General features: G+C 48.8%; 1 protein-coding gene across 2 annotated transcripts; it reads right to left on the bottom strand.

Annotated features, from left to right (window-relative positions):
• Positions 1-28,176: 28,176 nt before the first annotated feature.
• On the bottom strand, positions 28,177-204,589 carry COL26A1 (collagen type XXVI alpha 1 chain). Of its 2 annotated transcripts, none has more exons than XM_063091788.1 (13): positions 204,432-204,589; positions 157,449-157,571; positions 125,738-125,841; positions 45,980-46,041; positions 39,915-40,071; positions 37,568-37,666; positions 36,793-36,945; positions 34,726-34,809; positions 33,411-33,463; positions 32,400-32,435; positions 31,224-31,277; positions 29,238-29,322; positions 28,177-28,337 (listed from the first exon to the last, which is right to left on the bottom strand). In XM_063091788.1, exons 1-13 carry the CDS (start codon positions 204,587-204,589, stop codon positions 28,177-28,179), a joined length of 1,329 nt encoding a protein of 442 aa, XP_062947858.1. The 2 variants fall into 2 exon arrangements, with proteins under 2 accessions (XP_062947858.1, XP_062947859.1); XM_063091789.1 differs by having other exon boundaries at positions 125,738-125,835.
• Positions 204,590-247,665: the final 43,076 nt, after the last annotated feature.

Below are 247,665 nucleotides of genomic sequence, written 5' to 3'. Positions count from 1 at the left end.
GATAATCAACGATTGCCCCCATTAATAGGGCAACTCCATCCTTTGCCTTCTATTCCACCAAAATAAGACACCCAAAGTGAGCAGGAGTCACAGGCAGCCCGTCGCCTGGCAGATGGCAGGAGTGAACCTGGGGACCTCAGCAGGAGCTGCAGGCAGCCCCTGACACTGCTGCAGACACTGCTTCGGTGTGGGTGGTCCACCACAGCCCTGCCACAGCCACTGCTGCTGCAAGGGCAGCTCACCACCACAGCAGCAGCCATGGCCACTGTGCAGGAGACCCACTGGCCACTTGACTACACTGACACAAGGAGATCATCAGCAGAGCCTGGGGAAAGAGGTGAGCAAGCACAGACCCATCACCCAGTGGCACAACCCACAGGGAGAATTAGGCTGCCACACAAGGTAGCATTCCTGGGGGTGGGAGGCATGTGTGCAGCCCATGACTGCCTTGATCCAGGGAGAGACATAAGCAGAATCCCCCAAGGTGCAGAAACCCAGGATACCCAAATAGAGTAAGAAAGAAAATTCCCAATCACCACCAACCCATCCCCTAACCAGTGGAAGCAAGGACCCAGGAAGAGCCTCTGCCTGTAGGAAGGAGAAAAGAAAAACCTTGCCCAGGGTCATTCATTCAAAATGAGGAACTCCAGTCTATCCAAATGCACTCATCAGGGTCACAGGATGCTAGCTGGGGTGCCAACAAGCCTGCCCAGCCAAAGAGCAACAGGACACCCAGGCACTTCTCCCAAGAAGTCAAGAGCTTGCCCACATCCCCAGTGAACCAACACAGTGTCCCTAACCTCAGCAAGGAATCACTAAGTGCCCCAGTGCCTAGCCACGAAGGCACTCACACACAACTCCAGCACTGAATACGGCCAAAGTACCCATATAGAGACTACACTCTGTGTACCCAGAACCAATACTAAAACACACTACCTAATGGGCAATATAAAACACATCTGCAGGAGGAAGTCTCTCTCCTCAAAGGCCATTCCAGAGTAATAGAAGAAGCAACCTCCCTACCCGATAAGCAGACATCAATGTAGAGATACTAGAAATATGAAAAAACAAGAAAATATATCACCACCAAAGGAATACAGTAATACTGAAGTACCAGGCCCCAGAGAGCAGGAAACACTTGAAATGACTGAAAAGGAATTTTGAGGAACTATCCTAAGGAAACTCAATGAGATATGAGAAGACACAGTTAGACAACACAATGGAATGAGAAAAAGTATCCAAGATATGAAGGAGGAAATTTATGAAGAGATTAACACCTTAAAAAAGAATGTAGCAGAACTCCTGGAACTGAAGGATTCATTCAACAAAATGAAAAACACAACCAAGAGCAAAAGCAGCAGGTTACAGCAAGCAGAAGAAAGAATTTCTGATCTCGAAGATGGTCTTTTTTGAAATAACCCAGGTGGACAAAAAAGAAAAAGAAAAAAGAATTTTAAGCAATGAAGAAAATCTAAGAGAATTAGAAGACAAATTTAAGCACACAAACATCTGAATCATGGGTGTTCCAGAAGGGGAGGAGAAAGGAAAGACATTGAAAACCTATTCAACAAAATAATAACAGAAAACTTCCCAGGTATAGGAAGAGACACAGACCTTCAGAACCAGAAGGCTCAAAGATCCCAAAACAGATTCAATTCCAAAAAGTCCTCTCCGAGACACATTATCGTCCAACTGGCAAAGCTCAAAGACAAAGAGAAAATCTTGAAAACAGCAAGAGAAAAGAGTCAAATCACCCATAAGGGAGTCCCCATCAGATTAACAGCAGTCTTCTCAACAGAAACTCTACAGACCAGAGGAGAGTGGGATGATATATTCAAAATACTGAAAGAAAAAAACTGCCAGCCAAGAATACTATACCCAGCAGGGCTATCCTTCAGAAATGAGGGAGAAATAGTGCATTTCCCAGACAAACAAAAACTGTGGGAGTTCACCACCACACGACCAGCCCTGCAAGAAATCCTCAAGGGAGTCCTGCATCTGGAATCCAAAAAACAATAATCAATACCATGAAAACACAAGAAAGACAAAACCCAGTGACAGAAGAAAAAATGCAAATGAGAGAGAAAGAAACTATATCTACCTCCTTAAAAAAATCAAATACTGAAGACAAACAATAAGAGGGGAAGAAAGGAACAAAAGATATTTAAAACATCCAAATGAAAATTGATAAAATACCAGAAGTAAGACAGTACCTTCCAAGAACAACCCTAAATGTAAATGGGTGAAAAAAAAAAAAACAAAAACCTTTCAGCTTTTCCCTTAAGAACAAAGATGATCACTCTCACCAATCCTGTTTAACATAACATAAGAAGTACTAAGTAGAGCAGTCAGGTGAGAGAAAGAAATAAAGGGCATCCAGATTGGAAAAGATGAAGTCAAACTGTCCCACCGTTTGTAGATGACACGATCCTATATATACAAAAACCTAAAGACTCTACAAAAAAACTTAGAGCTGATAAATGATTTCAGTAAGGTTGCAGGATACAAAATCAACATGTAAAAATCCGTAGCTTTTTAATACTCCTATAATGAACTTGCAGAAAAAGAAATCAAGAAAGCAAGCCCATTACAATAGTCACCAGAAAGTAAAATACCTAGGAATCAATTTAACCAAGGAGATGAAAGATCTCTACAACAAGAACTGCAATTCACTTCTGGAAGAAATTAAAGAAGACACAAAAAGATGGAGAGACATTTCATACTCTTGGATTGGAAGAATTAACCTTGTGAAAATGTCCACAGTACCCAAGGTGATCTAAAGATTCAATGTAATCCCCATCAAAATACCAATTACATTCTTCACAGAAATAGAAAAAAGAATCCTAACATTCAAAAGACGCTGAACAGCCAAAGCAATCCTGAGCAAAAAAAATAGAGCTGGAGGCATAACAACTACCCTGCTTCAAACTATACTACAAGCTATAGTAACCAAAACAGCATGGTACTGGCATAAAAATAGACACTCGGACCAATGGACCAATGGAACAGAATAGAGAACCCAGAAATCAACCCACATACTGACAGCCAACCGATCTTTGACAAAGGAAACAAGAACATACTTTGGGGAAAAGACAGGCTCTTCAATACATGGTGCTGGGAAGACTGGGCATCCATATGTAGAAGAATGAAATGAGAGCTGCACCTCTCACCATATACCAAAATCGACTCAAAATGGATTAAAGACTTAAATATAAAAACTGAACTGTAAAACTCCTAAAAGAAAACATTGGGGAATCACTTCAGGAAGCAGGACTAGGCAAAGACTTTATGAATAAGACTCCAAAAGCACAGGCAACAAAAGAAAAAAATAAACCAATGGGATTATATCAAACTAAAAAGTTTCTGTACATAAAAAGAAACAGTTAACACAGTGAAAAGACAATCTACAGAGTGAGAGAAAATATTTGAAAACTATGCATTCAAAAAGGGCTTAATATCTAAATATGCAAGGAACTTAAACAACTTAACAATAAAAAAACAAGTAACCCAATTAAAAAATGAGCAAAGGAGCTAATAGTCAATTTCTCAAAGGAAGACATACAAATGGCCAACAGATACATGAAAAAATGCTCAATGTCACTAATCATCAGGGAAATGCAAATCAAAACCACACTGAGATATCATCTCATCCCAGTTAGCCTGGCCTTTATCAAAAAGACAGAGAACAACAAATGCTGGTGAGGATGCAGAGAAAGTGGAACATTCCTACACTGTTGGTGGGACTGTGAATTAGTGCAGCCATTATGGGAAACAGTATGGAGGTTCCTTAAACAACTACGGATAGAACTACCATATGATCCAGCAATCCCACTGCTTGGTATTTACCCAAAGGAATGGAAATCATCATGTCAAAGGGACACCTGAACTCCCATGTTTATCACAGCTCTATTTACAATAGCCAAGAGTTGGAACCAACCTAAATGTACATCAGTAGATGATTGGATATGGAAAATGTATACATACATGATGTAATACTACTCTACCATAAAGAAAAAGTGAAATCCTACCATTTGCAGTAACATAGGTGAACGTCGAGAAAATTATGTTAAGTGAAATAAGCCAGGCACAGAAAGAGAAATAGCTGCATGTCTTCATTCATAAGTGGGAGCTAGAAAAACAAACAAAAAACCCCAAAATAAATAAAAAGAAAGAAAGATACAACAATCACAATAATTTGTTGAACTTACAAACGGAGAGAACAGAACTGAGACCACTAGAGGTGGGAAGGGGGTGGGGAGGTGGTCAACAAGAAACTGGTAAAGGGCCACAAAAAACGATTACATTGTATAATGTTGAACAGAACGATTACCTGATTTGAGCATAACATATTGCACACAGATACGGATATTCAATGCTGTACCCCGCAGATATGTACATTAAATTATTTTTAAGTTGAAGGAACAGGCTCAGTGGAACCTTTGATGGGCTTTCTAGTGGAAGTGTTTCCCTGGCCACTGGGAACAGGGCCCCAGGTCTGGTGCAGCACCAATTTTACTGGGGTCACTGAGAGTTATTTGAGAGGGGTCATTCCTTGGTTCTGGAAGCTTTGAATTTTAGCTGTTGGGATACAGCATATCCAAATGTTGATTCAATGCATATACCATGTTGGGGAAGACATCTCTGCATCAGTTTTTGGTTTGTTTTTAAAAAAATTTTTAGTATTTTATGATGGTTTGACTTGTTGGAACCTTGCTAGTCCTGGAGAGACTGCTCTGCCCAGGGCTAGCTAATTCCTAGAGATGGTAAAGGACTTGCCTTTGATATGTAAACCAACCAATGCAGACTCCATACTCTGAACCACCTCCTCTGTCTGGATTTTACACTCTAGGAGGCAGTATTTCTCTCTCCTGATCATCCCAGGGAAAGGCCGGAACAACTAGGGGCAGCTCCTACACCCTGGAGGCTGCTAAAATTATTCAAACTAGCCAACCCCAAACTTGATCAGCCTGTTTCCCCTGCCTTGCCCATTCCTTCCTGTAAAAACCACAATAAAGCCCATTTCTTCTTGCTCTGTCTGCCTTCGAACCGACCCAGAGCTTCCCCACGTGGCCTTGCATGGCATGCTGTGCCTCCTGTTTCTAGGGGACTGTGAGTAAAAACTTCTTCCTTCATGGCAGTCATCTCCTGATCTGTTGGCCTCACCATACCTGATTAAAACAAATCCCAGGTGCATTTTCGTACAAGCTCCCCATCCCACAGGAAAAACTCAAACTGTCTCCTTAGCTGAGCCTTTAATAGGCTATTCCAACGGTCATCCCGGGTTACTAGTGCCAGGTGATGTGGTGGTTGATAGGATGAATGAATCTCATGGCCACACATCCGTCGTCCCCTTTTGCTGTAAAATGTGTCTCTTAGTCCAAGGCGAGGTTGTGCAGGATTCCATGTTGGGAAACCGGTCACTGTGTAAGCCTGTGTGTAGGGCTGGCCAGGGTGTGCCGTCAGGGATGGCAAGCATATCTGGAGGAAGTGTCATTTATGAGCATGAATCGTTGCCACCTCCACAATGGAAGGGGTCCTGTGTAAATGACTCGCCACCAAGTGTTGGGCTGGTCTCCTCAAGGGCTCCGTGCTGACAGGTCAGACATACCTCGGCAGCAGCCTCTAACCCCACCCCTGTGAGCAAGCCTGTGCTGCTGGGCCCTGTACGGCTTCCATCTCCTCATCCGAATCCAGGCCTGTAGGTTTTGCCCCGAGTTCTGCAAAGTCCTCCACATGGTGGCCTCCCATATAGGGATGTTCTGAAATCTGCATTTTTGCCTGACAGGAGTACTTTCCGTGTCGGGTCCATGCTGGAAATAGGCTTCCTTATTGCATAATAATAGGGAAACCCCAACATTTTCTCTTAGACAACCAGTGCAATGTGATCCAGGCTGCAGTAGCACGAGGTTACAAGGTCGCCCATGTCCACCCCATTGTCACATGTACCATGTGTTCCCTGTGCTGCAGTAGCAAAGACTGTCTAGGGCACTAGGGGAGGCCTCCTGGAGGAGGTGACATTTGGGCTGGTTTTTGGAGGAGGCAGAAGTTTGCTGACAGGAGATGGGGAGTGTGAACATCCCAGGCAGGGGGAGCAGTACGTGCAGATATACCGTGTTTCACTCAGGAAACATTTTCTGGGGTCCTCTACATGCCAGACACCATGTTAGATTCTGGGAATACAAGGGAGAACCAAAGCTGGACATGGGTCCTGTCCTCATGTCATGGGGCTTATGGTTTGAACAGGAGTATGACAGCAATCAAAGAATCACACTAGCAAATGTAAAGTGATGACTCTAGTTAGTGCTACACATGAAAAAGATACAGTGTGTCAAACAGGAGGACTTGGCTAGTCAGAGAAGATGGCAAAAGCTTTCCTAAGGAAGACATGCTTGGGAGGCGATCTGAAGGTGGGGTGGTAGGAGTTAGGTAAGAGGGACAGGAAGAGTATTCCATGAGGTTCCATGAAGAGGACACAGTGCACAAAGGAAGATCCCAGGAGACGCAGGAATGACCAGATATTAGAAGAGAAAAGATGAGAACACTAGAAGGCCAATCCAGGAGGGCAGCATCTATCTTAAACTGTGTTCTAGAAAGTGAAAACAGAGGGACTGGACAGGAGGAAACCACACACACACACACACAAAAACAATAATCAGACAAAATTACTCACAGCCAAAAGCATGAGTTTCCAGACTGAAAGAATTAATCAAGCACACGATTCAATGAATGGGGAAAAAAAACCCACATCAAGATGTAATTTCACCGATGTCTGCATCCAGCCCAGTGAGGCCAGCACCACTGCCAGAAACCCTGCAGGCTCCCCAGTCGGAGTTGGGGGTCCCCGCAGGCCTCAGCCGTCCCCACTTACCCTCAGCAACCGGGCCAGCCCCACCCCCACCCCCACCTCCGTTTCCCTACCCTCTTCCCACCTGCCCCTCCCACTCCTCCACAACAGCATCTTCGAATACAAAAAACTAATCATAATAAGTAAATTTTTTAAAAAAGAGAAAAAATTAAGTACAATTTTCTAGTAGCCATGTTAAAAAAAAAGCAAGAGTTGGGCTAGCTGCTTAGCTCAGCTGGTTAGAGCACAGCCTTGTAACACCAAGGTTAAGGGTTCGGATCCCCATACTTGCCAGCGCCCACCCCCTCCCTGCCCCCAAAAAGAAATGGAGTGGAAAAGATTATATTGACTGTAGTAATGAATTTGATTTAAACCAATATATCCAAAATATTTTTAATATGTCATCTTTATGTAGATAAGCCAGCATTTGGTGGAAGAAGACAGGGGTATCTCTTTTGTGTATTTGTTAGAATTGAGGAAATAAAGAACAATTATGAACATCAACCATATATTCTCAACTGACTATCACAAGTTTTTAAATTATAAAATGGTTTGTGATGTATACATGCTATACAATTAGAAAGTATTATTACTAATTAGAAAAGCCAAGCAACATCTTAGGACTACTTTATACTATAGTTACAATTCACTCTATATGCTTGAAAGCAAATTGCCTCTAAATAAACTACAATGAAGATTTTACTACATTGGGGGGAAAAAAGATGTAATTTCAGAATATCAGGGATTAAGAGAGGATCCTAGAAGATAAAAAGACAAAGTGTTGCTAGTTGAAACAGCATCAGACTCTCAATAGCAATGGTGGATAGACAAAAAACAAAGAAGCAAAATCTTTAAAATTCTGAGTGAAAGTGATTTTCAGTCAAGACCCCCATATCCACACTATCGATGAAATGTAAGGATAGAATAAAAGCATTTTCAGACTTGCAAAGTCACAAAACTGTACCTCCCGTACACTTTGTCTCAGTGTTAAAGGAGTGTCTGAAAGTGGACCAAGGGCCAATTGTCCATCTAACTGCAAAGGTATCTTGAGGCCAAACAATGAAATGGGCCATTCCATGCAATAAAGCAAAGAACTTTATTACAGGATAACGTACTTACAGAGTAACAGGTTGGGCAGACAGTGACCCAAAGACATATGCCAAGCTTCTCTCTGCACTATCTCAAGCTGAGTGCAGGTTTATGTAGACAGTTCACAAACAAGCTTAACATAACCAGCTCCAAATGTTGATGCAGGTGGCCAGGCTGACTTACTGTCACGTCGGTACTTAATCATTCTTTCTTCACAAACAGCAGGTTATTCCTATCTGTTGTTTTAACTACCTTTCCCTAGTTACTGCGTAACTTTATAGAGAGGGCCTAAGATGGAGTCAGATATGCTCACAATCCCACACAGGAGGCAGTGTTCACAAAATGAGGGGACAGAAAGCAAGCAGGAGAAAGGCACAGACTCCAGGAATCAGGGTATCCAACAAGGAGGAAAATGAAGGGAATCCAGATTGGGGCAGGAAGACTTTGGCCTTAGGAGGGTTGGTTCCAAAGGAAAAGGGTTATGGATGGCTTGACGGGTTGAGCTGAGTGACATATTGTATTGAGGGTTGGTTTGCAATGTTGGGGGGTGTGGGGAGGTTGGAAAGACCTAGCCAGAGATGCAAGGAACACTATGTAGATTTAAAAAAAAAAAAAGGAAGAGGCAGTTATTATCTCCATAAAATACAAAAAGTTATATCAAAAAAATTATAGTACTCTACTTGGCTCAGCAATAAATAATCCCTGATATTCTGAAATTAAATCTTGATGTGGATATTTTTTTCATTGATTGTGTGCTTGACTGAATATATCCTTATATAGTCATTTAAAAAATCATTGAATATATAGTTCTAAAAATTGTGATATAACTATATGGGAGAGGATATGGAGAAAGGGCAGGCAAATGAGCTAAAATCTTCATCTACCATAATAAGACACTGATAGATAATGGCCAAAATTGACAAATCGAGAAACAAAAATGTGCACATTATTTAGAAATATGCAGGTAAGTACCAGGACAGACAGCTAAGAGTGTTTAAAATAGCTGCTGGGGAGAGGGCAGGGTCAGGGACTCCTGTTTTTCATTGGGATAAAGCCTTTTTCTTCTGAGTTCTAAAACTATGGAAATTTATTGCTCTGAGGTGTTTTCTGACACCAAACAATTCTCCAATTGTTAGACACCAACTGCATGTCCAACGATTCAATTAAATTTGGACACTAGTTATCCAGAGTTAGCACCGACCACACAGGTTAAGGGCTCAGTCGCACAAGACTGCCCTCAATTCAGATGCCAGTCGCAAGCCCCAGGCCACCCATACTTCTGACTCAGGCTTGATAATTTGCTAGAATGGCTCACAGAACTCAGGGAAACACTTTACTTATGTTTACTGGTTTATTATAAAAGGATACAATTGGACATCCAGATGGAGAGGCATGTAGGGCACAGTAGGGACACAGAGTTTCCATGCCCTTTCTGGGGGCCACCCTCTTGGCACCTTGATGTGTTCTTCAGCCCAGAAGCTCTCTGAACCTCATTGTTGAAGAATTTTTCTCGAGCTCAATCTTCAGCCCCTCCCCTTCCCAGAGCTCAGTGGGTAGGGCTGAAAGTTCCAACCCTCTAAACAATCATTTGGTCTTTCTGGTGACCAGCCCTATCCTGAGGCTGTCTAGGGGTGCCATTCCAAGTCATCTCATTAGCATACACTCAGGTGTGGTGGGAAGGGGCTTGTTATGAATAATAAATGATGTTTCTATCACTCAGGAAGTCCCAAGGGTTTTAGGAACTCTGTGCTAGGAACCGGGGACAAAGACCATTGTGTTATACCACAATGACTGAGGAAAAGGTAAAGAAGTTAAGTACGAACATTTTGAAAGAAAGAAAAAGGAGAGGATATAAAGTTGACAGAGTCTGTCAAGAACAACAGCAGGTTTTTGGCTGTGCACGTGAGCGGCAGGTGTTCCTGTCCTCTGATCCAGGAAATCCCGAATGATGTGCAACGGGAATGGAGGAGAGGCCTGTGGAGCTGGAGCAGAGCGAGGACAGAGGCTGGGAAGAAGTCAAGAGGCTTACAAGGCAGGGGGCTTACAGGCAAGACCCCTCCGTGAGGGATCATGGCTGAGCACTAGCATGCAGGTGGGCGGGCTGGTCAGGTTGGAGGCCTGGAGACCAGTTTGGGGATGCCATTGTCATAGTCCTGGCAGGAGATGAGGAGGTCTCCATTGGGCAGTTGTAGCGGGATGGAGAGGAGGGACAAATCTGAAGACATGTCAGAAGTTAATTGACCTGATGGAGAACTGGAAGTGGAGGCCCCCTGAGGTACGAAGAAGAGTTTTTTATAGAGCAAACCCTGTTCTGCCTATAGGTTGTGGCTATTTCAGAACCCTTGAAGCAACCTGTTGGCAAAGTGAAGACTGGTATAAGAAATCTTAAAGAACAGGCAGAATGATGTGAACGGGGGAGAGGGCTTTGCAGGTGAGATTCCTGCACAGACAAGATTAGAGGTGGTAAAAGTCACAATGTGTGAAAGGTCCATAAAGGAGAAGGAATATGGTATGTCACCTTGTGAATAACCAGCATCCTTCACTCAGGGGCTGGAGTCTTCTATTGCTGGCTTTATTTATCATGAAAACAATATGATAGCAATATTAAATAAAAAGTGTTGGAGATCCTGTCACCTGAACACCATCAGTTTTGTTTTTCTGATTTCCTTTTAGTTTTTGTCCATGTGCGTATTATATATTGCTGAAATTGAAACACAGTTTTGAAATTCTGCCTTTTTTCTCTTACAATTATATGTAAACATTAATCAGGAAAGAAATATATGGAGAAAATGTTAAACCTCTCTAGAGATCAAGGAAGAGTAAACCCCAAATGTCAGGGAAGTTAACATCCCCAGTAATGGGACAAATTGACATTGTGTACCTTCTGATATGATCCACTGAGAAGGGCACAATGTCACTCAGTGGTGTTCCTGTGAAAGTGCATTAGCTAAATTATAATTACTTAAGTCAAGAAACAGTGCATTACCTGAATCAAATAATAAATCGAATAAACCACAGACAAATCTGAATTCCTGAAAATAAGTGGCCCACCCTTTTAAAAAATATCAGTGTCAATCAGCCACAATGTATATCGACAAAAAAAAAAAAAAAAAAATATCAGTGTCAGGAAAGAAAGAAAGACTAAGGACCAGACCAAAGGACATTAAAGAGATATGACTGCTAAATGCAGTATGTGCATCCTAGGCAAGAAAAATCTTAATAAAGACATTATTGGACACTTGGCCAATTTGAGTAAAGTCTTTAGACTATGTAGTATTGTCCCAATGTTAATTTCATGATTCTAACAATTGCACTGTGGCCTATGTAAGTCAATGCCCTCGTTTTTATGAAATGCACACTGAAGTACTCAAGGGTAAAGGAATATACCTGCAACTAAGTCTCAAGTATTTCGGAAAAAAATGATGTGTGTGTGTGTGTATAGGAGAGAAAGAGCACACACACACACAAATGTGGCAAGACATTAACAATGGGTGAAAATCTGAGTAAACAGTATATGAGAGTTCTCTGAACTATGGCAAATTTTCTGTGAGTTTAAGATTACTTAAAAAATAGAAAATCTAAAAATTATAGGGAAGGACCATTTTCTATCTATTCATTTAGTTAAAATTTTAAAAAGAAGGAGGAAGAAGAAGAAGATGAAGAGAAAGAAGGAGGAAGAGGGGTGAGAGGGAGGGATAGAGTTGTCATTGCCAAGAAGAGAAGACAAGACAAGCAGAAGTGACACCTGTGTTAGGTGTCACTCATGGCATCTGCCCTGCTCACAGTCATAGCTGAAGCACCCTCTTTAACCAGTTTATGAAGGACTGAATGTTCGTGTCTCCCCCAAATTCGTATGTTGAAACCCTCATCCCCAATGTGATCATAATTGGTGGTGGGGCCTTTGGGAGATAATTAGGTCACTTAAGTCTCCCTTAATTCTTCTGAGCAATGTTTTATAGTTTTTGGTGTCGAGGTCTTGCACATATTTCTTGAGATTTACTGCTGCCTTATTTTAATTTTGGTGCTGTTGAAAATGGTACTTTTAATTTTCTTTTTCAACCTGTTTATTCTAGAATGTAAAAATAGACTATTTATTTCTTTAAACTTATTTTTCAATATGCATGCCATAGAGGTCACCTTGATTTTGGTGTATAGTTCTGTGAGTGTTGACAGAAGCACAAAGTCATGTAACCACCACCACAATAAGGATACAAATCCCCCCAAATTCCCTTGTGCTCCCCTTTGTAATCAAACTCCTCCTCCACTCATAGCCCCTGGTAACCAACAATCTATTCTCCCTCCAAACAGTTTTTCCTTTTCCAGAATGTCTTTTACATGGAATCATATAGTATGTAACATGAATCTGGCTTCTTTCACTTAGCACAATGCATTTGAGATTCATCCTTGTGTGTATCAGTAGTTTTTCCTTCTGCTGTCTCTATTCTCCTATTCCGTCATCGAGTGAATTCTTCATCTGTTGTATTTTTCAGTTTTAAAGTATCCATTTAGTTCTTTTTTATAGCTTCTATTTATTTGTAGAAAACTTCTGCCTTCCTATTCATTTCAACAGTGTTCACAGTTACTTCATAGAGCATGGTTATAAAAAATTATTTAAATCCTTGTCTGATAATTCCAGCATCTGAGTCATTCATGGGTAGTGTCTGTTGATTATCCTTTCCCTGGAGCATTATTGAAATTTTCCTGGTTCTTTGTGTGTTGAGTAACCTTGGATTTTATCCTGGTATTTTGCATATTATGTTATAAGACTCTGGTTCTATCATAATCTGATAAATGTTATTTTATTTTATGTTTTCTAAAGAAGGAAATCAATGTGTCTAGGTTCAGGCCACAAGTCCCAGTCCTCCTTCTTTGAGCTGTCATTCCAATGCAAGTTATGTTTTAAAAACCTTTGCTATGCTATTCTGGTTCACACCATGTGTGCACCACTCAGAGGCCAGTTTGGGACCTTGGGAGTGGTCTGCACTATGGGTTGGCAAACTATGGTCCACAGACCCAATCCAGCACATCAGCTCTTTCTGTAATAGTCTGAGAGATAAGGCCAGTTTTTTACATATGTAAAAAATTGTTTAAAAAAAATGTGACAGAGAGAATATGTGTTACCCATAAAGCTGGAATATTTGTGATCTAGTCCTTTGCAAAAAAAGTTTTCTGGCATCAGTTCTTAAAGCCTTTGCTATGCTATTTCAGATCAGTTGCACGTGTGAGCACCTCAGATGCTAGCATGTTCTTCACACACTTATAGAATCCTTTTTCCAGCTCCCTCTTCTCCATGACTTCCCTACACTCCCCAACTCTCCAAGGCCCCTCTTTCCGGTGCTCTCACTAGAAAGCCGGGGTTTTAGTCTCCCATGCTATTGTGCAATTCCTGTAGCTGGTTCCACCTCAGGGCAAAGTGGCAAGAGAAAAAAGAAAAATGTGCACATTCCGAGCCTCTTTCTCAGTTTCTCTGGTTGGAGAGAAATTTTGTCTTCAAGAGTTTCAGTTGCATGTGGGACTGCTGCTGTCCCTGCACACTGGTAGATTCTTGACTGAAGCTTGCCTTAGGACAAGGATAGTCCAAAGAGAAATAAAAAAGTTTGGGATTTCCCCCCACACTCTTTGTCCCACAAGATGCCCCCACTCCTGATTCTCTGGAAAGACAGAGTTTTTTCTCCACCCACTTCACAAGATTCGGACTGTGCTAGAGTCTATCCTGTGACATATGGAGAAAATCTAAACAACCAACCCATCACGGAACACACAGCTGTGTCAGTCATTCTTTGAGTTTTGATTTCCGTTCCCAATTCCCCTCCTGTGATTTACTTTTCAGAGTCCTCAGATAATTGCTGTGTGTATTCTGTCCAAGATTTTTAATTATGATCGATGGGAGAGGGAGGGAGGTGTGTGTTCACACTATCTCAGCTCAATCCAGAAGTCCTGCACTTGAGCTTTGTATGCTGATGTCTTCCATGACCTTGTTAAACTCACTACTTCTAACAAGCTGTTCACAGATTCAAAAATTTTCTAAATGCCAAATAATTTTATCTGTGAATAATAACAATTTACTTTTTCCTTTTCAATCTTTAAACCACTTTCTTGCCTTATTGTGGGGATTGGCAAACTTTTTTGTAAAGGCCAGATATACATATTTTAGGCTTTGCAGGACATATGGTTTCTCTTGCAATTACTCACCTCTTCAATTGTTGTGTGAAAGCAGCTATGGGCAACATGTAAATGAATGCTCCTGGCTGCATTCCAATAAAACTTTATGCACAAAAACAGGTGGAAAAGTACTTCTGGAATGACAGAGTAAGGACTTCCGAAATCTGCTTCTCCATAAAAGCAGTGAGAATGCTGGCAAAAATGGTCCAAATCAACTTTTTCATAACTCTGGAAATTAACCAAAAGCTTGCAGCCATCTGAGGAGTGTTTATTATTGTTATTTTAAGATACAGCTGAATCACAGTAAGAACAGCGAGCTTGGTAGTTTTCACTTGTCTTATTCCCAGGCTCCTCTCCACAGCGCTGTTGTAGACTTGGAAGCCAGCAGCCTCACGACTGGGATGGCTGTGAAACCAGCAGCCTATCAGCTCCTGGGAGGGGAAGAACTGGTTTGGAGCTGTCAAAGGATGAAGTTACAACGGTTTAGTTAAAGATCACAACTGGCTTTACTACGATTCCAGAATCAGGTAACACATCATTCCGTAAAGTAGGATAAGTGTTCCAAAGAGCTGAGCAAAAGAGATTTATTTTATAGACAGAAAAAGGCTGAAAAAAGCAGAAACAGAGAACAAAAAGCATGTCCAGTGAGCTCAGCTGGTTAGAGCAGGTGCTGCTAACACCAGAGTCCAGGGTTCAATCCCTGCAATGGCCAGCCACACACACACACACACACACACACACACACACACGCACACGCACACGCACACGCACACGCACACGCACACACACACGCATGCACAGACACACACACATAGCAGATTGCTAATTTCAAAGTTGTCTTCCTTGTAAGATGGGGACAGGAAGACAGAACAATATAAAAATAACTGACTATTTAACATGAGGTTAACTTTAATTGGCTGTTATCTCTTTCTTCTGATTTCAGGTTAAACCATAACCTAAGTGACGTGGAACTTAGCAAGGGGAGACTCTGTTTTGATTTTTAGTCTGGTCTTTTGGGGCCCTAGTGCAGGAATTTAGTCCAAAACAATGGCCTCCGATAATTTTTATTTAACAGAGCTTCCAAAACCATTAGGCAATTTTTTTTTGATATGACACCTAAAGCACAAACAACAAAAGAAAAATTGGAAAAGTTGAAGTTCCTCAGAAATAAAAACTTTTGTGCATCAAAGGATACTATCAAGGAGTGAAAAGACAACCGACAGAATGGGAGAAAGTATTTGCATATTGTGTATCTGATAAGGGACTTCTAGTGCCAAACATACAAGCAACTTTACATCTCAATGATAAAAATGCAAACATACCCGTTAAAAATCTGAACCTGCAAGTTGCTTGTGCTTTATAGTGTCATATCAAAAGAAGCTCTTTCCTAGTCCAAGGTCACGAAGACTTAACGCCTATGTTTTCTTCTAAGGGTATTATAGTTTTAGCTCTTTCATTTAGGTCTATGATCTATTTAAAAAAATTTTTTTTATATAGTGGGAAGTAGGGGTCTGTTGTGGACAAACGATTTTTTTTTTTTTTTGTCTTTTTCGTGACCAGCACTCAGCCAGTGAGTGCACTGGCCATTCCTATATAGGATCCGAACCCGCAGAGGGAGCATCGCTGCGATTTTAATAGACATTCCTTCAAAGATATGCAATTGCAACAAGCTGTGAAGAGCTGCTCAGCATCATTGTCATTAGGAAAATGCAAATCAGAACAATAAGCTACCACTTCACATCCACTAGGATGGCTGCAATAAAAGAGACAGTAACAAGGGTTGGAATCCTCATACGTTCCTGGTGGGTTCTAAAATGGTGCTGCCCCTTTGGAAAATAGTTCAGCATTTTTCAAAAAGTTATAGAGTTACCATATGACCTCGACATCCCACACGTAGATATGTACCCATGAGAAATGAAAACATGTCAATGTAAAAACTTGTACAAAAATAGTAGCATTACCCAAAACAGACAAAAAGTGGAAGGAACCCAAACAACCGTCACCTGATGAATGGATAAACAAATACGGCATATCCATATAGTGGAATATTATTCAGCCGTAGAAATGCACTGATACATGCCACAATGTGAGTGAATCTTTAAAACGTGCTAAATGAAAGAAGCCAGCCACAAAAGGCCACATATTGTATGATTCCATTTATATGAAATGTCTAGGGGGAAAAAAAGAAGAAATGACATGTCCAGAATAGGCAAATCCGTAGGGACAGAAAGTGGATTATCAGCTGCCAGGGGCTGTGGGGGAGGGGAGAGTGGTGAGTGACTGCTCATGGACCTAGGTTCTGTGGGGGGAGCGATGAAAATGTTTTAAAATTAGATAGTGACATAAATGGTTTCACACTTCTGTGAATATGCCAAAAACTCCTGGATTGTGCACTTCAAAAGGATGGAGTTTATGGTATATGAATTACATCTCAATAAAGTTGTTATTACAAAAGACAAAAACAGGTGGGGGCCAGATTTGGCCACAGGCAGTAGTTTGCTGGGACTTACATTACTGTATAACCCAGGGTCTGCAGCACCATGTTGAATAGAAGTGCTGGTGATCTGCACCCTTGTTTTTTCCAGTCTCGGGGGAAGACATTCAATACTGTCACCAGTAAGTTTGATGCTAGCTGTGGGTTTCTTTTTAAATACTCTTTATCAGATAAGGAAGATTCTTATATTCCTAGCTCAACACCATAAATAAATGTTCAATTTTATCAAATGCTCTATTACATCTATGGGGATAATTCTATGTCTGTTTTTTAGGGGGCGGGTGGCACGGGTTGGATGAAAACTCTTTTTATCTTTTGCTTCTTCTTATTTGATTAATGTGGAGAATTATACCGACTAGTGTTCTGATGTTAAAGTAACCTTGCGGTCCCGGGATATGATGTATTATTATTCATCTTATATGTCACTGAATTCAACTTGTTAATAATCTGTTTTGGATTTTTGCATCTATATTCATAAGGGATATTTGCCTGTCATTTTCTTATAATGTTTTGGGCAGGTTTAGCTATCAATTTATGTTGACTTTAGGAACTCTCTTCTATTCTCTGGAAAAGTTTGTGTGAGACGTGTAATATTTCCTCTTCGAATGCTTGGTAGAATTCATCAGTTCAGCAATCTCAGGCTGAAGTTTTCTTTGTGGGAAGATCTCTAACTATGGATTCAATTTCTTTAGCAGATATAAAGCTATATAGTTTTTTTTAAAAAAATTCTTCTTGGGCCGGCCCGTGGCTCACTCGGGAGAGTGCGGTGCTGATAACACCAAGGCCTCGGGTTCGGATCCCATATACGGATGGCCGGTTCGCTCACTGGCTGAGCGTGGTGCTGACAACACCAAGTCGAGGGTTAAGATCCCCTTACCGGTCATCTTTAAAAAAAAAAAAAAAAAAAATTCTTCTTATGGCAATTTTGATAAGTTGTGTTTGTCAACGAATTTATCCACTTCATCTACACATTTAAATGATTGGCATAAAGCTGTTCCTTTTACACTATCCTTTTACTGTCTGTCCTTCTACTCTTTAAAGTCTTTAGGATCTCCAGTGATGTCTCCTGACACAGGTAATTTGTATTTTCTTCCTTTTTTTCCTGGATTCGGCTTGTTAAGTACTTAGCAATTTTATTAATCTTAATCTTTCAAAGTACCAATTTGTAGCTTTTTTATTTTCTCTGTACATTCATTTTCTATTTTATTTATTTCTCCTCTCATATTTATTATCTCCTCTATTTTTTCTACTACTTTCTCTGAATTTGCTGTTCTTTCTCTAGTTTCTTGAGAAGGAAGCATAGATCATTTTTTCCTACCTTTCCTCTTTTCTAATATATTCATTTAGAGTTTTAAATTTCCTTCAGGAAGCTGTAATAGCTGCATCCCACAATTTTTGTATGTCATGTTTTTATTTTCATAAATTCAAGATAATTTCTAATTTCTATTGTAATTTCTTCCTTGACCATTGAATTATCTAAAAGAATGTGGATTGTTTCCAAATGTTTGGGTATTTTCTAATTTTTTGTTTTGTTTTGTTTTGTTATTGATTTCTAGTTTAATTTCAATGCATTCAGAAAACATACTCTATGGTTTTAATCATTTGAAATTTCTTGGGATTTCTTTATGGATACAAATATCGTCTATTTTGGAAAATATTCCATGTGCATTTTAAAAAACAAGCATGCAATTGGTAGATATGTGTTCTATACAAGGGAACTTCAAAAAGTTCATGGAAAGGTTCATATTAACCTTTAATTCTATTTTTCCATGAACTTTTTGAAGTCTCCTTGTATATTGTTCATTGGGTCCAGTTGGATGATTGTACACTTCAAATATTCTATATTATTACTGATTTTTTTCTCCTTGTCTTATTAGTTAATGGGAGAGAGTTGTTAGAATCTCAAACTGTAATGGCGTATTTGTCTACTTCTGTAAATTTTACGTTTTGAAGCTACGGGATTAGTGTAGAAATAGCTTCCTGCTGAACTGACCTTTACGTCATTATGAAATGTCTTTATCTCAATACTACCTCTTACCTTTATGTCTCTTTTGTCTCGTATAATTTTGCTATTCTTTCCTTTGGTTAGTGCTTGCATGCTTTCCTTTCTTTTCTACTTTTCTGTGCCCTTTTATTCAAAATGCGCCTCATAAACAGCACAGGATTGGGATTTTAAAACTCCCATCCGGCCCTCATCCTTCGGGCTGTTGCTGGCTCTGGCTCGCTGCGTTCTCCCCTCTGGGTCGTCCATCCCCACCCACACCTTTAAAGAGCCTCCTTGATATTTACTCATCCTCAAACGGTCCTAATTTGAGTGTTCCATCTGTCTCATGTTGGAACCCCAATGACCCACTTCCTTATGTATCCCAGCCTCCATTGCGGTGAATTTGGGGCCATGTGACCAGTGCTGCCCAGTGGACAGGAATGACAGGCCGTCTCCTCCTGAGCCTCCTCCACCCGGTCTGTCCTGCGGTGGCCATCTCGGAAGCTCCATTCTCCACATGGCGTGACTACAAGATGGAGAAAGCCTGCCCGACCTGGTAAACACCTACTTTGTGTGAGTAAGAAGTAGACATTGCGTGGGTGAGAGCAGAGATTCCAGCGTGAATTTGTGATTTCTGCAGAGCCGGTTCCACCTGGTGTTAGCATCATACAGTGTATGGGCTTTTGTATCCCAGGTCCGGCTTGTGCGACGCCTGCCTTTCCTTCCTTCCTCCCTTCCTCGTCCCTTCGCTCCTTCCTCTTTCTCTCTCTTTTACCCATTTTTCTTGTTCTCTTTCTTCCTTTCTTGTTCCTCTCTTTCTTTCTCTCTATTTTTCTTTCTCCATTCAGTTCTCCCTTGTTCCTGCTGGTTTGGAGCCCACCGGTTTTCTTCCAGTGAATTCCTTTTCTGCTTTATCCAGCGAGCCGGAGTGTGTTTCTGTTGCCAGCTGCTAAGAACCTCAATCAATATACTATTTTCCACTTAACATTATATCGCAGACATACTTCCATGCCATTAAATATTATTCAAAATATTATTTTAATGGTCGCACAATATTTCATTATATTTATGTACCATAATCTATTTAACCATGCCCTAGTGTTTGAGTAATTTATAAATTTCCGTTAAATACTTATAATGAATATTACTGTATTCACATTTTTTAGCTTCAGCCTTGGCCATCTCCTAAGGATGTCTTAGGAGTAAGAGCACCAGGTTAATGGTAAGAATATGGTAAAAGCTCTTGTGGAATAAAGTCCATTTTTTCCCAGAAATTTTATAGCAGTTTGTACCTGCACATGTGAAATGGGTAAGAAAACTCAATTTCACTCCACTTAACAAGACTGAGGACTATAATTTTAAACATTCTTTGACAATCTGATAGGAGAAAATCTCATTGGTATTTTAATGAACATTTCTTTGATCACCAATGAAGCTGAATATTTTAAAATATGTTTATTGCATATTTTTATTTCTTCTTTTGAACATTTTTTGCTGACCGTTTTTATACCAGAATATTCATTCTTATTAATTCGTCATTACTTTTTATATAGAGAGTTATTAACCCGTTGTCATATTTGTTGTGACTGTTTTATCTTTGTTGGTAGTTTCCCAGTAAATTTAATTAAATGTTTTTTTAAAAGCATAAAGAGATTTACATTTTTATGTATTAAATTCTGTCAATCTTTGTTATTTTTCTACTGTTTTTACACTTAAAATGTCTTTACTTACCTCAAGATCAAATATTTGTTTTTATAATTTCTCTTTTCACATTTAATTCTTTAAATCCTCTGGAATTTATATGGATGCACAGTATGAAGAAAAGAGCTAATTTTATTTCTTTCCAAATAGCTAACCAAATGTCCCAGCATCATTTATTGAATAATCTGTTCCTTCCCCACAGATTTGCAATGCCACCTCAATAAGCTGAGATGCGGTGATCGCCATGGCAACGGGGCTGCTTTAAAAGTATTTGTGCTCACAAAGTGGAGGGCTGGTGCCTGGCAGAGTTCAGTCTGGTCTCACTGCACATCTTCCCTAATTAAGATGCACCTTTTGGTTTTGTCTTTTAAAAGAATTCTCCTTTTATAGCCACAATGCAGAAGAAAAATTAAAGCCAAGGCCTTTTCATGCCAAATCTGGGCCTGCCAGGGTGGTTGGAACATGGGGAGCCGTGGACAGGCAGGTGAGAAAGTGGGCAGTGACTTTCTTCTGTTACACCCTGAGAGCCTGGAGGGACATCATCAAAGTCCTTGAGAGCTGGAGGGTGGGTGTGGAATGGCCATGTTTGAAAATGCAGCTGTAATGAAAACAAAGCAGAGACTGCTTTTGCTCAGCGAGGGCCTAGCTGAGCCCTTAGCACCCCTTCCCCTCCTTGAATCCCAGCTTCTGCCATCAACAGGCAACAAAGCCCACACTCCCTGCACTCTGGGGCTCCCAGCCTTCGGTCCCCAGAATCCTCCTTCCTTATCAGGTTTCTGTGTCCAGGCCTGGGGAGGACAAGACCCCAGCCTACCCCCTTCTGCCCACAAGGAGAAGGAATTCTACTGCTACGAACTGCACGTTTGTGTTCCCCTAAAATTCATCTGTTGGAGCCTGAATCCCCAGTGTGATGGTATTTGGGGGTGGGGCTGCTGGGAGGTAATTAGGTCATGAGGGTGGCACCCTTGTGAATGGGATTAGTGCTTTTATAAGAAGAGAAGAGAGAGATGATCTCTCTCTCTGCCATGTGAAGACAGAGTGAGAAGGTGGCCATCTGCAAACCAGGAAGAGAGCCCTCACCAGAAACCAGATCTGCTGGCACCTTGATCTTGGACTTTCCAGCCTCTAGAACTGTGAAAAATGAATGTTTGTTGTTTAAGCCCCGAGTCTATGGTCTATTTGTTATAGCAGCCCAAGCTGCCCGAGACACCTACTTTGGGAAAGGTAACAGGGGGCTTCCGATGCCTTTCCCCTTCTCACACCAAAAGGCCTTTGCATGTGCTGGTGTCTCCCAGGGCTTTCCCTGCCTCCTCCTTCACCTGGACAACTCCTACTTAGTCTTTCAGACTGCTCAACTGGGTCCTCTCCCAGGAGATGACTCCCCTCCTCTGGGTGGGCAGGGTGCTCCTCTCTGGGGTCCCCTGCTCCCTGTCTTTTCCTGCTGCCATCGTGCTATCCTTGTTCTCCACTCACTAGGAGGCAGGGGCTGGCCAGCCCCCACCCCCCACAGACTGACCTGTTGAATTGGTCTGGACTGGGCAGGGCTGGACTGGGGCAGGGCAGATGGGGGCTGGAGCTTGGGGGCATCTTCCACCCTGCCCAGGCCAGCAGCCCCTGCACTACTGGGTAGTGGCCTGGGACTGAGCCAGTGAAGGCTCAAGACCCAACAAAACCAACCTTTCAGTTTGAGTCCAAAGGTGGGAAAAAGCCAATGCCTCAGTTCAAGCAGTCAGGCAAAAGGAGGTCCTTCCTCCTCAGCCTTTTTGTTCTGCTCAGGCCTCTGATTGACTAGATGAGGACCACCCACATTAGGGAGGGCATTCTGCTTTCCTGAGTCTATGGATTCAAATGCTGATCTCACCCAGATGCACCCTCACAGACACATGCAGAATAATGTTTGAACAAACGTCTGGGCACCCTGTGGCCCAGTCAAGTTGACATGTAATGTTAACTGCCATCAGGCCCCTTCATTGTGTTTGTCTATGAAGCATCAACCTCAGGTATCTGAGGGGTCTGGAAGCAGGTTCTCTGACCCCCCTTTTACAGAAGAGGGCACTGAATCCTGGTTGTCACTTGCCCTCACTGGGTAAGGAGGGAGGGGTACTGGGATGTGTGAGCCCATTAGATTTACCAGCACCTGCCTGAAAAAGTATTTAATTTGTCTTTTACAATGCACCAATAGCAAGTTAATTAACTGGCAATTGAAAGTTATAGGTGGCATTAGAATTTATTAATTACATTGGAAATAAATCTCTCTGGAATTCAATTGAAAATTTCATGTAATTCTCTTCTTACCATCCATAAAACAGGTCTGGGAGGTGTTCCAGAAGGCTTGGGGATGGTTGGAATTGCAGGTGTGAGAGAGTTGGGGCAGGGAGGGGCTTCTGCTCTGACCTAGGCCAGTCGTGGATGCCCCTTTGCCCCTCTACCTACCACCTCGGTCACTGCCTCTTAGGGTGTGCAATGGAGCCATTCTCCCATTGTGAATGTCCTGTCATCTGCAATGACTCACTGCACTGATTCATCTGCTCTGCACCTGGCCCAGAGCTGGGTGCTGGGAACACAGATGTCACCCTGCACAGCGGATGCTCATAGCCAAGCAGGGGAGACAGAGCTGTGAGGGTGCCCTCTGGCTCCAGGGAGGTGAGGGCTGAGCCTGGGACCCCAATGGTACCTCAACACTCTGGCTGGGGCCCAGGGTGGAGTCGGGCCATCCTTGCCACTCGGGCAGAAAAGTTGCCCCTTTTAGGTCTTTGGGACACACCACAGGTCGGCTGAGAAGAGTGTGCACTGATGGGAACCAATGAAGGCCAGCCCAGCTTGAGTCCCCTCCACACTGTGGCCACCATGTCAGGACACCTGCCAGAAGTCACTGTCTGAATGAAGGGTCCTGAATTTCTGCTTTGGCTGGTAGCTGACCATGGTAGGGCAGGGGTCCCTGGTCTGCCTGCTAGGAGACCCTCAGACCGCCTCCCACTGTGTGGGTGGAGAGGGAGGCCCCAAGTCAGGGCCCTACAGGAACCTGCAGGCTCTCAGTGCCTTGCTCTGCCTGGGGCTCAGCTGTGCAGGGTGAGGACAAGAGGGTCCCACGGAGTTGGAGAGCTCAGTCACAGGGCAGGGCCTTGGGGACAACAAGCACTATGGCTGGACTCAGCTCAGCACCCTAGGGGACCTTTCAGACCCTAGGGCCTGGAAGGGAAGGTGTTACTGAAGTGGTGTCAGCCCCTTCCCACCACACACACACACCTGTGTAGGCACTCGTGCACACGTACACACACTGGTACATGGGCACACTTGCACACACACATTGGCATGTACTGCACACTTGCACAGGCACACACATGCACAGCAGGGGCTGGAGCCAGGTGGCCGTTGAGGAGAAATGGCAGGTTTGGTCTGGACACCCGGGCATAGGAGGGAAATGTGTGCCTCACCTCATCCTTATTAAGGACCAGCTCACGTTACAGGGCTCTCCCTCAGCCTTGACCCCTGGCACTGGAACCTCCTCTGGGGCACCTGCTACCCTGGCTTCGTCCAAGAGACTCAGCAGTCCACCCTGTTGTGCGGGGTCTCTCATCAGAAGTTGTTTCCTTCCTTCATCACGCTCTGTCCCCATGGCTTTACGGTGGGGCCAGAGAGCATCTGGACGCCCACCCCCTGCTCCCATCCTGGGGGCTCCCTCCAGACTCAGCTGCCCCCACCCCCAGGCCTGCCCCAGACCACTCCAGGGCCCAGGGCCAGGGTACAAATGGGGGCGTCTCATGGGGTAAATATCTAACAGTTATGCATTGAGCTCATCAGCTGCTAAATAAAATAGGCTCTATCCTACCCAAACATCCCTTTCGAAGGACCTGGAGGTTTGACTTCAGAACTGTGACTCCTCAGAGTTCTGTACTGAAGCGTGGCAGCCAGCGGAGCCAGTCCCTGGCCCTTGAACCTTCCCCATCCCCATGCTGGCTCCTGACCTGCCCCATGAGGGGCTTCGTGTGCATGTGTGGACCTCCACCAGCATGTCTAAGCTCAGTCCACACCCTCCCAAAATAGCAGACCCTCGGGTGAAGATGCAGACATGGGTGGGGACGTGATCTGCTCTGAAGACAGGCGGAGAAGAGGCCTGCACAGACCTGGGTGTGGGGCTCCTGGTGCAGGACCTTTTGGTGCAGGACGGTCTCTCTCTTAGGGTTCCATCTCTGTCTTTAGGTCTGGGAGAATTAATGCCTACTGGTCTGCTTCACTCAGGGGGAGAGAATTTAGTTCGTAAGAGAGCACTCGTCCCAAGGTAGCTCCAGGGGGAGCACCCCTCACAAAGAGGGGGTGCTCAGGGCAGGGCGTGGGAGTTGGAGTGAGCTGAGAGCATGGCCCAGCCCTCCAGGAGGGGGATGTTCTAGGGAGACAATGCAAAGGCCTGGGGTAGAGTGGGGGTGCCCTGCCTGAAGGTTCCAGCTGTGAACCCACGTCCTGCAGTAGGGAGGGGGCTGCCTCTACCCAGGTCCTGGATGCGTGGGCCTGACCCCAGCTGAGGGCAGACCCCTAAGGCCCCCTCATGCACGGTGGGGTCAGTCCCAGCATGGCTTTGAGTCCTGGCTGGAGATGGCTGACAGGAACCCCTGGGTCCTCAGCAAAGGCTCAGGGAGAGGACCCACCCACTGCATCCCAACAGAACCTGTGCCTGGGAGACCTCTGGAACAATCACCTACTGAGGCCAGAGGACCCCAGCATCCCAGGAGAAACACAGGAGCACGTTGGTCCTCACTGCCCAGGGCATGGAGCCCAGGGACCCCTCTTGAGGACCTGCTGGGAGTCCCGAGCAGGAGATGAGGTACTGCTGGCATGTCGGCTGCAAATGCTCTTCTGCTGAGAAAGCAGGTCTGCTTGATTTTTATGTTTCTATAAAATGAGGGAGAGTGTGTCCCTTTGCAGCCCAAATAAGGCAAAGGAAACAGCTGTGACTAACAGTAAGTCAGAGCGGTCACTCCTCGACTCAGGGCTGCAGTGGCTGTCCCCTTACTTCCTGGGAGGAAGAGCCGCCATCTGGACATGGCCCCAGGAGTCCTCTGCCCCACCTGTGACAAGGTCCCCATGATCTTGTTTCCTCCCTCACTCTGCTCCAGCCACCCTGGCTTCCTCGATGTCCCCTGAGTGCGGGGGGTGGGGGTGGGGACCTGCTCAGGATTTGGGCCCTTGCTGCTCCCTCTGCCTAGAATGTTCTTCCCGTTCAGAGCCACTTGGCCCAACCCTCACGGTGCACATGTTCCCTTGAATGCTGCCTTCCCAGCGAAGCCCTGCCCGACCCCCTGGTTAAGACTGAAATCACCAGCCCCCCAGCCCTCAGCTTCTGCATGCTTATCCCTTCTTGCACGCACGTATTTACTTTAAAAATGTAAGTATACTTTTGCCTATTTTGTCTCCTGCCCACCCCCACCCTGCACAGGAGCAGGGATTCTGGTCTCATTCACTGGGGCAGGGTCCGGCTCAGTGAAGGTGCTCAGGGAAAGACCTGTACGTGAAGGAAGGAAGGGGGCAATGATGCGTGGTTGCAAGACTCCTGTCCTGGGAAAAGTCATCAAAGGGCCGAGAACCACTCTCCTGCCAAGACACACTCGCACTCCCTGCCTGGGACAGTTGCTGGGCCGTCCCTGCTAAGGTGTGGCTTCAGGCCCCTGCCCCACCCCAGGTCTCCCCCATTGCTGAGTGAGCTGCACCAGCTGGGCCCAGGACCATGTGGCTGGAGAAACAGTCACAAGCCAACAGGGCCAGGAAGTGGGGGATCCTGCTTAAGGAACATGTCACACACGTGTCAGCAAATAGAGGCAGGACGGGCTCCAGCAGGCCGTGTCTCTGTCTCTGTCTCTCCTTCCCTCCCTCCGTCCCTCCGTCTCCTTCCCTCTGTCTTTCCCTCCTCCTCTCCCTCCCTCTCCTTTGGTTTCTGGGTCCTGGTCTCCTGCCCCACGATCAGCGGCCGCCCTCTGTTTAACGTCCATCTTTGCTCCTGGACTTCATGCTCCAGGCAGGGGCTGGGCTCAGGTTTGTTGCTGGGCACTGGGCACATGGCAAACACTTCATCTGTACACAGGTCACAGGGTGATTCAGACGGCATTGGGAACTCAGGCTTCTCATCAGAGTATATGGGCTTCCCTGGGGTCCCAGGGAGGGGGACACATTGCTGACCCCAGGCCTGGGCAGGGGCACGGGCAGGGGAGGGGCCCCTCAGCCGAGGCCTCCGCACCTTCACTGTGCTTCCTGCAGAGCTGGGGCCAGGCCAGCACTCTAGGGTGGAGGGTGGGGCAGCCTCAGAGGGTTCTGCCCAAGCTGCTCTCAGTCTCTTAACTCCTTCCTGGGGCTCCTGGGAGCAGAGCTGGGCCCCCTGCCTCAGAGGCCTTGTGGTCAGCCTCCCTCACAGCCGCCACCACACAGACAGACCCACGGTGGGGAAGCTCCTTTATTGTCACATACAGCAATGACGTTACAGGCTGGTGGTGCCGGTCAGGATTCCCGCCACCTCTGACCACCCCTCCATGAAGACAGAGAGTGGCCGAGGGCAGGGAGGGGCTACCAGGGCCTTGTGGGACCAGCCACAGCTTCATACAAGCACCAAGAGCACCAGGGACGGTTGCTCCTGCGAGGAGGAGAGACGTGTGCCCAAGTGGCGCCAGCACCTTTGATTCGATTCTCTGAGTTTGCTGCCATGGGCGAGTCTCAGGTCCTGACCCAGTGAGAGAGGAGCAGCAGGGCCGGGCTGGTCACAGGAGCCCAGGCCAGAGAGAACTTGAGGGCTGCGGTCTGAGCTGCTCTGGGCCTCTGGGGACCCCATGTCGGCTGTGGAGCCTGCCAGGCCCCAGCCCAGAGGGGCAGGAGCATCTCTCCCCAACAGGCCTGGGACTCTAGCTGCTTACATCTCTGCAGTTTGACAAGGGGACATTGGGCTTGCCATGTCACGCAGAAGGGGCAGACCCTGCAGATCTCCCAGAGAGACCGGGAGGGACAGGGGCTGCAAGACATTTCCATTAAATGCTCCCTCCTCTGGCTTGGCTGTGGGGGCAGGTGGGATCAGCACCTGGGAGGCAGGGGCAGGTGATGCCAATCTGATTTGGGGGCCCTGGAACCCCCAATGCTCCTCTTACATGGTCCCCAAGTCCACGTGGCTGTCAGTGGTTTATTGATGGTCTCCCTGGCTTCTGAGAGCAGCTACAGGCCAGGATGCCCCCGGCCCATGAAGCAGACCCCAAGCCCTGGCGAAGGGGTTGAGGAAGGAGGCCCAGGGCCCTGCGGTCTGGGATGTGCCATGCAGCCTGTCCTTCCTGGCTGGCTGTCCAGTCTCGCTGTGGCCCTGTCACCTCGGGAGCCATCCCTGCCCTGTGCCCTCCCTGTCTGAGTTTCCTCATGAAGAGGAGAAGCTGGCAGGGTTGAGAGACCGTGGCTTCAGGAACTGAGAGATCTGGGTTCAAGTCCTGCCCCAGCCAGCCACGATCCGGTGGCTTGGGGGTTATTTATACCCTCTGAGCCTCAATCCCCAGTGTAAAGTGGGGATAATAATCCTATCTCCTAAGGGTTAAATGAGACAATGTAAGGAAAGCTCCTTAGACAGGCCCAGACATAGCAGGGACTCCATACATGATGAGGATTATGATTATTCTCACACCCACTGCCCAGCCCACCCAGACCCCGTCTCCAGCGGGAAGTGAGGGTGGGGAGGGAGGGGCAAGGGAAGGGCTCTGCAGCGGGTGCTGGTTCCCCCTGGACCTTGTCCCTGGAGGCACCATCTGTTCCCCAGACCCCCAGGCCCTGGGAGCCAGTGTCCCTCACAACTGTCCATGCCTGGAGCCCAGCCCCACTCAGGGCGTATTCAGGCCTCAGGGGCTGGGTCTCCGGTCAGGGTGGGGCTTGTCCTGGAGACCTGGGCTCTTACTTCCTGTCACTGGCTCCATCAGCGTTCTTCTGCCCAGGGTTGGGACCAAGCAGGACAGCAAGGGCGCCATCAGCATGAGGGCCACCGCGCTTCATCTTGAGGCTGGCTCTCAGGGCGGCATCCTGGCCGGAGCCCCCCTCAGGGGAGGCCAGGGGATCTGGAGGGAGAGCAGGAGGATGGGCTCGAGACAGAGCTTTGGGAGGACTTGGAGGCATTTTGCTCCCGGGACCTGCCCACAGAGAGAAGCCCTTGTCTGAACAAGGCAAAGCAGCATCAGGCTTTTGACTCCTCATCCACTCGTTCACTCACCCATCCATTCATTCATACATTCACCCATCCATTCATTCACCCATCCATTCATTCATATATTCACCCATTCACCCACCCATTCATTCACCCATCCATTCATTCATTCACCCATCCATTCATTCATACATTCACCCATTCACCCACCCATTCATTCACCCATTCATTCATTCATCCATTCACCCATTCATTCATTCACTGTTCAACACATGCTGAGGGGCCTGGGCTTCAGGCCCTGCAGAGGTCCCCACTCTGCGCCAGGGGCTCCCAGTGTGCGAGGGAGAGACATGGCAACAACACCCCATTATGCAGTGGAAGGCTCCTCAGAGCCCCGTAGAACAAAGCAGAGGGCTCAGGGCAGGCTTCACAGAGGAAGACGTCTTTGAGCAGACCCTGGATGGGAGTCGTGTTCACCAGGCGGAGGGACCAGCCTGAGCAATGGTGTGGAGGTGGGAGAGAGCCTGGCGTGACTGGGTGCTGGTCTGTCACTGGGCACGGGGCTATGCTGGGTAGTGTCGTGGGGAGCTGGGCTGATGCACCTGGATGTCTGTCATGGGCAGGAGGGAATTCTGGGGGTCCCTGAGCGGGGGAGGGACAAGGTCAGACTGGGGTTTGGCGAATACCATCTGACAGCTGAGTGGAGGGGCCACTGAGGCAGAGAGATCAGAGACCCAAGGCAGTTGCCGTGAAGGCAGCAGTGAGCTGAGGGAGGAGAGAGGTTCCCAACGTGGTGGCCCTGGTCACGACTCACCGTGGATCCCAATCATGTGCTCCAGAATGAGGACCCTCTCAGCCAGGATCTTCAGGGCCTCCCGCAGCTGCTGCACCCCCTCGCCCTGGCAGGGAGGAAGTGGCCAGGGTCAGGGCCGGCCATGGGAGGGAGTCGGGGCCAACCTGACACAGAGCACATGTCCCTGCAGCCCTGCCCTCCTGTCCCATCCCACTGCCACCATCATCACTAACAAATAGTCACCCCAGTTCGAACATCCCCTGTGTGCCAGGCTGGGGTCCAAACCCTTGCTCATAGATGAGCAACCCAGAGTGCAGAGAGAGTCAGCATCCCTCCCTACGGCCACGCAGTCTGGAAGGGGCTGATCTGGGCTTCAAACAGGACCTGTAGCCTCCAGCCTGGGCTCTTCTTTCTACCATGGTGGCTTCTCCTGAGTGCCCTGTTTCCCGCATAGGAAATATTCTCTAATATTTTTCTAATGCAGGCAGAGCTCCCAGCACAGGGTCCCGCAGGTGGGAGGCCCTGTGCCCATTTCCTTCTTGGACGGCCCAACCAAGAGCATCTGCCAGGTCAACGCTGCAGAGCAGCAGGGGCAGGCCAGGTGTGCCCACACCAGGCCAGAAACAGAGACGGGGCACTGCTTGGAGAGCACTGGCAGCTGAAACAAAGACGGAGTCTACGTTCCCAGAATCCGGTCTACACATGGGCAAAGGACCCCATGCATGGGGACACATGAATGAGCTGAGATGGGGTGCCAACTTATTGAGAAGACAGGTGTCAAGGCCACTTTGAAAAGAAAAGTGATGGTGAAGAGACAAGGCCACTGTCCCCAGCCAGCCCAGCCCTGGCAGTTGGCAGCCAAATGAGCACATTTTGCTGGTGTAACCTGACAGATCTGTGTTCAGATCAATTCAGCTTAAGATGAAACAAAAGGAAATCAAGAGCACCCTACTGGGTGACAGCAGAGAGGTGTCCCCACCAGGGACAAAGGCGCTGGGAAGCAAGCTGAGTGCAGTGTCTGGGAAGGGGGATATCGATGTCCCCAACTCAAGGAGGGAGCTCTGGGCAGGAACAGGGCTTTCCAGGTCCTCTCTGTCAGGGCCCTGGCTCAGCCTCATGTCCCTGAGCCACGGGTTGTGCATCTTATGAAATGGGGTGGGGGGTCTTGGGTAACCTCTCAGCTCCCATCGCAAGTGGCCTGTGCATCTGGACTGCTCCTCAGCAGCTCTGACCCCTCCTTCCTCGCTGCCTCCTGCACCCACCCTGGCTGCTCCATCCTCTTCTCCTCCTCTGCTCCTGCAAGGACCTCCCGAAGGTCCCCCAGCCCCTGCCTTGCCCCTGCCCACCTCCCCCACTTGGCAGACGCCCCAGCTGACTCCCCAATGGCCTGTGCTGGGACCCACCTAGGGGAGGGGAGCCCCCTCGGGCATGTTCATTCTCAGCTTTTGAGGCCTCCCCTGTACCTCCAGAAGGCAGGGTCCCCCCGGCTCACCTCCGCGGGCTCCAATCCTCACTCCTCAGGTTCCCAGCTCGAACCCCCTCCTCCTCCACCCGTCCCCTCCCACGTCTCCAGCTGTGCATCCTTCTGCCCACCAGTGCCTTGACCCTGTGGGTGCGTCCTTATACCAGGCCCTGATCATGGAAGGCCCTGTCCCCTGATAGGGACCCTACAGCCTGAAGCCTCCTTAAGAGAGAGAGTCTTTTCTACAGGTTCACGGCTGCTCTGCCCCTTGGGGGGCTCCCCCATCCCACCCCACAGGGCCAGTCACCCCACCTGTGGCACCCCCATGGCAGCAATCTGTACACTGTCTTGCGGTCACGACCACCCCGAGTGTCTCCCCCACTGGGCTGTGAACTCCTCCAGAGCAGGGACCCTATTCACCCCGTGGCCCAACACCCAGCTCAGGGCCGGCTGAGGCTGTCAGTACAGATCTGGGGGTACCTGCCTCCCCCATGCACTCGCAGCCAAGGGCACAGGAGGGGAAGCGCGGTCCATGGCACAGTTACCTCTGCAGAGGTGGCGGCCTTCTCCCCGCCCTCCCCGTCCACTCCAGGCTCACCCTAGGAAGCAAGTCACACAGTCAACAAGCAGTCGCCCCAGCTTCTCAGGCAAACCTCAGGGGCCCACAGGGGGTCAAGGGCGGGCTGTCCCCTTGGGGGCAGGGGCTGGGCCAGGGCCAGTTACTACTGTGTGACCTTGAGCAAGTTGATGTACCTCTCTGTGCCTCAGTTTTCTCACCTCTAAATTGGGAGTGATAATAGTACCTATGTTGTGGAGTTATTAGGTGAATTAAGTACATCAGTATTGACAATGAGCTTAGACTAGAGCCTGTCAACTTGACAGGCCATCAAAGTGTCCACCATTGTTATTTGTCACTAGACAGAAGCACAGGAGGAGGGGTGGCCTTGCAGGCTGACACTCCTGGGTTTAAATCCCAGCTCTACTGTTGCCTAGCTGTGTGACCTTGGGCACGTTACTTAACCTCTCTGAGCCTGAGCTGCCAGTTCCGGCAAATGGAGATACGAGAGCACAGTCTCCCAGGGCCGCTCTGAAGCATATGCTGTGGACAAGAGCACCTGCATCGTGGCCAACACATAGTAGGTGCTCAGAAAAGACCCCTCCTCCTCCCCTGCCCCAGGCCCCTAAAGCAAGGCTCGGGCAGGAAGGAAGCGCCTGCCTCCTTGGCCCTGGAGGCACAAGACGAGACTCATAAATTTCTGTTTCCAAGAAGGGCAATCAAAGGCGGGCTGTCTAAGCCTCTTATTTCTGGGAGGTTCAGAGAAGGGAAGGGACTCTGCAGGTCATGCATCACATTAACACGGGGCCCAGGTCACCCAGCGTGTTACCCCTGGGTCCGGGCTCCCTGCAAGAGAACTTGAGACTCTCGTCCAACCCTCCTGAGGCTGCTGCCCTCCTCAGCTCCCCTAGCAGCTGCTATTCCAGCCCCTGCTCACGCACTCCCGGGGAGGGGCCTCCCAGGTCACCCCGTCTCAATTTGGGCAGCTCAGCCTGCACCATTTGCCCCGTTCCCTCCTTCTGCACCCCCACCCTGATTGGGTTGCAGACCACGGGGCTGAGCTCAGGCGAGGCCACCCAGGACAGACCTCCCCAACCCTAGCACCCTGGCTTGCACCAGGGCCCACTGCCCCGGGAATGGCCCCGGCACCCCGCCATGCACTTACAGATGGCCCAGCCATGCCCTGCTCCCCAGCCAGGCCCTGCAGAAGATCAAACAAAGCCTGTGAGGCCCTGCCTGTCCTTGCCCAGTCGCCAGTCTCCCCTCCCGCACCCTCTCCTGGGGCTCCAGGTCTGAAAAGGAGGATGAGGGGAGGATGGCATGGGGGACACGGGAAGGCCAGACTCCGGGGATGCCCAGGACCCGGGCCGCCCTCCACAGCCGGTGTACAGAGAGGAGGGCCCTCAGAGGACAAGTGACTGTAATGGCCATGAGGACGGTCCCAGGTGTGCTGACACCCAGCCCAGATGGGTCCCTGGGGCCCCAGGCCTGTGTGTCCAGTCGTCCTCGGACACCTGCACCAGCGGACCAGGGGCACCCGCTCCACCTCTCTCCAAAGGGGAGCTCCTGGGCCCCCACCCCACAGTCTCCCCTTCTCAGAGATGGCTCCGTGGTCCCCCGGGCCCCAGGCACACCTGGGAGGTGACCTTGAGCTGCCCTTTCCTCACTCGCCAGATTCACTGCATCAGCTGGACAGTCAGCTCCACTTTATAAATATGTCCCTTTGCTTTGCCATTTCCACTGCCGCCACCATAACGCAAGCTGCTTTCCTGTCCCCTCCCTGCGCTATGCCGCTCCTTGTTCCCATCCCCACCTTCCATCCCCCACAGCAGCCAGAGGGGCCTTTCACAAAGTCACCCTCCCTGAAACACACTGAGCTCCCTCTACCGTGATGACAGCCCACGCCCCACGCCTGGGACCCGCGAGTGATGCCTGCCCGTGCCACCTCGTCCCTCCCACACTGTCCTTTGCTCAGTACCGGACTCTTCCCTGCCTCGGGGCCTTTGTGCGGGCTCTTCGCTGTCTGGAACTGATGGGCCCACCTTCCCTGGGACGCCCAGCCAGATGGGCTGGCTCCCCCCTGAGTGACTCATACTGGTAAGGAGACTGGCTTCTTCTCTCCCAGGAGACCCCCAGCTTGCACCCCACACTATGCTAGAAAGGGCAAAGTCCTTACCTGGGATCCGGGTGTTCCTGGCGGTCCTGGGGGACCATGTGGTCCAGGGGGACCTGTGGGCAGAGTCACAGATGATCACCTGGGGCCAGAGAACCCCACTGCCCGTCCCCGCCCCCCATCAGCCCTGGAGAGGGACCTGCCCGGCCTCCTGCTCTCAGCGCCTGCCCTGGGCCTGTCTCCATGGGCAGTAAATGAAATTTGTTGAATGAATGGTGGGGGAGGGGGAAGGCACACGCTGCCGCTCCCAGGGCCTCGTCCGTGTGGCCGTCCCAATCCCAAGACCTGGGACACCATGGAGGGAGTCAGTCCACACTGCCCCCCACTCCCCAGCCAGCCAGCGGCCTGGTGAGTCTCTCTCACATCGGCCCGCCTTGAACCCAGCCCCCTCTGAGGCCACCCCTGTCGCCTGGGTGACTGTAATAACCTCCAGCCCTTCCGCTGTCCATGCGGCCTCCCAGAGAGAGCTTTTAGAAATGCAAACCCAGGTAGGCACCTTTCAGGGCCCCTGAAGTCCTCAGCCGGGCCCCTTCCCACCCTCACCCCTCACATGCCCTCCTGGAAAGTTCCTCTGCTTTGCCAAAGCTGTTCTTTCCTCCTAGAGCTTCCCTGTCTCGCCACTTTCCCAGCAAACTTTCCTGTTGGTCTTTCCTGCTAGTCTCAGGCTGAGGCTGAGCGTCACCTCCTCGAGGAAGACTTCTCGGCACCCACCTCCACCCTTCCTCTAGGTAAATGTCACTCAGCCATGGCCCGTGGCCACTCTGGTTTACATGTCTGTCTCCCCCCAGGCCGGGCAGTGGCCAGACGGTCAGGTTGGGTCTAATGTGCCCGGCATGTTGGGAAGAGGGAGGCCTCTGTCCCCAACGGCCCCCCACAGGCCTGTGCCTCCCAGGCTGTAGGGAACTTCTGCTGGGCTGTACCACTGTGTCCCCACTCCCGGGCTTGGAGAGGACACATGGGAAAGGACTGCCAGGGGTCGCTACACTCACCCAGCCAGCGGGTCCTGGGACCTCCTGCCTCTCACTGTCCACCTGCCCCAGCTCCCTGAGCGGCCCTCGGCTGCGTCTCCCGCCCCAGCTCACGCGAGGGCAGCCTGGGTGGCTGCAGGCTCCTGCTCCAGCAGAATCACTTGGGGCTCGTGTGTCCAGTCCCACAGGAGAGCTTCACCTCAGGCCACACAGTGGGTTCAGGCAGACTGAGACCCTAGCACCCTCCCGAGGCTGTGGACCCCAAACCAGCCTTTAGCCCCCTCAATGCCCCTGGGCCCAGGCGGGGGTCCTCAATCCAGACCAACCACACTGCTGCCCTATCCACATACCTGGTGGGCCGGGGGGGCCCCGGGGCCCTGGGACGCCTGCCAGCACGGTGTCCACGATGGCAGATGCCAGCTGTGAGTCTCCATCTGTGGGAGCAGCAGAGCCCGCAGTGCTGGGGGGCCTGACCTGAGCCAAGGGGAGCACCTCCCAACCCCTGGCCCCACAGCAGCCTGGCAAGAGGACGCTATTGTTCCTGCTGCTCAGAAGGACACGGGGAGGCCCAGGCAGTCAAAGGGTAGGGAGCACCAGGTTGACTTCATATAAAATACAACTCCTTCCAGAACATTCCAGGCTCGTCAGACTCTGGGCCTGCCCTGCTCACTTCCCCAATGCCCGAGGCTGGCACTCTCTTTAGGCTCCACCTCACGTGCCCATCCTGATGCACCAACCTGCTCACTCATGCAGCGCCTCCTCCAGGAAGCCCTCCCTGCCCACCCCTGTAGCTGCAGTCACAATGCCTGGGGCGGGGCTGGGGTCTGTCTCCCATGGCCTTGCAGGAAGAACCTGCCATGTGACTTCATTCTGTTCCATCCCCAGAGCCAGACCCAGAGCACCAGGGCCCAGGAAACGTCTGGGATGGGGACACACACGGAAACCAGGCCTTAGAGTGGGGAGCCTCCTGCCGGCTGCACAGTCCCTGCAGCTCTCCCCTCTGAGCATCGAGACTCTTCCCAAACACTCATAGCCCAGCCCTCCTGCAAGGCCACCTCCCTCGGGACCCCTGTCTGAGGAAGGCCCTGGCACTCAAGGTGGCAGTGGACAGTGCCAGACACAGGGCAGTGTGCCCAGGCCAGGGCAAGTTGGAGCCCTCGGATGGCTCGTCATGGCCCAGGGGTGCGGGCTACTGACCCCTGAGGACCCCTGACCCCCACCCCAGTCACTGCCCAGGGCCCACCACACAGGTGAGGACACTGGGTCTGCAGACAGCAGGGTGACACGGGCCCTACTCCCAGCTCTGCCCCCACCTGTACCCTCTGGGGGCAGCCTAGACCCCTTTCCACTTGGGAATGTGTCCCTTTCTCCTGGGGCAGGCTCCGGTGGGGGACTGGGTGTTTCCATCTCCAGGGCAGCTCCATCAGGGAGGATTTCCACCTCTACTTTACAGATGGGGAAACTGAGGCTCTGAGAGGGGAGGTGGGATTCAGGCGCAGGTCTCAATGCTCAGATGAGGGCTGTGCTCCCTGGGGGAACAGAAGCCTGAGCAAGAGGGGGACTTGGGTTTCTCTGACACCTGACAAAGAGGTCTCCATCACCCCCCATAGTGCCCAGACGCCACCAACCCATCCCCACCCACCCTCACAGAGCAGGATGCCACCGACCCATCTTCTCTTCTCAGAATTTAAAGTCTTGTTTTGTTTTGGTGGTGGCCAGTAAAGGGATGCAAACCCTTGACCTTGGTGTTTTCGGTGCCGCGCTCTGACCGAGCGAGTAACCGGCCAGTCCTCAGCATCCAAAGTCAGTCCCATTACCCTCCGCTTAAAATCCTTCCCTTGTTGCCCAGGGCGCTCAACCAGAAACCATGTTCCTCTTGGGGTCTGCAGGCTCCCTCTGCTTGGCCCGCCACCGCCTCACTGTCCCTTGGGCCCAGCGTCCTCGTCCCATCAGGCTCTCTGCACCTCCCCGCCCCTGCCCCCCACATGCTCCTGTGTGTTCAGAGGCTCTGAACTGCTGTATCCCCAGTGACTGGAACCATGTGCCTGACACACACTAGGTGCTCGATAAACACAAGTTGAACGACCTACAGTGAGGGGACGTGAGGAGGAAGTTCAGTGAGGGACGACCTTGGTGGTGCGGTACTGCCAGGCAGGAAATGCGGCCGGGCCAGCAAGCAGAGTGACCTTCGGGGGCTAGGATCCCAGGGGCAGGAAGCTGAGCACCAAGGCAGGGACAGGCCCCTCTGGGGCCAGCATCACTTCCCTGGGGACACTGGCCTGGAGCTGAGCCTCTCTCCCCAGCTGATCCCTGTCACTGGCAGGGTCCAATTTCCCGGGATCCTCTGTGCAAGGCTGATCCTCCCAGAAGGCAGCACAGCTCAGTCCTGCCCACCCACCCCCAGGCGCGGCACTCACTGTCTTTGTCTGTAGGTGGCTGCAGGGAGTAGAGGACACCTTGGGGGCCATTTGGAGAGAGGCCTGGGCTGCCTGCTGGGCCGGGGGGTCCTGGGGGACCAGGGCGCCCCATCTCTCCAGGAAGTCCACGGGGCCCTGGCGGCCCCAATAGCCCTGCAATGGGGAGAAGGGGAGCCACTGTGAGGGCTGGAGCCAGGTGGCTGAGCCACTACAAATGGGGAAACTGAGGCTATGAAGGGGACAGGGTTGGTCAGGGTCAGTCACAGAGTTAGTCAGTGGTGGCCTCCTGACCCATGGTTTTCCTGGAGGGGTGTCCTGGGACATAAATGAAATGACTTCCCCTCCCATCCCAGTCCAGAGGGGACACCAGGGACAGCTGGGGAGGGAAGTGAGGGAGGCAGGGACAGTGGACACAGCAGAGGCTCCAGCCAGATGACTGTCATCCTCTTCCAATGACTTTGGCTTGGGGGCAGTGACACCAAGGGTGGCTGCCAGCCTGGGCTACACCTGTCTTGACCGTGGGTCTCTTCCCCGCAGGACCCAGGAGGAGTTGGGAGGAGGGCTCTCTGGAGGTGTTGTTTAAATGGCTGAGAATAGCCCCGGTCCCTGGTGGCCCCACATCTACGCGTGCACCCAAAGCTCCCTGAAGACCCTCTTCCTGCAGCCCAGGGTGAGATCAGGCCCTGAGGTACCTGGGGTGGGGGCAGAGATGGGGTAGTGGTGGGAGAGAAACCCCAGCCCAGTCCCCAACTTCAGGTTGGGGGGTTGTCCTTACCAGGAGGCCCCGCTGGGCCCTTCTCTCCAGTCTGGCCCTGGTCACCTTTGGAGCCTGGGGGACCTGCAGGCCCTGGTGGTCCTGTCTGCCCTGGGGGCCCTGGGGAGAGAATGAGATAAGGCCTCACAACACTGGGCCGAGCTGCCCCTGGGTGACTTCAGGCCCGCCCACCTGGACCATCAGGTCGGACTTTCCCCCAGGACCCCTCCCACCTGGGGGTCCCCCAAAAGCAAAGGCACCACCAGCACCTCAAGTTCATCAGTTGTCAGTTTGCAAACTATTTTTTTGTACCTATTAAAGTCTATGATCCCAAGAACTGCTTTTGTTCCTATTTTACATGTGAAGAAACTGAGGCTCAGAAGGGTCTGGTCCCTTGCTCAAGGTCACAGGGCCAGGCCATAGCTCAGGTTTCTTAACTCCATGTTTTTTTCTCACATCCTTCTGTGTCTCTCTGCTTGGGGTCTAGAGCGGGGCTTGCATTAAAGCGCTGCTCAATAGGCCTCCTCGGAGACACCAGGAAGCCTGGAGGGCACGTCTGCCCAGCTCCAGGTGTCCAGGTCCTGAGGGTGCAGGAGAGTAGAAGACGGGGACATGAGGCCACTATGTGGCCTGGGGACAGACTGTTCTCCCTCTGGGCTGCCTGGAGAGGAAGCTCAGAAATGCATGCTGATCTGATGGAGGGACCTGTGCTGGCTCTTAGGTCCCTTCCCTCTGGGACTGCATGTGCCTCTGGTCTGGGAGGAAGGGCTTGGCTGGGGGTTGCTGGCTTTGGGAGAGCCCCACCTGCTCTCCGGCCAGGCTGCTCCCAGGCGTCACCATTTGTAGGGTGTGCGCCCCACCTCGTGGCCATCCTTGGAACTGCACTTTCCCTGGTAAGAAAAGTCCAGCCGGGAGTCCCGGCGCCCCTCCCAGCCTCTGAGCTGGGGGGTTTGGGGCCTGGGTCCTCCGCAGGATGAGAAGCCTCCTCTTCCTCAGTTCCAGAAAAAGTATTTGAAGAAGGTAGGCATGGGGCAGCCCTCCGGTGGTGAGACCTTGGGGACAGTGGCTTGAGGGGCAGGCCAGGCGGCCAGAGTGAGATGCCCCCACCCTCCCGGGAGGAGGCCCGAGCTCACTCCTCCCACAGCCTTCAGTCCCTTTAGAAAAGTGCAGGATCCCTGCTTCTCCTTTCCTGGTCCCAGGACTGGCACTGCAGGCCAACTCTCCCACTCTGCTGTTCTGCCCTCCTGCTCTCCTGAACCAGGCATCAGAATAGAAACAGGACAGATGCGATGGGGGCCAGGGGTGTGCATCAGAGCTGAATCTGGGGGTTCAACTGGGAGAGGGGAGCAGGACGGAGTGAGGGTGTCCCCTCCAAAGCACTCTAGTGGGGTTGAGAATCACTGGAGCAAAATGCCCTGGCTTGCTGGGTGACCCTAAGGGAGTTACCTAACTTCTCTGAGCCTCACTTGTCTGCTCTGTAACCCCAAGTTTCCCAAGCTTTGTGCAAAGATTAGAAATGATATTTGTATTGCCTAGGGTGATGTGAAAATATTTAATAACTGGCACAGCTCGGACACTGATCACTCGTAATAGACAACAGCCTTAAACCCCTGTGTTCAGCCATATTGACAGGTGCAGCTAAACATCCCACAGCCTAAAGCCCAGCACAGTGCCTGGTGCAGAGCAGGCGTCAATTGTAACTCTCATTAGTACAATTGTTATGACTATTCCATAGTCCCTGGGGGCAGAGCCCAGACCAGTGGGTAGGATGTGCAGAGAGGAAATTTTATCCCTGACTTATGTAGCGGAAAGACAGGATGGCAGATGCCCTCCAACTCTGGTCAGAGAGTTCAGTGAGGAACCGCCAGGAAGTGGTGGTTGGCAGTAGCCCCCAGTCCCTGAGGATATACAGGCAGGGGCTGCTGCAACATTGAGCCAAGCAAGGACGGGCTGGGCTGGGGGTCTACGTGAGGATGCTGAGGGGCAGGGTGGGCAACGAGGACAGTAGCTGGACCATAAGACAATAAGGAGTGGTGGAGACTGCAGCAAACTGCAGGGCTTGGACTGAATCCACAGTGACAACCGTGATTCAGCTGCAGCCGATTGTTCCCATGAGGGATGGCCAGCCTGGACAGTCAGATCTTCCAGTTTTGTAAGAGAAACTAGAATTCCTGATTTTTATGTGAAATCCCCCAGGTTTTAAGTGTTAGTTCAATTTTTTGTTGTTGTCATTAGTTCAATTTTTCAAAATGCCATGTGGGTGTATCTGACCCAGAGGGCCTGGTGTGTGACCTATTTGTGGAGATCCCCGGAGGCCAGGCCTGGGGCCTCTTCAGCTGGCCTGAGCCCCACTGCCGGCCTCGCTCACCGGCCAGACCTGTGGGTCTTCTCCTTCGGGGTCCCGGGTGGGCAAGAGGGATGGCATCAGGGAGGAAGTCCTCGTTCCAGGGCGGCGGAGTGCTCTGCGGGGCTGGCAGGTCGTTGTCTGGGCCCGAGGGCCGCTCTGCTGCTTCCAGCAGGAGAACCTGGGCCAGAGGAGAGCAGAGGGTCAGGCCCTGGCCGGGCCAGGGCAGCCACAAGCGTGTGCAGGGACACGTGCCCCAGGAGACCTGCAGCTGTCCCTGCTGCACATGGCCAATCCCACCCCTCAGCGGGACCACCACTCCCATTGCTGGGGTGCTCTCCCTCCTCCACCCTCTTCTGCTCCCCGTATCAGGAAAGCACCCCTGGACCCTCAACTTTCAGAGTCCCTGTGCTTGTTCGTTGTGGCCCCTGTCACTGTGATTAGGTCCCTGCTTCACGGGCAGTGGGACCAAAAGGAGGGACTGTGAGTGTTTTGTCCCCTTCACTGTCTGACTCCTGGTCAAGGAACATTTGTGGATGGATGGATGGATGGAAAGACGGATGGAAGGAAGGAGGGAGAGAGAAAAGGAGGAAGGGAGGGAGGAAGGAAAGAAAAAGGAAAGAGAAAGAAAGAGAGAAGGGAGGAAGGAAGGAAGGAGGGGGAGGGGAGGGGAGGGGAGGGGGGGGAGGGGAGCGTGGGCGCGTGAGTGTGAACAGCCTGTCTTGGTACACGGTACTTAGGAGATGCTCCAGGAAAACTAAAGGAGGCCGTGGTTGTTCAGGACCAGCCTGAACAGCAGCCCCGTTCTCTCCCCTTGATGGAATCAGGGGCCAAAGACCCCAAAGACCCAGAGCCTGGGCCAAGAGACTTTCTCCTTGATTTGAGCGCCCTGGGATCCAGCCCTGAGGCTCCGGTGCGTCCCTGCTGTCCCCAAAGAAACCAGCAGGGGGCGCTGCGTGCCCGGGATGGGCTCAGTGCAGGTGGGCAGCCCGGGTAGGCCCTGGGGCAGAGGGGGACCCTCGGACCCGGCTACTCCTGCTGATGCTGGGGCTCCCAGGGACAAACAGCTGCCCTTGCAGGGCTCAGGCCTGGGCTGAGTTTTCGTGGGGCACAGGCCAGGGGTTCCTCTGAGCTGCCCCTCACCAGTTCTGCAGTGTCCCTGTGCCTGGGTGACAGAGTCTCCGGGACCCTGGAAACAAGGTGGCTGGCTTTGGGCCCAGCCCCAGCCCCAGCAGGTGAGACCCCAGGGTGCGGGCACGTGGGGAGCAGCCGAGCGCTCAGCACCAGCGTCCCTGCTGGGCCTGCTGGGCTCAGGCCCTGCTGTGGGCGGTGAAGGCTCCTCCACCCCATGGCAGGACAAGCCCTCCAACGGCCTGGAGCTGCCCCTAGACGCCTGGCCCAGTCCAGTGGACCACCCTCACCCCCACCCCCCACCAGGGTCTCCATCGGTGCTTGGGGAGGGGGTTCCTGCCCTGTGAGCCCCCCCGGACCCCCCCCCCACCCAGGGCCACTTCCCTGAGCCCCTCCCCTTTCTGTTCCTTATAAGGCCCATGAAACAGGAAGGGTGACTGTGGGCACATCACAAGTGAGGTGGAAATAGAGGCTCAGAGACCGCAAGTGACTTGCCCAAAGTCACCCAGCGAGCAGGTGCTGGGCCAGGGCCTCATCCAGCAAACCAGAGTCTGTCCTCTGCAGCTCGGCCGTGGCTGAGGCTCAAAAAGGCACAGAGAAGGGGACGGCTTGCTCAGACCACACAGCAGAGCAGCTCGGGGTGGGCCTGGTCTCCTGCCCCGGGTCCCTGTGAGGAGGGAGGTCTGATTCCTGCTCCAGCTGCTGAGCGTCCCCTGGGGAGCTGCAGCCACTGCCGAGGCTGGGGGCTCTGGGCGAGGAGGCTGTGGCTGGGGGTGGGGCAGGATGTGGGCTGAGGAGGAGGTCAAGGACAACCGTCAGGACCTGGTGCCCCAGCAGCTGGGGGCAGGAGGGTGGATGAAGGCCGGGGGCACCCCCATTTCTGGCCTGGCTGCCAGAGACAATAGGACCACCCCCAGTCAAACAGGGAGAGCGGCAGGTTTGGGGGTGCAGGTGAGCAGTGCAGTTGGGGTGGGGTGAGTTGCAGAGCCCTGGCGGGACCCCAGATGGGCATATTGAACAGGGGCAATCCCAAGGAGAGGGTGGGGGTGGCTAGGGTGGGGGAGCAGCAGCAGGGTGGCTGGGGGATCTGGGCAGAAGGGTGCCCGGGCTCTGTTAGCATGTCCTGGTGTCCTTCCGTGGCAGGCTCCGAGCTCCCCAGAAGGGACCTGCTGCCAGCGGCCTTGCCCCAGCATGAAAGGCCTGGCTCGCTCCTTCCTGGGACACCTCCCACTCAGACACCACCACCCGCAAGGCCTCCAGACCCTGGCCACAGCCAAGTCAGAATCAGTCCCCATGGAGCCTGAGCCCTCATGGCCTGGCTGTGGCCAACCTCCTGGAGAAACGGATCCCATCACTGCCCGGGCGTGAGATCACTAGGCTGGTAGCCGTGGGTGTGGGGACACAGCCCAAGAAAACTAGACTGCGGCCTTTGAGGGCAGTGGCCCCAATGATGTCACTGTGGCCTGGCTGACTGGCCAGGACACCACCGTCCGGCCCCAGAGACCAGCTGAACTCCAAGGCTTCTCTCATGACCCTCCTGCAGGGAAGTCCCCTTGGGCTCCCTCCCCCTATCTGTGGTCCATGAAGTCAGAGTGTAAACTGAGGGGGAGGAGAGGAAGGTGGGCAGGACACTTTCCCAGTGCCCTGCTGGCCTTCTGCCCCACCTGCCTGTCCCAGGAAAAGAGGGCGGCAGGAATTACAGAGCAGCTCCTAGGCCTGGGGTCCCCGTGGGGACACCAGGGGGAGTGAAGATGGAACAGACGCTGATGGCTTCCTGGCCCCACTGCCCCTTCTTCCCTTGCTCCAGAACCTTCTTTTTGTGGGACCCAGGTGTGTGTGGGGGGGATCATGATTGGCCTGAGCCAAACAGAGCAGTCCCTTTCTGCTTGGCCAGGTACTCAGTGGCCACCTCCCCTGCAGCCAGGAGGTGCCCTACAGCCCAGTGTGGGCCCATGAGACACAAGGAGTCTCCTCCACTTCCTGCCTTTGAACATGGTGTGAGGACGTGACGCCCTGAGCTGCAGCAGCCCCTTTGTAACCGAGAAGCACCAAAAGCTAATTCACTGAGGAGCAGGAGGGGAAGACCGCAAACAGCCTGGGTTCTCGAGCCACCAAACCTGTCCCAAGTCCACCTACACCTGGGCTTCCTGTTTAAGAAACAATAGGTGTCCTCTGGAATAAGCTCCTGTTGGCTGGGTCTCTGGTACTCGTGTCCTTTCTGACACTTCAGAACAGGCTTCTTGTCAAGGGAGCGGAAGCCTCAGCCCGCAGGCTCTGGACTCCCACTCGCTATCCAGCTGCCTGATTTCTGACTCCCTGTCTGGGGTCTGCCCGCCCGGCTGCTGCCCTGGCTCTGCCTCGATCCCCGGACCCCAGCCTCTGACCTGAGTTGACCCCTGGGCTGTCCTGGCAACTAGCCCAGCTTGTCTCTCCCTTCTCTCCCCAGGCTACTGCCTTTCAGGGCCCTCTGACCCAGGCTGACAAAGCTCCTAGTGGCCCTGTCCCTCCGGGAGACACGTGGGTATGGAGCGGGCAGGTGGGCAGCTGCAAGGTTATTACCCAGACAAGACGCAGGAGTTGAGACAGGAGCCTCCCAGCCCCTGTCTGGGAATCCAGTCAAAAGGACAGTGTCTGCTGAGCGGGGCTCCCTTCCCTGGGCCTCCTCTCTACACATCCCAGACTCGAGCTCCTCCCCCGCAAGCCCTGCCCCCACCTGCTGCCCGTGCTGGGCCCCCGGAGGAGGGGGTGTCGGGGTGGGAGGGCCAGGGGGAGGGACTCCTCATGGCGGGAGGGCACAGGTGAGGGTAAGGTGGGCGGGGACAGCTGGCACCATGCCAGTCCTCCCCTGGAGCTGTGACTTTTAACACCCGTGTTGCTGGGCTGGTGCTAGGGCAAGCTGTCGGCTGCTGCTCTGCGCCAAACGACACGGAGATTTCCAGTGCTCGGAAAACGCAGAGACCCCGCCTCTTCTAAGACATCAGGTGCCACAAGTTCACCCCCAGCATCCTCCTCCTCTAAGCTTGTCCTGGTCCTGACTCAGCCCACGTGGCAGCATTTGCTCCCCGGAGACTTCTACCCCCACCCCCGGAGAGCTATGACCCCAAGGAGAGCAGCTGGCCCTCTCCCACCCCCGCCTGTGCCCGGGGGCCTGGGCTGCTGGGGGACCCTGCCCGCCCGCAGAAGACTCAAGGACAGGGAGGCCATCATGTCCTGGGGCTCCTCACGTCATGTGCTCTGCACGGGTGGCTCCTACACCTGTGTCTGTATCGGCAAGACGGGAACAGCGAGTGGCACAAACGACAGCACTAACCCTCACCCCTTCCAGCACTCGACCGCTTCCAAAGTGGGGTCCCACCACCCTCTCGCAGGTGGTTCCCAAAAGCCCTGGGAGGCTGGAGCTCTAACCCATCCCACAGGTGAGGAGGTGGAGCTCTGAGAGTCGCCCAGCTGGCGGGTGGCGGTCCCATGTATGTCTCACTCCAAGTGACAGGTCAGGCTCTCGGGACAGAGGGCAGGGCTGAAGGGCAAGGTGGGTTGTCAAGGGCTCTGCAGTGTGGATGAGTGTGTGCACACGTGTGTGTACGTCTGCGTGCATATGTATGTGTGTATTGCATATGCACGCGTGCACATCCCCATACGTGCATGAGTATTTGTGCATGTATGTGTGTGTGTGTGATGTATATGTGCATACCAGTATGTGCGTGTGTGGTGTGTGTCCTGCCCATCAGGCTTTTCTGGATGGGGGCACAGCTGACCTCAGGGCATCCAGGGGGGGGCTCCTGCTGTCAGGGGCTCCAGCCCCGCCTCAGGTCCTCACTCCAGCCTCCCTGCCTGCTGGCCTGGTTCACACCCTCCCTCCTGGGCGATGCCGCTTGCTCCAGCCAAGAGAGGGCTCTGTCTCGGGCTCAGGTGAATCCAGCCTCAGTGCTGGCTCTGCCCTGGGGGCCAGGTGACCCCTCAGTTCCTGCTGCCCCCTGATGCTCCACAGCGGCTTCAGCAGACTTGTCCCCCAGGCCCTCTAGCTAATCACCTGGCATCTGTTTTCCAGGCCCTCTGGGTGTGGAGGGGGACGGGGCTTGTTCCCATGGGGCAGAGGCTGTTGGTGGCCCACACGTACCCCTCACCCCACCCAGCTTTGGCATCTGCCTGCAGGCACCTGCAACTCTCTGCCGAGGGCTTTCTCTGGCTGCTGGAGCAGGCTTGGTGGGCTTGGGGGCAAGCCAGAGTGACAGGGAATAATATCAGGAGAAGCCGCACCCAGCGGGGGACAGGAGAGACTGCTTGGCTTTGTCACCCCAAGGTGGGCTGGCTCCCAGGTGTGCTCTACACCATCTCCCAGGGGACCATGGGAGGGAGGTCCAGGTGCCCCACAGGTAACCTGCCCATTAAACACACCTGCGCTGCACACATCCCTCCCTTCCCCTTTCCTCTCCTGGTGTTGCCTGGGGCCACCCCCAAATAAACTCCTTGTCCTTTATGGAGTCCTTCTGCCTCTAAAGTGACTCCACCTAGGACCTGCTCCTCCCTCTGTGAACTGGGCTGAAAGCTGGTGGCTTCCTGGTGGCTCTTCCCATCAGCTCCTGTGTGCCCAGCCCCACACCAGACAGGTGGCAGGGACAGGAGGAGCCAGAGCTGGGGACAGCAGCTCTGGAGGGACAATGACTTCCTCCTCTTTCCACTGACTTCTGGGAGCTCAGTGCCATTCTGCCCTGCCCACTGCAGACAGCCTTCTGCCTAGGGCCTTCAGGTCTCTGCTCTCCTGCTCTCCCCGCCCAGGAGGCTGGCCCAGCCCGAGAAGGGCCACCCAGAGCTGCCAAGGCCTCGGCAGCACCAAACCCTTGGGATCAGGCTGCTCAGGCCCGCTGGGCTTCCTGGGGCTGTGGTTTCTCCAGCCAAACCCAGCAGCAAACCCCACCCCCAGCCAGTTCCCCAGGCCCGGGCTTTCCAGCCCGTCTGACCTTGGCCTCCAGCGTGGTCAGCCGCTCGCTCATGTCGCTGAGCCGAGTACAGTTCATGCATTCTGAAAGAGAAGAGGAACCCATGTGAGGGCAGAGCACAGACCCCGGGGAGAGAGCAGCCCAGGCACCAGGAGAGCCTGTCAGCAGGCAGGAAGGCAGGAAAATCGCCAGTCATTTTGTCTGGAAAACTCCCATCCATCCTTCAGAGCCTTTTCCTCAGGCCCCTCCTCCATGCAGCCTGCGGGCCTCGGAGCCTCCTTTCTGAGCACCCACAGCACGCTGTACCGCCGTTTACCCAGCAAAGTGTCTGCTCTGTGCCAGGCACCAGGGATGCCGATAGCCTGTGAGCGCCATGAGGGCAGGGGTCCTAGTCTCTTTTGTCCATCCATGAATCTCAGTGCTTGGCACACAGGAGAGACTCAGAAAGTATCTGATAATTGACATCGAGCAGTAAATGAGACACGCTCCCTGCCTTTGAGAACCACCGCCGGGGAAGGAGACAGCAAACAGACACAGGCTGGGAAGGGCTGTGCTGGGCTGTAAGAGCAGAGCGTGCAAGAGCATACTGGGGACGCCAAAGCCAGTCCACAGGGCAGCAGTCAGGGAGGACATCCTGGAGGCAGTGGCGTCTAAGGTGAGACCTGAGGGACGCACAGTGGTTGGCCAGGTTCAGCAGAGAGAACAAACGCTAAGGCTTGGAAGGGAACGAGAACAGGGCAGGGTCTGCGGCAGCGTGGCCGAGTCAGAGCACACCTGGGGCCACCAAGGCTGGAGAGGCAGATGGGCCCTAACCCCGAGTCCTGGGAGGGGGCACAGGCCACTGACCAGAGGTCGCGGGGCAGCTGTGGGAGGGTTTTAGGCAGGTAAAAGGCAAGGTCAGATTCGCATTTTTCAAAGCTCACTCTGGCAGCAGAGTGTACAGTGGGGGGGGAGTGGCAGGGACCGGAGCCCGGAAGGCCGATTAGGAGACTAGTTAGTAAAGGCTGACCCCCCAAGCACACGTCTCCCTGGGCTGTAATTATCTAGGTCTCCCCTGAGACCCGGAGCCCTTTAATGAGGAAATAGATGGTTCAAAGCTGTTCTAAAGAGCTTTTATTGCTCTAGAAGTCAGGCGACGCCTTAACCCCTCTCTTTCCTCCGTGCAGTTCAAAGCCTGACCCTGCAGGAACCCCATTGTGGTTAAACAGACACACAGACACACATGAAGTATTTGCACAACTCAATAGCGCCCACTTGGCAGGCTGGGTCTGTTCGCCCCAGGCCACTTGGATGCTTGGAGGCCCCGTGCTCACCAGCATGGCACACGGATCCCCACGCCGTCAGCTGCCCCTGTCCTGGGAGACTTTCCCCATCGTCGTCCCTAGATGAAGTCGCCTTGCTAATTTCCCTGTGATTCCTCTGCGAGAGATGTGGGGGACCACAAGGGGTCTTGGAACCGTGGGAGCAAGAGGCTCAGGCTGTGTCTTCCCCCAAGAGGGGCTTTCTGCCCCCCAGCCCTACCTGGTTTTCAGGAAGGCGCCATGTGGGCTCGTGGAGGCCCCTCACCCCCGTCTCCCTCCCTTCTACCCTTGGCCGGGCCAAGTCAGTGGTTTGTAAGCATTTTTTAGGAACAGCACTCTTTTTCCTCTCTATAAAACCTTGTCAGTAACCCCGATACATAAAACAGATTAAAGACTGAGGTATAAACACTGAACATTAAAACAACTAGAAGAATGTGTAGTTTCCTGACTCTGGCACGGGGCAGAGCGTCGCAAAAGACAACCCATGGACGGAGGCGGTTTTCTGGTTAAACACGGTGGATCGAACACACGTTTCCCTGTAGTTTCCTCGCAAGAAAGAGGTGGTCAAGAAATAAAAAGGCATCAAATCCACAAAACGCAGAGAAAGGCAGAAAGGTCCTCTCAGCAAACAGACGATGCAAATAACATCCTGCCAGATGGGAGGCAGCCGGGCACAGAAGCAGCCCAGCAAACCGGAGCGGCCGGGAGCTCGGGGCCCCCAGGCTCTTCTGAGGCTGGAAAGGGGAGGGGTCCTCTCTGGGGACAAGGACCCGCCAAAGAGGAAAGGCTCACAGACACTGACATTTGGGGAGACTTCCAGCGAAACGGCTGGGTCCCCAAAAGGCCAGCCTCCCAGTTAACATGGCCTCGGCCAGGGGCTTTCAGTGCCTCTCTATTAAATTCAGCCAAGGATTCCTGGGCTGCTAAGAAGCCCTTAATAGGAAAGGCAGAGATGGAGATGAACAGGGTCCCATTTGTCCTCCCACCCGCCCACCCTCCTCCCCCTGCCCCAACCACACCCTCATCCACCTGCAGGCCCAGTGGATGTTCATACCACCCTGGACGATGCTGTGCTGACACGGTGGGGTGGGTGGCAGGGTGGCATGGATGGGAGTGGCATGGGTGGGGTGGCATGGATGGGGTGGCATGGACGGGGGTGGCATGGACGGGGGGCTGTCTACTTGGAGCAGAGGTCCATGAACCCTCCTGAGCCGCCATGTCCTCTGGCCTGGCCAGGATGACTATGAAAAAGTGACTCTGCAGCTTGAGCCTCAGCTCCCTCCTTCCCACATGGGGAGGCTCCACCCCACTCTGGGGCCGGCAGGAAGGGCGAGCAGGCGGCCGTGGACATGGGCGAGCTGTACATTAGAGTTCCAGCCCCACCCAGGGCACTGGGCAAACTGTACATGCTGGAAGCATTTAGGGGCCACGAGCAGAGTGTTTCCAGGGTCTGAGGCAACAAATAGGATCCCCTGCAGGGGGTAAGGTCAGCAGACGGAGGGGTCGCCTTGGGCTCTCACAGGGACCTATTTCTGGAAAGTGCTGGGCCCAGGCCCAGTTTGCTCTGGCACCAGGCACCCTGCTTGGCAGGTGGGGAGAGGCTTGGCTGTCAGCAGGCACAGGGGGTCCAGCTCCCCAGCCAGCTCAGACTCCCTGTGCCACCAGCCCGGGCAAGTGCTCCGGAACCGCCAAGTTTATGGCTCCCCTGGCATCTGTCATGGACAGGCAATTAAAGCATGTTTGTTTAACTTTCTCTAATTATTCACTGGAGTGGTGGAAACATGGAAAAGATGCTTGTGGGGCTGATCCTGCCCCCTCCTGGCCCTGTAACCAAATGAAACCCTGCCTGCCCCTCTCTGGGCCTCAGTTTCCCTCACTGAGATGCAGGTTCTAACTTTCTGGGATTCTGAGGATTCCCACGTTCCTGATCCCTTCCACAACATACTTAGGCCTGCAGATGCCTGGGCCATGGTGCATTTCCTGGTGTCCAGACCACATACAGAAACTGGGGGCAGAGGGGAGGTGAATTCTTGCCAATATGTGTATGCTGGAAGTGTGCATGTGTGACAGCAAGAGAGAGTGAGAGAGAGCACTGACTGCTTGGTGTGGTCAGTGGAAAGAGAACTATAGAGACCTGGGTCCAGTCTGCACTAATCACTGTGGAGCTTCAGATGCCTTGCTCTCTCTGCACCTCAGCTTTCCCATCTGTAGAAAGGGTTCACACGGGATCAGCTCCAAGCGCTTCAGGCTCCAGCACTCTGCTCTGCCCACCTGTGCCCTCACGCTTGGCCTCTCACTTCCAGGCTCTGGCCACCCACTGCGGGATGGCAGTTGCCAAGTCCACCCGCCATTTGCCTTGGGCCAGTGCTGCTGCTGCTGATGGCTCTGCTCCCAGAATTCAGGATCCGCCTCCTGAATGAGGCTGGGTTCCCAAGGCCTGGGCAGGAGTTGCTACTGTGGGGAAATCTAAAGAGGCGGCACGACTCCACTGTGAGGCTTGGGCCATGCGACCCCTAGGGAGGAGCCAGGGCACACAGGTGGGTGGTCCTGTCCTCAAAGGCCCAGCTCCCTCTGTGAGAGGTCTCAGAGATGGGTCTGCAGGGAGGGTGCATGTGCAGGGTGGTGTCACCAGAGGCCACTCCAATTAGGTCCCAGCTGGAGGAGATCTTTTAAAATCCACTTGGAGATCTTTAACCCTGGCCAAGACTCCTAGGCCCTATTAGGAGAAAAAAGCTCCAAGAAAGTCAATGGAGTCAGCTTCTGCAGGCACTGGCCACTTAGGTTGGCCATGAGTGCTCACAGGGACCAGAGGAACAAGAAAGTCCAGAGTGGCCTCAGTTTCCCCAATGTGGCAGAGGACAAAAGGCAGAAAAGAGACAGCATGGGTCCAACACAAATACATCAGGCACCTTTCTATCCTACTACACACAGGGTCAGCCCCACCCAACCCAAGAGGTCACCTTGGGCCATTCATTCTTCCTCCTTCCTCCCCTACTAGGCCTCTGGAGGTCACTAAGGACTTTCCTCCACTGGTGAGACTTTAGTCAACTGACCTCTTCTAGGAACACTGAACAGGTCCCACTGCCCTTAGGAAAAAGTCCTTGTCTTGGCTAGGCTTACTGCCCCCACCCACCCTGGTCTTTCACCATCACACCCTCCATCCAGGCTATTCCCTCTCCATCCAGGCCACACCCCCTCCAGCCAGACCACACCCTCTCCACCCAGGCCACACCCTCTTCAGCCAGGTCCTACCCCTCCAGCCAGACCACACTACCTGAGCTTTCCCCAATCTCCATGCCTTTGCAGTACAGCTCCTTCCTCAGGACAGTCCTACTCCCTGTCTCCTTCTTTGCTTCATGGTTCACTTCCTTGAAAATGCAGGTCTGGCCCAGCCAGAAAGATACCAAGGCAAATAGGAGGGTGACACAGCCCACCATGGCTGTTTCTGAGGAGAATGGCTGGACCCCCATTGTCAAAATTCCAGTGAGTGAGCTCACTTGAGAGCATGGTGCTAGTAACACCAAGGCCAAGGGTTTGCATCACTGTTCCAGCCAGCCACCTCCCCCCCCCCAAAAAATTCAAAATTCCATTGAGAGTGAGAAGCATCCAGGCAGCATCAGGGGTGGGAGTGTAAAGGTTGGACTGCTGTGGAGAAGAGGTGCAAGGGGAGAAAGTCTTTAAATGCTTTGATCACCTTCTAACTTAAGTGAGAATTAAGTAAAACTGTAATTACTGAGTGGTGATACCTCAGCACTCTTAGAAAGCTGGTGGCATTGGCTATTCCACACCTGACAAACCATAAAATTCCTCTCTGGAGAAACTGAGTAGTCCAAGGGAGAAGACCTAGAGATGCAGTGACTTTAGGCTCAGTGGAACCCCTTGCAAGGAAGCCCATGAGAATGGGAGCCTGTCATGCCTGTGACATTCAGCTCCCAATGACTATTAAACATGTGCAGATAGTCTCTAACATGAAAGACAAAGACCAAAATAACAAGCAGGAAAAAAATGAACTCAGAAAACAGACAATGAGTGGACAGAAGAAAACTTAAAAACAAACAAACTGGAACAAAACAAAAAACTCTATTGGTATCCCTTAAACAACAGGACACTACTGAAAAAGAACCTTCAAATATGAAAAACACACTTTTAGAAGTGAAATAAAAGCCTGATGTAAAATAGTCAGTAAGAGGATTAGAGCATAAGGAAATTTTCTACAAGGTTGAAAAAAAGGGGGTAGGGGTGTGAAAATTGAAGAGACAAAAATAAGAAAATTAAAGGATCAATCTAGGAGGTCCAACATGTGGCTAATTGGGGGTTCCAGAGAAAGAAACCAGAAAAATAGATAGAGGAAAAATATCAAAGAAATGATCCAAAAAGTTCACCTAAAACTGAAGGGTATGAATTTTCAATTGAAAGAGCACACAAAGGCCAGATGAAAAAAATAACTCACACCAGCAAGTACATTCTCAAAAATTTCAGAATCCCAGAGATTAGGAAGAAACCCTAAAAGCTTCCCAAGGTAAAATAAGGCCTAGGAAAAATTTCAGGAATCAGTACGGCATTGGACTTCTGAAGAGTAAGAGTGGAAGCTGGAAGATAGCAGTGTTCTTTTGGGGGAAGAGAATTTTCTGGCTAAGGTTCTATACCCAGGTCAACTATTCCTCAAGGTTTGAGCATAGAATGAAGGCCATTTTGGACATGTATGGCCTCAAAACATTTACACTCCACACACCCCTTCTCAGAAAGACGTTGAAGGATTTACTCCACTGAAACAAGGGAGTAAGCAAAAGAGAGGAAGATCCAAAACATAGATATGCAAAAAAAAAAAAAAAAAAAAAAGTTCAATCTGGGAGAAAGATCAAGGAGTATCCTGAGATTGATAATGATGGAATGTCACATGATGACAGCTGTTCACAACCAGACCACATTAGACTGTGACACCATGTCTAGAAAGGAAAGCATCTGATGTGTGTGAATGTAACAAAGGGAGAATTAAACTTCTTTTGGAAAATTGGGGTGAATTAGTAATATGCCAAGTGATTCACATCTATGACCTTGCGTAGAAAACTAGGCAAATGAAAAAAATGAATTATTAACTTCCAGGAAAACGAAAAGTCTAAAGAGAAGAAAAGCATCTTGGTATACTACCAGAATCAGCTGAGAATATTACTTACTTTGCTGTAATTCTCCATCCATTGCCTATTGATCTAATCCAAATTGTGATACTATTATTTGGGAGGGTGGAAAGAGAAGATGTGAAGAATGAATCAGGGGTTAAAGAAAGAACCAGAATCTTCCACAGGAGGAAGTCAACAGAAAATCTCTAAGATCAAAAGAAAAAACAAGGGAAACAGCAACGTGTAAATGTATTATTTAGCACTGTGGAGATAAGGTCCAAAAAAAAAATCTTGGCTAAAGGGAATGAAAATTGGGAGTAGACAGGGGTACAGGGGACTTCTCTTTTCCATTATAAGCTTTAAAGGACTCTCTGACTTTAAAAAAATGTACATAATATAATTAAAATTTCTAACTGGGTAAAAACATGGAACATGCTCATGATGCTGTGTAAAAAATACACAAAATTATATCTATATTCTGTTTATAATTATATAAAAGATGGATAGTCAGGAAATAAAAGGGAACATGGAAAAATAAAAACATCACAGTGGTAAGATTAGGGGTGAGTTTTCCCCTGGTTTTTCTAAAATTTCTGGGTGATGTTATATTGATTTGGCTCAGTTTCCTGGTCTAAATATGGGGCCAACCATCCCTACCTTACTAGGGATGCTATGCAGGGTGGGAAGAACTCAGGGGAGAGAGAGGTGTCTGTCCTAACCTTGGTCCTTTATCTCAACCCCTGAGATGCAAAACCAGCTTCTAACAGTCGGTCCTAGGGGGTGACCAGCACCTGGGTCCCTGGCTTATTCCCAACTCTGAGCTCCTGATGGGGTGACCCCTCACCTAGGGGCCACTGATACTTTGAGGGCAGCCCCTTGCTCCTTTCAGGAACCCCCTGCCGCTCCTAGAGCACATGGCTTCTGCTTCCCATTTGCATGACCAAGCTCTGGCCCCACATGTCAGCAGGTGCACAGTAGGCTTTTAATAAATATCCATGGAGTAAATAAAACAGTCAGTCCTCAGGAGTCATTTGCTCATAGTTCTTAGTGTTATGAACAGGGCAGGAGCAGACCTTGGAAATCATTTACGTGTAGGGAAATTGAGGCCCAAGAGGGAAAGAGATTTGGTCAAGATCATGGCCTCACGGCAGATGAGCCACACTTGGTCCCCAGTTCTCCTCTCTCAATCCAGGGCCCAACCACCCACCAGAGCCCACAGTGCGCTGGGTGGATTAATCGTGCCTTTTTACTTTCTGTGTTTCTGATGCTTTGACATCTGGGGCCTTGCTGACCCTGGAGAGACTGGACCTCTCAGGGCTGGCCAGTTCCTAGGGACATACGCAAACTAACCAGTGCAGAGCCCACACTCTCCAACCACCTCCTTTATCAAGCTCTTACACTCCGGGACACTATCCCCCTGCCCAGATCACCCTGGGGTCAGGTTCCAGACAACTAGGGACAGCAACTGCACCCCAGAGCCACCTGAAATTATTCAATACCCAATCCTAAGCCCATTCACCCTGCCTTGCCTGCTCCTTCCTGCAGAAACCACAACAGAGGCCGTTGCCCCTCTCCCTCTGCCTCCTGGCCCACCCTGCTGCTTCCCCGTGTGGCCCTGAGTAGAGTGCTGCGCCTCCTGATTCTAGGGATCTGTGAGTATGAACTTCCTCATGAAGAACCTAGCTAGGGCAGACCAGGAGGGTTCCAAAGAGGTGGCACCTGGGCTGAACCTCGATGACAACAATGATGACAACCAGTACTGGGAACAGCACGTGCTGAGCCCTTGCTATGTGCCTGGCCCTTCACACCTGCGCTTTCTGTGTAAGCCTCTCAGCAACCCTGAGGCCGTGCTAGACTGTTATTCCCATTTTGCAGATGGGAAAAGTGAGGCACATGAGGTTAGGCAAATTTGCTAAAAGTCTCCCAGACAGAAACTGACCCAAAAGCACACGCTCTTTCATCTTCATCATGGAACTATTTAAGGCCTGGCACAGCAATGGCTGGTGCAGGAAGCAGACCGATGGTGATGAGCCCTGAGCCCGACAGCATGGAGCAGGGGGCTGAGTTGGGGTGCAGGCCAGTGTATCTGCTATTGCTTCCCCCCAACCCTCACTTCTCATCTTCGGGTCAATGCCTGAGCCTTCACTGGCCACCTGCCCAAACAGGACTCACTCAGGTCTCTGGTTTAAGTTCCCGTAAAAGGTAGGAACCCAATTTGCCACCTGTGTCAGAGACACGGGAAGCAAGCCAGCTGCAGGCTGGAGTTCTCAGAGTCTACCTGGGGTCCCCAGGTCCCTGGGGCTACCAGGGCATGACCTTTCTAAGTTCCTCCAGTCCTGGTGTTCCCAGTTCAGCCTGAAGCTGTTACACTGAACCCAGCCTCACGGGTACCTGAGAGGCTTGTGCCTGGAAAGTCACCTTTCCAGTTAACTTCTAGAGAGACCCTTCTCCCAGGTAATTGCAGACTGGATTTCTGTAAGTCATAAACATCAAGGAGGGACAGTGGAGAGGACAGGGTCAAACTGAGGGTGGGGTCTGTTCGGTGCCTGCCCTCTGTGCTCTGACACATGCCAGCGCAATGAGCCCCATCGGGGGCCAGGGAGCCCGCTGGTTGGAGATAGCTGTGGCTGTTTGCCAGGCACAGCTGCTGGGCTCATGGACTGCACAGAATAATTAAATTCCATCCTTTTCTATATCAGGGGTCATAGACAAGACAAGATTTTTCAGGAGCTTCTGCCAGGATTTTTTTGAAGAGTTCCTTCTTGGAGAGGAGCAGCTTCGCATGCACGTTCTCACTGTGGAAACACAAATCCCTGAAGGACCAGCTGTGTTGAAACTTGGAACACAATCATAGCCGGCCACCTCCAACCCACGATCACCTACATCAGCAGCTCCAGGACTGTGGGACTTTCTGGTGATGTTCAGAAACACCACACAAGTGAAAGAAGCAACACTGGAGAGTGGAAATGATCACCAGTGTTAATCAGGCACCTTCTGGGTGAGAGACACAAATACCCCCCATACTGCCCTCCCTTTGCTAGTGAGGAGGATGAAACTCAGAGGGGTTTAGCAACATGCTCAAGGTCACAGATTGTCAACTAAAGGCCAGAATTGAAACCCAGGTCTTCCCTTCCCATGGACTGGTCTAGGTGCCTTGGCAAGGGCAGCAACTCTCAATGGGCTGTGAAGACAAGTGTCTGCATGATGGCTGGGCCTGGCAAAGTCTGTCTGTGACTTCTGCACCCACAATGGCCCTGGGGGCTTCTGGACCTGGCTGGCAGAGTCTATCTTCCCCTTCTGTACCTCCATATCCAGCCCAGAGTTCAAGGTTGACACACCAAGGTTGGATCATTCCCTAAAACATTTTTCCCCCAACAAAATCTAAAGAGGAATTATTGGAATTATTAAGTCAATTTAGCAAGGTCACTGGGATACAAGGACAGTTTACAAAAATGAACTGTACTTTTATACGCTGGCAACAAACAAATAGAAAATAAAATTTGAAATGATACCATTTACAAAAGTATTATAAGGTATGAACCATGACTATATCATAGCATAAGGTATGAACTATAAACTAGGACTAAATCCACTGAATGCTACAAAAGATCACTGAGAGAAATTAAAGAAGAACTAAATAAATGGAAAGATATACTATGTTCATGGATTGGGAAACTCAATATTGTAAAGATGTTAATTCTCCCAAGTTGATCTAGAGAGTCAATACAATTTCATTCAAAATCCCAGTAGGATTTTTTCCTTGTGGAAATTGGTAGGTTTATTCCAAAAGGCATATGAAAATACAAAGGTCTAAGAATAGTCAAGGCACTCTTGAAGAAAACAAAAGTGGAAGATGTATACTACCAGAATAGAGACCTACTATAACACTATAGTATTTAATATACTGTATTACTGGTGTAAATATAGATAAATAGACTCACACTTATATTGTCACCTGGTTCATAAAAACACACAAATGTCACACAGGAAAGACAGACTTTTCTGTAAATGATGCTAGGTCATTGGACATTCAAACAGAAAAGAAAAATAACAGAATCTGATCCCTGGAAAGTCCATCAATTCCAGATGAACTGTAGACCTAAAGGTAAAAGTTAAAACAACACAGCATTTAGAAGAAAACACAGGAGGCTACCCTCATGATCTCAGAGTAGATGAGATCTTGAGATGAGATCTGCTTAAGAGTAGAGTTCTTAAGCAGGACACGAAAAGCACTTACATTAAAGGAAAATTGGATGTAGTTGGTCATATTAAAATTAAGAGTTTCTTTTCACTAAATGACGCCATGAAGGGAATGGAGAAGCACATCACCAAGTGGAAGAGGATTCTGGGAGTACAAATATTCACGAAATAAAATACCTAAATGGCCAATGATCGTGTAAAGAGGGGCTCAGCTTCTTTAGCCATACCAGGGAAATGCAAATTAAACCAACACTCCCACACACCCACCAGAATGACTAATATGAAGGAGACTGACGATTAACTGTTTAGAGAGATGTGGAGCAACTGGACCTCTCATACGCTGCTGGTGGAAGAGCCAGTGGTCCAGCCGCTTGAAAAAACTGTTCAGCATTTTCTAATACAGCTGCATATAGGCCCACTATGACCCAGCAATTCCATTCCTGGGTATCTTTCCAACAAAAATGAGTTCACCAAAAGGCATGCACAAGAATAGTTCATGGCAGCACTGCTCATAACAACCAAAAATTATTAATAACCCAAATTCCATCAATGGCCAAATAACACATTGTATACTCACAAAATGGAATACCACCCAGTAAGAAGAGTCAACAAACCACGTGCCATGGCATGGATGAACCTCACAAACACAATGTGGGGTGAAAGATGACAGATCCCCAAAAGCACATACATACCAGTCGATTCCGTTTATCTAAAGTTCAGAAACAAGCGGCAGAGTCGAAGGTGTTGGACTTCAGGTCACTGTTACCCTAGGGAAGAGCTGTGGTTGAGCAAGGCAGGAGGCGGGCTTCTGAGGTCATGACAATGTGCTTTCTTGATGTGGGTGCTGGTTATACAGGTACGGACAGTTTGCGACAAACGTGAAGTTGTTCTAATCATCCTAAAACTCCAACCTGACCCTGTCACATTTCAGTGCTCCCCATCGCCCTGAGGACGCACCCACCGCTGTGGGCTACTTGTCATACTCTGAGCATTCCTCACTCTTCTAGGCCTTTGGTCATTGCCTGTCTTATTATCTCATCTAGAAATGGCTCCCGACACACCCCGTCAATCAGCTAACTCCTACTTAAGCACCACCTCCTCCGGGAAGCCCTCCTTGAACATCTCAGGGGGACTCAGGCACTCACCTTCCCACTAATTGCCATGTGCCGTGTGCAAACCATGCTTACAGCTCTCGGTACCCTGGCTAGGATAACTTTTTGTATACCTATCTGTCTTAGTCCATTTTGTGCTCCTATAGCAAAATGCCTGAGACTGGGTAACTTCTAAAGAACAGAAATTTATTTCCTCACAGTCTGGAGTTTGGGAAGTCCAAGAGCAAGAATCAAGATCAAGCAGCTAGGGCTGGCTCGTGGCTCACTCGGGAGAGTGTGGTGCTGATAATAAGATCAAGCAGCTGGCATGGACCTTCTTGCTGCATCATCCCATGGCAGAAGGCAAGAGGGCAAGAGAGATAGACGGGGTCCAAACCTGTCCTTTTATAAGGAACCCACTCCCATGATAACGGCATTAGTCCATTCATGAGGGCAGAGACCTCATGGCCTGATCACCTCTAGAAGGTCCCACCTTTTAAGACCATTTCAATGGCAATTAAATTTCAACATGGGTAAGGGTGGAGACAAACATTCAAACCATAGCAGCTTCTTCCGGTGGGCTGTGAACTCCTTCAGGGAGGGGGCCATGTCTCATTCATTCCTGTATTCTAAAAAAATGGGGCGAGGCATATTCCCCTATCACATGGGGCTGCAAAGAGGCTGGTGTGTCCTCTCAGAAAGCCAAACAAGCAGAACTGGAAGGGGATCCCCTTACTCCTGCTTTCTCCGACCTCAGCTCGCTGTCCAGGGGGCTGTGTTAATGCTTGGGGCCTGCGCTGGCCAGCTGCAGGTCTCTGAGGGGGGCCCTGTCTGCCTTCCCCACCCACCTAGGGCAGGTCTGGGTAAAGCCCCTGCCCCAGGCTGCCTGCCGGGGAGCGACTGGCGGCGGTGGGGGGCAGCGGAGGATCGGGCTCCGGCTGTCCTGGAGTCAGCGTCCCTCTCTGGGAGACACCCCTGTGCTGTCTGGCTGTCTGGCAGGAGCAGCAAGGACAAGGAGGACCAGGCTGTCAGCCAGGGACCGCTCGCAGGCCTGCTGCAGGGGCGGAGACTGCAGACCTGTGACTTGCTGTTTAGGCCCCTCCAGGTGCTCGAGAACGCCAGCCAGAGCGGTAAACTGGGGTCAAGACTTCCAAGTCAGAAACACAGGAAAGGCGGCAGTAGCAGGTGAGGGTCTCAGACTGGGTCATTATGTCTGGGCCTAAAGAGGAGGTGGTCAGGGCCCCCCAGGAGCACAGGCAGGGGTGGGGCCGGGGTTCCCGCTCCGTCCTCCCTGCCCTGCCCTGCCCTGCCCTGGAGGACCTCAGGGGACCAGGAGGGAGGTGGGGCTGCTCTTCTGCAGGGGAGGCCCCGGCTGTCTGGCCCGGGCGCCCTGAGGCCACTCTGTGCCAGGAGCTCCGTCCCTGGGGTGGGAAGGGCGTCTTGCAGCCCCCTCGGCAGCTTCCTCCGCTGCGGCCACGGCCAGAGAGTGCGGAAAGGGCTACACGGTGGCCCCAGGGACCTAAGGAGGAGAGAGGACGACTGTGATGCTGAAGTTCATTACACTCGGGCTCGTGTCCTCAGGGGAGGGGAGGAAGGAGAAAACGCTCTCTTCTGACATCAGGAGAGCCTGAGGCCTGGCCCGGTGGAGTGATGTGGGTCTCCATGAAGATAAACAGAAGATGGCCCCTCACGTTCACGGAGCAGACGTTGTTCCAAGTGTTAAACCTATGCTAATGCGCCAGGTTTCGTGTAAAGTCATCTAATTCCAACAACAACCGATGAGGTAGGGGCCATTATTATCTCCATTTTACAGATGAGGAAACTGAGGCACAGAGAGGCTAAGTAACTTGCCCAACATCACACAGCAAGTAAGTGCCAGAGCCTGATGCAAGCCCAGGCAGTCTGGGGATGGCACCTGAGCTCTTTGCCGCTTTGCCGGCCTGCCCCAGGGACGGGCCTGCTGAGAGGCCTGGAGTTCCACGGGGCTCCTTCAGGCCTCACTCTTGATGACTTCCTTGGTATGGTTATAGGGACATGTCTTGCCCTTGAGCAGCTTCAGCGGGGGGCCCGCAGGACCAGCAGTGGGGCCACGCACCGGGAGCTGTGCTGTGCGTGCTCAGGCAGGGCATAGCTCTCTCTGGGCCTCAATTTCCCATTAGTCAAATGCAGGGAGCAACTCTACGCTCTGTCACTCTCCAAGTCAGTGACAGTAACTGGAGCCAGGAGGCCCAGTGGCTGGGCATCCACCTTTCTCCTCTCTCCAGTGGGAAAAGGCGCTGGGCTTTACTTCCTTCGAGCAGATGGATCACATCACAGCAGCTCATTCGCAGGCTTCCGTGGTGAAACATGATCCCCTATGAAGCAGTCTGGGGCCCCCGTGGCTGGAGCAGCAGCCTGTCAGCCTGGCGGGGTCCAGGCAGCGCTGTGTTGTGCAGGATGAGGAGCCAGATGCCAGTTGCATCCCAGCTCATCTGCTCCCTACCAGTGGGCCCTCAGTTTTCCTCCACATTAAAATGGGGCAATAGTTCCAACCCTGTGTGGCCATGAGGTCCAGTCCAGACCTTTGCCGTCAGCGTGGGGAGAGAGCTGTGGCTTTGGGTTTCCACTGTTTGCCCAGGGAGGATGTGCAGGAAGGGATGAGCTCTCCATTGTACGCATGCTGGACAGAGGCAGCTGCTGCTACGTGCAGAAGCCCCCCAAGAGCATCGTGGGGCTGAAGATGGGGGTCTGAGGGTCTCAGGGCACGCTCCTGCACCAAGTCCTCTGAATGCTCAGCCAGGGACAGCACAGAACACAAGGTCCTGGGGGACCCTCCCAGGCTCCAGGCAGCAAAGAGCTGGCCCTCTGGGCATTCAGACTGCTTTGGGGAGCAACTCATTTAGAAGTACCCGGCTGCCCCACACTCTCAAGGACAGGACACAGTGTACAAGGGACCCTTGTGCCAATCCCTCCCAGGGCTCAAGTGCAAGGGGCATCGAGTATGGAGGTTGGCACACACAGTTCTGGCTGTGCGTGCTCTGCTGTACTACGCTTTCAGTTCATTTTCTCATCTGCAAAACTAGGGTCTTGAACTAGACATTGTAGCATTGTTTGAATACATGAAGTGACATTTGGTCTAAAAGTCCATGCCACATTCTAAAGTGTTGCTAAGTACTTGGGGGGACGGAAGGAGCTGTGAAACAGAAAGCCAGATTGTGAGTGAGGCTTAAACTGGGTAGAGACCCCCGGGAGCAGGTGTGGCGAAAGAGACTGAATGAGACCCCTGGGCACGGCTGTGCCGGCAGAATTTAGTAAACAGCTGTTTGAGTGAAGCCAGGTAACTGAGGACTGAGAAGAGGGGACTTAGGAGAGAAGAGTGTACAGTTAGAAATTATAAATTGTCCCTAAGTTAAGTGCTGTCTCCTTGACATCCTCTCTCTACCCCATGAACTGCCAGACTTTGAGTCCTGGATCCTGGGCTTGGACCGTGGTCTTCCCGACTGCTCCTCCGTGTTGAGGAGCCAGCCTTAGCAAGCGCTTTCCTTTCAGTTAACGCTGGCCGCTGTGACCGTGAGAGTAACGCGAGCCGCAGCCCTGAGCATCTGAGCATCTCCCGGGCGTTCCAACCCTTCACGCGCATCCTCACCAGAGGTATTGTGACTCCTCCTTTTACAGATGACAAAGCAGAGATGAGAGGTGATGAAGTCGACCCAGGTCCCGCAAGCGGCAAGGGGCAGGAACCCAGATCAGGCTTCAAAGTCCACGCCCTTTCCCGAGCAAGTCTCTGCTTCTCGTTGCTTTGGCCGCCTTGGAAACCTCATGAGCTGATGAGTTAGAACTGGGACGCCAGGAGAGCTCTGGAGAAAGGCGCATGAGCTTTACTGCCTAGATTCTGTCGCCTAGCAGGACCACTACAACCTTGTCATGGCCGTGTCACCTGCCAGACAGATGACCTGGCAGTGAGTATAACTCACCCCTGGACAGGTGAGCGTAACAGGTTATAGCAGGTCTGTTTGATTAGATTAACATATAGATGTTAACCTATGTTAACACCATCGGCACTGTTCCGAACAGGCGGTGGAGGGGCTTTCCTTCAGACTGGCCATGGCTGGGAGAAGTCCCCATAATCAACGGCACGAGCACAGAGGGGTGCAAATCCTGCAAGATAAAGTGCTTCTCGGCCTTTGTTTGGGGACAGATTGAGGTCCCCAGAGCTGGGGACGCTTGGATGAGGTCAGCTATGTTACAATTTGCTCAGTGGAGGGATTTCAATTCTTCCAGGAATGTCCCTTAGGACTTGAAGGGGATTTCATCACAACCAAAATAAGTGATCTGGTCTCGGCAGCTGTTTGGGGCATAAGAATACTGGGTGGGGGAGAGGGTCATCTCTGCGTATGTTTTATCTTTCGGTGATTCTGCTGCTTCTCTTGGGTGGATTTCTGAGGTTCAGGTTGTTAATCTGAAGTTATTGTTTGAAACGTTCTTACCCTTTTTTCCTCACCCACCCAGAGAGAAATCATAAATCTCTCCCGGGTCCCACGAGGCTGGCAGCCGGCCTTATCTGGGCCTGAAAGATGATACCAGGAACAGCCGAGGGAGAGAGCTCCTGACTCCTGACCCACTTGGACATCTGGAGCCGGCGCTGCTGTGCCTCTGTGGCACTGGGACGGCATCCCTCTCAACAGGGCTCCAGCCCACGGTCAAGGTTCAGGGGCCGTGAGGCAAAGCCGGCAGTCCCGCACCCTCCAGACCCAGGAGGGACCCCATCTTCCTGCAGCACCTGTGGTCAAGGCTCTGGAGGAGGTGGTGAGTTCTCAGGGGAACAAATGAGGTCCCCAAAAATACAGCAAGGGGAAGAATCTGTGGCCACTGGGATTTTGGAGGGAAATGGTAGCAGAGCTTTAAAAACAAAAGACAAAGTCACTGGTTTGGAATGGGACAGTCAGTCAGGGGAAGAGGGGCCCCAGTGACCAGCCCTGCATCTTCTTGTATGGACACATGCTCCTGGGCAGGTCCCTTCCCCTCTCGGGGTCCCTGATCCTTTGAAGGCAAAATGAGACCCCAGGAGGCTTCCAGCTCTGTTGGGAACCATCTGGGCTCCAGGAAAGACCTTGGTCTGGTCGTGGGGCCACCTGCCTTGTGATGGCTGTTTAGGGGAGCTGGGAGGTGAGTATGGGGGCTCCCTCTGATGCTGGGCCTCCCAAGGTCTCTGCCAGAGGCTGAATCCCAGGCTGGAGAAGGGCTAGGAGCAGCAGTTATCAAACAATATTTTTAAAGGGAGTAAGTCTTTTTCCCTCAACAAAAATTGCTTCCCGGACTCTGATAAGTAACAAATCAAAGAGAAGCTGCTCCGACTGCAGGGCCCGGGGGCCTGAAGCCCCCACCACTCACGACCTTCTGCCCCTGGGCTCAAGGTGGTCAAGAGACGGGCAGGTCTCGGTGCCCCCTCCCTGGGTTCCCAGACACCCAAGGGAGCAGCATGTGGGCAAGATCCAGTCACGTCTCTCGGGGATGTTGGGCCCACACGGAAGCTGCCTGCTTCATGGCGTTGGGAGGCTCAGGACTGACATACTTCTGAGCGCAGAGGGGCTCCCACCACACCTACCCCTCAGGGGCCGCCATCCCCTGGTCAGCTGCCCCCTCCACTCCTAGACAAGAGCAGGTCTGGCTGGACTCCAGGCCCACCCGGCCTCCTGTCGAGGTGCGGCGGGGGGAGGAGGCAGGGAAGGAAGGATCCTGGGGCAGGTGAGGGACACGCTTTGACTCTCAGGGACTGCACCTTTCCCAGCAGGAGGAGGTTGTCATGGCAGCTAAAGTAGCACTTGACGGGCACTCCCCCCACCAGGCACGGACTTAAGTGAGGATGGATTTTTCCTCTAATTGCTTGTGTTTTCCAGCCCGGAAGATCACTCGGACAGAATCTGGTTCTTTCTTAGAGACACTTCCCCTTTCTTGACCCCACCCCCAAATAGTTTAAAGCACATTTGAACAACGTGCAGGTGTTTGCGCAGGGTTTACAGTGGTTGCCTCATAGTTTCAGGCTTAGTTGTCTGTCTGGGCCCTGCCCCTGACAAGCTGTGTGACCCTGGGGAAGTTACTTAAACTCTCTGAACTGCAGTGGCTTTGCCCATAAGACAAAGATAATCAAGGCTACCTCTGAGATAATGCAGGGTCAGCACGGCCCCTGTCTAAGAAAGGGTCGTGGTTGTTTGTACTCATATAAAAAGCAAGTCCCTCATCCAGTTGTAAAGACAGGAAGGGTCTTAGAGTTATCTCACCCCACTCTTTATACAGATTAAAAAACAGATCTGGGTGGTAAGTGGCTTGTGGTCACAGTCACACATTTGAGTGGTGCCCGACCCAGGGCTAAAATCCAGCTCACCCTCCTGGGGTGGGCACCTCATTACTCCCCCTCAGTCATTTACACCATAGTAAGAACGAGCCCTTACAGTACCACGGAGGACAATAAGCTTCACAAAGCACTTTCTCACCCACCTCTCCTTCCAGGACAGCCTGAGAAGGTCGTGTTGTCCCCTCTATGAAGGAGGGAAGAGAGATGGTCCGTCCCAGAAAAGGGAAGAGAGGGGGTCCGAAGTCCGGAACTGCCAATTCTCCTTGACCAGAGGCACGAACTGTGCGCAGCTTCGAGGAAGGGGACAGGAAGCCGCCTCTGCTCGGGCACAGAGTGTCCCCTCTACTAGGTTGTGGCTCCCATTGGCCTCATTTTTTGGCACCCGGATGCTGGTCTGGAGCAACAGGGGAAGCTTCTACCCCACGGGCAGGGCTGGCATCCACACGGCTCCTATCCCAGGCTTCTGGGAGCTCAGCTGGACTCACCAAGTGGCAGATGAGAGAAGATTCCCCCAGAAGCAAAGGCATTGCAGGGGAGGTGGGGGACGGCCAAAGGCTGGTCTCAGTGTCTGACGCCTGCTCTCTGCTCACAGCTGGGCTGGAGCGTGGGAGGGGCTGGGAAGGGAGCCCAAATCTCTTCCCTTCGGCCTCTCTGAGCCTTAAGGATATGGTGGTGAGAGGTGGAAAGCGGGGGTGCAGATTCTTTCAGGGGAAGGGTCTGTTCAAGGGCAAGGGAGGGCCGTCTGGTTGTGTCACCTCACATCCCCTTCTCCGTCTCTCCTGTCCCCCAGCTGTGCAGGCTGGGCCCAGGCGCTGCAGCCAGAGGCACATCTGGTTGCCTGAGATGGGGCCCTGACACCAGCAGATTCCAAGGAAGCAGTCTCAGAGGCCTCCCAGGCCTGGGCTAGGACCCAAACACCATTGCTTTTCCGGCCACTGCTCACTGTCCCCTGCTCTCTAGGGCAGCCCAGCCAAGTCCTGCAGGACAACAAGAGTCAGGAATGAGCCTCCCTGGTGGGGAAGGGGCTGCCTCCAGTGTCCTGACTCTTCTAACACTACCGTTGCCCCATACCCGGGGCCCAGAGAGGCAGCTGACCAGGACTGCAGCAGCTCTGCCAACCAGGTGGGCGTGAGATGGTACCTCCTTGGCCTTGGAATTTGCAGTTTCCACATCGCTAATGAGGCTGAACATCTTCTGAGCCATTTCTGTTTCCCCTTCTGTGAAATGCCCGTTCATGTCCTTGACCCATTTTTCTATTGGGTTGTTCTGCCTTTTTCATATTGATTCGTAGTTGTCCTGTATTTCTGATACCAACCCGTTGTCAATTTTATGCTTTGCAAATTTCTCTGCCCTGTCTGTGGCTTGCGTTTTTGCTTTGATAACACTGCCTTTTGTTATATGGAGGTTTCCCAACCTATTTACCTTTCATTCATTTAACTCAACATCTTGCGCCAGGTTAGGACCTGCAGGGCAATGCTGAATAGAGGTCGTGGCATCTACCTCCGAATCCCATTCATGACTTTAAACATAGGCTTCTAATGTCTGGCACAAGCACCAAGTTTGCCGTGAGAGGCAGTAGCTGGGGTCTATGGACCAGGAAGTTTCTTTCTCTTCCTAGTTTGTCAGGAATTTTCATCATGAATAGGCTTTGAATTTTATCAAATGCTATTTTCTTCTAATCTGTTCATGAGCTGAGTTGCATGAATAGATTTTTCTCAGGCTGGCCGGTTAGCTCAGTTGGTTAGAGCACTCTGTTGTTACACACGGTCAAGCATTCGGATCCCCATACTGGCCAGCCGCTAAAAAATAAAAAAGATTTTCTAAAGAACCCTGCTTGTTTAGGATTATTACTTTTTTGTGCACTGCTGGATTTGAATAGCTAATATTTCATTTTGGGTTTTTCACCTGAAGCATTTATAGCTCCAACCCAGGACCAATACTTGGTGGTAGGGTAAATTTGAGTCCTGAGCTTGTGGGAGGTAGAAGCCAAGGTTTTGATTTCTCAGACTTAGTTTTTCCCATCCAGAGTCCAGACAGAGAGTGACAAGCTTCCTTGTTGCCTCCAGGAGCCAAAGAGACTTTTCCACCAAGTCTCAGCTCTAACTCCCTGCAACAGAGGAGCACAAGCCCCTCCCCTGTTCTGGCTCAGGTGTAAACCATGGTCTCAGCTTCCCAAGACCCACATCCCACTCTGCCCCCACCCCATGGTGACTACAGCATCCACAGCAAAACCCTCTGCCTCCTTAGGTCCTGGTACCTGAGGCACTTGGGCACATTCCTGCCTTATGAATTCAGCTGTGTATTTTAAGTGATTCTTGCACTATTGAATCTTTTATTTCTAGGTATTTGCAGCAGGAGAGTTTCTAGGTTATCTGAGTCCATAGTCCTGGCAGAACTAGACCTCAGGAGAACTGGGCCCTCCCTTTTGTTGGCCTGTGGGCAGCCACTTTGGAGGGGTCATTTCCTGCAAGGTGGCAGTTGCACCAATGCCATTGACCACACTGGCCAGGTCCAGGGGCCAATCCCATGTCCTGAGACATGTGACATGTGTAGCACTTGGAGACAACTATGGCCAGGGACGAGCAGGGCCTGTCTGCCTTTGGCCTGGAGCAGGGCTCTGAGCTGCCTTTTCTTTGGATGGTTTAACAGAACCTGTAATGGCTCAGCTCCTGGGCCAGGCAGGCCACTTTGGCCCTTGAGCAACCGGGATCCACTCTGGGTATTCACTTGGTAGCCCTCACACTGCACACCCAGGAGTCCCAGCCCTGAGATGAGGTCCAGTCCTGCCACCCATTGCCAGGGACCTTCCTGTGCTGCTCATCTCAGTGGCTTTGCTTTTGCAAGTCTAAGTTTTCTGAGGGTTCGGTGAGGCCAGGCCAGGAAGGCAGGCAGAGGTCCCTGCTCACATGCAGCCACCTGTCGTCAGCGTGGACTCACACAGGAACACCTGTGAAAAGGGCAGGATGTTCGAATGCTTTCAATCATCCCGTGTGGCCAGCTCAGAAGAGCCCCCAGTGCTGTAAGAGGCCGAGAAGCCAGGCCCTGGGCTGTGGGGGACTCACTCTCGGCTTCTTCACCCCACCTGCCGCTGGCTGAGCCTGGAGCGTTTGGGGATGGGAGTGGGCCCCTGTCCTGACCTCAGCAGCACCAGTGACGGCAGCCAGGCCGGCAACCCTGTTAGCGAGTTCACAGGCCCCAGTGAAGAGGAGGGAGGAGATAGCACCGGTGTTGGCCCGTCAGCCAGGCCCAGGATATCCCGCAGCATGAAGGGCCAGGCTTGTCCTCCAAGAACACATCCTTGGAGGACAAGTGACAGCACCCAAAGTGTTCCCTTTGACCCAACACAGACCGTGGGCTACTGTGCCGAGCATCCTTCTTTTACAGTCAGGGAGGCGTGGAGAGGTTGGTGTCTCCCAGCAGTGGGACAGGACGAAAATATTCTCATTCCCGTCCCGGAGCTCTTCCTGCTCCAGGCCAGCCCCACTGTGAGCAGAAGCTGCCAGAAGCCTCAAGAGGAAAGATACAGAAGCCCATGGCCCGTGTGCCTGCCTGTGAGCACGTTTGTGCGTGCTTGTGTGTGCGCAGGTCGGCGCATCCCACTCCCAGTGGCCCTGGCATGTGACGTGCATGTGCTCACATTTACATGGGCTGTGTGTGCCCATGACTACGCACTCGCATGCATTTGTTTTGTCCGTGTCTATGTCTTGCGTGCAGGCGTGAGGTGTGTCGCGTGCACCTGTGTGGGCATGTGCATGTTCTGTTCACTGCCGTCCTCCCACTCACCGTACACACAGCCGAGCAATGGCATCAAAGGACCAGGACCCATAGTGGGAGGTCGGGGGTCCCTGGGGACTGCAAAGAAGCCACTGCCTTGACGCTTTGGGCAGAGCTAGGCTCTTGCCATATTTAGCCCCACTTATTTATAAGAAGGCTACAGCCCCACCCCGGGACAAGATACAAGGGCTGTGAGGTTGATCAAAGACAGCAAAAACGAGGCCAGATGCAAGTTCAAAGGGGACAAAAGCATCCCTTACTCTCCCTATGAAAAAGGAGGGGGAAGCTTTTTATCCTGATTAAAGATAAAGAAATAGAGGCTCAGAGAGGAGGTTGGGAGTTAGCCAAGATTACCCAGCTGGTCCGTGGCATAAGCCAGGCCTTCCACCTGGCTGGCCTGCCTCCCAGTCAGTTCTCCTTTCTCCAAACCACGTCCTTCTCCAGGCCGGGCTTCTGCTGGAGAGTCAGCACTTTGGCCCTGGACCGGCCATCTCTGTGCAGGGCACAGACCCCCACCGGCCTCATAGGAAAGCAGGCAGAATCATGGGAGTTGGGGAGCCCTGGCGCTCTGAGCCTCAGAAAGGGATGGCACCCCCAAGCTTTATGACACAATGATAGGAGAAGCCTCAGGAAGCAGCTGCAAGTGAGAAGCTTCTGTCTCCAGCGTCCGCCCTGGAGGGGCTGCCTCCAGCTCGCTGGAGCACAGGAGTTCTTGGAGGCCCAGCAACCAGGAGCCCGGCTGGAGCCCCAACACACAGAAGCTCAGAGGCTGGAGCTCTTGGGGGCCTGGGAAGGGAGGGGGCATCTGTCTGGTCCACGAACCTGGGTCTGCCCCCCAGGTGACAAGATCACATTTTTTTGTTAGAAGGTGCTCCTGGGCTGAGTGTGGGAAGTAGGTGGTACACTGTCATCGAGGAGGGGCTTGGCCACTTCTCTGGACACACAGTAGGCTCTTGGCCCACACTGCATGCTCTGGAACAACTTGCTGATGGGGAGAACTGCCCCTTGCCTTTGGGAAACCTCCCCCAGCTCTGCATTCAGGTGGACACCAAATGCTGTGGCATTTCCTACACAGAAGAAAGGTCCCTTCACTCCCAGCCACAGCACCGTCTGCATCTGATGACCTGATGTCTCCCAGGTCCACACCTGACCCTGCGGGACTGGGAAGCTGCAGGGAGCTGAGGACAGAGCCCGGCCCGGGAAGACCAAAGGCATCTAATATTCAGTCTGACATCATCTGGCTGAAGTTCCCAGAGACTAAAATTAGGCAGAGGAAACTTAGAATTTTGCTTCAGATTTCCAAAGAAAACAGGGGTGAGGGCCAGAAAATAGATCATAGAAGAATTTTTGTGACTCAGTCCCAGCTGGGGAAAACAGGCCTGAGTCCGCTTATGGCAAGAGGCAAAGGAAGCTTTTCTCCCTCCTCTGTAAGACCCAAGCGCCATGTGCTAATACATTCCCACCAGAAATTTCTTCAGTTCAGCCCATTCTGCAGATGGACCAGAGAGGCCTTGCCCAAGATCGGTTGGAAGCTGGCTGAGCTCCGTCTTGAGCCCACCTCCCCAGTACACTGCTCTGCTCCCCAGGAGGGTTCAGTTTCTTCCTCTCTTAGGAGTGGGGTCCTAAACGACTTGCCACTCTGTCTGAATTAGTGTGTCTATCCCCAAAGCCCAGCCGAGAAAGGGCTGGGCACTCTGGTGGGCGGGAAAGTACCTGGGAATTTGACAATTGATCCCTACCTTATGTAAAGTGAGGCCCAGCAAGGATTAGGGGTCTCTCCTCATCCTACCATCTGAGCTGAAAGACCTTAGATTCAGGTTTAATGATAGATCTGCCAACCCTCTGAGGGCTTCTGTAAGCAAGATTCTCCATGCCTGGGCATGTTTCAGGAAGAGGGTCCAAAGTTTTGTCTGATCTCAGGGTCAGGGGGGCTGGTCAATGACCCCCTAAATATTATCATTGCCTTGGTTATCCAGTTTAGTTCCTTCTTTTACAGATGAGGAAACTGAGGCTCAGAGAGGTGAGGTTATTTGCCCAAAGACACACAGCAAATACTAGCCAAGTTCAGCATGTCCCCTCCCCGCAGCATACTTGTGCAGCTGATGGCAATACGATGACTTGCTAAGTAAAGATTGATTGGAGATGTTGACATACTCGAGCAGGTGGAAAGACGTGGAGGGGAGGAAATACCAGGGCAGAAAAGTAAAATAAAGTTGGGTGTAAGTCAGGGTATAAAAAATGGAACCGAGAGAGCCTCCCCAATTGTCAACCATCAGATACAAGCAGGGCTCCAGGCTTTCTAGAGGGTGAGCAAAGAATCACCATATCTCTAGGAGAGAAACCTCCAGCTGCCCAAGAAGATGAAACTTTCACTTCTGACAAAGTATGAAGAGTTTCTTCATGGGCCTCCCACAAAGGAGGCTGGGTGAGGAGGTGATGATGTCCCAACCCCTCCCTGACAGATCCATATGAGCACTGAAGGAACCTCTCCCAGGCCTCCCAGGCACACCCACAGAAGGCAGCACCCTTGCCTGTCACACGGGCCACTCTACTGCCCACACATGGCTGTGGTGAGAATTGCAGGAGTGAGCTGGCATGAATCCTCACCCCCATCCCCACAAGGAGCCTGGCCCAGAATGAGCAGGTGCTCTATATAAATGTGAGTTTTCTTCCTCAATAAGAAAGGAAGAGGACAGGTGCTGTGTATTGAATGTCCTCCAAACTCATAGAAACTTGATCCCCACTGTGACAGTGTTAAGAGGGTGGGAAATCCTATTATGGTAATTGAAAGGTGAGGCCTTTGGGAAGTGATTAGATCGTGAGGACTGTGCCCTGGTGAATGGATTGATCCATTCATGGAGTAATGGGTATTGTCCTGATGGCTTTAAAAGGACAGCAAGTGAAGAATTAGCTCTCTCTCTTGCTCAGCCGTTTCACCATGTGACACCCTGAGTTGCTGTGAAGTCACCACCCACCAACAAGGCCCTCACCAGATGTGTTCCCTGGACTTTGGACTTCCCAGCCTCTGAAACTGTAAGCAATATATATTGTTTCTTTACAAATTACCCAGTGTCAGGTATTTCTGTTATAAGCAACAGCAATGGACTAATGGTCAAACACAGTGGAGATGGAGGGTATTGGCAGTGGGTATTGGCAGTGGGTATCGGGACCACAGCATTCCCAGTGTACCACCCAATGCGACCATAATCCTGGCAACTCAGCACAGACTCAGGCCTGATTCTGGGATTTCATTTCCAACATATTGAGCAAATTCTTTTAGAGTTGCAAAATAAACAAACAGGAAAGAAGATGGGAAGACTAGTACACCCCTCCCCCCACCGTGAACAGCAGGTGCTAACGCCAATGCCAGAGTTGTGGGGAGAATTAGCTGCAGGAGGCCATGCAAGAAGTCCCAGACGATTTCTAGCAGATAAACTGAAGGAAAAGGGAAATGCAGTCTCTGATGAAGCCAGAGAGGTATCAGTAGCAGGGGATGGGGGGCAAGAAAGGGGTAATTCCCACCCCATGTTGGCAAAACCAACTCAGAACTGGCCTGCCCACAGCAATCACAGCCCAGAATGTGGAGCCTTTGTGGCTGCTGCAGCCTTAGTGGTGAGCAAATCAAGCCTTTCATTTCCCAAATAAGGAAATGAAGGCTCAGAGAGGGGAAGCCCTCCCCACAGCACACACTGGGAAGTGGCAAAGCCAGGGCAAAAACCCAGGCTTTAAAAATAAACCAGAACCATATATCTATGGCCAACTGATTTTTGACAAGGGTGCCAAGACCATTCAATGCAGAAAGAATAGTCTCTTGACCAAATGGTGCTGGGACAACAGGATATCCACATGCAAAAGAATGAAGCTGGACCCCTACCTCACACCATATACAAAAATTAACTCGAAATGAATCAATAACCTAATTATAAAAGCTAAAATCATAAAACTCATGTACATTTTCAGAATTTTGGATTTGGCAATGAATACTTAGATATGACACCAAAAGCATGAGCAACAAAAGAACTAAATAGATAAATTGGACTTCATCAAAATTAGAAACTTTCGTACACCAAAGGACATTATCAAGAAAGTAAAAAGACAACCTACAGAATAGGAGAAAATATTTGCAAATCATATATCTGATGAGGGTTTAATACCCAGACTATATCTTATAACTCAACAACAAAAAGACAAACAGCCCAACTTAAAAATGGGCAAAGAACTTGAATAGACATCTTTCCAAAGAAGGTACACAAATGACCAACAAGCACATAAAAAGATACTCAACATCACTAATCATCAGGCAAATGTAAATCAAAACCATACTGAGGTGTCATCTCACATCTACTAGGGGGGCTATAATTAAAAAAACGAAACAAAACATAAAATAACAAGTGTTGGTGAGGATGTGGAGAAATTGGAGCCCTTGTTGTACATTGCTGGTGGGAATGCAAATGGTACAGTTGCTGTGGAAAATGGTATGGGGGTTCCTCAAAAATTTAAACATGGAATCACTGTATGAACCAGCAATTCTACTCCAACATATATACCCAAAAGAATTAAAAATAGATGTTCAAACAACTAAATGCATATGCATGCTCATTGTTCATAAGAACATTATTCATAATAGCCAAAAGGTGCACACCAAATGTCCATCAATAGATGAGTGGATAAACAAACTGTAGAATAGTACTCAGCCATAAGCAGGAATGAAGCACTGACACACGCCACAACGTGGGTGAACCTCCACACATTATTTTAAGTGAAAGAAGCCGGACACAAACAGTCACGTATTACCTGATTCCACTCCCATGACATATTCAGAGTAAGTAAATTCATAGAGACGGAAAATGCATTGGTGGTTGCCAGAGGCTGGAGGCTGCGGATGGAAGGGAGCTGAGATGAGGAGAAATTGCTAATGGGTACGGGCTTTACTTTGCAGTGATAGAAATGTTTTGGAACCAGAGAGAGTTGGTGGTTATACAATATTGTGATTGTACTAAGTGCCACTGAATTTTTTCACTTTAAAATGGTTAATTTGGGCTGGCTGGTTAGCTCAGTTGGTTAGAGCATGGTGTTGATAACACCAAGGTCAAGGGTTCAGATCCCTGTACTGACCAGCCACCAAAAAATAAACAAATAAATAAAATGGTTAATTTTATATTGTGTGAATTTTACCTCAATAAACTATTTAAAAAATAAACCAGAAAATCTCTTACAAACCGTAAGATACCCTTCCCTAGGCTGGATGGGCCCCCCACCCCTACTCAGGCCCCTGAGCTAATAAGTTTTCTCCAGCCACCCCATGGAGAGCTCACACCTGCCTTTTCCCCAAGCTGAGCAGCAAAAGGAGATGTCCAAACCGGCCCTCTTGGGCTTTGCTCATGATGCATGGCCCGTCTCAGGGATGATAAACAAAGTCACGCCCCAACAGGAAAGGGTCTTGGTCTGAAATGGCATCACTTCTGGCTTCAGATGTAAATCCTTCAGTTTCAGGCTTCCTGTTTCATGTCAAAAAGGCAAGTGCCAACCTCACTAGAGAATTCCTTCCCTGTAGACACTTCACCCAGGGCTGCCCCATAGACACTGCTTCTCTTCGGGGCCAACTTACAGACCATTTCCCAAAAGCTGCCTCATTTGAGCCCACATGCAAGCCCGAGGCAGGGGTGCCATTGGCATGATGAAGCTGAGGCTCAGAGAGACCAGCAGCTCTCCCGGGGCCACGCAGCAGCACTGGCAGGGCTGGGCCTTGAGCCCAGTCTTCTGATCCTGCCTCCTGGTGTACTGTCCCGCAGCTCCAACAGGAACGGCCTTGATGCCAAGACAAAAATGACCTGGACACTTCCCTCCCTTACGCTTGCAAACCTGCTTACCCTTTCCTTTTACTGCCCCTGGGGTTCCACGCCCTGACCACCCCCATCACGTCCCTAGTCCTAGGACTTCAGGGCAGGAGCCGCAGCCCCCTGAGAGCAACAGATTCTCTACTTCTTCTTCCACGGAGGCAGAACAGCAGGGGCAGACCCCACTTCTGCAATAGTCAGATGCAGCTGGAATCCTGGATCCACCCCTACTACCCAAGTGGACTTGAGCAAGTTACTTAACCCCAAAGGCTTCAGTGTCCTCATCTGTAAAATGGGTCAATGCATAGGATTGTTGTTGTTAGAATTGTGTGAGAGGACACATAAGCTCACCGTAGTGGCCAATTAATGTTCATTGTTGTTATTCATTTTTAACCTTTCGACTCCCTTTTGCCATTTATTCTACATATTAAATGAGTGACATTTACTAAGGAAAATTCATCTGCTTTACCATTTTGAACTGAGAATTCCTATAATGGCTACTTCACTTAAAACCAGTATCAAACAGCAAAAATGCTCAAAACACTGAACTGATTTTCAGGACAAAAATGCTGAACTGACTTTCAGAACAAACTTTGGGAAGTTCCAACTCTGAGACCAGCGTTAGGCCAGACCCTAGCAATTCAGACCCAAATAAGACCTCATCTCTGCTGGCAAGGATCTCACGGCTCAGAGACATCCAGGGAACATCTAAAGGACAAGGACAGCTGTTGTTAGAGCTTTGCCAGAGGGTCACTCAGGGACGGGGGGAGCGTGGAGGCAGCATGAAGGGGTACCTGCCCGGCCCTGGTCAGGAAAGGCCTTCTGAGCCTTGTGGTAGGAAGAGGAGTTGATCGAGTAGAGAAGAGGCAGGACAGGGTGGGACAGAGAGAATTCTCAGCAGAAAGAATGCACGTGAAAGGATAAAGATGGGAGATAATAATAGCAGTAGAAAAACACCAATATAGCATTTGCAACGTGTCAAGCCCTATTTTAAACACTTCACAAATACAACCCTATGCAGACAGTATTACTAGTATCCCTACTTTACAGGTGAAGAAACAGAGGACGCAGAGGTTAAGAAATTTTATAGCAGGTACATGGCAGAGCTGGGATACTGTCTCCAAAGTCCACATTCTTAACCACCATGCTGCAGGGTGTTTGGAGAGCCTCGAACACTCCATATCATTGGAAGATAAGATGTGAGTGGGTAAAAGGGGAGAGAGAGAGGAGGCTGAAGGGCCATCAGGATCTTGCATGCTACTAGGTGGTTGGATTCAGGACACTGCACACGCACAACCATAGGGAGCGCCATCACCTCACTGTCATCATGGATTTGTAGATTTATTACTACAGTTTTCCAGCAGATGGCAGTCATGTGCCTTGAGGAAGGGGCGCATTTTCCTAATCTGCACAAAGACACCATATGCACTAGCAGTGGTGTTGTTTGGCTTATATCCAGAAGGGGGTGGAAAGCCACTGGAGGGTCTCAAACAGGCAAGGGAATGTTTAGATGTCTGTTTTAGACAATTCGCTCTTCGTGGGGAGAGACTGGAGGTAGCTGAGGTGGTCCATTCGGCAGGGGGACAGAAGAGAGGAGATGGGTTCAAGGGTTGTACAGACAGAAGTCACAGGGCTGGGGGATCCACTGGAACTGGGGTGCAAAGGAGAGGAGAGATTTGGGGCTTTGAGGTTTCTGGATTCAAGAGCCACGAGACTAGAAGTGACAGTCCTCCCTGGGCAAGGAGAATTAGGAGCCCTGCAGAGTGGTGAGGAGTCACTTTTGGACATGTGGCTGATGAGGGAGCTGAGGACACCTAAGAGGGATGTTGGGAGGGTGGCTGGGTATGAATCACAGCACATGACCAATCAACCTAGGTGCCAGCACTGGGGCTGGGGACCCCCACGCTGGTCCAAACCATCTTGCAGAGATGACATGAGAAACCTGGGGGGCAAGCTGGGGTGCAGCCAGGATGCTCCCCCATCCCACCACAGTGGCATCTTGAGTCACTGTCCCCTCCTGCACCAAGATCTTTAGGTATACTCTCTCCATGGGGACCACGGTGCCTGCTGCCTAATAAGAAGGAGTTTGTGTTTCTGGGAACAAAAGGAGTCCTGACACCCAAGGAACCTCTTTTGCAGTTAGGAACACTGAGGCTGGGAAAGAGGAAGGGTCCAGGGTCCCACAACTTGGACACAACGAACCCCGGGCTGGCACTGAGAACCTCCCACTTCCAGCCGGCCACGCAGCCCACTCACAGTCTGGGAGCCCCTCCCAGCTCCCTCCAGCCAGGACAGGCCGGGCGGGTCTGGCCCAGGACCCATTTGGTTTGTGCTAAGAGGCCCCCACCAGCTCTTTGATTAGCAGCCAAGACATGCTTCTTTCCAAGTCAAAAGTAAAATAAAATAAAGCATGTTATAAAGTGACTCCCTCTCCCCCAATTCATTTTAATGTGGTTTTCAGCATTGGTTTATTGTGAGCAGCTCTGTGCGCAGAAAACATGTGTTTGCAACATGCCTGTGACAGTCGGGGTTCCAGGAGGCTGCCCGCCGGTAACCGGGACCAGCAGGAAGGGAGTTAAAGGCATAACTTTGAGGATCAGGTAATTGGTGACTCAAATATTTGTCTAAAGGGCTTCAAATGGCTGTGCTTTTCCCTCCACAGACCCGAGCTTGGCAGAGGGGAAGGGAGGGGAAGGACCGAAAGGAGGAATTCAAGGGCTGGGGCATGGGGGTGTGGGCAGGTGAGTGTGGCTGCTTCTGTGTTAGGGTCTTCAGAGGTGGCACAAAGTGGAAGGAAGAACTCTCTGGCAGGTGATCAGGAGACTCAGGGTCTAGCCTGTAATAACAATGTGTTATCTGGGGCAGGTGTCTGTGCATCTCTGAGCTGCTGGGCCTCCGTTTCCCCATCTGTAAGAGAAGGTGCTTGGCTTAAATGTCAGAAGGTTCCTTCCATCTCTGATGCTTCTGGTTCTTCCAGGCGGGGACTATGGAGAAGGGCTGGGAGAGTGGCCAGAACCCTGTCTGGATCGCGTGGGTTCCTTGCAATGATGTGGAGCTAGACGGTGCCTTAAACATTACCGAGCCCACCCCAATATGTTTTGACTCTTCGCCTCGACATCCCTCCTACTAAACAACTGTCCAGCCTCCTCCTGTAACAAGAAGTCCACCACCTCTTGGGGCCCTGTCCAGTCCTTCTGTGGGCACCTCTGACGATGCATGGGTTCCTCCTGAGAATCTGCCTCCAGGCCATTTCTCCTTTGTCTGTTGGTCCCAGGTGTGCCCGCTGGTCCTCCCAAAAAACCTGGGCCTCCTTCCCCACCATGACAGCCCTTCAGATGTCTGAGGAGTGTGGATGAGTCTCCTCTGAGTCTCTGTGGCCTTGGCCGACATCCCACTCTGCAGCCTCCACCTGCAGGTCCTGGTGCCCAGGCCTGGTGGTCATGGCCAGGTTCAGTGCACAAGAACTCGCTCTGCTGACTGCACTCCTAGCCAGAGTGTCCAGTGCCGAGTGGGAGAGGAGAAGGGCAAAGGAGGGGCTCACGCTTCTTGATCACCAATGGTGTGCCAGCCCTGTGACTCGTGTGCAGTGCTTCACAGTATGGGGAGGCAGTGAAGTACTGTGGTCAAGATCTGGGTCCAAGTCCCGGCCTCACCGTTTCCTAGCCGAGTGACCCAGGTAAGCCACTTAACACCTCCAAGCCTCAGTTTCCTCAAGTGTGAAATGGGAATGATAAGAGTGCCCACCTGTTGGGCTGTGGTGAGGAACCAGTGCACGCAAAGCACACGGCCCAGTGCCGGGCACAGAGCTTATGCTCATTAAATGACAGAGGTCACAGCAACGTGCTGGGTACCCTGGGACCCAGCTCCAGCGGACTCTACCAGGGTCCTGGGGGTAGGCAGCCGCCTACACAGGACCCTCTTTCAGGACGGAGGTAGAAGGTCACATTTGCATCTTTGAGAGATGACAAACCCCACGGACTCCTGCAGATCCCACCAACAGCTAAGGGCGCCGAGCTCCCTGCTCCCTGGATTAGGAGTCCGAGCCTGTCTCAGATGCTGCCCTTCTTTCCTGCTCACTTCCTTTGGTTCCTCTGGGCAACGGGCCAGCCCTGGCTGACCAGAGCCTTCTGGGGCCTGCTTTCAAGGAAGCTCTGCTTGCCATGGATGTCAGAAAGGCTTCAGGGTAGGACACAAAATTAAAAGCAAATATCGCAGTTTGTGGTTCTCCATAGTCATCCCAGTGTCGGGCCACTTCTGAATGGCAGAAAGACAATCACACACACTTACAGGGTACGCCCACACAATGGGCCTCCACTCAGCCCCTGCAGGCGTGTACACACATTCACTCACGGCACGTCCACGCACACGCGCAGTGCTCAAACACGGGCACATCCACGCACACGCACAGTGCTCAAACACGGGCACGTCCACGCACAGTGCTCAAACACGGCACGTCCACGCACACGCACAGTGCTCAAACACGGCACGTCCACGCACACGCACAGTGCTCAAACACGGCACGTCCACGCACACGCGCAGGGCTCAAACACGGCACGTCCACGCACACGCACAGTGCTCAAACGCGTGCACGTCCATGCGCAGGGCTCAAACACGGCACGTCCACGCACACGCGCAGTGCTCAAACACGGCACGTCCACACACAGGAATGGACGCACGGGCACACACACGCATTCACAGACGCACACGCACACCCAGCTCTCACTGGGAGTCAGAGAATCTGCACGACAGTCAAGAATCCCGGCCCTGGCCCTTGGTGGCTGAGAACTGCAGGCGATTCCTTGAATTCCTCTGAGCTCAGCGGCCTCGTGTAGAACGAGTTAAGTTTAAAAATCATAAAAGTCCTCTTGGCCCTGCTGGCCTCTAGGGGCTCTGGAGAAGGACCAGGGAGGCAGCAGAGGTGAGATGTTTCGTAAATCGCAGGCCCCAGAACACGTGTCAGTCAGCAGCGGGAGCTGCTGCGTCACCTCCACAGATAGAAATGCTGGCCCCCCTGACTGGGGGGGAGGGTGGTGGAAATCTCCCAGTCAGGAGCAGCAGGAGACTGGGGAGCAGCAAAGCCTTGGTCCCCAAAGTGAGCGAAGGGGTCAGCTTGGGGCAGAGAGGGGGGCAGTAGGCCTGGGGGACCAGGAAATTGGGTTTCAGAGGGGGCCGGCGGACAGCAGGCCCTGCTGGCTCAGCGCCACCTGCCACGTCCTGGGCTCACTGCAGAGAGGATGGCGCAGCTCAGGCCTTCCTGGAAATCACTGTAAATACTGAATCACTGTAATCCCTGTAACACTGGAAGCGGCAGACCCATATTACCCACTGCGGGTTTCGTCAATAGCTTTGAGCTGTGCTCAGTAGCCCAAAAGGGGGTTTCAGCAATGGACTCTCCATTGTCCTCTCCTGTCCCTTGACCTGGTTGGTGCCCCTCACTGCTCTGAAACCTGACAAATGGCTTTAGTGTCAGAGCTGAAAGACAAGAGCCCAGTGCCTTGCCCGGAGGTGTGCTTTAGGCTCTTTGTTTCATTAACACTTTCATTGCTCCACATGTGGTCCAGGCCAGCAGCATGGGCTGTGCTGGGAGCTTGTTAGAAATGCAGACTCTCAGGCCCTGCCCCAGGCCTGTCCAATCCGATCTGCATTAGGTGGGCCCCAGGTGATTCCTGCGCACTGAGCACTCTGAGAAGCACTGGGTGTATTTCATTCTCCAGTCACTGTTTCTGAGACTCACAAAACTAGAAGTACCTGAGACAATCTCACTGAGTGGTAACTGTCATGTTGCTGTCAGTGTCCTGCATCGGGGAGCAGAGCTGAGAGAAGGCTCCCCACAGACCTTGTGCCCAAGAGTCAGTTCTGGGGCCCCAGGAGGAAGGCCCATCACCGATGAGAGAAGAAATCAGGAAAAAAGTATGTAACAGGAGGACCGTGTACACACACCCAGGCCCTGTCTCCTTTGGGGTGGAGGACAAGCTCAGCAGGTTCTGGGGGCAGCAGACAGGCCAGGCCTTGGGGAAACATGGGGGAACTGGGCAGTTCACCCTGAGGAGGAGATGGAGGAGAAGCCAGGGGCCATGTCTGCCAGGGCAGAGTGAGCAGGCAGGCCCCACTGCAGGGACCCAGAGTCACTGGGCAGACACCACACAGGGCAGCCCTCAGCCCCCAAAAAGGGCAAGAAGAGGTTGGACAGCCACTTGGGGGGCATGCCGAGGGGAAGGCTACTCCCCTAAGATCCCATGAGCTGAAGCCCCCATGGGCCAAGCCACTCACCCACATCAGGCCAAGAGAGGAGGCTACCAGTCAGGCCATCCTCTCAGGCTGCAACTGCACCGTCTGCAAATGCACGGTCTTCGGGTATGGCAGGACTCCAGCCCAACTTTCTCCCAAGCCCTGTGTCCTCCCCAGCAGCCCCCAGTCTCTTAGAAGGGTCAGCTTCAAGCTTTAAAGGAGTTTCTGAGTCAGGAGGCTTTTAGTATGAACTACTCAGTCCCCTCTCTGAACCTCAGTTTCCCCACAAGAGTGGTTTGGGCCAAATGACCTCACAGGCTTTGGCAGGGGTAAGATATCCCATGTGTATTTTTCTAGAAAGCTGCTTTGAACTAGGATTGCAGAACCACAGACACACAGCCCATGCCCATGCAAACGCTATGCACACCCACAGCCCATATACACACAAGTGTACACACAGCCCACGCACCCAAACGTAACCCATGTTTGCACCCACAACCTACACTTGCACACACAGCTCATGTATACACATGGTTCATGCACACGCACACACACTATGCACACACGCAGCTCATATGCATGCAAACACACAAAGACCATGTTTGCTCACATGGCCCACACTTGCACACATGGCTCATGTACACACACGGCCCATGCTCACGCACACACACACACTCCATACTCACACACACACGTATACGTGCACACTCCATGAACATGCTCCACCGAGAGTGTGAGCACCACGATGGAAGAGGCCCTGTGCGATGGACTGTGGAGATGAACCAGTGACCATCTTGCCCATATGGAGCACTCAGATCCAGGCCTGGGGCAGCAACAACAGGCAAAGTGACAAGGGCCGGCACAAGGGGCAATTCCTGGGGAGAGGCCTGGCTTTCATCTGGACAGACCAGGGAAGGCTTCCTGGAGGAGGGGCCCAGTGAATCTGGAAGAAAGAGTAGAGGGTTTTGGAGCTTAAGAAATGGGCCATCTCCAAGGGGTGTCACCTCTGAGCTCACAGCCCTCCAGGCCTTGCCCCCCTGTCACCACAGAGGCACGGAGCCCTTCCAGAAACACAGCGGTAGTGGGGGCTGAAACAGGCCCAGGGCCAGGCGTAGGGATGTGTGCGGGTCTCCCAGCCAACAGCTCTCATAGCCACCAATCCATTCCACCCTAATCCTGCAGGCTTGTTTCAGTTGGCAGATTCCTAAGTGATATTTAACAGCTTTGTTTAGATGATCAGCAAAACTTTCTTTTTCATAAGAATAAAAATAAAACACCTCCAGATATGAGGCTCCACTCGTGAGCCCTGCAGTAAGAATCTGGTTTTAATGAAGCTGATGGGCTTTTCCCCAAGGCCTGGCCCCACCTGGGAGACGATGCTGCTGGACCAGTGTCCCTAGGTGGACTGCTTACATGAGGGATGTTAAAGAGGAGCATGGCTTAAAGAGGGACCAAAGACTAACACCCAGAAAGGGCACCTTGCAAGTCTGAGATCACAGGGTTTGTTGTCAAAAGACCCCTTCCCACCCCAGATCAGGGGTCTCTGCACAGGGCAGGGAGCAGCAGGCTCCTTGGGCCTCATCACGACCTGGAAGAGATGCCTCCAGCCCACCACACCTACTTCCATGCCCACTGGGTCACCTTTCTGTGTGGTCACCCAAGCATTGGCATGGGCATGTTGGCGTGTTGACAGAGAGACCCTCATGGGGCATTCTTACACATCTCCCTCAAACATACCAACTCCCAGTGGAGCCCTGAGATTCCCCCAGAGACTCGGGAGTGAAGGGGGTGGTTTGCAAGAATGACCCACTCCTTCTAGTAAGATGCAGTTCAACAGCCAGGCTGTACCAATCTCGAGCCTGCCTCTGTCTCCCGGGCAGGAATATTTCCTGCAAAATCAACTTTGGACAGAGGTAGATCTTGCACTCACCCTTCCACTTGGAGCAAGGCAGAAAGCCTTGGTGGGTAAACAAAGGCCTGGTTTGGACTGGCCACTTGCTAGCTATGCAGCCTTTAGCAAGTTACTCAGTCTCTCTGAGCCTCAGTTTTGCCACCTGTAAAGGGGGACAGCAATGGTTATAAAATTATATATTACATATGTTATATACTATATATTGCTGTGATCTATATTATTTAATATAGTACAATAATGAGGCCTGCTTCCTAGCTCTGCTGGGCTGACTCAGTGAGAGAGCCCTGAGAGTGCTTCGCAAGTTTGGAGTGTTTACACTAACGGTGGCTGTTGTTTCCATTATGAATCACGGTGTTAAGATAGAAGTTTCCACTAAAGCACTAAGCTGTCAAATACCAAAGTGAATTTAGAAACAAACCATCAGGCAGCAAGTTCAAAGTAGATGACCAAGAACCAGTTAGACAACTCACCCCCATCAAAGATGAAAAAGGGTTGGGAGTGGAGGTTGAGAGGATTTTTGGAGATTTATCGGCATGGGACCCAACAGGTGCCGGCCTCTCACCTCAAGCTCAGTGAGTGGACTTCAATGGGACAGCTTGCTGGGTCTCTTGTAGAGCTTAATGGGAGTTCCCTGTAATTCCAGGACATGGGAAGCTGTCAGGTGACTCTTGCCGGTGGATTCTAGAAGTCGAGAAGCTGGCTGCTTTGGTGGCAGAACCAAAAAGAATTGTAGGATCCACCCACACTCTCAGGGCTTTTCTGAGCGAAGAGTATCTGGCTGCTTCACCTGGTCCAGACACAGGCCACACACACAGTGAGCTGGCCAGGTCGTCATCTCAGCTCCTGTCCAGCATGGGTTGACAGGCCTCAGCAGGGGACAAGCTGGAGGTATCCTCTGACTTTCTGGAAGCTGAAAAAGGCATAAACGGCGGCCAGAAGGGAGTGCATCTGCCCAGGTGATTGGAATTGAAGCATGCTGTACCCCCAAGGAGAAAGGCAGCTTTCAGCATGGCAGCCCCGAGAGGAGAGGTCTTTAATGAGTGTCGGGCAAGGAGTAGTTCTTGCTCGACGGGACTCCCCTCCTCCCCACACCCCTGCCTCAACCCTGGAGAGACCAGAAAAGGTGGCAGAGAGATGAGGGAGGAGGGGTGGCAGAGAAGTCAAGAATGCCACAGACCACCATGAGCAGCCAGCCCATGGCAGACCCAAACCAGGGAAGGAGGCGGCTTTAACTTTGAATCAGGTTTGGAGTTTTGATTATTACATGGACCCAGACGTTTCCAGTTAATGTGTTGTAACTTATGACTTAGACTAACTGTCAAATGTCCTATTGGCTACTGAGGGACCAGAAAAGTCATGGGAATGCCCATTTTCCACTCAAGGCTGGGGGTAGAACTCCCACCCCTCCCCCCCAATAAAGTTTAAAGGAAGCGTGGGAGACAAAAATACAGGTGCTTTCTGACCACACCCCAAGTCCTGCTTTTCACATACCAGTTTCTAGGATACAGGCATCCGCCCCGGGGAAGGGCTCATTAAGGATTTGTTTTCCAGCACCCCTTTCCCCACCTTCAGGGAGCAGCACCCCTTCTTTCAGGGACAGTCCTTTGTCCTCCTGTCTCTAGAAGGGTGAGCAGCCATTCTCTTAGCCATCCCAGCCTCCCTGGCTCAGCAGACAGGCCCGCGTGGCCACGTGACCTGGCTGGGCCAATCAGATCCTTCCCTGGGAATCTCTCCTTCTCCAGCATCAGCAAGAGCCCCCTTTCCTCTGGCTTCAAGCAGTGAGGGTATGAGTTTGTGTCACTCCTGGCTGTGCCCTTTGCTGTGGGGAGAGACTCCTTTGAGAGAACGAAGGCAACACACACAAGGGAAAGACCCAGAGACAAGAGATAGAGAGAGATCTGGGAGGGGAGAGGTGCCAGCTCCCTGGTCCTGTCTGTCCATTTGAGGCCAGTTCCAAGCCACCCATTTGCAGTTTGGCTGTGAGAGTCCCCTGGTGTGTGTCTCTTAGGTTTCTGTCTCGTACAGCTGAAGGCAGGCAGATGAATCCAGCCATCCCCAGAAAAGGAGGGAGGGGGCCCGGCTGTCAGCAGAATCTCCCCATGCTGGGTGGGAGTTGAGACCACCCCCCAACATGACAATCACACCAGGGCTGACGACCCTCATCAAAATTCCTTCTGGTGGAGGGCTCCTCAGCTTTCACAGCTGTTTTGTAAATATGATGTCATTTTGTCCTTCCAACAACCCTGCGAGCACAGCATGATTATCTCCATTTTATAAGTGAGAAGGTGAAGTGGTCTATCTGCGTCTTACCACTGGGAGTGGTCTGGTCATCACCAGGGCTTGAACCCAGGTCTGCCTGCATCACTCCTTCTCCCCTGGAGCTGCCTTGATGGGTACCCCCTCCCCCAGCCCTGTGGTCATGCCAGGGGCTCTACAGGATGGTGATAGACTCTGGTACCCCATGCGCCAATCATTGAGGGGTCAGTTCTTAGTCTCTGAGGCTTAGTTTCCCCATCTGCAAAGGGGACTGATCACCCCACCCTGCCTTCTCCCAGGCCAAGGGGAGCATGTGGGGAGCCGTGGAGCACAGCCTGACTCCCCAAGACTTTGCAGGCAGGATGCTATAGAGAACCAACCAGGCCTGACTGTTGGCTTTAAAAAAGCAAACTTCAAGCAAAACTGACTGTCAAACAACCTTCCTGGAATCCAGGTGGGGCCACCTTGATGGCCTCTCCACCATGCTCTTAGCAACATGTGGCCCAAAGTCATCAGGACACCAGGTCTTGTTTTGTTCTTTCATTCATTCATTTGTTCATTCATTCCCTCAGTATTTATGGAGCAACATGACACAGGGAACCCAGCAGACAAAGCCCTAGAGGAATCTACATTCCAATGGAGAAAGGTAATTTGCATAATAATTAAGTGAATTATGTAGTTCTAGAACATTGGGGGTGATGACTGTGGGAGAAGAAATAGAGCAGAGTAAAGGGGCAGGCAGAGGGGACATGGGGCTGTTTGGACAGGAGAGTGCCCCAACTAGAGGCCACAGTGAGTGCAAAGGCCCTGGGCAGAGCTGTTCTCCTTGCGGTGCTGGGGAACAACCTGGCAGCCCGTGGGGCTCAGGTGGAGGGAGCAAGAGACGCGGGGGGGATGCCAGAAGTTCCCCTCTTTGGTGGCTGCCCCCCAGGGTGGGCAGAAACCAAAGAGGAGACAAACCCCACACACCTAAGAACAGATCCCATACGGGCTGGCTCTGGGAGGCAGACATTCCCCAATGCATTTCTGGGGCAAGGGAGAAGGGACGTGGGGAGGGGTCAGAAGCCCCCATCTGTCCCCACTCAGTCTGTGACTCAGACCCCAGCGAGTTCTGTCACCACCTGGGTCTGCTCAGCTCTAAACCGAGAGTCCTAACGCTCACCTCGTGTCACTGGGAGGACATGGGAGATCACGGCTGGAGGTCCCGGGGTCACCCAGTGCCCCGCGTCCCCGGGAGGGGCTGAATGAGGGCCGGGGAACTCCCACTGCAGGACCCCTCGCCGCGGCCCTTCCCCAGCCGACCTTCCCGGGAGGGAACAGACCTCAGCTGCCCCAATCTGGAAAGCATTGAGGCTGAATGGCTCCGTTTCAAGCTCAATTATTACAAACCCTTCAGGGAATGTGAGCTCCAAAATGAAATCTCTCTGTCAAAACTTTCATTAATGCGCCACTTTGCGCCGGATCGGCTTTCGCGCCCTGCCCAGGAGCGCTCGATGGAGACCAGATTCTCGGGGGTGCCGCGCGGCGGGGAGCCAGCGCCAGGCCCCCCTCACCTTCGCAAACGCCACAGAACCCGGCTCCAGCCCGTGTCTCCAAAAGACAATAGCCTTTGTCTTGAGAAAACGTGCCCTCGGACTCCACCAAAGCCAGCGACGCACGTGTCCAGAAAACATGCTACTGCTTGCTTGTTTCAAAAAGCCCCCTTTAAACGAAAACCAGCCTCATAAAATAACTCCAGAGTGTTCATCCACAGCGGTGGTGTCACAGGCGGGTCACCATTTCTCAGGCGAGGAGAGGAGGCTTGCACAAGATTCACCAAGGTATTCACCAAGGTGCTCAGAGCCAGCATGAGAATCGGGGGCTCCCAATTCGTGCCCTGTGCTCGTGCCACAGCCTGGGCTGCTGAAAACACCTGGGCCTCCTTTCTCAATCGCTCTAGTATAACTTTGATGGCCCCAAGGGTACCAGGCCCAGGGGAAACACCAGGCAACCTAGCACGGGGGCAAGCCTCAGGTTTACTTCAACAGTGTTAAATGAAATTTATAGGAGGCCACTGGTTTGGACCGAGCTCCTGCGCTAGGCCCAGCAGACCAGAACAGGATGGAATCACTCATGCGGGGGTTCCAAGTTGTTTATCTGACCTTCCAAGAAATCAGGAGAGAGAGAGAAAAGCCAAATCCCCAAAGAAGCCGGTTTTAACTGGCATGGTAAGAAAGTCCCCTCTGCGAGGACAGTAACTTTGGCAGGTACATGTTCCTCCCAGCCCCATGTTGCAGGCCAGTGGCCCAAGTCCCTCTGTAGGCCCTGATGGCGATTGCTGGGTGTGGCCCTGGCCACAGCTGACTGGTCCAGGCATCAGCTGGCTTGATGCTCTCACTAGTGGGGATGCTCCACTCTGGATGGTGGCATGTGACCTCGGGAATTGCAATGTCCGGTTTGCTAGGAGATGTGGAGTTGATGGGGACCAGGCCACGGTGGATAACACTGAGCCATCCTTCCAGCTGTGCATGAGGCCTTTGAAGGCTCCAGGCCCAGAGTGACCAGATGTGGTGGCCACTGTACCCCCAGGCTGCCTATCTGTGTCCTTGCACCAAATCCTACTGCCAGAAGTGCCCTGGAAACTTGTAGAGCTACATGGCTTCGCTTGGGAAGAAAGAGAAGTCAGGTCAACGTGTGTTATAAAGCCAGCGTCTCCAGCACCTGGTGGGCCTGACACCCAGGCTGTGTCGCGCAGATGACATTTCAGCCCTGCATGGGAGGCCAGCCGGTTCCAGCTGGGCTGACGGCTCCTCTGCTCGGCAGCTCCCTGATAGCCTGACATTCTCTGTGGACAGTGTAATGCCTCTGGAAAACGATGTTCAAGATCTTTTTTCTCTGGGCCAGAATAGTATCAGGTCAATTACCTTCTTAAGCCGTGGCAGCTCCTTCAGGCTGCCTTTGCCAGGAGAGCTTGGAAGCAGCGGGAAGCCCCTCGCCCCACAGAGGAGACGAATCGCAGCCACCTCTGGGCAGCGCGTTCCAAGCACTGATTCAGAGAGAGGGTCTCGCTTTCAACCTGCAGTGCTCTGGGCAGCGTGTGCTCCTTGTCACGGTGCCGGGCAAAGCCAAGTCACGTCCTCGCTGTTAAACAAGTGCAGCTGGACAAGCAGAGCTGGGGAGCAGTGAAGTCCGGCTCGCCACAGCCTCCCCGACTTAATTCACTCACTCCCCCATTCAACAAGCCTGCCGTTGCCTGCAGTCAGCTCCTCTGCGTAGTGCATTACTCGTAGTACTGGAAATGCAGACAAAACCCAGTCCCGGCCCTCAAGGGACTCTGATTCTGGAATCCAGCTTCTTAGCCAGGGTCCAAGGATAGAAAGTAATCAGGGCTGGTGAACCTTGATGGGGAATAGAACTGTCTTTATTTGCACCAACCTCTAACTGAAATCAAGCATTTCTATTATGAACTCAGTGACAATGTCAACAACAATGCGGGAGAAGGACCTGTGACTTTGTTCCCAGCAGAACTCACAGAATGATGATTATTCACATGACGATTATTGCTGCTATCTTAAAATACTGTTTACGCTCATGGCTACTTTGACATTCTGGAAGTCGTCAGGCCTATTGTGAGATCTTGCTACCTGTGCATTAGTAAAGAAGCACATGTATCAATCTATATATAATTTGGTTTTTTTAATAAAATATTTTGATGACTGTATTTCACGGGAATTGGTAATCATGATAGCTCATCTTATACATTTAAAAACATTATTCCTGAGAAAGGGTGGACGGCTTTGGCAGACAGCCAAAGGCCTCCAGGACACCAAAAGTGAGGACCACAGGCTGAGGTGACGGCAGTTTTCACCTGGTGTGGTGAGGACTCGAACTGATGGGGCAAAGCCATCCCTGCAGCACCCTGGGGAGCCAAGGGGGCTTCATGGAGGAGGTGTTCCGAGCTGGGCCTCTGCAGACCACCAGAGCCTGCTGGGAAAACTGGAGGGCCTGGGTGGAGGATTTCAGCCTGAGCTTGGATGGAGGGAAGAGGGACCAGGTGTCTGATGGAGCGGGATGGGGAGGGGGCGGCAGCGGCCTCGGTGGCAGCCAGGGGGTGGCCTGGTCCATGCTGGCTTCTCACTGCTTGGTGCTGAGAGAGGGGAAGGGACACACTCAGCTTCAGACAGAATCCAGCCCTGACAGTTCCCGCCTGAATGTCTCTGAGCAAAGTGGCCTGTCTTCCTGTGTCTTATTTTTCTCCTCCTTGAAAGGAGAACGACAATGTCCACCTTGTCTGAGAACTAAATTCAACAACGGGTGACAGGTGACAGCTGTAATTTGCCCACCGTAGCTCGTCCCTCGAGGTAAACCATCATCGTGTTCCATGACATTTTTACTTATATCTGTAATAACTTCTATCTGTGGGTTTTTTTCTTTAGGAAAAATAAAGCCTTTCCCCCAAAGATCCTAATGTCTGGGTAAGTGGAAAAAGCAGGAAATGTCACTTCTGGGAGAGTACAATTCTCTCCCTCCTAAATTCAACATCCAGCCTAACCAGGAGCTTCCCTCGGTCCCCCGATGTCTTGGCCTCTAGGCACAAACCCCACATCAACCCATCCAAGCAGGATTTTCCCAGAGGGCCCAGCCCCTCCGCCAGTGCCCTCTCACCCTGTTGCACCAAGTCCTCACACCTGTGAGTGTCAGGCACACCGGCCACACATGGGCCACAACCACCAGAGGTGTGCTGGTAAAGGCTTAACAGCCAGCTCTCTATAGTGTTTGCTGGTTCCCAGGGTGTAAATACTCCCACCATGGACAGGTTCAAGCTACCAGCATGACATCACTGAACATGGAGCTGGGGAGGATACACAAAACCAGCTCTCATGAGCTAGTAGGAGGTGGCTCCAGTGACTGTCCCCATTTCACAGGTGAGGAAACCGAGGCTCTGAGGGATTAAGGTCAGATTCTAAATCTGTCTCTCTGCTTTACCATGTGGAATCCTATAAAAGTGCACTGTTTTTAGAATGGCCCTGAAGGACAGATGGACAGTGACATGGGGGATGCTTCGGTTGGTGGGAGCCTGCCGCCAGGTGAGCTCCGCCACCCACAGATCCTTGGAAGGGGCTTGTCCCAGGACAGCCCAAGGTGACCTGCCTGCATGGAGGTAGCTGTGGGAGGAAACTGAGCCAGCAATTCCTCCCAGTGACAAATGCATTTTTCCAACCCAGTGAACACCCACCCAGCAGGGGGTCCTCACATTTCTCCTGCAAATGCTTCTCATTGTTTCGTTTTTTTCTTTAATGACTCTCTTGCTTCTGAACCACACAAAAGCCCCTTGTCTGAGCAGCGCCGCATCCTGGAATGTTGTTTGTTCAACTGGGGGACCACTTGGGTCCCTTGGCCTCTTGGTCCCCTCCGCCCTATGTCAGTGGGAGGAAAAAGTAGGCAATGTCACCGGGCTCCTGAGCATCTGCCACCTGCCTGTGGTGTGACCTTGGACTGGTCATTTGATCTTCCTTCCCAAGGCTCAATAATTCATCTCTAAATGGAAGGCAGTGCCTGTACCCACATGTCACGGGGATGTCCCCAGAGCAGATGTCCAGCTCAGCGTGGCCACTGGCATGCAGGAAGTGCTCGGGACCTGTCGATCTGATCCTGGCTGCACGGCCTTGGCTGTAACACAGGTGAGTTGGTGAGATGGTTCCAGCTCTGGCTGGCTGGCTGTGTAATCGCTCCTAGGGCAACAGAGGATGGAATAATCTGGCACCTCCTTCCCTAGCTGGGCTCTGACAGTGGAGAAGACTCCAGGCCTTGTGCTTCCCATAGCTGGGGACAGGGCCCAGGCCCAGCTCCCTGACTCCCTCATCTGCTAAATGTGAGCATCACCCAGCTCACAGCTTCCTGTGGGGACCAGGGGAAGGCGCGGGACCTCCCCAGAACCTGCTGAGTGTCCCTGCATGCTGACCTCATGTGGGACTGTGACTTTCGCTGAGGAATTTCAGGGGTTAAACCGCAGCTCCTTCAACTCTGCAGACTAAAATGCTGTTGTTAATGGACTGATTCTAACAAGAAGAGAAATCACAGCTCTCATACAAATATAAAATGAACATGTGTCAAAGATTTTATTTAATGCATTAATTAAAGAGGGAACAAACTGGTGAGAAGCCACAAGCACTTCGAAGGAAAATTCACAGAACCACAGGAACATGAAGGCAAGCAAGAAACGCTGAGATGAATTTACAAACAGATGCAAAGCAGGCCATTCCCCTGGACACAGAGAACTTGTCTTAATATGGACAAGGGTCATTTTCATTATTACCAGTTCTGTACAATTTTACAGAGTGAAATAGCTCAGATAACAAAAGGTGGAGATAACCCAGAAGAGTATGCCATTCAGGACACACATGGTAAACTTTTTTTTTTTCTCTTTTATAAGTCTGCAATTTAACTGGGAAGTTGAAAATGTTCCGGAGATGGATGGTGGTGCTGGTTACACAGCAATGGGAATGTCCTTGATGCCACCAAACTGTACAGTTAAAGCTGGTTAAAGTGGTAAATTTTATCTTATGTATATTTTACCGCACACACAAAAAATAGTCTGCAACGCAGAAGACGCTGCAATAGCCCCAGCAGTGGCACGGCAGGGTCGCTTCATGATATGGAAGATCAGTGTAGTGAAGGGCTCTGACCCACCCCAGGAGGTGGTCTTGTCTGCCCAGAGCCCCTCCAGACCCAGCCACAGGAGGTGGCTTCCCTCTCATGGAGGGTGGCCAACCAAAGGCCCTGGGGACACAGAGTGGTGGCTGGAGTGGCGAGGGCCTCTGGTCTGCACCCGAGCTCATCTCAGAGGATGGAGGAGAAGCCTGCAATCTGCTGCCCTCACGGCCCCAACAACAGGCCCCCAGCAGTGTGGCTGAGCCCCTCAAGTGTGCCCCAGAGCCAGGATGGCAGGGAGAGCACTGATCGTCATGTCACAAGAGGAAACGGAGACCCCACCCCCAGCGTTCAGCCCCCAGCCCGGAGGCCTGGCAGCAGGCAGAGGCTGGGGAGCCCTCAGAGCCAACACAGGGTGAGGGGGTGCAGGCTACAGCCCAGGCTGCCAGGGACAGTCCTCAGAGAGGGAAGGGGCCACCTCCCCAGGGAGGGAGGGAGGCCTGGCAGGACAGCAGTGTGTGGCCACAGCTGGTGCAGGCTGGAAGCCACCCAGAAGCTCAGACTCCCCCTCAGCCTCCCTGATATCAACTGTCCTGGGGTCAGGAGCCCCTGAGATCTGCCCACCTATGGTGTCATTGGCCTGAGGTGTATGTGCCAGGTCTGTGCGTCTCCCCCACCCTCAGGGCCTATCAGAGAGATCTCACAGGGACACAGGCTCCCAGAGGCTGGGCGCCTTTCTCTAATGCACACGAAGGCATCCTGCGGTGGGCTGCAGCTGGAGCGGAATATTAGGACAGTCACTACTACTCACCTGCTCAATAAACAGGCGCAGGGGACACACCCTGGCTGGGGGCCTGGTGGGCAAAGCACCCACCCTCAGGAACACAAATCTGTGGTCCACTCCAGAACTTTCCCCAGCACATACCCCTTCATGTATCTTCCTCAGGCTCAGAGATGGCTCTGGGCAGAGAATCCAGCCTCAGCGAGAGGTGACATTGCCGTGTCCCGCCACGTGGGCAGTGAAGCTGGGCCTCAGTGCAGGCCTGATTGGCTACAAGGGCAGAATCTCGCTCACACCATCTTGCTCTCCTCCCCCGTCCACCCCAGGGGACTCTGTCCTCCCTGGATGCCCAGGGTCAAGGTTCTCTTCTCTAGGGGCCTCGCAAACTGGTGTCCAGTGTCTGTGGCCAGCCCTGGAGATTCTGCCCCTTCCTGGGTCTTTGGAACATGTGCGCCCCGTCTCCCCACCCCACACTCTCTCGGCTTCCTCTGAGGGTCTCTCCCAGCACCCTCCAGCCTCTCCTCCCACGCCTGCTTGGAGTTCCCTTAATCAGGAGCTGCCAGCCTGGGCTCCCTTCCTCCCCCTCCAGCCCCAAGGCCCTGCCTGGTTCCTGGGGCCTGCTGGATGACCAGGGGGCGAACATAGGGCCACGGCCCCCACCCTGGAGATTTACCCAAAGGCTTCAGAATTAATAGTACAGAGTCCGATTCCAAAATAGCAAAAATTACGTCCTGGAATCCATTACATTCTGATCTGTTAGGCGGGAGGAAACGTGGTCTGTAGCAAAATAAAAGACATCCTGGAACCCATTATGGACTCCGATAGAAGACAAAGGCAGCCGAAAAGGACATCATGGGATCGACGTGCCTAATAAACGATGTGTTGGCATCTCCCTTCCACCGGGATGTGGATTAACAACAGATGTACTACACTAATGTCGATTTGTATGCTAATCTAAAATGACTGCATGGCCTTTGCAGACAGGAATTCTATACATGCAGCTCATCCTGCTCCCCGCAGCTGCCAGTGGCAGAGGCAGAGCAGCTGGAGGGGGGCTGTCTCCAGCTCTCCCCCGCAGAGCCGTCTGTGGGGGGACCCCCGGCTCAGGGTCAGAGCCCAGCCCCCATTCTCCTCAGTGTCCTGCTGAGACTGGCCTGAGAACCCCAAGATCCCGCTTCAGGACTCCTCATGGGATAGGACACAGACAGGCTGAGTCTGAGGAAGGGACGTGGAACCTAGAATTCAGCCTGGTCCCTCTGCAGGGCCTGATGATCCCTGACCATCCCTTTCCCCAGATTCAACTGTGCCCAGAAAGTGACAAATCTCAGACTTGCCGAGATCATTTTTCCCCCGACACCACCATCTGAGATGAGAGCCAGAGACTGAGGGACAGGATGTGATCACCCAAAGTCACATGGCTGCGGTGGCCAGGCCTTCTCCAGCCGTTGTCCCCACACTGTCCCCCCAATGGGCAGCCCCTGGCACAGGCCAGGCACCTACAGGTTTGGGAGAACAGGGATGCCAGAACAGTCCATTCTGTCCCCACCCAAGAGCCTTTCCGGAGTCCTCTTCAGGGTCTGGCCCTGTCCAGGACAGTGGGGACCCAGAGATGTGTCAGATGAGGACCCCAGCATCCTGCCCAGAGCAGCCACGTAAACACAGGCAGCCATAGGTCAGGGGTGAGAGCTGTTACACAGGCCAGAACAAGTGACCGTGAGGACCACGCCCTGTCTGGTCCATTAGGTACCAAGCATATGTCCCCAGGGAGGATTGGTGGCCCCTACAGCACAATAACCTATGGCAGAAAGGACCCAAACTCACACTCATCACACAGCATCACATATGCCTGACGTTGGAATGTGTCTCCAAATGTGCACTTATCTGGCCTGATGTGACAATTCTCTGCAGCCGCCATGTGAGCACCTCAGCCAGGAGACTGGGAGGCTTCCAGGGCACAGCGGGAGGGACAGCACCCCACTCAGCACCAGCATGTCCAGAGCTGTCCTCTGACTCCTCTCACCTCCCTCCACATCTGCTTGTCCCTCTCTTTCCGGATCTTTCTATCCCCTGGTAGAAATATATGATACGGATTCAGAAGTTAGAACACAGATTTTGGCTTGGCCACTATTTCGGTGTAGCATCTTGCATAATTTCTTTAACATCTCTCAGCCACACTTTCTTCATCGGCAACACCGCCTTGCAGTGTGGCTGAGAGTTGAAAGAGAATGTTTAAGAGATGTCCCCAGCACAGTGTGGATACTCAGAAGGTGCTGTAAACATTTGTCTTTTTTCTGCTCTGCCTATGGCAGAGATAGATGTAGCTACCAAATACCCCATTTTCTTCCCTACATTTTCCTGGCCCTTAGAGTTGACTAGAGTCACATGACTAATTTGCACCAATAAGTTATGAGAGGTTAAAGCAGTACAAAGTCCGCCTACGACTTCCCAGTCTCCCACCTGTTTTGGATGGTACAACTGCAAGAAGGTGGAACTTCTGTCAGCCCAGAGCCTAAAGGAATTGTGTGAAGCTGACCTGCACTGGACACGTAGCATGAGCAAGAAACTTCCAGTGGGTTAACCCCCTGAAATCGTGGGGCTGTTTGTTACCAAAGTGTGACCTAGTCATCCTATTACAGTATACTACATCATGGGGTTACTCCAGGGATGATATGAGATCATATATATTCATGTAACTAGCATGATAGGTGAACACTGACTTTTCCTTTCATGGCTTTCCCCCCACCTCCTTCTCAGGATAAATTTAGCACGATTAAAAACCACAACTTTTGCTGGGAGAAAATTAGCTGTTTTCTTTATAAAGGTTACATAAAAATATCAATAAAGAGGCCTGGCCAGTTAGCTCAGTTGGTTAGAGCATGGTGTTATAACACCAAGGTCAAGGGTTCAGATCCAAAAAATAATAATAAAGCAAAAAAAAAAGTACATATGATATTAATGTAATAATAATCATTATTGTCAGCATTTATTGAACACTAACTACGTGGCTAGATCATTTACTTAAATCCTTACCTCATCCTCACAACCCTTTGTAGAAGGCAACATTATTCCCACTTTATAATTGGGGTTCAAAGATGTTAAATAGATACCGCTGGTTTTAACAAGATAGTATATTAGAAAATAAGAAACCCCTCCTGCCACAAACACTGAAATGCTGGATAAAATACACCAGAAACTGTTTTCAATGCACAGCTGAGTTCCCAAGAAAGAAAGGAGGGGCTCACAAGAATAAAGAGGAGACTGAAGATAGAGAAGCTACTATATGACAGATGCTATAACTGTCCTTGGGTGGGGTGGGGTGGCTATCGTCACAGTAACCCAGATGCTTCAGTGGGGGGGCGGGGTTGTACCCATGAGTTTTGATGGTCCATGAAGTGGGGATGGGCAGACCCTCCATGAAAGTTTTGCTAGAAAACTGCCTGCCAGTCAGCACAGGAAGGAAATAACGCAGCTTCTCCCTTTTGCTGTGATTTTAAACAAAAAATCTCCCAATACATCCAAACCTCAAGCCTGTGTCTTGTATGGATCTGGGTTTAAATTACATTAGAAACCCACTAGCATTTATCAAGAAACCCACAAACCAAAACATAAAAATCAATTCCTTCCCGGTGATATTCTGGAGTGCCTTGTAAAACTTTATTGAAGAATGGTTCCACAGTCCAGGCTGCAAGGGGTTCTCACAGGAAAACAAGCTGTGACCAAGATGAGCTCACCATAAAAAATTATAAAACAAGCAAGAAAACAAGTAACCATGGGTGAGAGAGCAAAGAAAAAAAACAGGAAGATTAAAGTCCCAACTACATGAGAAAGTAGAATTCCAGTATGAAAAATACATAAAATAAGGATGTTTTAAAATGTCAAAGAGCTAAAAGAAGGAGTTGAAAATAGGACAGAAATGAAAAAGAACTAAACATAACTTGTAGAAATTAAAAATAATAATTAAAAATTAAAATTAAATGAACAAGTGAAAAGGCATATTGGACACTGCTGAAAAGAAGATTAGTAAAACAAAAGATAGCTCTGAGAACATTGACCAAAATGCAAAAGTGAAACATAATGAAATAAAATATATGAGTGGTTTGGAGACTCAGAGGATAGAATGAGGATTCTATCTGTCTAAAAGGAGTCCCAGAAGCAAAGAATGTAGAAAATAGTAAAGAAGCAAAATCTGAACAGATAATGGTTTGAGATTTTCTGGAATTGATTTTAAAATATATAGATCCTCATAGCTCAAGGATTCAAGGATTACAAGTCCCAAACAGATGAGTAAATCAATGCCTATCTAGACAAATCAGAGTGAATCTGCAGAATACCAAAGACAAAGACAAAATGTTACAACCAACAAAAGAAAAAGAATAAATTATAGTCATTTCTCAGTATCCACAGAGGATTAATTCCAGGACCCTCCAGGGATACCAAAATCCATGGATGCTGAAGTCCCTGATATAAAATGGTGTGATATTTGCATATAACCTATGCACATCCTCTCTCATATACTTCAAATTATGTCTAGGTTACTTATAACACCTAATAAAATGTAAATGCTGTGTAAATAGTTGTTATGCTGTATTTTTTATTTGGACTATTTTTTATTGCTGTGTTATTAATTTTAATTGTTGTTTTTAAAAAATATTTCAATCCATGGTTGGTTGAACCTGTGGATGTAGAACCCACTGATATGGAGGGCCAACTGTTTCTCCAAAGACATCTTCAGTAGACCATTTCACAGCAACAACAAAGGCCAGAAGATAATTGTATAATATTTCCAAAGTGCAGAGGGAAAATAACTGTCAACCTAGAATTTTATACCCAACTAAACAATCATTCAAGAGCAATGGCTAAACAATAATTTTTGGACAAACAAAAACTGAAAGAAGCTGAAACTCAGAATTAGGGGAATGCAAATTTTAAAATGATATAAAATTTGTCATCCATCATCATGCAAAAATTAGTAAGTCTGGTAACACCAAATATTGGCTAGGCTATGGAGTACTGGGAAACTTTTGTATCCTGCTGGTAGAATGGAAATTATAACACAGTGTTTGGAAAGCAATTTGACAATATCTAGAAGAATTAAAGACAAGCATTTTCAGTCTGGACAAACCTTTGCTCATATGCACAAAGACCCAAGGACATTCTTTGCTGTCCCGCTCATAACTGTGCAAAAGTGGAAGCAATATGTCTTTCAGTAGGGCAGTGATAAATAAATGTAGTATATCCATGCAGTGGAATTCTATAAAGCAGTTAAAATCAATGAACTAGAGGATCTTACAAATATCTTAAGTGAAAAAGCAAGCTGCAAAAGCACGAATTCAGCAGAACATCATTACACAAATTAAAAACCCCATAATAGTATATGTTGTTTAAAGATATAAATATATATGTAATAAAAGTACGTACATTTGTCTGGGAATGACACACACCAACTTGAGATTAGTGTAAGTCTGCAAAGGGAAAGGAGAAAAGGCACACAGGATGGGGCTTTAGCTGCGCCTATTGTTAGCTATATCTGTAACATTTTATTTCTTTAAAATACACTGTTCTGGATTATTTCAAAATAAAAAGTTGAAAACACTGAAGCAAATTTGACATAATGCTAGCAACTGCTTAGTCTCAGTAGTAGGTAAATAAGTATTTTATGGGGTGTTTTATGAACTTTTTAGTTAATTTGAAATATTTCTTATGTAAAGTTTTAAAAATTGAGTTTAATTTTACCATTAAGATGGTAAGAGGCACACTGAAGGTTGCTGAGACCAGCTGCCCCATGTTGTCACCTGCCTCCACAGAGGGACCTTCCTTTTTCCTCTGCTCATCTGTTTTTGGCACAGATGGTAGATATACATTTACCACCACACTCTCCTGAAACCCCACTAAAGTGACAGAAAGGGTTGTGTTTTCTTTAAAGATATCAATTGATGAGGATGAAGAAACTGACAAGGAAACAGGAGGCAATAGCAATGGAAATGCGGAAATTGCAAAACAAGTGGAAGTTGACTTTGTTGATCCAAGAATGTTGAGACCTAAGTTAGCAGCAGTGAGGGCTGAAAAAACCTCATCTGCACCACAGATCACCCCTCCCCCAAATGGCAGCAGATCAAGGGCTTGGACCAGTGAAGGCATACAGAGGTGCTAAACACAGGATAGGGTCAAAGTCTCTAAGAAGAAGTCAGCCTCTGGGTCCTCTCCTCCACTGAGGCAGAAAACTGGGGACTTATTCTCTGGAGAGAAAAAACAGGGAGCTCATGATGGAAGGATAGAGGCATGACTAAGGGGCTGGGAGCCATACTGAAAACCAGTGAATGACAAGCAAGTTTATACACCTCCCACCCACCCCTCCCCACTCGGCTTCCAGATGGCCAGACATACATCCTCCAGGTACGACATTATACAAATGTTATCAGGGGAATCTGACCAGACCAAGAGAAGGTCACTGAGGGCTTATTATACACACACCACACACTCACTGCACATCTGCACACAACACACACATATACACCTCACACACAGCACACAAATGCACATACGCAAACACATATGCACAGACATTACACGCATAATTTAAACTCACTACACATGTAGCACATGTATCCCAGACACACAATACCTTACAACCCTCATGATGACATGTATGCAGCCAGCATGTTCACACACAGATCGTACACAGACGGCATACACGCCTCTTGCAGACATGCATGCCTGTACACTGTTAAACAAAATTAGGGGGGGACGTTGTTTGGGACTGAGCTCCTGCACGAGCCCAACAGACCAGACCAAACCAAACTAGAATCACTCATGCTAACTGCCACAGAATTGAACTGAAACTTTAAGAAAGCAGATAATCCCCAAACAGACTCGTTTTTCCTGAAAACAGGAGATTCCAGTCTACCTGAGTCTGTGTAATAAGGAAGTCCTCTCTGCTTTACTGTTACAAAAAAGTAACCTGATGTTAACTAAAGCTGATGTTAGTTTTTTCTATTGCCCCGTGTCCTTATTCTCACCCTACAAAACCCACTGTTGTGTTATTGCCCAGTGGGAGCTCTCATTGTATTTTGTAGAATGGAGCTGCCCCAATCTGTGAATTGAAAATAAAAGACAACCACCACAGCCACCACAAATAACCATGGCTGCTGTGAAAGCGGCTAGACACCACAACCACCACGCAGATAGTCCATCAACCACCGGAGTGCATTGACACAAGGGGAGTCACCAGCAGAGATAAAGAAAAGAAGAGGATGTCTCTCTCCACAAAGCCCATTCCAGAGTGACAGAAGAAGCATCTGCTCTATGATAATATTGGGGGACCTGATCACACCTCTCAGCGTTGGAGAGATCATCTAGGCAACAAATTAACAGAGTCACCATTATTCTTTCAGAAGGAGAGAAGAAATCTAGGGTAATTAGAGGGGGGAGGGGGGAGTAGCGGGGGATGGGGAGAGATTGGACAAGGGGCATAAAGAATAATTATAATTTGTAACAATATGTATGCTAGTAATATTGATTTGATCTACATATCTCAATGTTGAACCCCAAAAATATGTATAATCAATTTTGATTCAATAAATAAAATAAATTAATAAAAACAAACAAATAAAAAAATATCTTGAATGAAGGAAATGAAAAAATAAGTGAAAACATGAACAATCCAATGAAAGAGAAAGGGATTTAATTTCTCTTTTAGTACCTAGTACACTGGTATGGAACTCACCAAACTTGAGTATGTGCTTAATAATGATTGCTGAATAAAGTATTAAGTGAACTATAAAAAAAAGAAAGAAAATAAAAGACAATTAGATCTACAACTACATTTGTTGTGATTTTGTCTTTTGACGACACCAATATGTGTGCAAACATAAAACCACCACATAACCATGGATAATCACCATACACATCCTACATGCTAGGCACACGTGCACATCATAAACACAACACAGATATACACAATGCACACAGTATACATACCTGCACATCACACTCACACACCCCTGACCCTTGAGTACAGCCTGTGACCACGTGGCCCTGAAATTCAGTCTTACCCTTGGTCTCTGAATGAGGCCTCTGAAGACCTTTTCTGTAGTGAAACCAACCAGCTGCCCTCCCCTGCTCCTTTTTGTTGATGGGGTTCGGGATATTCTACCCCAAAACATAGCACATAGGCATTAGAGAAAACAGCAGAAGCAGGAAAGTCTCTTTGACCTTCTCCCACCCTTCTCCCCTGAAGCAAACCATAATAAAGGCCTCTGACCTTCCTCTAAAGCAGGACATAAGACCCTCATTCCAGAGGTACCTACCTATACCCAGAGGAAAGGACCAACCTTAGCTCTGAAGATACGGAGACACAGAGAAGAATCTGAACCAGCAGGCCTGGCTAAGTGCCCCCCAGTTTATCACCACTAGACCACACCCTTTTGCTCAATCATACTTCTCCACAACTATCCACTTCTTCATCAAACTCAGTATAAAAATACACAGGTCTCCCTGTTTCTTTGGGTCTTCATTTCTGAAAGCTGCTGTGTCATGTACTTATATTAAATAAATTTGTGTGCTTTTCTCTTGTTAATCCATCTTTTGTTACAGGGGCCTCAGCTGTGAACCTAGCAGTGGGTGAGAAAATAAATCTCTTCTCCCATCCACCGTCATGCCCAGGCCTTCTCAAACCCTGAGTTCCTAGTGCCAGCCTCTATTTTAATAGTTCATTCATGCATTTCCTCCTCAGCTAGTGCGGTGCCCTAGAAGGGAGAGCCCTGGTTTCTGGTCTAAGATCAATCGCTTACTATCCATGTGGCCTTCACCTAATCACTAACCACCTGACTCCATCTTCCCCATCTGTAAAATGGGAGCACAGTGATGCCTGCCTAATCCTCAGGGTTACTGGGAAGGTGAAAGGAGATAACGCTGTAGGTCACAGGCTTTGCCGGCTCTGAGGAAGCACATGCCAGGCACGAGACCCATTTCCCAGGTGCCCACCAGGTGCTGGGCACTGGCCTGGCACTTCTCAGAACCTCTAGGTCTCCTAACACTATCACTGGGTAAGCATTATTGTTCCTATTTCATTGATGGAGAAAGTGAGGCTCTGCGAAATCAGACAGCTTGTCTAAAATTTCATAGCTAGGTGGTGGTGGGGCCAGATTTGACTGTAGGTCTGGAGGCTCCAAGCCCAGTTTTTTTTTTTTTTTTCCTCTCTTTGTCTCTGGGTGGGTTCCTCCCAAACCAAAAAGCAGCAGAGAAAGATCCAACCCTCAGACAACTTGTGGACTAGTTGAGAAGATAAACGCACAGGCAGTTGTGAGAAAAAGAAGAAGAAAACTCCAGGCCAGTAAGAGATGTGCTGAACAAGAGGCCCAGGTTATAAAATAACTGTTCAAAGGCAGAGCAAGGCACACGGATTCTGGAACATTCCAACCCCACATCAGGAAATACAGGCGATGCTTGGCCACAAAGAATGTTTAGGAGGTTCTTGTGGGAATCCAGGACCCAGAGCCAAATGCACTCCCTCCGCAGAGCTAGAGGGTCCCCCGGGGTCCCGCAATACTCCAGCTGGAAGGAGTGAGGCTTTGAGCCATAGATTCCAGTGTTTATGGGCTCCAAGAGCATGTGGGCACTTCATAAATGTGATATGAGGGGGAACAGTTGGCTGAGGAAAGAGCTGTCCTCATCACACCTGCTCCAAGCTCTCCTGGGGGACACTTTCCTGCAGCGAGACAAACACAACGCTCTCTGCACGGTCCACACGTACTGGGACCATGCGGCTCTGTCTCCTCAGCACACACAGTGTACTGTTGATTGGCACTAGTGCCATCCTGCGATTGCACGGGTCCACCCACACAGTAAAGGCACGATCTTTACATGACATCAGCCACTCTATTTAAATCTCTGCCATCGCTCAAGCAGATAACATGGCCAGAGCCCCTGTGCTGGATCACGTGGGAGCAGACCCTCACGTTACAGCACCATGGAATGTCATTGCCAAACCCCAGGCTTCCCCTGCCTCCGACCTAAGGCTCCAGGCGGGTGTCTTCAGCACCCCCTGTAGTGTCAACCCCAGCTAGGAAGGCCTTCATGTCTGTGATAGAACAAAATATATATACCTGGTCTTTGTCCCCAGTTCCTGGCACAGAGCACCTAAAACCCTTGGAATTTCCCAAGTGACCAGAGCATCTTTTGTTATTCATAATGAGCTCCTTTCCACTACACCTGAGTTTATGCTGACAAGGTGACTCTTGGTGGCTCCTAGACAGCTTCAGGACGGGGGCTGGTGGCCAGAGGGACCAACCACGTGATTCGAGGGTTACAACTTTCAGCCATACCCCCACCTCCAGGGAGGAGAGAGGGGCCCAGGGTTGAGTTAATGACCAATGGCCAGTGATTTAACCCATCAGGCCTATGTAATGAAACCCTATATAAAAATCCTAAGCAATGGGGTTCTGGGAGCCTCCAAGCTGGTGAATGCATGGAGGTGCAGGGAGGTTGGGGCACCCAGAGAGGGCGTGGAATCTCTGCCCCCCACCCGCAGCCCCCTGCATCTCTTCCCTTTGGCTATTTCTCAGTTGTTTCCTTTATAATAAAACTGTAATCATAAGAAAAGTGCTTTCCTAAGTTCTGTGAGTCATTCTAACAAATTTTCAAACTTGAAATCCCTGGAAAGCCCTGGAAATCCCTGAATTTATAGTTACCTGGGCAGAAGTGCAGGTAGCCTGAGGACCCCACTTGTGGCTGGCATCTGAAGTGGGGACAGGCTTATAGCACTGAGCCCTTAACATGTGGGGTCTGCCCTAACTCCACATAGTTAGCATCAGAACTGAACTGAATAGTTTGACACCTAGTTCATGTCAGATAATTGGAGAACTGGTGTTGGAACAACGCACTTGCTGTCAGAGAAAAACACGACAGTATCTATTTCCCTTTCTGCAATGATCTCCCCTAAATTGCTACTAGTGTAGCTTTCAGCCCATTTCTAAGAAGAGGACCCCGAAACTTCCAGGACAGCCCCCTCGCATCTGCATGGCACTTTACAGCCCACGAAGCCTTTCCTCCACCTTGCCACATGCCTCGTCACCTGAGCCCCAGGAGAGAGGTCTTAAACTCAGAAAGACATTCCTTCTGTCTCCATGAGTGTGTACTGATTTGTTCTGTAGGGTTGAATAGGATCAGGAGATGAAAACATTTGTGCTGGAAGAGTCTCTCTCGCACCCGCATTTTTCAGATGAGAAACTGAGGCCCTGGGAGGCCATGACTTGCCCAAGGCCCACCCAGCACAGTAGTGCAGAGCTCCAGCTACCAGGTCTAACCAGTCCTGGGCACTGCCCACTCTGGTGGAAGCCGCCATCAGAGACCCAAGTCTGAGCTGCGTGCTGAGGGCTTTGCCCACTCCTGGTGGTCCCTGCACCCTGCAGACGGTGGGAGGAAGCGGAGAGGAGGCGAGCGCGTCTCTTCCCTCCTCCTACAGTCTTCTCCAGCACGTGCTCAAGACAGAGAACCTCTCATTAAAGTTTTACAGTTTAACCACTGAACATGCTACTTTGTGTCCATAATTTATACCTGACCTTGTATCTAGACATGGCATCGTGGGAAGGCACGCCGGGTTCTGCGGGAAGTTTACAATAACCAGAGCTTGCCTTGTTCCAGCAGCTGTGCTTGGCAGCACGGAGCCCCGCTGCGGGGAGCACAGGGCCAAAGACTCACAGACCCCAAAGGCGGCCCCTCCACGACAGTGCTACTCCTGGGACTCCATTTCTGGAGGAGAAATAGAAGGGCAGGTGACTTAAGAAGGTCACCACTTCTGGCCTCAAACCCAAGCTCTGTCCACACCACCCGCCACCTCCCAAGTTCCAGTCACAGCATCCCTGTGCTGACCCGCTGCCCTTGAAGGCGTGTTTGGGTCCCAAACCCCAGCCGCTCCCTAAATCTCCACTCCCTAAAGGAGAACAGCAACTTTGTGGGGTAGTTCACTAACTCTGGCCCCTCAAAGTACCTGAACTCCAGCTACCCTGCACCTGCCAGGGCTGCTAGGGCCACCGGATAGTCAAGGGACCCCCGACCTCTGTGGCCCCTGCTACCCAGAGAATCTGTACTCAGACCCCCCACCTCGCAAAAAAAAAAAAAAAAAAGCAGAAACTGAATCAATCTCTCTCTGTCACACACACACACACACACACACACCAGGACATAACTGAGATTTTAGGGTCCATTTTAGTCCTAAGTGTCTATATTCTAAGGAGAAGACACAAAAATCAGACAATGTGTATTTCAGATACCCTTGTGCCAAGCACTGGGCAAGTTGGGATAATAACAACGGTAGCAAGAGCCATTTGCTAAGGGACTATTATGTGCCACGGACTGTGCCATGTAAGGTACTTGTTATTCACCACATTTAATATACAATATAATTAACAATTCTGCAAGACAGGTATCACTGTGCCCACTTTGCAGGTGAGGAAACTGAGGTTCAGACAGAAAATGACTTGCCCACAGAGGGAGAGTGTAGAGCCGGGATTTAAATCCTGTGTCCGAGGCGGTTGAAGCCTGTGGCCTTTCCACTGTCCATACAGGGGAGGGATACAGAATCACTGTCCGGGACAGACGGGGAGGGATAAATGGTGCAGAAGCAAGCCCACGTCTGTGCCCAGGAGCTCTAGCTGGGAAATGGAGCCACTTCAGGCAAAGCAATTGGCAAGTGGCGGGAAGGGGAAACTGAGCGCTCAGCCCTTTCTTCCCTCCCAGCTGGATGGAAAGCCCCAGCCCCACAGGGGGCGCCCTTGCCCAAGCCAGCTGCCCCTGCTCACTCTCTGCTCTTGTGGGGCATGTGCAGCCCTGGGGGAGGTGAGACTCTCTGTCTTCATTCTGTAAAACCACCACACTTTGTTCATGGGTTTTGGTTACATGGGAAGGGTGATATCTTATCTCACCACTATGCTGGGCCGAGAGCATGTCCTGTGTGGTCTGGGCAGCAAAGCCAAAGCTCTCCCCCTCAACCCCCAAGTTGGCCTTGGCCAGGCACGTGGCATTAGGAAGAATACATTTTAAATGACACACGTCACCCAGGAGACAAATCAGGAGCAGACCAAAGCCCCATCCACCTGGCCCCAAGTGTGTCTCATCTGCCCATCTACCTGGGGGCAAGGCAGCAAGAATGGAGTCCCCAGTGGCCTGTCTGGTCTGGAAAAGGAGTGGAGAAACTGAGTCCTTTCAGCAGAGACACTGTGTGATGGGGGACTGGAATACGCAACATGAAGCCAGGCTGGTAGGATTCAGATGAGATATAAAAGAAGCAGCTCTGAAGGCAAGAGTCCTACCAGCCAGACTGTGAGGACCCAGGTATCTCTGCACTGGGGACCAAGAGGCCCAGCAGAGGCAGAAGGGGCTGGGCGGGCTCTCCAAGTTGTCCAGCCCCTCCCCAGATCCCACTCTTAGCCTTGAAATGTCACCTCAATGGTTGGGACCCAGCTTTCCTTCCACTACCTGACAGGGAGTTGGGGGCTAAGAAAGGAACCCCCTGGAACACCTGCACCCTCAAAATCAGCACCAACTCAGTTTTCCAGGCCCAGGCAGAGTGGGGGCTCACAGCCCATGGACTTCCTCTAAGAGGACCCACGTGAGGGCCCCCTCTCTGATGTGGGTCTGTCCCGTGGGCTATCTCACACCTCGCTTTGGAATGCAGGGACGAACTGTCCTTGTGCTCCTGCTGAAAGGATCCCGATCCCCTTGGAACGTGTGACAACAATAGTGACCATTTATGAGCAGGGAGTGTGTGCTGTGTCCATCCAGGCAACACCCTTGTGAAATAGCAGGTTTAGGCCAGTTTTACAGGCATAGTAGCTAAAGCTCGAGGTTCAAGCTACTTCCTAAGGGTCACCTGGCGCTGAAAGGAAGTAGACAGGCTGGGATATGAATTCGGTTCTGCCCATGCACCTGATCACACATTCAGTGAACTTTTGTGCGGAGAACAGCTCAAAGTTCAGCTTCAGCAGCGCCTGTTCAGGGGCCAGAACCTTGGGACTGACCTCAAGCATCAGCCAAAGCCCTTTTGTGGATGCTGTGCTACCCAGATCCCCGCTTCAAGACCCAAGGTATGTACACACACATGCACAGACATATACGCACATGCACGGACACGGAGACATACGCACACACAGACACACATGCATAAACACACACACATACACACTGCACATAGAGACACTCATACACACATATACACACATACACATGCACACACACACACATAAGCACATAGACACATAGACACGCACATGCAGACACACATGCAGACACACAGGCACACACAAGCATGTACACACACATGCACAGGCACATGCACACATACACACATGTACACACCCATACACACTCATACACAGAGACATAGACACATATACACACACATAGAAACACATACACATGTGCACACATGTATGCACACACAGAAACACACTGAGAAACATATACACATACACAAAGACACACAGACACATGCGCACACACATATAGACACATACACACAGAGAGACACGTACACACACATGCAGACACACACGCGTGCATACACACATGAACAGACACAGGCACACATGCACACACAAATACACACAGAGACACACACACACCTACTGGGAAGGTCGTGGGCTGGCAGCTCACTCGGTCAGTGCCTTCAGGAATTGCCTCAGCTGAAGAGAGTCACCTCACCCAGGTCACAGCCCTTCCCAGAGTGGCCACATCCAATCACCAACCACCCTGAGAGTACAGAGGCCCAATTGCATGGCCTCCAACTCAGGGCAGCCCTGCAGGACCATGCCCTCCCAGAGCCACCACCGAGACCGCACTTCCACCCAGGGGCTCGTGTTGCTCAATCCGCCTTCGTCCCTTCCCCCAGAGGTGCTGGTCCTGAGATCACCCCAGTAAACTTCCTCCACACAGACACCCCTCCCAGAGTCTACGTCTGGGACCCAACAATCTGCAACAGCTTTCTGGCCTCCCCAGTTCCTCGATCCACGTGGCCTTGACCCCATGAACTGACTTGGTCTTCTTAGGCTACGGTGGGTCAGGGGGCGCCTTTTCCCTAGGGCAGAAAGTTTGGCAATTTTCTTTGAAATTAAGAAAGCAAAATGGTCAAGGGCCTTCTCTTCAGAGCCACCACTGGTGGTCCCTGAAAGCCAGCTTGACCCACAGGCGTAGCTATAGTAGCAGTTCTCACACCGCTGACCTGGACCCCCATTGCTGACCTGAAGCACCTGTGTGAGAGGCCTCACCTGGGGAGGCTGTTAAATACAGGGATACCGGGGCCCACCCTCAGAGGTTCTTATTCTGGAGATCTGGGGAAGGCCTGGGGGATCTCTCCATTTAACCTGCTCCCCAGGCGACTCTGAGCCTCAGGTCGGCCATGGGGCGAGGGACCATGCAGCACTCTGAAGCCTCCTTGCCAACAGCTGAGGCTCCAGCCCCACAGTGAGGAAATAAAAATGCATATTATCCAAGCTACAGATGAGCACTGCCAGCAATTCACCTAAAAACAGGTGTCCTGGGAAGCCCAAATGGCCTCAAATGTCCAGACCAAAGCTGCCCATTACAACTCAATTAACACTATCTAATTAAATGTTCACTATTTAAATCCCTTTAATAAGAATCAGAGTCACTGGTAACAGTAAATAAGCTTTGCCCTCAGATTTGCTCCACAAACTTCCTTTTTACACCTTACCTGGGGTGGTCTTCCAAAGGACACCAAGAGGTGGGGTTAGCCAGGCACTGCCTGCATTTCATAGATGAGGAAACTGAGATCCTGCATCTCCTAACTCAAAACTCCAACCCCTCACCCATACCTCAGAGCCTGTCTGAAAAAACAAAAACCATGTGGAAATTCCCATTTGCATCTCACTCAAGCCTTTCTCTCTGGGGAAAAGCTGGAGGGGTCTTTTCCCACTCCCCGCCCTCGCCCACATATTTGTAGCCAACGTGCTGCCGGCCGTACCTAAGAGAACAATGGCCACCACAGCCAGGCACAGCCACAAAGCTGGCTCAAGGATGTGCAAGAGACCCCACAGAACCCTTAAGTGATTCTCCCTTCCGGGGAGTGAAACTGGGAAATGCACAGAGAAGATAAACTGCTTCCTTAGGGGACCTTAAGGGACAGAGGCCTGTTAGAGGGTGTCAGAGCATGGCCCCACGCACCTGGCAGAGGCTTCACCCCATGAGCCCTGAGCCCAGAGGTTCGGGCTCTCAAGAGACAGCGCACCTCCCTGCTGTCCCAGCCCTGGTGGCCCAACCTCTGTAACTCCCTCCTTGGCTCCTGACCTCCCCAGCAGTGTGAGGACAGCCATGGGGTGTACATGTCCTCCCCGTCCATGAGTGAGAAGGTGCAGACCAGCCAGGCTGCACGAGCGATTCCCTCAAGAGAAGAGACGCCCACAGCTCTGGATCAGGGACTGGATTTGGGCATGGTGGGGTCTGGAAACCTCCAAGTCCGAGGGACGGGGAGGCGGCAAGGTTCTGTGAGTGGGGAAACTGAGGCAGTGTGACGGGGTGAAGAGTGCAGGGCTTGGGGTTTGGCGAGCAGGGCTCTGTCATCCTGCTCAGCCGGGTGGCTTCATCCTCACTCATCTCACAGGTATTGCCCGAGTTCAGACTGCACAAGGGGGACCCTGCATGAGAGGGGTGGCCCGTGTCTTCCTCACAGTGTGGTCTTAAACCCGTGGCCCCAGCAGTAAATGCCTGCTGGATACAAATGCAGATAAGAGGCCTCAGAGAAAAGGGTGCTGATGTCTGCAGTATACTTGGAAATGCACCAAAAAAAAAAAAGATAGAAAAACGGATAGAGAGATGGATAGATATGTCACAAAGCACATATAGTAAAATGTTAAATGATAGAATCTAGATAGTGGCTGGAAGGGTGTATAACTGCAAAGGTCTTTTGACTTCTCTGTGTGCTTGAAGTTTTTCATTAAAAAAATTGAGGAACAGGGAGGACAGTCTCTTCAACAAATGAGGTTGGGAAAACTAGATAGCCACATGCAAAGGAATGAAGCTGGACCCTTACCTTACACCACCTGCAAAAAAAAGCTCAAAACGTATTAAAGACCTAAATGTAGCACATAAAACTATAACACTCCTAGAAAAGCCACAAGGAAAAGCTTCATGACACTGGGTTTGGCAACGATTTCTTGGACACGACACCAAAAACATGAGCAGCAAAGGCCAAAACAGACAAACGTGACTATATCAAACTTTAAAACTTCTGTGCATCAAAGTACACAATCGACATTGTGACAAGACAACCTACAGAATGGGGGAAAATATTCACAAATCGTATATCTGATACCAGGTTAATATCCAGAGTATATAAAGAACTCCTACAACTCCACAACAAAAAAACCAAACAATTTGATTCAAAATGGGCAAAGGACCTGAACAGACATTTCACCAAAGAAGCTTGTGAAAAGATGCTCACATCACGAATCATCACAGAAATGCAAGTTAAAACCACGATAAGTTATCACCTCACCCCCGTTAGGACAGCTGCTATCAAAAAAATCCAAAAAACAAAAAACAAACAAACAAAAAAACCCAGGAGGTGACAAGTGTGGGAGAGCATGTGCAGAAATTGGAACCCTGTGCACCATGGTAGGAACGTGAAATGGCACGGCTGCTACTGAAAACAGTACGGCCGCTCCTCAAAAAATTTAAATTGGAATTACCATATAACCAGCAATCCCACTTCTAGGTATATATCCAAAAGAATTTAAAGCAAGATTTCAATGAAATATTTGCACACCCATATTCTTAGCAGCATTATTCACAATAGCCAAAAGGTGGAAGCAACCCACGTGCCCATTTATAGACGAATAGATAAACTGTGGTATATACGTATGATGGAATATTCAGCCTTAAAAAGTAAGAAAATTCTGACACATGCTGCAACACAGATGAAACTTGAGGACATTATGCTCAGTGAAATTACCCAGTCACAAAGGACAAATACCGTATGACTCCACTCATAGGAAGCACCTGGAGTAGCAAGTCATGGAGAGCGGAAGTAGAATGGTGGCTGCCAATTGCTGAAGAGAAGGGGAGACGGGGAGTTACTGTCTCATGGGTGCAGAGTTTCAGTTTTGCAAAATGAAAAGAAGTCTGGAGACGGATGGTGGTGATGGCTGCACAACATTATGAAGGTATTTGATAGCACTATACCGTACACTTAAAAATGGTTAAGATGGTAAATTTTATTTTATTTTTCTTTACCATAATTTAGAAAAAAAGTTGGGGGGAGAAGAGGTCCAGGCTCAGCATCAGATGTCTGATGGTCCAGGACAGTCCTGGCCTGGAGGGACAGAGCCCCAGAACCCCACGACCTGCAGAAGGCCGGAGCCAGAGGCACCTCAGATGTGACTGAGGCTGACCTGTCCCCATTTTACAGATGGGGACACAGAGCAAGGGCCTCACCCAAACTCAAATGGGGCCCTGAACAGCTGTGCAGAAATAGACTCCTCGGAGCACAGGCGGGGTCTTCTGGCTCTTGTCCCTGCATGGGAACCCCAGAAGCCAAACTTCTGTAATTTAACAAACATTCATTAAGCACCCACTCTGACGGGCACAAGGACACAAAGAGGAGGCAGGCTCATCCTCTGCCCTCCAGGAGCTCAGGGGTTAAGGGGGAGTCTGACAAGGAGTCCAGTAACTCGCCATCCCACGTGCTACCTGCTGTGAGAAGCTTGCGCAGGGGGCAGACGATGACCATGCCTGTCATAGGGGTGATGGGACCAAGGAAGGCTTCCAGAAGGAAGGGGCACCCGGGCAAGGGTTTAAGGGATGACGAGAAGTTCCACGGTGAGGCAGCAGGGGAAGGGCATTAGCAGCCAGGGAACAGCCAGTGCGCAGGCGCGAGGGGGAAGCAGTCTGGTGCACTTAGACTGCTGAAAGCTGCTCAGTTCTGCTGGAGCTTAAAGCATGAGGGGAGGAGATGTGGAGCTGAGGCCAGAGGGAGACACAGACCTTAGGAGCCCATGTGACTTCCTATGGAGGGTTTTCAGCAGGGCAGCTGCAAGGTCTGACCTGTCCCCTGTGGGTCCCCCTGATGGTAGTGTGAAGGGTGGATTTAAGGCTGAGTGAGGTCTGAGACAGGATCTCACCAGCAGTGCTTGCTTAGACCATGGGGCTCCCTGGGGACCTAGGGGGGTCAGACTGTGGCTGTCTACCAGGGGCTGGCCTCCAGGAAGACTAGGGTAGGCAGAGGCTCCAGACAACAGGGGCTGACCCAGGCCTGGGCTACGCTGCTGCTGGTAATGCTGACAACACCAAGGGGCTGGCTATGTCCACACGCAGGCAAAGGGGGGTGCCAAGTAGCCAAGAATCCCTGTCCTCACCCTGGGCTGTTTAGAACTCAAGGAGAAAAGCGGATTGGAAGAGGCCATCATTGAGGACATGAGGATACAAACTGTGCTGTCACCTCATAAAAGCAAGTCGGCCCAGGCTTCCCAGGGCACTTGGACCAGAGGATGGCAGCCAGAGGGAGGGTCCCCATCGGGGGGTGAGCAGAACATCTCACTACCCCTCACAGAACAGAGCCCCCTGGGGCTGCATCGTGCCTCCTCGGGGCCATGGACGCAGCCTGCGGAGGTGGAAGGAGTGAACTTGGACACGGGGCTCCAGCTTTCCCCACCACCTCCTGCTGTGGGGCCTCACACAAATCACGACCCCATGCCTGGTCAATGCTCCCCAGCTCTACCATGGCCAGTGTGGACACGGTCAGGCGGGACAGCACACGCACATCCAGCCTGGTGCACAGCAGGTGCCTCACGAAGGTCAGCTGCTTCTGCACCTCCAGGACACTTCAGATCCCAGTCACCGCCTCCTCACCAGTGAGGCCCAGGCCCTGCCTCCAGGCCACAGCAAGCTCTCGACCTTGCATCCTGAGAGCTGGGCCCTCCCTGCCCACACTGGGACCAACTGTAAGAAAATGTCCTGCCCAGCCTTCAGGAGGGCCAGACCCTCATCTTCCTCTGTCCTCTTTCTAGAAAAGGCAAACTTAGGGACAAGACAGCAGCGGGCTTTAGCAGAGAAAGCCCAGGTCTAACAAGCCCACTTCTGGCTGGTGGATCATGGACCCCTCTTTGGAGGAAAGGGAGGGTCGTGACTACATCTCCTCAGCTCAGGCACGGGGACCATGGTTTGCAGATGCCTCTGTTCTCCACTCCTCACTGTGACCCAATTCAGAGACTCTCAGGAGGGGTCCAGCCCTGCCGGCTGCTGAGCTCTGCCCCCACCTTCTGTGTCCCTAGGCCCAGAGTCCTGGAGGTCACAGGTAAGTGGAACATGGAGCTGTCGCTGGTGCAGCCATCCTGGAGGCCCCAGCAAGAGAAACAGCAATAAAGAGAAGATGACGTTGAAAGTTAAAAACGCTCCCTGGGCAGAGCCCGCTCCATCCACATGACCGGCCAAAGGTCCTACTGAGCAAGGCAGGCCCCAAACAATCAACGCCATAGTCCCTGAGGGCAGAGCCTGGGGGCTGGGGGTGGAACAATGTCTTCTGCTGGCCAGTCTGAGCTGGCACAGTGTGGATGAGACCTTGATCTCCCAGGCCCAACTGGCACCGATGGCAGAAGATATGACCCCAGGCCCTTCCCCTCTCCTGACTACAAGGTGTGATGAGACCCCAGCCCCATACAGGAGGTTCTGGAAACGCTTCCCCTGCAGCAGTGAGACACGATGAGGGTTTCCAGCCAACCCAGTCCTCGTTGGTGCAGTGGCCCTGGCCACCATCACAGCCACTCAGAGCCAGGGTGTGTGACCTTGGCCCCAGTGAGGATCAAATTTTCAGGAAGAAGGAGAAAGAAAACCAAGCTCCCTGCTCGGTACATTCCAAGGCTAAAGCCCAAGTGCTATCAAACGGAGGCCCCAGTGACTGACAGGAGAGGAGTTTCCCAGCATTCTCTCCTGAACATCAAGGGGAGCTCAGCTGTTGTCACACCCTGTCCCCCAGCACACTCAACCAGGGATCCCCAGCTGGAACACCTCCAGGGACAGGGGATCACTACGCACAGAGGTGGCCTGTTGCCACTGTCACTCCCAGGTCACCTTTGCACTTTGGGGTGAATTAGTATAACCACCACTTTCTTTATGTTTTATCTTATTTCCCTAGTACAACCTCCCCGATCATACAGGCTATGTTCTAGAACGTCCTCCATCCTCCTCCTGAGTGTCTGGAGGGAAACCCACGGGCATTTTACAGGCCCTTTGGGGGATGGACATGTTCTCCCTAGAGCATGACCCCTCCTCTTTGGAAATGTGAGTAATAAATTCTTCTTTCGACAGCATTAGCCTCTCTGTGTTGTCACTCAGGCATCTCCATAAATTAAAATCCCACAGGCACAAATGAGACAGTGGGGCAGAGGCCTGGTCTTGCAGGTTGGAGAAGATCCTGGAAGCAAGGAAACTGAGTCAGGGAAGGTGGGAAGTTCTTCCAAGAAACTTGGCTAAAGAAGGAAGCCAGAGTCACGGTGGTGGCAAAAGGTGAGGCAGACTCAATGCGATTGTTTTCTTAAAGGTGAGAGATGCCTGAGTACCTCACGTGCAGGAACCAGTGAGGAAGAAAGATGGGATTTATGGGAGAGAAGGGGTGCCCTGTGGATGGAGTCCCGAGAAAGTGAGCCAAGCTAGACCCAGATGGCCAGGCCTTGAGCCAGAGGAGGACCCCTAGGTTCCTCCTGTGGGTCCCCACAGTACCTCAAACCTACCTTCGGCAAAGCCCTTATTTCACAGTATTGGGATTATTTGCTCACCCTTCTTGCCCCTCCCCCACCCCCTCCCCCAACATGGGAGCTCCTGAGGTCGCCTTTTCATCATTGTGGTCAAAGCATCCACACAGTACCTGGAATCCCCTAGGCACTTGATTCATTTTAATAAATGGTCCTACTTGCTTGTCCCTAGCTTTAACGACACCCATGGAAGGCAAGTCTCAGAGACATCATCAGATTCACAGACTCATTTTCCTGAAATGCTGAGTTCTGCATATTGAGCAAGAGGCTGCAGTCTCCTCCCAGGAGAACTTCTTCTGGCTTTGAACCTTTAGCCATTCAAAACACAAGCATACTCACACACAGAGCTCGAGCCAGGGCGAAATGTCAGCATCGCCTTGGACTCAAATCAATCAGCTCCATGCTCGGATGCACTAGATAAGCCACTTTGCCCCAGGCCTGCCCTTTGCCCATATGGGGGCCCAGGGGTTTCATTTCCTACCCTGGCTGGATTCATTTCCAGCTGGGAAAAAAAGAGGAAAAATCCCCTACTTGAGTTAAATTTATTATCTCCTGATGGTCGAGTCCATCAACTTTATGGCAAATCTCCTCCACAACAGCAAGGCTATGAGATCTGGCCTCTAAAACACTAGGGACAAGGCAACCTTAGATATTGCAGGAATGAGCCAGACCAGAGTCCAGCTGCCCTGTCCCTTGTGCTGGGACAACTTCAGGTGGAATTTCCCAAGATCTCAGAGGTCCCAGGTAGCTCAGAGTAAAGAACATCAGAAGAAGACCCAGGTTCCAGTTCTGTGTTGGCCATTTCTTAGCTGGATGACTTGGCCAAGTCTCTTCTTCCCTCTGAGCCTCAGTTTCTGCATCTATAAAATGGAAATATAGGGCCGGCCTGTGGCTCACTTGGGAGAGTGTGGTGCCGATAACAGCAAGGCCACAAGTTTGGATCCCTATATAGGGACGGCCAGTTAGCTCATCTGGGAGACCGTGGTGCTGACAACACCAAGGGAAGGGTTAAGATCCCTGTACCGGTCATCTTTAAAAAAAATAAAATAAAATGGAAATATATAACAACAATCTGAAAGCGCTTTCTAAACTGTAGAGTACCATTTCAGAGGTGAGGAATACCTACCTAACAAAGTGATGTTGATAAAGTTAATGTAACCTCTGCTGTCATCCAGATTGACTAACTGGAGGGACAGCCACTAGTGAAATGTGACTTAAGGAACTATCCTCAAAATTAAATCTAGTGGTGAAGGAATGCTACTTTATCCCACACTTAATGCTGACTCCTTCAATGAGCACTGGCAGAAATCATGTTCCAGGTGCAGGCTTAGTCTACACCTTTTACAGAACCCTAACTAAGCTCCCTTATTTCAAACCCTAACCTTATGATATGTGGTGCCAGGCACTGTGCTGGGCACCACAAAAGGAAACACATGATGAAAACACCCTCTCCACTTTCCAGAACTTCACCATCAGTTGGCAACAATGTAATCAGACAAACTTTCTAGGGGCTAGTTTGACAATATGATTCAAAAGCCTTGATGTGGTATATGCCCTTTGACCCAACAATTCTGCATAGAAATTTATCCTGAGGAACTTATGAAAGGTGTGGGCAGAAATTTAGATAAACAGATGTTCACAAAGTTCCAGTTCTGGGCATGATGGAATAGCTTGTATCAAACTAACTCTACTTTAGATAAAAATTATAAACTCTAGATAAAATATTTTTTTAAACAACTATTTGAAGGCACTGGAGAGAAACAGAAACTGGCAAAACTTCAACTTTTGCAGGAAGAAAATAGCACTGAGTGGATTCTACATTACACAGCTCTGAGGGCACACTTCAGTTCAGGCAATGTAGGGTGGTCAGAACACAAGTTAAAAATTGCAGTCATTTGGCTGAAGGCTGCCAGAGGACCTAGAAATTGAGGGGAGAAATCTAATAGGGGGAGAAGCCACACAGAGCACAGAGCCCCAACTCTATGTACAGACTGCCATGAAATCTTTGGCTGACCCCTGAACTATGCATGTGTAGGGGAGATTCCAGTGAGCTCAAGTAGAACACAGTGGGAAGGCTGCAGAAGCTGAGTAAAGATACCAGCTGCTGCCAGCAGAGGGGACAAGTTAGAGCTTGAGTCCTTCCAAGTTAGGGGACTTAGTTAATACCTAAGGATGGCCTTTGAAACCACAGAAAGGCCATTCCTTAGGAGTAAAAACTATATTCCAAGTCTAAGAGATTTACATTTCCATCCCAATAAAGTATAAAAACTGAGCCTTCACAAGTTTATGACAACTTAACTGCTTGCTAGAATAAAAGTCAACACACTTCAAGAAAACCAGAATCTCTACAACATATAATTCAGAGTGCCGAGTATATAAGCAAAAATTACTAACATAGAAAGAAAGAAAGAAAGAGAAGGGAGAAAGGAAAAGAAGAAGGAAGGAAGGAACAACTGTGACCCAAGTCAAGAGAAAAGTGTCAACAGAAACAATCCCCAAGGTGACCAGAATATTGGAAATAGAAGACAAGGACTTAAAAAAAAAGCAGCTATTACATAAAAGTCCTAAGACATAAGATATATTATGGTCATAATAAGTGAACAGATGAGAAAATCTTATCAGAGAAATATAAAAAACAGCAACAACAACAACAAAAATGAAAATTCTAGAACTAAAAACTACAGTATCTGAAATGAAAATTTCACTGGATGAGCTTAACAGAAGATTGTAGATGTCAGAATAGTCAATAAACTTGAGGACACATCAATAAAAATTATCTAATCTGAAGAACAAGGGAAACACAAACAAACAAACAAGAACCTCAATTGCTCTCACATGTGTGCAATTGGAATCTTGGGAGAAGAGAGGCAAAAATAGGGAAGAAAAACAGTTTGGAGAAATAATAAACAAGATTTTCCTAATTTAGTAAAAAAAAAAAAAAAAAAAAAAAAAAAAAAAAAAAAAAACATAGATCCAGGATGCTCAAAGAATCCCAAGCAGGATTAATAAAGTTCCACCTGATAACATCATAGTCAAGCTGCTCAAAGGAAAAGAAAAAGAAAAATCTTGAAAACAACCAGAGGAAAAAAGACACATAAAGAGAGGGAAAATAATGATATGAATATCACTGACTTTGCACCAGGAACAATGGGTGTCAAAAGACAATGGAACAGCGAATCTATTTAAAGTGCTGAAAGAAAAAAATTGTCAATCCAGAATTATGAACTCATTGAAAACATTATCCAAAAATTAATGAAAAACAAAATATTGGAAAGGATGTGGACAAATTAGAATCCTGTACATTGTTGGTTGGAATGTAATTCTGTGCAGACACTATGAAAACAGTTCTGCAGTTCCTCAGCAAGTTAAACATAGAATTACCATATAACCCAGCAATTCCAATCCTAAGAATATACACAAAAGAATTAAAAACAGGTGTTCAAACAAAAACTTGTACATGAATGTTCATAGCAGCTTTATTCACAACAGCCCCAAAGCGGAAACAACCCAAATATCCATCAACTGATGAATGAATAAACAAAATGTATATCCATATGATGAAATATTGTTAATTATTCAGCTATATGCTAGAACATGGGTGAATCTTTAAAACATTTTGCCAAGTAAAAGAATCCAGACACAGAAGGCCACATGCTGTATGATTCCATTTATATGAAATATCCAGAACAGGCAAATCAATAGAGAGATAAAGCAGATTAGTGGCTGCCAGGGGCTGGAGGAGAAGTGTTAGGGAATAACTGCTAATAGGTACAGAGTTTCTGTTTGCAATGGTGAAAAAGTTCTGAAACTAAATAGTGCTGATGGTTGCAAATCATTCTGAATGTACTTAATATTAATGAATTATGCACTTTAAAATGGTTTAAATGGTAAATTTGATATGTGTATTTTACCACAATAAAATAAAATAAATAAGTAAAATTAAGGTAAAATTGATGCTCAAAAAATTGTTTTAAGCTGAGAGAATTCATTGCAAACCAACCTGCATTATAAAAAAAAAAAAAAGCCAAAGAACTTGGGGCTGGGATGAAAGGACACCATATGGAGGCTCAGAGCTCCAGGAGGAGATAAAGATCACTGGAAATGATAACTATGAGATAAATAGAAGACTATTTTTTGCTCTTTTCACTTCTTTAAAAGACAACTTAACAATGTAATAGAAATATTGAATTGTGAAGTTTAGAACATATTTATATCTAAAATATATGACAATAACACAAAAGAGTGGTGGGGTGGATAAATAAATGATTGTACTAAGGTGACTGGTTAGCTCAGTTGGTCAGAGAGTGGTGTTGATAGAATTGTAGTGTTAGAAGGTCCTTCCATTTTACATGGAATAGTCCCATATTTGTTCTCAATTTATTAGGATAGGTTAAGAATGCATATTATAATCCCTAGAAGAACAACTAAGAAATAATACAGGAAATATAGTGAAAAATCCAATAAAGGAAAGACGTAGTTTCTGCTTCTAGTCATGTTAGACTAACTCATACTGAACCTGTCCTCCCACCATAAACAATCAGATAATTGGTCAAAATTTAGGTAACAAAAGTTCACAGACATTGGAGAAGAGGCAAGGCAGAACAGTGATCCCTCAGAGAAGGAAAACAGACAAGGTGATCTTTGGAAGCACCTTCTGGCCTGGAGCACATGGAGGGGGAACTAAATAGAACACGGCAATGTCTCTGAATTGAAGAGAAAGAAATCAGAGTTCAGGGAGGCTGAGGTAAATGTGGTGGACAGAATACTAGAAAGAAGGGAACCACGTAGAAAAAGAGCTCCAGAAATATGGATCGGGTCAAAACTTATAGAACAGATGGAGATAAATTATATGCCTATAAATTATATGTACATACTGAGATGTGTGTAAATTATACTTCAATAAAGCTGATTTTTAAAATGCATGAATAAGTATTAAAATAAGAAATAGAAAACACGTATAGCCCTATCTCTACTATAGAAAATGAATGTGTTAGCAAAAACTTCCCCACAAAGAAAACTCTAGGACCAGATGGTTTCATTGTGAATTTTGTAAAACATTAAACAAAGAAGTTATAATAATGTTATCCCCAAAAAGCTCCCAGAAAATAGAGGAAGAGGGAATATTTCCCAATTCCATTTATGAGACCATCATAAGTCTCATAGCCAAAAACTGACAGAATTGCAAGGAAAGAAAATTATAAGTAAGTATTGCCATGGGTTGAACATTTGTGTCACTTCCAGAATTCATACTGAATCTTAATCCCCATTGTGGCAGTATTAAGAGGTGTGGCCTACAGGAGGTGACTGAGTCAGGAGGGTGGAGCTCTCATGAATGGGATTAGGTGCCCTTATAAAAGAACTTGACAGATGGAGTTCAATCCTTTTTACCCCTGTCTCTCTGCCACGTGAGGATGTAGCATGCCTCCCTTCCAGAGGACACAGCAACAAGGTGCCCTCTTAGAAGCAGAGACTGGACCCTCACCAGACCCTGAACCTGCTGGCACCTTGAACTTGAACTTCCCAGTCTCTAGACTGTGAGAAATAAATATCTGTTCTTTATAAATTGCCCAGTCTCATGGTGTTATAACACCAAGATCAAGGGTTCAGATTCCTGCACCAGCCAGCCACAAAAAAAAAAAAAAAAAAATTGCTCAGTCTCAGGTATTTTGTTATAGCAGCACAAATGGACTAAGATACATATCAAATACAGAAATATATAAAAAAGATAATGCATCTAAATGAGGTTTATCCAGTAATAATGAAGTTATTCCCAGGAATAAAAAAGTTAGTTGAACATTCCAAAATCAATGTAATTTGCCACATTAATATAATAAAGGATTAGAAAAACACATGATCATCCAAATACAGATGCAAAGTGAGCATTTGAAAAGATGCAGCACCTACTGACGATGAAAACTCTCAACAAATTTAGAAGAGAATATCCTAACCTGATAAAAGGCACTTACGAAAAATCTACTTCTAACAACGTAATTAATAGTGAAATATTGTGGACATGCCCCTATGAGCAGAAATAAGACAAGTATGTTTGCTCTTACCATTTCTATTAAGCATTTTACTAGAAACTCTAGCCAGTCTAATAAGGCAAGAAAAAGAAATAAAAGGCATAAAGATTGGAAAGGAAGAAGAAAAATGTCCTTATTCACAGAGGACCTGATAATTTATGTAGAAAATCCAAGGGAATCAATAAGTGAGCTACTAGCACTAATGAGTGAACTTAGAATAGGCTTGGAATACAAGGTCAATATTTCAAAAACCCAATATATTTCTATACACCATCAGCTAGGAAAAAAAAAGAAAAAAAAATTTTTTTTGACTGGTAAGAGGATTGTAACCCTTGGCTTGGTGTTGTCCGCACCACGCTCAGCCAGTGAGCACACCAGCCATCCCTATATAGGATCCGAACCCGTGGAATCAGCGCTACCAGCACTGCACCCTCCTGAGTAAGCCACGGGGCCGGCCCAGAAAAGAAAATTTTGAAAAGTTGTATCCTTTTCTTAAAAAAGCACAAAAATACAAAACACTTAAGTATAAATTTAAGAAAAGACAAGCAAGCTCTCTACTGTGAAAACTACAAAACAGTGCTAAGAAAAATTAGGAGACCTAAATTAAAGGAGAGTTATACTATGTTCATGAATCAGAACATATTATTAAGATAGCCATTCTCCCCAAGTGGGTCTGTAAATTCATTATAATCCCAATCACAATCTAACAGACACCTTTTCATAGACATCAATAATTTGATGGTAAAATTTATAAGGAAATGCAAAGAAACCGGAGTGGTCAAAACAGTCTTAAAAAGAAGAAATTACGATTACATACCACTCCATATGCAACAGAACAGCTAAAATTAGAAAGACTGACAACACCAAATGTTGGCCAGGGTGTGGAGCAGTTAGCAGACTCTGCTTGTGAGAATGCAAAATGTTACAACCTCTTTGGAAAACCATTTGGCTGTTTCCTATAAAATCAAACAGCCCACCTAAAAATGGGCAAAAGTCTTGAGTAGATACTTCACAAAAGAAGGTATAAGAGTGGTGGTAAGCACACTGGATAGGCATACAAAAGATGCTCAACGTCATTAGTCATCAGGGAAGTTCAAATTAAAATCACAATGAGAGGCCTCTTCACACCCACTAGGTGGAAAAAATGTAAAAGGTCGACAGGACCAAATGTTGGCAAGGGTGTGGAGAAATTGAAACATACCTGAACTTCACTGGTAGGAGTGTGAAATGGTAAAACCACTTTGGAAAACAATTTGGCTCTTGTAAAGTTAATATACACCACAACCTAGCAAAACAGCAGTTATTAATACAGTAGAATAACACCCAGTAACAAAAATGAATACACTACAGACACGTGTAAAATATGAATGAATCTCAAAAACATTATGTTCAGTGAAATAAACCATACACAAAAGACTATACACCGTATGATTCCATTTATATAAAGTTCAATAACAGACAAAACTGATCTATGATGATAGAAATCAGAACAATGGTTGCTAAAGTGGGAAGTTTCTGGGAGGTGGTGGAAATGTATATGCATTTATCAAAATTTATCAAATTGTACACCTAAGATCTATGCATTTAAGTATAGGTAAATTTTATTTCAGTTTTTTTAAAAAGATGTTTCCAATAATGGTATTAAAAAATAGGAAGCAACTTAAATACCTTTGTAGTAGTGGTTTAGTTAATAAGGTGTGTGTCCACCCAAATTTCACAACCACTGAAAATGATTCTATAGAAGGCTATCAGTTGACGAGGAGAGATGTTCATAACTTATGTGAGAAGGAAATTGTCAAACAGAATGTATAGTACAATTGACGTGTAAGCCCAGAAAAAGGTCTGGAGGCTTTTTGACAAAGTGAGACTCAAGGTTACCTTGAAAGGTACAATTCTGGGTGTTTCCACTTTTTCTACACTGAACATGTACCTACTTTGGTAGAAAGAAAGAATCATTTCTAGTTACATAGATATTGTTATGGATACAGAGAGACTGTCAATTCTTGTTATTCACAGTAATTATGTTCTGCAAAGTCACCACGGACACTGAACTAGTGAGTACTGAGCCGGTGCTCCTAGGGAAACAAGGGTTAGGCTCCTGCAAGGCTCTGATCACAACATTTTCATCAGATGATCAATATATAATCTTCTTTTATGTGTGTTTCTGTTTAAAGACACCTTATTTAATTTCTATTGTTGATTCATTAACATTGAATTCACGGCCAACAGCACTATATCTCATGCTTGAATGAAGCTTATCTAACGCACATGTTTTCTCTGTAAGGCACATCACAGCTTTCTTGCACTTAGGAGCACCAGACAGCACTTCAGCACTGCATTGGAGGGGGGCGGGGCAGTTTGAACAGCAAAATCACCACGAGAAGGACAAAAATGTAAAAAACATGGCACTAAACAGACCGTGAAAAGGACACATGTTTGCAGTAGGAGACCTCAAACTTGGAGGTGGTGTTGCCTTGCTTGACCTCACTGGGAACGTGCGTGTCGGGCCACTCAACGTTTTCCTGCTCTGCCCATGTCCGTGAATAACCACCACAGGTATTGATTTGAAAGTTACAAATTAATTTTAGCAAGTAGGTGAATTCACAAATACGGAATCTGCAAATAATTAGGATCAACTGTATATAGGCACACGAGGATACTTCAAAAAGTTCATGGAAAGATTTGTACTTTCTTTCAGTTCCTTTTTTCCACAAACTTTTGGAGGTACCCTCCTATACTTGTCCTCGTATGTGAAGGAAAGCGTTCTTAAGCCTTAGACCTGCACTCCTGGGGCATCCAGGGAGGAACCTCATCTGAACCAAAGTGAAACCCACTGAGCAGCGCCTCACTGATCTGCGCTGTTTCCAGAGGGGCAGGAATGAGAACTGGGCAGGAATTACTGGTGCAGGACCCACCGCAACCATCTTAGGAATGTGCCTAAGGCCATGGGCATGGCCTTGACTTAGCCTGCTGTCTTTATTGGTTCATATTCAGGGATATAAAATCTTTACAAGGGCTTTGAGCCCAGGCTCACACTTCCTCAACAGCCAGCTCCCCCATCTTGGGGTTTTCAGGATCCTCATGCTTGCAGCTGGGAAGGGGCCACTGGACCCTATTGTCCATTGAAAGAGACCAGTCGCATCCCTCATCCTGAGGCAGACACGCATCCTGAGCAAGGTGGGAGAGCCCGGAAGCTTCCCTGCCAGGGAGGGGCTGGCAGAGGCCCTGAGGCTGAGAACATCTTGAGAGGTGCCGGCAACTCTTCAGAATTAGCCCAGGAGACCCAGGCGCTTCTGGTGAGTACGTTGATAATCAGTATCCACGTGGTTTATCAGATAAGAAGTTCTTCTTGGGGTGAGGTGCCAAGCCCCCAAGAGTGGGCACCTTTGGGGGCGTTTGACCAGCTCACGGTCACCCCCCTCCACCCCTGCCACCTCTTCCAGGAAGAGTGGGTCCAGAGCCTTGCTAACCTACTGCTGCCCTCATGGCAGGACCTCCCGGACAGCAGGCACTGTCCTCCTGGGGCCCTCCCACCTGCTGCGAGTGAGCTGCTGTGCTTTGTCCGTTCAGTCTGCAGGAATTACCCAAAGCATGGGAACAGGGCAAAAAGGTCACAGCCTGACCTTTTAATGTCATGCTAGAGAACTGTCTAATGAGCCCGCCTGTGTCACTTGACACCCTGGAGAAGGCACTTCGTGTGAGTTACCATTCACTGTGAATTACAGACAGGGTCTGCAGAGCTGGATGTTAACTTGTGCAAAACTGGTAAAAAGCAGAGGATTTCTGTTCAGTAGAGAAGATGACCCCAATGGTTTTGTTTCTATTGTCCTGTAGGATTTAACTTAGCGATCTTATTTCAGGTTCTTATTTATATATATAATTTATATGAGTACATAAATTATGTATTATATTTATATAAATACTTAATATATTTATGTTATATTATATATTAACTTATATGATATATAAGTATCTTATATTAAAGATATGTTTATATATTTATATATAACATATAAATTATATAATATATAACATGTTTATATATTTACAGATGTCTAATTATATAATATAGTTCAACATTATATTATATAATATATTGCAACAATAATATATAATATACATATCTATAAAAAGAATTAACCTTACCCAAAGAGAGGTCTGTCTTTTGCCCTCGGCTCCTGGGAGGTGATCTCTAAGCCCTTGGAATGCCCTGCCTGGTAAGAGTGTCTTTGTTTACCTGGGGTCTTGGGCCATGCCATGTAGCCTGCGCTAACAATGTGATTTCAGTGGGTGCTTGGGCCACATTGGATAGTTCATGCTAACAATGCGATTTATTTGGGCTATGGGTGGGGGAGGTTGGGCCACATGGTACCAGCTCTACTTCTAGGGTGCTGGTCAGCAAGGTAGGCTGCCACCATGTCTCTTTGACCAAGCCCAATGACAACTCACTCAGCGAGCACCCCTGGCTGACAACACCCTGTGTGGATCTTCACACTGCCCACAACTCCACAGGGAGGGGACAACCAGAAGTACCATCCATGGAGGCCTCCTGGACTCTGCCCCATGCATCTCCTCCCTTGGCTGCTTTTAATCTGTATCCTTTCCCTGTGATAAACCATAACCATGAGAATAATAGTTTTCAATGAGTTCTCTGCATTCTTCCAGCAAGATATTGAACCTGAAGGTGGTCTTGGAAACCCTCAATCTACAAATGTGTGTTTGTGTGCATGTGTGTGTGTGTGTGTGTGTATAGATATACAAATACATATATCAGTTTCTCTAATCCTCTTTTGAATCAGCTTTGCTATTCTGCTGGTACTTCATTAAATAAGTTAAATAAAACATGTAAGTAAAATAGTGTTCACTATCTACTTGCATGAGAATTGTGACTTTTTGAGACACTTCATTTAGTAGTTATTCAATAAAGACAACTCCAAAGAAAGTGTGAAACTACGAAATATATATGCTCGAGCTCTGCAGTGGTTTCCAGCAGAGGGAGGAAGGGGCCCATGTGGGCCGGGCTCAGTAGTTGGAAGCAGCAGATGGCGCTGGGGCGGCGGGGCAGTGCTGGGGAGGCAGATGTGCAAACACACCATGACAGTTGGCTGCGGCAGCCACGGAGGCGGCGGGTAGAGCTCGAGGCTCTGGGAGTGAGAGAAGGGCCCGCAAGCCTTCCTAACTCAGAGAGAGGGCTTCTGGAAACGAGGTCCCATGGTAAGCCCAGACAGGGGCCCACCCAGTACTTCATTCGGTGGAACTCGACATGGCTCATTTTATTGATCATTGAAAAGCACTCAGGCAGTTACTTAACGGGAAACCCATCACCTGCCTGGAAACACCCGCCTCCTCAGCCCCTTGCAGAATCTCAACAGCAGGTCTGCTCTGTTCTGTTGGGGGTACCAGATGCTTCTGCCCACAGCCATGGAGCTGCCAGGAAAGGCAGGTCCCAGTCCCAGCTGGGAGGGCCTCAGGCCTCCACGAGACACCTGGTGTCACATGTGGTCGTCCGGGCCCCAGAGGCTGCCCAGCCTCCCCTCCTGGTATCAGGCACCTTGTGAATCAGGAAGGGCGGTACCCGATGGATCCTTAGGCATCCCAGCCTCTTCTTTCAGCTCTGCTTTGGGCCACAGACCCATGAAGCAGCAGCAGTAGTAGCAGTATTGCTGTTTCTGTCATTATTATGTTATTATTTGTAAACCAAAGACGGTTTTAGGCAGTTTAGAATCAAAGCATGTATGTATACACACACACTAAAATCAATCAATAAGTTAAGTAATAAGACAAGAGAATACTTATGTCAGAAAATTGAGGTCGAGAACAGCTACTGTTTCCAAACGCAAAACTGATCCCTGGGCCTCAGGGCTGACTGGCTGTGCTGGGGACACGGTGGGCTGCAAACCCGTTCATTAGGCAGGACCCGCTTTCCCCGGCAGTGAGTGTGACGGGGATTTGTTCCGCTGGCCTCCTCTGGCTCACCTGCTGTGTGGCCCTTTCAGCTAGCTCCAGAATCAGGCTGAGCCCGGGCTGCGGGGCTTGGGCAGGAAGGGCTGCCCTGGGCGCCGTCCTCCCATCCTCCCTGAGCCCCGGGGTGGTTGGTGAGGCCTATCTGCCAGCCATTTCTCTCTGGTTGCCCCATCCTACTGTAATTTGTAGCTTTAAGGCCAGTGGGACCTCATCTGCGTTTGCTCAGAACCCAACTATCCAGCTCTGCTACCCCAGTTCTGGGAGCATCGTCAGAGCCAGAAGTGGGAAAACAGGCCATAACCCAGACCCTCTCCTCCAGGCCAGAGCTCATGAGGCATCTCCATCCCCCACGCAAGCAACGCAGCAGGGCGGGGCCACTTCGCCCCACTTTGGCCAGTCCAGAGCATTTGGTTCAGAGGCGGCTGGGTAAAGGAAAGAATTTCGAGCCACAGAACCCACGTGGAGGAAAAGAGACCTGCTGGCAGGAGGAGGGGAGGGGAGGCAGAGACACACAGAGGCGCTGCAGCCCAGCCTGGCCAGTGCCCTGTCCCCCCACAGCATGCACCCTGGCAGACTCACCCTCGTCACAGTTGCTCCCGGTGAAGCCAGGGCAGCACCTCCACTCCAGCGCAGTCACCGTGCGGTAGGACACTCTGTACGTGGGTCTGATCAGAGTCCTGTAACTAACACAAGGGTATCATCAGCGGAGCATGAGCTCCCACCCGCCCGCCCCCAGACCCTGCTCCTGCAAAGACAGCCCAGGCTATTCTGCCCGCCCAGAGCTCGGGGAGGCCACCTGGGAAGTGGACACGTCGTCCCAGGTCTGTGCTCACTGGCTGTGTGGCCCTGGGCAAGTCACTGACCCTCTCTGTGTCAGCTGTGATCTGAAGCCCCTTTCAGCTCTGTCTTTCTACAGCTCTCCAAGTGTGACCACCTGTGGTGGGAAAGAGTCCTGCACATTGACTAAGATATGAATATGAAAAAGAAAAATATCATTAGAGTCCATGTAATTTTCAACCACCCTCAATTCACTAACTCCAACCTTTTTTCTCATCATTATTTCTTTTGGTTGATTCATCCAGTGACTACTACTGAACACCCACTTCTTGCTGTACTGTGGTCATATATATATGTGCGTGTATGTGTGTGTGTGTGTGTGTGTGTGTGTGTGTATACATATATATATATATATATATATATATTTTGGCAGCTGGCTGGTGCAGGGATCCAAACCCTTGACCTTGGTGTTATAACACCGTGCTCTAACCAAGTGGGCTAACCGGCCAGCCTATATGGTGGTCATAGATTGGTAAAACTGAGTCCCTGTCCTCGGAAGAGTGCGTCACTTCTGTGCAAACTTGGAATACAGTAGTGGGACTCTTGCAGCAATAAAAAAAGCTCCTGCAAAATGCTGTGGATCCCATGGTAAAGTCCCGCACCCCTACAGTTTTTAAATTTACTTACAAGTAAGTTTGGTGATATTTTGTGACACTCCAGGAATAGTGATTATAAAATGTGTGACCAAATTTCACAAAGGGACTTCCATTATTCACTTTTGTGCATCATTATAACATTGCTGTTTGATCAAATGTGTACCATTTCCCCTTGAAGACAAAACTACATGACTTCACAAGATTTAAATCTGCTGACATTGGGCCACTTAGTCAGTGAATGGAAAAATCATGAAAGAATTGGTGGCAGCAGGTGTGATGTGTGGAGATGTGCTGTTGACAGGAAAACACACAAGTAGTGAGGTGGGTTTCAGAAATATGGCGCTGAACCTGAAAAATTCTCTCACTCGTGTTTCATAAACATTCCAGCAAATGGGTTTCCCCTGTAAATCTGAGGGTGGTGTGCCGAGTGCAGCCAGGCCCAGAACCTTCAGGACAGGTGCCCACAGCTGGGCCTTTACAGCAACTGGGCAGCCCAGTGCAGACGGGGCAGGGAGGGGTGGCAGAGCAACTGCTTCATGTCACCCCTCTCTTTACAGCAAGTGACCTGGTGAGACATGCAGTGGATGGAGGAGCCTGGGTCCCAGGAATACAAATATATTCACTGTCTGCACATAAACACACACATGCACTCATGCACATGCACACCCATGTGAACACACTCATGCACACTCACCCACTCGCTCTCTCACACTCATACTCTCATGCATAAGTTGAACACTTGCATTCTCACACACTTACACACACCCACTCGCACACACTCATGCACCTCTCACTAACACTCAATGCCCTCATGCACACTCATACTCACACGCTAAACACTCACTCACGTGCTCTCACACACTCACATGCCCATGTGCACACACTCATGCACTCACACTCTCACACACTCGCATAAGCACATGCACACACTCGTGCGCTCCCACACTACAGACACTCTTGTTACCGACAGGTCAGGCTCAGCTTGCCCTCTCGCCTTAAACAAATGACCTGAAAGTCCAAAAGTTGATGCAAGGATTGGAAGGTTTATTCAGATTACTGGTACTCAACTAAATGTCTAAGCAAGCAAACAAAGTGAAAGGAGGAGCCGTGGGGTCCAGTTTAGCCTAGTCCTAATCAGATGCCTCATGAGCTCTGGCCTGGAGGAGAGGGTCTGGGTTATGGCCTGTTTTCCCACTTCTGGCTCTGACGATGCTCCCAGAACTGGAGTAGCAGAGCTGGATAGTTGGGTTCTAAGCAAACGCAGATGAGGTCCCACTGGCCTTAAAGCCACAAATTACAGTAGCCACAAACTATTCCATCAACAGTAATTGATAAAAGCAGTTCTCCCCACTGTTTTCAGCATAAAGAAGAAAAGTATCCACTAGATTTAAATCAGAAAACAAAGCATAGCCAGGAGCCCTCCAGGGTGCACCTATACAGAAGTGGATACAATCCAACCAAACAGAAGAGGGCTCAGAGAATCAGAGAAAGGTAAAGAGAATAAAGCATTGCCTTGTCAGAAGTTGGGCCAGGGACTCCAGGAGAGATCTACCAGCAGCAGAGACATGGGAGCAAAACAGTCCCAGTGGTCACTTGCCTCTTGCAACTAGAGTCCTCTCCGGTGCCCAAAGCTTTGCAATTTTTTGCCAGTGATTAAATTAGGCTCTTGGATTCCAAAGTCGTAGAAATGAACAATGTACCCAACAGTAAAGCAAGCAAGGCTTTATTAAAAGAGGAGATAGACTGATGCATAAGGAGGGTAGCAACAGTAAAGCTAGCCCTCCGAGGGGAGCTGTTCAGGGTCTTTTATATGGAAAGGAGTTAAGGGGTGGCAGGCCAGCGTCACTGGAGGTAGTCCGTCCTGTTCTTCCTGGTCGCATCATGGGCACATGCTCAGTGGGCAGTGGTATTCATCATTGTCACCCCTGGAGGGTCACTATAGCAGTCACCTTGATGCTTTGTGCCCAGGTGGGAATTCTAAAGGGGTCTTAGGGCTAATCTGTAACTTTTACAATTATGGTAAACAAGCTTGGGGAGGGGTTTTGCAACTCAGTAAATATCTGTTTTCTCTCTTATCTCCGTCTATTCTGTCTGGGCAGCCCATGGGGTAATCATTTGCCCTGAGGAGTCTCATGACTGAGGAGTGGAAAAGTAACAAAGTGTCCTCTGCAGGGAAAATGGAGTCAGTTTGGTTCACAGGCCTAGCCTTACTCTGTTTCACTCTCACGTACTCGCTTGTGCATACTCATGCACACGCTCACACACACGTTCTCAGCTAACACACGCTAACCCACACACTCAATCACACGCCCACACACTCACGCGTTCTCACACACTCACGCAGACACGCTGTCTCACAGCTCTCACACAGGCACACGCTCACACACACACACTCCCACACACTCCACACGCACAGTCGCTGCTGTGTTATGGGCTGCTGACACAGGACCTGTGCACTCACAGTTCCAGCGGGTTTGAGAACAATGCCACAGCCACCCAGTCCCCCCAAAGCCAGGGGCCAGGACTAGAGCGGCCATGTAGGAAATGCCACTGCCTGCGGAACCTCCAGCCTCAGCCCATCACCACCTCCAGGCTACATAAAAGAAAGTGAAGAATTCTTGGGGGCACAACATCCTGAGTGGAGGTTAAGCCCACCCCAGCACCTGGGAGGAGGGGACTGAGATGCTTTCCCCCTTAGCCCAATAGAACCCCGAGGAGAGCATGACACAGTGCCTGGCAGTCTGGGGCCACTGGAGGGGGTGGATCTGACTCTTGCTTAAAGGGCACAAGTGGCTGGCTCCCCTTGGTGGTTGGCAGGGCAGCATATGTGTGTATTTGATGTCGGCCAGATGTGGAACTCCAGCACCCCCAAAAGGAAGCAGGACTTGGTGGTCGTTAGAGGGACTGTCCTCTAGAGGGCCGCCTGGAGTGAGTGGACCCAACAGCAAGGAGAGTCCCTGGGAAGTAGAGGCTGAGGCAAGGCCATGAGCAGGCAGCCAGTGAGAGTAGTGTCCTGCAAGGTGGAAATGCCTAGCTGGGCATGCTCCATGCCTGGGAGATCTGAGAATGTCCCCCACGAAGGGGCCAGCAATGCACATGAGCCACATGCAGGGGTCCCGTGGCCAGATGACAACAGTACGAGCTGAGTAAGACTTCTCCTGCTCCTTCCTCTGCCTGTCCCCCTCCTGCCCTAGGGGACCCTCATCAACATCTGCAAGTGAGAAATGAAGGCTGAGAAAGTTAAGGGCCCAACTGCCCCTGCAGCTGCAGATCCCCCAACCGGAAGCGGGCCCAGCTGCAGGAGGGGAGAAGCTTCCATTTAGATAAAAGATGGCAGCTGTAAAATTAATTATTGAAATGAGATTGTTCTTCTGACCAAGAGAGGCCAGAACAGCTAGAGTCCAGCCGGAGCTGATGGCCAGGGCAGGGGATAGGGTCAAGTTGTTTGCTGCTCAAGCCCTGCCGAGTGCAGCTGGTGCCAGAAATGGGTCCCTCCCATCACCTCAGCACAGGGAGTAAATGGAGCACAGGGCTTGGGGCACAAGCTCTGGGATTCCAGCACTTCCCCAATTCACTGTGTGGACTTGCACAGGTAACGTGACCTCTCTGAGCCATGTCCTGGTCTGTATGAGGATGCCATTGAGACCAGGATGCGGGGGTGAGGCTCTGAGAGTGGACAGACATGCACAAATGCCGGGTGTGCAAAATGCAGATCCAACCTCGTTCTTTCTGTTGTCTCCGCCATCATCAGGAGAGAGTCCCAGCAGCTTAGCCATGTGTGCCGGCCCTTCCCCAGCTGGCACAGCCACCTCTGGCCCCTGAGCCGCACACCACCCCTCACCCTCCAGCCCCTGAGCCTTCCAGATACACCAGGCATTCTCACTTCAGTCCACGCCTGCAATAATGATGATGGTGATAATAATAGATATAATAACAGCTTCAACTGAGTACTCACCATGTGTCAGACTCCGCACTGAGTGCTTTACGCACTCTGACTCACAACAACCCTAACAGGTTGATACCATTGTTATTCCTAATTTACACATGAGGAAACTGAGGCACAATGAGGGTGAGTAACTTCTCAAGGTCACACTGCTAGAGGTGGTGGAACTAGGACTCGAACCCGAACAGAATTGATGCCAGAGCCCCGTAATACTAGTTTGTGTTCATTCAGTAGGAGGGAACATTCTTCCTCCCAACATCTCTAAACAAGGATACTGATCTTGGGCTCCTGTACCAGAGGGAGAGCTCGTCCCCCCAGAGAAGTTCTATTTTTGACCCTTACTCTGAGGGCCACAGGGGTGACCTGTGACAGACACTCTGGGACCAGAAGGCTGCAAAGTAACCAACCAGATGGCCTGTGAAGTCCAGGTGCAGGGCACTCCAGTAGGTGGCGCTGCTTCACCAGCCCAATGGGCCAAGCTCTGCAGACCCCTCGTGGGGGTCTCACCTGAATGCCCAAGGCAGGTTCAGCATTCGTGGCCCATCCCCCAGTCTGGGCAAGAACTTGAGGGAGCTTTGGCCTCCTACACTATGAAGAACTCCCAGCCCCTGCTGCTGGGAGTACAGTGTGCAAACTTTCTAAATGCAGATCCAGTTTGGTGACTGTCCTCCCTCAAAACCTTCTGTGGCTCCCATAGACTAAAGACCAAACCCTTTAGGTCAGTAAATAAGGCCCTGCCTACCTTTCCACCCTCACCTCCTCTACTGCTCCCAGCCAAGGCTCCTGCCACCATAGCACAACAAGCTGCCTTCACTCTGCCCAAGAAAAATCCCATAAAGATTACATTGAATCCATAGATTAATTTGTAGAGAACTGACATCTTAATAATACTGAGTCTTCCTATCCATGAATATGGCATAACTTCCCATTCATTTAGGTCTTCTCCAATTTTTCTTAGCAGTGCATATATCTTTTGTTAAATTTACTCCTAGTTATTTGTATCAGTCAATTTGGGCTGCCATAAAAAATACCATAGACTGGGTGGCTTAAACAGCAGAAATTTATTTTTTCACAGCTCTGGAGGCTCTAGCCGAGATCAGTGTTCCACCCACTTCTGTTTCTGGTGAGGGCTCTCTTCCTGGCTTGCAGATGGCCCCCTTCTCACTCTGTCCTCACGTGGCCTTTCCTTGGTTTGTGCACAAGCTGAGAGAGAAAAAAGCTCTCTGGTATCTCTTCTTATAAGGACACTAATCCTATCAGATCAGGACCTCACCTTTATGATCTCATTTAACCTTAATTATTTTCTTAAAGGTCCCATCTCCAGATACAGCCACACTGGAGTTAGGGCTTCAACACGGCTTTAGGGGTCACAAACATTCAGTCCATGCAGTATTTAATATTTTTTGATTTTATCATACAAGGGAGGTTTTTACATTTCACTTTCTATTTGTTTATTGTAAGTATATTGTTATGCATTTTTTTTGTATGTTGACCTTGTATCCAGTGACCTTGCTAAGTTCATTTATTAATTCTAGTAGTATGGTCATGGATTGTTTGGATTTTCTATGTACAAAATAATGTCATCTATGAATAAAGAGTCCTACCTCTTTGTTTCTCATCTGTATGCCTTTTATCTTCCTGGTGTTTTTGCCTTTTCTTGTTCCCACACTTAGGTGGAAAGCATATAATATTTCATCAGTGAAGGATGATGTTAGTTGTAGGTTTTATTGCACATACTCTATTAGATTGAGGAAGTTCCCTTCTATCCTTATTAGTCCGTTTCTGTTGCTTATAACAAAATACCTAGAACTGGGTAATTCAGAGAGAAAGTGAAATTTATTGCTTACAGTTTTAGAGGCTAGGAAGTCCAAAGTCCAGGGAACACATCTGGTGAGGGTCTTGGTGGCAATAGTGACCCAGGGGTCTCACATTGTAAGATGATGGAAGCAGAGAGAGCAGAGAGAGACAGACTCTCCTCTTTCTTCTTTTAAAGTCCTCAGAACCATGTCCCCAACCGCCATTATTAATCCATTCACTACGGCACGGTCCTACAATTAATCACTTCTTCAAGGCCCCACCTTTCAATGACCATAATAGGATTTCCCACCTTTTCAGTCCCAGTGGGGGCCAAGTTTCTAATACATAAAACTTGGGGGACATAATTCAAGCTTCAGTGAGTTTTGGGGGGACACAATTCAATCCTCTATATATATGTGGTCTGCTGAGAGTTTGGTTTTTTTTAATTATAAACAGGTGTTGAATTTTATCTAATAATTTTTCTATGTCTATTGAGACGATAGTGATTTTTCTTCTTTATTCTGTTCTTTGATGTATCACGTTAATTGACTTTCAAATGTTAAGCTAACTTTGCATTCCTGGGATAAATCCCACTTGGTCATGATGTGTTACCCTTTTTATATTTATATTTACATTCTATTTTCTAATATCTTGTTCTGATTTTTTACATCTATGGTCATAAAGGATTTATTTAGTTGGAATTCTCTATCTCTTGACAAATACACAAGAAACTGGCATAGTGATCACCCCTAGGATTGGAGGAGGCCTTAGTTTTCAGTGCAAATTCCTTTATACTTTCTAGATTTTGAAGTCTGTACCTTTTAAATCACTCAAAACTAATAAAATATAAATGCTAAGTAAAAAATGAGATAATGCTGTTATTTTTTAATTTTTTGGCAGCTGGATGGTAAGGGGAACTGAACCTATGACCTTGGTGTTAGAGAGCTGCACTCTAACCAACTGAGCTAACTGGCCAGCCAATGTTGTTATGGACTGAAAGTTTGTATTCCCTCCCCCGACTATGGGTTAAATGTGTCCCCCAAAAGTTCATGTATTGGAAACAATCTACATTATAATGGTGTTAAGAAGGTGGAATATCTTATTATGGTAATTGAAAGGTGGGGCCTTTAAGCAGTGATTAGATGTAAGGACTGTACCTTCACGAATGGATTAATACATTGATGGTTTAAGGGGTGGTCATGGGTGTAGTTATGAAGGAGAATGAGTGAGAAGCTTAGCTCACTTTTGCTCAGCCCATGCTCACCATGTGACACCCTGCATCACTGTATAAGAAGGCCCTCACCAAATGTGTTCCCTGGACCTTGGATGTCCCAGCCTCCAAAACTGTAAGAAATAAATGTTGTGTCTTTATAAATTACCCAGTTTTAGGTATTCTATTATAAGCAACAGAAAACAGACTAATACAGAAAATTGGTACCAGGAAGTGGGGTGTTGCTTATAACAAATACCAGATAATGTGGAGGTGGCTTTGGAACTGGATGGTGGGCAGAGGCTGGAAGAATTTGGAGGAGGAGGATAGGAAAAGCCTAGATATTGGTGAAGGTTTAGAAGACAAGCAAACCAGGGAAAGCTTGGAAGGTCTTAGAGACTGTTTAAGTGGTGGTGACCAGAATGCTGACAGAAATATGGACAGTAAAGGCCATTCTGAGAAGGTCTTATATGTAAATAAGAAGCAAGAGAATGGAAGAAAGACCCTGAAGGCATTTCAGAGATCTTCCAGGCATCCCCTCCCATCACAGACCCAGAGGCCTAGGAAGACAGAATGGTTTGGGGGAACAGGCCTGGGCACCCCCCACAGGCTCACTGCCCAGAGGCACCTGGGGATGCTGCTCCCTGCACCCCGGCTGCTCCGGCTGCTCTAGCTGTAGCTAAATGGGCCCCAAGAGCCACTGGACCTACTGCTTTGGAAGATAAGTACTGGAAACCTTGGCAGTGTCCGTGTGGTGTTGAGTCTACAGGCTTGCAGAATGTAAGAGCTTGTAGAGGCATCGCACCCAGATTTCAAAGGATGTATGGAAAATCATAGGGGCCTAGGAAGACATCTGTCACAGTGCCAGGGTCACCACAGAGAGCCTTCACTAGAGAAATGCTGAGCACAACTGTTGGGTCAGAGTGGCAGCAGAAAAACCCCATCAGTGCCATGCCTAGTGGAGCTGTGAGAGTGGGACCACCATGGGGACCCCAGAGCTGTAGATCTACCAGCATGCAATGCCAGCCTGCAAGAGTTAAAGCATGGCTGGAGACCAGAAAAACTACAGGAGTGGGGCTGCCCAAGGACTTGGAGGTCCAACCCCCTCACCAGTGTGCAGAGGATTCCAGACATGGAGTCAAGGGAATTTATTCTCCAGGTTTCAGATTTGATTCCTGCCCTGCTGGGTTTTGGACTTGTTTGGGACCTGTAACCCCTTTCTTTTGGTCTATTTTTCCATTTTGGAATGAGGATTTCTGTTTTATGCCTGTCCCATCATTGCATCTTGTAAGTAGAAAACTTGTTTGGTTTCACAGATGAGACTTTGGACTTTTGACCTGAAACAAGTTAAGACTTTAGGGATGGAATGAATGTATTTACATGTGAAAAGGATATAAACTTTGGGGTCCAGAGGCAGAATTCTATGGGTTAAAAATGTCCCCCAAAAGTTCACATATTGGATACTTAATCTCTATTTTAACAGCATTAGAGGGTGGGAAACACTGTTATGGTAATTGAAATGTGGGGCCTTTAAGAGGTGATTAAATATAAGGACTGTACTCTCTTGAATGGACTAATCCACTGATGGTTTAATAGATGGTCATAGGAGTGGTTCTCATGGCTTTATAAGGAGAGAAATTGAGAAGTTTAGTTTACTCTTGCTCAGCCCATTCTCACCATGTGATACCTGTATAGTTATAGAAGACCCTCACCAGATGTGTTCCCTGGACCTTGGACTTCCCAGCCCCAAACTGTAAGAAATAAATTTCGTTTCTTTATAAGTTACCCAGTTTCAGGTATTCTGTTATAAGCAAAAGAGAACAGATTAATACACCCCCAATTCATATGTTGAAGCCCTAACCCCCAATGTAATGGTGTTTGGAGGTGGGGCCTCTGGGAGGGGATTAGGTTTAGATGAGGTTGTAATGGTAGGACCTCCATTACAAGGTTAGTGGCCTTATAAGAACAGAAAGAGAGACCAGAGCTCTTTTCCTCTCTGCCATGTGAGGACGCAGCAACAAGGCAGCCATCTGAAAACCAGGAGCCCTCACCAGGAGCCAAATCTTCCAGCCCCTTGATCTTGAAGTTCCCAGCCTCCAGAACTGTGAGAAATAAATGTTCATTGCTTAAGACACCCAGTCTGTGATATTTTGTTATAGTAGCCCAAGCAGACTCATACAGATTTATATTCAGTGCTTGACATGGTGTCCAGGTAGAAGATGCAAATGCTAATAAATGTTAGCAACTGTTATCAATTATAATAATGATGAAGCTATTCTTTATTTTGTAATTGCCCCCGACAGACCAGGACATCCTCCCAAGCACAACCCGCCTCTGCCTCATCTACTGAACACAGTGTTGTTAAAGTATAGCCACATCAGTAGATAACTGATGAATAAATGAATGAATGAACCGATGAATGAAGTAGGAACACACACACACACACACACACACACACACACACACACACACACACACTCACACACACACACACTCACTCACACACACGCTGTCTTGAGGGCATATCTGAGATAAGGAGGCCACCTGTTGTTATTTTAAGACTGCTCCCAAGAGGCAGATAGGCCTCTCTCCACCCCACTCCCACCCCTCACCCCAAGGAACAATTCCTTTCAAATCAGAACAGCCCCCAGAGACCTCCTCCACAGTAAGACAGCTAATATAATCCTGGGGTTCGCATATTTTATTTAACCTCTGACAGCCTCAAAGCTGTTCTCAGTTGAGGACACAAGAGTCCAGGAAAGAACCCGACTTGCTCAAGGTTCTCTGCAAAGGTTGCACCCCAGCTCAGGGCTCACCCCACCACCCACAAAGTGGTGTTAGACTCTCTCCTTGGCAGCAATATCAAGGGCCAAGGATGAGGTCCTGGGCGAGGGTCACATAGCCCTGGAGAGTCCCTCCTGTCACCAAGACTTTAATGACTCCTGGATATTGGAGGCAGAAACGAGATTGGTCTCGAGGCCTGAATCCTCCCCAAGATGGAGATGCCCCATCCATCCCAACTTCCATGAGGATGAAAAGCAGAGTCCACACTACAGTCAAGACTATTCATCAACTGACTGACCAGGGATCTGACTCCTCCCAAACCTGTTATTCCCCTGGGGCCCAGGCCTGGGTCTTTACCTGGGCTCTACATTCAGTGGTGCATAAGTCAAAAGAAATCCTGTGGTGGTTCACCTGGAGCCTGGGGGCTGACTGGCTTCCAAGGCCACAAGACCATGGGGATGGGCTGAAGGTGGGGAGCCCCTCACTGGTCTACAGAAAGTGCTCTATATGCCCATTTTACAGATGGCAAAATCAGATCTGGAAATGAAGGGGACTTTCGGGAGTGGTATCAACTGAACACCTGAGTGCTCAGCCCACTCATACCTGCAAGTTTTCCTGTCCCTGTTTTACAGATGAAAACCCTGAGTCCTGCACCATCAGGAAGTGGAGGAGCCAGCCGTGAACCTTTGCCCCAGCCTTGACTGCAGCTGCCACCATCTCCTGCCCCAGATGAGTCCCAGAGGTCAGATGAGGTTTCTCCGGTTCCCCCAAGGGATGTTTTCCTAGCAGAAATTTCCTTTTTGAACCCTTCCTAGCTTCTCTTCAATCTTAGGACAAAACCCAAATCCTTAGTATGATTACGTGGACTAAGATCCAGCCACTGTCTGTCCACCTTGGCCACCTCCTGCTCGCCCCACCCCCCCACACTCAGAACTCCACCAGCCATGCCCGGGCTTGTGCATCTGCCCTTCCCTCTGCACAAGACCCAGATTAGCTTTGGTGCAGCCCCCAGAGCCCAGCAGAAGTGCCGCCTCCTCTGAGAGGCCCTCCTTGACTAGCCCACCCTCTGTCCTGCCCCCCACCCCACTGCAGGCTGGGCCCTCTCGATTTACGCTCTCAAAGAGCCCAGACTTCTCCTCCAAGCACTTATAATTACACACCCACCCCTGCAATTATTTGTCTGATGTCTGTCTCCTCCAGCAAGCCTGGCTTGACCCGAGTCTAGCTTGCAGGGAGGCACATCACATGTGCTCAGTAAAGACTGATGGAATGAATGAAGCCATCAGTGAACAGTGTGACCCCAATGCAGTTCCAGTCAGGGAACTGCAGTGCTGGCTGGACCAGCAGCTCCCTGCAGATCAGGGTGCAGGGCTGGGGACGGCTATGAAAACTGATGTCTGCGTTCTGATGTCTGGAGGAGCAGGACCCGGTTCTTCCACGGCAGGGGGCAGAAAAGGCTTCCCATATGGGGAACACTTGCGGAGGTCGGTCGAGCTGAGAAGGCAAGGAGGAAGCCAGCACCAGGAGAGCCCCAGAGGTGGTTCTGGGTGCATTTGAGCAGAGTGCTTTGACGGACAGGACAGCTCACGAAGGCCAGGCTGGGAGAGGCCTGGAATGCAGGCCAGGAAGCTGCACTCAGCCTGTGGACACTGGCCTGGCCAGAGCTCTCTGGGCTTTCGGATCATGCTCCTGAGCAGCACAGTACTTTTGAGCCTGTGATAATGCATATTAATGCATACATGGACTATTTACTGTCTTTGCATATATTAAAAATCAGTAGAGCTTCGTTTCTCTTATTTTATAGATTCAAAAATAAACAGAAGACCTGATGTGGCTTTTCTGCCTTTCAACAAACAGGTTTGGGTACCCACTGAGGGGCCACCCCTCCTGGCCATGAGGAGGCCCCTGGTGCTGAGAAGCCGAGGAGCGTGTGATCTGTTTTCATGAGAGGCTCCACCTGTGGCAGCGTGGAGGCCGGGTGGGAAGGGGAGAAGTGAGTCAGGAGGCTGCCGGCCAAGAGAGGGGGGCCTGGCAGGGATGAAAGTCCCCACTTTACAGGGAAGAACACTGAGGCCGAGGAGAGCAGGGGGTCAGACTCCAGATTGTAAAGTGGCATAGGCTTGACGGACGCGGCCTCCTGATGTGTCTGACGTGTGTGTTCTTATTGGCTCCACTGCACAGAAGCTGCCTCCCGGGAGCCCTCAGGCCACAGCCCTTGACCCCCTGCCCAGGACCCTCCCAGGGAGCACAGAGGACTGAGGTCATGAGGTCCTCCAAAGAGCTGCTGCAGTAGCTCAACATGTCCAGCCTGCAGAAGGTTCAGGAATCCCACCGCAGGCTTGATGACTGTCCTGGAAAGTTGCGCAGGTGTCCTGTGTGTCCCCAAAGGCAGCCCAGGGCACACAAGGTCACATAAGAGGAGATCTGAAGAAAGGGCTTTCAGGTGGGGTGAGGTGGCCATGGCTCTCTGGCTTCCAAAGGTGATGTCCCCAAAGCATCACGAGGTGCCTCAGTGGGTGCCCGGACATTGCTATCCACCTGGTTCTCCCGCTCAGAAAGACTCTGCCAGCCCAGAGATCTCGTCTGGGGGAGCAGGGCGCCCCCTCCCTCACTGGGCACTTCAGCCTTCCAGAACTCCGTTCCTGCCTGGCCCCCTCTCCTGCCCTGGCCCCCACTTCCCCAACAGGGACCACCGCGAGGAGGAACAGACTGGGAGGTTCCGAGACAGGCTGGAGACTCAACAGGAAACGGGAGTGGGGGTTTCAGAGAGAGGCAGGAGATTATGAATCCCTTGATTAATAGCAGCGGTGGGCTGGGAGGGGAAGGGGCTGTCCCACCCCAGTTCTGAGGCAGGACGCTGGGGTCTCTGGCCTCTGGCCTCCCTGGAATCCAAGCTAGTCATTCCTAGATGCCAGACGGAAGGGACAGTGGGCCCAGCAGGCAGTGTCTTCCGCCCAGGCTTCCCCTCGCAGTCCAGCCAGGACCAGTGTCTGCTTGGGGGCAGTGGCGGTAGGGGGACGTAGCCCAGACAGGCTCCCACCACTGGGGGAGGCAGCCCTGTGAGCTCTCGGCCAGACAGCCCAGCTGAGGAGCAGGGGCAGGGAAGAAGGGCCATCTTTTAAGAAAGTTCCTAAATCCAGGACTTCATGTAACCTTCTGGGCAGGGCAGCTGTCCCAAGCAGCAGGCGACCCAACTGGAGGGGGGAGGCTGGCTGGCGGGGGCGTCTGGCAGAGGGAATGAAGGAGGCAGATGAAGCCCTGGAGAGCTCCGGCAAACCCCTCGCTCAGCACATCTGGAAAAGTTTGGCTCTGATGCCATCAGAGAACTCGGAGGGGCCAGGGAGACAGCCAAGGGCAGGGCAAGCCCAGCTGAAGAAAACTTAACCCCCGAGTCCCTGGGACTGTCCTTCCAAGTCTCTCAGGCCCCTGTGCCCCGGCCCACCCCTGCTAGCAGCTGAGGAAGGGGCTTGAAGGCAGAGGGCAGCGTCAATGACGCCTGACCTCCCCACGGCAAGGAACAGAACACAAGCCAGGGCGTTTTCTCCACTCAAGAGTGAGGCAGGGGGCTATCCCCATTTTCCAGAAAGGGAAACTAAGTCACAGAGGAGGGAAGCACTGCTGGCCCTCTCTGCCTTCAGGTCCCCAGCTGGGTCTGGGCGGCCTTTACAGAGAAGTCGCCCAGTCCAGCCCCTCACCACAGAGCCGTCAGGAGGCAGTCACCAGCTGTCAGGGAGGGGACTGGCCTAGGGCACCTGCCCGCAGGCTGGGTTCCCTCTAGGTCCCATGGCATGACCCTCACAGGCTGTTCTCTCTGCCAGGACCCCTCTTCTGCACCCACACCCCTTCTCTAGTGAAAGCCCCTCATCCCCCAGATCTCTGCTCAAATGTCCTTCCCCAGGGAAACCCTTGGTCCAGGCCTCCCTCCACTGCTTATGAGTCTTTGATTAACATGTGCCCCCCCACACTCCTAATGAAACCTAAGGCAAGGCCACTGTCCCCAGTGTACCGAGACCTCACAGGCTCTGGGCCTCACGAGAGCAAACACGAGTTTTGGCGCTACCTTCACCTCTACCTCCAACACACACCCACACTACAAAAACCCAACATAAAAAAAATCACACAGTGGTGAGATACACACGGCAAACAGTTGTATTATATATAAATATTCTTTTCTTTTCACAAGAAGATGGACTCGTTCACGTAATGAACACCGTTGAGCACCTGAACGTGTTGGACCCTGTGGTAAGTCCTGGTAATAACGCGATGAGGACATCGTGGTCCTCCTGCCTTTGAGGTGCTCACGGGTTGGTGAAAGATCCCCGAAATCAGACGGTCTCAGTGTCATATGGGTGCCCTGTGTGGGTGCCCCCGCTCCCGGCCTTCCCTTCTCCCGCTGCTCCCTGCCCACCCCTCTGGTTTCTCCGGCACTCGCCCCTGCAGTGGTCCTTTGCCATTGTCTCCGCTCTCCCGGCTCTTTCTCAGCAGTTCATAAACATGCTCTCAGACCTCCTTTCTTAAAAACAAACAAAATGAATCCCCTGACCCCAGGCTGCCCCCAGCTTCCAAGCCCCATTTCCTGCTCCCTTCACAGCAAAACTTCTTGAATTTTCTGTTCTCGTGGTTTGCACTTCCTCACCTCCTGTTTTCTCATCCCCCCATGTCATCTGGGCCTCCATCCCCGTCACTCCCTAAATCTGCACGTGCCAGGGTCCCCAGTGGCCCCACATTGCTAAATCCAGTGGTCACTTGTAAGGCGTCACCCTATGGAAGCATTTGGGACAGTTGCGTTCTCCCCCTTACCCCCCTCCTGAAACTCACCTCCCAGGACACCAGGCTCTCTGGCTGCTCCCCCTTGGTCTCCTTAGCTGGTTCCTCCTCTTTAGACCCACCTGTAAGTTTGGGGTGCCCAGGACTATTCAGGGACCAGCCTCCCTCCTCCATCTATTCACCCCCAAGGTCACCTCCAGTCTCATGACTTTAAAATACCATCTACATGCTGATGCTTCTCAATCATACCATGTGTCCTCAGTTCTAATATGCACGTATTATTACATTTTAACATCTCTGACATTGGGATTCTTACTACAGTTGATAGTGTGCTATAGTTTAATTAGCAGCATTACTACCCACAGCATCTTAGGATCAATGAAATACAATATGGCTCTAGCCCTGGCTCCTTCCTCCTACTCCACTTTCTACCTGGCACCCCTCGCCCATGGATGCCCTGCAGGCATCTCACACTTAACTTGGCCAAAGTGGAACTGTTGGTTTCTGCCTCTCAGACCCGACCTCCTCCCAGTGTCCCCATCTCTGTGAATGTCATGCCCAGCCAGCCAGCTGCTCACACCAAAAATATAGGGTTATCCCTGGTTGCTACCTGCCATTAAGTGATGAGACACTCCTGTCTTCTCAGCTTGCAGACACCCCCTGAACCCACCACTTCTTTCTACTGCCCCAGCTGTCACCCTAGTGTGAGCCACCACCCCTCATGCCATGCCTGCATCCATTCTCCCCACTGCAGCCAGTGATCTTTTCAAAACCTAAATCAGCTCATCTTAGGAACTTTGAGAAAAGAGAGAAAAATAAATCTAAAGTAATAAGTAGGAAGAACATAGTAAAGAGCAGAAATCAATGCATCTGAAAATAGAAAAACAACAGATGATAGAGTTTTGATGTGTTGTCCCCTCCAAAACATGTGGAAATGTGATCCTGAATGTGGCAGTATTGGAAACTGATTGAGTCATGGAGGCAGATCCCTCATGAATGGATTAATGCTCTCTCTGGGGGAGGGGGGATTAATGAGTGAGTTCTCGATCTATTTGTTCCTGTGAGAGGTGGTTGTTTAATAGACCCTGGCACTTCCTCTCTCTCTCTCTTGCTTCCTCTCGCCATGTGATCTGCTTGTACCCACCAGCTGCCCGTCACTTTCTGCCATGAGTAGAAGCAACCTGAGGCCTGTGCCAGATGCAGCTGTCCCAGAATCATAAGCCAAATAAACCTCTTTTCCTTATAAATTACCCAGTCTCAGTTAATTCTATTACAGCAACACAAAATGGACTAATACAGAAAATTGATACCAGGAGTGGGGTGTTGCTATACAGATACCTGAAAATATGGATGCAGCTTTGGAACTGGGTATTAGGCAAAGGTTGGAGGAGTTTGGAGGACTTAGAAGAAGAGAAAAAGATGAGGGAAAGTTTGGAATATTTTAGAGATTGGCTAAATAGTTGTGACCAGAATGCTGATAGAAATGTGGACATTAAAGGCCATGCAGATGATGAGGTCTCAGATAGAAATAAGGAGCTTATTGGGAATTGGACAAAAGATCACCTTTGCTACACCATAGCAAGGAACTTGGCTGAATTGTGTCCATGCCCTTGGACTTTGTGGAAAGTGGGACTTAAGAGTTGTGAACCAGAGCATTTGGCTAAAGAAATTTCCAAGCAGCAAAGCATTAAGGAAGCTGCATGGTTACTTTTAACAGCCTACTCTGAGTTATGGCAGCAAAGGCATGATGTAAAGCCAGAATTTAAAAGTGAAGCAGAATGTAAAGATTTGGAAAATTTGCAGCCTGGCCATGAGGTAGAGAAGAGAAGAACAGGAGAAAAATGCAAGAGTGAAGCATATAAGCTGGTTGTTAAAGACATTATCTTGGAGTTAAGGCAGGCAGATGCTAACAAGCAGGCTGATGGGAAAAAAGCCCTAAAGACATTTGAGACGTCTGGAAGGGTGCCCCACCCATCACAGGCCCTGAGGCCTAAAAGGACTGAGTTGTCCCAGAGGACAGACCTGGGGCCCAGCTGCCCTCAGGAACCTGCTCCCTGCATCCCAGCTGCTCTGGCTGGAGCAGCCCCAAGTGTGGTTCATGTAGCAGCCCTAGAGAGCAGAGGCCTGAAATCTCCATGGCATCCACGTTGTATTAAGTCTGCAGGCCGGCAGAACTTGAGAGCAGTGGAAGCATGACAGCCTCCACCCAGATTTCAGAGGATGCATGAAAAAGCCTAGAGACCCAGGCAGAGACCTGCCACAGGGGCAGAGCCACTGCAGAGACCATCTACTAGAATGACATGGAGCAGAAAAGTGGGGTCAGAGCCCCCACAGAGAGCCCCCACCAGGGAAATATCTAGTAGAGCCAAGGCAGTGGAGCTGCCGCCAGGACCCCAGAACTGCAGGGCCAGTGGTAATGTGCAACGCCAGCCTGGAAAAGCACAGGCACCAGGGCAGCTCACTGGGCTGCACCTGGCAGAGCTGTGGGAGTGAGGCTGCCTGATGCTTTGGGTGCCCAGATGCCCAATTGTGCTCAGGATGCAGGACTTGGAGTTAAAGAAGATTATTTTGGAGCAATAAGACTTAATGTCTGCCCTGCTGGGTTGCAGACTTGTTTGGGCCCTGTTTCTCCTTTCTTCCGGCCTATTCCTCCCTTTTGGAATGGGAATGTGTACCCAATGTCTCTTCCACCATTGTATCTTGGAAGTAAATAAATTTAGTTTTGTTTTTACAGGTTCACAGCTAGAAAGACTTTTGCTGTTGGTCTCAGATGAGATTTCGGACTTTGGATTTTTAAGTGGTGCTGGAACAAGCTAAGACTTTTGGGACTCTTGGGATAGAATGATTGTATTTTGTATGTGAGAGTGACATGAGTTTTGGGGGGCCAGGGGCGGAATGATAGAGTTTGGGTGTGCTATCCCCTCCAAAACTCATGTGGAAATGTGATCCTGAATGTGGCAGTGTTGGAAACTGATTGAGTCACGGGGGCGGATCCCTCATGAATGGATTAATGTTTTCCCTGGGGGAGGGGGGAGTAATGAGTGAGTTCTCACTCTATTAGTTCCCATGAGAGTTGGTTGTTTAATAGATCCTGGCACCTCCTCTCTCTCTCTCTTTTGCTTCCTCTTGCCATGTGATCTGATTGTACCCGCCAGCTGCCTGCCACTTTCCACCATATTAACAGGCTAAAGAAGAAAAAAAAATCACGTGATCATATCAGTCAATGCAAAAAAGCATTTGACAAAAGTCAACACCCATAAACACTCTCACAAAAATAGTAAAAGGGGAACTTCCTCTACTTGATAAAGAACACCTACAAAAACCTTACACTTAAGATTATGCTTAATGGTAAAATGTTTTCCCCCTAAGATTTGGGAACCAAGCATTCTGTCCATTCTCACCACTCTTACTCAACATCGTGCTGGAAGATCTAGCCAGTGCAGCAGCAAGGAAAGAAAACAAAAGGCATACAGATCAAAAGGAAGAAAAAAGACTGCCCCTCTTTGCAAATGACATGATTGTCTTCATAGAAAATCTCAAAGACTACAGAAACCTTCCCAGAGCTAGTGAGTGAGTTCAGAAAGTTCACAGGATACAAGACGAACATATGAAAATCAACTGTATTTTTAGATATAGACACTATGTATATTTTTAGATATAGATATTAGCAAAGAACACATGCACATTGAAATTAAAGATGCAACTTTACAAATTACAAAAATAATACCACATACAATCACTCAAAAACATAAAATAATTAGGTGTAAATCTAACATGTACAAGTATAGGACTTGTATATGCCAAAACCCACAAGAAATCAAATAATCAATGAAGAAAGATGAAATATATCAATAAAGATATAAATAAATGGAAAGATAAACCATGTTTCTGGATTGGAAGACTCAACATACTAAAGATATCAATTCTTCCCAAATGGATACACAGATTTAATGCAATCCCATTAAAAAAAAAATCCCATAAAGATTTTTAGTAGATATTGGCAAGATAATTCTAAAATTTATACGAAAAGATAAAGAAACTATAATATTTAAAACAATTTTGAAAAACAATAATAAAGTGAGAAGAATCAAATTACCTGATGTCAAGACTTCTTATATAGCTACAATAATCAAGACAGTATGGTACTGGCAGATCAACAGTCACACAGATCAATGGACAAGAATACAGAACTTAGAACCAGACTGACACAGCTATGTCCAAATGATTTTGGACAAAGATGCAAAGCAATTCAATAAGAGAGGGAGGGACAGCTTTTCAACAAATGGTGCTAGGACAATTAGACATCCATAGACGGGAAAAAACAAAACAAACAAACAAACAACAAAACCCTTAAACTAAACCTTACACCTTATCTTAGACTTAACTGTAAAACATAAAACTATAAAACTTTTAGGAAAAAAAAGAAACAGAGAAAATCTTCGGGATCTAAGTCTAGGCAAAGAAATCTTAGATTTGACACAAAAGCATGATCCATAAAAGGAAAAACTTATAAACTTAAAAACTTTTGCTCTGCACAAGTCTGTTAGGAGGATGAAAAGACAAGCCATGAAGTGGGATAAAATATTTGCAAACTACACATCTGACAATAGACTAGTATCTGGAATATATAAAGAAATCTCAAAACTCAACAGTAAAACAACAAACAATCCAATTAGAAAATAGGCAAAAGACATGAAGAGACATTTCACTGAAGAGGATTTACAGTTGGCAAGTAAGCACATGAAAAAATGTTCAACATCATTGTCCATTAAGGAAATGCAAATTAAAACCACAATGAGGTAGACTACACAGAATGACTAAATAAAAAATAGTGACAACACCAAAGGCTGGCAGGGATGCAGAGAAACTGGATCTCTCACACACTGCTGGTGGAATGTATAATGGTGCAGCTGCTCTGGAAAACAGTTTGGCAGTTTCTTAAAAAACTAAACATGCAACTACCCCATGACCCAACAATTGCACTCCTGGGCATTTACCCAGAGAAATAAAAACTCATGTTCACATAAAAACCCATATATGAGTGTTTATAGCAGCTTTATTCATAGAAGCCTCAAAGTGGAAACAATCCAGATGTCTTTCAATGGACGAATGGTTGAACCAACTGGTATGTCCATACCATGGAAAACTACTCAGCAAATAAAAAGGAATAAACATTTGTTACACCTGAGAAAGAAAAGTAGCTCAGAGCAATCTCAGGTGTGTAAGCTGTGCTCAATTTATCAGGCCCAAAGAGATATGAGCACGGGGCTTCAGTCACATCCCCCTCGCCCATGTCCGGGAAAATCGCTAAAGGCATGTTTTAGCAATAATATCCAGACTAGCTGCTGTCACCAATGGTATATATTACCCAAATGTTATTACAAGTTGTACAATATGACCCGCACTTTTTCTTTGTTGCAATGTTCTGGAATTTATGACACACAGAATAATGTATAGCCAATCAGTAGCTCATGTAATTTTACTGAACCAATTTAAATTCTTGGCAAACAACTTTGGAACTATCCACTTAACTTCTCCTTTTTCCTTTAAAAGTCTGTCTGTAACTGCTGCTGGGTGGAGCACATATTCAAGGCGACTTAAGTATGTCTCCTAGGCTGCAGGCCTAAAATTTGGCCCAAATAAACTCTTTGTTTTACGTATTTTTGCCTCAGTTTCTTCTTTTAGGTTGACACACCCAACAACCTGGATGTGAACAGAGAATTACGATGACTGAAAAGACTTCATTCCCAAAAGGTTACATACCATATGATTCCGTATCTACAACATTCTTGAAATGACAAAATTATAGAAATGGAAAACAGATTGTGGTTATCAGGGGATAAGGAGGGGGTGGAGCGGGGAGGAAAGCGGTGTCTATACACGGGCAGCATGAGGAGTCCTCCTGGTGATGGGAGGGCTCTGTATCCTCACTGCACCAATGTCGGTTTCTCAGTATCTTGGTTGTTACATTACACTATAGTTTTGCAAGATGTTACCATTGGGAGGAACAATAGGCTCTCTCTGTATTATTTCCTACCACGGCATGTGATTTACAGTTATCTCAAAATAAAATGTTTAATTAAAAAAAAACCTAAATTGAGTTATTTCTCTTCTCTCCTCTACTTAAAACCCTCCTTGGCTTCCCAGTGCACTCACAGTAATATGCAAATGTGAGCCCAAGGCAGTCAGTCTCTGCCCATACTCTCCTCAGCTGCTCTGCTCCTGGACTCTGACCTTGTCTCTGTCCCTTCATCCAAGATCTCCCTGCCTCAGGGCCTTTGCACAAACTAAGTCTTCATTTGGAGGCTCAGCATCTCAGCGTCATGTCTTCAAAGAGTCTCTCTCCCACCTCCTTGAAAGTCATGCTCAGTCATAGCACCCTATTTTTATTTTCTGCATTCACGGCTAGGGGATATTTTTCTCAATTATTTATTTATTTGTTATTGTTGGTCGCCCCCTTCCCAATTCGAATACAGAGTCCACAAGAGAAAGGACTGGTCTTATTCTCCACCATATTCCCACTTGGCACATGCAGGCCCTCAATAAGTACTTGTTGAAAAGGTACAGTGAATGAATAAGCACAGGGAAAGAGGTAGATGTGGGGCTCCTGGGGAGGGGGTGGGGCACCGAGAGGGATTAGGGACATATGCCAGTCCCCAGTGCATTGTGAGTAGGCTTCAACGTGCCCTATGCTGTTACGCTCACATTTCCACAACCACACCCTCCCTTCTCCCACCTGCACACTTTTGCCATAAAAATGTTATTAGGACATAATGACCTCACAGCACTCTGCACAGAGAAGCCCCACCAAGCATTACGGCCATGCTGATTCCCAAATCTAGCCCCACTGAGTGAGTGCAGACAGCAGGAGGATGGGGCAGGAGGTGCTGCTGCGGGTGCCACGTGCTCACTTCATGTTCTTCTCAGAGGGGCACAACCAGCACTCAGGGAGGGCTTGGCACAAGCCAGACGCCACCCTAGACCTGCCTCAGGGAGGTGCTGAATCCTCCCTCCCAGTAACTTCACAAGGCGAAGCGGGTCCTGCTACCACTTCACACCTTCACTTTCCTCCCTACCCCCAGCTCCCAACCATACAACGTGTGGACCTGGCCCATCCACGTTCCCCACCCTTCCAAACAGCCACCCCTCTTCCGCCCCTTGGGGCTCAGGATGTGCCCACCCACCATAGGCACAGTTCTCCCTTAGGGTGGCAAATTCCAGCAAGAGGCTAGTGCAGGGCTGGAAGCCACTCAGGGCTGTAGCCAGGTCCCCAGAGAATGACTAGAAGAGGGGTTCAGGCTGCAGATGGCCTCATGGACTCCTGCCCCATGGGAATGGCCGTGGCTGGAGAGGGCAAGGTTCCTCTTGTCTGGGTAAGGGCCACATACCCCAGGAGCTCTGCTTTGTGGCCCAGGAAGCAGGCAGGCTCCTGGTTATGGCCCGAGCCCGACTCCATACCCCACGGCTCCATGGTGATCCTATGCCTCGCAGAAGATCCTGAGCCCCAAGCAAGCGGGTCTCTCTCCAGGCACAAATGTGACGGGGTGAAGATGAGGTTCTCACCCACTTCACCATCCTTTCTTCCCCCTGCTCCCTGCTCCCCACAGCCCTCACTGCCCAAGGAGCTCCCACCATATAAAAAAAGGGACTCCATGAGCCAGGTGCCCTGGCAGGAGGGGTGGGGACAGGAGGCTCCCCAACTAGGCTGTGCATAATCCAAGGGAATGAAGCCCTATCCCCTTAGCTGAATACACAGGCCTGTGTGACAGGCCCTGGGCCCTTTCACATCATGTGTCCCCACCATTCCTCATTGCCCAGTCCCTTGCAGGGGTCTGGAGCCCCTGAACCCCTCCCACCACGGGCCACCTGTGTGCCTGCCCTCAGAGTTCCCTCCCTTCACCTGCAAGGCCTTGCCTCAGCTCAGATGTCCCCTCCTCCCTGGAGGCTTCCCCGAGCCCTGTCAGGATGAGGTGACCCTCCCCAGCAGCCTGGCTTACCCTAGACACCAGCCACCATTTGGAAACCATCCCTTACTTGCTGCTAGAGTGCCATCTCTCCTAGGACAGATAGACAGACACATGCCCTCATTTAGCCAGGACCTGGTATGCAACCAGCATCCAGGAGACATGAATGAATGAATGAATGAATGAATGAATGATGAGTGCCTAAGCAAACAAATAAGATTCCAGGCACCCTGGAAGGGAGTGTCTTGGGGAGATTCCTAGTGCCCCAAACTACAGCACCTATTTCCAGGCAAGACTAAGCTCATCTCTAGGAGGAAGAGGTGTGCCAAGGCCGTCTCTCCTCTGAGCTATGGGGATGTGGCACAACGTGTCTGCCCCAGGAGAAGATCCCAATATCCCCATAACTCCCAGGAAGGGACACGAGAGAAGGCCCATGGACAACGCATCCAGGTGACTAGGCCAGCCCCTCCACAATCATTAAGCTCCAGGACACTGCCCTGGTGGAGCTCATAGTGAATGAGTGGCTCGGGCGGGGAGAAGGATGGGCTAGAGTCCAGGGGGAGACTCAGACACCCAAACTGAGGAGACGACAGGATGAGGGTGGTGACAGCAGGGAAGAGAGCAGCCACAGACCCAGGCAAGGTAGGGGCTGGGGGCTCCAGACACACAGACGGACGCAGCCCCTCCCCAGGCAGCATCCAATCAGACATTGCCCAGAGCCCCTCAGCACACCTCCTGTCCCCATGCACCCCAAGCCCTTCCCCGTCCGCAGGCTCTCTGCCCTTGAGCACAGCCACATTAAACCAGGACAAAGCAGTGGGGACCTCCTTACAGGGGCTGTCTCCACGGAGCTCACACCAAACAGCCACCCCCACTCTGTGGTCGGGGCTTGTTAGGGACATCTGGGGCCTCTGCTCTGCTCTCTTCCTTTTGCTTCAACAGCCATTTATTTATTCCTCCTCCCTGGAACTCTCTCCACCGGGGCTCCCCCCAGGCTCAGCTGCTCTCCCCGACAATTAGGCCGTGCCCCATGCCCTCCCTGTCTGATAACATTGTCACGGCCGCTCGAGGGAATTGGAATAGAGCCACCCTCACTCTACCACCCTGTTTTCAAACAGGGTCTGAGTATGAAGATAGGAATGACTTCAAGGGTCTGCAAGCTTCCTTGGGTGAGGCTGGGTCCAGGAGCCCTCTGCTAAATATGAATTCCCGTGAGGTGTGGCGCACCTCCAGCTAAGGAACCAGCTGAGCGAGGCCCTTCCTTGTGGGGTGAGGGGCCTAAGAGGCTGGGGAGTAGGGACAGGAGGCAGAAAGAGGTGGGAAGTGGTTGAAACTTTAGCAAGTTCATGGTTATCTCCCCCAGGCACTTCTCAGTAAACACCAGGGGGAATCAGAAGATGAACAACAGACAGCCCCTGCTCTCGGGGACTCAGATTAGCAGAAGAAATGGACAGGCACACAGTTAACTAAAATAAGCCCAGTTGTGCTCTATGAAAGGACAAATAAGATTCTGGGGGAACATAAATGAAGGACTTAACAATTTGCCTGAGAGGGTGCAGGTGACAGCTTGACCAAGAGGAGGCTTCAGCTGGACCTCAGAGGCAAAGAAAGAATTCATGGGGCTAAGGGGAAATAACAGTTAATAACAGTCATTACCATATTCCAGAACATACCTCACACACAGCACTAAACCTGCATTCTTTCTCATGGAATCTTAACAACTGCACTATGAAACAGGTGTTGTCTCCATTTAGAGGTGAGGCTCAGAGAGGGTAAGTAACTTGCTCAAAGTCACACAGCTAGACTCAGACTCTGGGTTTTTTTTAATCCAAAACCTTAATGTACTACCTTCACCCCCCATAAAAGGCTGGAAAACAACCTGGGAAACAGCTTTTCTCTTTCTTTTTCTTAAGTTATTAGGTCAAGAAATCTAGGATATGCCCATATCCCAGAGACTGCAGTGATGGTGAGATGGAGCGAGAAATGGGTCACAGGAAGAGGGAAACTAGGACAGGCAGCTTACAATAAATCCCACCATGAGGATCAAGCTCCGTCCTGTTTTCCCTGCAAAAGTTTTGTGTAAACACAAACGAAAGCATGCAAAATGCTTCAAAGGATAAAGGGACCCCGACTTGGGCCCCACACAGCCTCAGAAAATGGTGAGGGGGAACAAACAAGAAATACAGAAACCTGAAAATGTCTGTGTAAATGCTGTGGTTGAAATGTGGCAAGACACGCCGAGCAGCCGAGATTATAAGCAACCGAATAAGGCACAAGCGGCTACAGGGGGGTCAGCTGGGGTTTGCCACCCTAACCTCAGAGTGAAGAATGCAAGCTCAGAGAATGCCCAGGACCACTGGGAGCTGCCCCAGGGGTGATGTGCCTGGGATGGGCTTCCAATTCCCTTCACAGCTCATCCATGCCTCTACCTCAACTCACATTTCAGGGTGCTTATGACAGGCCAGACTCCGTGCAGGATTTCCCCTACCAAACCTCACATCATCCTCCAACAACCTCGTAAAACAGCATTCTATCACCAGGGTTGGGGAAACTGAGGCTCAGAGAACAAAGCCTGGCTAATGAGACATCAGAGGAAGTCTGCTGGGGGTTTTGGAAAAGACTGTCCTCTCTGATAGGAGAAAACCATGTCCCACCCCCTTTCTTCCTCTTTGGGGATGCTGTTTTATGAGATGTGATGTCTGGAGCTGCTGCTGCCCTTCTGTGACCATGAGGAATGTCACAGCAGACACACAGGGGCTGGCAGAGAGTAAAGTCAAAGAAGCCAAGAGCCTTGACATATTGTTGCCCCAATCTGGATCCACTTCTTGCAGATTTATTGTGAAATGGACAGGCTTTCATCATTGTGGCCTCTTTTAGTGATGTTGTCTACTATGATGACATGAGGTATGTGACACATGGGAAAACGGGTACATAAGACAGTCTCTGCCTCAAAGGGCTCCCGGGAACCTTCCAAGGTCTCCCCACCCCAGGATCTGCTCAGGGAAATCTGCGCAGCACACAGACTTTGCAGCACGCAGACTCTTATGAAAACTGTAAAATTATGCTTAAAAAATTATGCTAAAAAGCACTAGGACAGGGCTACATAATTCTGAGCTTTTTCTTACCTTGGTAAACTTGCCCTGGTGACAGTTGTAACTGTGCACCTATTTCTGTGGAGGTTTGATTAATGCCCCCCTACCCCTACTAGGCCATCAGCTCCCCAAGTCAGGGACTGGCAGAGCTCTCCCCAGGGCCTCCCAGGGCCTGTATACAGGAGGAGGTCAACACATGTTGCCTTGCAGAAGGAAGAGAGCTGGGCCTTGAAGCCTCAGCAGCACCCCAGTGGTGCCCGTTTGACAGGCCCAAATCAAAACCCATCCCAACCTGCAGTGCTTAACTACCCTGCGGCCTCAGGCAAGTCACTCTGCCTCTCTGAGCCTCAGTCTCCTCACCACACACATTTGTGCATCAGTTCATGAGACAAGAGCTTTTCCTCACGATGATCTGCATTCATAGTTCAACATCAGGTGCCCACTGTGCACACATTCCAAGTAGTCTGACGTCTCCAATTTCATGTCATCCTGCTGACATTTCACCATAAATTCAGTAGTATTACTTGAGCCCCTGCAAGCCAGGCACTGGGGACACAGCAGCAAACCAGACAGTCCCTACCCTCCTATGGCTCCCAGGCTAGTGGGGAGGGCTGAGCAGAAACATGACGGCCATGGGATACATGCCATGTTTCAGAAAGTGACAAGCACGAAGAATAAGATAAAGCAGGAGGAGAGGCCAGTGAAACAGAGAACTGAGTCATGTGAGATCTAGCCTCTGGGTGGGGGCAAGTGGTCCTGATGGAAGGACAGTAGGTGTGAAGGCCCCGAGGAGGGACAGAGCTGGTGTACTGGAGGCCAGAGAGGCCCGTGTGGCCAGAGCCCACCCAGGGAGCAAGGCAGCAAGTGGAAGCCTACAGGGTCATGAAAGGGAGCAGGGTCCACATTACATGAGACCTTGGTAGGTCACGAAGGGGAATGGGGACTTTACTAAGTGAGATGGAAGCTCCTGAAGGTTTAGAGCATGGGAGAGACATGATCTGACTCAGGACTTTAAAAGATCCCTCTGGCTTCTGTGGGGAGAAGGAACTGGTGGGGGCGGGGAGGGGAACCAATGAAGGGGCTGCTATGAATAAGGTGCCTCATTAGGCAAAAAAAAGCACAACTGACAGGACTTGATAGGAGAATGCACATGGGACCCCGGGTCACCCAGGGAGCAGGTGACAGTGCTACAACCCAATCCGTCCTCTCCCTGCCCAGCCAGCAGCCCCAAGGGCACAGACAGAGGGCTGCACCCCAATTCCAGCTCAGTTATGAGATGCTGGTGAGAAAGAAAAGTGTATCGACCCCTCCTTCCTTAACAAATAATAATAGCAGCAGTAGCAAGGATAAGATCAGAAATATGGATTTCCTCCAAATGAATGAGAATTAAGTTTTCACGAACAAGGTTCTGCTAGCTATAATTTGCAGGCAGAGGGGAGGCTCATGGCAAATGTACCTCTGCTCTGATTCAACATTCTGTTCTCAGTTCCTAACCCTGAGAAGAGGGAGAGAAGAACTCCCTGAAAAGCCAGCGAACACCCACACTGAAGACCACAGTGCTTCTGAAGCATTATGCAGATCATTACTGAAGTCATAAAGCAGGGGGCAACTGTGAAAAGTGACAATCATTTGAAAATTTTTCAGTCCAGGTCAGTGATTCAATACTTAGCTTCTCCAGTGTTTCTTAAAGATGTATGATTATATTTCGAAAGTACAAAAACCTCAACTTGTAATTCTGACATTAAGAAAAAGAGCTGGTTCCCAAGCTCGACTCCTCGCCTGTCTTGTCCCCATGCAAACAGTAAGTGTGATGGGAGTTGGAATTGGGAAATCAAGTGTAGCCTCGCTTCTCAGTAGCCTGCCTTCCCGGCCCAGCCAGCGCTTCCCTGTCTAAAGAGCAGGATGGCCACTCTTCCAGCAGAGCCCTGAGCCAAAGCCCATCCTGTCAGGGTCACCGACAGACCAGAATCCAAAGACTTTTCATCTCAGAAGCTGCTGAGGCCATGTCTGGGCAGTCTGAAGCTCCCCGCTGATAAGAAAGACAGGAGGGTCTTGGAATTCAGCTCCTGGGGCTGTGGGGGAAGGGAGGGGAAAGGGGGTTTTTGTGCTGACAAGGAAGGGGATCAGCATATTTTTCTTCATTATGGATCCATTGGCCATCCCTTTAGCACAGCGTTTAAAAACAGCCATTTCTCTTAAATTCTAAAATGGACATATCCATTTACCTAGCCATTCCCCTTGCAGAATGAGCTGTATAAAAACACTTCTATACAATAGAGACCCCAAATTAAGAATCTCTTCCATTAAAAATGATCAAAATAGAAAATCAGTCTGGCTAGTTAGCTCAGTTGGTTACAGCACAGCCTTGTAACAGCAAGGTCAAGGGTTTGGTTCCCTGTACTGGCCAGCTGCCAAAAAAAGAAAAGAAAAGAAAAGAAAGAAAGAAAGAAAATCACCATTTAGCAAATACCATAATAATAATTGTTGCAAGCAAGATGACAGTATGATGAGAAACAGGATATTTGTATAGACTCAAAATATCTCCTCATAATATACACAAAAATGAGCAAGGGAAAAATAATCACATGACAGTGGAGAAACCTGGCAGATGCCACCTTAGCCAAGTGACCAAAGTTAACACCACCAGTCATGAGACATAACATTTTATCGTACCTCTTAACATGATGCTCTGAGAAGAGCACACAGTATCGCTTTTACAGTATCCTTGTTAAAAATGCATAATCTCAATCAAATCATGAGGAAATATCAGACAAACCCAAATTGAGGAACATCTACAAAATCACTGACCAGTACTTTTTAAAGTGTCAGGGTCATTAGATACCAAGTAAGACTGAGAAAGTGTCACTGATTGGAGGACACTAAGGAAATGACAACTGAAATATAAAGTGGGATCCTGGATCGAATCCCGGACCAAAAAAAGGATATTGATGGCACAGTAGGCAAAATTTGAATAAGGTCTATCTATAAGATTGTATCATCATTCATTTCCTGGCTTGGATAATTATACTATGGTTCTATAAGATGTTAACCTTAGAGGAAGCTGGGAGGAAGGTACGGGTACGTAGAAACTCTGTTTACTATTTTTTGCAAATTTTGTAAATCCAAAATTATTCCAAAAGAAAAAGTAAAACAAAAAACAAACAAAAAAAACTTGTACAAAAAATATATATAGTGATGCTTATTGAAGCACAATAGCCTGTAATAGCAAAAACTAGGAAACCAGGGGCTGGCTAGTTAGCTCAGTTGATTGATAACACCAAGGTCAAGGGTTCAGATCCTTGTACTGACCAACCATCAAAAAAACCTAGGAAATCACTTAAATACTCATCAATTGAGGACATGGGAAATAAATAATGATCCTCTCCTACAATGGAATACTACAGAGCTATTACAAATGAGGTAGCTCTATGGGAACTGATTGCAAAATATTTTCGGGGAAAAGCAAGTTGCACGACAGAATAATATCATCCAGTCTCTGTTTAAGAAAAAAATATATGCATATGTGTGTGTAAGTGGAGAAAGAAGTTTGGAATGAGGATAATCCCAGTAATTAAGGAATCTGGAATGGGGAAAAACGTCTGGAATGGAAATAATAGGCTTATTGAGGTGGGATTGGGAGAGGAAAGAATGCTCATCTTGTACCTTGTTCAGTTCTGTAATGTTCAGAATTTTTTTTTGCACTGAGTATATATCACTTTCTTCATGACAGCAACAATGACAATAAAAGGCAGAATGCGAATCTAGGAAACAAAAAAGCCACCCTGTCCCTGACTGGCTCAGTGGCCTGTGTCCCATGACCATACCCTCAGCTACATTTGTTGGTCCCACACATCCATGCCCCAGACAGGTTCTAGGCGTCAGGTGGCACCGAGCCCTGTAGGGGGCAGCACTGTGTGGTGGTCAGAGGCATGGGCCCAGGCTCATGTCTCATGCTTCACCTTCAGTAATGAAAACACACCCAACTTATGAGGACTCCGTGATAGTTAATTTTATGTGTCATCTTGCTAGGCTGTGGCACTTGGATATTTGGCCAAATATGAATGGATGTTGCTGTGAAGGTATTTTTTAGATGAGATTAACATTTAAACCAGTAGGTTATGAGTAAAGCAGATTACACGCCATAACGTGGGTGGGCCTTGTCGGATCAGTTGAAGGCCTTAAGAAAAAGACTGACCTCCCTCAGGAAGAAGGCATTCTGCCAGCAGCTGGCCTCCTGACTCGAGCTGCAACAGCGGCTCTCTGTCCTGGGTCTCCAGGCTACCAGCCTACCCTGCAGATTTTGGAATCGCTGGCCTCCATAATCACACAAGCCAATTCCTTACAATCACTCTCTTTTCTCTCTCCATCTATCTATATGAGGGTACTTCAAAAAGTTCATGGAAAGATTCATATTATCTTTTAATTCTATTTTTCCACGAGTGTTTTGAAGTGCCCTCATACATCCTATTTTTCTCTGAAGAACCCTGACTGATACAGATCGTACGCAAAAGTGTCCTGCCAGAGCGGGGCACAAAGTCTTCTAAACGCAAAGAAGGAAAGTAGCCCCAGGCAGAGATGGTGAAGGGTCCCTGAGGCAGAGGCTGGACAGGTTGGGGGGAGAGTGGTTAGGGGAAGCCAGTCCCTGGAGCTGGAGCAGGGTCTGGAGAGGGAGTGGATGGTGGAGGAATGTGAGGTGGACCCTTGGAGGCCCTGAAGCAGGCCTGGCAGTGAGATGTCTCCCCGTGGATGCTGAGGAGCCGCTGAGGAGTCGCGTACAGCCGCTGTCCTGGACAGAGCTGGTGAGAGGCGGGCCTTGTGAGAGGAGGAGGGGCTGGGGGCGGGGCTGGTGAGGAGGCGTGGCTGGTGCGGGAGTAGAGCTCTTAGGAGAGGTGGAGCTGGTGGGCGGGGCGGGGCTGGTGAGGGGGCGGGGCCGAAGGAAGGCAGGATTTCCAATGGCTTCCTAGCCCTACGTTCTAATCTGGGTCCCCAAGGCTAACTCGTTCCTTCTTCAGCGCCACCTGTCCCTTCCCCACCAACTTGGTCCCCTCGCCCCACTCATCTGTGGTGGTCTTCTGCTTGTCAAATATCCCCTGGATTGTGAGGTTCTGTCACGGTGAGGAGCACATCTCTTCCATCTTTGCATACACACATACCCCCCATCCCTGTACACAGAAGGTGCTCCATAAATGTATGCTCAACTCTCGTCTCCAAGCGTCAAACTGGCCTTCTCCAGAGCTGAGGTTGGATTCATCTCAGGGAACAGAGAGAAAGGGCAGAGCGGAACAGCCCACGGCCTTTACCTCACAAGATTGGCGCAGGGACCTGGCCACCGGCAGCTCTGGTACACACGCTGGACCACCGTCTCCGAGCCATTCTGCACCTGGCAGGACACTGTCCGTGTCACTGTGTGATGGCACCAGTGCCTGTGGAGACAGCAACAGTCACGTCAGCCCTGCCTGCTCCTAGAGGCCCCAACTGTGGGTCAGAAAGTCATGCTGGATGAGGAGGAGACCCCCCAAAAAACTGGGGGGCTCATTCTCTCAGATAAGGGGCCCACCGAGACCCTCTGTTTGGGTCTGAGGGGAAGGGATAGCATTCACGTCCTCCGGCCACCAAGCCCCTGGCATCATTTCGGTCATCGAACACTCGCTGTGGAATCTGTAAAAAAAGACTCCATCCCTGCCCCTGGAAATCCCACTGTGGCAGGGAAGACAGACGAGGCAATGGTCACAGCCCATAGAAATGTGGGATAATAGGTCCAAACATGTGATGAGCACAAGGAGCTATGGGAACAGAGCAGGGAACCCACTCAGCAGGTCCTAGGAAAGCCCACCAGCTGAGTACTGAAAAATAATGAGAGGGGATGGCATTAGCAGAGGAGGGAGCAGGGTGGGCGGGGGCACGGAGGGGAGAGAGACCATGACTGATGCAGGAACCTGTGTGCAAGTAGAAGCAGCCAGAAGGCTGGAGGATGGGGAGGAGCCAGGAGGAGGGAAGAAGCATGTTACCTGCCAGGCTACATGTGGCTCCCGTCATGAAGTCAGTAAGGAGCCACTGAAGGTTCTCAGCAGGGAACAACCATGTAACTGAGCTCAGGCAGTGAGGTGGGAAGGGTGAGGGCACATATACAAACAATATGGGCATTGGATCAAATAGCAGACAGACACCCGATTCCACCTCCTCCTCCCATCTCCATATCCTAGAAATTTAAAATCTAAAGATAAGTCCCTAGCAGCACTGGAAAAGGGGAAGCAGTGGGCCAGAAATGTTGAGGAGACCTTAAGAGACAGAAAGCAGATTTCTCCTAATTTGAAGGAGGAAAGCACAGCTGGAAACATGCAGGGAAGAGGAATGGGGCTAAAGATGGGAGCAGATGTGGCTAACCAGGTAGGGGAGGGACCCAGAGGTGACGGTCAGAGGGACTGGTTAGGGAACATGGTAAAAGGAGCCAGATAGGTCGGATCTGGGTTCCTATCCCTGCTGTGTCAAGAATCTGGCATTGGATTCACTTGCCCTAAGGTGGGTGTGGTCAGAGTGGGTGCCTCAAAAGCTGGTCATCTCCAGGAGAAACAAGGACACTCTCAAAGTCAGGCAACTGAATTACTCACACTCTTTCCTCATTCTACACCCATACCACCAGCCTGGCAAACAACAAAGTCTCAGTAAACAGGGACAAGCTAATGGAAAACCCCAAATACCAAGACTTTTAAATTATTTGAGAAAAAATGGCCAACCCCATAAAAGAAAGGCACCAACTCAACAGGCAAGAAAAAAAAAAAGAATTAGTAAAGCAAATAGATGGAGACAATTTTAAAAGCATAATTAATGTCCTCAAAGAGACAAGAGAATGTATCACTCACAAATTATGAAATGAGAATATTTAATACCTTAGAAATGAACTGTATGACTGTGAAAATAAAAAGCTCAATGGATGGGATGAAAAACAGAATGGAAACAGCTAAGGAGTGACCTGATGTTCTGGAAATCTGAGACTTGAACGTTCCAGGAGGCTCTGCAAGGAGACAAAGAGATGGAAAATGTGAGTGAGAATATGAAAGACCTAGAGGACAGACCAAGTGCCAGCACAGCTCTATTAGTAGCTCTGGAAAGGGATATCAGAGAGAACAAAAAGAAGCACGTATTTGAAGAAATAATAAAGAAAATATCCAAGAGCTGAAGAAAGACATGTGTTCTTAATTTGAAAGGGCCCACTGAGTGCAACTGTGAAATTTCAGAACACCCAGGATAAAGAGAAAATACTAAATGCTGTAGAAAGAAAAGCAAAACAGGTTACCTACAATAAATTGATATTAGACTTCTTACCATCAGATTCAAGAATATAGTGACATAATTGCCTCATAGTTCTGAGGGGAAATATTTAGAACCCAGAATTCTATACCCAGCCATACTATCCTTTAAAGACTAAAGTTAAATAAAGTTTTTTAGATGCACAAAGATTCAGAAAGCTTGCCAGTCACTGTTTCTGAAAGAACTACTAAAGGATGTATTCCAATAAAATAAAATAAAGGACATAAAAGAAAGATAGTAAATACAAGAAGCAGTTATAAGCAAAGAAACAATAAGAAGTTTTAATAACAACATAGATCTAAAATAAAGATGATCTTAATATGGAAGACAGCAAAGATGGGAAGTTCTAAGGGGACTAAAAGTTGCAGGGATCTTTGTCTTCTTTAAGGAAAGGATATAGAAGCTGTGCAACTTTAGGTGCAGTAGAAAAATAAGCAACTAAATATGTTTTGCATTTTAAGAAAAAATACCAGCAAGAATAGAAGAAGAATGTAAAACTGACAAACCATGAAAGGAAAAAATAAACGAAAGAAAATTTGATCAACACAACAAAACACTAGAAAAGAGAGAAAACAGCAACAGAAAAGCACAGTAATTAGAAGACAGAAAGTGGAAATAGAAAGGAAAGTAAAGGAATTAACAAAAATGCAAGCAGAAATTAATGAAACAGATTACTTTAAAAAGTGAATGAATAAAACCGAACACAGGGTTTTTGGAAAAAAAAAAAAAAAAAGACTCAAATAGACAAAGCTTAGACAATCCTTAATGAGAAATAAACAAACAGAAGACATAGACATTAAGAACAAGAAAAAAATTCAGATGCAGATTCAAATTTATAAGTAAATATTATGTATGAACTTGCATCAAAAAATTTCAAAATCTTGACAACTGGACAATTTTCTAGGAAAATGTGTATTACCGATACTGGCACAGTCAAAAATACCATGGAAAAAAAGGAAAAAGTAGTCCAAAGTCAACCCCCTCTCCAAAGACACCAGGAGATTGAGTTCAAAACCTGGTCTGCCACCAATCTGCTGTGTGACTTAGGTAAAAGTGATGCCCCTCTCTGAGTCTCAGTTATATAAAAAAATCTATCTCTCAAGGTTATGGTGAGAACGAAATGAGCACATCCAGGTTGGTGGTGTGTAAACCATGTGTCACTATCTAGTCATCATTGCTCAGCTGGCTGTTTAAACCCCACAATGTTAACAATAGCCTAAGGACTGGCCTTCCCATTTTGCAGATGGGAAAAGAAAGTCTGAGAGGTTAAACCTCATCACCCATAGCTACAGCTCAAACCAGAGGCTGAGCTGGGAGGGGAATCCAGCCTTCCTGCCCAGGGGACCAGCAGTTTCCCACCTACCCAGTATAAACCAGGAATCCTGCCTCTGCCAGATACCCAGGGAAACGAGGTCTGGACATTGTGAGACTTCAGCAGCCTGGGCCCTTCCTTTGACACTCTCACAGGCACTCAGTTTGTGTTTCCAAAAAGAAAGAGAGGTGTGATTCTCTTGGGATGAGCTACTGTCGGATCCATCCAGATGGGAGGACAAATGCCCCACCTTGAGATCTGCCCCGGGGATTCTGGAACAGACAGATGGTCCGGCCATCTCTGAATCACACTGGGTCAGGGCTTTCTATAGAGAAATGAGCTGTGAACTGAAAAACATTTTCAAATGCCTCAAATCACCATCTCCAGACATTTGATCTTTTAATGGGCTGTAAATGGCTTCCAAAAATCAAAATCTGGCCAAAAACAATGAAGAAGGCAGGGAAAAACAAGAAAAGAGGCTCTGGGTCTTTCCAGATAGAATTCAAAGCCCTGTTCATCCCCAGGTACTTGAAATTCTGGGGACCCTCATGGCCTCCCTCCTAGGATCCTCATGTCCTGAGCATTTTGGTTTTGGCTTCTGTTGGTGGGTGGCATCATGCCACCACCCACCCGCATACCTCAGCCCCTGGCTATGGTGGGTGAACAGAATAACTGCTGGGCTATAGAATAACTCCACCTAGAAAGAGGCTTGGCAGTAGAGATCCCTTTTACAGCCCTCCTGGAAGGACTGACCCAGGAGCACAGAATTTGGGAGTGGCATGCCTGGTCCTCAAAATGCCTGAGAAATGAGCACACCGTTGGCAGCCTTCATCAGGATGGGTAGGGACTGGCATTATCCTTGGGCATCATCTCAGCAAGGCTGCTTCATCGTTTCCCCTCCACCACTCCCAGCTGAGCCCTCAGAACGGGTCCAAGATGGTCAATCCTCTCCTAGCTAGGGCCTTGGGGATGGGTCTGCCTCCCTGCAGGTCCCTTCCCTTAGGAGAAGAGGCCCACTTCACTGACAGGGGAGCGTGACTGAGCTGGCCTGCTCCACCCTCCAGGCTCAAGGCTGTTCCCACAGCAGTTTTTGCCACGCTAAGTGTTTGGCTCTGTGGCTTGGCTAAGCAGTGAAATCCTTAATTTAGGGTCTTTAGGGAAAACAAGTGCTAAGTGGTTTCAGGAAATCATGTCATGATGGAATGAAGGGACCTTGGGGACACCCTCAGGACCAGGCCCACCTCTGAACATGATCCCCTCATCCCCACAGCCCTGGAAGCACCTCTGTCCCTGGGGCTCAGGCTTGTCCTCACAAGCTCCAGTGCCAGCATCCAAGCTTTGCTTGGGGCTTGATCTCATGTGTCCCCTCCCTCCCCGGGACCTCAACCCCTGAGCCTGAGCCAGGCCCCGGGGATTTGACAGTACCCTCCCTCTGCACCGGAACCATCCAGTCTGCCTCCACTTCTCTGTCCTGAGCTCTATCTTGCCCCCCACCCTGACCCCATTGAGTCATTTGAGTGCTTCCTCTTCAACCCACCAGACAACAGTCACACATTGTCATAGCCCATGGGACACCACAAGACACACAATTTCAATCTGCCCAACACTGAGTCCATCACTATCCAGCCCTAGCATGCTCCTCCAGCTTGGTGACCACTGGCACCAAGTTCCCCACCCCCTTACCATACTCTGCCTTCTCCCTCCCTCCCTCCCCACGTCCTGATAGACACCATGCCTGGCAAGTCTCCCTCCTGACACCCTTCCCTCATGGTCGTCTTTCAGCTGGACAGCCTCAACCCCTCCTGGTCTCCCAGCCTCCTGTCTCCTTGCCTGCCACCAGGGGCACTCTCTAAAACACGAATCTGGCGCTGCCATCTCCCCTCGCTAGCCCTAACCCTTTCTTAGCTCTTCACTGCCTATAAGGAACACACCAAGCTCCCACCCACCTCCCTGGTGCCACCTCCCAGCCCGATCCATCTTGACATTTACATTGTCACGTTGTCCACCTAGCAGGCCATTCCACCTTCCTCCATTTGGTCAATTCTTACTTGTTCCAGAGTCTCCATTCAGGCTCCTTCGCCTCCTGGGCACCTCCTTGCTGTTTTTCATGTCCCTTGAGAGCTCTGTCTTAGCCTGTGTCATACAGAAGTCTCCAGGCTCCTGAAGACATGGGCTTAGGGCAGGCTCTTAAAAATATGTTGTTCTGACCCCAAGCCCTGTGTCCCAGAAGAACCCTCTCCTGTCCACAGTCTCTCACTCAACCAAAGCTATTGCTCAGGGTTGTGCTATATACCAGGCCTTGAGCCCCAGCAGGATTAGGTCCCATAGACACAGGCACCACCTCAAGGTTGGGGTATCCAGCTTCAGGCCCAGGCCCAGGCCCCTCCCCCACCTGCCCCTCTTGTTCTGATTACTCAGCCACACCCGCCCCGTCCCCAGAAAGGCCAGTTCACATGGGTTTGCTTGCCAGCTGGGTTCAAGAAACTCTGCTAGAACTGAGGTTTGCAACCTAAAAGCAATGCTCAAACAGATGGGCAACCGCATGACTCTCGACCACCACCACGGGGCACTGGCTGGTCCCCAGAGGAGCCAGCTCCCAACCCCTATCAGGGAGAAAAGGAACGACTCTGGCAGTCAGCCTGCCGCATGCCCAGCCACCTCCTGACCATAAAGAGACTCCTTATTCCTGCAGGCAAAGAGGGGCCCACGGCCCAAGGCCCGTTTTACAGTTGGCAAAGCAGTTTCACATAGAGTCATGAGCTGAATCGTTCCCCCAACCCAAAATTCATACGTTGAAGCCCTAACCCGCAGTACTGTATTTGGAGATAAGGCCTTTAAAGAGGTAATTAAGTTAAAATGAGGTCATTAAGGTGGGCCCTAATCCAATCTGACTGGTGTCCTTATAAAAAGAGGTGATTTGGACGTACATACAGAGGGAAGGCAGCATGAACTCCCAAGGAGAATGCAGCCACCTACAAGCCAAGGAGAAAGGCCTCAAGGAAACCAAGCCTGTTGACACCTCCATCTGACTTCCAGCCTCCAAAACCACAAACAAATACATTTCTGTTGTTCAAGCTGCCCCAGCAAACTAATACACATACCTAACCCCACTGACTTGTCTCAATTCTGGCACATAGGAATTTTACAAATAAGAAAACTGAGACTTAGGAGAAGATTCAAAGTCAACATAATGAGTAAGGAGTAAGTGTAGGTCTTGGAACTTGGTCTTCTAATTCCAAACCCCATGCTGCATCCACCTTGCTCATGAGGATGGGCGGATTGACAGGGAACAAATAAAATCCAGCCAGCCCTCCCTAGCTGTGGGTTTCCCAATTGTGGATTCAACCAACCACAGATTGGAAATATCTGAAAAATAAAAATTGCATCTGTACTGAAAATGTGCAGACTTTTTTCCTGTCATCATCCCCTAAACAATACAGTATAACAACTATCCATAGCGTTTCCATTGTATTGGGCATTGTAAGTAACCTAGGGATGATTTAAAGTATACAGAAGGATGTGTGTAGCGTATATGAATTTTATCTAAGGGACTTGAGCATCTGTGGATTTTGATATCCTTGGGAGGTCCTGGAACCAATGTCCCCACAGACACCGATAGATGACTGTATCCCCAGGCAGGCTTTTATTAGCCACATCCCTCAAGGTACATGAAAACAGCAAGGAGGAAGAACTGTTCCTACTCCATGTTTGAAACCGATGAGACACTGCTGAGTGAACTCAGGCCACAGCACAGCTCCGAGGGGAGGGCTCCCTTCCCCTCCTCGTTGCTGCTGAGTTCATTCTCACACCACCCTGGGAGGTAAGTACTATTATTATTCTGATTTTACAGATAAGGAAACTGAGGCACAGGGAGTGGGGAAATAACATGTCCAAGGCCACCCAACAAGTCAACAGGCAACCCTTAGCCACTTGGCTACACTGCCAGATTGACTTGAAGTTCACCCCAGACTACCTGGGCCCTGGTGCAAGGTGGTCTCACCCATCGGGGCCATGCCTCCAGGACAGGCAACCTTGATGGGAAGGCAGCAGGCTGCCAGCGGGAGATGTGGAAGACCAGGAGCTGGCAGGAACCGGGGCCTGGGTCTTAGGAGAGAATCAGGATCCAAGCTAGGTCTCGGCAGCCCAGAGCAGGGAGCCAAATCTAACAAGATGAAGCAGGCTGGGCGAGTGTGGAGTCCTGCCCTGCAGCCCCAGACCCAGCGGGCAAGCCCCAGATGGGGCGGAGAAGTCCACGCCAACAATAAGCTCAGTGTGAGTCAGCAGTGTGTGTTGTGGACTCCAACAGGCAAAGGCAATCTCAGGCTCTCTTGCTGGCAGAATCTAATGTTGAGAACAAGCCTTGCACCCTCCTCACCCATCCGCGCACATGTGCTGGACGCTGGGATGTGCCACCCAGACCCCCTGCAATGAAGGTCTTTTTGCCTAAACTGAGGGAAGCATGGTCAGCCCCTACAGGTACTGCCCCAGCTGCCCAGACAGAGCCATCTCACCCAAGGGCCAGCTGTTCCCAGAGTAGCCCCCATCCAGTGAGTGGTGGATGCGGGACTTGAAAGGCCTGGCCACATCCCTGTCTTGGGACAACTCTGAAGGACCATTCTAGCTGCAGAGCTCCTTGTGGGGTCAGTAGCAGCTGTCCATGGGCCTGCTTCACAGCTCAGCCTCTCCTACGCACTCCTGCTCCAGCCCCCTCCTTTCCACCAGCGTCAGTCCTAAAAGCCATCCTTAATAAATAAACATCCTCCGTCTTAGACTCTGTCCCAGGGTCTGATTCCTGGGGACTCACCCTGGGGTCTGCAATGAGCCCCAATAAGAAAGGAGACAAACTGGCTTCCAATGCTCTGGGAGGAGATGTCTGTGGCTGCTGTCCCACGAGCAAGAGATAACCAAGCTGGGAGGGGGGAAGCTGACCTCAAAGTGGTGAGCTTCCATGGGAAGGAGGCAGGTCATAAGCCCAGGACTTGGCCAGGTGGAGGGGAAGCCCATGGCCCCTCGATTCAGATATGCCCCCTCCAGCAGGGCAGGGTGAGAACCATTGGGAATGGGTCTTTCTTTCAGATGTAACAAGCAGAAAGAAGCTGAGGGCCATGGTGGGAGACGGCTGCCAGGGCTCAGCTCTCTATGCCGAGATTGTGCAGGACAGCCAGTCAGACTTGCTCACGTGACCCCAGAGGGCCCCGAGTCATGGTAGAGCATGAAGCTACTGGGAGAGAGACTCCACCTAGGCTCAGGAGTTGACTGTCCCCAGGGAGAGCTGGCCATGGGTGCAGTGGGCCCAACCACGGTTTTAGTGGGTGCCCCCGTCCCAGAATGCGCAGGCAGAGGTGAGATACCCACTCAGTGGGGGAGGAAGGTGCAGATACATGATTGGCCCTGGAGGAGCTTGGAGACTGCTCATATTGGAAAAGAGGAGGTGAAAACATGACGAGATTTTAAGTGAGGAGGGAACCTGGTCCATGTGCAATTCTAGGAGCACCTGCCGGTGGCAGAGGCTGGAGGCTGACCCCAGTTAGGACGAACGGACACAGTCCACGAAGGCACTCAGGGCCACAGCCCCAACACAGGCCCCCGAGAGGACTTCTCCATCGTCTCTCTGCCATTCAGGCAAATTAGGTCCAAATCAGGTCAAGCCAGTGGCTGCCATACAGTGTCTCTACGGCTGATGCTTCTCTCCCCTGCTCATCCACCTGAACGACCCTCGGAGTTGTGATTTTGCTCACGCAGGGATGACCGAATGTATGCTACACCGAGGCCTGATCTGTTTTTAGGGAACAGGGAACAGAAGGAGGGTTTGAATAAGCAGATAGATTTGCCTGCATTTCTCACAATAGTTTTTACTGGAACTGTCCGTTTCGAGGCAATACAGGGGAAGAATTTAAGTAAAGTCAAGGTCACTGATTTTTACAGGGAATGAATAATGAACTGCAACTCTGCAGCACTGACCAAATCTTTCTGTAAAAACTTGAAGGTGATGACCTGGATCCCTGGGTCCAGCATTGAGGCCTGAGGCCACAGGAGGTGTGTGGATTCATGTTTGGGGATGGAGTGCAGGTGCTCCCTGCGTGCATGGCTGCTCCAGGGAGCACAGCTGTGCCACAGGCGGCCTCTCAGCTTCCTCCCACTTCATCATGGTCTGCCTTCATTCTCCAGCACCTTCCATGGTGGGGAACCCCAGAGACCCTCCCCACCTGAGAGCCCCATGCAGGGCATCAGCGCATTCCCAGCACACTGGCTGGGGAGGCCAGCAGGGCCACTTACGGATTGAATCTCCCGGATGGGGCAGCTGGGCACATATTATTTGGCCAGACAGAACTTGTGGTTTTGAGCATTTCAATAGTGATCCACAGCTACGCCCACCAATGGAAGTGCCAGAGTGGATAAGCTGTGAGCAGATAGTGCCAAATGCTTTCCAAGGGACCTGCATTCCCGTATTTAGGGAAGCCACATTGCTGAGAAACGCCCAGGCAACACAGAGCCCACTACCAGAACTGGAACTGACCAGCATTTTTACTGAGAGTCCACCATGCACCAGGAAGGCACTACACATTTGTCTGGAAAAGGCACAGAGACTCTGCTGACGGTCTTCAGTGTCCATTAGAGGCCAGGATGCATTCGGCCAGTGAATGGCCTCTGCAGAAACTGGAGCTTTCTGTGCATCCCAGATCAGGACAGGACCCAGCAGTTGCGGTCTTCCTCCAAAGGACCATCTCTGAAAGCCTCCAGCTGGCTCAGCCTGTGGGGATGGGCCCAGGAATGTGTATTTATAATGGGCTTCCCAGGTGATGCTGATGCCTATGCAAGTAAGGAAAGTGACCTGACCCAGTCTATGGGAGTTGGAAAATAGTGTAGTAATAAAAGCAACTAACTTTTTTTTTTTTTTTTTGTCTTTTTTGTGACCGTCACTCAGCCAGTGAGTGGACCGGCCATTCCTATATGGGATCCAAACCCACGGCGGGAGCGTCGCTGCGCTCCTAGCGCCACACTCTCCCGAGTGCGCCACGGGCTCAGCCCAGCAACTAACTTTTATTGAGCACTTACCATATGCCAGGCACTGTGCCGAGCCCCTGACATATCTCCTTCCTATAATCTTTATACAAACCTATAAGATAAGAACAGTTAGTACCCCTGCTTTACAGATAAAGAAACCAGGGATAACTTCCCCCCCCAAAAAAGAAATGAGTGTTTAGTGACATAGTTGATTAACGTTCGGGTGTGAGTTCCCATTTCCTCAAAGGCCACACTTTGAGCAGCACTGATGGAAATCACCACCTTCTCTCCCAGTTCTATTTCCGGAGACAGGGAGAGAATATCACTGGCCCTGCTCCTCAATCCACACCAGGCCTCGTGACTGGTTGCTTTGGGTCCAATGCTTACCCCTGGTCCACTCAGCTGTGGAGAGGAGTTACATGGTACAACAGGCAACCTGAGACCACCCTTAGCAGGGACTGTGAGGGAGGCCGGTGCATGACTGGCCACTCATGTATAACACTGAGTCCCTAACAGTCATCTCTTCCTCCTTTCTTGCTAACAGGCCTCTGGTTTTCTTCAGACTCTGGGTACCAGAAAGTTCAGGAAATGTGAGCAAGATTGTAGTCTCATTGGGCAAGGTATGGGTAGGTTTGCTCAATTCTGGTCAATGACAAGTAAGAAGTTGGCTGAGGAGCTTCTGGAAAAAGGTGTCCTCTGTGGGGAAGGGAATGCAGGAAGAGAAGCTTGTCCTTATTTCTGGACACAGCTATGTGAGGATGTGATGCCTGGAGCTGTGGCAGCCATATAGAGCCATGAGGGAAGACAGCCTGGGGAAGGCAGGGCAAGAGACAGGGTCCTCGAGCATGGGATGCTGCTCAATTAGCCAACCCTGCAGCCACCCACTTCTTAATATGTAAAGTAGTAAATGACCTTGTTGTCTAAGCCCACATCAGTAGGGATTTCACAACTCCTATCTGAAAACATCTTCACCAAAACAACCAGCTGTCAAACAGTACTATCAAGGCATGACAATTTGAGACCAGGAGACCTGGTTTGTGTCCTAGCTGTACCACTTACCACCCACATGGGTTTGGGCAAGTCTCAACTTCAGAGCCTCAGTTCTCCTTCCCAGGGCTGCCAGAAATTCGAAGAGCAATAACATCTATATGAATGTAATGTGTGGGCTGCAAACCTCTAGGTAGATAGTGGGTATTACCCTTAAACTGTAAATGATTGTGCTTCCTAATGGAAATATAATTACAATCCTGAACTAGTTCAATCTCTTTTCTTTTGGAACAAAAGGAGAAACCATGCTCTTTACTCATATGGTATCTGCATTTTTTCTCCCACTAGATTGTCTTCGTGGAAAGCCTCACAGACTGTGTCTGGGTCTGTGGGGGTCACACTACTCCCATATGACCAGTCCCTTGGCTTTGGGTTTTAGGTTCCTCAGGACGTAAACATCTCACTTCCATAAACTAAAGCATAGTACCTGCTCCATGACTCCCGCTGCCAGCTGCCAGTGAAGGTGCTGGCTGTGGACAGCATGGGTCAAATGGCATTACTCAACAATTCCGCAAATGGTCACAGAGCCCCTGCCACACGCAAGTCCCCAGACTAGCCACTGAGTTGCCCTCACTCACCCTGGGAAAGTGGGCAGTGCCCAGGACATGGGCGGGTAAGCAGAGCAGGGCTCTGGGCCTTGTTCTGACCTGCCAGACTGAATGCACTTCACTGTGCCCGAGCCTCAGTTGCCTCATCTATATAGTGGGAATAGGAATAGACCACCCGGGATCAACAAAAATAAACAAATTATAAGCAGTCTGTAACTTGTAAAGGCTCTGTGGTAGTTACTGTCTTAGTTATCATTGCATTCAGGTATAGCCAGCCAACAGCCATCCAGCAGACTGCTGGGCACTAGAATGTTCTACTATGAGCCTGGCCCCTTGGAACTCAGAATGCCAGTCCCAGCTGCAACATTTCAGGGGGAGGACCGCTTCCCCATGAGGACAGGGACACCCAGAAAGCACACCACTCCTAAGCTCCCACTACCGCAACGGTGCCGAAAGCATTGCCTGCTCTGTGAAGCAAAGACAGAATTTATTTTAGGTCTTTATGTTTCCTGAAAGCATCTCGCTGTGAACTTGCATGGAGAATTATGAAGACTCTACGTTGCAAGGGGTCTTGAAAAGATCATCTTGCCCCAATCCACTTTTTACAGATGAGAAAACCAAGGCCCAGAGAAGGGAAGGGCCCAAGGTGGCACCGCAAGCTGGTGACAGAGTCGGGATGAAAGCCAGAACTCCTGTTTTTAATTTTCTCCCATCCTCCTGCAGTCAGCGGGGAGACTGGTTCCCAGTGTTCACTTGAGGAAAAAAAACCCTGATAAGAATCTTAGGAATGTGACTGCTGAAAGGGACTGACTGCGGAATTTGGCATTTGATACCCACTCCGCAGGCCGAGGATCACACACGATCACACCCCCGTGAGGCTGGTGAGTGGAACACCTCTGGCCCCTGAGTCCATTTCCAAAAGAACAGGGCTCCTGGTCTAAACGTGTCTGGTGGCTGGTGGCACCCCTGGGACATACAGCTGTCCTTGAGTCTCCAAAGAATTCCTCAATTCCCCTGCAAAGGCCAGGCCTGGGAGAGTTTGCAGCAACTCAGAATCTGGGTGAGGGAAAGGGGGGTGAGGAGTAGGGGGGCGGTTAGGAGGGATGAACAAGGTATTCCGAAATCAACCCTGCTGTTTATCAAGTTTGCCTTCCGGTTGGGGTCACCAGCTCTCTCCTACCTCTTAGACTTTTCTTGCTACCTCTTAGAGGTAGTCATGGCTGCAGCTCACGAAACCCCTGGCAGGTAGACTGTGGAGAAACACCACAGGCGCTGTAGCTTTCCACTGGAGACAAGCAGTAGGTTCCAGAGCCCTTGGCTGGGGGCCCAGCTGCAGAAACACTGTGCCGAATCCATCCTTCTCCAGGTTTCCTCCGCCGCCGCCACCTCCTCCTCCTGGCAGCTTTAGAGACCATCACGCAGACATCGTTATAGATAGAAGGGCCAGAGCAGCGCTGCCTCTGACCCAGAAGTCAGACTATTGGGATATCAGACTGGCTGAGCCAATGGCCTCTTCATGTCCTCCAGCCTTCCGGGGACCGTCTTTCCCTCCCCACGGAGCTTGTGGTATCAGGGAAAGCCGCAGCCCTACACCCTCTCCGGGCAGGTAGTTCTGCAAACACAAAAGCACCATCCCTTGCTCTGCAAAATCATCCCCAAGCCAGGGGCAACAGAGCCACCTATGTAGGGCCCTTGTGCAGATATGTTCAGCTGTCCCCCTCCCCATTTACTTGCCAGCTTCCAGAGTCCCCCCAGCCCCTGCCCAGGTTTAGCACAGGGCTCACATGAGTGAATAAATGTTGAATGAACAAATGAATGAAGAAAAGAGGCATGGGCCGAGGTCTGGAAGGGACAAAGCCCATTTCTGGAGAAGTGCTACCCCTTGAGGGTCTCCATGACTGAGCCCTGCCTGGCCCTGTGGCAGCCCCTCTCTGTGCTCTTTCTGGAACACTGGGCCCCTGCTATCCCCTACCCAGGCTGAGCTGTGCCCCTCCTCCTCTAGGCCTTTAGCCCACATAGTCTCTCCCAAGAATGTCCACTCCCCACCTCACCCCTGTCTCCCTGGGGCCACTACTCATTTTCCTCATCCTGCTCAAGTGGCCCCTTCTCTCTCAAATCTTTGCTGTCCCCTTTGGATAGGTTTGACCCCTTCCATTTGGTCTCCCCAACTCTGCACACAGCTCTCACAGCCACTGTAACACCCGGGGCATGACAGTTTCTCTCTCTCTCTGAGGCCCCCAACCTACCCATCTTGTATCTCCCTGGCAGGGCCTGGCATTGGGTCAGTGATAAGTAAATCTGGGGAAGGAAGGAAGAAAAGAAGGAAGGAAGGGAGGGAGGGCTGTGGAAGAATTAAATATACATAAACTGAGAGTTGGAAAAAACAACTTTAGGATGCTTCCATTGGGTTTCTAATATATTTTACCATCAGATTATTTCTCATGGGGATGCATCTTTGAAATTAGAATGAAAGCCCATTAGAAAGAAGATTCTTTATACACATACGGGGGTACTTCAGAAAGTTCATGGAAAGGTTGAATTAGATAATATAAATCTTTCCATAAACTTTGTGAAGACCCCACGTGTTTGCTTTACCCACACTTAGAGACTATATGTATATAAGGTGAGAAGGGAAGCTGCAAAGTGCCATACACAGGCATGTTGGAGAAAAAAACTGTGGCTCTGACTGGCCAGGTGCTGGAGAGGGACCAGCCCTTTTCCTGCTGCTCCAGGACCGTGCTGTCACCCAGTGGGCCCTGGAAGCAGCCAGAGTACAGTGAACAGGTATCAGACATTGCCCAGGGGCCACCTTCTCTCCCTCCTCAGTCCAGTTTACTCACCTGCAAAGCAGGTCTGGTCTGAGACATCTTGGACAAGTCATTCTCCACATACAATATTAGGATCCTAACAATATCTCAAAGGGTTATTGTGAGGATTACATGGTTAAATCCTGTAAGGCACTAAAGTATGGTAGGCACTCGATACATTCTGAGGAAGTGGCAGCAAGTTTTATCGGAATTCATTCATCCATCTCCCAGGATTCCAGGTGGGAACTGGATGGAATGGCTCTCTGTTGTATTCTGTTAGCTCTGAACACACATTACCATCTCTAATCTCGATAGACGATTCTAAGCCACCATGACTATTTTACAGCCCTGTCTGCACCCCCCTCCCCGGAGGGCACACTCCGCCCCTGGGCGAGCCCACGCCCACAGTCCCCAGGGCTAAAACCAAGCCCACCCTAGCCAGGCAATGGAATCTAATCAATTGCCACTGGGAATGATCGAATTAGGAAGGGCCTCAGATCAACAAAGTCTACATCTTTCCCCTTCAGTCCTTCTGAGAACAATACACACAGCTCTGAGGAACGATGGTAATTAGGGAGGGGACTGAATCGCTTCCCAAGGCACAGACAAGGAAGCAGGAAGAAGAGGGTAAGTGACACATACAGATGGTCCCAACTTATGATTTCTAATAATATCAATTTCTAATTTTTTGACTTTATGATGGTGCAAAAGCAATACACATTCAGTAGAAACCAGGCTTTGTGTTTTGATCCATTCCCAGGCAGCAATCCGCGGTGCGGTACTCTGTGACAACGCTGGGCAGCGGCAGTGAGCATAACTCCCTGTCAGCCACGTGATCACAAGGGTAAATAGCCTGTAATATACTCTACAGGATACTGCACTCGTATTCAATAAATCACATGAAACAGTCAATGCTTTATTATAAAATAGGCTTTGCATTAGATGATTTTGTCCCACTGTAGGCTAATGTAAGTGATCTGAGCACATGAAGGCAGGCTAGGCTATGCTATGATCAGTAGGTGTATTAAATGCACTTTCAGCTTACATATTTTCAGGGTTTATCAGTCCATAACCTCATTGTAAGTCGAGGAGCATCTGTACACCCCTAGCACAGTGTCTGGCAGCACGCAATGAAAGACAACCACTGCTACACTGATTATCGCGGTTATTGCTGGTCAGGCGGGAGAATTCTGACACCCTGGAGGCTGCTCAGGCCCTGGGTGACCTGCTGGCCTCAGGCCATGGGCAGTCAGGATTCCATCCATAAGCATCGACTGATGTGTGGATTTGGCTGCCTTGTCCCCAGGAAGAGGGACCACAAGCTAGACTTGGTGACTGAGGAAGCTCAGGAGTCTATATTTCTGCCATCTATAGGGAAAAATAACAGGGCTGTGAATCAGGAAACTGGGGTCTAGTGCCAGGTCTGTGTGTGACTCCCTGGGGTGACCTCAGCTAAGTGACCCCTAATATCTGGGCCTCAATCTCCTCATTTGAATATGACAGGTTCAAGCTGACGTTCTCCAGCTCATATTCACCAATATATTGTAAAATGAATAAGGTGGGAAACAAGCCAAATGTCCATCAAAAGAAGAGTGAGTAAATATGGAATTCCCACAATGAAATACTATGCAGCAATAAAAAGAACAAACCATCGCAACGTCATAGGCAAATCTCACAGAGATAATGCTGAGCAAAAGAAGCCAGACCCAACAGAGAACTTGCTGAATGATTCTGTCTATGTGAAGTTCAAGAACAGGCAAAGCTATTCTATGGTGATGGAATCATGGTTACCTCTGGGGGTGCTATGTGGGAACGCTGGAGCCTTCTGGGTGCAGGAAATATCCCCTATCTGGGTCTGAACAGCAGTTTATATGGGCGTGCACACAAGTAGAAACTCATCAAGCTGTACATTTAAGCTTATGCACTTTACAGTTTTTAAGTTATGCTTAAAAAAATTTTTTTTTAAAAAAGATAGGATAGAGCAATTCTAAGCCATTTGTTTAATGAACACTTATCAAGCCCTTTCTAAGCACCGGACTCTGAGATGGTTGCAGGCATGAGAGCGCTATAAAGGAGACCTGCAATCTGGAGAGAAGTCACAGAACCACAGAAATATCCAGGTGGCAGAAGAAGCAAGGACGTCAGTGCTGACAGCCCTGAGCAGCAGATGCCTGGCTCTGTGGGGGAGGGACAGGAAGGTCATCCTTCCCCCCTCCCACCCATCAGCTCCTGTCTGCCTTCACTCCTCTCTCCCCCAGCTCCTTGTCTTGCAGCGCCATCCACTCAGCAGCACCCCAGGCCCAGGTCCATCCCCCAAACACACAGCGTGGAGCCACGGCTTTTCTACACCTTCCTGCCTGTTCTCCACTGGGTCTTACTCCAGTGATGCCTATGCTCCGGGCTCTTACATCAAACTCTGGTCCCCATGCCCCAGGTTACATCCTCCACTAGGGGGCCACAGTTCTCCAAAGAGGAGTCCATCCTCCCAGGCCCACTCCTAGGCCCACCCGCCTCCGCTCCCCTCCCCTCCAGCAGCTACACCTCCACTGTCCAGCCCAGGGCCTTTTCTCTGTCCTCTCCTTGGCTCTTGGTGACACAACTTCTCCTCTTCAATCCCTCTGTCTCCTAAGTCTCCCCCTCCTGATTCTTTGAGCTTTACCAGCTCCTGGTTTTCTTCCTCCTTCTAGATGGTGGAGTCCCCCGAGTCCCGTGAGCCCTCCTATCTTCCTCTGTGCTGCTTGACAGAGCTCATCCACTCCAGACCTCTACCAGGAAGGCCCCGGCATCTTCCCCAGCATCTTTCCCAGCAAGAGCCCAGCCACACCCCTTCCACAGCTCCAATGCAAACTCAGCGTCCCAGCGTGGCTTCCCTGCCCAGTCCTTTTCTCAACAAAGAGCACCATCCTCTGGGCACCTCCTCTAGACCCCTTGGCTGGTGGCCACACTCCCCACGCTCCCTCCTGGGCATCTACTTGGCCACTGCCTCTCCCTCTCGTGCCTGCTGCAGTCAGTCCAGGCTTCTCAGGTCTGTCCCGGGACACACGAAATCCTTCTTTTCCAAGGCCCCACCATGCTGGCAAAGGGCAAGAACGGTAAGGCATTTGCAAAGGCCTAAAAGCTCTGGAAGTGTCAGGGGACAGCTCTGTGCAGCAGGAGTGGACAGTTCTGGGGATAGGAAGCAAGGTTGAAGCTGGAAAGTGGGAAGGGAAGAGCCAGACCACGGAAGGCCTGGAATGCCATGCTGCAGTATTCGAGTCATGGTCCATGGCCATGGGGAGCTATCTTGGAGTTTTTAAGCAATGGCAGGATATCAACAGAGCCATTTTCAGAAGGTTTTCTCCAGTGCACAATGACCCTGGGGCTGAGACACCCACCCACCCCAAGGCTGCAGCCTCCAGAGAAACCTGAGCTGCCCCCGTTGGTCGTTGGTCGTGGGCAATTACTCAGCCCCCTTTGTTCTCGGCAGTGATTAAAGGCAGATGTCCCTGGTGGAAGGAGCCCACCTTCCCTTCACCTCTCCCCTCTCCCCTGGCTGCTGCACCCAAGTCCTTCAGGCACCGTGAGGCTGACCACAAGAAAGGCACAAAGTCACTGCAGAGGAACTGCAACTGTCCCCTGGCCACTAGCGGGAAAGACCCTGCTTCAAGTCCTTGATTTGTCCCTGTGGGAACATTTTCCTTCCAGCACCGATGATTAAAGCACTTCCTTCCAGGAACCCCTGCAGACAGGCGATCCCACAGCGTGCCTGGGGGGAGCCTGGGCTTCCGCACCTAGCCTGTCCCGCCCTGGGAGTGGAGCCACCGGACAGACGTCGGCCTGCCTAATGCAGTTCTGCTTGTTTGTGGGTTTCACCCTGGGATCAAAACAGAAAATCAAATCCATCGCAAGCTGCAAGCTCTGAACTAGGCCACCCAATGGTCACACATGAAAAAGCGGAAAACTAATGACTAGCAGTTTTCCTACAAGAAAGGTTTCCTTTAATCATTCCTGCAGTGGGTTTGCCAGGCTTTTGGTTAGAATTCCTCAGGATAAGGTTTTCTACCCCCTCCCCACCCCCCCAAAAGAGACCTCACAACAGGACATTCGGAGCTATAGGACAGTGAGGTCTGGAAACTACTTTATGGGACAGAAAATTACAGCAACAGCCGAGAAGACCTGAAGGTCTCCTGCTTTCTGATCCTCAGAGACTCAGTCAGGACAAGATTATGATGGCCATTGTATAGATGAAAAGACTGTGATTCAGAGAGGCCATATGGTGTGTCGGTTTCCTACTGCTGCAGTAACAAATTACCACCAGCTTAGTGACTTAAAGGACACATCATTTGTTCTCTTATAACTCTGGAGGTCAGAAGTCCACAATAGCCTCACTCGGACTAAAGACCAGGTGACGGCAGGGCTGGTTCCCTCTGGAGGCTCGAAGGGATAATCTGAGTCTTACCTTTTCCCGCTTCTAGACTTGGTCCTCATTCCTCCACTCAGGCCTCTTCCTCGAATCACTCCAGCCTCTGGTTTCTGTGGTCACATCTCCTGCTACTCACCGATCCTCCTGCCTCCCTCTTACAAAAACCCTTGTGGTTAGGTTGGGCCCATCTGGATAATCCAGGATCATCTTCCCACCTCAAAATCCTTAATCACACCTGCAAAGTCCCTTTTACCACATAAGGTCACATAGTCACAGGTCCCAGGGATTAGGACTTGGATGCCTTTGAGGGCCATCATTCTGCCTGTCATGCAGGGCAGCCCAGGCCACACAGCTGGTAGGGCCCAAGGTGGACCAGAATGCAGGCCTTCTCCCTGCAGATTTCATGCTCTTTCCTTCCCTGGATGGATGGTGAAGCCATCCTGTGGGGGGAGGCACAATTCAGACAATTGGGAATTGGATCACAAGTTGGTCACCCTTTCTGGCTTCCCAGACATCCCCATAGCCTAGTCTTGGAAACTTGTGCCCTAGTTGGTACAGAGGACACATGCTCATAACAACTGGCGTAGAAAGGATCTGTGCGAAGGCACCTATAGCTGGGAGGCAGAAGTGGGTGCACATTGCTCCCACGGGCCAGACCTGCTGCCTTCTGCAGTTCCCACCTACCTGGACGATCCCCCACCTCTGCACCTCCCTCCCCAGAGGCCACGCCCATGTCACACCTTTGTTGTGAAATCGCAGCAACTTCTGACACTTCTGCCAGAATGACCTCCTTCTCCAGCCATTTGCATCCTCTAAGGTCTCGGGCCCACAGGCCTTTCCACCTCCCTGCTTCCGTGCACCCACATCGTCCTGCTTGGCTCCTAGAATGTACCTCCACACCCTACTACTCATGCAGAGACATGTGTACGTGGCCCTCTCCCCACAGGCATACCATGGGTGAGTCTCCTTGTCTCTGCTTTCTCCGTCACTCATCTTCCATTCTCCAGCACTGAGTGGTCAGATAGCAAAATGGTTAGGGACATGGGTTCAGAAAGGCTGGGTTCAAATCCTGGTTCTGCCCTTATTAGCTATGTGACTGGAAGAAAGTTGTGTAACCTCCCTGTGCCTCAGTTTCCTTACCTATAAAAAGAGGATTATAATAGCACCTAACCCATGGAGTCATTGTGAGAAATAAATGAGTTAATGCACTTAACACATGTAGAACATCACCTGACACATAAGCACAAATGAAGCATTTGCCATGGTAATTAGGTATCTAGGCTGTTCCAGGCACAAGACAGACTTGGTCTCTATATCACCTGACACATAAGCACAAATGAAGCATTTGCTGTGGTAATTAGGTATCTAGGCTGTTTCAGGCACAAGACAGACTTGGTCTCTATACTCAGAGAGCTTATCATCTAACAGAGAACACAGAGATTAGACAAGGAGCTGGTTAAATAATGAATTGTTGAGTTAAAACAGTGTGTAGCGGTATCATGCGCCCCACCTATCTGAGATCTGCATGGGTCCACATCAGCTAAACAGCAGCTGCTCCAACCCTACAACAGCCCCTTCCGTGCCTGCTTTTGAGCTGGCAACACTCAAACCTGAGCTCGCATAGGACCCTGTGTATTAACCATCTTTCCAGCTTCTGTAAGTCTGATGCTTTAACATCTGTCCTACATGCATAGGCCGGACACGCTTGTTCTAGACAACCTGATAATACACCCAAGTCCCCTTGCTTGGCCTCCTGCCTCCTTCATCACCTCCCACACCCCAGGAGGAGTTCTCCTCCCAGGGGAGCACTTTTTAAATACAAACCAATCAATCCAGAGTCCATACCCCCAACCACATCTTTTATCAAGCACTCCAGGCTACTATCTCTTTGCCCTAATGGCCCCAGGGCCAGGTACCAGACCACTAAGGACAGCCCCTATGCCCCAGAGCCTGCTGAAATTATTCAGATGGGCCAATCCTAAGTCTGCTCACCCTGCCTCACCAGCTCCTTCCTGCAGAAATCACAACAAAGGTCTGGCCCATGTTCCACCTCTCCCTCTACCTCCTGACCCACCCTGCTGCTTCCCCATGGGGTCCCCCATGACATGCGCCTCCTCTTGGGAACTGTGAGTAATAAGTATCTTTTCAATGGCAATCATCTCCTGATCTGTTGGCCTTCCTACACCTCATGTTTTCTATTAATACAATATATTTTTCTTAAGTTCTTCTTTTCTTTTTAGTACACTATATTTTAGAACATGCTGCTCCTGCATCAATCCAAATGCAGACCCTAAGCTGCATGATGCAGATAACACAAGCTGTGAAGTCAGAAAACCCAGATTCCAGCCCAGACTCAGCCACTGCCCAGCTGCATGGCCTGGGACCAGCCGCTTGCTCTTTGCCTGTTCCCCCGGGGGCAGGTAACGAGACCCGCCCGGAAGTAAGGAACAAAGCCAGGCATGCCTGGTCAGCCTAAAACAACAAAGGTTAACGTTTAGTTGCAAACTGAAGCCTGCAGAATTCCAAAGGCCTCTAAAATTGGGTCCAAATGCAGAGATCACTCTCCCCCAGAGAGTCACAGAGGAGACCTACGAGGACCAGACGAGGAAGATGAAGACTCTCCTTTGCTCCTGAAATCTCCTGGGTCCAGCCATCACTCATTAGGACCTTCACTGACACTCACCCAGGGCCCAGGGTGGGCATGGTCCCTGCCCAGGATGAATTCACAGCTCAGGAAAGATCAGGCCCTAAGGAAGATGAACAGCAACAGAATTCCCACCAGGCCCGAGCACTTCCAGCAAAAAGGGGGTGACCCACACCCCCCACACATTCCCACACACACTCGTGTGTGAGCAAACTCCCAAGACCAGGGAAACTCCTGCCTTGCCCTGGGATGAGACGCCCTAGAGAGGCAAACAAGCCTGTGTTTTCCTTCACCATCTGCTCTGGCTGCAGCGCTGGGGCCCTCGCCCATCCCCCTTTCCTTCTGCTGCTCGGTCCCGCATGAGGCTCCTGTTACCACGGCCAGGCAGAGTGCTGACCTAGGAACAGAAGGCTTTCTTTAGCAGGTCAGGCCAGAGAGGCAGGGCAGGGGCAAAGGGCACAGGCTGAAGAGGAGACCTGAGGAGGGGAAACGCTCTCCTGATGGAGCCCTGAAGCCACCGGAGGAGTGGAGAGGAATTCAGAATTTGGGGGTTGGGGGGTCTGCGGGAGGCCCGCAGGCAAGGGCCCCTCCCCACACAGCCTGTCCGGGCAGCACAGCCCCCTTAGCTTCCCAGCCTCAGAGAAGCTGTTCCCAATCCCTGAGACCTCACCAGATATTCCCACTGAGGTTGTCCCAAGGAAATTTCTGGAAAAGTCTCCCTTCTCTATCCACTCCCACTTCAAAGGGAGAAGCAGGACCCCCTGAAGCTGGTGGCCTCCATGGCTTCTTTAAAAGTGGCCTGGTGGGAACACAGCACAGACAAGGACCTCACTCCGGCAGGACCCCCTGAAATTACAGACCTGCTCTGGAGGAGGTGTGAGTGTCTCAGTTTCCCTGAGGAGTACGCATCAGGCACTTGTTAATGTGTTCACTTATTTGTCTCTGTTTTTGTCCCTTGCACCTGTGACTGGGCTGAGGTTTGTAGCCCTAAAAACTTTGGGTCTTTGCTTCCAGTGGGTGTCTGACCCATAGGAGCCCCTGAGCCTCATGGTCTTTGCCTCAGGTGACTCCACAGTTCCTAGCACTCAGCAGGCCTACGGAGAGCATTCTCTACCCCGGGGCCTTGGGAAAAAGGCTCAGGTTTTCACCTTCCCAAGTGGTCTTCCTTCTCTTCTCCTATCCAAGTCTTGCTCATGGAACCCCTTCCGGTTCAGCACAACTAGTGATGCTGGTAAAATGTTAAATTATACACACACACACACATATAATATATGGCTAAATTGGAGAAAAAAGAAAGGAATTCCTAAGAGGCCAGAAATGAATAGGAAGGTGTGAGTTCATAGGAGTTAGCTACCAAACATCCAGCATTGGCCCTGGGGCAAAAATCCTATCCCCAAGCCTCATACATACTCCACCCTTTCTCAGAAAGCAGTTGGAGGACGTGCTCCATCACAATGAGGGAGTAAACAAAAAATAGTAGATATGAAATGTAGGAGAGAGGGGTTCCAACATAAGGGAAAGGCTTGGGGCAAAGGAAATCCTCAGGATATTGATGAAAGGTGATCCCAAGATTGTAGGTCTCAACTTCATCCAGCCTAGATATCAGCAGACAGAAGTTCAGGGAGCAACTGTTCCAATCTAATGCATGATCCAGAGGAAATGTGCACAACGGGGGGAGAGTTTGGAGATGATTAAGAATAATCCATGGAAAGATAAGTGAACAAAAACAAGGAAGGCAAAAAAGGTGGGCAGGAAAAGGAAAAGTCATCATTTCTTTCATAGTGGAGAGTCCACACCTAATTCCTAAAATGGAAAGATCAAGATGTAGCACTATAACTCTGGTTTTTAGGGATGTAAGGGCAAGCACCAAAAATATAAAAAGTTGAGAGTTGACGTGGTTGTCTCTGGACAGCAGGAGAGAGGAGGTGGGTCACAGAAGACTGTTGTTTTTCACTTTAAGCCCTGTAGAATTATTACATTCTTTACATTATGTGCATGTGCAACTTTCATAAAAATTAAAAAATGAAATTAAAATTTTAAATACATGAATCAGTCAAAGCCATGTGCTTCAAAGACTTTTCTTGTACTTTGAGGTAGAAATGACACCTTGCTCCAGCCTCTGTTTCCTCATGTCCCTTTGACCAGACCTTTGTGACTCCAGAATTCGTATGGGAATTACTCATTTATTCTCCTCCACTGGACTTTCAAGGCAGTGACTCTTTCTAAATCATTTTGTACACTCAGCATCTGACATAGTATCTGGTAAACTAATGAGCATCTTTAAATACCTATAGAATGAATGGAGACTGCTTCATGGAGACTTCTGGGCAAATGTGTTAAATGGAAAAGGCAGGACCCAAGGCTAAGTATAATGACCTTCCTGCTTAATATATGCTGTATGATCTCAACTCTGCAAAAGCAATAAATAAATAAATAAGCAAGCACAGAACAAAGACCAAAAGGAAATATGCCCAAATAGCTGATGGTTGTTACCCCTCAAATACAGAATGGAATGGCAAGGGCAGTCTTCAACAAATGATGTTGGGAATACTGAAATCTCCATGCAAAAGAATGAAGTTGGGTCCTTACCTTACACCATATTTTAAAACTAACTCAAAATGAATAAAGACATAAACGTAAGACCCAAAAGTATAAATCTCTTAGAAGAAAATATAGGGGGAAAACTTCATGACATTGGATTGGCAATCATTTCTTGGCTATGACACCAAAAGCACTGACAATTAAAAAAAAAAAGTTAAATCTCACTGCATCAAAATTTAAAACTTCTGTGCATCAAAAGACACAATCAACAGAGTGAAAAGGCAACTCACAGAGTGGCAGAAAACATTTGTAAATCATACATCTGATGAGGGGTTAATATCAAGAATATAGAAAGAACTCCTACCACTCAATGACAAATCAACCAACAACCCAATTAAAAAAAAGGCAAAGGACTTAATAGACATTTCTCCAAAGAAGATATACAAATGGTCAACAAGCACTTGAAAATATGTTCAACATGACTAACCATTAGAAAAATGCAAGTCAAAACCACAATGAGATACCACCTCATACCCATGAGGCTGGCTATTGTCAAACAAACAAACAAACAAACAAACAAAACCAGAAAATAATAAGTGTTAGTGAGAACATATAGAAATTGGAAGCCTTGTGCACTGTTGATGGGAAAGTAAAGTGGTGCAGCCGCTATGGAAAACAGCATGGTGGCTTCTCAAAAATTAAAGTTAGAACTACCATATGACCCAGCAATTCCACTTCTGAGTATATACCCAAAAGAACTGAAAGCAGAGACATGAAGAGATATTTATACACCCATGTTCTTGGCAACATTATTCACAATAGTCAAAAGGTGGAAGCAACCCAAGTGTACCAGCATCTGAATAGATAAACAAAATATGGTACACACACACACACACACACACACACACACACGCACACGCACACACACAATGGAATGTTATTAGCCTTAATGCTACAACATGGATGAAACTTGAGAACATTATGCTAAGTGAAAGAAGCCAGTCATAAAGGACATGTATGTATCATTCCTCTTACATGAGGTACCTAGAATAGTCAAAGTCACAGAGACAGAAAGTAGAATGGTGTTTTCCAGGGACTGAGGGGAGGTGAGAATGGGAATTATTGTTTAATAGGCAACAGAGTTTCAGTTTTGCAAGATAAAAAGAATTCCGAGATGGACAGTGAGGATGATTACACGACGATGTGAGTGTATTTAATGCCACTGAACTATACACTTAAAAATGGTTTAAGATGGCAAATTTTATGTTATGTATATTTCACCACATAAATTAAAAGTTTAAAATTTTTATAAAATGGAGTGATCATTTCTATCTTTCCACGTTTCCAGATTTTTTCCAGATTTTCTATAATAAATATAATCAAGAAAAGAAAACTTTTTTTTTTAAAGGAAAAGTATCAGACTCCTTTCACCTAAACATCTGTGCTAGCCACAGAAGCCCAAAGCCCTGTGGCTCCCAGGCCTGCTAGGCTGCAGATTTCCATGTGCTTTCTCTACCTGACACCAACATTTGGTTTCCATTCCCAGCTCTTCACATAATTCTTAGAGATCAGCTCGTGCTGGTTTCAGGTCCAGCGGAAGGCAAGCAGCTCTTGGGAGGGTCAGCTTGCATCCCGTGGGGGTGGATCTGGCTCAGCCAGTGGTAAGCTGCCTTGCCCAGCCACCCCTGGCCACCCTGAGAACCCATCCATCCTGTAGGCTACCCGCCCCCCACTGCTGTCAGCAGGGCAGGCGCGTTTCCTGCTGTGAGGTAACCATAGCTCCTCTCTGCTCCCCATGGGCATGCCCAGGCCCTGTTATTAATTTCAGGGCAGATCCTATGTCCAAAGCCGGGACAGCTGTCCCCATGTGCAGCTGTCCCAGGCCCAGACCCAGCAGGCAAACAACTTCCAGTGCTTCAATCTCCCTGCCAACAGCCGGGCAGAAAAGTGGGCTTTCCTGCCAAACCCATTGCTCGTGTGAGAGGCTGGACCCTCACACTGTGCCAGGGTCCCCTGGGATCCCTCTTCACTCCTGGTTCATTCCGGATTAGAATTCAACTTCAGCCTCATGAGTTCCTGAGCAAGTTGGACTTCGTTGCCTGAAAAGTCAACATAGCCGTGTCCCAATTGGTTCGGTTGCAGTCAAAGAGATAAGGGATTGTTGCAGTCCACATCCTGTGCTCAGCCCTGGTGTTACCTCCTATTGCAGACAAAGCCATCTAGGACAGGGTTCCTGACCCCAAGGGAATTGCTGCCCAGCTGCAGAACAAGCGCATGAAACAAGAACAAAGCAACCAGGACAGAACCAGAGCTGCACAGGCCAGAACCCGGTATAGCCAATTCCACTATTCACACTTGATTTCAAAGCAACACACCACCCTGATTCAAGCAATTCATTAATGCCCCCACAGCCCTGGGAACTGGCTACAAATAGTCCTATTTCATAGATGAGTAAACTGATGCAAGTTAAAAGTAACTTGTCCACAGCCAGAGAGGAAGCCAAGTTTGCATGGCTCCAAACTGCCAAGTGTTAGGTGTGCTTTCGGTCACACTCACCCACAGCTGGCAGACAGATGCCCACCCAGCATGAATCTATTTTCACCTCTATATTGGCAGATGCCAGAGATGCAGTGATGATGAAGGACTCCCCCAGGCTTCCTGCTAGGGTGTCCCAAGTTTCCACGCACTTATGATTTTGAGTCTCTCTATTGCCTGGGACGCTCCCTGTGATCCTCCCTCTCCCAACCATACCAGCAGGGGCAGGGGAACCCAAGTCAGCCCCCACTAGACAGAGCTGTCCCAATGAGGCAACTGGACTAAAATATAGTTAGCGTCAGTCTATGAAAGAGCCTCATGCCAGTCTGTAACACTGTTCTCTCACTCTAGGAATGCCTTTGGGCCACCTGCAGTTTGGGAGGAACACCTGTGGGGACGGACACAGGGCTGTGTTCTTGGCTCTGCTGATGGAGGTGGACTTTGGTTTTCCCATTAACTGCACCCCCCAGCATAGGACAAGCTGGGCAGAGGAAGGAAGGAAACTCACAGGCTCCCCACCCCCAGCTCAGCACTCAGCCCTCCCTCAAACGAAGCTGGGCTCTGATGCAGAGAAAGAGGAAGAACAACCAGAAGCTCCTGGCCTGGGTCTAGGTCCAAGACTGTTTTCAGGAAGATTAAGAAGAAACAGCCTCAGATCAGAATGAGTGGCCCTAGGAGGAGTCCAGAAACCACGCACCATCATTAGTCTCTTCATTTCGTACACGGGGGGAGGCAGGGTGAACCCATGGTCCACTGACTCCAAAAAATATTCTCCTCTAAACCAAGAAGTAAGGTGCAGAGATCCTCTCTCTTTACCCTTGTCCTGGCTCCTCTCTTATGAGCAAACAGGAGAGGAGGGAAGAGGGAGCAGAGAGCGTGGCTGTGGGGGTGTCAAACCAGCACCCCCCTCCCGGCACTTCTTTCTCTCACCTCAGAGCCCTCCACCTTGGGCACCCTTTGCAAAAAAGATGAGACCCCCATCTTCCCAGCTCAAACAAGATTTTGGTTTTTTTATTCCCCAGTTTTATTGAGATAGACAAAAGTCATTCATAGTTAAGGTGCACAATGTGATGTTTTGACATAAAGGTACCTTGTGAAATGATTGCCACTGTCACGCTCATGAACATATCCATCCCCTCACATAACATAGTCATCATTTTCTTTCTTTCTTTTTTCTTTTTGGTGAAAACACTTGAGATCTACCCTCCCAGCAAATTTCAAGTGTACAACACAGTATTGTAAACTATAGTTACATTGCTGCACGTTATATTCATCTGACAAAGCTGAAAATTTGTACCATTTGACCAACATTTCCCCATCTCCCCATCTGCCCAGCGCCCCCAGCCCTCGACACCACCATCCTACTCTGCTTCTATGATCAAACAAGGTTTTGACGTACACCGTGACCAGCAAACGCATTGGGAGACTGTAAGGTTTTTCAAAAACCTTAGAGAACTACCTGAAAAATCATTAAAATAATTTTTTAAAATTCCACAAAGATAGCTGAAACAAGGCCGACGTGCCCAACTTCCACAGCTTCCCTATTTGCCAGCCATAAACATTTACAAATGTCAAGGAACAAAAGAGACCATTCACTACAGAGATGAAAACTACAAAATGCCTCAGAATAAATCTAACAAGACCCAAATAAATGAAGTAGTAGACCTTGTTCCTAAAAAGCACACAATATTACAAGCATGTAATTCTATTAATCCATGAATGCAACACAGCCTAACCCAACTCTCAACTGCATTTTTTTATAGAACTGGAAAAGACGATTCTAAAATTCCCCCAAAGGAAAAAATGTACAGGAACAGCTAAGAATTTCTTTTGTTGTTTTTTGGTTTGCAACTAAGAATATTTTGATAAAGTGGAACAGCAAAGGAAGAATTGCTCTATCAGCTAACAAAATATACGATGAAGATATAGTAATTAAAATAGTGTGGTTTAGGCACCTCACCAAAGAGATCAGTAGAAGCTAAAGTTCAGAAAAAGGATCATGCATATAGGGAAATTTAGTATATGATAAAAGTGGCATTTCAAATTCTCAGGGAAGGATGGATTATTCAATGAAAGTGTGAGGGAGGCTTGGGAAAAAAACTAAAGTTAAATCCCTACCTCACAGCTTATGTAAAAACTCAGGTGGGAAGGTCATGCTCTTTTCATGACCCTTCACTCAGTAGGCTGAGTCTTATCAGGCATTTGATGCTCAAAGCCATGTTCAGTCTTAATACTGTTTGGAGTCTAGGATTAATACAACCCTCCAAGGACCAAAATATCTGGTATATCTTTCCTTTTTCATCTGATTGTGCAATAGGCTAAAAATGGCTCCCCCAAGGATGTCCTCATCCCAGTCCCTGCAACCTGTGAAAGTGCTCCCTTACATGTAAAGGAGACTTTGCAGGTATGATTAAATTAATGATGTTGAGGTGGGGAGATTATTCTGGATTATCCGGGTAGGCCCAACCTAATCTCAAGGGTTCATATAAGAGGGAAGCAGGAGGAACAGAGTCAAAGACAGAGAGAAAGAGAGAGAGATGTCATAAAGAAAGTTGGAGTGATGCCTTTTGATGATGGAGGTAGGAGCTATAAGCTGGCGAATGCCAGCAGCCTCTAGAAGCTGGAAAAGGCAAGGAAACGGATTCTCCCCTGGACCTGCAGAAGGACCAGCCCTGCAAAGACTAGTGAGACCCATTTTGGACTTCTGGCCTCAAGAACTGTAAGATAAGATATTATTTAAGATAATAAATTTGCATTGTTTTAAGCCATTAAATTTATGGCATTTTGTTACAGCAGCCATAGGAAACTAATACAGCTTGCAAAGCAGTTAGTCCTTTCCTGAGTACTCTCTGTAACCTAGGCAGTAACCTAGTGCCAAACAAGACAGACAAGATTCCTGCCTTCAGAGGACTCATAGTCTCAGGGTAAACAACTGTTCACTAATTTTCAATCCATTATTTATGGCATTTACTTATAGTTGTCATGAGCCTCTAAGCAAGACAGCAAGCTCTGAGAGCATTTGACAAAGGAGGCTGACCTCATCTTGACGGACAAGAAAAGATTCCCTGAAGATGTGACATTTAAGCTTATCTCAGGTTTGAGCAGGAGTTAGCTTGGCCAAAAGAAAGCAAAGACTGATCCTGGCAGGGGCAACAACATGTGCAAAGGCACTGAGGCAGGAAGGAGCTTGAGATTAAAAGGCAGCCAGTGGTGGGCTGAGCACAAGAGAGACCAGGAGCAGCCAGGCAGAACTAGCATGAAACTCCCCCCAGGCCCCTAACATAGGGGTCTCTCCCACCCATTCAGCTGCCTCCCCAGGAAGGCACACATGTTCAGAGTTCTTGCACAAAGAGTTTCAGGGTCTGAGCTAATTGCTATCATTCTCTGAGGAACAGAAGAGAGCAAGAGGCTGGCAAATCCTTCAACAGGATCACATCACCCTAGAAATGGGTGCCCGGGCAGGCCAAGACCTCTTGGAGCCCAAGAATCAGCCGTTTGGCCAAATCAATCATGGGAAGGCAGGAAGAGAGACATGCTGGTTCCCCAGATAAGCCCTTCCAGGGGAGCAGGAATGACAAAAATGTCAGAAGCCGGAGGCAACTGGCTGGGGCGCAGACAGCCAGCTGAGCCAAGTCAGAAGGAAACTGCCACCTTCTCACAAAGGCTTCGTAACCACAGGCGGGGGGGAAGCCCATGTGAGACTCAGGTGTCGGCAGGCCCAGGCATCTCCAGCGGCCTGCAGAAGCAGGGCATGCTTCCAGAGGCAAGTCCTGGGGCTGAAGAAAGCTTGAGCCATTCATAAAGCCTCCAAGCAGAGAAGACCCTCGACGGGGCCTCTGGGGTACTAGGAACTGGGGGATCCTCAGGCAGATGCTGCACAGTCCTTGCCCTTCCAGCAGGAGGAAGGTGGGTAGGGCACCAGATTCTTACAAAGACGTAACATGTTTGGGCTACAAACAATGGCCCAGTCAATGGGTGCAAACCATTTACACACTCACAGAGCAAACGACTGTCCTCACAAGAGCCCCCCAGTCCTGTCGAGGGAGGTGGAAGACAGATGGAGAGAGCTATGAGCTGGGCCCTCATCCAAGCAAACAGGAATGCGCTGAGTAATAATTAGTCTGCATATTTAACAACCATTTGTCATTTGACCCCAGCCCTGTCTTATTTGTTTCATTTTTCTGAAGAGCCGCTGAGCTAATGAAAGGAAGGGTGGCTTGACTGCGGGTCCCTCAACAGCAGTCACCATAGGCCAGCTGCATGAGACACTGCCAGCCAGAAGAAGCCCTTTGCCCCTCCTTGGGGCCTCCTGGGGCTCCCTGCTGTCACATTCCCTGGGACACAAAGCTTATCAGAACTCCCCAGCCTCAGACCTTGCCACATCTCAAAGGCATCTTGGAGCTCCCAAACCCTCCCACCTGCTCCCCAATCCCATTCTGGGACTGACCCTCTGTGCTGACCCCCCTGGGGCTGAGGTTCTGCTGGGAGCACAATGAGCCCCCACCTATCTCCCCCAACCTTGAAAACCTGAGCAGGGTCCTGAGAGATTGGGAAAAACCAACAGGATCCCTGTTTCTGTATTTCTCTGGCTCCCCGTGCCCCAGGTGGGCATAGCTGCAAGGTGAGGTTGAAAATGACCCTGGCATGCAAGCTGAGGCCCAGCTCCTGAAGGGCACTGGGAACCTGCTTAGGCATTTAGCTCATCCTGCAAGACTTGCCTCAGAGGTGCCTCCTCTGCGAAGTCCTCAGCATTTAGCCTTCACCTGCTAGGCCAGCATCTCGCAGAGTGTGCAGTCTGGAACACCGTCCTGACAACATGCTCCCCAGAAAAGGATTCCATGGCCTCATATGTTTGTGAAACCCACCATTTCCCCAAGCTTTGCAAGGCCCCATCAGCACTCTACCTGGTCTGAAGAAGACTTATCATTTCACAAGGCTGCATAGAGTGTTTACTAGATATTATTCTAAGCGTTTTATTAGTTTTAACTCATACAACCTCATGAAGTAAACACTACAATCATCTCCACCATACAGATGAGGAGACTGAGGCACAGAGAGGTCAGGCGACTTAGTCAGGGCTACACAGAGCCAGGATTCAGACCCAGGCAGCCTGGCTCCGGAGCCCACTCTTCACACCCTCTTTCTTCATGAGGGAAACTCAGGAGATTTGCTAACAAGCCTTTCCCAAGCTTTTCTCGTAACATCCATTAACACGGGCAGCAGACCACTGACAAAGGGCACCGTGTCAACAGAGACGTGGCCAGCTCTGACCTTTCCACAGATCCCTCTGGAGGCAGTTGGGGGTGAGGGCAGACAGGGAGGCACAGGAGGCCAGAGCCCACGCCTCTCTCTTCGAGTATTACAGAATTAACCTGGACTGAGTCCAGCTCCTTTCAAGGTGGTCTGTCACAGGCCGCCAAAGAGAAGCCTCTAGCCCCTGGTTTCTGGGGGGCAAGTTAAAGGAACCAGGCAAGAAAGGCTGGGCACCCCTGATGCTTGGAGAGGAAAGCAGAATGTCGTGTGTATGTTTCCACACTATCGTCTGCAGGGTTCCCAGAGCACTTTGTGCTAACATTCCCGAAAATCCTCTAACAGTTACTTATTGTAGCTCCAGCCCCCTGCCCCAGGCAGAGCTGGTGGGAGGCCAGCTCACACACTCTCGGAGCGGAGCGGCAATGAAGTGTCGCACAAGCCCGAGCCAAGAGAAGCCTGGAGTGGTGTTCTTATTGCCATAGGAATTGTTTCTCTGGGAATGGATTTTAAAATAACAGACAAGCTGGGGGGCGTGGGGAGCGAGGTGAAAAGAGAGGAGATTCACAGAACCCTGAGGCTTCAGGAAAAGGTCTCACCAGATATTTACACGGAGGCCATTGAGTGGGATTCTCAGGACAAGTCCCCTTCTCATCCACACCCACTTCGAGGGAGAAGCAGACCTCCGAAATCTGAGGCCACCGTGGCTCCTCTAAAAGTGGCTTCCAGAGCTGGCCTGGTGGGAATGAAGTGCGGACAAGGACCTCTAGAACCCCTCAGAGCCACACAGCTGCACTGGGGCAGAGGCCACTGCGCAGTTTCCCAAAGGAGAGAGGTCAAGGCGCTTCTTCATCTATTCGTTTATTTATTTATTTGCTCAACAAACATCCATGGAATACCTAACACGTGCAAGTCCAGGGCAAGATGCTAAAATTTGGATATGAAAGTTCCGTTGAAGAAAAATAAAGCACTTCACGAAAACGCAAGGTGTGTGAGCACGTGCTCTGCTCCTTTTTCAAAGCTGAGAAAGCACTGCAAAGTCTTCTCAGTGTTCCTAGGAGCAAAGCAGCCAGCTCTTTGATGTCCCCCAAGCACCACAGACAACCCAAGAACTGGGGACAGCCAGAAGCCCAGTCTGAAACCTGTCCCCGCCTACCTGTGGTCCACCAAGGGATTGGGTCCTGCTCACCTGAAGTGCTCCTCTCTTCTCTGCTCCATCCCACAGCCCCTGCCCTACTTTGGTCTCTGCTCCCTCTAGGATTCCTAAAACTACTTAGCTGGCCTCCTTCCACCCTCTTTCCTCCACCAGCCTCCCTGCCACCAACAAAGCTGGCACAGGCCTATGACTAGGCCTAGACCATAAAGCCCAAGCTCCTTAAGGTTGCAGAAAAGAGGCTTCACATTCAGGCTGCAAAGGCCCCGCCTGTCCCCTGCCAGCCCACAGCCCATAATCCAGCCATTCTGAACTCAGTCCCACTAACCACATATGTCCGGCACTGTCTGACAATGCTTCCACGCCCTTACACAGATGTCTGCCTGAAACATCCTCCCTAGTTACTGCCTCGAACACTCCTGCTCCTCCTACAAGACCCACTGCAAAAGGTGCCTCCTCTGGGAAGTCCTCAGCATTTAGCCTGTACCTGCTAAGCCAGCATCTCACGGAGCGTGCAGTCTCGACACCATCCTGACAACATGCTTCCCAGAAAAGGATTCCATGGCCTCATATATTTCTGGAATCCCCCATCCTTGCAACCTTCACAAGGCACGTTAGCACACTACATGGTCACAAGCCTGACTACAGTGTTTACTATGTTTTTGTAAGAACTTTACTAATATTATTAACTCATAAGTCCCAGAACAACCTTACGAAGTGAGTTCTGTGATCATCCCCATTTTACAGATGAGAAAACTGAGGCACAAAACCTCCCAAACTCCACTACTCAAATAGAAGCCCATTCACACCTTGCCTGCCCACCCCACTAGGCAAATGTTGGTATCACAGCAAATCCCGTGCTTGCTCATGAGTCTGTCTTCACCAACCAGTCTCTGAGCTCATCAAAGGCAGAGGCTGGGTCTGAATCATCTCACTATCCCTAGCACCAAGCACACAGCAAGGGCTCAGTAGTAACTTCTTGAACCTAAGGTACCAGAGAACAACGAGGCAGGGCCCAACCCTGCAAAGACACGTGACCCAATCAAAGGGACAAGGCCCCATGGATGTCCTTCTTCCCCAGAGTTTGCTGAGCACCTCCTACGTGTAGGCCACTGGGCACTGTCCCCCTCCCTCACATTCGAGTCCCCAGCCCCTAACCTGCCCAGTGTGGGCTCAGTGAATGTTGGGTGAATAAATGCATGACAGGGATAGACTCACATTGCCAAGAGGCAGGGGGTGGGTGGTGGGCAGGGCTCAGACCCAGCCTATGCCCTCGTCTCCAAGGCTGGTCAGGGGAATAAACAAGCAGGAGAAATGATTCCATCTGCAGGGAAGGAAACTGGGGAAGTGAGTTGCCAGTACCAAAACCACAAACACTCACAGATGCAAGGGACACAAGGAGACGCCCACGGATGAGATGAAAAGAGCCAGGAGGTAAGTCCAGGAAGACTTCCTGAAGGAAGGACACCTGCAATTGTACTAGGAGAGGGTGGAGTCGAGTACGGGGGCGGAGTGGGGGTGGGGGTGCAGCATTCGATTCAGAGACAAACACAGCTTGGAGGACCAGATCCCTACACTGCCCAGCGTGACGGTTTTCCCTGGCAGGTGGGACCCACGAGGGGCTGTGGAATCCATTTCCTGAGTCTTGGCAAGCACTTTTTATGAACTAGATAGAATACAATAAAAAAGAGAGTATCCCATATGAAACTTGTTTCAGATGTGCCTGTGTGTGCATGTGTGTGTGTATACTCGGCCATCATATAAAAGGATTTCTTATTATGGGCCATGATGAAAGAAATCTCAAGAAACCCTGTTCTCAACCCAGTGCTTCCCAAACCTGGCTGCGCAAAAAAACGCCTGGAGATGCCATTAAAATACAGATCTCCAGCCCTACACTGAGTCATGCATAGGTCTGAACCTCAAATGTTTTTCTATCCCCAGTTCATGCTGATGAGCCAGTCAGCGCTCTGGTGTGTAGGGATGTAGCTAAAGCTGTACCTAAAGTAGGAGAGCAAGACCGGCTAAACAACTGGTGGAGCCCGGAGCCCTGCGCACAATGAAAATGCGGCGCCGCTTGTTTAAAAAGCAGGGGGAAAGTGCCATTGGCGGTACGAAAATATAAAGCTTTTTTCTTTCTTCTGCGGTCTCTCTGTCTCGACCTGTCACTTATTTACTATTTAATATTGTGCTCCCTCTGGCACCAGACACGTGTAAGGCGACTGCAGACCCTCACCACGGGCACCCAGAGACTCCTCCTGGCAACTCCAAGATGTGCGCAACCGCGCATGCGCAATCCACAAGCTGCCGGGTTCCCCTCCCGCCAGCCACAGGGCCCAAGCGCGGTGCCCGGGCAGGAGGCAGGGAAGCCAAGCCAGGCATCTCACCTTCCCGAGAACCCACCATCTTACAGTGAACAGGCATTCCCCAAGGGCATTGCACCTCTGCACCGGGATGCACTAGATGGGGAGGGCGAGATGCTCCCCCCAAAAGCCTCGGCAAGTCACCCTCTGAACATGCCAGGCACTGCCAGCCCAGAGCAGGGACTGCCTCGCCATACTCCACGCCAGGATGCCACGGGGTACACGCGTCCGATTCCAGCTCTCCCTGAGCCCGCACCAGAGGCAGAGGGTGGCAGCTGTCACCAGTAGAGGTGGAGAGGAAGAGGCCAGGTGGATCTGAGGTGCCAGAGGGTGGAGAGAGTGGCTGAAAACCCACCCCAGGGAGGATGGGAGGCGGTGTGAGGTAGGATATCACCTGAGCTGAAGCTCAAGTCCCCTGAGGATGCTCTATTGTCCCACCAGATTTCATTTGAAAAACACAAAGTTAAAGAACATCGAGAATTAAACCCCAAGTGTGGGACACTTCTGAGCATGGGGCCCTGGCCACTGCACCAGTCAGATCCCCCTGACAGTGGCCCTGTGTGGGAGACATGAAGGGAAGTGGGGGAGTCGAGAGGGAAAGAGAAGGAGGGAGGGGAGCGGACAGGAGGGAGGAAGAGTCCGAATCCAGCAGTGTCATCCTGACAGGGAGCAGACCCCGTCCCAAACTGACTTTCCAGAGACTTCCTAGACGGAAAACAGTAGTCGCGGAATCTCTATTCCATCGAATCACTGCTTAGGGCAGTCTCAGAATGGGTAAAAACCCTGAACACCGGGCCAGAATGTAGCTGTGTTTCTACAAGAGCAGAAACAAATCCTGGAGAGAAGCCTTGGAGTGCTCCTTCCTCCGATGCTCCTTGTCTTTTCTGAAAGGCACCTGAACGTTCAGGACAACTATGTGACCCAGGCCTCCCGACTCGCTGAGCCTGCAGACTTACCCTTTGTAGGAGCCGCATCCACTGCAGAAGCATTTGGTGGGTGCAGTTCAGTTCGTTCAAAACAATGGCAGAGCCCCGACTGTTCCAAGCCCTGGGCTGCGTCTGAAATGGGCAGGGTGACGTCTCCAGTGGAGCTTACAGTCCAGTGGGGAGATAGAGAAAAGCAGTGACCATGGGCCACCGTGCAAGAACGGAGCACAGTCTTTGCATGCAGACAGTAAATGCAGTCACTGTGATGCAGCCTTTTTGATGGGGAACATTTGAGGAAAGAACACTCAACTTTCAAGCATGTGGGGTATGCATATTCTAGCTCCATCCTGAGGCCCACTCCACATCTGCCCCAGAGGTGAGGTTTACACCGGTCCGTCCTCAAACCTGGGCAAGAGGAGCCCCCACTCTAGGCCCTGTGCTATATAAGGAACCAGCCTGGCCCTTGCTGGCCACACCTCTCCTCACAGGGCAAGGAGATTGTGGGGCCCAGGAGACATGACCCCTAGAGCCCACAGCCCTGCTGGTAGACCAAGTGCAGGTACGCAGGGGGCTGGAATTCCCTCCCCAAACAGGTGGGCAAGTGGCAGCTATTGGCCTGGGCTGGGCTCCCATGTCCACAAATGTGAGCATGAGGCCCCACAGGGGCAAGGTGCTGGAGGAGGAGAACAGAAATGAAGAATGACTCTCCCTGGAGTGCTGAGTTCCTGCACAAAACCCAAGGAGGCCAAGAGTTTTACACATGAGCCTGGCGCCCTAGGTCATTAGAGGGGATGTTTGTCAAGGCCAATGGCAGAATATAGTTTATTCAACAGTTTGTAAGCTTGATTTATAGCTTTTAAATATTTACCCATGTGGTGAGTGGGTCTCCATCTGTACCCTTGCCCCAGGCCCCACAAGTGTTAGGGGTAGCAGGGGCTTGCAGGGGGTATCAAGTCAGGGAAGTCCACTCTCATCCCTGCAAGGTCATTTTCAATGGCCTCTTCTAAATGTACCCTAAGAAAAAACTGCTGATGGGAATGCAAAACGGTATAACCCCTACGGAGGGAAACTTGACTCTATCTACCAGAATTAGACATGAGTTTACCTTTTAATAACACAAAGGTCTATCAGTAGAGAACTAGCTGAATACACTATAGGCATCCACACTGTGCAGAACTATAGAGCTGTAAAAATGAATTACTTTTAATAGAGTGACCTTCACAATGTATTATGAGGGAAAAAAGTCAAGTGCAGAGCAGTGTAACTACTACACTACCTCTGTGTAAGGAGGGGAGGAGGAGGGTACAGACACACACACTCACACACGTTCTCACACTCACACACACAAACCACACACACACACACGATTGCTTACATTTGCAGAAAGCAACAGTGGAAAGAGAAACTAAAAGCTAACTCAAATATGGCTACCTACAAATAGTAGATAAGAGGGAAATTATTGATACAAGTATTCCAGCAATTAAATGAAGAAGAAATGTCAAAAATATAGTACGATTCTGCAATCCTTAATGAAATAATGACATAGGCAATGAGCATCAACACCTGCTAACATAACAAGAGAAAAAGACATTGTGAGATTCCTCATGGAAGAACACTACACCACCCAAGAGGTAATTGTGACAAAATAATAATAATAATAATAATAATAATAAAAAGGAAGAGAAGGAGGAGGAGGAACCAAATCTGATCAAACTTCTCTACTCAATTTCCAATTTTCTGGAAACCAAGAAGACATAGGAGCATGTTCACAGGCACCATGAGCATATAATCAACAAAATCTGAAAAAGGAAAACTCTATAAAGCCTGTTTTCTTCAACAAACAAATTGCAAGGAAAAGAAGAGAGATGGAGGAGGAAACCTGTACACGGTGGTGTTCTGCTGAAGGCTTAACACCCAGCTCTCCGGAAAACAAGTCATGTCTTTCTGTATTAGTCAACTTGGGCTGCTATAATAGAACACCACAGACTGGGTAGCTTAAGCAACAGACACTTATTTCTCCCAGTTCTGGAGGCTGGGAAGCCCAGGATCAAGGTGCCAGCACATTTGGTTCCTGGTAAGGGTTCTCTTCCTGACTTGCAATTGGCCACCTTCTTGCTGTATCCTCACATGGTGGAAAGAGAGAGCTCCAGAGTCTTTTTTTCTTCTTACAAGACCACTAATCCCATCATGAGGGGTCCCACCCTCATGACCTCATCTAAACCTAATCACCTTCCAAAGGTCCCACCTCCAAATAGCATCACACTGGGGGCTTGGGCTTCAACACATGAATTTTGTGGGGATGCAGACATTCAGTCCATGGTACCTGCTGATGTGATATAATGTGCTGGACTACCAGTGAAGCATTCCTGCTCGCCCCCCCCCCCCAAAAAAGAGGACTTAAATCTAATCAAAGCTTTATGTGTAACTTCCAATATAGAAGAGATGCAGGGAGCAGAAAATCAAATTAATTACACCACTGGAAAGCAATCAGACAAATCTGGAATGTGGACATTGTCCAGGACAACTGGCCTTCTTTGACAAGTCAATGACAAACATTCTTTCAAAGGAGGGAGGACGCTCCTACACTGAAAGACACAGAAGAGACACAACAGCCAATAAGCAGACTTTATTTAGATCCAGATTTAAACAAATTAACAATAAAGAGATGCTTTGGGGACAATTAGAGAAATCTGAGTGTGGACTGCATTTTAGATGGTGTCGAGGAGTTTGTTAGCTGTGTTCTAATGGCAATGGTGGTGATGAATCAGGTGCATACTGAATATGACGGATGAAATGAACTTGAGTCTGGGATTTGCTTTAAAATACTCCACACCAGTGGGGAAAGGTGGATGGGGAGGGAGGTTGGGGATAATTGGGTGGGGGACACGGGGTATAATCACAATTTGTGATAATGCACATGCTGCCAGTATGGATCTGGCCATCACATTTTAGGCATGAGTGGTAACAATTTGCTTTCTACCCCATGAATATTCATAACCAATAAAAACAAAACAAAACAGTTAAATAAATAAATAAAATAAAACGCTCCCCACCAAAAATAAGGGGTAAACTAAGTTTGGTAAAATGTGATGGTCATCAAAGCACAGGTAGGTGCATGAGAGTTCATTTTATTCTGTACTTGTGTGCAGTCTTAAAAACTTCAGTTGAAAAAATTTTAAATATAATATTTTTAAATAGACAAATAATAAGCATATATTTATGGTTACAAGGTGATGTTATATATGTATACATTATGGAACGATTACCAGGCTAATTAACATTAACATTATACGATATTTTCAAATGTCTCCCCAGTCAGAATGTTCAACATCAGAGAGAACAATGGTTTTTAACTGGATGCAGTTTTGCTCCCCGGGGGACATTTGGCAATATCTGGAGACACTTTTGGTTGTCAGAGTTGGGAGGGGGCTGCTATTGGCATCTAATGGGTAGAGGCCAGGAATCCTGCTGAACATCTGACAATGCACAGGACAGTCCACACAACAGAGGATTATCCATCCCAAAATGTCAACAGTACTGAGGTTGAGAAACCTTGAGACAGAGGTAAGAGAGTGTTCTAGGAGCTCATAGCAGGAAATCTAACCCAGCAGGGGAGACATTAAAAAAAAACTTATGCAAAGAAACAGATGAGTGAGAGAAATAAATAACGCAGGTGTGGAGAAACAGAAATTGCTTTTTATAGGCAGCCTTTATACGAGGGATCTAGAAAAAGTTCACGGAAAATGCATATTATGAAAAAACTATGCATGGTTTTCAAAAATGTTTTTGCAGCCAAATAATTGTAACTTGTTATAACATTTCTAAATAGGATCTAGTTTGAGGCACTGATAAGGATAAGACATTAGTTTGAAAAGATCCCCTATCAGAGCAACATGAGTTCTGCTAAAATCGAAGCAAGAATAAACATCAAATTTTTGGTAAAGCTTGGGTGGAAGACTGATGAAGTCATTTGTGCTTCACAAAAAGTTTATGAGACAATGCCCCAAGGAAATCAGCAGTTTACAAAAGGATAACTCATTTTAAGAAGGGACAAGATAGTGTTGAAGATGAAGCCAGCAGCAGCAGACCATCCACATCGATTTGAGAGGAAAAAATTAATCTTGTTCATGGCCTAATTGAAGAGGACCATCAATTAACAGTAGAAACAATAGCCAGCACCATAGACATCTCGATTGGTTCAATTTACACAATTCTGACTGAAAAATTACAGTTGAGCAAACTTTCCACTTGGTGGTGCCAAAACTGCTGCACCCAAATCAGCTGCAGACAAGAGCAGAGCTTTCAACGGAAATATTAAACAAATGGGATAAAGATCCTGAAGCATTTCTTTGAAGAATTGTAACAGGAGATGACACATGGCTTTACCAGTACGATCCTGAAGACAAAGCACAATCAAAGCCATGGCTACCAAGAGGTAGAAATGGTCCAGTCAAAGCAAAAGTGGATCAGTCAAGAGCAAAGGTCATGGCAACAGTTCTTTGGGACGCTCAAGGCATTTTGCTTGTTGACATTCTGCAGGGCCAAAGAATGATAACATCTGCTTATTATGAGAGCGTTTTGAGAAATTTAGCAGAAAAATGCCCAGGAAATCTCCACAAGAGAGTCCTTCTCCACCACGATAATGTTCCTGCTCATTCCTGTCCTCAAACAAGGGCAATTTTGTAAGAGTTTTGATGGGAAATCATTAGGCATCCATCTTAGAGTCCTGATTTAGCTTCTTCTGACTTTTTTTGTTTCCTAATCTTAAAAAGTCTTTAAAGGGCTCCCATTTTTCTTCAGTTAATAATGTTAAAAAAAAAGAGAGAGAGAGAGAGACTTCATTGGCACGGTGAAATTCCCAGGACACTCAGTTCTTTAGAGACAGACTAAATGGCTGGTACCATAGCTTACTTTTGTCTTGAACTTGATGGAGCTCATAATTTTTTTTTTTAAGCTAGCTAGTATGGGGATCCAAACCCCTAACCTTGGTGTTACAACACAGCCGAGCTAACCAGCCAGCCCATATGTTGAGAACTGAAGTTTGTATTTTTTGTTTTTGTTTTTATCTTTTAATTCCATTATTCCACAAACTTTTTGATGTAACGCTGGAGAGGGTCAATTTCATCATGAATGCCTAGGCTGCAAATACATCACACTTTCCTCCGCTTTCCTGTCCCACACTGACAGGGATAACGCTCAAGTGTCCCAGCACTGAGCCCAGACTCCTCCTCAGAGTCCTTCTTAATACACTGGCTTTGGCAGTTCCTACAAACCAGTAAGAGTTGACCTAAGAGTTTAAACCTCTCTGCCAAGCTGCTGCAGGTGATGGTGGGACACCAAGTGGTTTTGACTAGTGGAGAGATGGCCTCTATTGTAGCTGAGAAAGTCCCCTTGGTCGCAGTGTGGAGGAGGAAGACAGACGGTCACAGAATTACAATGAGCGCCATCAGACAGCAGTTAGGTTTCCAGGCCTCTAGGCCTGGACATGCACTTTGCTATTCCCCCCGTTCCCCCAGTAACAGAGCTGAGGCACAGTCCTGTTGCCAGGCACCTCCACATCCTGGGCAGGGAGGCAGGAAGCCCTGGAGGCCAGGCCTCATCACCACTGCCAGCGAGCAGCAGCTTTACTAACACAGACTAACAACCCTCAGGACCCTCCACAGAAGGCTGGAGGGCCCTGGGGGGGGGGGCGAATTTTTAAGCAGCTGGGAGAACCGCCAGCTCCCAGGTCAAGGTCAAGGGGACAGGAAGTTGAGGCTATCAGCAAGATCCAGGCTGGACTGGGGATGCCATGATGATGGAGCTGTGAGATGCAGCAGGCCAGGGACTGGCGGTCAGCATGTGAGCAAAGAAGCGAGAGATGAGGGTAGAAGGGCCTGAGTTCAGAGTTTAAACATGGACGGGTGATGCTCCTGCGGGGGAGCAAGAGCCAGAGTGAGGCCAAGGTGAGCAGCCGAGGTGGAGCGCAGGTGAGAGAAAGGCATAGAATTGTGGCATGGGATGCTGGTGAGCCACGTTCCTGGACATCTGGGTTCCCAGAACAATGGCAGGATGTGGGGGAGTGGGAGCAGGCTGCCCCGAGGGCCGTGGTCAGGATCACAGGTTCATGCCCAAGGGTGGAGGGAAACTGTTATTATTCATTATTATCAGCATCACTAAAGGTGTGAGCTGGAGCGAGAGCACCAACGCACCTGGATGGCCCATGGGAACAGCCAGTCAGACAGGCTGGAGGGTGAGGGGTGGTGTGCAGCTCAGGGACCAGAGGGAGCTGTGCCAGCTACAGAAGGGCCGGTGCATGTGGCTAAGCTGCTCAGACTCTCTCCTGATGACAATGGGGATGATTTAAAGGAATGAGGTTAGATCCACATTTTGCAAATCTGACATCTGTGCATCCCTGTCTGCTCTCAGAGCCTCACCCCCGCATCCTGATCTCCATGGTGTCCTCATCATGCAGGCCAGGAAACGGTTCAGAGAGGTTGAGTTACCTGTGCATGTCTGCACAGTGAATCACGGGCAGTGCCCAAAGCTGGAGCTCCCTCTACCCTCCCCCGCTGAGGTGGCAGGAGCAGAGGCTGGCAGACTTGGCAGAGGTGCCTTGCCCTGGGCTCTGCATTTTTTTTTTAGGGGACCCTGTCTGCCCTCCTCTTGCTGTGGCCTTCTGGTGGGTGACAAGTCTGTGGGGCCAAGGCGATGTGCCCACCCAGATCCCTGTCTCCTTCTAGATCTCATTCCTGGGGCTCAAGTTCCTTGCCCAAATTCCTGGGCCAATGCTTGTCCCAGGCCATACTTCAAGGACAGACCCCACTCCTAGGCCAAGCGGTGGCTATTTGTGATGGATGTGGATTGAACTTGGATGTGCAGGTTGAAGGATCCATAAGTCTGTGGGTGAAGCTCCTTTCAGTGCAAGAAAAGGCCAGGGTACAGGGTGGGCTGGGGCTGGCTCTCCCTCCGCCATCATTTTCCAGAGGAGAACTTCAAGGCATCTAAAAATCCTTAATTTGAACTTATCTTTCCAGGTCGGTGTGAAGGTACACTCGTCCGGGTTGGAGGCTAGAACCTACTGAGTGGACCATTCGTTAGCTTGATTCATAGCCCGTGGATGTTTAATCCTAAGCAGTCCCAGGCCCTGCACAGGAGTAACCGGCTTATGAGATGAGAGCCATTTCTCAGGGGGTGAGCAAAAAGTGACTTTGTCCTTTGTTCCCTGCCTCACTCTCTGGACAAGTTCATTCCCTCCTCTGCTGAGATCCCAAGCAGGTCCCACAGCTCCTCTGGTTTCCCTAAGTCAGAAGAATAATCCTACTTCAAAAATTAATATTAAATAGGTCGGCCCGTGGCTCACTCGGTAGAGTGCAGTGCTGATAACACCAAGGCCACGGGTTCGGATCCTATATAGGGATGGCCGGTTTGCTCACTGGCTGAGCGTGGTGCTGACAAAAATTAATATTAAAACTTTATCATTTACCCAAATTAAAGCTTCTCACTCCTCCAGCTGGGAGATGTGCAGCTGGGATGGGGTGTGGGGCCCCTTCTCTAGTTCTCACTCCTTCTCGTGCCCTGATCGCACTGTGGTTTTGGCCCCTCTAGGGTTAAACTCAGAGATGAGGGGGAGACAACAGGCAAGGCCCCTAATGAACAGTGAGAGGGAGGGAGGGAGGGAGGGAGGGAGGGAGGGAGGGAGGGAGGGAGGGAGGGAGGGAGGGAGGGAGGAAGGAAGGAAGGAAGGAAGGAAGGAAGGGTTTCACAAATGTGAGTATTGCCTTTTGGGGGTAGAATGTGAAAATCGGGGTGGGGGCTCAGTCTGAGTACAGCTCTTCCCACCAATTAATGCTGCATTTCCCTTCAGCTTTCATCTGGCATCTAAACAACTCCATGGTTGGCAAAAATCATTAGTGGCCCATATGCAGGGCTACAAGATTTTACTAGAAATGGCCCTCTAAGCAATTGGGGACCTTTTCTTTCTGCCAAAATGGTTTAAACAGAGGAGTCCATACTGGGCTTCTGAACAAGGTGACCAGAACAGAGCACCCTGGATATGGCAAGATGCCCCCAGCATATATCAGACCCAGACATCCTGCCCTAGAGGGCAGACACAGGCACATACACACACAGAAAGGAGAACACAAACCATGTCCAAAAATCAGACTCCAACAAAGAGCAAAAACAATGAAACAAAGGAAGACTATTTGTCAAGAAACACTGCCATCACTTTGTGCATCAACTGAGACCAAGCCTCTAACTCACCAGACAGGAACCGGGTGCTGGCAGCACCCACGCGGGGCTTTCTGTAGAAGGACTCAGTTACACTCTGCAGCACCAACCTCAAGGGTCTGAAACACGCCCCAAGTCTCCTTGACACCTCCTAGTATCCTATTGAGGAATCTATTTTCCACAAATGCATCCAGATCCTCCCTGACCTAATTATACCTTCTCTCTGTTCTGATCCTGGTGGAAAGTTCTGGAAGATTACATTTATTTGGGGTCTCTTGTTTGTGCTGAAAGGAGCCTTTCCAAGTGTCTGTGGAAGTTCCCAAGTTCCAGCCCACCAAACATCAGAACCCAGTCCCCATTCATTTTCTTCATGGACTTCACCTCTAGCTCCTCACAGCAGGCATGTTCCAGGCTGCAAATGCCTTTTTTTTCCCCCTTACCACACTATTTAGTTACAAAATTAATACAAGAATATATGCTTCTTGTGAAGCATGCAGATAAGACACCAGCAGACAGAAGAAAAATATGGTAGCCCCCTGGTCTAGTCCCGGGCCTCTCCATATAGCTAACTGCTGGAAATGGCTTCCCAGACACTTTTTTTCTGGGCATTTAGATACCTAGATGTAGACCATATTTTTATTTCATAAATGAGATCATTCTGTACATATTCTGCAACTTGAAAACCTTGTTTTTTATTTGTTTGTTGTTTTTTTTTTTCAACTTAGTCAACTAACCTAAAGAAAACTTGTCTTTTAGACTATTCTCATATGCAGAGACCACACTGTTGTGGGTGTTTGGAGAATACTCCTAATGGAAGCCTAGGGTAAGTATTTCCAAACAAAATGAAGGAAATAGAATTGCGTGCAAACTTTTCCAGAGTCCCTTGTATGCTTTTCTAGGCCCCGCCTTACCCAGCATGAAGTATCCTTTCTCCCCAGCACAAAACAGGCCCGTCTCCTTGCTGGGAGGCATTGCCAGAATTCATCCTGGCAGTCCTCAGGTTTGTAAGTATGGGGGCGTAAAAAGTAACTGAACCTGTCTCAGCTTCGAAAAGCAGAATCGCATGGTAGAAAGCACTGGGTTTGAAGAAAGAAGACAAGGGGACAGTCCTGAGTTGCCAGTGAACTTAGGGAACCCTCGCTGGGCCTCAGTTTCCTCTGTTTAAGGAAACGTAATAATCTCACATCTTAACCCTGGGGTTTTTTAAAGATCCAAAGAGGTGGAGGGTACAGATACACGTTGCGCGTTCTAGAGCGCTATTCTAGCTGTGTGGGTTGCAGTTATCGTTCAGTGGGGAAGGGCGAAGTTCAAGTGCATTGCTCAAACACGGAGTTTGGCAACGTTACTTGCGAGCTCACGCGTTTTCTGGGGGAATTCAACCGCGGGGTTGGGAGACGCAGCCCTAACCGTCCGGGGTGGCCAGGGCGCCACCTGCCGACGGAGGGAGAGGCCCCCGGCGAGTCCCGGCACCGCGGCTCGGTGACCCGGCTCCTTCTTCGACTCCGCAGCGGAGCCACAGGGTCCGAGCCCGTTCCACGTCCCCGAGTAGCTGGGGAGTCGCAGCCGGGGCTCCTCCACGGCCTTAGCCCCAAAGACTGGACGCAATCGCCCCTCCTGTGTCGCCGGGAGGACGTCGGGAGAAACTGGGGACCCGCACGCACAGCCTTGGCAACCCCGGGAACCTGCTCCCCAACACAAAGCCGCGGCCGCCCAGGTGAGCGCGGGGAGCCACGTGACCCGAGAAATGTCCAGGGGCTGAGCCATTGAGCACCAGTGAGCCGCGGTCACCCCCTCCGCAGATTTGAGCCACCTCCACTCGGATCCCGGAGCCGAGGGGGCGAAGTTGGGAAAGCAAGGACAGGAAGCGAGGGGGGGACGCGGCCAGAGACCCCCGCAATCCCTGCCCCTCACTCTCCACCACCGCAGTCCCTGTCCCCACCACCCGGCCGCCCTGCATCCCAACCCCTGCTGTCCCTTGTTCCAGCCGCCCTGCGCCCCCAGCCTCCAGTCCCGACCGCCCTGGGTCCCCAACCCCGGCGGCCTCACGACCCCGCTGTCTGCGCCCCCAGGCCCCGCCGTCTGTTATTCCAACCGTTCTGCGTCCCCAATCCCCGGTCCCACCGCCCCGCTCCTACGCTGTCCAGCCCCGCGTCCCCAGGCCCTGCCGCCCCAAGTCCCCAGCCCCCACGCCCGACTCTCTACGTCCCCAGCCCCCGCCGCCCCGTGCTACTCACCGGCGGCTCGCGTAGCCGCTGCCGGGGGAGCCGGCGCCCGGCTCGGGGTAGCTGTGCTGCTGCAAGGCTGAGGCCGGGAAGGGGTAGAGGAAGCCGGTGGCCAGCGCCGACCCGCAGAGGCAGCAGTACGCCCAAGGCAGGAGGAGGGCCAGCTTCATCTTGCGCGGCCGCCCGCGGGGACCCGCAGTCCCGGCGCGAGGACCGTCAGGAGCGCACTGGCGGCCGGACCGAACCCGCGGCCCCGGCCGGGAGCGGAGGGAGCCAGCCGGCGAGCGAGCGGGGCCCGGGTCCGAGCTGGGAGTGTCTGGGGGGCGTCCACGCCTCTCCAGGGCCGCCTTTTCAAAATTCGGCGAGGTGGGCTCTACGCCGTCAAAGGGGGCGTGGGGCTTTCTCATTAACCCTCGGCGGTCCGGGGCCGAGGAGGCGGCAGTGGCGGCAGAGCTCGGGTGCAAGCTCCGCTGGAGGTCCCGAGAGCCGCGTGCCCGGAAAGCCACATCCTGCCCCGGCCCTCCGTGCGCGCTTTAGAACCTTCCCAACCAAACCCACTTCAGACCTGCAAACTCGCGTGGAGCACCCATTCTGTGCTTGGCGATGTCACCTGGACAATGCTGTTTAGTCCCCACAACACTACCCTCTGTATTAGGTGGTACCATTCCCATTCTTCAGAGGTGAAAACTGAGGTTCAAAAAAGTTAAGTCAGAAAAATGCATGTCCTCTGCTCCTTGTACAGGGCTCTTTGGGTCTGCCCCTGCATGCCCGTGAGAGTTGGCCTGGGCCTCCCCGGAATCTTCCCCTTCACCTTTCCTTTCCACCCCCAGCCCCCACCTTGCCAGCTGACTCTTCAAGGTGAGAAGCAGCTGCGAAAAGAGAATGGCAGAAACGACTCCATTGGGTGTGAGAAGAAATTGTCCTTAGAATCACAGATTCATGAGGAACCCGATCTGGAAAAGGAAGATGAAATCCAATCCCACCTTTTACAGATGGAAAAGCTCAGTTCCAGATCCCACACTGAGCCCAAGGCGAGCCTGGCCCCAAGTTGGTCTTTTCTGTGCTGCAGGATTCCCACAGTGCCTGGACCCTTAGGAAGGGGCAGGTGGGACCCAAAATCCAGTCTGCACTTCATTCGTCAGGTTGGGAGCCTTTTTCTGATTCTCCCAGAGGCATCTGGCAAAGGCTGGCACTGCCCCTGCTAATAGTGGGAAGCTCTTAGTCTGTAAAATGCCTGTAGGACTGGAGGGAAGCCATCAAATATGGGAGTGCTTAATGGACTGTAGCACATTTTGCAAAAGGACTGCTGGATTGTTGTTAAAGGAAGACAGGAAGATGCTGTTGAAAATGTGGTAAGAAGTTTTTGGGGACTTTTGCCCTCTTGTTTACGTGTCCCAATATGTACCCATAGGTACATATCCCAACCCCTTTCACCCTCTCCCCTAAACTACTTATCCTGTTCACTCAATTCCTGCAAATCCCACATCAGTTTTTTAAATGGAATTTCCACTTCCCAAATCCTGAGTCTTGGAGTCGGTGTTGGTTATCTGAGAGTGGACATCCCCCTAATGGGAATGTATCTCCGACCCAGGATCACTTCCTTCCTCTCACCCTCCATCCCTCCCTTGAGGCCTAAAAGATTTGGAGAATTTGGGTTATCAGGGGATTATACAGTGCCTCCCCCCAAAGGAATCTGAACTGTGCTCCTTGGGCAGTTGGCCAACACCTAATAAATGATGAAGTCATTCTCCCGCAGGAATTTGTAAGCATCCTGTCTTCCACCTTCCCCACTTTTACATGCGTAATAAAGTCTTAAAGACCTGAGAAATTCTATGTTGCTGTAAACTGGCTTTATGCTGTGGGCATTACAGTAAGGGAACAAGAATTTTTTTATCTTAAACTTATTTTTCCAGTGCTATGAGCTGCACCCAAGCCTGAAGGACCAAGGAGAAATGAGGAGACGCAAGGAAAATACTACTCCATAGAGCACAGGATTGTTTTAGGATGAAAATCTTTAGGCAAAGAATGAATACATCCCAGAAACTTCAGGACTGAGCAGTGTCTGCGTTCGACCTTCTTCATGTCTGGGACAATAAGTTTATTCTGGCCCATGCTGGGTGCAGCAAAGGCTGGTCCTCACCCTCAAGGTGCTTACACGATTCTTTGGGGGGATTAAAATGTGCTTTTTTTCCCTTCAAAAGACAGCTGGCAGACTGGACAGATGTTCTGCCAACAAGATGAGGTCCTACTTAGATGATGAGGGATAAAAAGACAAAGGATCATGAAATCAATAAAAGAAACAAAGCACTCACACTGCCCAGACCCAGAGCTTCAGTTCTGCTCTTGGTTCCCCCGCTGACTTGTTGTGTTATCTGGAGTAAACCTGTTCCCTCTCTGGTCCTCCCCAGCATCTTCATTTGTAGAATGAAGAGGGTGGGCTGGCTTGTCTCTGAAGACCTTTCCAGCTCTGGCCTTCTGTAATTCACTCTTCTCTTCATCCTCCAAGGCAGCTATGGACATAGCCAACTGTTTGAAGCTGTCACTACTGCAGGCAAGATTTGCAGCTGCAGAACCACCCAGCAGGGTCCCAGGATCCAAGAAGATTGGAAAAGGATTCTGTGGCATCACACCCTACCCTTCCCCAGTAAACACCAGCTAGTAGAATCCAGCTACAACCAGCACCAGCTGTGTGACTTTGGACAAGTCACCTAACATCTCTGAGCATCCTCATCTATAAAATCAGAATAATAATAGCAGTATCTAATTTATGGATTTGCTAAGAGGATTAAATGAATTGTTCACATAATTGCTTGGAACGATATGCCTGACACATCATAATGCTCAACAAACAATTATTATTATTCTCAGGGCTTTAATGGGGAATAAAATTGAAAGATACCATACATCTCAAACATCCCATAGAGCCATGGGTGAACTTGGTACATCTGATTCCATGGTCAACAATTTAAAATCCAACTTTATTTTAAAACAAGTATAGGAATATTGTTGAGTAGAAGGTGCAATGTCCGTTATTTTCAAAGATAAACATGCACGTGGTGGGCAGCAAAAGTGGTGAAGTTTGAGCAGCGCTGAAATAAAGGACTGGAAAGGTCTAGTGCGATTTCTGCATTACCATGTCGGCTGCTGCAGCTGCCCCCTCCACCTCTGAAGAGCTGCCTGGTGGCCTCTGATCAGTGCTCCACACAAGTACTTGTCTCTATAGTTCAAAACTGTGCCCTCAGCATTCCCCAGATACATGCTAAAACTTCCGGAGAGACAGAAGCCACTGTTCCCAAGAGTCTGGGAAACCTAGCATTAAAGATTTGAAGTTGGGACCCAGGTTTTGGAGCTGGCTCCTTCTTCCTCACTTCCTTGGTGACCTCTGGCCATCCCCTAGCCCCCCGGGAGTCTGGTGGGCCTTCACTGTTCACAAAGCCCTTTCTCTTCCTCATCTCCTCAGCCGCTCCCAATGGAGCTCTGATGTGGACACGGGCAGCCATTCTCATTGTCCCCATTTTACAGACGAGGTGAGAGGGGGTGCATCTTGTCCAGGACCTTGTGCTCTTCCCATTCTGTAAGTGCAAAAGTGCCTTAGAAACAGGATTGTTGGTGCCAAGAGGGATCGGACATCTTGACAGAAGAATACGAGCTACCCCAGAGAAGTGGGCTGTGCAGCAACTGTGTTTCCAGGCCTTTCTGATAAGAAGATATCAGTTAGCATCCTCTTCGGCAGACAAAAAGCAGATCTTCGCCTCTGCTGAAGTCAGCAGAGAGGGCTGCAGAACAGAGGAGTAAATACTCATTAAGCCGAAGCCAAGGTAAATATTGACCTCCTGGCACGATAAATCCTCCTGTTAATCTAAAACAGAAATCTCCCCACCCCACCCCCACCCCTGGATTGCCCTATAGGACATGGATTCTGCAATTCTCCCTGAAGTTCAGGAAGGCAATGTAAGGGACTGAGTGGTTTTCATGCTGACTTCTCCAACAGCCCTGCTTCCAGCTGTTCTGCATCCCAGGATAACACAGGAAGGACTGGAGTTAACTCAAGGTAGCAGGAGGGTCACGAAAAGGCTGTTTTTGTTTTGCTCCAAGCCTTCTGTACTTGGCCAGGCCAAAATGTGGGCAGAACACAGATATTATGGAAGATCCTAACTCTGAATTTTCTTCTTTACCTGGACACCACCAAAATTCCATCAGGCCCTACAAAAGTGAGTGTGTCTTTGCTGTGCCTCCCTGGACGTGTGAGCCTGCCTGTTCACCAAACACTGGCAATGAACTAGACATTCAGAAGACAGCAAATGAGATGGCTACCCCTGGTCCAGGATCTTAAATAGAAGTTTAAAAGGGGGGAGGGGGGGAAACTGTTGAAAGCAAAGCCTAAAAAATGATTTTTAAAAAAATGAAAGCTGCTAAAAAATGGAGACCAGTTGCCAATGCTGAAAGCCCAGCTCAAATGTGGTGACAAATTTAACCCCTCACTGATGTAGCCACAGCTAAACAAATGCTTCCCAGAGAGCTTAGCAAGATGGCTTTGTGGAAAATGAAGAAGGGGGGCTAAAGATAAGATAGAGAAGGGGAGCGTTGACCTTAACAGCTCTACCCTGGAACAAGCATGAAGACATGGGGGTATTTAGACATGACAAATCCACATCACAATGTCCCCCCACAGAAGTGCCCTGAGCTGAGAGTCTGTGGTGGGGGACCTGCCCTGGGCTCCCCACCCCAGCTCTCCACACCCTCCACTTCCCACTTCTGCATTCAGCTCTTGGGGCCCCCACTATAAGGGACAATGGTGAGACAAACCAGCCACGAGTGAAGAGGCAAACCAGCAGGGGAAGTAGAGGCACACAAAAGAGCCTGGTTTAGAGAGGAAAAGACTGGGGAGAAGTGACCCAGATCTCCAAAGCCATGCAGGAGAAAACAAACTTGTTTTCTCAGCCCCAAAGATGAATTTGGGACCAGTGGATGGAAGATGTCAGCTAAATATAAGGAAAAACCATGTAACAGTTGAATCTAGCTGCACTGGGAAGAGGGGTGAGTTCCCTATCACTGGAGGCATCCAGGCAGAGAGCGGGGTGACACCTGGTAGGAACATTGTAATTCAGGGCAATGCACTGCCTATGGCCTTGAAACTGTGATTCTAGACCTTAGAGGCCAGAAGGGAGTCTTTACTAGTGCTCACCAATGTCTGGCTCTCCAGTCCTCTTGGGGCACAGAAAAGACCTCCCTTGCCAACCTCTCTTACAGCAAGGCAGGGCCATGGACCAGGTCTGGCCCATGGACTATGAGCAGAAGGGATCTGTTCCAATTCTAGACCAAAGAAAAAACAGGGAGGATGAGTTTTCCAAGCCCTCCTGTCCCTGTCACAGCAAGTGTTCCCTGGGCTGGGCTCTTTGTCAACCTGGATCCCTGAGTGACTGTGTGCAGAAGACCTCCTCCACCCTCTAAGTGGCATTGGACATGTTTCCTGAGTTTTGTGCAGCCATTGAGATGTCAGGGTGAGGTTATTGCTGTGGCATCACCTAGCCCTTCGTGACTAATACATGAAGGACATACACATGGTTTGGTTGCTTGGTGCAAAGGGGCCTGTCAGTGTCAATGCCTGTCCTGCCCTGTTGCAGGGCCTGGTCTTTCCTACCTGTGTCCTTCATTCTCAGTAACTCCTTCTTTCTCTCCCTGCCTCCCCAAATCTAGGGTCCCACCCTCGCCTGCAGCTCCACCTTGGAAGCCCAGGGCTCATGAGAAAACCATCAAGAGGACTCGGTGGTGGAGCTTTAGGGACCCTGCTCCGGCTACAGGCAGCAGCAGGGAGCCAAAGTCTTCTTAAGCGCAAGTCCAAAGTTGAAGGGCTGAGTGGCAGCGGGGACTGCAGATCCAGGGAGCAAAGCCAAAGAAGTGGGCAAAAGCCAGCACGACAGAGAGCAAGCCTTGGACCCCAGGGTTGCTGAGAGGGTGGTGCTGCTGTCGCCACCCCTTGGACATCTGCATCCACATCTCCCTCAGACTCAGCAGCTTAAAAACTGAACCCTGCTCTCTAGGATCGCCGCCAATCTACACTTGCCTTAGTGCAAATTAGGAAAAGGTGCCACCTGTTTTCTGCGTGGACACAGCCCCCGTCAGGCACGGCCAGCAGAGCCCAGGTTAGATTTCAGTCCCCACTGGCCCCTTTGGTCTGGCATCCTCCTGCAGGGACAAGCAATACAACTTCCTCAGCAGCCCTGTGGACCATCCCCCCACCCCCGACCTGGGTCTCTTCCACCTGTAATTCTTATCACAGTGTCACCATGCACCCACCACTCCGCTCCTCCTGCCCTGTATCTCCAAGTCTGCTCTGTGCTAGATAATTCTTAGATCCGTTCTCTGCACAATCCCGTCCCTGCCGGCTCCTATCTCCCCTCCCACTGCCCTTTATTGCGAGTGGCTGCCAGAAAGCTCCTTCCTAAACACAAGCTGATTCCTTCACTCATCTGCTGAAATAGACCTCTGCTGGCCTTTCCTGTCCTTACAGAGAAAATTTTCACCTCCTTGAGCAGGTACTCAAGTCCTCCACTGCCTGTCCCCTCCCCCTCACCACCGTCTCCCACACCCTGCCCTCCCCAGGCTCCAGCCACAGTGCAACACTTGCAACCCCTCAGCCAGTCAGGATCTCTACCATTGCCGTGACTTTGCAGAGACTGTTCTCTCTGTCTGGAATGCCCAACCTCAGTCCTTCTCTCCCTGCTGCACCTCCTTGGGGATCCAGCTCTTTACCAACCCTTCCAACTAGAATTAATGCCCACTGCATTGTAAACAGAGGAGTAAGTCCCCCAGTGGGGTCTTTAAGGATCACCCCAACAAGGCTATGGAAATTACCCTCAGAAAGGCATATGAGATTAAAGGATTTATTCTACTCTCAGGTCCTAGTGAGGGAGGCATCAGGGGACCATATGGGAGGAGCTTATGGGGAGCTGAGAGAGAGAGAAAGAGAGAGAGAGAGGGAGGAGGAGGGGGAGGAGGAGGAGCAGAAGGCGGGGAGAAGGATGGAGAGAGAGAGCCCACGGGCAAGTGGCTTTATTGGAGACAAGCCTTAACACACTGGTGCACCTGGTCCCCTGGGCAGGCTGTTCACGGCCTGCTTGTGGGGAGGTTGAGGCATCAGGAAAGTGTAAAGTTTTGAAAATTTCCGCTATACCCACTTGTGCGCCCACAGATCTTTCCACAAACTTCTACATCTGCACCACCTCCGCTTACCACGCTTACTTCTTTTCGTCTTTCCCACAACGCAGTGCACACTCCAAGCACAGGATACTTGCCTTTCACCTCCTTTTCGCTGCACCTACCAGCTACACGCTCAGCCAGAACTTCATAAATATTAGCTGGATTTGTGAATCAGTGAATCACTAGTTCATTCTCACCATCCTCCAGGGAGAGGAGAGCCGGGGGCCAAGCTGCCCTCTGACAGGTGGGTCCCTCATCCTGGCTTCTGCCCTTGACACCCAGGATGACAGCCCACCGGGCAGAGTGCATGGCCAGCATCAGCTCAGGCTGGCACACGGATGTGCAATAGACAGCCCATGGTGGTATCAGGACATTCATTAAAGCTACAGACCCTGAGCAACACAATTGTTCACTGTATGTTCTTATTCCTTTTTATGTGAAAAAAACAAGAGAGAGTGTCAAGATGAAAATGTCAAGTGGGTCCTGTAGATGACTATGCCAAGTGAAAGAACTTGCCATTCATTCCAAGAGGGACTGGGATCTGCCCCCCTCTCAGCTCTATCCAAAATTATTGAGTTTAGCACTTAACAAAGGATTGTCAGGTGCTGTCTTCAAACCAAAATTTTCCAGATAGACTTAGACGTGTCAGCCTGCCATCAGTTTATGAGGACTGACCGCAGACGTCTTTGCTGTGCATAATCTAAAATATCTTCCCTGCGCTTCTAGAAAGGTATGTTTTACTGAAAACCAGAGAGGAAGGCAGGTCATGTTTTCCTAAGGGTGGCTCGGCATTGATAGTAGGACCCAGAGGAAAAAGAATGACAATGTTCCACTTGATAAAACCTTACTGCAATTTACTATTATGAAGTGTCTGTTTGAAATCAAAAGTTCTAGATAAGCCCTTTGTTGAGAAACCAGAAAAAAGAGGGGGATAAGGCAGTTAGAGTGGAACACTGGTTATACAGTTATTAATTAAGACCAAGAAAGTCCTGTGGAATGACCTTCGATTAGAAAAATAGATCAAAATCTTATAGGGAGGGCCGAGCCTGTGGCGCACTCGGGAGGGTGCTGCGCTGGGAGCGCGGCGACGCTCCCAGCGGCCGCGGGTTCGGGTCCTATATAGGAATGGCCGGTGCACTCACTGGCTGAGTGCCGGTCACGAAAAAGACAAAAAAAAAAAAAAAAAAAAAATCTTATTGGGAGCAGGGAGACCAGGTAAGAAACCCATTTTGTTTCCAAGTCCCATGCTTCCACTCCAAGGAGCTGTCAGTCTGGGTAGGTGCCCTCACAGAGCCACCCAGAGTGACTTTGCCATTGGGAAGCAGCCCCAAAGCTCAGTGTGCCCCTTTTGGAGTTCCCCAGAGGCTGTTACCTACCCGGTGCAGGTGGCAGTGCAGTCCGGTCCTGGCAGATCTCTCCCTGGCTCCCCCACTGACGCCTCCAGGCCCTGCAGCAAGCATTCAGGCCTACAGGACTACAGCTCACACACTTACTGTGGGGAGCTCTGGGCAGCTTTCTTAACCTTGCTGAACTTCAGTTTCCTTCTCTTTAAAGTGGGAAGAACATTGTCACCTTGGACCACTGGAAAGGTTTATAGTTGTTTATATTCATACACAGACTATTGGAAAGGGCCTGGTCTACAGAAGCTCAACAGGATGTTCTCTTCCTCACATCCTTTCTCCAACCCACCCCTAAGTGGCCTTCAGAAAAAAGGTTCTGGAAAGCAGATCATGTCATTCCCCTCCTGGCCTTTTCAGAGGGTGTCCAGGGTGTGCATTTGACCTCACTTTGAGCCTGAAGCTCAGGCCAAAAGGCCTTCTTAACCTCATCCCTTGCCCTAGCTGCTCTCCCCCTAACACCTGCAATGGCTCCCATTGCCTGCAGAATAAAGTCTGAACTCTCTTTGACCTGGCATTCAAAGCCCTTCACGACCTGGCCCCAAAATGCCTTTCTAGACTCATCTCTCACTGCTTCCTTGCGTATACACAAATCCCAGAGCAAGCCATGTACACGGGGCTGGAAAATTGCATGAGCTAGGATAAGAGTGTCTGTGGCTGAGCATCCAGGATCCAGAGTTGAAAGTTGCAGTTCCTGTCCTAAGGAGCTCGCAATGGAGTTGGGGAGACAGTTAAGTGAACCCACAGATACAAGCAGCATGACACCTGCCGGGACAGACACACACATGGGATGTTTGGGAAGTGGCCTGGAGAGGAACCACCACAAGATCAGCCTATGGGGGTTACAGATGTCCCAGAAGAACCCTGTGGGAGTTAAGTCCGAGGAAGGGGTAGGAGTTCACAAGAGAGAAAGTGAGGAAGGTGCAGAGGGGAACCCGCAGGAGCTGGGGACGGTACAGAAGGGGGTTGAGCAGAGAGGACATGGGGGAGGGCAAGAGATGAGGCCCCTGTGGCCCGGCCAACGGGCTTAGTGAGCCAATATCATCCCACTTGCGGATCTGAAGGATTTCAAACAAGGGGCAATCAATGATCGGGTTTGCATTTTAGGAACATTTCGCTGGCTGCGGAATGTGAGCAAATGAGAGCGGGGAAGGTGACGGCTGGAAAACCAGTTCAGAGGCTTTTGCAGAAATCCTGACCAGAAGTGCTGAGTGCAAAAGTGGACACTTAGTGGAGGTGGTGAGAGGGGGCAGATTGGAGAGAACCCACCAGGCTTGCTGACCTGTTAGACCCGCACCGTCCGGCACAGGGGCCACCAGCCTCACGTGGCTATCCAGCTCTTGCATGTGGCTGGTCCGAGTGAGAAGTGCTGTAAGTACAGCACACACATCAGATTTCAAAGTATTTATTCAACATTCTTTTAAAAAGGTATAAGATCTCACTAATAATTTTTACCATGCTGAAATTATCATATTTTGATATAGGTGGCTAAGATTATTAACATTTACTTATTTCTTTTAAATGTTTTTAATGTGGCTATTAGAAAATTCAAAGTCACATTTAAAACTTATGTTATAGTTCAGGGACAGTGTTGGATTAGAGGGACCACGAAAGGGAGAGATATCTAAGAAGATTCCTGGGTCCCTGCTCAGGAGACGAAGCGGCGATAATGGGTAGCACACACAGCACCTTCAGTCACTTACTCTTTTATTCTTCCCATCAATCTAATGAGGGGGATATCTGTAAAAATCTCCATTTTACAGATGAGGAAACTAAGTCACAGAGAGGTTACAGGCAGAGCTGGGATTTGGACCCAACCAGTCTGCATCCAGTGTCCAGGCTTTTGGTCACCACGTGTCCCTCCCACTTCTGAGAGCACCATGAACTGAGCCTGGAATCGGGGGGCAGGCCAGTTGCGGGGGTGGGGGACACGGTTCACTGAGTCACTGGTTCACATGCCAGGCACTTCACGGTTTTCATTGCATCAGGAGAATCGTTTGAAAGAACGTCCCGAACAAAACCCACAGAATAACTGAAGGAAGTCAGGAAGGGTCTCGACTTCATATAAAACCATTGGGAAAGAACATACCCTTGTGTTTAGTGAACAGGACAGACCAAGCTCCCGATACCAGGATGCTTACATTCTGCTCAGAGGCACAGGCAATGAACAGTAAACAATACAGGAGTTACACTTTTAAATTTCTGGTGCCATGAGTGACGGAGGCTGTTGCTTTAGAGGGAGAGGTCAGGGCAGGCCTCCCAGAGGTAGCTGTTGAGTGGAGACTTTAATGACACGAAGGAGGGAGCGTGTGAAGCTCCAAGTGGAGGGAACGTGCTAGAATTTGGCTTGCTCAAGGAAGAACAGGGAGGCTGGCGTGTGGCTGGAAGGGAACAAGCAAGGGGGAGGGGGACGGGGGTCCCAGTCTTTTGGGAAGCCAGAGTAAGGACAAGAGTAGAAGCTGGAAACCAGTGGCAGGGGTTAGGGGGTCCCCTGATAGAACAGGAGAGGGAAGCTGGTGGCTTGGACCTCAGTTCCCCTCTCTGGGTTCACAGGGCCAAGACAGGGGTTGCATTCTGAGTGGGTGCCTGGATGGTCAGGGGGTGCTCCCCAAGGTCCTCACCCACATCCCAGGAGTCTTTCCCTTATTTGTGACCAAAATGAAAGAATGATCCTCTGCAAGCGATCTTAGCTCTAATATCCATCCCTGGTCCCCTGAGATGCTGGTTTTTCTCTCTCTGACACCTTCCTCAGCTCCGGATCCACAGCCCCCCTTCTCTGCTCTGCACTGAGCCCTGGGAGGCTGAACCCCATGGATGGCATGCCTGGCTGCCTTGCCCATGGCCCTCTGCCTTGGGTCCAACCAGTGGGAGAAATGGGCTAGAGTGGTGGGCAGGAGGAGAGGGAGAGGGAGATTAGGGCATTTCTTCTCTGCTTCAGCGCCCCAGTCTCTTGCAAAAACTGCCTCCTTCTACAGCTCCAGCTGCTGCCAGGGATCTCTCTATTCTCCAGCTCTCACATGGCCCCAACCGCATAATCCCCATCCCTCATTTGCTCCCTTAGCCCTGCCCACACCTTTCTAAGGGCTTCTTCATTGAAGCCTCTTCCTTTGAACCATCTGGGATGCATTCTGTTTCCTGCCAGGACCCGGATTGGTGCAGCCAGTATAAAAAGATAAAACTGGGACCCACAAAGGGCTAAGTTCCTAGGGTGGTCATGTACATTTGCGCAAGTTGTAGATTGCACTACTTCAGGGACTGCCATTCACTTTGCAACCTATGGGAATGTTGTGCCCCGGATTTATGCAGCACACATTCTGCATAGCTGAACCTGATAGTCCTTCTTTGCCCAAGGTCAACCAGCTATTGAGACTCACAGCAAGGTCCTGATCCATGTCCCATGGCTGTTGCACCACCCCAAGGTGGCTCTCTACTCTGCCATATTTCTCAAGAGATGAGTTGAACAGAGCTGCAAAGTATGTCTTGCCTGTCAAATTCCAGGCACGCTCAGTCCCTGGCATGTCCACATTTGCAATGTCTCTCGTTGTCTCTCAAATATTTCTCAATAGGACAAAGGTAGCCCACCTGTGTTCCCATTTTGCAAACTTCTTTTTTTTAAAAAAAATTTTATTGAATCAAAATTGATAGTACATATTTTGCGGGTTCAATGTTGAGATATGTTGATCAAATCAATATTACTAGCATATATATTGTTACAAATCATACTTATTCTTTATGCCCCTTGTCCAATCTCAGCCCATCCGCCTCACCCTCCCTATCTCCCCTCTAATTACCCTAGATTTCTTCTCTCCTTCTGAAAGAATAATGGTTACTCTGTTGATTTGTTTCCTAGATGATCTGTCCAATGCTGAGAAGTGCAATCAGGTCCCCCAATATTATTGTAGAGCAGATGCTGCTTCTGTCACTCTGGAATGGGCTTTGTGGAGAGAGACATCCTCTTATTTTCTTTATCACTGCTGGTGACTCTCCTTGTGTCAATGCACTCCAGTGGCTGGTAGACCATCTGCGTGATGGTTGTGGTGTCTAGCCACTTTCATGGCAGCCATGGTTATTGTGGTGGCTGTGGTGGGCCACCCACATGGAGGTGATGTTTTTGGCATGCTCCTTAGCGCTGGAAGTGTGCCTGGTTGTGGGGAGGGTCTGGTCCTCAGCTCCAAGCCTCGGGTCCCCTGGCAGCACCCAAGGTGCTGGTGTGGTGTGCCTGGTTGTGGGAGGAGGGTCCAGTCCCCAATTCCATCCCTTGGGTCCCTGGGTGGACCCTGAGGCACTGGCACACTGTGCCTGGTTGTGGCAGGGGAGTCCAGTCCCCAGTTCCATCCCTCAGGTCCCCAGGCAGGCCCTGAGGCACTGACGGTGTGTCTGAGACAGAACTAAATTTTTTTGTTCTTTGCTTACTTCTAAAGTGGAGGATTTTCCGTTAGGACCAGAACTTGAGCTCTGTGGTTGAGCTAAATTGCTGCTTTGCTGCTGCTTTCCCAGAGAAGGCTTTTTGTGCAGCACAGGTTATAATGGTTGACTTTATAGGTACTTCTCACTCTCCAGAGACTCGGTGCACCTGGGTTGTATAGTAACTCTGATCTTGGCCTTAGTCTTTTCACCAAACAGCACCCCATGCAATTCTATATTCCTGGCCAGTCTCCTCTGAGTGGTCTGTGCTGATTGGGGTGTAGATCAGCTGTCCGTGCTGTGCCCCAGTGTTCCCCTGGTGGGCCCATCTCTCCCACTGCACATGCCATGAACACTTCCCATGGGACAGGCTGTGTACCAGTCCCTTGCAATGACTCACTGGCCTCTGAGTGGCTCCATCTTTTCAGTTGTTCTGGCTCCTCGCTCCTGCGTGGGTCCATGGGAACCCTGTTAGTGGTCTTGCTCTCCTGGGGGCCACAAAGGCCCTCTTCTCCCCTGCCACCTCCAAGCAACTCCATCCAAAGGGCAGAGTTGTGGCTTTTGTTGGCTCCTGTTCTATGTGCTCAGCAGCTCCAGCCTTAAAGCAGCCATGGCAGGAAATGGTTGGAGCGTTTTTTTCTTTTTCTCATTGTGGCTTCTCCTGCCTTCATGCACTCCATAGGTCTCTCCTCCTCTTCCCCTGAGCTCTAGCGGCCCCAGCTTGGCTGTTGTTGCTTTTTTATATGGTTGAAAATTGGTTGATTTCTGGGAGAGAGTGACACCGGGGACTGTCTATTCTGCCATCTTGACCAGAACCCCCCATTTTGCAAACTTCTTACCATTAATAATGAAGAGAAACTTTGAATATGTTTAAGGCCAGAATGACTAGCATGATACTTTTCCTCTGGCAAGAGTTGATTAGGAAAACATCTTAAACAGGCATCTCAAAAAAAAAAACAAAAACTGTTTAATCTGAAAAGAATACTAATCCAAAGAGAGAAAACTTAGCTTTTGAAAAAGTGCGATGATAGACAGAACAAAATATATAATGTGGGTTCAAAAAGGTCCTCTAACGATCACTGAAAGTGGGACCTTCACACGGAATATGCCACATAATGCAATTCAGTAGGAAGAATTCCTACTGAAGAATTCCTGTCTAATTAAAAAATGAAACCTCAATAACCTAATCAAGTCTTTACCTCTAATCATCAATTTGTAGGAAAGACAGGGGACATGAGAACAAGGTAAACAATGGCATAGGAAAGCATCAGCCAAGTCCAAACACAGGACGTTCTACAGACCAGACAACCCGGCTTCTCTAAACATCGAGAGCATGAAGAAAAAAGGCAGACTGTTACAGATTAAAAGAGACTTCCTAAATGCAGTGTGGATTGGATCCTGCAACAGGAAAAGGATATTGGTGGAAAAACTGATGAAATTCGAATACACGCTGAAGTTTAGTTAATAGTAATGTACCAATGTTACTTTCTTAGTTTTGACAAATGTACCATGGTTGTATAAGACTTTAACATTAGGGAAAACTGGATGAATGGTATACAAGAACTCTCTGTAATAGCTTTGTGACTTCTCTGTAATCTAAAATTATTCCAAAATAAAAAGATTATTTGAGAGAGAGAGAGAGAGACACCTCAAAAGTATAACAACCAAATACAACAGGTGACCCTTCTTTAGATCCTGGTTTGAGCAAATCACTCTTGAAACATCTTTAAGACAATCAGGGAAATTTGAATATGGACTGCATATTGGATGATCAAGGCCACTTTGTTCATTTTATTAGGTGTGATAATGGCATGGTGGCTATGTGTTTTGAAAATCCTCTGTCTTGTAAACACATGTATTTAGTGGTGAAATGACATGATGTCTGGGATTTGCTTTAAAATACTCCAGGAAAAAAAAGTGATGATGGTAGATAAAATGAGATTGAAAATGGTTGATAATTGCCGAAGCAGACAATGGGTGTATATTTTAAACTGTGCTCATCAACAAGTTAAGAAGAAGAACCAGGAAGGGGAGGAAAGGAGAACACACCGTGTGTGCTTCTTTTCCAATCAGCGGGTCCGGAGCCTTCTCTCTGAGATGGACTAGTCTGGTGGTCAGTTTGCTTAGTTTCCCTTGTTAGGACTCACTACCAAGCCACCAAGTGACATTCTTCCCACCATAATGACGGCACCACTAAGGGGGGTGGTGGGGAGTTGGGTCCTGGCATCACATAGCCTTGCTTCAGATCCTGGATGGCCTCAAACAGATGGTCTCTCTGTGCCTTGATGATACCTCCTATAAAATAGAGATGATGATGATAATAGCACTTACCTTGTAGGTTTTTGAGAATTAGAAATGAGTTGATATGTGCGAAGGGATTAAAACTGGGCGTGGCACAGGATAAGGGCTCAATGACTGTCAGCTAGCATCATTATCATCGGTACAGATAGCTCTCCCCACCCGATGGCTCCTGTTCCCACATCTACTACAACCTCACACCCAAAGCGTTCCTGTCTCTTGCTTCCCAGCCTTTCCTTGGATTCATAACCTATCCCATAGGAACATAAGAATCACCTCCAGTCATTTGGCCAGAGCTGTGCCTTTTAGTTTTCACATGCTCCTAATTTTCAAATTAAATTATCTTGTTTTCATGGTCTTTGTCAGAAATAATTTGATTAATACCTTTCGCCATTTCAAAAGCCTTTGATGGGGTCAAAGAGATCTCTTTTCAAATAAGAATTTGCCAAACCTCTTCTGCCATTCCTTCTAACCAGCTGCTGACAGATGCAAAGTGATGTTGATCCTAGATGCCTCATTTCCCTGGGGTCACAGGCCTGTCTGTTGTCCTATGGCGCTGGATGGACCTCCCACTGTCCCTGGAAAGAGGGCATGCCTTTGATTTATGATCTGTTCTGTCATCCTGCAGCCCAGTGCCCTGTCCAGCATACTCACTACGGCTGTCCCATGGGCCAAAAGCTTGTGAGGGACCTTTAAAGGAATCCTCTACTAACAGTAATCCTCAGAGGAGCACACTAGCTCTTTGCAGGGCAGGCACTTAGCAAATCGATTTCCATCTGACTGTACAACACAACACAATCAAGCCACTTCCTGGCTCTGCCATGGTTCTAATTTGTACTGATTTTAAATGCCTTTCTTTGCAATTTTTCATGTCTTTGGAGAAAGACTGGCCCATGAAACAGCATGCTAGGCTGGAGTTGGGCTGGGTTTGCACAGTTATAAAAGTCTGATGTTGATGGACCTGTTCCCTGGTGCCAGGAACTGGGCTGAAGGCATTGGGTGAGTTAGCACATTTGTCCTCCCAACAATCCCACAGACCTGGTGTTATAATTATGACCATTTTACATGCAAAAAAAAAACTAAGGCACACAGAAGTTAAGTAATCGGCCTGAGTTCACCCAACTGGGAGGTGGTGGAGCTGAACTTTGAACTCAGGCCTTCTGGCTACAGAGATCCAAACTCCTTACACTCCTATCACAGCCTCCCACAGCTACCCACCCCCAACCACAGCTGCGGCAGCAGCGTTCTGGTCTGAAATGTTGCGAAGTTTCTCTGATAGCCACTGAGCTGATTAAATGAAACCATTCTGTTGTGCTGCAGCTGCTGTTCAGTTTATTCGCTTGCTTGCTTGCTTGCTTGCCTGCTTGCCTGCTTGCTTGGTTATTTTACCTGAATGAGTTAATGTCTGGCTACTACGTGTCCAGTATCTACATGTACACTATCTCATTTTATCTCCCCAATAATCCCATGACATACGGATTACTATTCCTATCTTACAGAGGCTCAGACAAGATGTACACTGACCCAAAGTCACATTGCTGGTGTTCAGACAGAATGAAAAGCCTGAATTGTCCATGGCTACAGATGAGGTGTTCAGACAGAATGAAAAGCCTGAATTGTCCATAGCTTCAGCTCACAGATGAGGGAACATGACTACCAACTCTAAACTTCCACCAAGAGATTCACAGGGAGAAGGTGGAGGCCACAACAGAGCTGGGGACTCTCCCTGGGACAGCCGATGAGAGGAACGTTACAGGAAACCCGCCTCCCACTCCTGGTCATGTTGCCTTGTGCTGTCCTGACTTGCAGGCACCATGACAAGAGGAAAACCATCTTCCCTTCCAAAACCTGCCATGAAGATTAATTAGATAATGGTGGCAAAGTGCTTTGAAGACAAGTGATGTAGGAAACACCCTGTGTTTGGACTGATTCCCAGGGGACTTCGGATGAGATTAAGGCTAGTGACTGGGTTTGCTCATGCTGCTGGGATGCTTTGTATGGGAAAGGACTCACTTCCCAAAACAGTTCTCCTAGAGGGGTTGCCAAAATCGCCCAGCTCTGCTCCACACCCAAACATGCCTTCCCCTAGCTTGTCTGTCACATGAGGAAAAGAAAACTTATACAGGTTGGTTCAACCATGACCTGGCCCAGGGAATGTTGACAGGTACTTAGATATCAAAGTGTGTCTTTGGTGAAAAACAATTACCAAATGTTTTTGAACATGACTCCAATATGTGAGCTGTATCAGGAGGGAAGAAGAAAATAAAATGAATAGATGAGACATATTATATTGGAAGGGAAGAAGAAAATGAGATGAGTAGACAAGACGTGTCATCAAACCAAAGACAATCAGGACAGAAGGAACGTCCCAGGGCATTTAGTCCAACCCTACCCATGACCAAGTCTACACCCGCCCACCTCCCACCAGCCTGTGCCTGAATACCCTTACCCACTGGGAGGGTTGTATATGAATTACCAGCTGGTAAGTTAGAAAGGAAACACATCATAGAAGTTAGCCAATGTTGTCAATGTAAATGTCCCTATCCTAAGCCATAGATGACATTAGCTTGGGAACTTTCAAAGTTAATTTTATAATGTAATATGTTGATGACTCTGTAGGGAAACGGGAACTATCACACATTGCTGGTGGGAATGCAAAATGGCACAATCTAAATAGAGAACAAATTAGCTCTCTGTATTCAGATGAAAAGTGCATTTATCCTTTGACCCAGCAATCCCACTTCTGTGAATTTATCCTATATATACACCAACACACATTGGGAATGAGCTACGTGTAGTGTTATTCATTGCAGTATTGTTTGCAGTAGTAACAGCCAAGTGTACATGAAAATGGATCTGGTTCATTAAAGGCCAGCATGTCCACATGGTGAGATTGTATGCAGCAGCAAAGGTGGAGGTGGAGGCGCTCCCTGTACTGACAAGGAAAGTACTCCAGGCTACACTGCTAAGGGAAAAAAAGGAAGGTGACTTTTGTGCAAGAAAGAGAGAAATAAGATCACATATTAATATTTAATTATATGAGGAAACAATGCAGGGACACAGGAGAAACTAATAAAAGTGGTTTATCTGAAATAGAGCTCCCTACACCCTCATAACATACGCTATCTGCTTCTGTAGAATTGCTTTTTTAACCTAAGTAACTCCATTTTACCCTCTGTCTGACTTGACACAATGGCCTAGTTCCTGGAATTTACCACACCACCTACCTCACCCCATCCTGGATGACCCCCCTGGCCGTGACTGCTTTCAATTCAATAACAGAGAATCCTGAGCAATACCAACACCATCTTGGGAAGGCACTGCTACATTCCCATTGTCAGACTACCCCCCTTCTGCATGAGAAACTGTTGACCCTCTCATAGAAACAAAAACCATTGCATAGAAACAGGAGCCATATACAGTGAACTATTACATGGGAACAGGAACCACACACAATGAAAATTTGTATGCTTGATTGCTCTAATGGCTCATTTTTGGCTTCTGTAACCTAGCTACCTAGCTTGCTTTGTGCACCTGGACAAACCTGTGTGCCAACGGGATGTGGTTTTTGCCTTTAAACCAAGACCAAGGCCTGGGGCTGTTCTCCCTTAGTTGCTCCTTGAGACATGGTCGCTGGCCAGCTGGAGTGAATAAACTGCACTTTTCTGCACGAGTGGTGTGTAAGTGCGTTCTTGCAGGAGGGTGCCTCACAACATTTTGGAGGCCTCAGCGAGATTCTTTCTCTCGTGAGTATATCCCTCCCCATACTTATCTCCTAGGAGAAGATAGAGAAGCTGTTCCTCTTCTTCTCCCTGGAGGCAGATGGAGCACTTTACTCTCTCCCCAGGTAGGTGAGATCTCACTAAGGGATGGTGCACCAATTGTTGGACTTAGTGGGAGGCTGGATGCAGTATTAACTCCCCTAGTCCTTGGGCCCCCGAGACATTGCTGGGCCCATTGGTAATTTGGATTTGAGACTTGCAAGTCAATAGGAATTATGTTTCCGTGTTTCTTGTTCATCTTTGTCATTGTGATTGTTGTGTCTGTGGATATCTTAGAGTAATGGGTAGGTCCTATTCTAAAGTTGCTTGCAGGGTCACCCCGTTGCAGGTAATCCTTTCTCATTTTGGTTATTTTCAGAAAAAGGCCTCAGATTATGGGGGGTCAGCTGACCCCTATGTTCTGCAGACCTTATATGAATTAGAATGGCCCTCCTTTAATGTAGGTTGGCCCTCCTATGGCACCATCGATCGAGACATCGCCCAGCGAGTCCAAGATGTTATTTTTGGGAATCCAGGCCACCCCAACCAAATGGTATATATATCAGTTTGGATTGAAATCATCTCAGAGATGCCACCTTGGCTTAAACAATGTCCTCAGCCCTGTGAGGGTAAGGTCCTTCTAACCAAGTCTACAGGTCAGAATCAGCAACAAAAGAAGAAGCCATCAGATCATCACTCCTCGGGGGCTCCAACAGTTCTGCCAGCAACCAAGGACCTCCTCAATTTGTCTACACCCCTATCTCCTACCTCTGTACCTTCTGCCCCCCCATTCCACCTTCCACGCCCCCTCCTTACCCCGACTTCACAAGTCCCTTCAGTCCTCCACACACGCGCAGAGGCAACTCTTATAATACAGAGGCTGACCCCACTTCTACCTCTCCCTCCCCTGGGCCTGCCCCACTGCAACCTCTCCAGCAGGCTGCTCTCCCTCTGGGCACCTCCACTGATGCCTCCCCTTTCGTGGTGTATATCCCCCTTTCCACAAGTGACCTATATAATTGGGAAAATCAAAATCCATCCTGTTCTGACAGCCCACATGGTCTTATAACTTTGTTGGAAACTGTTTTCTTCACTTATCAGCCTACTTGGGATGACTGCCAACAGTTCCTACACACCCTCTTCACTGCTGAAGAACGGGAGTGTATCTGCCAGGAGGCCCTAAAGACCATTGTGGGACACGATGGACATCCCACAGACGACCCTGAGTGACAGAGTCATCTTTTTCCTCTGTCCTGTCCTAACTGGGACCCTAATTACAAAGCAGGTAGGGAGGCTCTCAATCAATATTGCCAGACTCTACTGCAGGGCCTATAGGCAACAGCTCACCACCCCACCAATTTGTCAAAGGTGAGCGAGACAATCCAAAAGCCAGATGAGTCTCCTGCTGCTTTTCTTGAGAGGCTTATGGAAGCTTACAGAGTATATACTCCAGTAGATCCCAAGGCCCCTGAGAATAGGCGAGCTATTAACATAGCCTTTGTTATTCAGTCAGCTCCAGACATTAGGAGGAAATTGCAGAGACAGGAAGGTTTTGAAGGGAAGTTACTGTCAGAGTAGGTAGAAATCACTCAACAAGTGTTCAACTCTAGAGATACTACCAAAGACAAACTAAACAAATGACCAAAATCATCATTACTGCCTTGACTGAGACACAACACAGAAAACCCCATATGAATAAAGGTCCAGGACAACCATGCATAGGACAAAAGGGGGGATGCCCTCCCCTGGGAAGAAACTAACACACCATCTGTAGGTGCCAGGGACACTGGAGAAATGAGTGCCCCCAGCATAAGGACCACTGAGTCCTACAAGTAGGAACCTTAGAAGACTGAAGGGGCCCAGGCTCCAACAACCCCCCTGAGGAGCCATGGGTCACACTTACTGTGGGGGAAAGCCTATGGATTTCCTGGTGAATATGGGGGCCGCCTTCTCAGTCCTTAAAGAAACAAATGAGAAACTGTCCAATAACAAAACCCTGATTCAAGGGGCTACAGGAGAATTCCAAGCATACCCCTGAGCCACCACTAGGATTACAAATTTGGGAAAAGGAACTATTACTCATGCATTCTTTGTCATGCCAGACTGTCCATACCCCTGTTGGGTAGAGACTTATTGCATAAACTAAAGGCCACCATCTCCTTCGAGGGGGACACTACTCACCTTACATTAGGAGGACAGCCTATCAAAATGCTAGTGACCTGTCCAATAGGAGAAGAATATATCCTACACGAATCACTCCAAAGTCAACCTACTGACCTCTTCACAAGTCTCCTATGAGAAATCCCAGGTGTATGGGCAGAAAACAACCCTCCTGGCCTCACTGCACATCAACCCCCAATAGCGGTGCAATTGGCCAGCCATGCCATACCCATACAAATAAGACAGTACCCTATTCCCCTGGAAGCAAAAATGGGAATAACCAAACACATAACAAGACTCAAAAATAATAATATTCTTGTTCCTTGCAAGTTGACCTGGAACACACCCCTGCTGCCTATGAAAGAGCCTGGGACCTCTGACTACAGGCCAGTTCAAGACCTCTGAGAGGTAAATAAAAGAGTAGAAAATCTCCACCCAACTGTACCAAATCCATACACTTTACTCAGTTTACTGATGCCCACTCATATCTGGTACACTGTCCTGGACTTGAAGGACACCTTCTTCAGTTTGCCCCTAGCCAAGGTAAGCCAGCCACTTTTCACATTTGAATGGACAAAACCAGATGGGTCCTTTCTGGGCCAACTAACCTGGACTAGACTGCCACAAGGGTATTGTAATTCCCCCACTTTGTTTAATGAAGCCTTAAGCCAGGATTTGACCCACTACCAGCAGACACACACCAAAACCATCCTATTTCAATATGTGGATGACCTCCTATTGGCTTCAAAGGACAAATATACCTGTTTACAAGCCACTAAAGACTTGCTAACAGAACTCCAAAGTTTAGGATACCAGGTGTCTGCCAAAAAGGCCCAAATATATACAAAAAGGGCCACATATCTAGGATGTGAAATTTATGAAGGAAATTGGACTCTGTCCAATCATCACATTGAGGCCATATTAAAAATTCCAACCCCTAATACTAAATGGGAAGTCCAAGAACTTCTTGGGGCAGTCAGATATTGCCAACTATGGATACCGAACTTTGCTGAAATTGCCAAGCCCCTGTACTCCAGCACTGGGAGAAAACAACCTCAACTGCACTGGATAGAAATAGAACAAAAAGCCTTTGAAACTGTAAAACAGGCCCTCACTTCTGCCCCCACTTTAGCCTTACCCAACATTAACAAACCCTTCATTCTGTTTTTTACTGAAAGAGGAGGCATAGCAAAAGGGGTCATCACTCAATCATTGGGACCTTGGAAAAGACCAGTTGCCTGTCTCTCCAAGCACTCGATCCTGTAGCAGCGGGATGGCCCCCATGCTTAAGAGCAGTGGCAGCAACAGCCCTCCTGGTAAAAGAGACTGACAAGTAACAATGGGCCAGAGATTAACCATCGTGGCCGCTCATGCAGTGCCAGCTCTATTGAACAGCTCCATCGAAAAATGGCTCAGCAATTCTAGGATTGTTCATTACCAAACTATGTTGCTAGACCAATCTCATATAGACTTTTCCAAGACCACAGCTCTAAATCCAGCAACACTCCTGCCTGATGCCGATGAAGACCAGATCATCCACGAATGTGTCGAGACTCTGGAGGCACTCCAAGGACTCAGGCCAGACCTAACAGATGTTCCCTCCCCTAACCCAGATGAAACCTTTTACACGGATGGAAGCAGTTTCATCAAGGATGGTATCAGGTATGCCGGGGCAACAATGGTCACACTCACACAGATTATTTGGTCTAAAGCCTTGCCTCCAGGGACTTCTGCTCAAAAAGCTGAGCTAATTGCCCTCACTGAGGTTCTAAAGATGGGATAAAACAAAACTGTCAATATCTACACTGACAGCCGGTATGCCTTTGCCATGGCCCACATACACAGCGCACTTTATCGGCACCAGGGCCTCATAACTGCAGGAGGTAAAGAAATAAAAAATAAACAACAAATCCTAGATTTACTACAGGCTATCTGGGTGCCTAAATGAGTGGCCATTATCCACTGTCAAGGTCACCAAAAAGACAATTCCACTGAAGCCCAGGGATATCAAAAAGTAGACCGAGAGGCTAAACTAGTAGCTCTCACCAGGGTGACCATTTCACTTAAAACCATGCCGCCCCCTGTTCTACCATCTCAGCCTCACTATACAGATGAAGAAAAATTACATGCAGAGGCTCTCAAAAGAACTACGGACAAAAAAGGATGGAAATGTCTCCCTGATGGAAGAATCTATCCTCCCCAGGCACTAGGAAGAACTCTCATTTTCCAACTGCATCAAACCACCCACCTGGGAGCTACCAAGCTTGCTGAACTCTTACGCCATTCTTGTTATATTTACAATCTTGATAAATTAACCAAAAGCATAACCTATAAATGTGAAGTCTGTCCACAGGTTAATCCAAGCAAGTCCACCCCTAAAATATCTGGAACCAGGAGTCACAGATCACTGCCAGGCGAACAATGGGAAATAGACTACACAGAGGTAAAAACCTGGCCAATATGGATATAAATATCTCTTAGGCTTTGTGGACACCTTCTCTGAGTGGGTTGAAGCTTTCCCTACCAAGAATGAAACCGCTCAGATAGTAACTAAAAGGAAATTATTCCATGATTCGGCTTGCCCATTGCCCTGGGGTCTGACAATTGACCTGCCTTCACGGCACAAGTATCCCAATTACTAGCAAGTAGCCTAAACAGAAATTGGAAATTACATTGTGTCTACAGGCCACAGAGTTCAGGTCAAATAGAACGTATGAATAAGACATTAAAAGAAACTCTAACCAAACTTACTCTAGAGACTGGTGAAAATTGGGTGAGTCTCCTTCCTTTCGCTGTCCCCCAAGCACGCTGCACTCCATATGTCTCCGGTCTCACTCCTTTCGAAATTATGTTCGGATGGCCACCGCCACTTTTACCCAAATTAAATGATGAAATAATCCAGGAAATAACTAACCAAAATTTGCTTCAGTCCCTCCAGGCCCTTCAACAAATCTTCTCCAAAGTTCACCCATACGTCCAAGAGGCATTTCAACCCGGGGACTCCCCGAACCCCCGCCTGTATTGGCCCAGTGACTACGTGTGGATAAAAAAACACCAGCCTGGCAACCTATAAGCTCACTGGATTGGACCATTCCAGGTCATTCTGACCACTCCTACTGCTGTCAAAGCAAAACAGCATCCAGTGCCGACCTGCCTGAACAATGGGCCACTACAAGGGACCCAACCAATCCACTAAAGATAAGACTGTCATGCGCTTAGTTTCATTTCCTTTGTGGGCCATGTTAATTGTTACTTCTGTGGGAACTCCCCACCAGCCCAAAAATTCCACTTAGGAATTGAGGGATGCCATCGCTGGTGAAGTTATCCAATCTATCCACACCCCTGCCGCCCCCGTTTTCCTAGTAGACCTTTGTGAACTTGTACACCCGGGTTCTAAGCCCCGCACTTACACTCCAGGTGGGTGTTTTGGAGGAGGACCCATGTTAATCTCCCCACACTCATGCAGCCAGCTCAGTGATGAACAAGGCCTCCAACAAACCCAATTTTATGCCTTTCCAGCAGCCTCTGGTCCTACCTGTCACTCCCAAGGGGAGTACTATTGTGCTGCCTAGGGCTGTGAAACTGAATCATCTTGGTCTCATACAGACCCATGGATAATCCTTACCCGAAGGAAAAGCCCCTCAGGGCCTTGCCAACTGAACAAATGCAACCCCATGAATATCACGGTTAAACTCTGGAATCCTTACATGGATACATCCTGGAAGTCCAGACGTACTTGGGGAATTCACCTATATGTCACTGGTAAAGACCCAGGATCTGAGTTTACTATCCAACTAAAATGAGAACATACAACTTATGTTCCCATAGGACCAGATAAAGACCTACTGCCCCAACCTCCTGTCCTCCCTCTGCCCAATAACAAGCCCCCTCCTAGGCCTTCCTCTAGTCCAGCTAAAATCCCCTTTCAACCTACCGCCCAGTCCGACCTCCCATTCCAAAACCCCCTTGTAAATACTGTTGATGCATTATTCCGCTACTTAAATATAACCAATCCAATGTTACTTAAAGTTGCTGGTTGGGCTTAAACACCAAGCCCCCTTATTATGTGGGATTAGCTATAGACAATATTAATATCTCCACCTCTTAAAGTCATAATTCCTCCATTAGGTACTTAAACCTAACCTGTATTAACCAACATCAACTTTGTCCCTGGGGTCGAACACCTAAACTAACACTAGGTGGCATCCAAGGACAAGGACTTCGCTTGTATTCCCCAAACTATAAACTGTCTGCCTCTCCTTATCATGCCAATCATATCCGATCCCAACTAGTAAATAATACAAATCAACCCACTTACCTAGTTGTCCCAGCTCACACTTGGTTCGCTTGTTTAACAGGATTAACTCCTTGTATTTCTACCCAATATTTTGCCTTTTCTAATGTCTCTGAAATGTATGTTCTGGTATACATAGTACCCCAAGTATATTATTATGAGGGAGAAGGTTTCCACCATTTTATCACCAAAAGAGCAGCACCGATCCGAATCCCCATATCAGTAGGCTTAAGGGTAGCTGGGTCTACCGCTGTAGGGACCACGGCCCTAATTACAGGAAGGCAGAACCTCTAAGAACTCCAAGAACCTCCAAGAACAAATAAATATAGATTTAGGGGAATTAGAAAAATCTGTCAATAGATTAGAAAAATCCTTAGACTCTTAAGCTGAAGTAGTCCTTCAAAATAGACGAGGTTTAGATTTACTCTTCCTTAAACAAGGTGGATTATGTGTAGCACTCGGAGAAACCTGCTGTGTCTATATCAACCATTTGGGTGTTATTAGAGACAGCCTTGCATTAGCCAGAAAACACATTAAAGAAAGAGAAGAGTCATATAGTAATAATAAAAATGGGTTTGAAAATCTTTTTCCTGGTCACCTTGGTTAACGATCTTAATAACAGCAATCTCGGGTCCCCAGTCCTCCTCCTCCTCCTAGTTGCTATTGGACTCTGCCGAATTTCCTGCCTCACTAGCTACATTGAAAAACAAGTACAATCAGTCAAACTCCTTGTCTTACGTACTAAGTACAACAAATTAAGTAACGATGAATCAATGGTTTGATTCCTTCCCAAAGAGGAGTTGGGAATGAAATAGAGCTCCCTACACCCTCATAATGTATGCTATCTGCTTCTGTAGAGTTGCTTGCTTAACCTAAGTAACTCCATTTTGCCCCCTGTCTGACCTGACACAATGGCCTAGTTCCTGGAATTTACCACACCACCTGCCTCACCCCATCCTGAATGACCCCCCTGGCTGTGACTGCTTTTGATTCAATAACAGAGAATCCTGAGCTATACCAATGCCATCTTGGGAAGGCACTGCTTCATTCCCATTGTCAGACTACCCCCCTTCTTTTTTTTTTTTTTTTTTTTTTCCTGACCGGTAAGGGAATCGCAACCCTTAGCACGGTGTGGTCAGCACCACGCTCAGCCAGTGAGCACACTGGCCATCCCTATACAGGATCCAAACCCATGGCCTCAGCACTACCAGTGCCACATTCTCCCAAGTGAGCCACGGGGCCGGCCCTAGACTACCCCCCTTCTGTGTAAGAAACCATTGACCTTCTCATAGAAACAAAAACTGTTGCATAGAAACAGGAGCCATGGCCTGGCCCGTGGCTCACTCGGGAGAGTGTGGTGCTGATAACACCAAGGCCATGGGTTCAGATCCCATAGGGATGGCCTGTTAGCTCACTGGGTGAGCGTGGTGCTGACAACACCAAGTCAAGGGTTAAGATCCCCTTACCAGTCATCTTTAAGAAAAAAAAGAAAGAAACAGGAGCCATACACAGTGAACTATTACATGGGAACAGGAACCATACACAATGAAAATTTGTATGCTTGATTGCTCTTAATGGCTCATTTTTGGCTTCTGTAACCTAGCTCCCTAGCTTGCTTTGTGCACCTGGACAAACCCGTGTGCCAATGGAATGTGGTTTTTGCCTTTAAAAACCCCACAAGACCAAGGTCCGGGGCTGTTCTCCATTGGTTGCTCCTTGAGAGACAGTCACTGGCCAGCTGGAGTGAATAAACTGCACTTTTCTGCACAAGTGGCGTGTAAGTGCATTCTTGCAGGAGAGTGCCTCACAACATATCTATACAGGAAAGAATGTGGGGAATGGGGTGGACAGAAATAGGGAGGGAGAGAGACTTCCTGGGGATTTATCTTTTCCTCGAGATTTATCTTTTCCTAACATTCTTATTTTGAACCATGCGAATCTGTTACCTATTCAAAACATGTACACACACACACACACACACACACACACAGTTGAGCCTTGAGTTTTATGAAAGAAAGTTAGTGTGTAGATAGCAGAGTGTCACATTTAAACCAAGGTCTCCTGAGCTTTCTCTCCCTAATCATCCAGACTTCCAGTTCAATGCCCTACACCTGCTATGGAATCCTCCTCCTGGCCCTTATCCCCCTTCTTGAGTCTAGCAGTCTCCAGAGCCCCAGGCTTTGGCCACACTGACAGATGTAAGAGGAGGGCTGGAGGGATGAGAGGGGCTGTGGGAGTCCCACTCCTGTTTCCAGCCAGGGTTGCAGTTGATTTCCTCCCTAATTATTTAAGAAGTAAGCACATCTCCCCAAGCCAAATAGTGATTGTTTCAGGAGACAACACAATCTATTTTCATAGGAGGAAAAATGTTCCTCCTGCATCTTGGGTCACAATGATCCCAGCACTATGCTGCTATGGCAACTCTGACATTTCCCTGAGCCCGGCCTGCAGCGTAAGCACCACCATGAGGAAACAGCCACACGTGGCTCCTCTTCCCCAGGCAGGATGTTGTGCAGTGCCCCTCCGATGGTCTTTCCCAGCCCAGCTCTCCCACCTGTGTGAAAGGGGCCGAAAGAGTTTCCCTTCACCCCATCACATAATAATTACTTATCCAAATACAAGCTGTTAGCAAACGGTTTAAATACGTGGTATTAAAACAATAACAACAAAACCTTCAATCCATAGCAAGTGGTAAAAATGAAATCTATAAAAAATAATTACTTTTTTTAAAGTAAAAAAAGTACAGTCTATAGTATGTTCACAAATATTTAGTGATGTGGTTTTGTATTAACCATGTGTATTTGTCTTAACCCAAATGCATTAGCATCTGGGGCCTTGCTGACCCTAGAGAGATAGTCCCTCCCAGAGCTATCCTATTCCTAGGGATAGTAAATGATATTTTTGTGCTTTTCATAATCAAACTGGCCAATCCAGAGCCCACACTCCAGCCACCTCCTCTATGGGACTCTCACACTGTGCCACTATTCCCCTGCCCTAATCACCCCAGGGCCAGGTACAAGACAACTTGAGACAGCCCCTATAACCCAGACACCACTGAAATTATTCAATAATCGATCCTCAGCCTGTTTACCCTGCCTCGCCCATTCCTTCCTGAGGAAACCTCAATTAAGGCTCTTGTGCATGTTTTTCACCTGCTGCCTCTGCCTCCGGATCAACTCTGGTGCTTCCACATAGGACCCCTCCCCCCGTGGCATGGAGTGCTGTGCCATGAGTAACAAACAGCCTTTTCAATGGCAATTGTCTCCTGATCTGTTGGCCTCACTATACCCTAATAATAATAAAACCTACATTTTGAAAGTGTTTATATGAGGGTGGCATTTATTCAGAAAAGAAGACTCTAGAATCACCTTCATTAAATTTCGAGTTAAAGTCTGACCCAAGAAGAGAAAAAATACTCCATGTGAACCTGTATTAGGGAAGTAAGTCTTTCCATGAATGTATAACATTTGCACACTCCATAAGGCAGGTCTCTAAGCAATCCAGGTGCATCAGTCTTCCCAGGCGTGGCCAGTTACAGTTTCACGTGCCTACATGATCTAATCTGCTCTTGACAGTAAACACAGTGTGGAAAGTATATAAATGAGGACTTCTTTAGGTATTGAATATAGTTGGCATTTACAGCTGCCCATTTAATGTACAATGGGCTTCATTTTAAGCAAATGCAGAAATTTTGAGCAAACTAAGCTTAAAAAGCAGGAAATTAGCTAACTTTAACAAGAGTGAATATAAAGAAATTTCAGTAGGAATACATCATCTGTTAGTTAGTAGCACTAACTTACCTGTGGTGGGTTAAATGTACAAAGGTACTTCAAGAAGCTCACGGAAAGGTCTGTGTTATCTTTCAATTCTATTTTTCCGCAAACTTTTTGAAGTGCCCTCAAATAAATGCCCTTCACTTGGGAGCAAAAAGGCAGAAGAAGACCATAAAGTTGTGGTGCTTGAAAGAAATGACCCATGTAGTGAGAAAATTTTGTGGAGGGCTGAGTCAAAACCATCACAAAAGTTACAAAGGCCTGTGAGTGCCACAAGTGATGATGGCTGCCAGATATCAACCACCTCCTACATACCAGGAATTAGGCTACACTGCTGGGATGCCGCATCTCATCCAATCCTTCTAACGACTCTATAGGATAGGTTTTAGAATCCCCTTTTAAGCGAGGGAGAAACTCAGGCTCTGTGTTAGTAATTTATTGCTGCACAACAAATCCCCCCAAAACTTAGCAACTTAGAGCAACAATAAACATTTATTATCTCACACAGTTTCTAGGAGTCAGGAATTTGGGAGTAGCCTTAGCTGGGCAGTTCTGGCTTGGTATCTCTCATAAGATGGTAGGCCAGGGCTGCAGTCATCTGAATGCTTGACTGAGGCTGGAGGACTCAATTCCAAGATGGTGCAGTCAATGGTTGGCAGGTTGACGCCAGGTGGTAGGCAGGAGGCCTGTTTCTCACCACTTGGAGCTTTCCACAGGATTGCTGTGTCCTCAAGACATGGCAGCTGGCTTGGACCCGAGTGATTGATTCAAGAGTGTGGAAGACAGAAGCTGTAAAGTCTTTTTATGAACCAGTATTGGAAATTACACACCCTCAGTATCCAATTGGCTACACAGGTCAGCCCTATTCAATGTGGGAGGGGACTGCACAAGAGCATGAATATCAGGAGGTGAGAATCACTGGGACCACCTTGGATGATGGCTTCCACTAAGACCAGGAGTTTAAGTAATTTTCTTAAGATCACTCAGCTAATCTCAAATTCCGTCTTACTCTGAAATCAGTACTCTTTCCACTGCACGACACTGCCTCCCAAAATCCCTCACGCAGGATGCTACCAAATGCAGACTATGGGTCCTGGTTTAGCCACATGCCTGTTTGCTTTGCCGAAAGCTTTATCTTCAATCGGATAGGAAATATATTTTTATATTGAAAGCATAGTTCAGGCTTTCTAACAAGAATTGATGAAAAATAACTTTTACTTCACTGATTTTGACCTATACCAAACTAGCTGGACCTCATCCCTGACTAGATCTTTTTATCCGTTTAAAAAAATAAATAAAGGGGGGGATGTCAGTATTAATAGAGGACAAAATTTTTCCAGGTTACAAACCATTTTTTCATAATTACTATCTTTCAGAGATGAACAGAATATGTTCAAATCTCTGTGTTGTGTGAGGAGGCGATTGAAGGGCACTTGTAGTCCTTTGAGTCACAGGAAATCCACAATTTATTCTTTAGTAATAGAAACTGCATGTGTAATAATTGGGACCATGGCGGGTCGACTCAAATTAAAGATTTTATGACTGGTGGTTATATTAAATCTTTTCAAGAATTTATAGAAAGGATTTGAAATATGTCAAACTTATTTCTTTACATTTTTTCAAGTAAGACGTTTTATTGCATCGCTTCACAGAATCAGGAGAAAAATGACTCTTAGTTCATCCAGTCCTCACCCCTGCCAATGTCATACTGCTCCCTTCAGAACCAAAGACCGGGTATTAAGCTGTCTGAGGTCAACCTCTTCTAATTAAAATGAAAGTCATAAAGCAAAGTATTTCAATAATTTACCATAATAATAATCCCAAATTTATAGAGTACATATAAAGTATTGCACATTTTTATTTCTCTCACCTGGAAACAAAAACTAAAGCCCTCTGGCAAGTCTAAGAGAACATTCATTAACTTAAATATTTATGGAGTAAATGAATGTGTACGTGCATATGTGTGTTGGGAGACAGGGAGAAGGAACTGACATTTATTGAACACTTATTGGGTACCAGGCTTAGAGCTGGGTCCAGTGGACCCAGACATGAATGAGACACTTCAAAGAAGTCATGGGTTGTTAAGGCACGTAGCACAAAAGCAACTGTGTCCCCGTGTGATAAAGTAAACACCAGGGCTGGGGAAGCCTGGGCTCTGGGCCCGACACAGCTGGGGCAGACTAAGAGGCAAAGTCATTTCTGTGCACAGAGGCAACATGGCATCTTCCCACATAGAAAGGAGAACTGGACTGTTGTAAAGGTTCCTGCCTCTTCCCTGACATCAACTTAGAATATGGACTCATTCCCTTGTCTTTTATTAGTAGCTTCAATTGCAACCTAAAATGACGGCATATATGGGAAAACACTTGACAATGTGAAATGTGCAGATTCATCTCTGGAACCCAGCACCTACCTAAGTGCCTGACACCGGTTCTCCCAAAGCCCAGGCCAGAGACCCCAGTGTATGTTTAATGACAAAAGTGGGGGTGGGGGGCAAAATTCCCTCAAGTTTTTCCAGGTGTGAAAAGGAATGACTTTTTTGAACTTCTTTAGGCTTTTGAAACTTTTAACTTTCCATACATACAATAGAATGTATATAATATATGAAGATTATAAAACAATACTAAAAATAACCACCTGGTAACATGTCATGGTGCCAAAACTTAAGGAAGAGCTTGCAGGAGGATAGATATTTCAAAAGGATACAGAAACTAGCTTGAAGGGGCTCCCAACGGCCACATCAAGGACAACTTGAGCATCAAGGTAAACAATGATGGTAACCCAGATTATAACCCAGCGTATAAAATAGGAAACAGGAACCACAAGTATGTGCGTGTGTAATATATATACATATACATACGTGTGTGTATGTGTATATCACATGACCCAGCAATTCCGCTCCTAGTATTTTCCCAACATAAATGAAAATATATGTCCACAACAAAGCTTTATTTCTAGCAACTTTATTTATAATAGCTGAAAATTAGAAACAGCCCAAATGTCAGTGAACAGATGAGTGGATAAATAAATAATGATATATTCACACATGGAATACTACTGAACAATAAAAAGGAATGAACTATTGATACATTCATGGAATAATATCCAAAATATTATTCTGTGTGAAAGAAGCCAGACACAAAGGAGTGAATATTGTGAGTCTACTTATATAAAATTCTAGAACAGGCAAAACTCATCTACAGTGACAGCAAGTACAACGGAGGTTTCCTGGAGCCAGAGTGCGAGGGAGTTGACTGCAAAGGACCATGAGGGCGCATTTTTGGTGATGGACATACTCTGTATCTTCAGTAAGACAGTAGTTGTATGGGCTATACATTTTTCAAAACTCAAAGAACACTTAAAATATGTGTATTTTATTATATGTAAACTATAATTCAATAACATCTTTTTTTAAAGGGACAGACAACTGACAAAGTTTTTATTCTTCCTTCTTTCCTTAATTGCAGGCATGATGCCTGGAGGCACAGAAGCTACTTTGTGACCATGAGACAATGTGCATGAGGACAGTGATTAAACCTAAGGATAACAGAGAAAAAAAGTGGAAAGAGCCTTGTGCCTAAGGCCATTATTGAGCTGCCATCCCAGCCCTGGACGGTCAACCTCCAGACCCGCTGGTTGCCATTGTGTGCGGTTGTTATTTCAGTCAGATAAATTCCCAACAAAAGCACTCACTCATCTTCTCCTCTCCAGATTATTTTCACTCCATCTTCATTCCTCATCAATGGAGAATATATCCCTCCTCCTCCCCCAGTACCCCAAACCAAGGATTCAACCACACAGTCTTCAAAGATACATTTTAAAATGAGGGCAAAGTGAAGTTAATTATACTTATCTTCAAGGGTATTGTAATTACCCCAAATGGGATCTTGGTGCGTTCAAAAGAGTGAGGAGAAGTTGGAAGAAGAGCCTGAGAGAGAGCATCAAAGCCTTGAAAGACGACAAGAAGATGGAGAAAAGTATCCACAGCAGAGATGAACGGAAATGAGACTGGATAGTGGGGAGTAGCCAATTTATGCAGGACTTTCAAGTATTACACCTGCCTGATGTCATCAACCACCTAGTTCTATACCTGATGTATTAGGCAGCATTGTTGATTATGAAATGTTAACATTTGAAGTAAGCCATGTCATATTGGGGTTTAAACTATTTTTTAATATGCTATGTTTTCACCTCTACTAGCTTGTAAAATATAAACTCTTTTACAGTCCTTTTAATAGTTACCCTACACATTAAAGCATGCATTCTTTTTTTTTTTTTTTAATTGCAGCTGGCTGGTATGTATGGGGATCTGAACCTGTGACCTTTGTGTTACAGTACCATGTTCTCTCAAATTAGCTAACTGGCCAGCCCCCCAAAGTATGCATTCCTGACTCACCAAAGTCTCATATTAATTGGAATCTATACTTTTTTTCTGAATATTGAAGGAAACTTAGACCAGTTTAACTCTATGTACCCAGCTTTTGATTCATATTTAGTTATATATTATAGTATATGTAATATATTTGTTATGTAGATTATATATAATCTATATTATATAACATATTTAATTACATAGTTAAGTAAAATTTAAATATAACATATTTTTAAAAATAGAATTGTATTAGTCCATTTTATGTCACTGATAACAGCATACCTGAAACTGGGTAATTCATAAAGAAAATGAAAATTATTTTTTACAGTTTTGAAGGCTGGGAAGTCCAAGGTTCAGGGAGTACATCTGGTGAGAGTCTTCTTCTTGGTGGTGACTTTACAACAATGCAGAGTGTCACATGGTAAAAATGGCATAAGTGAGCATCCTTTACCGTGCTCACTTGCTCTCCTTATAAAGACACAAGTGCCTCTCCCATGACAACCCACTAAACCATTAACTCATTACTCCACAAAAAAATTAATCCATTCACAAGGGCATAGTCATCATGATCTAATCACATCTTAAAGGCCCCATCTTTCAACACTGCCATAGTCTGATTTCCCACCCTCTTAACACTGTTACAATGGGTTCATGCTTCAATGAGTTTTGGGGTGGGGGGACATTCAATCCACAGCATTCTACCCCTGGTCTCCTGAAATTCATATCCTTCTCACATACAAATACATTCATTTCATTCCCATATTGCCAAAGTCTTAATTGTCCCAGCATCAACTCAAAAAGTCCAAAGTCTCATCTGTGAAATCAAACAAGTTATCTACTTCCAAGACATGATGAGGGAACAGGCATGAGACATAAATTCTCACTCTAAAATGGAGAAATGAGCCAAAAGGAAGGGATTACAGGTACCAAACAAGTCCAAAACCTAGCAGGATAGGCATCAAATCTCCAAGCTGAAGAATAACCTCCCTTGACTCCATGTCTGCCATCCTCTGCACACTGGTGCAGGGTTGGGCTTCCAAGTCCTTGGAAAGCCTCTATCTTATGGCTTTTCTGGGCTCAGGCCATACTTTCGCTCTCCCAGGCTGGCATTGTATGCTGGTAGCTGTACAATTCTGGGGTCTCAATGGTGGTCCTGCTCCCATGGCTCCACTAGGCATGGCCTTGTTGGAGGTTCTCTGCTGCAACTCCAACCCACATTCTGCTTGGTGTTGCTCTAGTGGATACTCTCTGCAGTGACTCTGTTCCTGCAACAAATCTCTTCCTGGGCCCCCAGACTTTTCCATACATCCTTTGAAATCTGGGCAGAGGCTGCCGTGCCTCCACAGCTCTTGCTTTCTGCAAGTGTACAGACTTAACATTTGTGGATGCCACCAAAGCTTCCGGCTTGCATCTTCCAAAGCAGCAAGACCAGCTACACCTGGGGCCAATTTAGCTATAGCTGGGGCAGCCAAGCTGGAATGCAGGGGCCAGCTTCTTAAGGTGGCCCTAGGCAGCGAGTCTGTGGAGGGTGCCCTGGGCCCATTCCCCAAAACCATTCTGTCTTCCTAGGCCTCTGAGGCTGTGATGGGAGGGGTAGCCTTGAAAATCTCTGAAATGCCTTCAAGGTCTTTTTTCCATTCTCTTGATGATTCCTTCCTTCTGTCCTAATCTCCTTAGCAGACAGTAGCTGGGCTACACCCTTGGTTTCCCCTTGTGAACATACTTTTTCACTCTTTATGTGGCCAGGCTGAAAGTTTTCTAATTTTTTACCCTCTGGTTCCCTTTTAATTATAAAATCTGCCTTTACACCATGCCTTTGCTGCCATAACCCAGAGTAAGCTGTTAGAAGTAGCCACACAGCTGCTCAGATGCTATACTGCTTGTAAATTTCTTCCACCCAGTACCCTGGTTCATAACTTTTAAGTTATGCCTTCCATAAAGCCCTCCAGCATGGACACAATTCATCTGAGTTCTTTGCCAGTCCATAACAAGGACTTTGCTTTAATTTCCAATAATCTCATCCTCATTTCCATCTGAGACCTCTTCAGAATGGCTTTTACTGTCCATCTTTCTATCAGCATACTGGTCATCATTTAACCAGTCTCTAAGACATTCCAGAATTTCCCTGGTCTTCATATCTTCTAAGTCTTCACCAGAATCTAGGCTTTTTCTCGCCTGTTCCTCCAAATTCTCCCAGCCTCTACCCATTACCCAGTTCCAAAGCCACTTCTACATTTTCAGGTATTTATTATCAGCAATACCTCATTTCTTGGTACCAATTTTCTGTATTAGTCCATTTCTGTTGCTTATTTCAGACTTCCTGAGACTTGGTAATTTATAAGAAAATGAAATTTATTTCTTGCAGTTTGGGAGGCTGGGAAGCCTACAGTCCAGGGAGTGTACCTGGTGAGGGCCTCCTTCTTCATGGGGAGTCTCTATAGAGTCCTGTGTTGACCAGGGTATCACATCATGAGAATGGCGTGAGCAAGAGAGTCAACATGCTCACTTGCTCTTCTTATAAAGTCATCAGAACCACTCCCTGAGGACCCTTGAAACCTTTAACCCATTACTCCATGACTGGATTGATCCATTCATGGGACCTAGTCCTCACAATCCAATCACTTCTTACAGGCCCCACCTTTCAAATACCATAATCATATTCTCCACCCTCTTAACACTGTTACAACAGGGGTCAAGCTTCAATGAATTTTGGATAGACATTCAATCCACAGCAAGAACATATACTTTAAGTCCAATAAGATATTATTCTATCATACAACCAATATTTATTAAGTTTATCTAGTTATATACCATTTTCAGTGCTCTTCATTTATGTCCAAGCTTCTACCTGAGTCATTTTCCTTCTGCCTAAAAGACACTTTTTATTATTCCATTTAGAGCAGGGCTGCTGTTGAACAATTATCTCATTTTGTTTATTTGAAACTGTATTTATTTCACCTCATTCTTGAAGGATATTTTTGCTGCATATAGAATGCTAGCTGTTATTTTCCTTCAATATTTGAAAGATATTGTTCTATTGTCTTTGGACTTCCATTGTTTCTCTTAAGAAGTCAGCAAAAAGTCTAATTATTGCACTTTTGAAGGTAATTGTCTTCCTTTCTCTGTTGTTAAAATCTTCTCTGTATATTTCATTCTTAGAAGCTTTACTATATTTATGCAAAGTAATAATTTTCTTTTTATTTAGCTGCTTGGGTTTTATCAAACTTTTAAAATATGTGGTTTGGTATCTTTCATCAGTTTTGGAAAAATCTCAGTCACCAACTCTTCAAATATAGCAGTGTCCCATTCTTTCTCTCCTCTCTTTCTGAAACTCTAACTAAATATATGTTAGAATCTTTAACTATATCCTCTATATCTTTTATTCTTGTTTCTTATTTTTCCATACTTTTTTCCTCCTGAATATTTTCTTCTGATCTATCTTCCTTATTACTAATTCCCACTTCAGCTTTTCCAATTTGCTCTTAAACCCATCTGTTTAGTTCTTAACTTTGGCTTTTGTATTTTTCCAATTTAAGATTTCTTTTTATTTATTTATAAGAATGTACATAAAATATAAATGTAAATATATAAATAAAATAGACATATAGTTTTGGGTTTTCTGATGAAAATCTCAATCTTATTTTTTAACTCCTCCAACATAGTCAGTATATTTATTTTAAAGTCTGTATCTGATAACTCAGTAATCTGGAGTCCTCCCTGGTCTGTTTCTATTATTTGTTGTGTATATATATATTTTTTTCCCATGTTACTTTACCTTTCATGTGTCTAATATTTTTTATACTATATATTGTGTGTTGGACATGGTAAGTGCCAAATTGTATAAATAATTTATGGCCCAGGATGATGCGTCTTTCTTCAGAAAGGATCTCTGTTTTCTTCTCCCAGGTACCTGGGGGCACTAGCAATCTTTGATCACCTTTATACAGATCCAGGAATTGTGAAGATTTTCATCTGAAACACAGTCCCTTTCCTGCCCACAGTAGGAGGGTTGGTCCAAATTACCTAGATTGCCTTTACAGGAAGCACAAACTCCTCATTGCAATCAATAAATACATCAAATATGGTAGTGTCTTTTTTTCTTTATGAAAAGGCTATTATTATATTGATGATGTTTTAGACTCAGCATCTTACAATCACTTTCTGTCATAGGCAATCTCTGAGTGGTTCCTGATGTTACCCACATCCTGGCAATCACACCCTTATGCAATCCCTTCCCCTTGATTGTGGGTTAGACATAGTGACTCCCTTCTAATGAATAGAATACAGCAAAACTGATGAGATGTCACTTCTAATATTAGGTTACAAAGAGATTGTGACTTCCATCTGGGCCATCCTCTTTTGTTTTCTTACTTGCTCACTCTGAAGGAAGCCAGCTGCCATATCACAAACTGCCCTGTGGAGAAGTCCACACAGCAAGCAGGTGAGACAGGTCTCTGGCCAACAGCCAGCAAGGAACTGAAGCCCTCAGTTCACAGGAACTGAATCTTGCCCAAACCAAATGAATGAGCTTGTAAGTGGATCTTCCCCTCATCAAGCCTTGAGATGACTGCAGCCCTGGCCAACACCTTAATTGCAGCTGTTACAGATTGAATTTGTGCTCCCCAAAATCCGTGTTTTAGAAACTTAACCCCCATTGAGACAGTGTTAAGAGGGTGGGAAATCCTATTATGGTAATTGAAAGGAGCCTTGAAGAGGTGGTTAGATTGTGAGGACCATGCCCTAGTTAAGGGAATAATAAGTTGATGGTTTAATGGAAGTCACGGGCATGGTTCTGAGGGCTTTAAAAGGAGAGTGCATGAAGAGCTCTCTCTCTCTCTGCTCTGCCATTCTGCCATGTGAGACCCCTGCATCACTGTCACTACCAACAAGGTTTTCACCAGGTGTATTCCCTAGACTTTGGACTTCCCAGCCTCTGAAACTGTAAGCAATAAATATCATTTCTTTACAAATTACCCATTTCCAGGTATTTTGTTATAAGCAACAGGAATAGACTAATACAACAGCCTTGTGAGAAGCCCTAAGCCAGAGGCACTATTGGGTCAAGCTCAGATTACTGACCCCCAGAAATTGTGAGATAATAGTGCTTATTGTTTTAGGACTAAGTTTTAGAGTGATTTGTTATGTAACAATAGATAATGATTACACCTCCCATTCTCTTTTGAATGTACCCCAGTCAGATTTTCTTCCCCATCACTCTGCTGAAACTATTTGTCAACATCCAACTATTATAAAAAATATAAATTATTGACCAAAAATAATGCTGGTAGAATATTGTCAAACAGCCAAATGGCAAAGTAATCTGGCAATATCTATTAATATTTCAAATACATATATCTTTTGACCAGCAATCCTCTTTCTGTTCCACAGATTCCATAGAAGTAAAAGCATTAATATGCAAAGTTATACATTCAAAATCATTATTGCAACATTGTTTTCAATAGCCCTAAACTGGAAACATATTGTGTCCATCATTGAGAAAATGTCTGAATACGCTATGGTAAAGAACTTAAAAGAGGGCCGAGCCCGTGGCGCACTCGGGAGAGTGCAGCTCTGGGAGCGAGGCGACACTCCCGCCGAGGAAATGGCCGGTGCACTCACTGGCTGAGTGCTGGTCACGAAAAAGACAAAAAATAAAAAAAAGAAAATAAATAAATAAATAAATAAAAATAAAAATAAAAAAAGAACTTAAAAGAATGTAATAGAATTATATGACTTGGAGTATTGTTGAATAAAGAAAAAATATAGAGTAATACATAGGACGTGATCCCATTATTGTAAAACAATGAACAAAACATACTCTGTGTGTGTGAGCATGTGTGTTCAACAATACACTTAATGAACTCAACTTTGTAAGCTTATTTATTTAAACAACTTTGTTCTTTCTACTAGCTGTTCTCTTCAAACCCTTTCTGTAAACTAATTCTTCCCCATCCCCTGGGCACGTTCAGATCCAAGAAATACATCCTTTAATTAAAACACCCACTCTGTGCTTTATTCAAAACTAAAGCTGACACCAACCTCTTTTCTCCGCCCTGAATCCCCAGGCTGGTTTCAGGCTTGTAAGACTGCAAGGGAAAGGAACTCAATCACCTTCATTTCTCTTTGCCAGTCTTGTTCTCAACTCCTGCTCCCCCAAGTCTCATTATATTGGGCTACTTTGGACTCTTCTAGATTTGGGTGAAAGGTGGAGGAAACGGGGAGGTGAAGAAAGAGGGGAAAAGGGAAGGGATACAAAGGATCTTTTTAACAGGTGTAGATATAATCCAATGCTGGTGCCCTCTGGAGTAGCAGATACCCCCTGCTGATTTTTATCTAATTGGCGAGATTTTGGGAGTTCCAGGGAGATACACAATGAGGACACTGACTGCTGCTTCCTTGTGGGGCCTCCTCTCCAGCCTGGGTATCCAGGCTGTATCCTACTTCTGTACAAAGTCCATCCCCTCCAGGGGTGTCTCACAGGCTGATTTCAAAATCGCAAGATCCAAAATGACTCAGAGCCAACTCCCTCCCACCTGAGGTCCCCAGGAAAATCTCTTGTATCCTTGGCTACTCCCAATACATCCTCTTTCTTTTCCTACCCTCTCACCTTAGACCAGAGCCCCTACAGATTCTCATACCCATCCTTGTGCTGCCCAAATTTCAGGGGACGCAGACTCTCTGAAGCCCCTGGAGATGACTGGAGGTGAACAAATCACACTTTCTCCAAAGAAATTCTTCCTTTCTTTCTCTTTGACATCATAACTCCTTGATAACTTCCAGGTGATGGGCTAAGTTTTACAGAGATGAACTAGAGTCTGGAGATATTTAATACCTACTATCAGCCTTTAAAGCTTCAGCCAAAATTCAAACAGAGTCATGTTTTAGCAACCTGTTCCAGATCTATATGTATATAAATCTTCGTAGAATGGGTATGTATAAGACATATGTAGAAAAAATATTAAAGAATGCACCCTAGGTTATCATGGACTACTACTGGGAGTTTACTTATTGTCTGTCTCTTCACTGGAATGAAAGCTTCAAGTGATGAGGAAGAAAGAGGTCAAAGGTGAGGTAAGGGGGCCAAACAAAAAAGTAAAAGAAAAGAGATTGCACTAAAAGAAACCAAATGCATGACATAAGTAGGTATTTTAAGAGATATGAAGTAATGGTGCTGATAACATCAAAGTCAGGGTTCAATCTCCATACCAGCCAGCTGAGAGAGGGAAAAAAAAAAAGATGTAAAGTGAAAAGTAATTTTTAACATGATCAGTGACATCCATCTTACCACATCCAATGTTCAATTCTCAGTCTTCACCTTACTTGACCTCACTGATCTCTTAGAAGCATTTGACATGATTGTTCCCTTGCGTGCAACACTGTCCTCACTTGGCTTGCAAGATGCCATACTCTCCTAATCTTCTGCATATCTCTTTGCAATGTTTCTTTTCAATCTTTTTCACTAGTTTCTCCTCTAAATAGCAGGGTGCCCCAGGCACTTTCTGTCTACATTCATCTTCTCTGTCTACACTTACTCCCTACTTGTTCTCATCTAGTCTATGGCTTTAATGACACTCCATATACTGATTTATATCTCGTCCATATTTATATCTCTAATTCCAACCTCTCCCATCAGGTACAGACTGTTATTTTCCATCTCTCCCTCAACGACTAATAGGCATCTCAAAACTAACATAATCAAAACAGAGTTCTTAATCTCCCACCTGCTAAGTCCTCCTAAGTCTGCTCATTCACTCAACCATTTAAGTCAATGTTCTGGGAGTTATCCTTGATTCCTCCTCAGCAACTTCTGCTGGTTCTGCCTTCAAAATGGGTCTCCAGTCCAATCTCCACAGCTACCACTGGCCCAGCCACCATCATCTCTTCCTTAAACTACCTGGATACCCTCCTAATTGGTGTCTGTACTTTCATTCTTGCCCCCTTTTGCTCCACATAGCAGCCAGTGATTATTTTTAAAACATAGACTAGATCATGTCAACACCCTGCTCAGAACCATCTGATGGCTTTTTGACTAGCTGATTTCCTAGTCAATGTCAATTTCCCACTCCCTTCTTGGGAAAAGTAATTCGCAAAGCTACAATCTACATTTCCCAGATTCCCTTGCAATTAGGGAGGCCATGTGACCCAGTTCTAACCAATGAGTCAGAAGGAGAAATCACTGGATATGTACTCTAAGAAAGCCACTGATAAAAGGGGACACTGTAGTGCCATATATCCTTTGACTTTTGTTCCTCTCCTCTGCTTCTGCCCTGAAAGCAAATACTCAAAGGTAGAAAAGCCATGTCAAACATGGCAGGACAGGGGCCGACCCGTGGCTCACTTGGGAGGGTGTGGTGCTTAGAACACCAAGGCCAAGTGTTCGGATCCCTATATAGGATAGGGATGGCCGGTTAGCTCACTTGGGAGAGCCTGGTGCTGACAACACCAAGTCAAGGGTTAAGATCCCCTTACCAGTCATCTTTAAAAAAAAAAAGGAAAGGAAGAGAGAAGGGATCTTGTTCCTTGAGCAGCCACACCAGCCCTTGAATGCCCATCCCTGGATTCTTTGTTATATGAGAAAAAATAAATCCCTTATTTGGTAACAGGAGCTTCCCATCACCTTCAGAATAAATTCTCAAAGTTGTACATGATCTCTCCAGCATCCCCTACCAGTCTCTCCCTTATTTTTCCTGCACCAGTCTCATGGGCCCTCTGGGTTGTCCTTTGAACAGTCCAAGTTATTTCCCTCCTCAGCACCTTTGCCCTCACTGTTTTTTCTGAAATCCTCTTCCCCAAGATTTTTCACGTGGTTTGTTTGACCCCTCTCTTTATTCAGCTTTCTGCTTTAATGTCACCACTGCGCGAAGACTCTTCCTTGACTATTCCATCCAAAACTGTCTACAGCACTCTCTTTAACTCTTTAGTGGTTTATTTTTATTCACAGCACATACCACTGTCTAAAATTGTCTCTGAGAGTATGTTATCTTTTTACTTGTTTACTTAATATCTATCTACTCTACTGGAATGAAAGCTTCGAAAGGTACTAGCACATGCCCAGTACTTAGAAGCGTGTGCTTGGTATAAAATAGTCATCAAAAGATATTCATTTGGGCCGGCCCGTGGCTCACTCGGGAGAGTGCGGTGCTGATAACACCAAGGCCACAGGTTCGGATCCCATATACGGATGGCCGGTTCGCTCACTGGCTGAGCGTGGTGCTGACAACACCAAGCCAAGGGTTGAGAGCCCCTTACCAGTCATCTTTAAAAAAAAAAAAAAAAGATATTTATTTAATCAATCAATTAATGACATTTTGAAATTGAAGACTCTTCCTTACCATTCACTGAGCAGTTCTTTGCCACACAAAGACATGTAATTATTCCACCAGAAGTTAGATTTCATAGTGGGTTTATGTAGGGATTCTTTGTCATACTAGCCCTTTTGGGGGCTATATTTTGTATTGGCACTCTTGGCACGTAGACACTTCATTCTTGGCTGTATCCGAAATCCGGCTCGACTCCGTAATTTAAGGCTGACCTAATGACTGAATTCAGCAGCAATGTTTCCAGACACCTGCACTAATTAAACGATG

This window comes from Cynocephalus volans, chromosome 3, assembly GCF_027409185.1.
Source record: "Cynocephalus volans isolate mCynVol1 chromosome 3, mCynVol1.pri, whole genome shotgun sequence".
NCBI lineage: Eukaryota > Metazoa > Chordata > Mammalia > Dermoptera > Cynocephalidae > Cynocephalus > Cynocephalus volans.
Note: the sequence above shows the minus strand (reverse complement) of the source record. Positions and strands in the feature narration are given on the sequence as shown.

Coding starts and splice junctions, on each gene's coding strand:
- COL26A1 (XM_063091788.1), bottom strand. CDS start 204,589: ATGAAGCTGGCCCTCCTCCTGCCTTGGGCGTACTGCTGCCTCTGCGGG. Junction 125,842..157,448: donor CCCTGCGCCAATCTTGTGAG/GTAAAGGCCGTG, acceptor CCCTTGTGTTAG/TTACAGGACTCTGATCAGAC. Junction 29,323..31,223: donor AGGCCGCCACCTCTGCAGAG/GTAACTGTGCCA, acceptor CCTCCCTGCCAG/GGCGAGGGGGTGCAGCAGCT.